At 43.7% G+C, this 288,358-nt stretch overlaps 2 protein-coding genes across 3 annotated transcripts; both read left to right on the top strand.

Annotated features, from left to right (window-relative positions):
* Positions 1-41,712: 41,712 nt before the first annotated feature.
* On the top strand, positions 41,713-46,782 carry LOC138420417 (calcitonin). Of its 2 annotated transcripts, XM_069553627.1 has the most exons (5): positions 41,713-41,781; positions 42,874-42,968; positions 43,235-43,381; positions 45,334-45,518; positions 46,324-46,782. In XM_069553627.1, exons 2-4 carry the CDS (start codon positions 42,883-42,885, stop codon positions 45,491-45,493), a joined length of 393 nt encoding a protein of 130 aa, XP_069409728.1. In that variant the 5' UTR covers positions 41,713-41,781; positions 42,874-42,882; the 3' UTR covers positions 45,494-45,518; positions 46,324-46,782. The 2 variants fall into 2 exon arrangements, with proteins under 2 accessions (XP_069409728.1, XP_069409727.1); XM_069553626.1 differs by lacking the exons at positions 45,334-45,518; positions 46,324-46,782 and adding an exon at positions 44,263-44,751.
* Positions 46,783-76,802: 30,020 nt separating this feature from the next.
* INSC (INSC spindle orientation adaptor protein) lies at positions 76,803-208,899 on the top strand. The gene is made up of 13 exons (XM_069553662.1): positions 76,803-77,024; positions 114,091-114,191; positions 142,104-142,449; positions 143,433-143,485; positions 144,547-144,670; positions 157,800-157,913; positions 163,778-163,903; positions 182,269-182,440; positions 188,087-188,265; positions 197,088-197,154; positions 199,835-199,990; positions 201,481-201,557; positions 207,769-208,899. Exons 2-13 carry the CDS (start codon positions 114,136-114,138, stop codon positions 207,895-207,897), a joined length of 1,599 nt encoding a protein of 532 aa, XP_069409763.1. The 5' UTR covers positions 76,803-77,024; positions 114,091-114,135; the 3' UTR covers positions 207,898-208,899.
* The last annotated feature ends 79,459 nt before the right edge of the window (positions 208,900-288,358 follow it).

The following is a 288,358-nucleotide window of genomic DNA, read 5'->3' as shown; positions in this document are numbered from 1 at the left end:
CAGTCAAAGGGTTTGGCATAGTTAATAAAGCAGAAATAGATGTTTTTTTCTGGAACTCTCTTGCTTTTTCTATAATCCAACAGATGTTGGTAATTTGATCTCTGGTTCCTCTGCCTTTTCTAAAACCAGCTTGAACATCTAGAAGTTCACAGTTTCATGTACTGTTGAAGCCTGGCTTGGAGAATTTTGAGGGTTACTTTACTAGCATGTGAGATGAGTGCAACTGTGCAGTAGTTTGAGCATTCTTTGCCATTGCCTTTCTTTGGGATTGGAATGAAAACTGACCTTTTCCAGTCCTATAGCCATTGCTGAGTTTTCCAAATTTGCTGGCATATTGAGTGCAGCACTTTCCCAGCATCATCTTTTAGGATTTGAAATAGCTCAACTGGAATTCCATCACCTCCACTAGCTTTGTTTGTAGTGATGCTTCCTAAGGCCCACTTGACTTCGCATTCCAGGATGTCTGGCTCTAGGTGAGTGATCACACCATCATGATTATCTGGGTCATGAAGATCTTTTTTGTATAGTTCTTCTGTGTATTCTTGCCTCCTCTTCTTAATATCTTCTGCTTCTGTTAGGTCCCTACCATTTCTGTCCTTTATTGAGCCCATCTTTGCATGAAATATTCCCTTGCTATCTCTAATTTTCTCAAAGAGATCTCTAGTCTTTTCCGTTCTATTGTTTTCCTCTATTTCTGTGCACTGATCACTGAAGAAGGCTTTCTTATCTCTCCTTGCTTTTCTTTGGAACTCTACTTTCAAATGCGTATATCTTTCCTTTTCTCCTTTGCTTTTCACCTCTCTTCTTTTCCAACTATTTGTAAGGCCTCCCCAGACAGCCATTTTGCTTTTTTGCATTTCTTTTTCTTGGGGATGGTCTTGATCCCTGCCTCCTGTATAATGTCATGAACCTCTGTCCATAGTTCATCAGGCACTCTGTCTATCAGATCTAATCCCTTGAATCGATTTCTCACTTCCACTGTATAATCATAAGGGATTTGATTTAGGTCATATCTGAATGGTCTAGTGGTTTTCCCTGCTTTCTTCACTTTAAGTCTGAATTTGGCAATAAGGAGTTCATGATCTGAGCCACAGTCAGCTCCTGGTCTTGTTTTTGCTGACTGTATAGAGCTTCTCCATCTTTGGCTGCAAAGAATATAATCAGTCTGATTTCAGTATTGACCATCTGGTGATGTCCATGCGTAGACTATTCTTTTGTGCTGTTGGAAGAGGGTGTTTTCTATGAGCAGTGTGTTCTCTTGGCAAAACTCTATTAACCTTTGCCCTGGTTCATTCTGTACACCAAGGCCTAAATTGCCTGTTACTCCAGGTGTTTCTTGACTTCCTACTTTTGCATTCCAGTCCCCTATAATGAAAAGGACATCTTTTTTTGGGTGTTAGTTCTAAAAGGTCTTGTAGGTCTTCATAGAACCGTTCAACTTCAGCTTCTTCAGCATTACTGGTAGGGGCATAGAGTTGGATTACTGTGATATTGAATGGTTTGCCTTGGAAATGAACAGAGATCATTCTGTTGTTTCTGAGATTGCATCCAAGTACTGCATGTCGGACTCTTTTGTAGACTATGATGGTACTCCATTTCTTCTAAGGGACTCTTGCCCACAGTAGTAGATATAATGGTCATCTGAGTTAAATTCACCCATTCCCGTCCATTTTAGTTTGCTGATTCCTAAAATGGTGATTTCACTCTTGCCATCTCCTGATTGACCACTTCCAATTTGCCTTGATTCATGGACCTAACATTCCAGTTTCATATGCAATATTGCTCTTTACAGCATCGGACCTTGCTTCTATCACCAGTCACATCCACAACTGGGTGTTTTTGCTTTGTCTCTGTCTTCTTTCTTCCTGGAGTTATTTCTCCACCTATCTCCAGTAGCATATTGGGAGACCCGGGGAGTTCATCCTTCAGTGTTATATCTTTTTGCCTTTTCTTTTTTTAAAAAAATTTTATTTTTACTTTATTTTGCTTTACAGTACTGTATTGGTTTTGCCATACATTGACATAAATCAGCCACGGGTGTACATGAGTTCCCAATCCTGAACCCCCCTCCCACCTCCCACCCCATATCATCTCTCTGGATCATCCCCGTGCACCAGCCCCAAAGCATCCTGTATCCTGTATCAAACATATGCTGGTGATTCATTTCTTGCCTGATAGTATACATGTTTCAATGCCATTCTCCCAAATTATCCCACCCTCTCCCTCTCCCACAGAGTCTAAAAGTCTGTTCTATACATCTGTGTCTCTTTTACTGTCTCACATACAGGGTTATCATTACCATCTTTCTAAATTCCATATATATGCGTTAGTATACTGTATTGGTGTTTTTCTTTCTGGCTTACTTCACTCTGTATAATAGGCTCCAGTTTCATCCACCTCATTAGAACTGATTCAAATGTATTCTTTTTAATGGCTGAGTAATACTGCATTGTGTATATGTACCACAGCTTTCTTATCCATTCAGCTGCTGATGGACATCTAGGTTGTTTCCATGTCCTGGCTATTATAAACAGTGCTGCGATGAACACTGGAGTACACGTCTCTTTCGATTCTGGTTTCCTCGGTGTGTATGCCCAGCAGTGGGATTGCTGGGTCATAAGGTAGTTCTATTTGTAGTTTTTTAAGGAATCTCCACACTGTTCTCCATAGTGGCCGTACTAGTTTGCATTCCCACCAACAGTGTAGGAGGCTTCCCTTTTCTCCACACCCTCTCCAGCATTTATTGCTTGTAGACTTTTGGATCGCTGCCATTCTGACTGGTGTGAAATGGTGCCTCATTGTGGTTTTGATTTGCATTTCTCTGATAATGAGTGATGTTGAGCATCTTTTCATGTGTTTGTTAGCCATCCGTATGTCTTCTTTGGAGAAATGTCTATTTAGTTCTTTGGCCCATTTTTGATTGGGTCGTTTATTTTTCTGGACTTGAGCTGCATAAGTTGCTTGTATATTTTTGAGATTAGTTGTTTGTCAGTTGCTTCATTTGCTGTTATTTTCTCCCATTCAGAAGGCTGTCTTTTCACCTTGCTTATAGTTTCCTTTGTCGTGCAGAAGCTTTTAATTTTAATTAAATCCCATTTGTTTATTTTTGCTTTTATTTCCAGAATTCTGGGAGGTGGATCATAGAGGATCCTGCTGTGATTTATGTCAGAGAGTGTTTTGCGTATATTCTCCTTTAGGAGTTTTATAGTTTCTGGTCTTACATTTAGATCTTTAATCCATTTTGAGTTTATTTTTGTGTATGGTGTTAGAAAGTGATCTAGTTTCATTCTTTTACAAGTGGTTGACCAGTTTTCCCAGCACCACTTGTTAAAGAGATTGTCTTTAATCCATTGATTATTCTTGACTCCTTTGTTGAAGATAAGGTGTCCATAGGTGCATGGATTTATCTCTGGGCTTTCTATTTTGTTCCATTGATCTATATTTCTGTCTTTGTGCCAGTACCGTACTGTCTTGATGACTGTGGCTTTGTAGTAGAGCCTGAAGTCAGGCAGGTTGATTCCTCCAGTTCCATTCTTCTTTCTCAAGATTGCTTTGGCTATTCGAGGTTTTTTGTATTTCCATACAAATTGTGAAATTATTTGTTCTAGCTCTGTGAAAAATACCGCTGGTAGCTTGATAGGGATTGCATTGAATCTGTAGATTGCTTTGGGTAGTATACTCATTTTCACTATATTGATTCTTCTGATCCATGAACATGGTATATTTCTCCATCGATTAGTGTCCTCTTTGATTTCTTTCATCAGTGTTTTATAGTTTTCTATATATAGGTCTTTATTTTCTTTAGGTAGGTATATTCCTAAGTATTTTATTCTTTTCATTGCAATGGTGAATGGGATTGTTTCCTTAATTTCTCTTTTTATCTTCTCATTATTAGTGTATAGGAATGCAAGGGATTTCTGTGTGTTGATTTTATATCCTGCAACTTTACTGTATTCATTGATTAGCTCTAGTAATTTTCTGGTGGAGTCTTTAGGGTTTTCTGTGTAGAGGATCATGTCATCTGCAAACAGTGAGAGTTTTACTTCTTCTTTTCCGTTTTGGATTCCTTTTATTTCTTTTTCTGCTCTGATTGCTGTGGCCAAAACTTCCAGAACTATGTTGAATAGTGGTGGTGAAAGTGGGCACCCTTGTCTTGTTCCTGACTTTAGGGGAAGTGCTTTCAATTTTTCACCATTGAGGATAATGTTTGCTGTCAGTTTGTCATATATAGCTTTTATTATGTTGAGGTATGTTCCTTCTATTCCTGCTTTCTGGAGAGTTTTTATCATAAATGGATGTTGAATTTTGTCAAAGGCCTTCTCTGCATCTATTGAGAATATCATATGGTTTTTATTTTTCAATTTGTTATTGTGGTAAATTACATTGATTGATTTGCAGATATTGAAGAATCCTTGCATCCCTGGGATAAAGCCCACTTGGTCATGGTGTATCTTTTTAATGTGTTGTTGGATTCTGATTGCTAGAATTTTGTTAAGGATTTTTGCATCTCTGTTCATCAGTGATATTGGCCTGTAGTTTTCTTTCCTTATGGCATCTTTGTCAGGTTTTGGTATTAGGGTGACGGTGGCCTCATAGAATGAGTTTGGAAGTTTACCTTCCTCTGCAATTTTCTGGAAGAGTTTGAGTAGGATAGGTGTTAGCTCTTCTCGAAATTTTTGGTAGAATTCAGCTGTGAAGCCGTCTGGACCTGGGCTTTTGTTTGCTGGAAGATTTCTGATTACCATTTCAATTTCCATGCTTGTGATGGGTCTATTAAGATTTTCTGTTTCTTTCTGGTTCAGTTTTGGAAAGTTGTACTTTTCTAAGAATTTGTCCATTTCTTCCATGTTGTCCATTTTATTGGCATATAATTGCTGATAGTAGTCTCTTATGATCCTTTGTATTTCTGTGTTGTCTGTTGTGATCTCTCCATTTTCACTTATAATTTTATTGATTTGATTTTTCTCCCTTTGTTTCTTGATGAGTCTGGCTAACGGTTTGTCAATTTTATTTATCCTTTCAAAGAACCAGCTTTTGGCTTTGTTGATTTTTGCTATGATCTCTTTTGTTTCTTTTGCATTTATTTCTGCCCTAATTTTTAAGGTTTCTTTCCTTCTACTAACCCCGGGGTTCTCCATTTCATCCTTTTCTAGTTGCTTTAGGTGTAGAGTTAGGTTATTTATTTGGCTTTTTTCTTGTTTCTTGAGGTATGCCTATATTGCTATGAACTTTCCTCTTAGCAATGGTTTTATAGTGTCCCACAGCTTTTGGGTTGTTGTGTTTTCATTTTCATTCATTTCTATACATATTTTGATTTCTTTTTTGATTTCTTCTGTGATTTGTTGGTTATTCAGCAGCATGTTGTTCAGCCTCCATATGTTATAATTTTTAATAGTTTTTCTCCTGTAACTGAGATCTAATCTTAATGCATTATGGTCAGAAAAGATGCTTGGAATGATTTCAATTTTTTGAATTTACCAAGACTAGATTTATGGCCCAGGATGTGATCTATCCTGGAGAAGGTTCCGTGAGCACTTGAGAAAAAGGTGAAATTCATTGTTTTGGGGTGAAATGTCCTATAGATATCAATTAGGTCTAACTGGTCTATTGTATCATTTAAAGTTTACGTTTCTTTGTTAATTTTCTGTTTAGTTCATCTGTCCATAGATATGAGTGGGGTATTAAAGTCTCCCACTATTATTGTGTTATTGTTAATTTCCCCTTTCATACTTGTTAGCATTTGTCTTACATATTGCAGTGCTCCTATGTTGGGTGCATATATATTTATAATTGTTATATCTTCTTGGATTGATCCTTTGATCATTATGTAGTGGCCTTCTTTATCTCTTTTCACAGCCTTTGTTTTAAAGTCTATTTTATCAGATATGAGTGTTGCTACCCCTGCTTTCTTTTGGTCTCTATTTGCATGGAAATCTTTTTCCAGCCCTTCACTTTCAGTCTGTATGTGTCCCTTGTTTTGAGGTGGGTCTCTTGTAGGCAACATATATAGGGGTCTTGCTTTTGTATCCATTTAGCCAGTCTTTGCCTTTTGGTTGGGGCATTCAACCCATTTACGTTTAAGGTAATTATTGATAAGTATGATCCCGTTGCCATTTACTTTATTGTTTAGGGTTCGGGTTTATATACCTTTTTTGTGTTTCCTGTCTAGAGAATATCCTTTAGCATTTGTTGGAGAGCTGGTTTGGTGGTGCTGAATTCTCTCAGCTTTTGCTCGTCTGTAAAGCTTTTGATTTCTCCTTCATATTTGAATGAGATCCCTGCTGGGTACAGTAATCTTGGCTATAGGTTATTTTCTTTCATCACTTTAAGTATGTCCTGCCATTCCCTCCTGGCCTGAAGAGTTTCTATTGAAAGATCAGCTGTTATCCTTATGGGAATCCCCTTGTGTGTTGTTTGTTGTTTTTCCCTTGCTGCTTTTAATATTTGTTCTTTGTGTTTGATCTTTGTTAATTTGATTAATATGTGTCTTGGGGCATTTCGCCTTGGGTTTATCCTGTTTGGAACTCTCTGGGTTTCTTGGACTTGGGTGATTATTTTCTTCCCCATTTTAGGGAAGTTTTCAACTATTATCTCCTCAAGGATTTTCTCATGGTCTTTCTTTTTGTCTTCTTCTTCTGGGACTCCTATAATTTGAATGTTGGAGCATTTCATATTGTCCTGGAGGTCTCTGAGATTGTCCTCATTTCTTTTAATTCGTTTTTCTTTTTTCCTCTCTGATTCATTTATTTCTACCATTCTATCTTCTATTTCACTAATCCTATCTTCTGCCTCTGATATTCTACTATTTGTTGCCTCCAGAGTGTTTTTGATCTCATTTATTGTATTATTCATTATATATTGACTCTTTTTTATTTCTTCTAGGTCCTTGTTAAACCTTTCTTGCATCTTCTCAATCCTTGTCTCCAGGCTGTTTATCTGTGATTCCATTTTGATTTCAAGATTTTGGATCATTTTCACTATCATTATTTGGAATTCTTTCTCAGGTCGATTCCCTATCTCTTCCTCTTTGTTTGGTTAGGTGGGCATTTCTCCTGTTCCTTTACCTGCTGGATATTCCTCTGTCTCTTCATCTTGGTTATATTGCTGTGTTTGGGGTGGCCTTTCTGTATTCTGGGAATTTGTGGAATTCTCTTTATTATGGAGTTTCCTCACTGTGGGTGGGGTTGTATCAGGGGCTTGTCAAGGTTTCTTGGTTAGGGAAGCTTGTATCAGAGTTCTGGTGGGTGGAGCTGTATTTCTTCTCTCCCGAGTGCAATGAAGTGTCCAGTAATGAGTTATGAGACATTTATGGTTTTGGAGTAACTTTGAGCTGCCTGTATATTGAAGCTCAGGGATGTGTTCCTGTGTTGCTGGAGAATTTGTGTGGTATGTCTTGTTCCGGAACTTGTTGGCCCTTGGGTGGTGCTTGGTTTCAGTGTAGGTATGGAGGCGTTTGATGAGCTCTTATCGATTAATGTTCCCTGGATTCAGGAGTTCTCTGATGTTTTCAGGCTTTGGACTTAAGCCTCCTGCTTCTGGTTTTCAGTCTTATTTTTACAGTAGCCTCAAGACTTCTCCATCTATACAGCACTGATGATAAAACATCTAGGTTAAAGATGAAAAGTTTCTCCACATTGAGGGACACCCAGAGAGATTCACAGAGTTACACGGAGAAGAGAAGAGGGAGGAGGTAGTTAGAGGTGACTGGAATGAGATGAAGTGGGATTAAAAGAGCAGAGAACAAGCTAGCCAGTAATCACTTCCTTATGTGCGCTGCTCATTCTGGACTGCTCAGAGATGGAGTTATACAGGGAAGAGGAGAGGGAGGAAGTAGACAGAGGTGGCCAGGAGGATAAAAGAGGGAAATGAAAAGGAGAGAGACAGATCCAGCCAGTAACCAGTTCCCTAAGTGTTCTCCATCGTCTAGAACACACAGAGATTCACAGAGTTGGGTAGAGAAGAGAAGGGGGAGGGAGGAGACAGAGACAACCTGGTGGAAAAAAAGGAGAGTCCAAAGGAGGAGAGAGTGGTCAAGCCAGTAATCTCGCTCTCAGGTAAAATTGGGTACTGAAGATTGGGTTTTTAAATGTACAAAATTGACAACAAATACCAAAAAGCAAAGATTAAAAATCTAGAGTAGAGGTTGGATTTTCAAAAATACAACATTAAAGAAAAGAAGAAGAACAAGAAGAAAAAAAAATCATGAAAATTATTAAAAAACAACAACAACAACCACAAAAAAAATATATATATATATACGGCGTTTGCTTTAAAAATAGGGTCTTAAAAAATAATAAAAAAATTAAAAAAAAATTTGGTCTTTTGTTGGAAAAGTGATAGTAGGTTATAAAAATTAAAATTAAAGGAGAAATAGAGGACTTAAAATTTTTTTTAAGTTTAAAAAAAAGAGAAGAAAAAGAAAAGAAAAAACAACATCAACAACAACAAAAAGAACGAGAATGGTCGTAAAAATAGTAAAGATATTTCTGGGACTTTCTCTGGTGTTGTGGGCAATGTGGGGTCACTTCCAAGGCAGTTCCTTCTGTTTAGCTTCTTCTGTTTGCTGGTCTCTTCAGTGTCTGATTTCTGCCCTGACACAAGGGGGGCGGTGGTGGACACTTTTTTTTTTTTTTTTTTGGCTCACTTGTTCAGTCGCACTGTGGGGAGGGAGGGGTGCTGCAAACAAATAACACTGGTGTGTGCTCGCAGTGTCTCAGCCATGCTGGTATGCCCCTGCACATGGCGCACACTACTCAGGCTCTATTTTGCTCCGCTGGGAACCGTCTGAGGCCGGCCCTAGGCTGCTTGCACCTCCCCGGTCTAAGCCACTCAGGCTCGGCTCTCGGGTAGCCTTTAGAGGCGCAGATTCGATTGGGCCTGTGTTTTGTGCCCTTCCCAGGACAGAGTAGCTCAGGTGTTTGGTGAGCACGGTCACTGCGACTTATCACCTTTCCCTGCAACTTATCGCCTTTCCCTGCTGCTCAGTTTTTTGGGTGTACTGCTGGCGCCTCTTGTCAGGCAGATGGTGACTTTCCAGAACCCCAAGAAGTCTTAGTTAGCAAAGAAGCTTGCTTGCAGTTTGGTAGGTAAAGTCTCTCCTGGGCTGCGATTGCCCCCTTCCAGCCCTTGTGGCTCTGGCTGCCTGTCACCAGCGGGGGATGGTCTGCAGCTGGCTATTTCTGTTCCATCCTTTGTTCTGTGCGTGGTCCTGGCAGTGTCTTATGTTAGAGCTTTTTGCGTGGTAGCTATCCCACAGTCTGGTATGCTAGCCCTAGTTAGTTCACTCTGGTTACATTCGGGGCATTCTGGCCTGATTCTTAAAAAGCACTGCAGCCCGCACCTCCCTGCCCAGTCCCCACTTGCTAGTGGTGGATGCAGGCATCTGAGCTGCTTCTCCGCTGGGGGAGTTACCGTTGGGCTCATAATCTGTTGGTTTAAATTATTTATTTATTTTTCTTCCCTGTTATGTTGCCCTCTGTGCTTCTAAGGCTCGCCACAGACTCGGCAGTGAGAGTGTTTCCTGGTGTTTGGAAACTTCTCTCTTTTTAAGACTCCCTTCCCAGGACAGGACTCCCTTCCCGGGATGGAGCTCCCTCCCTACCTCCTTTGTCTCTTTTTTTTGTCTTTTATATTTTTCCTACCTGTTTTTGAAGACAATGATCTGCTTTTCTGGGTGCCTGATGTCCTCTGCCAGCATTCATAAGTTGTTTTGTAGAATTTACTCAGCGTTGAAATGTTCTTTTGATGAATTTGTGGGGGAGAAAGTGTTCTCCCTGTCCTATTCCTCCACCATCTTAGCTATTTCTCCCTCTTTTTGCCTTTTCATACTGTTCATGGGGTTCTCAAGGCAAGAATACTGAAGTGGTTTGCCATTCCCTTCTCCAGTGAACCACATTTTGTCAGAACTCTCCACCATGACCAGTCCATCTTGGGTGGCCCTACACAGCATGGCTCATAGCGGCATGTAGGACCACACAGAGTGGTGGCTGTGTTTCGCTGGAGTGGCCGAAAGGAGATACCCCACGTCCAAAGTCAGAGAAACCCCAGCAAGAAGGTAGGTGCTGGAGCGGCTGCGTGGCATTGGAACAGCTGTGAGGAGATACCCCACACCCAAGGGCAAAGGTCTAATTAGAGCCCTTAGCATATTAACCATAGGTGTTTCAAATTCCAATATCCCTGTCATGTCTGCTTCTGATGCCTGCTCTGGATAGCCATATTGTGTCTTTCAACTCTTAGTATGCCTTGAAATTTTTATTGCTAGCTAAACATATTGCTAGCTAAACAGGCTTCCCTGGTGGCTCAGTGGTAAAGAACCTGCCTGCCAATGCTAGAGATACATGTTTGATCCCTGAGTCTGGAAGATCCCTGGAGAAGGAAATGACAACCCAACTAGTATTTTTGTTGAATGAGCTATTGTATTTAAAAATGATTCCTTTTCACTTTCCCCTACTGAAAGCACAGGAATTTTTTCTTTAGTATTTACTGTAAGAACCCAATCAAACTTCTGGAAGTAAATCTCACAAAATTGAGTTCCATGCCCCCTCCCACATGCCTGAGACCCCCTGGATTTTTTGGAGTTGTCCACATGAATCTTCCAGCAACTGATCAGTTACGGCTAGGTTTTCCCACCCCAGCCCTGATTCCCAAAGAGGTTATCCCTTCTTAGTCTCTATTTCAGTAAGCCATGACTCCTTGCCTGTCTGTCTGTCTCTCCAGTTTTGGAGGCAGCTGTTTGTCCTTGTCCTCAACTATCTTATGGATACTAGAAAAGCTATTGATTTTTCAGTCTGTTCAGACTTTTATTTATTAGTTTGGAGTGACAACTTCCACACTCATTTTATGCTGAACCAGAAACTGGAAGTGGCAATTAATGACTTTAATGTAAAGATTTTAAATATTCAGGCATTATCATAGGTTATGTACAATAACAACCTAAAGCAGTGGCTTTAATGTGTGTTTCTAAAAATAATAGAACTATATTTGTATAATGAAAACTCCATGTTATGTGGTTAATTGAGAATAAAAACCTACTCTTTGAACTCTATAAAATGACATAAACTAGAGATTGGCAAAAGATGAATGGTATTTTGTGAAACATGAAGATTACATATAATACATGCCATATGTAAAATAGATGACCAGTGGGAATTTGCAGGGAGGTCAAAACTAGTGCTCTGTGACAATCTAGAGGTGTGGGATGGGATGGGAAGTGGAAGGTAGCTTCAAGAGGGAGGGGACATCAGCTTATGGCTGATTCACATTAATATATGAGAGCAACAACACAATATTGTAAAGCAATTATCCTCCAATTAAAACTAAATTTTTTAAAAAAGAAGTTTACTATATGTATAAATAAAGTTTTATTGGAACACAGTCGCACTGTTACATCTTGTGGATGGCTACCTTCACACTCTAGTAACAGAGCTGAGTAGCTATGACAGAGATTGTATAGCCTGCAAAGTCTAAAATAATTTACTATCTGTCCTTTGCAGAAAAAGTCTGCTGACCCCTTAAATAAACTAATACAAAGATAATGGGGCAGGCATTCTTGGTAAGACCAGGGTCCTGCATTGCTTGGTCAGGATCTGTTTGCCCATCTTTTCACAATGTGCAGCACTGTCATGCAACAGTGGATGCTGACTGCAATCAGAGGAGACAGTCAGAGAAAAACATTTAGCCTAATCCCATATAACATTCCATTCTTATCTTAATATGTATTTCCTTTGAAAATATGGTTCTTGTAAATTGTTGGTTTGTTTTCCATAAATAAAACCATCATTGAATATAGAATTATATTTTGAAAGCCTAAGTAAGAGAGGATTTTTTTTTCCAGAATGAAACTTGTTTTATTTTTCTCATTACAAAAATATGCATTTAGTGTAAAAAATTATAAAAACAGAGAAGCATAATGTAAAAGTGAAAATCCCACCTCTCAAGAGATAACCACCATCTGACATCAGTTTATCCTATGTCTTAAAAGAAAGAGGTGATATTTATTTTTCAGCCTGCCAAAGACCACTTGATACTGGTCTGGATGCAGTTAAAGAGCCCTTTCCAAGGTGAGGGGAGCAGGTGGCCCAATGTCCTGCCCCAAAGGAAGCCCATTGGCTTTTGCAGTTGTCCAAAGGTCAGGCAGGAAGCCAACAGGTAGCTCAGTTTATATCAGCAATAAAAGCAGGAACATGCTATATAGAAAGCATTGGATATGCATGCTTTCATTTAACCATTCAATCAACCAGTGAATAGTAGGCATGCTGCTGCTACTGCTGCTGAGTCACTTCTGTCGTGCCTGACTCTGTGCGACCCCATAGACGGCAGCCCACCAGGCTCCTCCGTCCATGGGATTCTCCAGGCAAGAGTACTGGAGTGGGTTGCCATTACCTTCTCCTGAATAGTAGGCATACTAGTTCCCTATTGCTTTTGTGACAGATGACCACAAACGTAATGGCTTAGAACGACACAAATTTATTATTTTATAATTTTGGTGGTAACAAGTCTAAAATCAAGGTTTTGGAGGGCTGTGTTTCTTCCAGAGGCTTTAGGGAAGAATCTGTTTTCTTACCATTTCTGACTTCTTTCTAGAGGTAAACTGCATTCCTTGGCTTGTGCCCCTTCCTCTGTCTTCAGAACACATCACTTTAACATCTCTTTCTGTAGTCACATCTCCTTTTCCCTTGGTATCTTGCCTCCCACTTATAAAGACCTTTGTGATTACCCTGGACCCACCCAGATTACCTGGGATAATTGCCCCACCTCAATATCCTTAATTTAATCCCATCTGTGAAGTTCCTTTTGCCATGTAAGGTAGCATATTCACAGATTCTTGGGACATTTTTGAGAGATTATTATTCTGTCGACCACAATATGTGGGCACCTGCTTTGTTTCTGACACTGCTCTGGGCTCTTGGAAGTCAGAGTTGAATGAACACAGCTCCTCCCCCTTGAAAAGCTGACTTCCAGGCCCAAAGAAAGAACTTGGGGAAAGATATAGAAGAGTGAAGTGAATGGTGTAGCTGAGAGATGGTGATTAATTCAACATTTGGGAAATCTTTATATTGGTCAGTGCTCTTTGGCTGAAGCATTAGAAAGCAACTTGATCAGGCTTAAACAAAGGTGATTTTCTTAAATAGATGTACAGTGACAAAAGGAACCCAAGGGCAAAAGTGCAGCTGGGGCCCAGGAAGGTCTGAACCAGAAACTGGAAAATGGATCAAAACCCAGGCAACTTCTCTCCATGTGCCTGCTCCTGATGTCCAGTCCATATGGCTAAAATGACTACACCATAGCTTCTAAGCTTTTCTTTTCTCTTTTAAAAAAATGGTCACTTTTCTCACTATTCAGATCCTCAGAAGAAAATCCAGTGTACTGTTGATTTCTGGTCTAATTCTTTCTGACCTTGGCAATATCACATAGTAATGTCCACAGGAGAATCTCTGAAAAAGTCTTCACCTTGGGTGTTTGAATATCATAGTGCACTGCCATATAATGATTTTTTTTTTCAAGGGGAAGTAGGTTGTTAATTTATTATCATTATTCTTAGATTATTGAAGGCCTAGAAACATAGGACAGATGTCAAAATAACATATCTGTCTGATTGCTCTGAGAGAAAATGAATAACATATCCTAGTTCCTTTCCTTTGTTTAGTAATTTTGCTAGCTTCCTTTATTCAATGTGTATCTCTCTCTTATCCTGTGGTTCCTAACCCTGGCTGCAGAGTCACCTGGGAAATTTTTATAAAATATTCATGCCTCAGACCAATTGAATCAGAATCTGGGGTGGTAGCAGACGTCTGTGTTTTTAGAAAATACACTGGGTGAAATGAGCGCATGTAACAACTGGTGAAAATTGAATAAGGCCTATAGTTTAGTTAATAGTCTTGCACTGATATTAATGTCCTGGTTAGATCATTGGGGGAAGCTGCTGAAGGGTACAAGGGAATTCTCTGTTTTTGCAACTTCTGGTAAGTCTGAAATTATCAAAAGAAAAAGATAAAAAGAAAAAGTCCACAGAGGCTAACACAATATTGTAAAGCAATTTTTCTTCAATTAAAAATAGATAAGTTTGAAAAAAAATCCAAATGAACGAAGAGCCAAAAGAATCCACGCTTCCCCAAATAAAGAGTTGTCAATTTGAAAAATTCATGTTTGAAAGTATTAAAAACAACAACAACATGCCCTAGGTGATTCTGAGGAGGATTGGGAATGTTTCCCTTAATGTATTTAGTAGACCTGAGTCCCTTTGTGTAAGATCAAATTGGATTCCCCTAATGAGAATTTCAACCAAACCAAGCTTCAATGGGATTAAATTTGGGAGAGTTTATAGGTAGAATTTATCTTCTGTTCCCAATCTCAGGGAATGTAGTAAAAGGTCAGAGCACCTCTTTTGTAATGCTGTAGAAATGACTCAGAAATTTCCTGTAGAAGCTCAGCTGTAGGCTTCTGACACTCCAACCAAATGTTATTTGTCCCCAGCATAAATGAGCAAACAGGCTTGGGGTTTAGGCTTCCTGTATAATTGACATTTTCTGCCTCCAGGCAGTGTGCTGAATGCTAAGAAGGTGATACAAAAGGATTATTGAATATTATATTTAATATGGAGTAAAAGGAACATGTGAAACTCTCTGCCCTTTTGTTGTTGTTATAGTGTCCTGAGATTTTTATCTCAAAGAAATTTAGCAAGTCAGAGTGTAGTCAGGCCTGAAAGGAGCAATCATTTTTGATCTAGGGCAGATCTCAAATAGAAGGAGGTTTCATGGGTGAGAGAGATATTTTAGGATGTCACTTTGATTTCAAGAAATAATAAATTTCATTTCTAATAGAGCTATCAGTATTAGGAAGGTTCATGTTTTGTATTATTAATAGATTCCAGGCTTTATAAGCCACAAGTAGTACAACCATTTAAGTGCATTAGTAAGGAGTCTTTTTGTTTATAAGTGACAGTAGTTTAAAGGAAAAGATTTATTGACTCACTAAGAAGTTGAAGGCATCCGTGCCTTCGGTTATGGCTGGCATCCCTGCCTTTAGTATTGAAGCAATGTTATTGAATTGACTCCATTTCTCTCCTGTGTTTCTCTCTATGTTAGCTCATTTCTCAGGATATTTTTTCCCAATGTGGTGGCAAAAAATGTATGCCAGCATTCTCAGGCATACGATTTCCTTTTAGCTAATGACTCTAAAGAAAATGAGCTCTGCTTTCCCGGTGGTGTGTGCTAAGTCGCTTCAGTCGTGTCCTCCTCTTTGTGACCCTGTGGACTGTAGCCTGCCAGGCTCCTCTGTCCATGGGATTCTCCAGGCAAGAATATGGGGAAGTGGGTTGCCATGCCCTCCTCAAGGGGATCTTCCTGACCTAAGGATTGAACCTGCCTCTTTTACATCTCCTGCATTGGCAGGTGGGTTCTTTACCACTAGTGCACCAGGGAAGCGTCTTTCCCAGTGGTGGTGGTGGTGGTGATGGTGGTGGTGGTTTAGTCACTAAATCATGTCTGACTCTTGTGACTCCATGAACTGTAGCCCGCGAGGCTCCTCTGGCCATAGGATTTCCCAGGTGAGAATACTGGAGTGGGTTGCCATTTCCTTCTCCAGCGGATCTTCCTGACCCAGAGATTGAATCTGTGTCTCCTGCATTGCCAGTGGATTCTCAGACAAATTCCTAGGCACAGCTCTCATTGCACTGGCTTAAGTCACATGTCCATCTCTGAATCAATCACTGTTTTAACAGGAATCGGACTGCTGTTGGTCAGGTCTGAGTTGTTGGCCTCTTCCTGAACCAAGATGAAGTCAGTTCTCCAGATTACCTGTGGAATGAAAATGGAGCAGAGATGGTTTCCCAAAGAGCTGCCAGTCAAATAGAAGGTGATGGTTCCCATTGAATGAGGTTCATCTGTGGGCATTGGCTATAGCAGTAGACATCACTAGATGGGTGACATCAGGGAGTGGTGATGATGCCCTGTGGTAACTAATACATCTTATTTGTGAGCATTCATGAGAAACTCACATTCATGAAACTCACATGGAGAAACTCCATCCCAGCGTCCCAGCAGTACCATGCTCAGGGCGGACATTGTTGGAAGCAGGAGATTGTCCATTAGCAGGTAGAGTCTGTGAAGCATGGATGAAACATGGGTGAAATCCTAATGAAAATCAAAGTGGGAATTCAAGGCCAGGCATTGTATAGCATGGCTTACAAGGGAACTGACTTTTTATGAAAAGCCTTATTTTGAATATTAGTCTATCTTATGAATGTTCTTTTATACTATATACACTGCTGTTTGGGAAAGTGGAAACTAATTTCTTATGATGCAGAAGCAAGTTTTGGGGAAAAGAAAGAAAGAGAGAGTATCGAAGGAGCTGAAGAGAAGAGGAACAGAGAAATGATGTGTATTTAGATCCAATTTAATGTCAGATTCATGAATATTTATGAATGAACATTATACAGCAATAAAAGCTTTTAAAATATTAGTCTTTTTCAACTGACCTCACACCTCATTCTGGAGGAGGCATATAACTCAGGCCTGGCCAATAGGAGTCTCCAACCCTGTTAAAACAGTGGTTGCTCCAGAGATGGAGATGTGACTTAAGTCAGCACAATGAGAGCCATGCCTGGGAGCTTGCCTGGAACCCCTGGGAAAGTAGTGCTCCTTTTCTCAGGGGATAATGGTTTCCCCATAAACTGTCCATAGGCCGAGAAATTTCCAGACATTTGAAAAAGGGGCCCCCCAAAAGCATCATGTGCTACTGCTGTTAACATGAACATGAAATGAAGGGAACCTTGGAGATCTGAACCATTGAAGAACATGCAGAAAGCCAGCAGCCACAATTTGATCTCCAAAAAGAACTTTAACAGGACGTGCTATATCAGATGCTAGTCCATGCTATAGGCTTGTAATATCTGAGAAAACATTGTTGTTGTTCAGTTGCTCAGTCATGTCTGACTCTTTGTAACCGCATGGACTGCAGTACATCAGGCTTCCCTGTCCTTCACCATCTCCCAGAATTTGCTCAAACTCATGTCCATTGAGTTGATAATTCTATCCAACCATCTCATCCTCTGTCACCCACTTCTCTTCCTGCCCTCAGTTTTTCCCAGTATCAGGGTCTTTTCCAGGTGGCCAAAGTATTGGAGCTTCAGCTTCAGCATCAGTCCTTCCAATTAATATTCAGAGTTATTTCCTTCAGGATTGACTGGTTTGAACTCCTAGCTGTCCCAGGGACTCTCAAGAGGCTTCTCCACCATCACAATTTGGAAGCATCAGTTCTTCAGTGCTCAGCCTTTATGGTTAGGAATTTTTAAAAATGGAAAGAGCAGTCTTTTGAGAAAGATGTAGAGAGTTATTGAAATCCCTTTCTAGGATCAATTACATATTCAGGTTTTAGAAAAAGATCAAACAACTCTTTTGAGTACTGTGTCTTGGGTTTTCTTGGGCACTGAATTAGACCCACTTCCCTACCAAAATGTTCTCCACCCTTTTTTATAGGAATCTTTGAAAATATGTCATATATTTATTTATTTTTGACTGCACTGGGTCTTCATTGTTGCATGTGGGCTTTCTCTAGTTGCTGTGAGCAGAGGCTGATCTCTAGTTGCAATGTGCTGGCTTCTTTTGCTGCAGAGCATGGGCTTCAGTGGTTGTAGTGCATGGGCTCAGTTGCCCTGCAACATGTGGGATCTTCCTAAACCAGGGATCAAATCTGTGTCCCCTGCATTGGCAGGCAAATTCTTAACCACTGGACCACCAGGAAAGTCCCTACAGGGGTCTTTCTGAGCAGATCCAGGTAAGTAGGTGAGGAGAAAGCTTATTTCTGGGAAGGTTTTCTGTTAATTAGTAGTGCTGGGGTAACTCTTGGATTTAATGGATACTTTTAAAGTACATAATCATTTGGCTACTTCTATGTTTTAAACCTTTGGTTGATTTATGAAACAGATAGAATTGGTGAAAAGAGAATGGAAATAGAATGCAAAGATTAAGAGTTCCTATCTTGGCTTTAGCTTGTACTAGATGTATATCTTTGGAAAGTTAATGTGTTTCAGCTTGGCTATTTCAACCTATAAAGTAGATATAATACTACCTACTGCAAAGGCTTGCTTTAGACATTATTAGATATTAAAGGAGGTGAATAATCTTTCAAGATGCCTGGCATGTTTTAGGAAACAAATACCTGTCATGGGATCATAGGAAAAATATCTCACATTTCAGCTATAACACAGATCTGTCTGTGACCTGGTCTTTTTGATGAAATTTCCATAGAGCCAATGATTTACCATGTAAAGCCTCTAGGAGTGGTGATCTCAAAGTGGCTTTCAGGAAATATGTCCACCACAGGAATTTTAGTAGATTGTCCCAAACCTATTTAGTCAGGGTTAAAGATGCTGGACCATCAATCTGAATATAAATACATACTTCTTTTTAAAAACCCCAGAGACAAATTACAAATTATGACCTATAAATGAACCCAGGGCATTTATGCTTCTTCTTGGAAGATTTCCAAGATGCCATTAAAGAGATTTGCTGTTAGTTATTGGTGGATTTAAGCATTACCCTCCCCCAACTCACCATGCCAAGGAATAGTGGTTAAGAATTGATCTGCTTGTTCCAGAGGGGCCAGCAAAAAATACTGCAAAAACTGCACAGGAAATATGCATATAACAATGTGTGTGATCTTATTGCAGGTGGCATTTGACTTAGTCTTTTTGGGCTGCCATAACAAAATAAAATAAACTGGGTAGCTTAAACAATAAAAATTTATTTCTCATGTACTCGGTGATTGGAAGTCCAAGATCAAGTTGTTGGCAACAAAGGTTTCATTCTAATGCCTTTCCTCTTGGCTTTTAGGCAGCAGCCATCTTGCTGTGTGCTCACATGACCTCTTAATGTGTGGAGAGAGAAAGCACTAATCTCATCTTATAAGGACACTAATCCTTTCATGGAGACCCCATCCTCATGACCTCATCTAAACCTAATTCCCTTCCAAAGGCCTTATCTACCATACGAACACACGGGGTGGGGGGGGGGGGCGGGGGTAGAGCTTCAACATATGAATTTTGGGAGGATACAAACATTCAGTATTAACAGGATTTTGAGTGTCAAAATGTGAGAGAAAATATGGCCATGAATCCAAAAGGCACATGATCTCTCGAATCTGACACTTCACCACAAAAGTAATTGACTGTCTCATGAAGTTATCTTTACCTTCTCCCCTACCTATTTAAGTAATTTAAAAACCTATTCTACCTCATACCTGGAGGATTATTTTTATTTTAGTTTTATATTTGGTTGCACTGAGTCTTTATTGCTATTCACAGGCTTTCTCTTGTTGCAGTGAGTGGGGGCTACTTTTTGTTACAATGCCCGGGCTTCTCATTGTGGTGGTGTCTCTTGTTGTGGAAGTCTGTAGGCTCTAGGGCTCAGTAGTTGTAGCCCACAGGCTCTAGAGTGTGGGCTCAGTGGTTGTGGTACATGGGCTTAGTTATCCAGGGCATGGGATCTTCTCAGACCCAGGATTGAACCCACGTCCACTGCATTGGTAGGTGGATTCTTATCCACTGTACCATCAGGGAAGTCCTGGAGGATTATTTTAGAATTTACCCTATTACACAACCATCACTTATCACCAAGATTGTGATTTTGACTAACAATACTACCTTGTTTTGCGGGGGGGGGGGGGGGGAGCAAATGTGATATTTGCAATAATTAAATATTTGCATAAATAAACATAAACTTTGCAGTCTGTTTGAAGTTCTGTTTTATAGCCTTATTCCACATGAAGTCTTTAAAAAGGAGAACTGGAAGATCAGAATCAGTTCAGCATCTGATTCTGATCTGATCAGAATCAGTGTCAGCATCAGTTCAGCATTACCCAAGGAGCACCAGCTGTATCTGGCAGAGAATTCTGACCAATGGAGTAACCATTTTTGTAGAGCAGGATCTTACGGGGCTTTGCCAGTGATGAATTTAAATATCTCTGTTAAGCATCAGATTTCTTGCACCTCAGTTTTTTCTGTGTTCTAAGAAAGATTCTGATAAATTATTTAGTTTCTCAGGTATCTTAATGAGGAAGAGTGAGCTTCAGAGAGTGACAAAATTCTAGTCCTTGGGAAGAGGAAGTCATGTATTTCATTGTAAGTTACATTGTAAGTCTTTGATGAATTAATTCATGAGGGTTCTGGGTTAGTTCCCCAAGTCAATTCTGAGTATACTGAAAAAAATATTTGAGTTTCAACACTTTAAAGATTAGAATTAGAGTGTGAATATAAAGACATCCCAGGTGGCGGTAATATAAAGAACCTGCCTGCCAATGCAAATATAACAGATGTGGGTTCAGTCCCTGGGTTGGGAAGATCCCCAGGAGAAGGGCATGGCAACCTACTCCAGTATTCTTGCCTGGAAAGTCCTGTGGACAGAGGAGCCTGGTGGGCTATGGTCCATAGGGTCACAAAGAGTCAGACACGACTGAAGTGACTTAGCACACACACGCCTGTACATCTATACACTATATAGTACGCAGGTACACTGACCACAGTGAAACCCTGCTTAAATTTCTAGCCAGTGTCTCCATGTCTCCTATATCTTTTAACTTGACAAGTCTGAATGGGCATGTCATTTGCCACCTGCCAGCTGTTGTGTCATCTTCATAAACACAGAGATACCTCCCACTGCCAAGCCCACAGAACAGCTCTGCCCCATGAATAGAATATTTGGCAGAAGACACATGTAACTGTGCCAGAATTCTACAGGGCACAAAATAGAATTGTATTGTCAGGATCTGTAGTTAATTTCTTCGTATGCTACATCTCACCTTTCCAAAGAGTCTGCACAACAGCCCAGTTCTAATGGGACACCGTTTATACCAAGAACCAGTGAAGGTTTTTAGAAGCTTTAGGAAAAAAAAAAAAACCCTTCTAAAAAAGTTTGGAGAGTCATGTATTTCTCCTTTGAGTGGAAGTTTATACATACTATAGTTACACAGTGAGCCAAACAGGACCTGTCTCTCCAAGCATAGTAACACTTGAACTTATAAACTGTGTCCTGGGAGAAGATTCTGGCTAAAAACTTTGAGGCAAGTTAAGTAAAAGGTATTTGATTCATTCATATTGCAAATTAGACATCCTGGTAACTTTTTGGCTACTAACCCATTTAATATAGACATTCTTATTTCGTCTTTTTGCTGGCACTTTAAAAATTTTTCTTTTCTTTAACAGAATCTTATTGTAGGTTCATTTTTATAATTCTTCAGGATACAAGTTCCATTGAATGGCATGCATTTATATAATCCTCTAACTTGAAACAGACCTTTGTCTTTTGAGCAGCTGTCTTTATGAATATTTCATTAGTGACTATATACTAGTAACACTTTTCAAACTTACTTTTATTTTTAAACAAGTTCCCTGTTCTTTGTTATTATTAGATTTATGTTCTTTTCCCTTATAACTCTTGCCAGAGATCATCTTTCAGATATCCTAGGAATTTATAGGTATAACATCCATAAATTTTCTCTAAGTAGAGATGTCAGTGGCATATAGTATATGTTTATTGACATAAAATAACTCTACAAAAGAATAATTCCTCAAATAATGAAATAATGATTTTTTAAAGTACAAAAAGGCAGAACTTAAGAATACATTTTCCAGACAGAAGTTGGGGTCCCCAAAATTTCTTTAAATTATAAGCATGGTGATTGAAGCACTGGTTCTCAGGTTGTTCACCATTCTTTCTTAAAAATGTCAAGCTAAAGTTCATTCTGGTTCCAACATCATCTATTTCTGTTGAATAAGTTGTTCAATAGATATACCAAAAGCATAGATCGAAATGCTTGTAACACCTTTATGGCAAAAACAGCTTTACCACAAATTTCTCTCCAGCTTGATGTCAATCAATCAGTACCCCTCAGATTTTGCTGTTTAGCCAGTTGTCCTTCTGACAGTCCAACTATCTAGTTTTTATCCTTCAGGATTTTTTGAGATATGCTGCAGAGACAGGAAGCAAAATTTCTACAAGTTGGTTGCTGGGAGAAATGGCAGGAGGTGCCAATCCTATTTCCACCTCTTTGCTGCATTTCCTAGCCAATGAGGATACAGCACAATGTTGGTTTAATACATGTGTTGCATTCTGGAGGACAGCTCCCAACATGGCAGAAGGTCCCTGTGATGCTGCCTTAGTTCCTCAGATCATTCCACCATTGTATGATACTTCTGGGAAAAGGGGATTGTCTCAGCCAATACTGTGTGAGACATAATATCAAATAGATGAGGCCTTCTTAAGTCCTTGAGAAGAGGTGCTGAGCAGGGAAGGGAAACCCATATCCATAGTATGTATCCGTTGTGATGAGGACAAATAACTAACCCTTGTAGGGTGTATAGAGTGTTCTCTAGACCGTAAAACAGGCCAATCCTGTAAGATGAAACCAATAAAGTGAAGCAGATACTTGATCATCTCAATATTCAATTTCCTGCTGTTCTGCATCTTAGTTAACCACAACTGGAAGGCAACCTCAGTGATTTTGATGACCTGCATTGCAAGGGTCATCGCCACTCTGTTTACCACTACAATGCAGTTCCTGTTGCCTTTAGGCCAGTGAACAATCCAGCTCCAAATCCCATTGTGAGATTTGTTTTCCCAGGGCCACTGCTGGGACTGTCTTAGCCTGGGTTTCCTAGAAAACAAGATCTGAGGCAAAAACTTACATTCCTAGCATTTTAGAGAGGTGTTTAAAGTAGAAATGAAGGGAAACAATAAGTGAGACAAGGGAAGGAGAGGGGACAAACACGCAGGGATGTGCAACTGAGTTGGTCACTACCTCATGGATAACAAACCCAGGGGATTGCCTGGCCCACACGATGTCTTCAGAGGAGCCAAGTAAGCCCATGCTGCACCTTTGAAACAGTCCATGGTGTGGGGCCAAAGGAGGGTAGAGGAGAAAAGGCAGAGAAACTTGTTTGCTTTCTCCCATCTTCTCCCATGGCTTTAAGCCCATCCCAGGTGGCATTACTTGTTCTTTACTTCTCCAGGTAGCTGCTGTTCCCAGAGCAGCTGCAGGACTGCAGGACCCTCCTTTTCTATCAGCCCTGTATTATCTGGGGGCTCTTGATCTGTGTGTGTTGTGGCAGCATGGGGGGTCCTGAGCAGGGTCCTGCTCTGTGACCATGGGAATTGTGTTAAGGCTGCCTGGTTGGAGCACAAGTAATGAGAAGTGGGTATGGCCATAAGAACAGGGTCTTGCATGACCTGGGTCTGTTCAGAAAACATGGGTGTGTTCAGAAAATAGTGATTTTCCCTAGACTCATACCCTACAGGATCCTTCTCCGCCTGGAAAATTCCACAGGCATAATCAAGAATACATTTCCAGCATGAATTCTTATAAAACATTTATACTTCTTGCTTTCCTTAGGGGACCTAGCAAAGTGCCTGCCACAGAAAAGGCTCTGGGCAATTTGGCTTTAGAAGACTTACAGTTCTTACAAAGCCATCTCCAGTGTCTGATGGACCCAGAAGACAAATTATTGCATTTGTCTCTGTAATTAGCTTCTCACAAAGTGTACATATTAGCAAGAAAATGGAAAAAAAAAAAGCTCACTATTTCTGACATTTAATTTAATTACCTGAGTCATTTCTATAACTTAAATCTCAACCTACTGGAAATGATTTTTATCCTTTCTTGAACAAATCTACTGTGTTTTTTTTTTTTCTTTGAACACACAGGCATTAAACCATTTTTATCAGTTAGGATGAAACATTTGAATTCTTATGTCTTTTTATAATTCAAAGCTGTTTAATATTGTAAAGTAATTAGCCTCCAATTAAAATAAATAAATTTATATTTTAAAAAAAAGAAATTAAAACAAGAAGGAATACCCATTAGCTTAGACTATATGTTTAGTAGGTGTATTTTATGTTTAGTTTCTGGGAAAGAGTGGGGATGGGAGGGTGGCTGAAGAGAAGAGGAAATCCAAGGAAGTCTAGAGATATATTGATTGGCATTTAGAAATGAGAGAAGACTTTTGATTGTTTATTTATTTGTTTTTTACAACCAGGAAATCCTGTGTTACAACCAGTTAAAATATTGAGATTTCTTATCAGCATTGGTAAATTAGTTTTCTCAGTCAATATTTCACATGCTTGAACTATCATTTTGTGAAATTCACCCCATGCCAGTAAGTTATATCTTTCAAGAATTCATATATTAAAACTGACAAAAACTATCAGCCACTGGGATCGTTTAGTTAGACAATGCCAATCATTTGCAAAAATTCATATTCAATAAAGATCCTCACTATTCTTTCAGAGGTGAGGAGATGTATGGCTATGGAAGGGAATGTCTCTCTGGTCTCAGACCCCTGGTGAGGGAACTAAGACTTCAGTTAGTCCTATGTCAGTAACACTTTCACAGTAATTTGAAAGGTTTAAATATTTTTTTCTTATTAAAGACACCAAGGCAGGGATGGCAAGGATGAACCATATGAAAATGGAAGCTATTTGGAATTTGCTTCCGTGTTTATTACATATATCCATATGTCCCATATGCATGCATGCTTAGTCGTGTCTGACTCTTTGTGACCCCACAGAAGCCTTTAGGCACTATTGCCTAGTCTGTACAATAAGACAACATTGGAAATATACACAGTATATCTTATCTATAATATCAACTACATACAGAATATATTATAAACAAATGTATGTAATAAGGTTTCCCAGGTGGTAAAAAATCTGCCTGCCAATTCAGGAATCATGGGTTTGATCCCTGGATTGGGAGGGTCCCCTGGAATAAGAAATGGCAACCCACTCCAGTATTCTTGCCTGGATAATTCCATGGACAGAGGAATCCGATGGGCTTTAGTCCATGGAGTTGCAAAGAGTTGGACGTGACTGAGCAACTGAGTACGCACATGCAGAGTGTATTGGGAGTAACCACTAACACCGTCCCATCAGGGGACTGAAGAAGCCTTTAACCAAAATTGTATGAATTTTAGATCCTTTCTAACCCTTCTTGTTTTTACCAACTAAATTAGGAATCTCCATCCCATGCTCTGTCACCCAGACTGATCTTCGTAAACTGTGCACTCCTTGGCACTACTGATAACCTGTTTAACTACTGAAAGCCCGTTACTGAGGATGTTCAGCCTGTCTGCCTGCCGTTGCCTCAGGTTCCATCCCTGAAGCAGAGAGTTTGTCAGAAACAAACTTAGGAGATGGGGTTTGGGATATACTTCCCTTCACATGCCTGAGAAATGCCCTTTGCTATGTGCTACCACTAAGGGAGTTGTTTCCACAGTTCCCCTATTCAACACTTGTTCACTTATTTACATTTGTTAATTTTATTGAGTTATAATTTTTCAGTTTTATTGAGTCTCAAATAAGATTGTGAGATACTTAAAGTATATATCATGGCAACTTGATATACATAAATTGTGAAAGGATTTCCTCCATCTAGTTAATTTATATACCCATTACCTCACATATGTATGTATTTATTTATGTGTTGTGAGATTCAACACATATTCACTTTGTGCTTACTTTGTGCCAGGGGTTCATGACAGGTGCTAGGAATATAGACATGAGTAAGATGTGTCTGGGCCCTGGCCTCCCAGACCCCACACTTTGATAGACACTAGGGACAATTTAATAAGCAGTTTCAGTAGTGAATGCTGGGCCAATATGCAAATGACACCACCATTATGGCAGAAAGTGAAGAGAAACTCAAAAGCCTCTTGATGAAAGTGAAAGAGGAGAGTGAAAAAGTTGGCTTAAAGCTCAACATTCAGAAAATGAAGATCATGGCATCTGGTCCCATTGCTTCATGGGAAATAGATGGAGAAACAATGGAAACAGTGTCAGACTATTTTTTTGGGCTCCAAAATCACTGCTGATGGTAATTGCAGCCATGAAATTAAAAGACGCTTACTCCTTGGAAGAAAAGTTATGACCAACCTAGATAGCATATTGAAAAACAGAGACATTACTTTGCCAACAAAGGTCCGTCTAGTCAAGGCTATGGTTTTTCCAATGGTCATGTATGGATGTGAGAGTTGTACTGTGAAGAAAGCTCAGCGCTGAAGAATTAATGCTTTTGAACTGTGGTGTTGGAGAAGACTCTTGAGAGTCCCTTGGACTGCAAGGAGATCCAACCAGTCCATTCTGAAGGAGATCAGCCCTGTGATTTCTTTGGAGGGAATGATGCTGAAGCTGAAACTCCAGTACTTTGGCCACCTCATGCAAAGAGTTGACTCATTGGAAAAGACTCTGATGCTGGGAGGGATTAGGGACAGGAGGAGAAGGGAACGACAGAGGGTGAGCTGGCTGGATGGCATCACTGACTTGATGGACGTGAGTCTGAGTGAACTCTGGGAGTTGGTGATGGACAGGGAGGGCTGGTGTGCTGCGATTCATGGGGTCGCAAAGAGTCGGACATGACTGAGCGACTGAACTGAACTGAACTGAACTGAAGGGAACTATAGAGTGCCTTGGAGTTGAATAACAGGTTGGGGGTGGGGGGGGGAGGGTGCATCATGGTAAGCTTCTGTGTAGGAGGACCAGTGTGTGACATGTGAGGGAAGAATGTGTAGAGATTAGCTATATGTGGAATGTTTTAGTGTTCTCAGAAACTCAAGTGATTATTCAAAGTTGGATTGTGTTGCCTGAAAGAACCCCCTTTATTTAAGATTGTCCCTATCTCCCCCAAACCCCAAGATAATTGCTGGGCTCCAAGTCAGATGAGCTGGGGTTTGAATCCTAGCTCTCATGGTGAGTTTTCAGAGTTTTCAGTTGTAGACCACAAAATTCCCTCTAACTCTAAGCAGAACAGTATTTGTTCTGGGAGATTAGGTAGGTTGAAGACACCAGGGAGGCCAAGGAACCACACCTGGTTACTGCACAGCTAAGAACACAGCAGCTTAGGGAAACACTCAAGCACACCACAAGTCTGTTTGGGGGATCCCCTGCCTGTAGTGCTACTGCACCTATGATATTGGGGACCAGAAACTAAGTTCCCCCTCAGTTGCTCTGGAAGAAACACATGAAGAAATACCATGTACACTTTCCACAGAGGGAGGCTGCTCCTTGTCACTTCTGCCTCTGGGTGTTGCTCATGAGAATCTAGGCTGCACACGGAATCTAGTTTCAATGCCTGGGTAATGCTGTTTCTAATTTTCCAGCCTCTGTGATGGCATGTTATACACAAGACAAATTGTGTGTGTTGAATGAGCCTGTTTTCTTTATATGTCACATCCAATTACTAACCATCTAACCTTAAAGAAATTGCTTAATCTTTCTGTGTCTCAGTTTTTTTGTTTATAAAATGGAACTGGTAAATGGACCATATCTCACAAGATTGTTGTGAAGATTAATAAAATATATAACACATGCTGTAAAGATTACTGCAATAGATAATAAATGCTAGCACTTAGTTTAGATACATGATATTACAAAATAATGTTATTTTCTATTCCTCCTATTATTATTATTATTATTAGAAGTAGCCCTACTTCAAGAGGTACTGCATGCCCAGGGAAATAGCTGAGTCCGACTGGCTTTACTTTGAATTACCTTTTCTGAACATACATATATTAGGTTGCCAAGCCCAGGGACTAAGGTACATTATTGATAGACAGAATGGATGAGATTGGGGATGAAACAGGAAAGGCTGGGCAAGACTTAACAACACCTAACAAAAAACTCCTGACTGCCTGTTAAACACTCTAAAATTCAACCATGAACTTTAGGCTTTTGGGTCTCTTGTGTTTTCTAGAGTTCTTTAAGAATTGCAACAAAACCACTGTCAGCCCCTGCCTTGTATTTGCCTGCTGCTTATTTTCATTATGAATCCTCCACAGTAGGATAGTCTCACCATGGAAGAATTCATCTTAATAGTGACCATCCTACCGCCTTAGAGGGCCCAGAATTGTCATAATCCTCAAAGCACTTGACAGCTGCTTAGCTCCAATTAGGGTCCTTTTAGATCCTCTTGCTGGAAAGCATCTTTTTTTTTTTTTTTTTTTGCTAATAGTTGTGTCTAGAAATCTATGTTTCATCCAGTACCAATTAGTGCTTTCCCTACTTGTCTTATAACCTGACAGACGCTTAGTCGTGAACTGTGTTGGTGTCCACAAATCAGCTGCCTAGCTCTCTACTCCATTTCAACAGCTTCAGAGTGGGAGGAGGAATTTTCATTTCCAATTCCTCCAATTTTCTGGTTGGATGTTGGGGTGAGATACATACCCTACTCTTAGTTACCCTAAGAGTAACTCAGATTCTTGAGTGATCCTTCCCCTTGTGGAGTCCTGATCACTGTGTTTCACCAATGAGAGATCTGACACTCAGTGCTGATTGCTTTTGGGATTAAAAATCTGTCTTCTCAGACACTACCATGCTGGACAACATAGCCATCTTCAGCTAGTCTCTGTATTTAGGTTGTATTTCTCCAATCTCTGTATAAAAGTCTTCTACTCCAAGGTCCCAGCCCAGGTCCACCAGAATTATGACTAAGGTGAGATCTTTATGAGTTTCCTCTGGAAAATCCTATGAGAATGAGATGGAAACAGGGTAGATACATTTGGAAGAAAGGCCAGCAAGCACTATCTGATCTTTGTTTATATCCTTTGTCTGCATGATCAACCCTGGCGACAACCATTGTTCAGAATTTGATGTACAGAGCAATTTGTATACACAGCAGCCCTTCATTTTCAAAAAGGATTTATTTTTATCCCCCAAATATCCTTCAATTTATTTATCTTAAAAGAGCCCTGCTTCTTTGGCAATTTTCCTCTGGCTGCATTAGTTGGAAATCTCTGTGAGCACCTCTCCTTGGCTGCTGATCCCTGTCTGACTGACAGCACCTAGGAGATGACCTCTCTCCGGGAAAAAGCAGAGGGATTTCTCAGGAATGACTAAAAGTCTTTTTAGAAAACAAAGCCTTCTTCCAACCACTTATAATTTTCCTCTGAGTACTCAGCAAAGAGAAATATCTCATGGAAATCTCCCTTCTTGCATTTACCCTTTGAAGGAGAGCAAACCACTTTCTGCCCATTATATAGGGCTCTTTGGCCAGAACAGTAACTTAGAGATGTCACCTTTTCATGGAAGGGTCCTGTCTTTAATATGCAGAGTAGATGGAAGTCTCTAGAAATGTGAGCACGATGTAAAAAGGATTTTGCATTGCAGTGTGAATGATGACAATATTTTTAATCGAGAAGAGCATTGCTGTGCATGAGCCAAGAGACTCTTTCTCTGGCTGTTGGGAGCCATTTCCTCCAGGACTCATCCCACCAGTCCGTCATCAGGTGAGAGTGTTTCTTGGGCTGCACGCCAGTTCTTGGATGGCTGAAACACTTGCCTGGACTTTGGCTACTCGCCCCATAGTGCTCTCTGAACACAGTCACCCCCAGTGACTCACATAGAAAGCTGTTACCTCATTGTGTTGACTTCCATTGTGTGGGCTGAAGGTTGAGTTTAGTTGGAAGAAAGGATAATGAGAACCAGAGATGAGGTGGCTAATTGACAATCTCAGTTACCAAATGACACATGAAACCATAGAAGCTCTTAACAAGGAAGGGAAGGTGAGAGCTTTGCCCTCTACTAGATTTCTTTTGCAATCAGCCTCTTGTGAGTCACTGATGATCTGGGGGAGTGAGTTCAATGGGGTTTGGGCAATGGAATGAAGATTTTTCAGTGAACAACTCCCAGTGGGGCCTCACAAAGGAGAAGGGTAGAGGAGGACTCACATTTCTACTAAGTGGAAGGTAGTAATCTGGAGAAATCTTTCACTGAGTGGCTGTTCCATGCTCGTGTAACCCAGATCTGAGCTGAAGTCTACCAATCTCTTACAAGAGAGTCAGTTCAAACCCTTATTTCATGCTTTATCATCTCTTGGTTCCAGTTTTTACACGTGCTGTCTTTGGTTCTGTGTCATGTGGACTCTGACATAAAAAACTCAATGCCTTCTTTGATTTCCTCAAAAATAGTCCAACAAGATAGAAAAGATTATCATCAATTTTATTAAAGATATGGGGTAAAGGAAGAAGTCACAACACAGCTTGACAAGTTAATAAATTAAATGTTCATATTAGGCATTTTTGTTATTTTCCGTTTTCTGTCCCTTACCTCATCCCCTAACCACCAAGAAGAGTTTCTCCCTTGCTGTTTACCCTTGTGAGTTCTGGGGCTTCTGTTGTTTCCTCTTTCTCCTTTCACTTCCAGACTGCTCTATGGGAACTTCAATTTTTCATTTATCTATGCAAAACAATGCTGTTTCCCCTAACTCCAGATCACAAACTTGGATGTCCAAACATATCAACGATCTAACAAGGTGGTAGTGATGATGAAAAAACAAAACAAGCAAAAAAGCAAAAAGAAAAAAAAAGTTGTTATACCACTACTATTCATTTAACAAATATATGCTAAGTGCTTACTATATGCCAGGCATTGTTCTGAACATTGTTTATCTCTCAGTAGAATTTGCATAGCATCTTTGCATTGTCAGGATTGCTACCTGATTTCATTCAGTTGGAATATCACATTTGTTGCCCTAGGTCAAGACTTTGGTTAACTCTGACTCATGCACCTGATGGTTCATTCATTCCTTTAATTATGGAAGACAGATACCACGTCTGACCTATGCAGTCCATCCGCTGTGGAGAAGTCGTCAACTAAGGAGACTAGGCTCGGGTCTTGGTTCTGGAGGCTTCCTCTCTGAGAAGTTCTGGGGTGTTGCCATGGTCTTCAGATATATTGGAAGGATGTGTGATGATCATAGGAATGTGATGGTCTATAAGGGAGCTGATTTGGTTCCCCAAGAGCCTTCTATAACAATTATGGCTGGGGCTGCCTACAATTCATTCTGCTCTCCAGGCCCCTTCTATACAATTGAGCTCATAAGACCATTTATCAAGTGCTTCCTGTTGGTTGTTGTTGGTTGGGTCAGTTGTGTCCGACTCTTCATGACCCCGTGGACTGTAGCCCATCAGGCTCCTCTGTCCATGAGATTTTTCAAGCAAGAAAACTAGAGTGGGTTGTCATTTCCTCCTCCAGGGAGTCTTCCTGACCCAGGGATCAAACCCGTGACTCCTGCATCTCCTGCATTGGCAGGTGGATTCTTTACCACAACGCCACCTGGGAAGCCAAGAGCTTCCTTCTTCTCCTTCAATATCTACAGTTGACATGAAAGAGACAAATAAACATAAATATTTAAGTGTGGGCTCTGGAGTCAGACTGTCTATACATAAATCCTGCTCTTAAGACTGGATATGACATTGAGCTAGTACTTAACTTTTCCATCTTTATTTTTTTCCCCAGATGGATAGCAAGCATACAAATATCTGCTTCATAACATTGTTATTAGATGTGATAGTTAATTTTATGTAGCAGCTTGACTGGGATACAGGGTTCCCAGATATTTGTTGTAACTTATTTCTGGGTGTGTCTGTGAAGGTGTTTTCTGGATAAGATCAACATTTGAATTCATAGACTGAGTAAAATATATTTCTTTCCCCAATGTGAGTGGGCTTCACCCATCCCATTGAAGCCTAGAAAGAATAAAAGGCTGAATAAGAAAGAATTCTTTCTTTCTTTCTTTCTTTCTTTCTTTCTTTCTTTCTTTCTTTCTTTCTTTCTTTCTTTCTTTCTTTCTTTCTTTCTTTCTTTCCGTCTGTCTATCTTTGAGCTGGGCCATAAGTTTTCTGCCTTCAAACTCAGACTGAAACTGTCATCTGTTCTCCTGGGTCTTGGCTTGCTGACTGTAGATCTTGGACTTCTCAGACTCCCTAATCATGTGAGCCAATTTCTTATAGTAAATATGTATGTAGTTTCCTATTGATTCTGTTTCTTTGGAGAAGCCAGCTTAATATATAAGGATTATGTAAAATGGTCTAAGTAGAGCTCTCAGCATACTGTTAAGTGTTGTATAGTAAGCATTCACATACTTAGCGATTCTTCAGATATTTATCACATCCAACTTTTGTGCTGGGTACTGTTCCAGGAACTGGAGATATAGTGGTGAACAAGGTATTCAAGGTGACTGCTCTCAAAGAGCCTACATTCTAGCGAAAGAAGACAAATAATACACAAATAAGTAGATTTCAGAGATAATTTCAGAGAGTGGTAAGTTCTGTAAAGGAAGTAAAACAGGTTGATGTCATAATGAGACTGGAGGGATTCCTTTAGATAACATGGTTGTGGAACGTCTTTTTTAAGTAGGTGCTTTTAAGTTGCAAAATGAACAGTGATAAGGAGCCAGCCATCAAAAGTGGTGGTGATGGTGATGGTGGTGGTGGTGGTGGTGGGGTGTGTGTGTGTGTGTGTGTGTATGTGTGTGTATTGTGTGGTGGCATAGAAGGAGAGGATTGACAGATAAGAAAGACATTTCTAGCCAGAGGAACCAGCAAGTACAAAAAGTCTGGAGTGGAAAAGGTTTTGGTGTGTTAGATCTAAGACTTCCTAAAAGTCCACTGTGGGTATCTGGATGAGGGGAGACTGTCATCAGAGGGTACTTCTGAGATGGATAGGAGCTAGACCATGTCTGTCTTAAAGCTATGGAAAAACATTTAAATTTTTATCCTAACTATACTGGAGCACTGTAAGAAGAGAAGTAACACAATATGATCTATGCTTTTAAAAGGTCACTCTGCGCAGTACGTGGAAAAGGGATTACAGAGGCAACTGTCAAATCCAGGAGATTAGTTAGGAGACTACTGAAATTGTTCAGGCAAGAAATGATGGTGACTTGGACTATGGTCCCAAGTTGCCATGGTCTGAATGTTTGCATCCCTGCCCCCACCCTAATTTGTATGTTGAAATTCTAATGCTCAGTAAGTTGGTATTAGCAGTTGGAGTCTTGGGGAGGTGATTAGGTCATGAGGGCAGAGCCTTCATGAATGAGATTAAGGCCCCCGTAAGAGAGACCCCAGAGAGCTCCCTTGCCTGCTTCTGCCATGTGAGGATACTGTGAGAAGTCTGAAACCTGGAAGAGGGCCACCCCCTGACCATATTGGTGCAACAATCTCAGATTTCCAGCCCCTAGAGTTGTGGGAAATAAATTTCACAGACTCTGAAATAGTCTGTGTTATTTCTGTTACAGCTGTCTGAATGGACTAAGATATTGATGGAGACAGGGGTAAATGGATGGATTTGGTATGTTTGGGGGTCAGGGAGAGTAAATAGGAGTGGAGTAATTAGTTAATATATCTCGTCAATGGATTAGATGTAGATGAAGGAAAAAGAGGAGTTAAGAATGATACCTACATTTGAGCTGAATCTACTGATTACTAGTGCTACCATTTACTGTGATGGGTAAAAGTGAGGGAAGGACAAATTTGGACAGAAAAAAACAACAACAAAATTCTATTTCGACATGGTTAGATAGACTTATTAGACATCCAGGTGAAGGTTTACATGAATTACTCAATCCTCAACCAAACCCCTTCTTGCAAGCCTCTCTATAAAGGTTAGAAAATTAAAGACATTTCTTCTCAGGTCCTTTTGGGGCGAGAATGCACACAAAGCTTGGGATCTAGCTATCAGAGGCATTTCTAAAGACTGGGAGGGCAAACGTGAACATTTTGCAATAATGGCTGTATGACAGGAGAATGGATATTCTGAGGCAACCGTGGAAATTCCCTGGAGTCAAAGCTGCTATCGGCGAGCAGCAGTGGACTTCCTGCTATGGCATTTCCACGGTGTGACTGGTTTTTCTCTTGGGTGTGTGACATCTGCACCTGATTCTCTGGCTCTTTAAAAAAATTGGGTAAGCTACTACTCAATACCTCGTAACAAGTACTGTCCTGTTTAAATTAGCTTGGAGAATTCTGTTACATACAGCTAAGCACCCTGATGAACACAGTATCCAACGTTAACAATTAGCATTATTGCTATCAGTCATTCTGCCACCTCCCATAATCCTCCATCCTTTCAGGTGTGTGTATGATACATTAATTTTAACCCATCAAGATGGAGAGCTGAAAACACCCATTCATGAAAAAAGCCTGATATGATTATCTTCCACAATAAACAGAAGATATGCCCCAGTAATTTCTTGGCCAAGGAAATTTCTAAGCTGCTAGGTTTGAGAGAATAGGGTCTGTTCAACAAGAAGTAACAAATCAAGTCATGAAAACTAATAAATCAGGATTGGATTTATTTTCCTCCTACCACCCCAGGCTCATCCAGCATTAATGAGTCTTTGGCAGCGTATCCCTTATATTTTCCTTTGAGTGGAAGTTTCTGTGTGTGTGTTTGACTTATTGCTGCAAGAAACTAGAGGGCACTGATTTTTCTGGTGTTTGCTTACTGACGAAATGGGCACTGAAGATGATGGACCCTAAGACCCAGGGACCACCAAAGGCTTTCTAAATACTCTGAGCAAAGACCTTAAGAATCAAGTGAGTGGGAATAGTCAACAAAGTGACATCAGCATATCACAGCCTGTTTACTAATCTTTCAGGACACAGTATGGACAAGAAACGTATTCCTGTCTATTTTTAGGGAGGGTCATTAAGCAGTGGCAGACTCTTTATAATAATAACATGGCTATAGCAGATTGTCATAGAGCCTCATCAGTTTTTCCTGTTGTATTTAACTATAGCTTTCTACTGCAAGCACCTGTGACCTGGGAATTTTCTCTGGCCAAGGACCCTGGCCATGCAGGACTGGCTAGATGTGCTGGGGAGTTGGCACCTGTGGGAGCAGTCCTAAACTGGTGATGGACTGGAGTTGGTGGATAAATAACTTAATCCTTCTTTGAGTGGAATAATTCTGAGGCTCTCTCTTTAAGTGTTCCAGAGGCTCTCCAGCAGGATCAAGTTGCCTACAGCTGCAACCTGCTTATCAGCGTACTCTGTAATGGTTATCTTCCCTCCTCTGTCTCATTTCCCTGTTCCCTTACTGGTACAACTCCCAAATAAATGGTTTGTCTTGAGTTCTGCTTCTGGAGAAACCCAATGTAAGACAATGGTTAACATGTGTATAGCACTTACTAGTTACCATACACGGTTCTAAGCACTTTAGGTTTATTACCCATTTAATCCTCATAGTAGCTGTATTAAACCATATTAAATAAGTAATATTATCCTCATTTTACAAAGGAGAATCCTGAAGTACAGAGTATTTGAGCTATTTGTCTATGATGAAACAGCTAAATAAGTCTGAGAGGCAGAATTTGAACAAAAAACAGTCTGTCTCCAGAATCTATGCATCTAACCACTGCTCTATAGAGTGGATTGTCATCTACAGTACTCTAATCACTAGCTAAATGAGGCTATTTACCTTTAAATTAATTAAAATAAATTAGAATTCAGCTCTTTGGTTGCACTAGTTATATTTCATGTGCACAAGAGTCACATGTGGCTTGTTGCAATTGCTCTGGACAGCACAAATTTGAAACATTCCCATTTTTGCAGAAAGTTCTATTGGACAACACTGTTATGCAAGATCCAATTTAAAACCTATGGTCTAACTCAAACTTCCTCATTAGAGAAACACTCACTTATCCAGAAACAGGCTTCCCAGGTGGTGCTAGTGGTAAAGAACCCTCCTGCCAGTGGAGGAGATGGTAAAAGACCTGGGGTTGATCCCTGGGTGGGGAAGATCACCTGGAGAAGGAAATGGCAACCCACTCCAGTATTCTTGCTTGGAGAATCTCATGAACAGAGGAGCCTGGTGAGCTACAGTCCATAGGGTCACAGAAAGTCAGACACAACTGGAGTGACTTAGCACGCACACGTAGAACTTACAGTTGAGGGTCAGAAAATACATTAGATCTCTCTGCCATTTCTCACAAGAGAGACACTCAGATCTTTCTCTTAACCTTCCTTACTTCTGATTTGCTCTAGCCAGTTCTATTAAGCATGCTTCTATTGTTTTCCTGATGATATTGAATTAGCAGGTGAAAATTCTGGTAAACTGGCCTGAGGCTAGAGGCAGATATATTAACAGTGACCAGCAGAAACCATCAAAAACCAAAAATGTGATCCTGAGATACTGACTATGTGGGTCTCATAGTCAGCAAAATATGAATAATTAACATGCTAACTGTAAACAGTGGGCCAAGAGCTGAAAAACACAGAAGCTGGGTTCAAAAGGTGTGGAGGTAAACAGTCCAGTTAAGTCCAGCCCTCACATAGGATGCAACACTGTGACGAATGTTCTCTTGATGATGCCTGTGAGTCATTCAGAGAAGGTTAAGAGGAGAATGCCATGCATTTTAAAAGAGATTCCATCCAAAATGACTTTAAAATGCTTGTTTTCCATTTAAAATATGTTTCTGTTACCTGGGAATTTACTTTAGCAAAAACTCTCATTTTTCTGAGAGTGTTGAATGCAGGAAATTTTTCTCTAATGAGCTTAACAAGAAAGCTTTACCTGTATTTCTACTTCCATTGCAGTATGGAATAATGCTTTCAGACAGGTAGGATATAGTCAGTTTGGGTTCAGTGAGTCTGAGCCAAGAAAGAAGCTTAATCATCTCAGAGGAACCCAACCTGAGTAATTCCTTGACGTCATTCACTGTCTATCTCTTAGAGTGACCAGCTTGGGTCTGGGCCACCATGCCTTGCTCATTCTCTGGCAGACACAGACAACCCTAAAAATAATCTCTAAGAAAGGACTTCTGCAAGTTAGATGTTTGCATCTCTATTTCTCTGGGATTTGGAGGAAGAAGCCTCCCAAGCAGGTTGCCTGTGATGGGGAGTGGGACTCCATTGAGGTCAAGTGCCCAGTGGATTGACTATAACTTGAGGGCTCTGCAATTACTGTATCTGCTACCCTTCAACCAGTCTTCTTAACTGGTTTAGCAGAAAAGAAAGCTGTGTAATGACATACATTTCTAGTGCAAACTACTCTAGTAGGGCAGGGAAAGTCATCAAGAAGCAAGGACTCCAGACAAGCTCTAGGCTCTGAGGAACTGGTTGCCTCTGTTGGTGGTGTTATAGACTGGGTTGAAAATTGGAGTAATTTCAAGCCTTTAAAAGGAGTAGTTAGACCCCAAATTTTCTTTGTATCCTATGTAGTTAGATGACTGGGTCCCAGAAAAGACTGGAGGATTATTATAATGAATGATAAAACTCTCAGCCTCCTTCCTCATTACTCATCAGTTTATACTCTGTCCCCCAACCCCCCATCCCAGTAACCCTTGCAGGATCTTCTTAGGTGATGAAGAGCCAAGAGGAAAGACTTACAAGTTATTCTTAGTTTAGCATCCCTCCCCCAATAGAAAGGCAAGGTTGCTTCTTATCTAATCATTTTATTATATTCAGGTCTATCGATGGACAATTCTGCCATTCTCATCTTCTGAATAGCATATTATTATCCCTCTTAAATATAAATCAGCAGCTAGGGAGAACTAGAAATATGAGGGTACTCTCTAAAGTGAGAAAAACAAAACAAATAACCTATATTTAACAGCTGCAGAGAGCTAAAAGATGATATTGTACCCATTAAATAAAAACAGGAGGATGTAAAAAGCAACACAGGATTTTTAAAAAGTTATTGCAAGTTAAAACTATGATCAAAAGAATTTAAAAACACTGTAATTTTTTTTAAAAAAAAAGTCTCCCAGAAAGTTGAACAAAAACAACAAAAAGATAAAATTATCAAAGAAATAAAGCAAGAAAATATCCCTAACTTGAAGAACATGAATTTTCTTATTGCAAGTGTTATTCCCGTACTTAGAACAATAAATAAAAATAGCCCACACCAAGACACAACATCATGGTATTTTAGAAGACTGGAACAGAGTAGGGGAGAGAGAAAGAGACAGAGAGGTCCTAAAAAAAAAAAAAAAAAAAGGAAATGGATTTCTCAACAGTCACACTGGGTATAGCAGACAAGTAGAGAATGCTTTCAAAATCTCTGGAAAATCTTTCATATAATGGTGAGTTTGCTCCACCAAAGTGAGGTAGTAAACCAAGACTGAGGGACAAATGTGACACTGGAAAATGAAAAAACAGGTGATGGCAGAAAAAAAAAATGAGACAAATGAACAGAGAGGGAATTACTAACTAAAAGTAAGACACACAAGAAAATGTAATCAAAGTACACTATGGAGCTCAGCTAGTCTGTACATTGTCTTAATCATATAAACCCTGAATATCTGTTTGACAGATAGATGATATTACTATATTGTGAGGATGTGAGTAGAATATGGGCTTCCCTCACAGCTCAGTTAGTAAAGAATCCACATGCAATGCAGGAGACCCCAGTTCAATTCCTGGGTGAGGATATGTATGTGTTTCATTTGGGTGGAAGGTGATATACAAGGACTCCTGTTAAACACATCACTGTAATATAAGTATCAGGAGGGTAGGGGTTTTGTTTTGTTCACTGTGAATTGCTAGTGCCTGTAACAATGCCTGGCACATAGTGGGTTCTCAGTATTTGTTGCATGAATAAAACTTTCCCTTAAGGGATATTTCTCCAAGAAAATTTGTAAAGAAAACAGAGAGTTAAAGTAAATAAAAATAAACTTCAAAGGCTATGGTACATGGAATCTTTTTTTCTAAAAATTAATGACTCATTTTCAAAATGTAAAAAATAATTACATTAAAAAGTTAAACCGAGCATGGAAACATTTGAGACAATTTAAGAGCAAAAGATTATTCCTGGGAAACCATTCGCTGTGAATCCTCATGCTAGTTGGTTTGATTGGGATGCCCTGAAGCTCAGAACAGTTCCAGGAAAATCAAAATGTAATTTTCTCGATTTAGAAAGCAAGGCATTTTATTGACTTTTTCCTTCCATTCACTCACCAATATAATAAAGGATGAGTTGAGGGAAAATGCCTTATTTTGCTTTTCAAGCTGGAGTTCGGAACCATTCCTCTCATGTTATATTCCAGAAAGTTTCCACCAGGACATCAGGATTCCTTTCATTAAATAAAAAGAGGTACTTCTTTGGATCAACAATCTGCTTTTCCATCTAATGGATCTAAATTGGGTGCCGTTCAACTTGGCTTCGAATTTCCTGCTGACTCTTACTGTAATGAACCCTTGGAACTGTTCATTCATTCATCCCCTCGCTCACTCCCCTGTCACCAAACTTTTGCTGTGCACCTGCTATGCTCCAAACACTGTGCAAAGACCCTAGTGGAGGAAGATTAGGGCAAATAATTCTGGGTACCCAACAAGATACTGAAAGCGAGGAACCGGGACTACTTGTGACAAGATGGGCCTCCAGGTAGGGTGCGCACTCCTCTTTCTTGTCAGAGCGCAGGGATTCGAGCCTCTGTGGCTTTTACAGAAACTTTCACCGACTTCACCCAGGCAGGAGCTCTGCTTGGGTTCTGGGCCACCCACCCTATGCAGAATGGAGGGCGCCCCAGGTATTGTATTGTGCTCAGGGCGGCCGCAAGGCAGTGGGTCCTAACACTTCAGAAAAGTCCAAGTGACAGTCTCTGGAGAGGATGCCAACTTTTCAGCCCTTAACCCTAAGAGTTCAAAGTTTTTCTAAATTCATATTTTGGGGCCTCTAGAGAGGCAGAACCCCAAACCCAGTTCCTCCTGCGCTCTCTGCGGGCTTCGAGCTTGGTGGACGCTGGGGAGCCCAGGCTCCAAGGTGAGGGGGCTTCCGGGTCTTTTCTGGTCCCCTGCGCTGGCCCTCTCTGGGGAGCAGGGCTGCCCGGGGCTGCTGGGCGGGCTACACTCTGCCAGACCTCAGTGGTCCGGGATGAAGCGGGGAAAGGGGCAGGTATAGTCAGCTCCCAGCGACACCTGTCCACCTGGCAGCCCCCTTCCCCGGCCAGAATCCCGGAAAGGGACGCAGAAGTACATCCTCTCATTTGCAGGACTCGTGCAGAAGAGCTCCCAAGTAAAAGGCCGCTTCGGTGTCACCGGTTACGAAAGCGAGCCTAAGAACTGGGGCGCAGAGAGACAGTGCCTCCGGATCAGCCCCCCGCCACCTTCTCGGGGCCGCTCAGTCTTCCTGGGAGCAGGGGAGACTCCGGGTCCTGCGCCCTGTGCCTCCTCCCGCCGGCATAGCAGGCCCGGCAAGAATCGCTGTTTGGCCGACCTGATTATTTGGGAGTTTCGATTGCCAAGGTGTTGAAGGGCAACCTGTCTTGTGCCCGCAAGCAGCGTTCTGTCACAGAAAACCCGGAGGGTCTAGACAGACGTCCCCTGTGCTCCTCCCTGACCCGCAGAAGCGGTGGTCACCAGCTGCGGGTCTTCGGCGGGCCTCTGGCTTCGCTCCCGGCCCGGCACCTCTGGGCGGGGTTTCCTGAGAGGCTTCGCGAGCTCAGGAGGGCCCGGCGGGCACGTCTGGTGTCGCCGCGACCACGTGGTGCGGGGCTAGCCTGAGGCTCTGAAGGTGGGTGCCTCCTTCACTCCTCCCCCACTGCCTCTCCCCACAGTCCCTATGCGACCCTTCCAGAGCCAGGATCTTCTCGCTGCGCCCGCGTGTCTCCGGCGCCCGCCTCGCGGACTCCAGACCCGGCTTTCCTTAAGCAAAAAGGAAAGGGCAGATATAGTCAGCTCCCAGCGGCACCTGTCCACCTGGCGCGTGTGTCTATATGAGTGCTGGGGGCGGGGGGCGGTGGGGACAACGCGCACCCCTGTGTACGTAAAATGTGCCTGTTTCCGAAAGCAGAAACTCGAGGTGATACTTTCAGATCTGGTCCAGGTAGGGTTGGGTGGATGCGCGCTCCCTCCTTAGCGAACAGCGGGTGAGGGCGCGTCTGTTGCAGTGAGTGCTGGCGGTCTGCGGAGTGTCCGTTTGTGAGTGCGAAAGGAGAACGCGTGTCTGGGGTCCAGGTAGGTGAGTGCGGTGTGCACCTTGCGGGAGGCGTGAGTGCGCGCTCTGCCAGTCTGGGACTTCGAACCTATGTGTTCGAAGGTTGCCCTTTGGGCTTGCAGCACCCGTGGGTGGACGCTGACCCCCTTCAGCTCTGCAAGCTAGCACTTCAGGAAAGTGGGGCGGGGATGTGGGGCGAGACGGGTAGAAACACGGACACAGGCGTCCTGGCCCAGCAGCTTGGCAAACAAAAGGCAGAGGAGTGGGACAGCTGTGCAAACCAACTCCAGCGCCGCGGTGCAGATCCGCGGTTAGAGTGGGGGATACTGAACTAGCAGTCGAGAATTCGAGAATTCGGGAGTACAAGAGGGGTGTCTAGCTCTCTGTGCAGGCAGTGCCAGCTTAGCCCCCTCCCCAGTCCTCTCGTCCACTCCCACCTCTGTCCCAGAGGAGTGAGGCAAAAGAGGCGAGGTTACCAGACTGGAAGCAAAACTACTTCGAGGGGCGGTTGAAGGAAAGTAGGGAGGAATATACAGGATCACCCCATATGGTCCAAAGAGGTTAATTTTTCAAAGATCCTTTCCTCTCACCATCCCCTTCCTCCAACGTGGTCTATTACATCTGAGATCCCTTCAGAATCTGAGTGACCCTGCCGGGGTCCCTACTGGAGTGGATGGAGGGGGTGCGAGGTCGGAGTTCAGGCGCAGAGAAAGTGAGAGGCACTCTGACCCTTTACCGTCAGTTACACCAGTCTCTCCCCCAGTTTGCTCCCACTTTCTGGACGTCGGACGCCCTCCACTCCCTCCCAGCCCTCCGGTTCCCCAAACAATGACCTCATTGCGAATGAGAGCCAGAGCGGACGGTTCCCCTCCCTAGTGGACCGGTGTGGGAGAGCGGGCAATGACGCAATCGGAGCTGGGTCGCTCCTGGCCACTTTGGATTGGCCATGCGGACTCCTGGGGCCCTCCCCGCCCCCTATCACCCGCATAAGAGCCGAGAGCTCCGCAGAGAAGACGCCCACAGCAGGCGTTGTGTCTGTCCCCGGGACCCGCCGCTCGCCCTCTCCTGAAACTCGAGTTGCCAGGTGAGAACTTCCTATGCTGCTCACTCTGATTACCAGCCTCTGGATAGTTCATCTAATTTGCTCCATCCGCTTGCCTGCTTGCTTCTCCTTTACTCCTGAAGGCCATCCTGGCCCACCTATAACCAGGTGCTCCTAGCTGCCTGTCCCGCTGGGAAGAAGGCAGAAGGTTGTGGCTGAGAGCTCATTTTCTTCTAACTAGCGCCAGTGAAACCGCAAGCATCCCCAGGGCTTCGCCTGGACGCTGGAAGCGCCGTGCGCCCAGCCCTAGCTTCCTAGCCTAACCTAGTCCTCGACCCCTGCTTTGGTGCCCATCCTTTGCATGCAGGATCCTGTTGGAGTTTGTTCTGGGAGTGGCCTGAGCAGTCTAGGTCCCAAGGAGAGATCGTGTTTGGTTCTCCGGCCGGTTAAGCCCTGAAGCTTCCTCTGAGGCGTCTGCAGCTCGCTTGCGTGCCTGGGGCATTGGCATGGACTTGGGGCAGTGCAGTCAGCCGGCCAGAACGTGGAGCTCATCTCGGGGAGCTGGCGCCCAGCACCTACTGCTAAACCGCATTTTAGCAGAGAAGGGCTGCGCTGGCAGAGTCCAGGCATGATCCTGCACGTTAAATTACTCCCAAACCCAGACCCACAGACTGAGAGGTTAACGCTCCTTTCCAATTTACCCCTCCTGCCTTCTTCTCCCACCCGTTGGCAGCGTAGTCCAGCGGAGGTGAAGTGGTCCTAGATTTCTCAGTCCCTAAGAAGATAGGCACAGACTACAAGCAAGGGTGGGTCCTCGCTTGGTTTCTGCCTGGGGCAAAAGGTGTGGCTTTATGTGCGTGTGTATAGCTTCTTCCTGGCTTTTCACGGAACAAAACCAGAACCCTCCCCCACCCCTCCCCAGCACACCTATTTCTACTTACCAAACTAGTCAGTGTAACGTTTATTTTGAGATTCAAAGCAGCCTATCTGGCAAATGAACTGAAAAGAGGCTTGGGGAGGTGAAGTAACCTGCCTGAATTCTCAAGGCAGCTGTGGCCGGACTGGAACCTGGGTCTGTGGGCTCCAGACGGTGCCTGGTCTTGGTGCAGTGGTAACGTCATTCTCCCTTTACAGAGAGGCATCATGGGCTTCGGGAAATCCTCCCCCTTCCTGGCTTTCAGCATCTTGGTCCTGTGCCAGGCAGGCAGTCTCCAGGCGACACCACTCAGGTGAGACAGCCTGAAGCCACGAACTTATTCCCCTTCCACTGACCCTGGGATCAGGCAGTTTTTTGCCTCTGAGGTCACAGCAGCGGGAGGCTCCCAGTGAATCAACACCCTTCGGTGGACACTGGCCTTGAGCCCTGTGGGCTGGGAGTCAGGAGAGCCATGTCCTCTGGGAAAGCCACAGGGACTGGGTAGCCTGGGTGCTTATCCTGGGAAGGAGGCAGGCGGGGGCTCAGAGCCTCTTTGCGGGGGTTGCTTCCTCTCTCCAGGTCAGCTTTGGAGACCCTCCCTGATCCTGGGGCACTCAGTGAGAAGGAAGGGCGCCTCCTGCTGGCCGCACTGGTGAAGGCCTATGTCCAGAGGAAGACCAACGAGCTGGAGCAGGAGGAGGAGCAGGAGGAGGCAGAGGACTCCAGGTAAGTCTCCCCTCCCAGCTCTGGCCTATTCAAGAGGGTGTAGCCCAGAGAAGCAGGAAAAACAACATCTGGCCAGAGTCCTGCAGGTTGTCCCTGATCACCAGGATGGCACCCAGTCATTCTCAGCCTCCATGGAAGACTGTGATCCGTCCAGATGCAGCTGGAGGAACTGTGGTTAGTTAGACACATTGAAAAGACCAACTCCTGAAAGCTGTTAGGAAATGAGATGGAGAGATGTGGAAGCACTTATTCTGGGAGTTGGTCTTGCCCTACTGAGGAGAACGCTCAGCACTGGATGAGATAGGACTGGTAAGTGTGGAGCCAGGGGATGGGCCTGTTGCAGCTCAGGATGTCTAAGGAATTTAACCTGTGTATGTTCTTTGGCACCTGCAAGGCACCTTCACTGCCCAGTTGCAAAGTAAACCCAAAGGCCTTGCAGAGGGTGGGGTCAGGTAGAACAGTGTCTGAGGTAGGTCTGGGGCCTTTAGACGTGTGGAATCTGTGGACACGTGCACGTTCTCACTGGGCCAGACACCCTTCCCCATCCCCACCTCCCTGTGCACCCTGAGCTTTGAGTTCACACCAGCAGAGCCATGTATTGCACGTGCACCCACCCTGAGGACCTGTCTGCAGAGCAGGAAGAACTGAGCAGCATGTGGAATGCCAGAAAAGGTCACCCCTTCCCCACCACAGCCCTTCCCTACTCTGCCCTGGCTCAGCGAACCTCTGAGATCTCCTAGTGGAGGGTGTGTGAGCTGTGCCTCCTGCCTGCCCCTTCCACTTCTGCTCCAAGTGCCCCCTCCCTGGTCTAACCTTCTGCATGACTGCCCCCAGGAGCAGCCCTGGTGCATGGTATTGTCTGGCATGTCTTTTCCCTGCAGCCTGGACAGCTCCAGAGCTAAGCGGTGCAGTAATCTGAGTACCTGTGTGCTGAGTGCGTACTGGAAGGACTTGAACAACTATCATAGATACTCTGGCATGGGCTTCGGGCCTGAAACACCTGGCAAGAAAAGGGACATAGCCAACAGCTTGGAGAAGGACCTCTCCTCCCATTTTGGGGTGCCCCAGGATGCCAACTGAACTCCTTCCACTGCTTCCTGATTTCCTTTCTTGTTCCCATGGATGAAATTAATGCATGTGGATTTCATTCTGATTGCTCTTCAAGCTCGTATTGGTAGCTTTGCTTATGACAAAGAATGCCAGGAACCTCAGAATGGAAGGAAAGACAGCAGGACTCACAGATAAGGTTAGAGATGAGAGAGAGTGAGGGAAGTTTCTGAGATCCCAAGGGTATCATGGCAGAGCCCTCCAATTCCTGCTTCATCCCTCACGCCTCGTCATTGATGAATAAATCTATTTTCTAAAAGGATTGACACTTTGGTGGTCATTACTCTGGTCCCCGTCCAAGGCCTGAGAGTGCCCAGGGCCTATGCTTAAAAGTAGCCTTCACCTTACGGTAAGTGGGTTACAGGGTGTGGTAAGAGTCCTGTGAACCAGCTCCTGCAATGAGAACAGGTGTGCTGCGGAGCAGGTAAGCACTGCTGGGAGAGGATGCTGCAAACCCGGTGCTCTGAGCCTTTTCCAGGTAAGACTTAAGAAAATTTTCATTTTCCATAGGAAGTGGTTTTGTTGGTGTTTTGGGCTGGGGTATGTCCTCATATGCTCCTTGAGTGCTGGGGTGGGGAGAATGTAAGGGATGTAGGTGTAGGGTTTTAGTACTTGTCACATGGCCTTGAAGTGCATTTTTTGTGAAAACTTTTAGGCAGGGCTTCTGGCAAAGGCTGCTAGGTCATTTCCCCTAACAGCCTTGATAATTGCATTTAGGAGAAATACTTATATTTAAGTGATATGTCAAAGAGCTACAATTCTCTTTCTGAAGGCCTGATAGGGTAGGCTTCTGCTGCAGCCTCTCACTGACTGGCCTTCTCTCCTTTCTCCATCCTGCAAACCAGCATCACTGCCCAGAAGAGGTCCTGCAACACCGCCACCTGTGTGACCCATCGGCTGGCAGGCTTGCTCAGCAGATCTGGGGGTGTGGTAAAGAGCAACTTTGTGCCCACCAACGTGGGCTCTGAAGCCTTTGGCCGGCGCCGCAGGGAACTTCAGGACTGAGCAGAGAAATGACTCTGGGAAGAAGGTGATTGCCTTGTACTGTCAGAAGGGAGGAAAAGGGATTTGGAGGTTAGGACTCGCATTTTGAAACCCACTGGACATGGGTTCAGATCTCTTCTCTCCAATTACATTTTTCCTCTTGAGTTAGTGAGTTCCTACAACTTAGCTCAAAATCCGAGCACTAGGACAGGCTGTGCTCTTCCCTGGTAGCTCAGATGGTAAAGAATCTGCCTGCAATGCAGGAGACCCAGGTTCAGTTGGGAAGATCTCCTGGAGAAGGAAATGGCCACCCACTCCAGTATTCTTGCCTGGAAAATTCCATAGAAAGAGGAGCCTGGTGGTCCATGGGGTTGCAAAGAGTTGGACACGACTGAGGGACTGACACACTCTTTCACACACACAGGACAGGCTGTGGAGATGCAGTGTCATCTTTCTCAGAAGAGAAAAATAGCTTGCTGAATTCAGAAAGGGAAGGCCTTGCAAATCTTAGCCTGGGTCACACATCATTAATTAACCCAGTTTCGGAAAACCCTTCAACATTGATCAATGTTCACAGATTCAGACAAGAGAGCTATAACTGTAATACTGCTGCTAGTATTAATAGTGACCCCTGAATTGTTCTCTCATCCTTTGCCATAAAAGTTTTCTCATGTCGCATACCCATAATTTGTAAACAGAGTTCAGTTAAAGAAACATTTCTATAAATTTGTGTTCTTTCAGTAGTAATTGTGATTATTTCCTTCTTATTCTCTTACTTCTCTTTCTTTTTCTTATTTTCCTCTTCCTACCCCTCTTCTTCTTTTTAATTTTATTTATTTTTTTCATCTCAGGTTACCATGAAGCTAAACTCACCACTTCTGTTAATTTCTGTTGACAACCACTTGGTGAGGAGGCACCATGGAAGATATACATGTTTGCATCCTAATAGATATTGGAAAAAAAGCGCCTTTATCACTTTAAAGGAATGAAACTGAATGCAAAAATAAGCTAATTCCATATTTGTTCTGCATCTTTTTTATATTTGATTCTATATGCAGTAAATGTGATGGCATCTCTCATTAGCTTATCTGGTAGCAAATTGGGTCTTTGAAAGATGTTCTGTTGACATGGCATCTCTGCCAACTCTTAGGGGGACATTCAGTCACTGCCTCTGTGGCCTGTAGGGACACATGGTAATGGTGATGCTATGCTTTATTGTCCAAGAACATGATTGTATAATTTGTTTAAGGAAATGTCAATATTATGCCATCTGTGAACTTCATTAAGATTAAAAACATATTTTGGATACACTTGTTTCCCTGTTGGTTCATTTTAACATGTCTTCCTATTTGATGACGATAGTAATAATGATAATTATAATAGACATATTTTGGTTGCTTACTATGGGCCAGATGATGTTCTGAGATAGTGCTTCATAGCTATTAACTCAGTTAATCTTCAGGAAGACTCCATGGGGCTAGACCCCATTGTTGTTTCCACTCTGCATGTGGGAAACAGAGGCATGAAGACATGAAGTCCAAGGTCACACAGGTGACCACTGTCTTGTGGCATACACAGGTGTTGGTTTCCAGAGCTTATGGTTGAAACCGCTGCAGCATATGCTTTTCAGCAATGGCTCCTGACATTTTCCAGAGGCCTGTGAGTCATTCTTTGCATTAACTGCCTCACACAGTAGATAGACGCTCAGATTTTTGAAGACAAACAGACATTTAAAAACATAAACAGTCTAGTCTTTATATAATAAAATGAATCCCTTCTATTTCTTGGTGCTATAGGCTGCATGTTTGTGTCGTTCTCAAAATATTTATCTTGAAACCTAACCCCCAAAGTGATGCTGTTAGGAGGTGGGGCCTTGGGGAGGTGATTAAGTCATAAGAATAGTCTCTCATGAATGGGACTAGTATCATTATAAATAAGGCCTGAGAGAATGCCCTTGCTCCTTCCACATATGAGGTTGCAGTGAGAAATTTGCTGTGAATGAGGAAGTGGGCTCCCCACCAGATATTGAATCTGCAAGTGGCCTGGTCTTGGATTTCTCAGCTGTAAGAAATAAGTATTTACTGTTTATATGTCACCCAGTTTGTGGTATTTTGTTACACTAGCTTGAAATGATGAAGACATTTGGCTTCAACAGTGATCAATTTGTGGCCAATGTTATTATATCTATGAGCCATCTGCTTTCCCCAGACCTTCTCCCAGCACCCAATCCCAATATGTCCGTAAATATTTCCACTTGTATCTCCAAATGTTTGACTCTTACACATAAAACCAAAATTCAATTTAACGACTAAATAGTTCAAATCTCTCAATTACCTTATAGATATATATGATGTCATATATATTAATCATATATGAAATTATATATATTACGTGAATATATCGTGTGCATGTATGTGTGCTACGTCGCTTCAGTCATGTCTGACTCTTGGCGACCCTATAGACTGTAGCCCACCAGGCTTCTCTGTCCATGGGGATTCTCCAGGTAAGAGTACTGGAGTGGGTTGCCATGCCCTCCTCCAGGGATCTTCCCTGCCCAGGAATTGAACCTGTGTCTCCTACATTGCAGGAGAATTCTTTACCACTGAGCCACTGGGGAAGCCCCATATTATATATATAAATATAAATCAAATTAGGTCTTCACTTTGCTGCTGGTTAATATGTTTTCAGGCACTTTTCATCTAGAGGCTTCACCTCTATCATGTTTTTCCCTTCTTCAATTTATTTGTTGTAGAGACTAAGTTATTTGTCCAATAGAGTTTCCCATATTCTGAATTTTGATGACACTACACCCCTGTGGTGAATCTTAACATACTTCTTTATCAACTGTATTTCTTGTGAGTCAGAGTTAGGGGAAAGAAAAGTAAAAGATGAGGTCAGAGATGTAATGGGCAGGATGGATCATGTAGGATTTTGTAGGGCATGGGACAGACCTGGGCTTTCTCTCAATCAATTTCTAGTCCATAGGACAGAAATCACATCAGCAATTTTAACAGAAAGAATACTCCAAGACATTATTAAACAGGCAATAGAGTACTGAAGAGGCAAAAGAGAACAAGAAATAGTGCAAAGATTAAAAACCAAAGGAAGCAGTTACTATCCACAGGGCTGGAGGAATAGGGGAACTAACAGGGAATTAGAATCTAGAAACTTTAAGAAGAATTCTCAGACCATTGAGAAGGGAGGTCGTCTGATGCTGGTGTCTCTGAAGTGGTGCAATAAGACTGTTCTAGGAGTGTGGAAAAACAAAGTAAAACTGGAAATAGGAACCAACTTCCCTGGCAGAATAAAGAAACTGGGTGATACTGACAGAGATCAAAATCAAATAGGAAGGAGCAAGTTTCTTCTTCAAGCTTTCTTATCTCCTTTGAGAGCCTCCAACTGGCAAAGCTTAATGGGAATCCATTTGACAAAGGAAAAAGTAATTGGTAGAGAGTTCCAGCCCTAGTGTGTCTTTTTAAGCATGTAATTTAAAATTTTTATAGAGAAAAGTCATTTTTGAGCATATAGTTCAATGGGTGTTGACAGTACATTTAGGTCATGTAATCACCATCACAATAAAGGGGTAAAGCAATTTCATCACTGCTCAAGTCCCCCACTTCTCCTTTGCAGCCAATTGTCTCCTCAGTCCTCAAACCCTAACAACTGCTATATTCTTTTTCTATAGTTTTTTTTTTTAATTTATCTTTTAAAATTGAGATCTAATTGACATATAACATTATATTAGTTTTAGGTGTCCAACAAAATGATTTGATATGTGTGTGTATTGTGAAATGATCACTACAGTAAGTTCAGTTAATGTCCATCAGTATACATTGTTACAGGTTTTCACTTGTGATGAAAACTTTACTTGCTCAGCAACTTTACGGAATAGATTATTATTAACTATACTCACCATGTAATACATTACCTTCCCGGGGCTTATTTATCTTATACCTGGAAGTTTATACTTTTCAACTGTTTTCATCTGTTTGCACCTCTGTACCCCCACCTCTGGAAGCCAACATTCTGTTCTCTGTTTCATGAGTTCAGTTTTTTTTTTTAAATTTCATATAAAAGTGATATCATGCAGTATTTATCTTTCTTTGCCTGACTTATTTCACTTAGTATAAACCCCTCAGGGTCCATTCATATTGTAAAACATGGCAGGATTCCACTTTTTTAAAAAATGGTGAATAACAATGACTAAAAAACAACCACAAATATTCCATTATATAGATACCAAGGGAACATTTCATGCAAAGATGGGCTCGATAAAGGACAGAAGTGGTATGGACCTAACAGAAGCCGAAGATATTAGGAAGAGGTGGCAAGAATACACAGAAGACTTATACAAAAATGATCTTCACAACCAAGATAATCTGGATGGTGTGATCACTCACCTAGAGCCAGACATCCTGGAATGTGAAGTCAAGTGGGCCTTTGGAAGCATCACTACAAACAAAGCTAGTGGAGGTGATGGAATTTCAGTTGAGCTATTTCAAATCCTGAAAGGTCATGCTGTGCAAGTGCTGCCCTCAATATGCCAGCAAATTTGGAAAACTCAGCAGTGGCCATAGGATGGAAAAAGGTCAGTTTTCATTCCAATCCCATGGAAAGGCAATGCCAAAGAATGCTCAAACTACCGCACAATTGCACTCATCTCACATGCTAGTAAAGTAATGCTCAAAATTCTCCAAGCCAGGCTTCAGCAATACGTGAACCGTGAGCTTCCAGATGTTCAAGCTGGTTTTAGAAAAGGCAGAGGAACCAGAGATCAAATTGCCAACATCCACTGGATCATTGAAAAAGCAAGAGAGTTCTGCCTTATTGACTATGCCAAAGCCTTTGACTGTGAGGATCACAATAAACTGTGGAAAATTCTGAAAGAGATGAGAATACCAGACCGCATGACCTGCCTCTCGAGAAACCTGTATGCAGGTCAGGAAGCAACAGTTAGAACTGGGCATGGAACAACAGACTGGTTCCAAATAGGAAAAGGAGTACATCAAGGCTGTATATTGTCACCCTGCTTATTTAACTTCTATGCAGAGTACATCATGAGAAATGCTGGGCTGGATAAAGCACAAGCTGGAATCAAGATAGCCGGGAGAAATATCAATAACCTCAGATATGCAGATGACACCACCCTTATGGCAGAAAGTGAAGAGGAACTAAAAAGCCTCTTGAGGAAAGTGAAAGAGGAGAGTGAAAAAGTTGGCTTAAAGCTCAACGTTCAGAAAACGAAGATCATGGCATCTGGTCCCATCACTTGATGGGAAATAGATGGGGAAACAGTGGAAACGGTGGCTGATTTTATTTTGGGGGGCTCCAAAATCATTGCAGATGGTGATTGCAGCTATGAAATTAAAAGACGCTTACTCCTTGGAAGGAAAGTTATGACCAACCTAGATAGCATATTCAAAAGCAGAGACATTACTTTGCCAACAAAGGTCCATCTAGTCAAGGCTATAGTTTTTCCAGTAGTCATATATGGATGTGAGATTTGGACTGTGAAGAAAGCTGAGTGCTGAAGAATTGATACTTTTGAACTATGGTGTTGGAGAAGACTCTTGAGAGTCCCTTGGACTGCAAGGAGATCCAACCAGTCCATTCTACAGGAGATCAGTCCTGGATGTTCTTTGGAAGGAATAATGCTAAAGCTGAAATTCCAGTACTTTGGCCACCTCATGCAAAGAGTTGACTCATTGGAAAAGACTCTTGCTGGGAGGGATTGGGGGCAGGAGGAGAAGGGAATGACAGAGGATGAGATGGCTGGATTGTATCACTGACTCGATGGACGTGAGTTTGAGTAAACTCCGGGAGCTGGTGATGGACAGGGAGGCCTGGCGTGCTGCGATTCGTGGGGTCGCAAAGAGTCGGACACAACTCAACGACTGAACTGAACTGATATAAAATACTCTACACACACCAGTATCTATATATCCATATCTCTATCTACCTACATATCACATTTTCTTTATCTCGTCATCCATCAATGGACACTTATGTTGTTTTGATGTCATGGCTTTTGTAAATAGTTCTGGTATGAACATCAGGGTGCAGGTATCTTTCCAAGGTAGTAGTTTTACTTCTTTCAGATAAATACCCAGGAATTGAATTACTAGATCATATATTAGTTTCATTTTAAATACTTTTGAGGAACCTCTACACTGTTTTCCATATTGGCTGCACTAATTTACATTCCCACCAACAGTTCATAGTGTTTCCGTTTTTCTACATCCATGCTGACATTTGTTATTTTCTTTTTGGTAATACCACTCTGACAGATGTGAGGTGATGTGTGATTGACACTGTGGTTTTGAGTTGCATTTCCCTGATAATTAGTAATGTGGAATACCTTTCCATGTACCTGTTGGCCATTTGTATGTCTTCTTTTAGAAAACATCCAATCAAATTCTTCTGCCTTTTCCAGAATGTCATATAAATGAAATCAGTACATAACTTTGTCTGAATTTTCTTTTACTTAATGCTTTTGAGGTTTACTCATATTATTGTACGTATACAGTTTGTTTCTTTTTCTTGTTGGGCACTATTACATGTACTACAGTTGGTTAATCCATTTATTCATTGAAGAACATCTGGATTGCTTCCAGCTTTTGGCACTTATGGATATAAACTTTTGTGTATAGATTTTTGTGTGAAGATAAGTGTAATGGGCCAAACAGGAGTCCCCAAAAAGATAAGACAATGTCTTGATCCCTGAAAATGGTGAATGCTACCTTATCTGAAAAAGGATCTTTGCCGAAGTAATTAAATTAGGATTTTAAAATGTGCTCATCCTGGATTATCCAGATGGGTCTTAAATCCAAGGATGTTCTTATAAAAGATACACAAAGAAGAAGAGAAAGTGAAATGAAGACACGGGTAGAGAGTCATAAGTCAAGGAAGCCAAGTCAGCCAACAGCTCTTGGAGGCTAGAAGAGACGTGGAATAGATTCTCCCCCAGGGTCTCTGGAAGGAGTACAGCCTTCTGTCACCTAGATTTTGGAATGAGAGAATAGATTTCTGTCATTTGAAGCCACTGAGTTTGTGGTAATTTATTACGGCATCCTTAGGAAACTAATATAATACATTCCATTTCTTCTGGGTAAATACCTTGGGGTAGGATTGCTGAGTCATTTGACAAGTGTCTGTATTTTTTCCCTTAAAAGTATTTTATTTTTACAATTGCATCCTAATCTTGGTCCATATGTATTTGCATTCTTGATAATTTCTACCAAATAGTTTTCATGTGGTGTTATACATTATGCTTGTCACTGCATTCCATGTAATAAACATAATTGTATTGCTTAATTAAGTAAAGTAAGAAAAACTAATTACAGAAACTTTGAAAAATCAATATGTGGAGAATTCCATTTACAGAGGAGCCTGGTGGGCTACAGTCCATGTGGTTGTAGAGAGTTGGACATGATTGAGTGACTAACACACACATGATTTGCTTTTATTGTCTTCCTTTTGTATGCATATTTCACTTTCTAAACTATATATATCTTTAAATAAAAACATTTTTAGAGCAGTTTTAGGTTTGTAAAAATTTAAGAGGAAGGGACAGAGGTTTTCCTATACCCTTTGCCCCTACATAGCCATAGCTTCCTCCATTATCAACATCACTCACCAGAAAAATGTTTGTTTTTTTTTTAACTGAGGATGAACCTACACTGACACATCATAATCACCCAAAGTCCATAGAATACCTTAGAGTTCACTCTAGTGTTGTATGTATCAGTTTAGTTCAGTCGCTCCGTTGTGTCTGACTCAGCAACCCCACAGCACGCCAGGCCTCCCTGTCCATCACCAACTCCCGGAGTTTACCCAAACTCATGTCCAATGAGTCAGTGACGCCATCCAACCATCTCATCCTCTGTCGTCCCCTTCTCCTCCTGCCCTCAATCTTTCCCAGCATCAGGGTCTTTTCAAATGAGCCAGCTCTTCGCATCAGATGCCCAAAGTATTGGAGTTTCAGCTTCAACATCAGTCCTTCCAATGAACACCCAGGACCGATCTTCTTTAGGATGGACTAATTGGATCTCCTTGCAGTCCAAGGGACTCTCAAGAGTCTTCTCCAACACCACAGTTTAAAGGTGTCAAATCTTCAGCACTCAGGTTTCTTTATAGTCCACCTCTCACATCCATACATGACTACTGGGAAAACCATAGCCTTTTCTAGACGGACCTTTGTTGACAAAGTAATGTCTCTGGTTTTTAATATGCTGTCTAGGTTGGTCATAACTTTCCTTCTAAGGAGTAAGCGTCTTTTTAATTTCAAGGCTGCAATCACCATCTGCAGTGATTTTGGAGCCCCCCAAAATAAAATTAGCCACTGTTTCCACTGTTTCCCCATCTATTTGCCATGAAGTGGTGGGACCAGATGCCATGATCTTTGTTTTCTGAACATTGAGCTTTAAGCCAACTTTTTCACTCTCCTCTTTCACTTTCCTCAAGAGGCTTTTTAGTTCCTCTTCACTTTCTGCCATAAGGGTGGTGTCATCTGCATATCTGAGGTTATTGATATTTTTTCCTGGCATCTTGAAAGCAGCTTGTGCTTCCTCCAGCCCAGCTTTTCTCATGATGTACTCTGCATAGAAGTTAAATAAGCAAGGTGACAATATACAGCCTTGACGTACTCCTTTTCCTATTTGGAACCAGTCTGTTGTTCCATGTCCAGTTCTAACTGTTGCTTCCTGACCTGCATACAGGTTTCTCAAGAGGCAGGTCAGGTGGTCTGGTATTCCCATCTCTTTCAGAATTTTCCACAGTTTATTGTCATCCACACAGTCAAAGGGTTTGGCAGTCAATAAAACAGAAGTAGATGTTTTTCTGGAACTCTTGCTTTTTTGATGATCCAGTGGATGTTGGCAATTTGATCTCTCGTTCCTCTGCCTTTTCTAAAACCAGCTTGAACATCAGGAAGTTCACAGTTCACGTACTGTTGAAGCCCAGCTTGGAGAATTTTGAGAATTACTTCACTAGCGTGTGAGATGCGTACAGTTGTGAGGTAGTTTGAGCATTCTTTGGGATTGCCTTTCTTTGGAATTGGAATGAAAACTGATCTTTTCCAGTCCTGTGGCCACTGCTGAGTTTTCCAAATTTGTTGACATATTGAGTGCAGCACTTTCACAGCATCATCTTTCAGGATTTGAAATAGTTCAACTGGAATTCCATCACCTCCACTAGCTTTGTTCATAGTGATGCTTTCTAAGGCCCACTTGACTTCACATTACAAGATGTCTGGCTCTAGGTGAGTGATCACACCGTCATGATTATCTGGGTCATGAAGATCTTTTTTGTGTAGTTCTTCTGTGTATTCTTGCCACCTCTTCTTAATATCTTCTACTTCTATTAGGTCCATACCATTTCTGTCCTTTATCGAGCCCATCTTTGCATGAAATGTTCCCTTAGTATCTCTAATTTTCTTGAAGAGATCTCTTTCCCATTCTATTGTTTTCTTCCATTTCTTTGCATTGATCACTGAGGAAGGCTTTCTTACCTCTCCTTGCTATTCTTTGGAACTCTGAATTCAAATGGGTATATCTTTCCTTGTCTCCTTTGTTTTTTGCTTCTCTTTTTTTCACAGCTATTTGTCCTTTTAGAACTAACACCCCAAAAAGAGGGCTTCCCAGGTGGCTCAGAGGTTAAAGCACCTGCCTGCAATGCGGGAGGCCTGGGTTCGATCCCTGGATCCCTGGGTCAGGAAGACCCCGGAGAAGGAAATGGCAACCCACTCCAGTATCCTTGCCTGGAGAATCCCATGGATGAAGGAGCCAGGTGAGCTAGAGTCCACAGGGTCGCAAAGAGTCGGACACGACTTCACTTTCACTTTCACTTTCACTTTCATTATAGGGGACTGAAATGCAAAGGTAGGAAGTCAAGAAACACCTGGAGTAACAGGCAAATATGACCTTGGAGTACAGAATGAAGCAGGCAAAGGCTAATAGAGTTGTATGTATATCCATCATTATAATAGCATATAGAGTATTTCACTGCTCTAAAAATTCTTTTGCGTTTTGCTTGCGCATTCCTCCCCACCATTCCCTGGAAAATACTGGTTTTGCCTTTTCCAGAGTGTCACATAGTTGGAATCATGCAATATGTAGCCTTTTCAGCTTGGCTTATTTCCCTTAGTGATATGCATTTACAATTCCTCCAAGTCTTGTCATGGCTTGATAGCTCATCTCTTTTTAGTGCTGAATAATATTCCATTGTCTCAATGTACTGCAGTTTATCAGTTCATCTTCTGAAGGATATCTCATTTGTTTCCAATTTCTGGCAATTATAAATAAAGCTGCTACAAATATCTGTATGTAGGTTTTTGTGTGGACATATGTTTTCAACTTGTTTGGGTAAATATCAAGAAGTGTGACTGCTGGATCATACGGTAAGGGTATGTTTAGTTTTGTAAGAAACTACTAGACAGTTTTCCATAGAGGTTGGTAGCATTTGCAGTGCCATCAGCAATGATGAGAGTTCCTGTTACTTCCTATTCTCACCAATATTTGGTATTGTCAGCGTTCTGGATTTTGTTCATTCTCATATGTATGTAGTGGTGTCTTGTTGTTTTAATTTGCATTTCCCTGATGACATATGACTTGGATTGCCTTTTCATATGCTTATTTGTCATCTGTATATCTTCTTTGGTGGGGTTTATGTTAAGGTCTTTGGCGCCTTTTTAAAATTTTAAGAGTTCTATGTATGATTTGTAGAGTAAGCCTTTACCAGTTGTGCATTGTCCAAAGGCATCTTCTAGTCTGCGGCTTGTCTTCTCATTTTCTTGATACCATCTTTTGCAAAGCTTTAAATTTGGTAAAGACCAGTCTATCAATTGCTTCTTTCATGGATCATGTCTTTTGTGCTGTATCTAAAACAACATCACCATACCCAAGGTCATCTAGGTTCTCTCCTATGTAATCTTCTAGGAGTTTTATAGTTTTGCATTTTACATTTTGGCCTATGATCTATTTTGAGCTAATTGTTGTGAAAGTTTTCTGTCTAGAATACTTTTATAACATGTGGATGTCCTGATCCTCTGTTGTCCCCTTCTCCTCCCACCTTCAATTTTTCCAGCATCAGGGTCCTTTCAAATGACTCAGTTCTTCGCATCAGGTGGCCAAAGTATTGGAGTTTCAGCTTCAGCATCAGTCCTTCCAATGAATATTCAGGACTGATTTCCTTTAGGATTAACTGGTTTGATCTCCTTGCAGTCCAAGGGACTCTCAAGAGTCTTCTCCAACACCACAATTTAAAAGTATCAATTCTTCGGCCCTCAGTTTTCTTTATAGTCCAGCTCTCACATCCATACATGACTACTGGAAAAACTAGATGACTAGATGGATCATTGTTGGAAAAGTATTTTTAATTTCAAATTCCACTTTCTCATTGTTGGTATATAGGAAAACAACTGACAGTATATTAACCTTGTATTCTGCAACCTTGCTATAATTACTTATTAGTTCCAGTTTTTTCTAATCAATTCTTTTAGATTTTCTACAGAGACATTCATGTTATCTGCAACAACAACAACAAAAAAGAGTTTTATGTCTTCCTCCCCAATAGGTATACCTTTTATTTACTTTTCTTATTGCATTAACAAGTACTGAATGTTGAAAAAGGATGGTGAGAGGGAACATTCTTCACTTTTACCTGATCTTAATGGGACAGTTTTGAGTTCCTTTGTGGGATAGTTTCAAGAATGCTGTTAGCTATAGGATTTTGTAGATAGTTTATCTAATTGAGAAAGTTCCCTTCTATTTTACTGAGAATTTCCCCTTCTATTTCTTTATAGTTTACTGGAAGTTTTTTTTTTTTTTTTAAATCATGAATGGATGTTGGATTTTGTTAAGTGCTTTTTCTGTGTTTGTTGAAATAATCATGTGATTTTTCTTTTTTACTCTGTTGATGTGATGCATTATGTTAATTGATTTTCTAATACTGAACCCACCTTGCATGGCTGGAATAAATCCTACTTCGTCATGTTGTATAATCCTTTTCATACTTTTTGATCCTGTGTACTATTAACTTACTGAAGATTTTTGCATCTATGTTCATGTGAGGTATGGTCTGTAGTTTTCTTTTCTTGCAGTGTGTTCGTCTGGTGTTGGTATTAGCGTAATACTGGTCTCAGAATGAGTTAGGAATTTCATCTTCTGTTTTCTGAAAGAGATTCCAGAGAATTAGTGTAATTCCTTCCTCAGGTGTTGGGTAGAATTCACCAGTGAACTCATCTGGGCAGGTGGTTTCTATTTTGAAATGTTAGTAGTTATTTACTCAATGTCTTTCATGGAAATAGGTCTATTCAGATTTGTTGTGTGCATTTTGGTGTTTCGAGAAATGGGTGCATTTCATTTAGGTTATCAAATTTGTGAAAATAGAATTGCTCTTAGTATTTTGTTATTATCCTTTTAATGTCCATAGGATCTGTAGTGATGTACTTCTTTCACTTCTGATATTAGCAATTTGTGTCCTCCTTTTTTCTTCTCAGCTGGCCTGGCTAGAGGCTTATTGACTTTGTTGATCTTTTTGAAACAGCAGCTTTTGATTTTACTTATTTTCTCTATTGATTGCCTATTTTCAATTTATTGACTGATAGTCCAGTTATTATTATTCCTTTTCTTCTCTTTACTTTGGATTTAATTTTTCTTTGTATAGTTTCCTAAGAAAAATTTCAGAGAAGGCAATGACACCCCAGTCCAGTACTCTTGCCTGGAAAATCCCATGGATGGAAGAGCCTGGTGGGCTGCAGTCCATGGTGTTGCTAAGAGTCGGACACGACTGAGCAACTTCACTTTCACTTTTCATTTTCATGCATTGGAGGAGGAAGTGGCATCCCACTCCAGTATTCTTGCCTGGAGAATCCCAGGGCAGGGGAGCCTGGTGGGCTGCCGTCTATGGGGTCACACAGAATCAGACACCACTGAAGCGACTTAGCAGCAGTAGCAAGAAAAATTTAGATGATTGATTTCAGATGTTTCTTCTTTACTGATATTTGCATTTAGTGCTATAAATTTCCCTGTAAGTACTGCTTTCACTGCAGTCCATGAATCCTGATAAATTTTCATTTTCCTTTAGTTCACAATATTTTTAAAATTTCCATTGCAATTTATTTTTGACTAGTGAATTATTTAGAAGTGTGCTGTTTAATCTCCACATAGTTTGAGATTTTCCAATAATCTTTCCTACAGCTGACACTGTAGGATTTTATTCTTTTAAATTTATTAAGGTGTGTTGTGTGGCCCAGAATATGGTCTCTCTTGGTGAATATTCCTTGTGAGTTTGAAAAGAATGTGATTCTTCTATTGCTGGATGAAGCAGTAGCATATCAATGTTCATTACATCCAGTTGATTGACGGTACTATTGAATTCAACTATATCCTTATTGATTTTCTGCCTGCTGGATCTGTTCATCTTTGATAAGGGGTGTTGAAGTCCCCAATTTTAATAGCAGATTAGTCTATTTCTCCTTGAAGTGCTATTAATCTTTGCCTTATGTAGTTTGATGCTCTACTGTTAGGCATATAAGTCAAGGCAAATTATGTGTTCTTGGAGAAGGAACACCTTTGTCATTATGTAATACCCTGCTTTATCTTTGTTAATTTTCCAAGCTTTGAAGTCTTTTCTGTCTGAAATTAATATATCTAGCCCCGCTTTTCTTTTGATTAGTGTTAGCATTTCCTTTTTTATTGTGGTATGATTGGCATACAAAATTATTAGTTTCTGGTATACAACATAATGATTCGATATTTATATATATTAGGAAATGATTATTTCTAGATAACTTCTGTCACCATTGTTACAGAATTTTTTCTTATAATGAGAAATTTAAGATCTACTCTCTTAACTTTCAATACATACTATTAATTATATTTGCCATGCTACACATACATCCATTTGTTTACTTTTAATTTTTATGCAACTTTATAGTTAAAGTGGGTTGCTTATCAACAACATACAGTTGGCTTTTGTTCTTGATCCGTTCTGACAATCTGTGTTTTTTAACTGGTGTCTTCAGACTTGACACCAAAGTGGTTATCAATATAGTTGGATTCATATCTACTGTATTCATTATGGCTAGTATATATTTAACTTTATAAGAAAATTCCAAACCATTTTCTGAAGTGGCTATACCATTTCAAATTTCCACCAGGCTTATGAGTGTTCTAGTAACTCCACTAATGTGTCTATAGTAGTATATCATTGTGGTTTTAGTTTATGTTTCCCTAATGACTAATGACACTGAGTATCTTTTCCTGTGCTTATTTTCCATATATTTATGCCTTTTGCTGAAATGTCTCTTCAAATGTTTTGCTCATTTCATAATGGATTGCTTGCTTTATTACTGCTGAATTTTGAGAGTTCTTTATATATTGCGGATGTAAGATTATTACCAGCTATGTTATACTGAAAATTTTTCCAGTCTGTGGATCGCATTTTCATTTTCTTAGCAAAAGTTTTTAATTTTGCTGAAGTCTAATTTATCATTTTTAAAATGGATTGTGCTTTGGTGTCATGTCTAAGAACTCTTTGTCCAACCTCAGATCCCAAGGTAGCAGTGGCTTTATTACATATGTTTTCCTAAAAGATTTTTGGTTTTATGTTTTACATTTAGGTCTAGGACCCACTTTGAGTTAATTTTTGTATAAGGCGAGAGGTGTAGATTGAGACTAATTTATTTGCATGTAGATGCCCAATTGTTCAAATTGTTGAAGAGACTGTTAATTTAATTGCCTTTACATCTTAGTAAAAAATCAATTGATCACATTTGTGCAGATGTATTTCTGGACTCCCAATTCTGTCTCATCTATCAATGTAGTTATTCTTCTGCCAATACCACACTGTCTTTTTTAAAAAATTAATCTTTATTGGAGAATAATTGATGTACAATGTTGTATTGGTTTATGCTATATAGCAAAGTGAATCAGTTTTACATATACATATATCACTCTTTCTTAGATTCTGTTCCCACATAGGCCACTTCAGAGTATTGAGTAGAGTTCACTGTGCTATACAGTAGGTATAGTAGGTCCTCATTAGTTATCTGTCTTACATATAGTAGTGTGTATATAAACATCAGTCTCACAATTTATCCCTCCCTCTTTTCCCCCTTGAATACCACACTGTCTTGATATACTTAGACACACTGTGGTGTTAAAGTAAGCATGGAAATCAGGTAGCATGGGTCTTACAAAATTGCTTATTTGTGTTATTACTTAAATATCTACAAGTCTATGGATCCATTCCAACCCAACTCTTACCTAGTTATATACAAATACTGTTTAATGTGAGATGCAGGTGCTTTTAACTTAATGGGGGTGAAGATGTCAAAAATAAAAGTAAAGGGGCTGGCAGCATCTTAAAATATCCAGTCTCTGACCCAGTCCCTCCCTGGGAGTGAAGCAGCCCCTTCTCCACCAGAGGGTGCAACAAGCAGGCGCTTAAGCTAGCTTTGCCAGGATCCCCTCTTCCCAGTCGGGCCCCAAGCTGGTCTCCCAGATTTACCTCTCCCTGCTTTCTGAGCCTGGGTCATACATAGCTCAAGTATTTGGAATAACGACACCTCCCTCACAGGGGTGAGACAGTGTGCTACCAACGGCAGTCGGGATGCCAGGGGCAGATGGTAGTGCTCAGGGAGGAGGGAGGCTGGATGTTTCCTCTTGGCTGAGGGATCTGAGAAAAAAGCAGCCATAGTAAGGCCCACTTTGTTGCCTTCTTGATTCCCCTCAAAGGAAAAGGGCTGGGGCAGAGAGAGGGGAGTGGCAGGGGTAGGGGCATTCGACACATGAAGAGGGGGTCTCCACGTTTTGACACAGTACTGCTCCTGTCGGGAGGTGAAAGTGAAACTGTTAGTCGCTCAGTCACGTCCTACTCTTTGCGACCCCATGAATTCTAGCCCACCAGGCTCCTCTGTCCATGGAATTCTCTAGGCACGAATACTGGAGTGTGTAGCCATTCTCTTCTCCAGGGGATCATCCCAACCCAGGAATCGAACCCATGGTCTCTGGCACTGCAGGCAAATTCTTTACCATCTGGGCCACCAGGGAAGTGTGCAGACAAAATAAGGGGGGTTTTTATGGAGGGGTTATTCTTGAACTCAAAGTAGAAAGGCCGATAGGGTTTGTTTTTTAATTGAAAAGTAACTTCTTTTTTCCTAATTGGGGAATTAAAATACTCAATACGGAAGATTTAGAAACTACAGGAAAGACAAAAAATAAGGTGTGTGTGTGGAGGGGAGGGGTGAGCATAGTAAATAGTATGTTTCCTAATTACCTCATCATCCAGAAAAATCCACCATTAGTAGTTTGGTGTGCTCTTATCTATCTTATGTGCATATTTATAAAACTGCGTCACACCAAACTTACTTTGAAACTTGCCTTTTTCAGTGTCTTCCCGCTCCATGTCCTTCTGCTATATAATTTTTCATGTCCATTTCACATTCTATTGAATAAATGTGCCTGCCAGAGTTTATTTAATCAGTCCCTATATACATGTAAATTATTTCTAGATTTTCATTCTTGCAAAAACGTTGTAGTAATCATATTTGGAGCTAAATTTTGTAAAAATATCCTTATTTATTTCCTTAGGGGAACTGTACATGGGCACAGTCTAGGATCACAATAATTTAATTTTATCTAATGTGATACCATTTTTTATTCTTTCTTGCACTGGGATTGTAGAGTCAGAGTAAGTGCATAATTTTGCTAAGTATAGGCAACCTATCATTTTGCATTCCCACCAGCCATGTGTAAGATTCCTATTTCTCCCAGCCTCACCAACTGGATATGTCATCAGCTATCTAGATGACCAGTCACAGGGAGACACAGACCAACATAAACAACAGAAAACAGAAACAGACCCAGAGGATCAAACATAGGGGAAACAAATGGGAAGAGAAATGCCAGCTCAACATGGGGAGATACTTTTTGATGGTGGAAGCTGCCTAATGATAGCAGGGGCTTCTTGGGATTTGATGGGCTCCCTGTCATTGGAAGCATTCAAAGGCAGTCCAGATGGCCATTCCGTAGAGGGTGGTATAGGTGTGCATGCATTTGTATGCATGCTCAGTCATGCTCAACTCTTTGCTACCCCATGGACTATACTCCACCAGGCTCCTCTTTCCATGGACTCTTTCAGGCAAGAATGCTGGAGTGGGTTGCCATTTCCTACTCCAGGAGATCTTCCTCACCCAGGGATTGAATTCACCACCGCCTGCATCTCCTGTACTAGCAGGCAGATTCTTTACTGCTGTACCACCTGGGGATCCATGTAGTACAGGAGACTTCAGCAACTTGGCTTCTGGATCAAGGGTTTTTGACGCCTGAGAAAATTCACACAACTGTATTGATTGAGTGCCTCATTTTATTTTATTTTATTGGTTGAGTGCCTCATTTTAAATCCATGAGCATTAATTAAGCCTTTGTTGCTGACAAGAAATTGTATGTCCTTGGTCCATTCAGTCTTCCATTTACTTCTAGATCTTTATTCAAACCTTCTCCTCAAAACCCCAACACTTCCTCCATCATCCTTATTCCCTGACCCTGCTTTTGTGCGTGCATGCTCAGTCACTTATCATGTCTGACTCTTTGCGACCCCATGAACTGTAGCCTGCAGGCTCCCCTGTCCATAGGATTTTCCCAGCAAGAATACTGGAGTGAGTTGTCAAGCCCTCCTCTAAGGGGTCTTTCCAGCCGAGGGACTGAACCCACATCTCCTGCACTGCAGGCGAATTCTTTATCACTGAGCCACTGGAGAAGCCCAGGCTCTGCTTTCTACTTAACTGATAAAATGACATCAATTGGGAAGAGAGCCTCCACAGACTCCACCAGAACACCTGTACATTACTGGTATCTGTTCCCAGGTACTTGTCTCCCACTAGTATTCATAGATGAAATTTCCATGCTCCAAGGTAGAGCCATTTCTTCCACTTGTATGCCAGGTCCCATCCCCTTTCCGCTACTCAGGGCACTGCTCCAATAATCTCTAAGTATCCCCTCCTTCATCTTCTCCTGTTCCCCCACTCCCTTGTTCAAACTGCTCTGCTTCCCTAGTCTCCTTACTCTTGCTCTAAGACACCAGGCACTCTTGCCTTAGCTTTGCTTTGACTGTTTCCTTTCCTTGGAAAGCTCTTTTCACAGAAAGCTATTTGCATAACACATAACTCTTTTACCTCTAATTACATGGTGGCGCTAGTGGTGAAGAACCCGTCTGCCAGTGCAAGAGACAGGAGAGATGTGGGTTCAATTCCTGGGTCAGGAAGATCCCCTGGAGTAGGAAATGTCAACTTACTTCAGTGTCCTTGCCTGGAGAATCCCATAGACAGAGGAGACTGGTGGGTTACAGTCCGTAGGGTCATCAAGAGTCGGTCGACTGAAGCGAAGCATTCTTCTCCTTCTAACTATAGGTGTCTAAAACATTCAAGAGGTATCTAAAACATAAGAATACAAAAAGGGCAAAAGCCAAAGAATGATCAATTTCCCCTGCAAACAGTAGCCAAAATAATGGTCGTATAATGATATTGATTTTGAATAAAGCTGACTTTAAGGCACAAAGCATCATAAAGATAATGAAGACCATCTTATAACAGCAAAATTTAAAATTTTCCAACAGATATAATAATTCTAAGTGTATATGCACCTCATAATAACTTCAAAGTATATAAAGCTGAAATGCACAATTATGGTGGGACATTTTTCACCTCTCTGATAATTATCTCCTAATATGAGATGGTGTATCTATATCTCTTTGTGCATCATTAGACTGTGAGCCTCCCAAGGTCAGAGATTGACTTGATCACTTGTATTCTGAGTGATGTGCAGAAGACTGGCCTTTATTCTTTTTCTTGCTGAACTAAACTTCCTTCCACAATGATGAACAGCACATTCTTTCTTTGGGAATGTTCTTACTCTTAGAAGGGTCTTAGTTTTCTGGATTAAAACTTGTCCTTCCCACTCTCCCCAGGCTTTCTAATGTGGCCTAGGTGTGGATGGATTTTGGAAAATTTCCCTCCAGGAATGCGTATGTCTGAGGCCAGACCTTTTAAACCATAGGTGGGTGTCAATTGCAAGGAATTTAAAATAGATCAATTTTTTCTTTGCTACAAACTCCTGATTGGGCATTGTTTCTATTAGAAGAATCCTTTCTGGGTGGTTACCTACCAATCCTCAATAATGTATGTGGGGGTTATTATTAAGCCTCCTCAGTTATTCAGATTGTCAGAATCTTTATTTCCTGGTGAAACTTTTCTGGAAGCTCTCATGGAAGCAAATTCATGTGCTCTGTGGCAAAGCTTTAGCTTTTGCCTTTGTCTCTGGCAGGCCCTTAGCCAAGGGCTATAAATCTAGGTTTGAATTCATTTGTAATGGTCTATCAAGACCATTATAACAATTCAGCGATTTTCTGAAGAGTTTAGCATTCTTATGGAGATTTAATTGAAAGGGAGGCTGTGAGGATTTAGAGATTGCAGGTCTTGGTTTTTCTCTGATTCTAGTTATTATCCATTTGAACAGTATACCCTCCCCCATAGCTCCTCCATCCTTCTCTGCTCTGTGTCGGGAGGAGTTGGTCCTCAGATCATGTCACCTGGGCTACCTGGTTGGGCTTTGCCAATGGAGGCACTGGCTGGAGGTCAGAGGGAGGAGCGGAGAGAGGTTAGGGGACTTCTTTTCCACGTGGGTGCCATGGTTCTGAGATGACCTCGTCCATGGTTCCACCGGAGCACCAGTGAACTGTTTGCCCCCTCACCCCTAGACTTGGAGGTGGCAGCATCTTCCCACAGTCATCAGCACCTCAGTGCCTCACAGTAAGTTGCTTCAGTTCTGTCCAACTCTTTGCGATTCTATGGACTGTAGCCCGCCAGGTTCCTCTGTCCATGGAATTCTCCAGGCAAGAATACTGGAGTGGGTTGCCATTTTCTTCTCTAGGGGATCTTCCCGATTCAGGGATCAAACCCAGTCTCTCGCATTGCAGGCAGATTCTTTACCATCTGAGCCACCAGGGAAGCCACTGCGGTGCCTCAAACCAGTTGTTATTATCTTAACCCTGACCATAGATAACCTTTCCAATCTCTAAGTCCCCCCTATATGAACTTCTTTTCCTGCTGGGACCTGACTAGGATATAAAAATATACAGAATATGCTTTCTGCCTGGAAGATGGCTCCTTCCTTTACTTTATGAGCTCAGAGTCCTGGTCAGATTCACCTGAAAGGACCCTTGGACTAGATCTCAGATAAGTGTCTGTGACTCAGAAAAGGAAAGACACTTACTTAGGGTCACAGAGGTAAGAGCCTCTGATCCTCACTTGCTGTGCTGTGCTCCCCGCTAACTGCTGAGCTTCCTTTTGGCGCTGTGTTCACCAAGGAGACATGGGCATGGGGGTTACATCAGGACCTTTAACATGGTAGGCAAAAGAAAAAAAAATTCAAGCCAGTTTAAGAGAAATAAGAAAAGCATTGCTAGAGTGTAGGGGTGTCTTTGAAGCAAGAGGGAAGGGGGCCGGACACAACTTTTAAAAGAATGACATGGCCACAGTACATGACAAGGAATGGTTAGAACCCACCGGGTCCAAGATTTGACTTCCAGTGGGCTTTGAGCCTCATTATGTGCTCATTGTAATATATTAGCACGCTAAATGATACACCCAGCAGTATCATGACAGTTCTGAGGTCAACCGTAAAAGACCAAGAAGTGGGTGATGGCTGATTCCTGGAAATCTCAAACTCTTCCCCTAAATAACTGGAACAATCCTTGCAATTATTATCTGATGAAATGACCCAGCCCATGAAAACTACTCATGCCATATTTCAAGGACACTCTTGCCTTCTAAGCTGTGTTTGTGGAGTGTGTTTCTCTCTAAATAAATCCATTTTTTAACTGTCACTTCAACTCTGAATTCTTTTGTGATGAAGCAAGAAAGTAAATTCAATGGCAACATCTTAAGGAATCTCAGGACAGGGAAGCTTTTGGGTCTCAGGAACCAGGGGTGCTAGTACCCTTCTTATGGAAAATTCTTGGAAATTCGAGTCCTCTTCCTTTCAGGTGCTGGATTTTCTGTCTGGCTTCCTTTGTCTTCTTAGCCTTTGGTTCCTGGATGCTCTTGGCCACTCCTGTGCTCTGCCACATGGGGCAGCTACTTCTACCACCGCCACGGTGCTTGAATCATTTCACAGAAGTTTGCTGAATAACTATGTGCTGGGCGCTGCACCAGAAGATGGGGCCTCTGTTCTTATGGAGTGGGGCACTGGGCAGACAGATAATAATCAAGCAAATAAACGAGGATATTTCTGAGAATGAAAAGTGATATTAACAGGGGAGTGACAGGGGAGGGCTCTTTTAATTTGGGTGGTCAGGGAAGATCTCTCTTAGGAAGATGATGTGACCTGAGATCCTGGTGGAGAGAAGAATCATGTAGAATTTTGTGAGCCAGAGTAAAGTCTAGAACTTCTAAGTGCAATAATGAGAAGCTGTTGAAGAGTTTTAGGTTGGAAGAGGATGGGGTCTCCTTTACATTGTTAAAGGATGACTCTGGTGAATTTGTGGTTAAGGGGGTTTAGGTGGTCAGCGATTCAACATGGAGGTAGAGCAGAGAGGTCAGACGGACCAGTTGGCTATTGCAGGAAGGGGACAGTGAGATAAGAGGAAGGAGAAATGACTCAGGTCTTTGTTTTGATTAGCTGAAAAGAGGCGGTGCCAGTTAATGACTTGTCTTGATTTCAACCCAGAGCCAGCTCCAGAGCCTCCCACTCTCCAGCTGAGGAAAGTTCTTTCTATACCAGGCTTGCAGGTTCTGCCATGAATCCCAGGACCCGTCCTGACCACCTCTGTCCACTGGCCCTGCTGTGTTCGGGAATCTGGGCCATGTTCTACCAGAGCTGAGAAGGAAGTCCTTCAGGGCAGCACCAGGCAGTGTGAGGAGGGGTCCTAGCTGTTTCTCCCCTCACAATAGAGGGTGAGCTCCCTGCAGTCCCTGCTTGGAACACTTCTCAAACGTGGGCTCAGTGCTTGTCCCCAGACTCAGACCTGAGCCACTAAGTCTGGCTTGTGCGGCTGCTCTCATGGGCTCCATTTCTAATGAATGTTTTCAACTCTGGTCATTATTCCTAATCTGCTCCTTCCCCTCTTTCCCAGGGCATCTGGGCAGGTCCTTCCTTGGCTCCTCAATACTCTACTCCCATTTCTGGAGAGAAGGCAATGGCACCCCACTCCAGTACTCTTGCCTGGAAAATCCCATGGACGGAGGAGCCTGGTGGGCTGCAGTCCATGGGGTCACTAAGAGTCGGACACAACTGAGTGACTTCACTTTCATTTTTCGCTTTCATGCATTGGAGAAGAAAACGGCAACCCACTCCAGTGTTCTTGCCTGGAGAATCCCAGGGATGGGGGAGCCTGGTAGGCTGCCCTCTATGGGGTCGCACAGAGTCGGACATGACTGAAGCGACTCAGCAGCAGCAGCATTTGCTTCGAGTTGCCTGGTCCCCCGCTGACGAAATGAGCCCTGCCCCACCCTTCCCCCAGCCCATCTGGCTAGTGCCTGCCTTCCCCAGCCTGTCTCAGCTCGCACCCGGGCTCCCCTCTCAGCAGCAGGTGCGCCTCTGCACCTGTGTTCTTGGACTTTCCCCCTGGGAAACTAGTGGACCTACAGTCAGATAGACCTGGGTTTGAGTCTTCGATCTTCCAATCACTGGCTGTATGATCTCGGGAGAGCTACTTAATCTCTCTTGCCCTTGGTTCCTCACCTCTAAAGAGGGAATAGTAATAACTGCATCATTGCATCGTGGTGAGACACAAGCAAGGTAAATACGTGGGAAGTGCTTAGTACATGCAGCAGGGCTGTGTACAGGAAGAAGTCAGTGCCTAGTAATGTAATAGTAATAGTTATTATTATTATTTTGTTCCTCTTCTCAAGACCTCACTTCTTCCATTACTCTTGAAGCTTATTTTTCTTTCTGAACCTGGGGAACACAGAAGAGGAAACAGTAGATTCATGCTGGCAGGCCCTTGGTAGGCCTCCTTCTAGAAGGACACCTGAAGCTGTCTATCCCCAGGACCCCCTCAGAATCCAAAGGGCCAGGAATTTCCACTGTCACCCCCTTAATTAGACATGAAGACACTGACAGAAGTAGCATTTCTCTGCCATGTTTCTGGGGAGGTTGTCCAGATGTTTTTAGAAAGGGGTTGCCCCTTAGACTTTGGAAAGAAGGTCTTAACTCAGGATGCAAGGTCATACCTCGGATGCCCAAGGTTCCTCAGGAGTATGGGGTCAAGGATGCTAGCCAGGAAGAAATGTGATTGGCCATGCAACTGGCACCCTGACAGCTGATAGCTTTTCCTGCCTGGGTTTTGAGTCATTGTTAGGGAGGCGGAAGCTACAGCCGCTCCTGCTAGAATGGTGGTCCTCAGTGTGTAACAGGTCAGAATCACCTGGAAGGCTTGTTAAAACACAGCAGGCTGGGCCCTAGCCCCAGAGCTTCTGACTCAGTAGTTGCAGGAGGAGGCCTGAGAATTTGCACTTCCTGTACGATGCCAGGATATGCTGATGCTGCTGGTCTGGGACCACTCTTGGAGAACACTGCCCTGGAGAACTGTGTATTTGTATAGTCTCCTTTTGCATCCTATTTGAGGATGGGAGATAGAAAGACAAAGGGGCAGGAATCTCGAGTTCTCATCTTCACTAACTTGCTCTGTGACTATGTTTCCCAAGGTGGATTTGGTTGTAAGCAATGGGAAATACCTTGTTACTTTAAGTAACAGGGAACTTTTTAGGATGATACTCAGGAATCTTTCTGAATTTAACGAGAGTTGAACAGTTAAGGCTTGGGGAAGGCATGGTACTCCTAAAGCCCTCAACAGCTGGAGTTCACATGCCTGCTGTTCCAGGTGATCTGGCCACTAATAAGCTCTAGTCCAACCTATTCAAATTGCAAATGCTGATGAAAGGTAATCTGATTGGCTTACAAGGGGCAGGACCTCCCTGCCATTCTTCTCTTAGGCAATGAGCCACAGCCACCGTGTAGTGGAGAGGATGCAGGAGAGGGTCAAGAGGAAGGTAGGGCTGCTTGTCAACCTCCACTGTCCTGAACTGAGCAGCCACGATCCCACAAGGGGCCTACTACAGTGACCTCAGCCAAGATTCCTTTCCTCATCGGGCCCCAGTTTCCCTATCTGTCAAATGAGGGGTTTGAGTTAGAACCTAATTACTGGATCAGTGTTTCTTCTCAAAAAGCCCTGCACTGTAATTGCTTAGGATGCTTGAAAATAGAGACCAACATGGCCCATGGTGGGAAGTCGTCCGCAAGAGACTTTCCAAAGCAAAGTAAAACAAAACATAATGCCCTGATTTGTAGTACTTGCTCAATGTCTGTGGTGTAAATAAATACTCTCATCATGGTCAGTTTCAAGCTACCAGCATGAAGTCACTGAACACAGAACTGGGAAGGGAGGGGCACCCGGGCTCTGGCTCTCCCCCTACCCACTGACTCTGAACCTCTGAGGGAGCCTGATAACCCGTATTTCAACCCCCGCCCTCCCAAAGTGATTCTGGTGGGTAACAACATTTCAGAACCCTGCTCCCAGAGATCTCTGAGGGCTTTCTGGTTCTTACATCCTTCATCCTAGTCACATTACAGGTTCTCACACTGGTTCTGGAAGTTGGGGGGAATTTTCCTTTTGGAGAGCATCGCAGAGGGAGACGTGGAGAGATCCATGGCCCAAGTGAGCCCATGGCGTGTCCTCACCAGCCTGTGGCCAGACTCCCCTCTCCCCGTCCTCCTTGAGTGCTCTGTCCCACCATCACTCCTGGAGGCAGGACAGCACCCCCACGGGCATGCCTTCAGGCTGCAGGAGGGGACTGCAGGATGCGAGGTCACGGCTGTGGGTCCTGGGATCCTTGCCCATTGCTCATATCTCTGGGTGGGCTGGCATTTCAGCTGTGATCGTCATGACCTTCTGATCTGATATCTCTGTCCCCAGAAATGAGAGCCTGTCTGGTCATCAGCTATTTTTGTGCAGGTCCCTCATCTTGATAACCTTCTCTGAGCGGGTGGGGGGGCAGTGTGGAGGATGCCATGTCTTACTTGAGATGGACTGAGGCAGACAGGACCATCACAGAGCCCAGGAGAGACCAACAAACAGACAGCCGGGCCAGCGCAGAAACTGGGAAGATAGAGGCAGAGAAAGGAAAGTATAAACTGCTTACAGGAAGGGGCAGTCTTTCTTTAGGGGCCTTTCAGAAATCAGTTGCAATCTGAAGTTAGGCTGCACTTTTAGTTTTAAGTGGACATCTGGAACATCTGACTTTCTCTTGTTCTGTAAAGCAGTGGTTCTCAGAGTGTGACCCCCTCACCCAGACCAGTACCATTCACATCCCCTGGGAACCTCTTAGAAATGCCAACTCTTGGGCTCCAAATGTCCCCTCCTCTTAGAGCCATTGCCTGGCTACATGATTCCAGGTTCAATTGTGCATTCCTCTGGAAAAATCCCTTTCCAATACCGGGCTGCCATGCTAAGCTGTCGTCAGACCACAGAGTGGATAGACTCTTGACAGCAGGAAGCACAAGGAATTGTGGGATGGGGACGAGATGGGAAATGAAGAGAGACAATAGAGATGGCCCTGGCTACTGTAGGCCTTCCAGAGCACTCTACTGGGGAGGGGACCCAGGCCATCACTGCCCTGCTTAGAAATGTTTAGCTTAGCATGGAAAATTCCAGCAATGGACAAGTTCCTGGATTGCTAACTTCTTCTGTTCTCTTGTTTTGCAGTCCTGTTCTCCCAACTCCCAGGGCTGCGGGCCTCATTACTTGTCCTATATGTAGCCCTGCCCTTCCTATGCCCACCTCCCTCCCCCCAAAGCCTTGCCATCTCTCTGCAGTATGGCATCAGTTCCCTTGGGCAGCCCGTGCTCTGTTCTGTCCGAGGCCAGGCTCCGGTGCCCTGCCTTGTCCTGTGAGTCCCGTGCAACCTTATCTGGGCCTGGAAACTGGAGCCCTCCTTGGCCAGCCCCTGACAAGGCCCAGAGTCTCTGAGGAGCTCCCTGCATGAAGTTTGTTCATGATCCCTTCAGAAGAGAGCACCCGAGACTTCTTCCAGTGACCACAGAGGTGTGCTGGGCAAACTGGATTTGGATTTGGAGCTGAGGCTGGGGGTTGACGGTAGTTCAGGCTTACTGCCTGAATTGTAAACCTGAAATCTGCTCTCCATTTAGGTTTAACTTGGCCTTGCTGAAGTGACTTGTGAAGTTGATGGGATGGACCATTTGGAAGGGAAGAAGAACATGGTGTTAGGCTAGAGGGGTTCTTTGCCTGATGCAGCTCTGGACCATTTCTGTGGCTTCTCTATTGGTAGAAGATTCTATCTGTGGTTGTGCCCCCTGAGAGTGTTCATGTATTTGTTTACTTGTGTTTACCTTTGTTCACCCATGAGGGCTCCCACACGTATTTGTATAGAATCTCCCTTCATCTTACAATCTGTGAGGCCAAAGGCAGGTGATTTAAACCATCTGACCTCGATTTTCCCTGTCTGTATAATGGGAATAACAATAACTTCCACAAAAAAGTTACTATGGTGGCAAAATGAAACCACATATCATGGTTCCTGGTGCTAATGTGTTAGGCTATTATTCAGTTCAGTTCAATCACTCAGTTGTGTCTGACTCTTTGTGATCCCATGGACTGCAGCACCCCAGGCTTCCCTGTCCATCACCAAATTTTGGAATTTGCTTAAATTCATGTCCATCGAGTTGGTGATGCCATCCAGCCATCTTATCTTTTATTGTCCCCTTTTCCTCCTGCTTTCAATCTTTCCCAGCATCAGGGTCTTTTCCAATGAGTCAGTTCTTCACATCAGGTGTCCAAAGTATTGTAGCATCAGCTTCAGCATCAGTCCTTCCAATGAATATTCAGAACTAGTTTCCTTTAGGATTGCCTGGTTTGATCTCCTTGCAGTCCAAGGGACTCTCAAGAGTCTTCTCCAACACCACAGCTCAAAGGCATCAATTCTTCAGTACTCAGCTCTTGTTAAGGTCCAACTCTCACATCCATACATGACTATTGGCAAAATCATAGCTTTGACAAGACGGACTGTTGTTGGCAAAGTAATATATCTGCTTTTTAAAATGCTGTCTAGGTTGGTCATAGCTTTTCTTCCAAGAAGCAAGTGTCTTTTAATTTCATGGTTGGAGTTACCATCTGCAGTGATTTTGGAGCCCAAGAAAATACAGCCTGTCTCTGTTTCCATTGTTTCTACATCTATTTGCCATGAAGTGATGAGACTGGATGCCGTGATCTTCATTTTCTGAATGTTTAGTTTTAAGCCAGCTTTTTCACTCTCCTCTTTCATCAAGAGGTTGTTTAGTTCCTCTTCACTTTCTGTCATAAGAGTAGCTCAGTTCAGTTCAGTTCAGTAGCTCAGTCGTGTCCGACTCTTTGCGACCCCATGAATCGCAGCACGCCAGGCCTCCCTGTCCATCACCATCTCCTGGAGTTCACTCAGACTCACGTCCATCGAGTCCGTGATGCCATCCAGCCATCTCATCCTGGGTCGTCCCCTTCTCCTCCTGCCCCCAATCCCTCCCAGCATCAGAGTCTTTTCCAATGAGTCAACTCTTCGCATAAGGTGGCAAAAGTACTGGAACTTCAGCTTTAGCATCATTCCTTCCAAAGAAATCCCAGGGTTGATCTCCTTCAGAATGGACTGGTTGGATCTCCTTGCAGTCCAAGGGACTCTCAAGAGTCTTCTCCAACACCACAGTTCAAAAGCATCAATTCTTCGGCACTCAGCCTTCTTCACAGTCCAACTCTCACATCCATACATGACCACTGGAAAAACCATAGCCTTGACTAGACGGACCTTAGTCGGCAAAGTAATGTCTCTGCTTTTGAATATGCTATCTAGGTTGGTCATAACTTTTCTTCCAAGGAGTAAGCATCTTTTATCATCTGCATATGTGTAGTTATTGATATTTCTCCCAGAATCTTGATTCCAGCTTGTGCTTCATTCAGTCTAGCATTTCTCACGATGTACTCTGCCTATGCGTTAAATAAGCAGGGTGACAATATACAGCCTTGATGTACTCCTTTCCCAATTTGGAACCAGTCTGTTGTTCCATGTCCAGTTCTACCTGTTGCTTCTTGACCTGCATACAGGTTTCGAGGGGACAGGTAATGTGGTCTGGTATTCCCATCTTTTTAAGAATTCTCCACAGTTTGTTGTGATCCATATAGTCAAAGGCTTTGGCGTAATCAATAAAGCAGAAGTAGATTTTTTTTTGGAACTCTCTTGATTTTTCTATGATGCAATGGATGTTGGCAATTTGATCTCTGGTTTCTCTGCCCTTTCTAAATCCAGTTTGAACATCTGGAAGTTCTCTGTTCATATACTGTTGAAGCCTTGCTTGGAGAATTTTGAGCATTGCTTCGCTAGCGTGTGAGATGAGTGCAACTGTGCGATAGTTTGAACATTCTTAGGCATTGCCTTTCTTTGGGATTGGAATGAAAATTGACCTTTTGTAGTCCTGTGGCCACTGCTGAGTTTTCCAAATTTACTGGCATATTGAGTGCAGCACTTTAACAGCATCATCTTTTAGCATTTGAAATAGCTCAGATGGAATTCCATCACCTCCTCTAGCTTTGTTTGTAGTGATGCTTCCTAAGGCCTTTATTACTTCCTAGGCTATTATCACTAGATGCCTAATGTACATTGTTGCTCCATGTGCCTCAGTTTCCCCATGTGTAAATTAGGGATAATAGCTAAGTTGCCCACGAACCCAGTGTCATTGTGAGAATTAGGGAAGTTCATACCTATAAAAACTTACCACCATGCAGTAAATGCTAGTGATTATTTGGGTATGTGTTTGGGTGAGACTCTTTGAGTTTGTGAATGATTCCGGGCATGTCCGTCTGCTGAGACTGTGAGCATGTATGTGAATCTGTGTGGATCTGTTTTTATATGGCCAGGGAGGCCTCCTGTCTCTGGGTGGAGTTTGCTGTTGGCCTAAGCCTGGACTCCCTGAGCCAGCCAGGGCCGGCACCGGGGATGGAATTTCCATTAAGAATTAAGCAGGACAGCACTGAGAAGCCAGGGAGGTGGAGGGGAGGGGGCGAGGGGGATGATGCTCCAACTCTGAGCTCCCCCCGCGGCCTCAGTTCTGAGCTGCCTTGGAGAAAGCCTCTGCCAACTTTGCCTGGATTTGTAGGCCTTGCAGGGGCCATGGCCCAGAAGGATGTGCAAGGAGAGAGGAGTTGCCTGCTGGAGACTCTGTAGGAAGACCTGGAGCTGTTGCCAAGACTGGAGCCATGAGGAGACACCCTGGGAATGGAGAGACAGTCAGCGAGGGTCCAGGCAGCTGGAGCCTATGGGGCCGACACGAGCCCAGGAGGCTGTGCTGTGCTGTACGTATCTGGGAACACGGATGTGTGTGTGAGTGCAGGGTGGGGGACATACATACCAAGGGAACACAGAGAACATCTAGCAAACGAAATCTGTTCCTCTATCGTCCTGAAACGCAGACCCAGAGTTTGGACCTGGGAATAAAAGATTTCTAAGGCTTTTTGCTAATATTTATCCTGTTCATGATCTAAGCTTCATTCTGTTTCTAGCATACTAAAAAATATCTTAGCTTTCCAGGTACTTTTACATAAATTCCTGATCTCATCTTGTAGTTTGAATAACGTATGAGCTAGGCAGAGATTATTATGATCCCCATTGTAAATATGGGAAAACTGAGCCTCAGAGAGATTAAGTGACTTGTCCAAGGACACACAGTTAGAAAGTAGTGAAGGCAGGATGTGAAGTCAGGTTTCTTTGAGGATAAAATCCAAGCTATTTTATTTTTTTAATACCACTTGATCTACCAAAAGGGGCTTCCCAGGTGGCACCAGTGGTAAAGAACATAAGAGAAATAAGAGATGCGGGGTTCGATCCCTGGGTTGGGAAGATCCTCTGGAGGAGGGCGTGACTACTCACTCCAATATTCTTGCCTGGAGAATCCCATGGACAGAGGAGCCTGGCGGGATACAGTCCATAGGGGCTACAGCCCACAGGATCGCACAGAGTTGGACACAACTGAAGCGACTTAGCACGCATGCACCCGCGATCTACCAGAAATGGACTCAACGATCCAGGAAATCGCCCATTTGAGGAAGTCTGTGGCTCCAGTGCTAATGCATAGCCAGGCCAATGGCTGGGGCTCCAAGCCCTGTCCCCAGGCCCTGAGACAGCCTTTGCTGAGATAGGAATTGAAGCGCCTCTCAAGGGTCTAAGGAGTAGAATCAGGCTGTCTCCAATGGACGGAAGCTGTGGTCAACGCTTGCTGTCTGAGGAGGATGACAGAGCACCTGCAGAGCCTGGGGTCCCCAGAGAGCTGAGGGGGTGGAGCTAAAGTCTGGAGCTGCAATGTGTCAATGGCCATGGAGCAACTGTCATTTTTATCCAGGGCCTGAAAAAGGGAACAGGGATATTAGTATCAAGGAAGAGAGACTGAGATGGAACCTCAGTGTGGTCATTGTGTCATAGAGACAGAGCTGGTTTTCCTGTCCTTGAACACAAAGGTGTGAGCATATTGACACAGTTGCACATGAGCGATTTAGGTTAGATGCCAAGGAGAACTTCCTGCCAATAAGTGGGTTCAAAATTGGGAACAGTGCCCTGGGGAGGCTAGGGTCTGCTGTTCCTTGGTGACCCCCACTCCTCTCCAAAGTGGGTAGAGTTGGCCTACCCCGCCCCCCTTCCCAGCCCCTGGGGGATTCATGACAGGATGGAGAGAGTTGGATGGAATGACTTTGCAGCTTCCTTTCAGTTCAAGAATGTGACATTCCTGAGCTTTTGGGTAGGAATCAGCCTTCTTTCTAGACTTAGCCATCTGACACTAGGTCTGGAGGGGAAGTCTGCCGTGTCCCCAAGTTAAAAGGAGCCTGTGCAACCATCTTCTGTCCTTTTTGGCAGGTCGGCAAACTTAGGGGAGTGACTTAGGTTCCAAAGGGAAGCACCTGCAGTAAATAAACCAAGTGGCCTTCCAGGCATCTGGGGGGCTGCTCAAAGTTCAGAGCTCCCTCCGCAGAGCATGTGAACCGCACCCAAACCCCTCCTCGTTTTGTTTCAGCTCCAATGCATTCCTTTCCCTCTCCAGATGTTGGCATGTGGGGCACATGTGGGCACCCCCGCCGGGGCGGCACCGAGGCTCCCGGGTGCTTACCAGTTCTGACTCGGCCCCAGCCCCGGGTGAGCCAGGTCTCTAATTAGACCTGACCACGTCCCCATTCCAGCGCGCCCCACAGTCCAGAGCGCGAGGTTTGCGCTGCCAGGGGCCCAAAATAGCCTCGGGCCGGCAGAGACTACGCGGGACACGGGCTTGGCAGCGAGCGCGCCTTTGCCGGAGGTCCTGCGGCAGCGGCCCGGAGCGCGGGCGGGGGCAGAGCGGGGCGGGGGCGCGGGGCCGCGGGCGGCCCTCGGGCTGGGCCACCGGGCGGGTCACTCGCTCGCAGCCTGCGGATCCCCAGCTGCGCCTCCGCCGCCGGCCTGGCCGCTGCTCACAGGCGCTCTCACTCGCCGGAGTCAGTAAGTAGACGGCGCTCCCCGCGCTGGATTCTGTGCCCAGCCTGGTAGGGGCAGAGCCTTCTTGTGATTATTTGGATAGTATGTGTCGGTGTGAGTGTGAGTGCTCGTGAGTGCAAGCGAGCTCCAAAGGGAGGGAGTGTGTCTGGGCCGGCATGTGAGCATATGGAAGTTTCTAGCATGCGTCTTAGGGTGTGACCGTGGGTGACAGCGTGTGCCTCTCTGTGCTTGTGGCCTTATGTGTGCGTGGACCTGGAGTGTGTCCGCAGGTGGCACACGCTGTCCTGTGTGGACTGGGTCAGTACTCTTGGAAGTGCAGGCTCAAGTGTGTATGGCAGCCAGGCTCCGCGGGGCTGAGCGAATGTGTGGATGGCTGGATGCCTGTGAGTGAGCAGATGAAGGCAGGGGCGGAGGATAAGGAGTGTTATCTGAACTCAGACTTTCTAGGGTGACCCGACTTGTCCCCAGCTGGGGTGTCTTCTCTGTGGGTCACGCTGCTTTGGTTTCTTAGGACTCCGAGCAGGGCAGGAGCTCAGCACCAGCATCAGAGAGAATGAGGTTCAAAGCCAGCTGTGGAGACAGCCCCAGGGTCATGTCGGAAGGAGACAGGAGCACCAGGGCATGAGCAGACCACTCACCTACAAACACTCACAAGGCAGCCACATGCTCACAGCTGCTCATGTGCGCAGGTCTTCCTGCCACTCACATCACTCACATGTGCTGCATCTCAGGACAGCCGTGCGAACACTCATGTGCTTTCAGCATGTACACCTAGCAATAGTAACACATACCCAACAGGTATCTCCATGTGTAAAACACATGTGTGCAAACTGGGTCACCCCAGTCTCAGCCTCTACAGTCCCTCTAGCCTCCATGTGGCACCTTGGACAAGTCTAAGAAACTGGGTAGGAAATATCTCAAGTCAGGGGCTTTGGCTGGGGGGTGAGGGCAGATGACACTTTCTCTTCCTTAGTGTTTATGGTTTGGTCTAAGGAGTGCCTGAGTTCTCATCCCACCAGCTGCTTCTTATGCAGGGGAGCAGACGGGCTGCAGCCATTTCCTGAGAATGTGCTGGAACCTAGCTTTCCCTGGCCTGGTCCTCCACCTGACCCTTGAGGGTGGTTTAATACGGGCAGGCTGTGGTCAGTTGGGCAGCCTCTTGCAGAGTGAAGCTGATGGGGAAGGAGGTCTGTGTGCCTTCCTAGCCTTCTTGTTTGTGGGAGTCCCCAGCCACCTTAAAACTCAGGAAAAGACTCTGGAAAACTGAAGTACCCACCATGAGTCCTAGGCTGGTTCCCCAGTTTTTAATTCATCAGATACATACAACTAACAGTCAGAATTTTAGAGCAACAATTAGGACTCACAGGGCATCAAAGGCAGCCCTATTAAGTTAACATAGTTCCAACTTAAAGAAGAGAATTCAGACAAGTACAAAAATGGTAATAGTAACAGCCGCTATTATTTGAATCTGTAATACATGCTTCATTTCCTTTTCACAACAACCTTATTAGCTTCATAGTCCCCTCCCACCTTGTTTTCTCTAACAAGGAAATCGAGGCTTAGAGTGCTCAAGAGATTTCTACAGGTCTGTGTGACTCTTGAGCTCATGACATAATGTATATGTTTCCCTTCTTACACTGGCTGCCAGGAAGCTCTTAGTTCATCATATTTGCTTCATCCTAGTAAGTGTATTCATTGGAACCCTGGCTTTGACTTTTAATTTCTGCTTTAATAACTTTATACTACACCCATCTTTAACTGTAAACTCCTACATCCTTTGTAGAGAGAGATCAGAATAAATAAATGAACAATCAACAATTAAGCATTTTATTGGTCTCTGAGGATGAGAATCATGCTGCACAGAGTTTTGAGGGACATCTCCAATTTCAAATATTTCATCTGGCTTTCAAACCATATGTTTCAATTTTGGCTTCTATATTTTTGGCTTCTGATTTGTGACCATGTCTTGGGGCTTTTCTTCCTAGTGGCTCTGGGAGAAAATGCCCATCTCTGTGCTGGCTCAGACAATGGGGATTGTTGCGAATGAATTGGGCCATTGATAAAGTCCCCCTCCTTTGACTGCTTCAGCTGCCAGCTTCTCCCTGTCTCAAAAGCAGGAGTGTTTGGGTGCCCAAAGGAGTTTGACCTCTGCCCTCTGCCCGGCCCTGGCCCCATGGCCACCCCGCTCCTTATGTGATCCCGCCTAAGCCCCAGGCCCTGCTGGGAGGTCTGTGTCTCTTGGACCTGAGCTCTGCCTCCCTCGGTGTGGATCACATGGTCTCTGATCCGCGATGGCGTTTCTGGAGCCAGAGCTCAGTATGAGGAATGTGGGCTTTGGAGTATGGAACACACAAAGGGCCTCTCTGCCCCCTTCCCTAGATCTGGGAGACCATAGGCTAGTGCTCACTTATTTTTCTTTTTCCCCATGAGGGTCTCTCCTGTCTGCCACGTGGTCAGAAAGTCATTTGTCACCTCTTATCTGCAAGACAAGTGTGTCACCAGAGTCAGGGCTCCAGGGCAGGGCTCCAGCCACATTGTAAAGTTGGCAAAACTCCTAACTTATTTACTGTAAGACTGCTTCTTTTAGCCGACCTGAGACTATCGGCATTTGGAAAGGGGGGGAGTGGGAGTCAAGGCTTAGCACTAGAGATTACGGAGAAGGGTGCGACAGAAGATGAGATGGTTGGATGGCATCACTGACTCCATGACACGAGTCTGAGCAAACTCAGGGAGATAGTGATGGACAGAGAAGCCTGCGTGTGCTGCAGTTCATGGGGCCGCAAAGAGTCAGAACAACAACAGCAACAGAGATTACTCGATAGGACTCCCGTGGTGGGCTTCAAGGCTTGTGTTGAGCTCTCAATTCTCAGTATGCATTAAATCAGCTGACGCTGGCATCTGTTTCCCACGTTCAAGCTGAAGTCTCCCAGAGGCACTCCCCTTTGTGTGGGAGGAATAGTTGCTAGCCTGGGGCTTTAGGAAGTGTCCGGTGCTGGGTGGTATGCAGGTGGGTTGAGGTGGGTGAGGGGTTTATTCCTTCCCCGGTAAGTGCCGCCTCAAAAAGGTAAGACTTGGTTATATCACGACTGGGAATTTAAGCTAAAACAGGTTTAAAATCCAATAAGAGAGCCTCAGGTGAGGCAGGCAGGACTTCTGTGGGAGAAGGTTTGCTCAGTTACTCATATTCTTTAGTTTATCTAATAAAGGTCAACTCTGTTGTTAGGTTTTTTGCATCTTTTGTTTCAGGAAACGGCCGCAGGGAAACTGAAGCGCAGCAAGGTTAAATGATTAGCCCGAAGGTAGAAACGGCAAACGTTCCATCCCAGGTCTGTCTGATGCCAGAGCCTGTGGTGAAAAGTCTGTGGTCTGTGGTCCTTTGACCATTCCCCAGCTCAAAGACCCTGGAAGCAAGCAAGTCCGGGCCTTTGGACCTACTGGGGGAGAGCTGAAGGCTTGCCTTCTCTGGCTCTAGGACCTGAATATCATTGGTGTCATTAACCTTCCCGGCCTCAGATGGGGACTGCTGCTCTGTGGGAAGCAGGGGTAGGGTGGGGAAGGCCTCCCAGGAGGGTGGGGAACCCCCTGCCAACCCACCACCTCCCTGCCAACCACTCCCTCGGGGTGGTCTCCAGAGGCTTCACTTCTTCCCTGGAGCAATTTCTGTCTTGGGAACTGAGCTTCCACCCAGATACTGTGATCCAGCCAGCCCAGTCTCCCCTCTTCCAGCTGCATGGTGCCCTCAGTGCCAAGCTCTGGGGGAGTCCTGAATCCTCTGAGGACGTCTCTGGGTACACCAGACCTCATTCGGCGTGAGGCAGCGTCTGTAGGCGTCAGCAGTTTGGCTGGGTAATTGTGTATAGTGTTCACTTTCTGCTGGAGAAATGGAGGTTTTGTCTTACAAACCAAATATCCTGGGTTTGGAAACCATGTGAAATGCATGTTGTTTGGAGGTGTGGGCTGCGTTGTGGGTCTGTGTGTGGTGCTGGTTTAAAAGACATGATCAAGGGATAGGCACTTGGCTTGGTGCTGCTTGTTGCCTCTGATGGAGGGTCAGAGGTGGGCTGCATATGCCAGCAATGTGCAGAGAAAAAGAGCATGGGCTTTGCTGTCAGATCTGACTTGGAGCCCATTTTTGAGTCTGTAAGAAGGGGTTCCTTATAACGCAATGGTGATGCTAGAACTGGAAAGTTTATTAAAGCATGGTGTCCGGCATAGAACAGGTGAACTATAAATGACATATTCTTCCTTCTTGTCCCAATTTCCTTCTGGAAAAGAACACTAGGCTGATGGCAAGAGATCCAGATATCAGCTCTAGCTCAGCATCTGGGTATGCTGTTTTATCTTACTCTCTCCAGGCCTCACTTTCCTCATGTGTAAAAAACTAAAAAGAACGTATTTCCCATATTCTTGTGTATTTTTTTGAGGATTGTGAAAGAGACTGAAGTCAGGGGCTCTCTTGGAAGATGCAGAAAAATTTGTCACTCTTGTTCTTGTATCTATGCTGCAGTATTAACTGAGATCCTGTGACGTGCTTGGACCCATGCAGAGCACTGAGCGTGCAGGTGTCAGGAGTTTCCTGGTCCTCAAGTGGCAAGACAGGCTTGTGAACAAACAGTGACAGGCTTCTCTGTGGGACAGGATCATGGCAGGCACTGGTGTATCAGAAGCAGAAGTGTCTGTCACTCCCAACTGGAGCAATCAGGGAGGCCTTCCATGAGGTGAGAATTCCTGGTCTGGCTCTAGAAAGATAATGGGACGATTCCAGGAGGCTAAGAGGAGGGCCAAGAGACCAGCATAGGCTAAGGCACAGAAGCCTTGGCTTGTGTGGTAAAGCTCGGGGGATTTTAGGCAGTGAGGGTACTGGCTAGTGTGATGAGAGAGAGAGAGAGAGTGTCAGGGCTCGCTGACTGTACTGAAGTGTTCGGATTTTTATCATGACAGTTATGAGGTACTTTAAGCACAGGGAGGGTCATGGTTGGACATGGGCTCGCTCGTTCATTCAGCAAATATAAAAATAATTCTATATCACCTTTAATTTTGATATTCAAAGTAGTGAAAATTTGCAAGACTGGTAAAAAAAAGATCCTTTATCTGCATCCTTTAATCAATTACAAGACACTGCATTTACTTCATTTTTTTTCCTTCCTTCTCTGTCTAATAATATAAAATATGTTATTTTACTATTTATGTATATTTCAATTGGGAATTTTCCAGGTGGCTCAGTGGTAAAGAAAATGTCTGCCAATGCAGGAAATACAGGAGACAAGGGTTCCATCCTTGAGTAGGGAAGATCCCCTGGAGGAGGAAATGGCAACTTGCTTCAGTATTCTTGCCTAAGAAATCCTGTGGACAGAGGAGCCTGGCGGGCTACAGTCCATGGGGTCACAAAGGAGTCAGACACGACTGAGACACTGAGCATGCATATTTAAATTATCTGTATAATTTATACTTTATTGTTCATTTCTTATAATGCTATATATTTATGGTTTTATCATGTATATATGAATACATGTAACATATTCATATTTCTGATCAGTTTGAGTAAATTGAAGACATGGTGCCTCTTTGCCCATAAATACTTAAGTGTGTATTTCATTTAAAAAAGGATATTGTCCGACCACAATACAATTATGTTCTAATAATGTCTCTATAGCTCTCCTGTCTTCCTTGCCCTGTACAGGGTCCAACCTATAGACTGCATTTAGTTGTCATGTTTCCTTATTCTCCTTTAATTTAGAGCAATTCCTCTGCTTTATCTTTCTTGATATTTGCGTTTTTGAATGGCACAGGCCAGTCATTATGTTGAGTATCCCTCCGTTTGGACTTATCTAATGGTTTTGCATGACTGGATTCAAGCTATGCATGTTGAGCAGGAGTACCACTAAGGTAAGGTTAGCATACCAGCCAGCACAGGCTGTGGGGACTGTCCCAGTACTGATGATGGGAGCTTTCGTCACTTGCTTGAGGTGATGTTCACCAGTTTCTTCACTGTGCAATTACTGCTTTCCCCTTTGTAATTGATAAGTGACTTATGGAGAGATACTTTGAGGTTATGTAACTATCCTGTTCCGCATAAAATGTTTAGTCACTAATTTCATCATCATTGATACTTTTGAATCCGTCATTTCTTCCATACTTGTTGGCATTTTACTATAGGAAAAATCTTTCCCTTCTCCCTTTCTTTCTCTCTTTCTCTCCCCTTCCTTCCTTCCTTCCGTCTTTCTTTCATTACTATGAACTCATAGATTCTTAATTTATTCAGTGGGTGAATAAATTGTATATTTTATTTTGATGTTCAAACTGTCCCAGATTTAATCAGTGGGAGACTCTGCAAATTGGCTCCTGTTTCTTTCGAATTTCCCCCATCATTCTCTGAGCACTTGCTTACTGTTGCTCTGGCAGGATGTTCCAGGCTCATCTTGTTCTTTCCTTGCTCCAGCCCTGAAATTAGTAATTTCTCCAGGGAGTTCCAGGTCCTTTTAGTGGCGAATGGTATTTAGAACCAAAACCTGGGGCTGCATATGCTCCCTGTTACTCATGTGTTATTGCTTTTATGCCCTCTTAGGAAACAGAGCTAGGGTGTACAGTTATAATAAAAAATAAATCAAATTATTATGTATTTTTAGAAAGAAAAAACCCAAGTGACTGAGAGAGAGTGAATGAGAAGTAGGGGTGCTTTAGATGACTTTCCCAACCCAGGGGACTGAACCTGCATCTCTTGTGTCTCCTGAATTGTAGGCAGACTCCCTATCCACTGAGCCATAGGAGAAGCCCTAATAAAAAATAAAAAAAAATTATTATATATTTTTAGAAAGAAAAAAATGCGAGTGACTGAGATAGAGAATGAGAGGGTAGTATTGCTTTAGGAGGGTAGGCAGGGAGGGACTCTTTGAGCAAGAAGGCAGTATTTAGAAAGACCTACAGTGTGGAATGGATGGATTGGAAGGAGAGAGAGCTTTGAGATTGTTTTATTTATCCAGGCAATAATCATTAGGACCTGAAATAAGTCAGGGTAGAGGGAAGGTAGAATCAGGTAACTGGTTGAATGCAGAAGGTAAGGGGGGTGAAGGAGGGAGGTTGACATTTCCAAGACCTCTCAAACTGAGCATGTGCAAAATGGAAATTGTGCATTCTTGCTTGACACTGTCCTGTTCATACGTGGTCCTCTTCAGGACTGAGCGACTTCACTTCACTTCAGGTATTTCAGATCTTACGAATGGCTCCATCTATATATCTACGTGTGTGAGAGAGCTGGCCGTCATCTTCAATGCTTTTCTCTTTTAAGGCTCATATCCAATCCACCACCAAGTCTGTTGGTGTTCTCTTGAAAATCCCTCTCCAATCTGTCACTTTTGTCTCCATTCCCACCAATATGACCTAGTTAAAGGCACCACTTTCATCTTTCCAGAGTACTGTGAGAGCTTCCTAACTGGTCTACCAATACCCATGCTGGCTTCCTCCAATTTGTTCTCACACAACAGCCAAGTGCACTTCAAAACACAGCTCATGTCATTTCCCTCCTTGAAAGTACTTCAGTTGTTTCCTATTGATCTTAAGCTAAAGACCAACCTTTTCTGTAAGTCCTGCAAAGCCGTGTGTGGCTAAGCCCTGCCTCCACTCCTGCATCCTTCCCAGTTCTCGTTTTCCTCTCTCCTGGCCTTGTCTCAGACCCTTGGGCTCGTCAAGCCTCCTGCCACAGGCCTTTAAATTGGCTGTTTTTTCCGCTTAGAACACTCTTCCTTCATGTCTTCACCTACTGAATTCCTTTTATGTCTCAGCTTTCAGTTGAGCTATCACTTCCATGGCCTCCATGATTAGGTCAAATCCCATTCTACAAAGCTTCACAGTACATGTGCTTCCTTCAAATGTACTGTAGTTGCGATTTTACATTTATTTACAATTATTTCATGGTAATTAATGCTTACTTTTCTTATTTGACGATGAGTTTTGCTCATTGCTTTGTTCTAGCAGTTAGCATGTTACTGACGCCTGCCACAAATATTTATGGGATAAATGAATGAGTAAAATTTTATCAGCCAAGCAATCAGATAGATGGTGGTGCCATTCAGTAGAATAAAAATTCTAAAGAAGAAGTAGATTTGGGGAGGATGATTATAATCCACTTTAGGACATGTTACATTTGAAGTACCTGTCAACCCATGGCTGCCTCCCAAACATCTTACTGTCTTTGGGCAAGCAAACTAGACTGCCGTTCAGGAGCTCTGAGAGGACTGCTGATAGATGGCGTCTAATTCCTGGATGATTTTAAGAAGTTCCTGGATAAAATAGCTAAGTCACATGGCCTCCCTAAGCTGTAACTTACTTTCTGGGTTTGTAGAGGATACAGGAGATCTAAGAGGCCTTCATGTGGTTTTATCTGTCTCCTTGCCTGCTACAAAGGATTTAACAAACATTTATGAAGGCTTCTTGGAGACTGAGAATCACTTGTCTGATTCACATCAGTCAGGAGTTGCCAACCTCCTCGCCATCCCTGAGACTGCACTAGAGACAGGCTGAAAACAGAATTCAGAGATAGGGTCTTGCCAAGCCCAGTGCGGTGTCCTTGCAAAGATGCCAATGGCACCAGGATGGAGAAGACATTCAGTCACTCCGGCCCACCCACTGCTGCATTCCTCACTCACTCATTCTATATACGCTTTGCCTTCACAGTCACCTGCTCACCCACCCACCTATCCATTGCAAACGAGAGTTTATGTTGGGTCTGCAGCAGTGCTCAGGGCTGGTGAGTTACCCTCACCTGCCTCTTCCATATGGTCCTCGAAGTCCAGGTGCCCAGGTGAGGCGACATCAGGGTGGGGGTGCATCACTGTGCTGGTGGAGGGCCCGGTGTGCTTGCAGGGTGTTAACAGCAAGAGAGGGAGATGTTGCCACACTGCCTGTTCCTCTTATTTCACTTCTTGCTTTTCTAGTGTCCCGTTCCCTCTATCGATGGTGATGAGAGCTTAGGAATTAAGCTCCTTAATCAGATAGATAGGTGGTGGCAGCTGGTTTCCGCAGAAGTACTCTGGGCTCAGGCTTAAAGGGGAAAGAGAGACACAGCTTTCCATGAGCCCCATCATGGAAAAGAGGACGCTTTTGTTTCCTTCTTCATTTCCACCAGGATTGCCCTTTTAACCCTATGGAATTTGCGGAGAGGCTGAGGGTGGGGAGGACGGGACAGCAGGGTTTAAAATGTGGCATTTAGATCAGGCAGTGGACTGATCCTGGCCCTGCCCCTCTAGAAGCTTCTCTTTCAGTCCTCTGGGGCTTGTCGTTTACAAAGAGACCCCCAGAATGTGTGCTGTCCATCTGCCGCAACATCAGACAGGGCTGGGGCTGAGCAGGCATAGGACAGTGGCAGCCACATCAGATAAGAGCATCTTGGAAACATGCCTGAAGGTGTCCAGGATCTAAGCTACAGACTCCTTCACTCATTCCCTCCCTCCCTCACTCATTCAACGATGATCTATTAATACTGTGCACCTACTCTGCACCATGCATTGTTCTAGGCACTGGAAATATAACAGCAAGCAAAACACCTGCTCACAGAGAATTTGCTTTCTGTGGTGGAAAGACAGACAGTAAACTGGCTGATCTATGCAAAAGGGTGCTGAGTGCTGTGAGAAATGTAAAAGATACAAAGGGAGTTCCAAGGGTGGGAGGGGACCACACATTTATGCTAGGTCAAGAGGCTCTCTCTGACATGTGGCTATTTAAACAGAGGCCACAAGGCAGGAAAAGGGCTAGCTATGTGAATATTGAGGGGGAGGAGCAGTCAGCACTTCAGTGTTCTGGGTACCCTGTGTTCTGGGTTGAGGTGGGGGGGTCTGAGTAAGTTTCTAGGAGGAGACCGCATTTAAGCTGCATCTTAACGTGTGGGGACAGCGAGTCAGTCCTGAAGAATAGCAGGAAACTTTCCTTGAAGCGTGAACATAAGGAGAGGGTTTGGTAAGACCCAAAGAGGTGGGTGGGGTGGAAACAGGACCCGGAGAGTGATAAGCACCAGGCTCAGGAGCTCAGATCTGAGATGAGAGACACTGGGGAGCCACTGCAGATTTTCAAGGAGATGATACAATGAGAGCAGTGTTTTAAGAGGCTGAAACTAACATTAGAATAGCCTGGGGGCTGTGCAACCAGCAAGAAGACAATTGCCTTGTGTGAGCCTACATGGTCTTATTGCCCACCAGGACCCTGAGATTGGGAGGAATATTGGGGTGGCCCCTAGATGCACCGCAGGTAGGGATGCAGTGATGTGGGGCTCTAATGGCCAACAGAAGAAACAGGTGATGAAGTAGGTTTCACTGGGTGTCCTGGAACTTGAAGTTGTCTTTGAGCAAAGACCACAGAGAAGCCAGGGTTCTGGACAGAGCAAGTTGCAGAAAAGACTTTGGGTCTGATCTCTGGCCATGAAGCTTCTGGGGAGGGGGTCCTTGGATTGTAGGAACATTATGTTAAGAGCAGAGCTTCGGAGATGGGAAATTGGAAGTCCAGAAAAGGAGCATTAATTATCCAAGGCCGTACAGGAGCACGTGTGGCAGAGAAAGGTCAAGCATCTTATTTGAACTCATCTTGGAGGAATTACTATGCCTTATTTAATTTTACATTTATATATATATATCTTTTAATGGAAGAGGAGATTCTAAGAAAAAGGAAATTGTTTTATGCATCTACTTCTCCATCATCTAGCTGCAGCCTGATACAGAGCAGATGCTCTCTTGACACGGACCAAGGCTGATGTGAGACTGGTCTCAGATGTGGGAGCAGAAAGAGCCGCCTGTGAGTCGGGGGAGAGCTTGGCTCTGGATCCCTCATGTACTTCGTGGCCTGGCCATTTCTACCTCAGTTAGCCTCACAGCTCTTGGTCAAGGGGCCATGGATGTGAGGGAGTAAGGGGCTGTTCTCACAAGGGTGTCTGCTGAGAGGGAGAGGTGACAGGTGTGAGGGGCTGGGTGTCTTCTGTTTGAGGCCATTGCAAGAGAGAGAGAGAGGTCCTGCCCAGCTTGAGAGAACAGCCTTCAGGGGATTTCACAGCCTCTAGGTGGGCACCTGGGATGCACGTTTATGTGTAAGTGCTGTGCTTGGTCTGGCCTGAGGCTGGGCTCCCAAAAGTTCACCAAACACACTTATCTGTTCCCCTCCTGTCCCAAGGAGCTGAAGGCCACACTTTTAAGAAGAGGTACTGTTCTTTGCCCACAGCATGCAGAGGTCTGACTTAACAGCAGGATTTCAGATGGAACTGTCCTCTGATATGCCTCCGTCCTCCCACTCAGGATCTTAGTGGGAAGGGATGAGCTGAGGACAGTTTCCTGAAAAGTCAGAGGGATTTGTGCTGTAGCTCTTGCCAGTCCAGACCCTGGGGTCTGCATCAGCTCTGGACGAGTCATTGCTTCTTAAGCTCTTGGTCAACACAATCTGTTTGTCTTGTACTACGGTGTTGACAGAGGGATTTCCACATGGAGATGAGTAATACACATCAGCAAACTGAACCTATAGACAAAGGAGAATAAGTGCCCTGAATCTGGCGTCCCTCAGTGAATGTCCTGGGAGAGGCAGTGGGGTTTTCTTCAGCTGTGGGGTCATCACACTCTTGAAGGTAGTAGCATCATGAACTAAGACCAGGTTTTGGACAGAACCTGGGAGGATGGGAAGAAGGAATTTGAATTCTAATCTGGGTTCAGCCACAACTTTCCCCTGTGACTTGGGCAAATCTTTTGCCCTCTCTCAACCTCAGTTTCCTTTGTCATGAACCACAGGGTTGGAAGGACCTGAGGACCTGTCCTATAACCTTCCCAGTTTATTGTTTACATAATGCTAAGGAATTTTGATTGACATCTTAACTTCGAGATTTCTATCCTGGCCCAAGTCTCTTACTTTGCCTGAAATTCTACCTTTATAAATTCATGCCTTTGGTTCTTTTAAGAGACTCATATCCATATTGACTAACAAAATCCTTATTATTTTTATGACCTTGTATAAGGATATGAAGCAGTGTAATCTTGTATTTCAGCCTTTATAGCAACTGTGCTGGGTAATCAAAGATACATTATTATTTCCAGTATGCACATGAAGAAAGAGGCCCAGAGAAGTTAAGTGGTTTGACGAAGTTAATGAAGTTAGCTTAGATGAAGCTGCAGGTTTCTTGGCTGTTGGCTTATGTTCTTTGGTTCTACCATTTGGGTTTGGAAAGAGAGTTCTAAGGACTGCATGGGATGCGGGTTGTGTTTATCAGATGGCATAAGTTATTGAGATGACAGTATCCACCCCCACATACCTGGACCACATAAGCTAAAGTGTTCTCAGCCTGGGGCAGCCCCACCCAACCCAGGCACAGTAGTGAGGGGCTGTGCTGGCCTCTGTGCCTGGTTATGCAGAGGCAGGTCAGGGCAAGAAGCAGGTCCCCTGCAACAGGTCTTGCACTGATGATCCTGTGCTCTTGTCTGCCAGACTATTTTAGCAGGGTGGTTTCTTTCTATCCATCCCCCTGCCCCCTCCAGATTTATTGAGCTATAATTGACATAATGTGATGAGTTGATAGACATATTTATTGTGAAATGATTGCCACAGTAGGGTTAGTGACACATTTGTCTCCACACATGGTTACCTTTTTATTTATGTGGTGAAAATTTTGAAGATCTGCTTTCTTGGCAACTTTCAAATATATAATACTGTATTGTAAACTATAGTCACCATGCATACATTAAATCTCCAGGACTTATTCCTCTTATAACTGAAAATTTGTACCCTTTGGTCAATATCTACCCATTTCTCCCAACCCCCAGCCCCTGGCAACCAACAATCTACTCTCTGTTTCTATAGTTCAGCTCTTCTAGGTTCTACGTATAAATGAGGTCACTTGTCTTTCTCTGTATGACTTATTTCCCTTTGCATAGTGCTCTCAGGGTCCATCTATATTGTCACAAATGGCAGGATTTCCTTCTTTTTACAGCTAAATAATATTCCATTGTGATATAGATATAGATACACACACACACATACACATGCATCTGTGTGTGTGTATATATTATTTTTCTTTTTTTCTTTATCCATTCATTGAAGGACCCTTAGCTTGCTTCCATGTCTTAGCTGTGGTGAATAATGGTGGAAGGAATATGGGGGTGTAGATATCTCTTAGAGACAGTGATTTCATTTCCTTCAGACATGTACCTAGAAGTAGAATTGCCAGATCACATGGTAGTTCTATTCTGAATTCTTTTGAGAAACCGCCATGCTGTTTTCCACAGTGGCTGCGCCAGTTTTCATTTCCACCAGTAGTTCCCACTTGTTCTCTTTTCTCCACATCCTCCCCAGTGCTCCTGTCTTGTCTTTTTGATGATAACCATTCTAACAGGTGTGAGGAGATATCTCATTGTGGTTCGGATTTGCATTTTCTGATGATTGGTGTTAAACACGTTTCATTTCTGGGCTCATGATTCTTTTCCATTGGTCTTTGTGTCTATTTTTATGCTATTCCCATATGGTTTGGATACTATTTGTCGTTGTTTAGTTGCTAGTTGTGTCCGATTCTTTTCATGACCCTGTGGTCTGTAGCCTGCCAGGCTCCTCTGTCCATGGGATTTCCCAGGCATGAATATTGGAGTGGGTTGCCATTTCCTTCTCCAGATGATCTTTCTGACCTAGAGATTGAACTTGCATCTCCTGCACTGGCAGGAGGATTCTTTACCACTGAGCCACCAAGGAAGCCCTTGGATACTATAGTTTTGTAACATAGCTGGAAATCAGAAAGTGTGGTGCCTCTAGCCTTGTTCTTTCTCAGGATTGCTTTAGCTATTTGGGGTCTTTTGTAGTGTTATATGAGTATTAGGATTTTTTTTAATTTCTCTTAAAATTCCATTAGGCTTTTAGTAGAGATTACATTGTCTGTAGATAGCTTTGTATAGTATGAACATATTAACAATGTTAATTATTTTCCTCCATGAACATGGACCATCCATTTCTTTGTGTCTTCTTCATGTTCTTTCACTCATGTCTTATATTTGTCAGCAGACAGATTTTTCACCTCCTTGGTTAAATGTATTCCTAAATATTTTATTCTTTTTGATGCTATTGTAAATAGGATAGTTTTCTTTATTTTTCAAATGGTTCAAATGGTTTGTAGTTAGTAGCTGATTTTTTGCAAGTTGATTTTGTATCCTGAAAAAAAAATTTACCAAACTCATTCATTATTGTAGTTCCAATAGTTTTTTGGTGGGGTTTGGCAATGGCACCCCCACTCCAGTACTCTTGCCTGGAAAATCCCATGGACGGAGGAGCCTGGTAGGCTGCAGTCCATGGGATCACTAGGAGTCGGACACGACTGAGCGACTTCACTTTCACTTTTCACTTTCATGCATTGGAGAAGGAAATGGCAACCCACTCCAGTGTTCTTGCCTGGAGAATCCCAGGGACGGGGGAGCCTGATGGGCTGCTGTCTACGGGGTCACACAGAGTCGGACACAACTGAAGCGACTTAGCAGCAGCAGCATATGTAAAATTATATCATCTTGCAAACAGACAATTTCACTTCTGCTTTCTGATTTGAATGACTTTGTTGTTGTTGTTGCTTAATTGTTCTGGCGAGGACTTTTAGTATCATGTTGAATAGGAGTGGTAACAGTAAGTACCTTTGTCTTGTTCTTGACCTTAGAAGAAAAGCTTTTACTATTTCACCATTGAATATGATGTTAACTGTGAATTTGTCATATCTGGCCTATTATGTTGAGGTATACACCTATATTCCATTTATTGAGAGCTTTTCTCATGAGAGGGCAACATATTTTGTTAAATGCCTTTTCTGCATCTATTGAGAGGATCATATGGTTCTTATCCTTCATTCTATTAATATGTATATTATATTTATTGATTTGTGTATGTTGAACCCTCCTTGCATCTCAAGATAAATCCCACTTGATCATTCAGACTGAATTTAGCAGCATATTAAAAGGATCGTATACCAGGTCTTCTTAATTAACCTTCCATTTCTCATTTTCAGAAGCTTTCTCGTATGCTTGTCCTGGAGATGGGCTAGCCTTTTCTGTCTGCAGAAGGGCTCTCTGAGAGCAACCCTTTTAGCTGTTTCTCTCTAGCAGAAACCAGCTCAGTCTTTGCTCTGGGGCAATAAGTGTGGGCAAGAAGGAGCTCTCCCCTAACACACCAGGCAGGAGCAATGGTGGGAATCACCCTCCAACCCTCCCCAACTCACTTTCTGCTTATGCTTGGGGATGGTCATGAGTGCTGTCTGTCTGTCTGTCCTGTTTCCCCCTCCTCTGTCATTAATCAAGGTTCTACACTTGCTTTAGACTATTTTGGGGCTCTCTAATTCAATTCTCCAAGTTTATTCTAGGGTCAGTATCACATTGTATTTATTATTTGAAAATAAGTCTTTATTCTCTGGCAAGAAAAGTGCCCTGATTTCTTTTACTTTTTTCAGGGATAATCTTGGGTTAACTCATCAAGTCCTAGGAAAAAATTTTGTGGGGATTTGATTGGGACTGCACAGGACCTCTAGGTCATTTTATGGTGAATTGACATTTTCCTGTCTTATATACATGAAAAACTTCTTCACTTATTTTGGTCTTCTTTAGTATCTTTTAATAATATTTTGTAATTTTCTCAATAAAGAACTTATATGTTTTCTCATTTTTATATACCTTATATATTTTTGTTGCTCTTGTACATACCCTGTCTTCTAAATTTCACTTTATTTTTGTGCTGGTGTCTAGGAATATGTTATTGTTTAGTTGCTAAGTCATGTCTGACTCTTTTTGCAACCCCATGGACTGTAGCCCACCAGGCTTCTCTGTCCATGGGATTTCCCAGGCAAGAATACTAGAGTGAGTTGCCATTTCCTTCTCCAGGGGATCTTCCTAACCCAGGGATCAAGCCTGTGTCTCCTGAATTGGCAGGTGGATTCTTTACCACTGAGCCACCTGGGAAGCCCATCTAAGACTCTACTTGACTTTCTTATATCTATTTTTAGCCATTTTTCTAAGGCCTTTCACAAATTAAGATAATCTCTTTGTACATACTTTGGGGCTTTCTACGTTGACAAGGAGAGTAGCTTGCTAGTTCATGGCACATTTTAATAGAAATTAGGGAAAGATACCTTTTCTGGGAAGACACAGACCCATGGCGGTTTAGTTTGTCAAGTGGACTTCAGGTTTGTGTGTGGTGGACTCAGCCCTGTGTAGGGTATACTGCTGGGTAGACACAGCAGAGACCAGCTGTAGCCTCCATTCACCCCATTGGCTGTGTGCTCCTGGGGAAGCCCTATGGAAAACCATACCAACTGTGAATAATGACAGTTTTGTTTCTGTTCTTACACATTTTCTTTCTTTCTATGCAAGCTAAGATTTGTAACACAATGATGAATAGAAGCTGGTGGGAGCTGGCATTTTAATTTTGTTTCTGATCTCACAGGAAATGCTTTCTGCATGTCTTCATTACGTATGTTGTTCGTGTATATTTTTTCTTGATAGATGCACTCTATCCTAGTTTTCTAAAAAGTTTTGTTATGAACGGTTGTTGAATTTTATGAAATTATTTTCATTTATCTATTGAGGTGATCATAGGATTTTTCTTCTTTAACTTATTAATGTAGTGAGTTTCATTAATTTATTTTCTAATGTTTAGGCAGCCATGTATTTTTAAGCTAAACCCAACTTGGCCATTATTTATTATTCTTTATACATATCTATATCTATATGTAGCTGGATTCTATTTTTAATATTTTGTTATATTTTTGTCTATTGTCTATACATGAGGTTGTCCTATATATTTCCTTTCTTGTGTATTTTAGTTTTGGTATCAAAATTGTGTCAATCTTACAAAATAAATTGAAGTATATTTTCTTTTAATTTTTCATAGTCTATTTTTTAATTGAAGTTATATTTGATTTACAATGTTGTGCCTATCTCCTGTGTTCTATTATTCTTATTCTCTGGAAAAAGCTTGACAAAGGAAGAGTTATCTTTCCCTTGAATGATGGAAACTGCTCTGTGAACTTCTCTGTGCCTGGTGGTTTTCTTAAGGGAAAAGTTTAAACTATTGGTTAATTTATTCAGTAGTTACAGATCTATTTCTTCCTCAGTCAACTTTGGTAAATTGTATTTTCCTAGGAATTTGTCTAGTTTATGATTTCAGTAATATTGCAGAATACTTGTCCGTATAATATTATCCATCATATTCTCTTATTTCTGCTTCATTTGTACTAAAAATTTGCTTTTATTATGAATATTGATTATTTGCATCTCCTTTCTTTTTTCATTTTTAATTGGAGGATAATTTCTTTACAGTGGTGTGTTGATTTCTGCCATACATATTGTTTCCTTTTTTCTGATCTTACCAGTAGTTCATCTATTTTATTTGTTTTCAAAAACTAATTTTAACTCTATTGATCATTTCATTTACGCTTATGTTTTGTTTTGTGTTTTTGTTGTGTTTTGCGTAATGTTTGCTTCTACCTTAACTACCTTTCTTTTTTTTACCTTAAAGGTTTTTCTTCCATTTATTTTTGGTAGTGCCGGGCCGTGGTTACTGTGCGTGGGCTTTCTCTAGCTGCAGTGACTGGAGACTGCTCTCTGGATGCAGTGCACAGGCTATTCATTCCAGTGACTTTTCTTATAGAGCATGGGGTTTAGGGCATACAGGCTTCAATAGTGGCCATGCTTGGAATAAGTAGTTATGGGTTATGGGCTTACTATTTGTGGCCCACAGGCTTAGTTGCCCCGCAGCCTGGGAGATATTCCCAGTACAGAGATTGAACCCATGTTCCCTGCATTGGCAGATGGATTCTTAACCAGTGGGCCACCAAGGAATTCCTTAACTATTTTTCTTTTGCTACTTTCTTTGAAATTATTCTTTTCTTTTTTAAAATTTCTTATGTTGTTAGAAGTTAGAATTCTAATTTTCATATTTTCTAATTTAAGACTGCAACCTTTGCTCTTAATCCTGATAATCAGCATACCATATGATTTTTATATACATGTTTTCATAATCATTCATGTTTATTTTCTAATTTCTGTTTTAATTTCTTCTTTGACCTCTGATTTGTGTGCTTAAATAATTGGGGATCTTTATATTGGGGTACAGATTATAGTCTATAGGATAACCGTCATTGGAAATTTGCTGAGATTTGCTTTAAGATCCAGTCACTACTCATGAGAAAAAAAATAGTGAATCACAAATCCTCAAAAAGAATGTGTATACCTGATAAGTTGAATGCAGTGTTCTATTCATAAACATTAACTCTAACTTTTAATTATGCCATTTATATCTTCTTTATCTTTACTGATTTTTTTGATTGATTGAGCTGTCAATCAATGACAGAATTACATTGGAATCTCCATCTGTGATTCTTGATTTGTTCATTTCTTCTTCAAATTTTATCAGTTTTTACTTTGTATATCTGTCTTATTGTTTTTCAGTACATCCTCATTATTATATTTACTTTTTGTTTGTTGTTTCTTCAAAATATATTTAGGTGCTAATCTGACATTTCCCCACAAGTCCCCTTTTTATGCTCTTCTTTATCCAAGTGTAACATACACTTCTTAAATAGTGATTTCAATCTTCTTGATGGGCTAAACTGTTTATTTTTGTGCAGTGAAACTCTTCTCTGTAGTGCATATTGTCTTAAAGTTTGTTTTGTATTATATGAATATATTAACACCAGAATTCTTCAGTAAATATTCCTATGTCCTGTCCTATTTTGTAGCCTTTAACGTCAAGCCGTTTGGGTGTTTTTGTTTTAGAAATATTTCTTATACCCAGCACATAGCACACTTTCTTTTCTTTTCTCTCCCCCTCTCTCCTCCTCTTTTGCTTTCTCTTTCCTTTTCTCTTTCTCTCTGTCTCTGCCTATAATGCATGCTTTATAATATTTGCTTACAAGTGGCTGGTTTAGTTTATCTCTCCTTGCTGCTGCTGCTGCTAAGTAGCTTCAGTTCAGTTCACTAAACAGTCGTGTAAAACTCTTTGTGACCCATGAATCGCAGCACGCCAGGCCTCCCAACTCCCGGAGTTCACTCAGACTCACGTCCATTGAGTCAGTGATGCCATCCAGCCATCTCGTCCTCTGTCGTCCCCTTCTCCTCCTGCCCCTAATCCCTCCCAGCATCAGAGTCTTTTCCAATGAGTCAACTCTTCGCATGAGGTGGCCAAAGTACTGGAGTTTCAGCTTTAGCTTCATTCCTTCCAAAGAAATCCCAGGGCTGATCTCCTTCAGAATGGACTGGTTGGATCTCCTTGCAGTCCAAGGGACTCTCAAGAGTCTTCTCCAACACCACAGTTCAAATGCATCAACTCTTTGGCACTCAGCTTTCTTCGCAGTCCAACTCTCACATCCATACATGACCACAGGAAAACCATAGCCTTGACTAGACGGACCTTAGTCGGCAAAGAAATGTCTCTGCTTTTGAATATGCTATCTAGGTTGGTCATAACTTTTCTTCCAAGGAGTAAGTGTCTTTCAATTTCATGGCTGCAGTCACCATCTGCAGTGATTTTGGAGCCCCTCAAAATAAAGTCTGACACTATTTCCATTGTTTCCCCATCTATTTCCCATGAAGGGATGGGACCAGATGCCATGATCTTCGTTTTCTGAATGTTGAGCTTTAAGCCAACTTTTTCACTCTCCACTTTCACTTTCATCAATAGGCTTTTGAGTTCCTCTTCACTTTCTGCCATAAGGGTGGTGTCATCTGCTTATCAGAGGTTATTAATATTTCTCCTGGCAATCTTGATTCCAGCTTGTGTTTCTTCCACCCCAGCATTTCTCATGATGTACTCTGCATAGAAGTTAAATAAGCAGGGTGACAATATACAGCCTTGACATACTCCTTTTCCTATTTGGAACCAGTCTGTTGTTCCATGTCCAGTCCTAACTGTTGCTTCCTGACCTGCATATAGGTTTCTCAAGAGGCAGGTCAGGTGGTCTGGTATTCCCATCTCTCTCAGAGTTTTCCACAGTTTCTTGTGATCCACATAGTTAAAGGCTTTGGCATAGTCAATAAAGCAGAAATAGATGTTTTTCTGGAACTCTCTTGCTTTTTCCATGATCCAGTGGATGTTGGCAATTTGATCTCTGGTTCCTCTGCCTTTTCTAAAACCAGCTTGAATATCACGGAGTTCACGGTTCATGTATTGCTGAAGCCTGGCTTGGAGACTTTGAGCATTACTTTACTAGCATGTGAGATGAGTGCAATTGTGTGGTAGTTTGAGCGTTCTTTGGCATTGCCTTTCTTTGGGATTGGAATGAGAACTGACCTTTTCCAGCCCTATGGCCACTGCTGAGTTTTCCAAATTTGCTGGCATATTGAGTGCAGCACTTTCACAGCATCATCTTTCAGGATTTGAAACAGCTCAACTGGAATTCCATCACCTCCGCTAGCTTTGTTCGTAGTGATGCTTTCTAAGGCCCACTTGACTTCACATTCCAGGATGTCTGGCTCTAGATGAGTGATCACACCATCGTGATTATCTGGGTCATGAAGATCTTTATTGTACAGTTCTTCTGTGTATCCTTACCACCTCTTCTTAATATCTTCTGCTTCTGTTAGGTCCAGACCATTTCTGTCCTTTATCGAGCACATCTTTGTATGAAATGTTCCCTTGGTATCTCTAATTTTCCTAAAGAGATCTCTAGTCTTTCCCATTCTGTTCTTTCCTCTGTTTCTTTGCATTGATCACTGAGGAAGGCTTTCTTATGTCTTCTTGCTATACTTTGGAACTCTGCATTCAGATGCTTATATCTTTCGTTTTCTCCTTTGTTTTTCACCTCTCTTCTTTTCACAGCTATTAGTAAGGGCTCCCCAGACAGCCATTTGGCTTTTTTGCATTTCTTTTCCATGGGGATGGTCTTGATCCCTGTCTCCTGTACAATGTCATGAACCTCATTCCATAGTTCAGCAGGCACTCTATCTATCAGATCTGGGCCCTTAAATCTATTTCTCACTTCCACTGTATAATCATAAGGGATTTGATTTAGGTCATACTTGAGTGGTCTAGCGGTTTTCCTTACTTTCTTCTATTTAAGTCTGAATTTGGTAATAAGAAGTTCATGATCTGAGCCACAGTCAGCTCCTGGTCTTGTTTTTGTTGACTGTATAGAGCTTCTCCATCTTTGGCTACAAAGAATATAATCAATCTGTGCGATCCCATAGATGGCAGCCCACCAGACTCCTCTGTCCCTGGGATTCTCCAGGCAAGAATACTGAAGTGGGTTGCCATTTCCTTCTCCAATGCATGAAAGTGAAAGTGAAAAAGTGAAAGTGAAGTCGCTTAGTCATGTCCGACTCTTCATGACCCCATGGACTGTAGCCTACCAGGCTCCTCCGTCCATGGGATTTTCCAGGCAAGAATACTGGAATGGGTTGCCATTTCCTGCCCCATATCTCTCCTTACACTGGTGGCTATTATTCATTGATACCCTCTCCAAACTTTTGTCCCGTTTTGAATTTTTTCCCATCTACATATTGAGTTAGAGATACCAAGGGAATATTTCATGCAAGGGTGGGTACAATAAAGGATAGAAATGGTATGGACCTAACAGAAGCAGAAGATATTAAGAAGAGGTGGCAAGAATACACAGAAGAACTATACGAAAGAGATCTTCATGAACCAGATAACCATGATGGTGTGATCACCCACCTAGAGCCAGACATCCTGGAATGTGAAGTCAAGTGGGCCTTAGGAAGCATCACTATGAACAAAGCTAGTGGAGGTGATGGAATTCCAGTGAGCTATTTCAGATCCTAAAAGATGATGCTGTTTAAGTGCTGCACTCAATATGCCAGCAAATTGGAAAACTCAGCAGTGGCCACAGGACTGGAAAAGGTCAGTTTTCATTCTAATCCAAAGGAAAAGCAATGCCAAAAAATGCTCAAACTACCGCACAACTGTGCTCATCTCACAGCTAGCAAAGTAATGCTCAAAATTCTCCAAGCCAGTCTTCAATAGTACGTGAACCATGAACTTCCAGATATTCAAGCTGCATTTAGAAAAGGGAGAGGAACCAGAGATCAAATTGCCAATATCCATTGGATCATTGAAAAAGCAAGAGAGTTCCAGAAAAACATTTACTTCTGCTTTATTGATTATGCCAAAGCCTTTGAACTGTGGGTCACAACAAACTGGAAAATTCTTCAAGAGATGGATATACCAGACGACCTTACCTGCCTCCTGAGAAATCTGTATGCAGGTCAAGAAGGAACAGTTAAAACCGGACATGGAACAACAGACTTGGGAAAGGTGTACATCAAGGCTGTATGTATATCGTCACCCTGCTTAATTAACTTATATGCAGAGTACATCATGTGAAATGCCAGGCTGGGTGAAGCACAAGCTGGAATTAAGATTGCCAGAAGAAATATCGATAACCTCAGGTATACAGATAACACCACCCTTATGGCAGAAAGTGAAGAAGAACTAAAGAGCCTCTTGATGAAAGTGAAAGAGGAGAGTGAAAAAGTTGGCTTAAAACTCAACATTCAGAAAACAAAGATCATAGCATCCGGTCCCATCACTTCATGCCAAATAGATGGAAAACGATGGAAATAGTGACAGACTTTATTTTGAGGGGCTCCAAAATCACTGAAGATGGTGACTGCAGCCATGAAACTAAAAGACACTTACTTCTTGGAAGGAAAGCTATGACTAACCTAGACAGCCTATTCAAAAGTAGAGATATTGCTTTGCCAACAAGGTCTATCTAGTCAAAGCTATGGTTTTTCCAGTAGTCATGTATGGATGTGAGAGCTGGACTATAAAGAAAGCTGAGTGCCAAAGAACTGATGCTTTTGAACTATAGTGTGGAGAAGACTCTTGAGAGTCCCTTGGACTGCAAGGAGATCCAACCAGTCCATCCTAAAGGAAATCAGTTCTGAATATTCATTGGAAGGATGGGTGCTGAAGCTGAAGCTGAAGCTGCAATACTTTGGCCACCTGATGTGAAAAACTGATTCCTTGGAGAAGACCCTGGTGCTGGGAAAGATTTAAGGCAGGAGGAAAAGGAGATGACAGAGGATGAGATGGTTGGATGTCATCACCGACTCAATGGACATAAGTTTGAGCAAGCTCCGGGAGTTGGTGAAGGACAGGGAAGCCTGGTGTGCTGCAGTCCATGGGGTCACAAAGGGTTAGACATGTCTGAGTGACTGAACCGAACTGAACATATTTGAATGGTAATGTCTGTTTCTACCTCTGTGTATATTCTTTTGGTTGGTTACACTAAATACTACAACATTAATAATAACCTAATAATGCTAAAGTTAATTGACCTTTCCATTTTCCTCCTTCCAAATATAAGATTATTAGAATGCTTTAACTTACTTTAGTCATCCCCTTCTGAATTTATGTATAAAGTTGAGATTTATCCTTCTTTCCTTATCCCACAAATGAAGTATCATGATTGTTTCTTACAGTCAGTGTTTGGATTTACTCACATAGTGAAAGTAAGTTTGCTCATCATCCTTTCTTATATTTCAAACCCCCCTTCTGGCATTACATTCTTTCTGCCTGAAATCAATCTTTTAGAATTTCCTTTGGTGTGAGATTCTTACTGGTTTGAAAATGTATCTATTTCCTTCTTATTCTTGGAAGGGTTTTCCTGAGGATAGAGTTTAAGGATAATTATTTTCAGTAATCAGAAAGTTTTCCACTCTCTGCTGACTTTTATCATTGTTATCAAGCGGTCTCCTGTAAGTCTCATTTCTCTTTCTCTGTCTCCTTTTTTCACCTTTGGATGCTTTCACAGCTTCTCTGTCTTTTGTGTTCTTTAGTCTTATGAATTATCTAGGGTGTGTAGATCTTTTGCGTTTTCCTGCTTGGGATTTATTGGGATTTCTGGATTTGAAAGTTGTTTTGTCTTTCAAAAATTCCGAGAAATTTTTCAGCCACTTTTTTTGGATATCACTTTTTCTCTCCTATTATCTCTATCTCCTTTTAGAAACCTGATTAAATACTTGTGAGTCTATTTTACTTTCTATTCCTTAGCTCTAATTCTCTTGTATTTTGTCTCTTTCTCTCTCTGGGCTACATTTTAGATTATTTCGTTTGTCCTACCTTTTAATACACCAATCCAGTCTTAAGCTGTGATTAATCTGTCCAGTGAGTTTTTCACTTTAATTATTGTATTTTTAATTTATGTAAGTTCTATCTGGTTCTTTCCAAAATCTGCGTGGTCATATTTTATAGCCTCTGTTCCTTGAAAATGTTTCCAAGACTCTTTTTTATTTCTTGAAGCTAAATTCTCTAATTGAGTTTTTTTCTCTTCATAGATAATGTGAATTTAGGCTGCAAACCCTTTTCATATTGTGGTCATTAATGCTCAGAAAAGATTTTACTTCCCTTTAACCCAGCACCAAAGTTGGGACAGACAACTTTTCTTACATTGTTTATATAGGAGATTTATTTCTCATTCACCCCCGCATTGGGTTTTTGGCCTTCTGGACCACTATTTTATTGTTTCTATAACCTCCTAGGCTTTGTCCCTTGTCTGCTCTTCCCCATACATGCATGGAACAGAAGCTTGGGGAATGCAACGTTCAGCCGATGTTCTCAGGGCAAAAACTCCCTTTAATCCTTGCTTGTTATTCCTGTTTGCTGCTTTTGCTTTCCTTTTGGTTTCTCCAGATTTCTTACATTTTTGCCAGTTAAGAGATATATTTTAAAAAAACATGAAAACAATCTTTATCAATCCTTTAAAATTCTTCTTATGAAAAAGTATTTCAGAATATAGGTTATACCATATTGCTGTACATAGAATTATTATGTGAACTTTCTCTATAAGAAGTATAATCAGTTATCAAATCATAATCACATGCTAAAAGATAGGGGCATAGTATAGATTTTCTTAAAGAGAGGATACAATCATTACCCTAGCTCAACTTACTAGATATGTACCATAGCAAATTATTGGATCTCTGGATCTTCATCTCCATGTCTTCAAAATGAGGATAATAGTAGTACTAATTATTCTGATGCTTTTTTGTGAAATAAATTTAGTTTTAAAAAGAACCTAGAAGTGTACTTGACATACAGTTAAGTGCTCAATACCATTTCATTAAAGTTAAGATGCCACAGATTGTACGATGCCCTGTGATTTTGTGGAAAAGCAAACATGCTTTCTTTTTAAAGTCATTACTTAATTTTTGGCTGCCCTGGGTCTTTATTGCTGCTTGCAGTCTGTCTCTAATTGTAGCAAGCAGGAGGCAGGCTTAGTGGCAGTGGGCAGGCTTCTTTTGCTGTGGAGCAGGGACTCTAGGCACACGGATTTCAGGAATTGCAGAGTTCGGGCTCAGCAGTTGCAGCTTGCAGGCCCTAGAGCTTGTGGGCTCCGTAAACGTAGAGCATAGGCTCAGTTGACCTGTGGCATGTGGGATCCTCCTGGATCAGGGATTGAACCTGTGTCCCCTGCATTGGCAGGTGGGTTCTCAACACTGGACCACCAGGGAAGTCTAAGAAAACATGTTTTCAATTAAACTGTGACACAATACAAAGATGCCATTGACTGAAATTGCACCCTAGTTTCATATATTAAAATAAAAAATAATACATCTTAGAACCATCTGACAATACTAAATTTTGGCTATTATGAATGGATACATATGAGCAAAGACAACAGTGAGTGAGAAATGGAACTTCAGTCTCAGAATTGGTAGGACCCAGGTATTTATATATTTGTAGGTATTTATTTCATTCGACCATTACCTTATCTACTTCTGGACTCTGGCTGTTCCACGCATGAATTGGAGTCAGTGTCCAGAAGGCTAATTGTCAGTAAACAAACACAATTCCACCATCTTCTCCAAGACTGAGGAGGAAGGGGAAAAACATATTTATTGAGAGACCTCTGTGCCTAGGACACTTACGAGTACCTTAAATATCACATTTAGTTTCATTCTCACAATTAGTTTAAGACTAATTGGCATAACAAACAACCCCTAAATATTAGTGGCTTAGCACATTTTGTTTAATTCTTGCTTGTACACTGACTGATATGAGTAGGGTGGTTCTACTTTAAACTGTGATCCGCAACTCACCTTATTCCATCTTTTGGCTTTGCCTTACTGTGGCTTTCTAGTTGCTCTGTTATCACTGAGGAGGCAGAAATGGGAAGAGAGAGGGACCATGAAGAAAGTGTATGTTTTATTATAATATAATTTAAAAAATTTCAGGATGTCAGAGTTTGATTTGTTCTTAGGAAACCTGTTGGAGGGAGAATTTACTGTAGGTTAGGGTGGTTGGAAAATGCCTCCCAAATGAAGTAGAATTAAAGCTACGTCCTGAAATATTGATATTACCTGGAGATAAAGAGTGTTAAGATTTCCATCTGGATGTGCTGGAGTGGCATGACCAATGCATAGAATTATGGAAGAGCAAGATGTTTTTGGAGAACCATGCAACCCTTTCTTGGAAAATAACCAACATTTATTGAGCTCCTATGCTGTGCTAGACACTGTTCATATGCTACTGTGATAAACATCATTGAGCCTCCATAAGACAACATTCTGGGAATGGGCTCTTTTTCATGTTTGATCCATTCTGTGGCTAGATTAATTCAAATAATCATATTTGGAACATGTGGTCCAAGTACCTGACACTGTACTCCCACATAAAGGATCTTTATCTGAGGATGTTATGATAATAACAGTAGGATTTGTTGAGAATCGTGTATTGAACTCTCACTCTGGGTTATTCTGTTTACATTCAGTGGCCCTGGAATGGGTTCTTGTTCTGTGTCTTTGGTTCCTTTGGTTAGCGAGCTGCTGAGAATCCTTTGCCACTGTTGCTGAGTCAAGGTTCTGGTTCAGTCTGGACTCTCTTTTGAATGTCCCAGACTATTTAAGTCACACAGGGCGTGAGCTGGGATGTTAATTGTTTCTTCATGGCCAATGTTACTGATTATGGAAAATGTCTTAATGTTGTTATTTGGACTTATTCAAAGCATGGTCTTTGTATATGAGATCTTTGTCAAATCTCCAGGGAAGGCTTTTCTTCTTCCCAATATATACAATATATTCTGCTTTTTAATCTTTTTCTGTTTGAAGCAGCTCTTTGGGCCTGAGTTCTGGGTGGGAAGTGGATCTTTCACTGGGTACAATGATAGATATTCACATGAGACTTCCTGTGTGACACTGTTAACTCCCTGGGTCAAAGTAGCTTATGGTATTGTTATTTCACTTGCTCTTATAAGTATCATGCAGGATACATGATCTTATGTGATTCTTATAACAATACTGAGAATAGATTAAATTCCTATTTTATAGATGAAGAGGCTAAAGGTCAGAGAGGCCTAGTAAGAGACAAAATTGGGGTTGGAATCCCAATCCTGAACTTTTGGATTTCCATAACCTTATCATGCTACTTTTCAGATGTTATTGAGCATCCTCCAGTTTGGAGAATTTAAGAAGGAAATAAAATATGGGGGGGGGGTGGTGGTGCTGGATTAGCATGGTTGATGATATAGTACTATTGTCTACTCCTGGCTTTAGAAGTAAGAGAAAATGGTATTTGTGAAACTACAAAAGATTGTAGTCTCTCTTCTGTCCTCTTTCCCAAGGGTATATAGACCCCCCTCAATGTGGGCCCTCATCATGACTCAGAGAGGGAAATAGCTTGCCCAGTGTGACCTCCGAGAGTGATTTATGAAACAGGATATATCCAAATTTTCACCACATTGGAGCTATTCAATTTTCTCTAATGGCCTTTATCTGAGAGTTATGTCTATTCGTGGCAGCCACGACCAGTAAGTCATTAGCTTAAAGTATACTGATTGTTAATTTTAGCATCCTGGGACCTGGGCCCAGTGAGAGAGGACTCTCACTTTTGCGAATCAAAGCTGAAGAACGTTCGAGCAGTTGGCTAACAGTTATATCAGCAGAAGTTAGAAAGTAAGAAAAGAGAATTAAAAAGTTAAAAGAGTAAGAAGCAGTTGACTAGCTTGACATAGTTCAGGAGGTGGCGGAATGGCTTCCATTTGTTGGCCTCCCTACTGCTGGGTACTGTCCTCATCAGAAGAGAAAAATGGAACCAATCTTTATATCAAGCACCCTTGGGTGCCAGGTACTTCACATATGTGATCTCATTGATCTGAATAGCAGTGTTATGAGGACGGGACCACCCCTTACATTTTATCTTTACAATATACAAACCCCAATTTATAGACAAGGGCACATAGTACCCGAGGTCACACAGCTAATAACTGATGGAACTGGGATTTGAACCTGGACAATCTGCATTCTTAACCAACAGAATTCTGTATGGTGGTGGCCCAAAGCCCCAGCCAAGCCTCCCTTGAGGACTGCATGCCACTTAAGGTCTTGGAGGTCTGGCGCACCATTTGCTTACTTATGACCCTTAGAAAATCACCAGCTCAGGGACAGCTCCCAGATGCCAGTAACTGCAGTTTCCTTGTGTGGTTCAAAGCTTGGGGCTCCTCTCATGGGCAGCTTGGGTTTGGGGCCCCAGAGCTGGAAGGAACCTACCCTGAGTCACAGGATGGGACGCCATGGCTTTCCCGGCTCCAGGAGCCTGTGTCCCCTGCAGGATTGCTTCACATGCTCCTTCAGGGGAGGCTGCTGGGGCTTGACTCTGACAAGTTGAGCCATTTGGGGGATGGGTGGTCATGTTAATCAGGAATTGGGGCACATGGCCTCAGCCAGGAAAGTTTGACTCGGGGCTTGTTTTCCTCCAACTTTAGGGGACTCATGGGCACTTCTGAGTCAACCTGCCTGTCTCATTCCAAGGCTGAGCCAAATTAGACCAGGAATCCCTGGAACCTCCCTGTCTACTGTCCATTCCTCTGTGCTTTGTAATCACAGCAAAGGAGAGAAGCAGCTGTAACTATCCCTGTTTTACAGATGGGGAACTATGCTGCCATCGATTTCCTAGGGTGAATTACTTTGAGCCTGGATGGGGCTCTCTCAGCTCTCACTAGCAAAAGCCTTCTTTGGATTTCCCAGGGGAGTTTATGGGAGTGCAAAGACCTGGGTGCCAGCCCCAGGAACAGCTCAGCTTACTGTGTGACATCAGGCAGATTTCTTCCCCTCTCTGGGTCTCTCCATCTGTTCACGCCGACCTCTTTGTACTTCAGTTTCCTCATCTGAAAACGGGGGACAATAATAGTAACTTGCTTCATAGAGTTATTTTGAGGATTAACTGTAAAGCATTTAAGAGTGCCTGATACAAAGCACCTAATAAGTGTTTCTCCCTCTACTCCTCATTTTCTTATCATCATCATTATTATAAGGGGGTCTTCTCTTATGCTTTCCATTGGTTCTTATACTCTATGAAGTAAACTCCTCTAAGAAGCCTGCCTAGATTTTGACTGACCCTGGGGTTTATCGGGTCCCCCTGGGAGCTTGTAAGTGTCTCTTAAATGAACTCCTGTTTGCTAGTTTTACCCCTGTAAAGTTCATGAACATACTTGTGCATAAGTATGTCCATAAATTTCAATGTCCTATTACTTTCCAGGATTATGGGATTCCTGTTACTTTCCAGGTTAGGGCTAGAAAGTGTCAATTGTCATGTCCAGTTAATCAGGTAGAGGCTTCGGACCTTGTCTGTGTCTTGCTGAAACTGTTCTGGCCCCAGAATTGAAGACCAGGGCTGAAGTCTGGGTGGACCCCCTCTACGTGATGCACCGGCCACCTGGGTTGTCCAGACAGGCTTTCCAGGGCCGGAGGGGACAAGGCCAGCAATATGAGCAATATGAGTTTGTTCTGCCTACTTGCTGGGCTCTGTCGCCTGACAGCTGTGAAGGGCCCTCAGAGCCTCCTCCAGGGAGCCAGCGCTCTCTATATTTCATGAGACTTGGTCCATTCAGCAGGGCTGGTGGCAGCTTCCTTGAGTTCTTGCATCTCCCCTGGGAATAAGGGTTTTTACAGTATCTGATTGCTGCAGGAGCCTGGCCACCTCAGCTAGCAATGCATAAGGATCTCTGATACTACTGCCGCCTGTGGGAGACAAGTCACATAGAGGCCCGGAGTGGGGCGGGGGACCCATTATCCTTACTTCACGAAGCTCACTGAATCCCTCCTTTCCACTGTGGGGCTGTACTTCTCCAGCCCTGGGGCTTTTGGGGTTCTGCTAGGAGCTTGTGTTTGTCTCTTACAGGAACTTCTGCTACTGATCTCGCTCCCTGAGGCCCATCCACCCCATTGGTCACGGTGGGAGTGGAAATTCCACTCTGCTTATTTTACTCTCCTGCTCACACACCTTCAGCGGAGCCCACAGGATAGAATCAGCTCCTTTTGTATGCAGGGCTATAGAAGAACCCTCCCTCCCCCACCCCTCTGCCCACCACCTCCCCTCCCCACAACAGGATACCTGGGTCTCTAATACCTGCTGCATTTTCTGGTCTTGCCAGGGCTCTCCTGGCACTGAACGTCCTGTCCCATCTTCACCTGACAAGATCCCACTCTGCATTTAAGACTCAGGTCAGATGTCTCCTCCTCTAAGAAGTCTGGCCTGTTCTTCAGCTGAAAGTGACCACTCCTTTTTCTGTATTTCCTTGCCACTGGGATAGCTTACTCCTGACTCCACTACCAGCCCAGAGATCCCCCTTTCTAGAAACCCTTGTAGTTCCCTGACCGTATCATGCTTAGGATTCTGTGCCTTCACATGCCCTTCCCTCTGCCTGCACGCTCTTCCTTTCTGCCCCTTCTCCTTCCCTTATTCCCACATTCTTCTCTCAGCTTTGGGGTCATGTTCTGAGAAACTTCCCATGACCCCCTCCCTCTACCTTCCATTCTCACTGACTCTGCTTGGAGGTCCTCTGGACTCCCTTTAGCACCCCCTTGTGTGTGTGTGTTTAGTTGCTCAGCCATGTCTGACTCTTTGTGACCCTTTGGACTGTAGCCTGCCAGGCTCCTCTGTCCATGGGATTTCTCAGGCAAGAATACTGGAACGGGTTATTTCCTCCTCCAGGGGATCTTCCCAACCCAGGTATTGAACCTGAGTCTCCTGTGTCTCCTGCATTGCAGGTGGATTCTTTACCCACTGAGCCATCAGGGACGCTCTTGTTATTGTAGCTTTTGTGCAGTTTGGGGATGGTCTACTCATCCATCTGTGTATCTGGAGAACCTGATGAGCATAGAGCTGGTGGGAGGGAGGGAAGGTACCACCAGGCAGTGGGGACTGCAAGAACTAGAGAGGGGCAGGTGGCTCTTTCTCATGGATTTAGGAGGCAGAACCCTTTCCATGCAGTGTGTATGGTTGCAAAAGGCCCTCCTAACTGTCTCACTGAATTCTGATAACCATGTGGTGAAAATAGGTACCTTCCTCTCTGGTTTCCCAGTGAGGAAGCTGAAGTTCCTTCAGTAAGAACTCACCAAGTCAATCAGCAAGTGTTAATTGATCTGTGTACCAGGCACTGTGTCAGGAGGGAGATGGTGTGGTGAGGAGTGGCGAGGAGATAGAGCAGTCAGCGGGGCAGACCTAGTCCGAACCCCTGGTAGGATCCTCAAGGGAGAAAGACTTTAGGCGTTAATTTCACAGTTAATTGTTTAATTACAATTGTGATAAATTCCATGGAGGAGAAATAATGAAGGGATAGGGGATGGTGTAAGGAGGGACTTGATTGAATCCCTGGGTCAGTGCCTCTCCTACCCACCGCCATGCCCAGCTCCTATTCCTGTCTCTATTGGTGCTGCTGCTGGAGCTTAACTGCTTCCCACAGTATTTACTGTCCAGCTCCTGTTGACAGCCCTAATGGATTCTTAAGATTAAACAGTCCCAGCCCAGCCTTGAGCTGTACTTGGATTGACCCATTAAACAACAGCAGAAACACCCCCACCCCCACCCCCCCACCCCCCGCCTTGCTCCTGGTACTAATTGAATAATTTACTGTAAATAGCTTCTGTTTCCTCTAGAGCCTAAGCTGGCTCCTTAGCCAAATGGAGGTGAGCAAGGGCTGCCTCTAATGGGATGCAAGAGCAGAAATGAGCTGTCCAAATGAGCAGTCGTTGCAGAAGGCATTGAATTAAATCAGAGACACTTGAGACTTCAAGCCCTTCTTGTAAACGAACCACTCTGGTGGGGAGACACCACCAAGAGCCCTGCAGAACCCAGGCTGCAAATTCCAGGGTAGGATTTCCCATGAATTAGGAAGGCCCCTGGGCAGAGAGTGGAGGTAATGCAGTTTGTTGCTTCCTGATCACCCCTACATGTGTCCTTTTCCATTATCTCATGAGGAAGATAGCATCTCTCCCTGAGATATATTGGGTTGGCCAAAAAGTGCGTTCAGGTTTTTCCATTACACCTTATGGAAAAACCCAAATGAACTTATTGGCCATCCCAGTATTTCTCAGCTCTTTCTTCTATGAGGAAGAGTGCTCCTACTCTGAGGCTAGCATGTGCCAAGCACAAGATATATTATTTTGAATTATATTATCTATCAGAGAATTTTATGAGTGATCTCATTTAACCCTCATGAGGCTTCTGGGAGGCAGGTATGATTGAGGAAATTGTATTCATGAAGGCTGATGCTTTTCCAAAGGTAACATATTTATCAGACACAGAATCAGGATTTGAATCCAAATCTATTAGACTCCAAACTTTAAATTCATTCTGCAATACCAGTGAAGACAGATGGCGTACAGTCAAGGGGTTACTTTGAATCCATTCTTGGTTTCCTGACATGCTCAGCAGCTTCGGAGGGGTTCTATTCTAACTCTCTGCTCAATAGGATGAGTTCAGCTTAGGTCAGTGGGAGGGGGAAACCACCCAGCAGTCTGTGGAGACCTCCCCGAGGGCTGCGTGATTGAAATGGGTCTCTACAAATCTGGTGACACTTTAGACTTTACCTGGGACTGTCGTTTCCCATCCCCTGACCCCTTTGGGACCCGTGTGCATGTGCTAAGTCACTTCAGTTGTCTGACTCTGTGTGACCCTATGGACTGTATCCTGTCTTCTCTGTCCATGGGATTCTCCAGGCAAAAATAGTGCCATGCCCTTGTCCAGGGGATCTTCCTGACCCAGGGATTGAACCCACATCTCTTATATCTCCTGCATCGGCAGGCAGGTTCTTTACCTCTAGTGCCACCTGGGAAGCCCTTTAGACCCACGACTTTGTCCTAATGACTCACTAAAGGAACCAACCAATGAGGAACAGGAGATATCCTCCCCATACTCCCATTGGTGTCCCACTTTCTTCTACCATTTGGTGCAGTGTTTGGGGTCTTCCTTCTTCCAAGGACTCTTCTGTCCTCTGACTGTGTCACTGAGGTCCGATACTTAGTGAAGCTGCTGATCTCATGGGTTGGGAGGTAGGAGCAGCAGGAGGCACTGGTGAGAGGAAGAGGGCTCTGCTGTGTGTGAAGGGTGAGGGCTGAGTGTGGCCCCCAGGGAATGGAGTCAGCCTTCCTGTTAGCAGATGCTGGCCTGTGTCACCGTTGTTGCTGTCATCATCTTCACCTGCTGCAGCACCTCACCTCTGTCTAATCATAAAACCCAGAGACCGGTCCTCTGTCACCTACTAGCTGTGTGATCTGGGGCAGTGCACGTGTTTCCACTGAATTTCAGAGGTCTTATCATCACAGAGGGATGCTGATAGTATTAAAGGTGCTAATACTATATGAAGCATTTAGGGGCCTGGCATATAGTACACACTCAAAAGGATACAAGCAATTATTAATATTATTTGCACTTCATAAACATCACCTAGGTTTATTCTTGATAGTCCCCATTTCATCTTCCAGATCTTCCCAGGTGGCTCTAGTGGTAAAGAACCTGCCTGCCAGTACAGGAAATGTCAGAGACGTGGGCTTGATCACTGAATCGGGAAGCTCTCCTGGAGGAGAGCAGGGCAACCCACTCCAATATTCTTGCCTGGAGATTCCCATGGACGGAGGAGCCTGGCCTTCTACCACCCTTAGGGTCACAAAGAGTCTGATACAACTGAAAGGACTTAGCACGCATGCATCTTATTGATATGCCCTTACCTGTTCCCCATCCCCAGTGATTATGAGCTGTAGCTCCTCTGAGAGCTTATCTGACTCACCAGCTCAGCTTCACCACGTAGGTGCCCAGCTTCTCACTGAGCAAGATGGGACTTCAGACATCCAGGAGTTTGTCCCACTGAGGAAAAGAGGCATGAATAATAGTCTATGCAGGGGCAGTGATACATGTCCTGCCTAGATGTCCCTACGTGGGTTCTCCAGCCTCTGGGAACATGCAGAGTCATGTGAACCAAGGTCTCGTTACCAGACAGCCTCCACTGGCCTAACTCCTGAAAGGCTGTGGATGAAATAGGGCAATGAGGATCTCTCAAATGGGTCTTTCAACAAAATCAAGATACATTAGGTTTATTGCATCTCCTTCAGCTGAGAGCCCAGTGGTTCCTAATGAAAAGGAAGAAATTGTCTGAGCATGATTTGTTCCATCTGGGCTCTAGTTGGCTTCTGCCTAAAGGGCTCACAGACCAGTGATTAGAAATCTGTTCTAGAATTTTGTGGTCACCAAGTGTTTCTGGAATCTCTTGGAAAGTCAGAACATTCTCCTGCCTTCAGGGACCCTTTCTCAGGGTCCCTCAGATTCAACTTGATCAGATCTATAAGGGTTCTCTAATGTTCACGGGTGTGTTCACAGAATCCTAACTTGTTCACACTTTTAAGGACCTTGGAGCTTCGTGTGACCTTAAATTTCCCTTACTGTCACCTGCCTTAAGCTGATTTCCTCTTCAACTTTTACTTTGCCCAATTCTTCTCCATGATGAAGATGGAACTAAAATAAGATCTGCTTGCTCACTGTGCTCTGATCACGTCAGAGCATTCACTCTGAGATGCGGGTGTTTCCCTTTTTGCTTCTTTCATCAGAGATATCGCAAAGGGAACAAATACCTCATTTTGTTGTTTCTAGCTTTTTTTCTTTTGTGCCTTTCTTTTCAGGTTGCTGACTCACTGGGTTCCAAAAATATACCTTCTCAATAATGAAAATAATGAAAGTAATAAAAATCGTGATGCTCCTGATGATAAGGAGCCCTCGTGGAGCACTGTTATTGTTCTGGGTTCTTTAGATGCTGTGTTTAATAGCATCTCCCCTGGCAGAGCTGACCACGGGGCTGAACACACTGCAGACTCTCAGGACATAATAATAACTATTGATTTAGCTCTCAACCTGGCCTGACACTTCTGCATTCCTTACCTTATGTCATTGTTATAATAGCCCTATAAAACAGATACTATTATTCTCTGTTGCAGATGAAGAATTAGGGCTCAACATAAATATATTAAAAATTCATTCCACTCAATATTTCTATAGTCTTATCGAGTGTTTGCTAAGTGCCCAGCCCTTAGAACCAAGTGGTTCCTGCCCTCCATGGTCTCAGTCTAGTGGGGCCCACAGGGCAGGGAGTAGGCAGTGGCAGTGAATCTCTGGAATTATCTAAAGCCCTAATTTGTTCTGGGCTCCTCCTTCCCTATATTTTCAGATTCACTGTTTGTCTTTTGTTCCAAACATCACAAGGGGGCTTCCCAGGTGGCACAGTGGTAAAAAAAAATCTGCCTGCCAATGCAGGAGGCTGGAGATGTGGGTTTGATCCCTGGGTTGGGAAGATCCCCTGGAGTAGGAATTGGCAACCCACTCCAGTATTCTTGCCTGGAAAATTCCATGGACAGAGGAGCCTGGCGGGCTATAGTCCACAGGGTTGCAAAGAGTTGGACATGACTGAGCACGCATCACAAGGGGTACTTCATGTCCAGCCACATCACTATTAATTAAAATCCTCCTCCACTCTTTTCTCATAAGGGTCACTTGTAACCATAAGAGTTTAATTTTTCTAGACCTGAGTTGCTGCCCTCCTCGGCTGTATCCTCCCACAAGTTCATGCCTGTGTTTTCTCTGAGGGTCTTGATCTGTTGTCCTCAAGCTCAGAGCATGATAGGTGACAGTCAACCCTCTCTTGACTATTGCTTTACTCAGATGAAGGGGACAGAATCTTTATTTTCACCAAGGAGGGCTTCTTCATTGGCTTGGAGAAGGAGATGACAGAGAGAGGAGTGGGAAAGGACTGGCGAGGCAGGAGACAAACAGGGGGGCAGCTGATTTTATGGAGGAAGAAGGACACTATTTGACTTGGTCTAACCTGTGAGGCACAGGCAAACCAAGTGGGTGCTTAGTGCTGGGATTGGAGGTGCAGAACCTGGATCACTTTTATTTATTAGACTATTTATTGAACCAGAATCCTCACTGAGACAATAACTTTACTATCTTACATACTGGGAAGCCCAGAGGTGGGCCAGACCCAGCACTGGTTGATTCAGTGGCTCCGTGATCAAGGATGCAGGTTTTTCCCTGTGTGTGTTCACTTTCTTCTCTAGCTGGGTCCCTTCTTGATGGCCAGGGAGTCTCTGACAGCTATGGAGTGATGTGCTTCCTTGTTCAGGTTCAGTGGGAGAGATACTATCTCACCTTGTGACTGGCTTGCAGTTAAGGAGAAAGTAAATTTTTCCTAGAAACAGTTCTTTCATGGCTCATTGGCTTGAATTGGGTCACATGCCTATCACTGAACCAGTTCCTGGAAGTTTGGGTGAAATGACATCATCTAAAGTGGAACAGATTTGGGGAAGCAACCACCGTGCCATTACAGGGTCACATTTCCCAGACATAAGCAAAGGGAAGAACCCAGTACTTTGACAGTATATGGTTAAGGAATTAGTATGCAGAGTTGCCAGAGTTAGCTAAGAAAACAAGGTGCCCAGTAAAATGTGAATTTCAGGTAAACTACAAACTTTTAAAGCGTAAATATTTCCTGTGCAATATTTGCTGGTCTGTGTGTCCCAATATTGGGTACAAAGCAAAATGGGTTAAGTATGTGTTTGGCAATGAAACCTAAGAAAAATTCTAGGGGTTCATGGTGCGTCAGGGACTTAGAATCAAGATCAGATCTGAGTCTTGCATTGAGTGTGAGGTCAGTGTAATATAAACTGATTCAAACAGCAGAGGAGGGCCGGGGGTGGGGGGGGCTTCTCTCCACACATGAGATGACCCCCTGTGGCCAGGATTTGGGAGAGAAAATGACTGGGCCTCCTTACTTGGGGGCCCTGGTTGACCCCATCCTGCCTTCTCTTTCTAGGGCCCAGATCGCTGTCGGCAGGCTTTGCTGCGGATTGGCGTCAACATGATGGCGCTGCCTGGAGGCCGCCACCTGGACTCCATTCCTCTGCCGGGTCAGCGGTAAGTCCCACCGCTGTGTCTCAGGGCCTGGCCTGCCCCATCTGGACTCTGGCAGAGGCCCAGCCCCAGCATCCTAGGGTTTTCAGGTGGCCCCATCTCTCAGTGCACTGTGCTGGGAGGAGGCTTAGGACAAGGTATCTGGGATACTGCAGTCACTCAGCGAATACAAATGGAACTGGGCTCTGAGACACAGAGGAGTCAGCCACATCCTGCCCCAAGGGGCTAATTTAAGATCCAAGCAGACAACGAAGCAAAAGATCAAGTGGGGTGTGCTGCTCACAGAAGGGACCCCAGAGGAAGCTCTGGATTCTGATAGTGCCAGGAGGTTGGAGCCACCTGGGGGGCTTGGCCTCTCTGAGCCTCTTGGAAGACATCAGACTACCATTAGGTGTCTTTCTCTCGAAGCACCAATGGGAGGAGTGGGCACAGAGCTGATCCTTGGGAAACACTTGTTGCCATGAGTTGGGCAGTGTGGTGAGGGGGAGGAAAGAATACACGAAGCACGGGGTGAGGCCTGGATGATGGGCGAAGGAAGACCTAGGGTTCCAGAGCTACCTTCACACAGGTGAAGGGGACCGGGAGGCAGGTGGAGATCTGACTGGCTGGTCCTGGTGGCCCTAGGCAGAAGCAGAGGTGGAAGCACCAGGGCAGCAAATCTCTGATGACAGCTATCCCAGTTTGCCTGGTACTGTGCTGATTTTGGCACTGACAATCCCATGTCCCTGGAAACTCCTCGGTCCTGGGCAAACCGAGATGGTGGGTCACTCTAACTTAGGTTTGGTCTGTGGAGGAACTTTGCAGTTTGAGGCTCAGAGCTTCCTCTTATCCTTTCAGTTCTTGCTTAGATGTTTTGATGGGACTGTTTTGAGGCAGCAGAATCCAAGCCCTTCCAAGGTTGTTAAATCATTGTTTTTTATTTCTTTATATATTGGGTTGGCCAAAAAGTTCATTCAGATTATTCCATCTGCTGTTATGGAAAGACCCAAACAAACATTTTGGCCTACACAGTATTCTGATACCACTACCATCTGATCTCTCTTTTTAACCCCCGCCTGAATTATAGGGGCTTCAACTATGTACAGCATGCATTGCTGTATTTTTCTTTCTGTTTTTGAGTATTTTGGGTGTATGTCTTGCTTTTAAAAGTCAGAAGGATTTATTAAATATTTGCTAAGAGTCTACTGGAGTTGGATTAATCTCTATGACAGTATCGGTCTGCTCCCCCAAAGCCATTATCATAAAGAGGTTTAAGAAGATGAACATGCCTGAGGGCTGAGAACACTGTTAGAAATGTAGTTAAGAATTTCCTGTGTGGCCTGACCCTGGGAGTAAAGTATAATATGGAGACCCAAATATTTTTCCACGTGGACTCTAAGGTAGAGCTCAGAGATGGTGTGATGCAAACCTGTAAGGATACATGCATAGTCTCAGAGATGCGATCTCATGATTTGAGCAGATGTTATCACCTCTGAACACATGACTGACTGGCTTCAACTAATTGTGTGGTTTTATGTGAACTCTTCAACCCCGTGGCTTCTTGGCTCCCTCATGTATAAAACAGGGGTAATAATAGTATCTAGACATAAGGTTGATGTGTGGATTAAATGAGCTAATAATACATGCAGAACGTCTGCCATCCAGTGAGAGCTATATAGGAAGGGCCCTTGTTTATTGGGTGCCTGCTACATGTTGGAGGCCCTCTGTGGCTCTTCATGTAGGTGATCTCAGGGGGTTCTTCTAGAAATACTTCACTTGACCCTACTATTGGCAAGTCACCTCTTTGAGAAAATAAGAAGTCATGGGCAGACACTCCCAGCAGCCTAATATTTTATAATCAGAAAAGAGTAGAAGTGTTCTAGATGCAGAGGAATCTCAGTCTTTCCATCGCCCATCCTGCCCAGGTTGAAAACCGTATACTCAGATGAGTAGCAACATCTGTGGCAACAGGGCTTTGGGACCCCTCTACGGATCTCACAGGGGTTGGAATTGTCAGACCAGAGCCTGTGCTGTGGTTTGGGAAACTGACATCACAGGGCAGTTTAGGACAGTGGTTAGGCATCTTGACCCCCCCCCTCCCCCAACAAAAATGGATTCTTGGTTCTGCTGCTTATTAGCTATAACCTTGGGCTTCAGTTTATTGATCAATGAAATAGAGATATTTATGCTTACATCATCGGGTTGTGACGAGCCTTTAATATATATATGTTGTTACTATTCACATATAAACTGAACAACAAATTGTTGCTGTATGCAAATAGCGTTTACGTTTTATTTTTGTGTAGAAGAAAATGTTTGAAAATAAATCCGAAGAGTAAAAAAAGAGATAATATATACAAAGTGCCTGTCTGAAACATAGGAACTGCTCAATCAATATTACCATCTCCTTTAGACAAAGAATAAGACCCTGGAATAGAGAATATGAGCCAAGGTGGATCACATTCTGGAACTCCGTCAGCCCCTGGGAGCCACTGAGCTCTCTCTCCAACCTCCTCAGAATTTTTTAAAATAAAAGAAAATTAAATTACATAAAAATGATTTAGGAATCAGATCATTATGCTTTTGGAGTCAGGACAGGCTTTCTAACTGACATTGTACAGCAAATATTGATACCTTGGGAGGAAAATACCAGACTAACATGATTCCACAAACACCGCGACCTGCAAAATTGTTTGTTTAGAATGTCTTCAATCTTATTATTCTAATAGGGGAGGCAGGCTGCAGAGAAAAGGTGGCACCTCCTTTACTGTCATCACAATCTCACATTGCCGGCCAGGCCTGCCCGGAACAGTGGGGGAATATAATCCTATTAATCGTCTACCACCCTGTTCGTTGTCTGTGTTCTGGAGTGTGTGCCTGGGCCACGTTCACAGCGGGGGCTCATGTGTATTTACAGGATGTCAGAGGGGTTCATTTGTCCAATCTGATGCTTCATTATGAGCAGACAATAGCAGCCGCCTCTTCTTTCCTCTTGTTCCAAGCTGCAGAGGCCTCTCTCATGGGGAATAACACCATGGTTATTGTCTCCAGATAAATAATTAATGCTGGATAATTGACTTCTTTCTGTTGTGTTCCACTGAGACTGAATTTCACTCTGGAGCGCCATTGTTCACATCGTTGTACAAGTTGCATGGGATCATCCCACAGCCCGGGTGAGCTGTCTAGGTTAGACCTTTGGTATTTGAGACCCTTTTGAGTAAATAGCATCAGAAGAGCTTTTCTAGGTATTGGCTCCTGGAAGAGAACAGAAGACAGAGAGCAGAGGTGTCTGAGGCCAGAGGTTGGGATTGTGAATTGAATTGGGTGATAGGAGGGGGTATGATGGCTATCAACTATGACCAAGTCTGAATCTCCTGGGAGGTTTTCATATTTTAAATAATAATAATAATAAATCCTACTGCTGATTCATGTTGTTATATGGCAGAAACCAACACTGTATTGTAAAGCAATTATCCTCCAATTAAAAATAAATTTTAGAAAAGCAATAAAATAAAGTAAACAAGCCGAAGAACAGAACCTTATTCTTGAAAACTTTAATGTACAAACCTGAAGAGGTTGAAAGTATATAAGCCTTGGGATCAGACTTGGGCTCAAAGCCCAGCTCCACTTCCTACCAGCTCTGTGACTTTGGCTGCTGCCTAACCTGTCTGAGCACCAGTTTTATCTTCTATAACAGGGTGACCGTGGTCATTGCTTTAAAAGTTCGTCTAAGTGCTGAGGTCTAAGAAGGAAGGTCTCTCTAGGCCTCTGTGTGCCAACCTACATTTTACAAGGCCATCCTGGTAACAGTAAGCCACCCCCCACCCCAATCTCCCTCCCTCAGCAGTGAAAACCCTTGCAAGCTCAGGTTCAAATACTTCCCCAGAAGTTCACGAATTTTTTGGTGGGAGTGAAGGGGACAGGGGATCAACTCTCTGGGTAGCAAGAGACTGTGGCTGCTGTGTCTCTAGCTGATCTTTGCTTTCTTCTTGGGTCTCTGGGCTCCCATCTCTGCGATTGGTACATCAGTTCTTGCTGTTGGCTCTGGGCTGGGTGGTAGTGGTTCGGGGATCCAGACATGGTGGTCAGGGTGCTGCCACCTGTCTGCCTGCTCCCAGGGTTGTGCCCACTATCATCGTGCCCCCTCTTCTGCAGGAGGCCCAGGCCTTTGATTTAACCGTCTGTATGGAGAGGTTCCTGCAGGGTGGACTGGAGGCCAGTCTGAGGGATGCACACAGGGCCACATCCAGACATGTCTCCCACTCCCCCTCCCTCTTTTCCTCCCTCCCTCCCTCCCTTCTCTCTTTCCTTTCATTACTTCTCTTACCCACAGATCAAGCTGAGACACTGACATTTTCTCTCTGGTTTCCTGCTCATGAGGGTGAGAATACTGATGAAAGGACTTCATTAACCCCTGTAACAAAATTGGCTGACTCTCATTCTGCACTTGCTATGAGCTGGTCGCTTTTACACATAGCAATTCACTCAGTCCTCATCACAGCCTTTGTGTATACTTACTATTATCTCTGTTTTGCTAATGAGGGGGCCATAGGTTGGGTTCCCTGGGAAGCAGTCACTGAGATGGGGGTGAGAGTTCAGATGGTCATTAGGGAGTGCCTTTGGGATTGACACCTGTGGCAGGAGAGAAAGGAAGCAGGCATGGCCGGCGGGGTGGGAGTGGGTTGGGGGCAGGGTGCAGAACTGTGACGCTGGCTTGATGACAACTCAGCTGACCTCACAGGGACCTTTGGGATCAGAGTTGTTCATTGGCCAGACAGGCCAGGACCTTCATATCCCGCCTTCATTCTGTCGGAGTGTGTGACTTTGGGCAGAGCACAACCTCACGTAAGGTAGCTCTGAAAGTCCTGCCAGCTGGGGACAGCAAGTCTTTCCTTTGAGGAGGAACCCAGACGCCACATACAAATCCAAGCCTCATCACTTGAGATAAATTAACCTCATGTCCGTCGCATGAGAAAACTGAGGCTTGAGGAGCTGAAGCTGCTAACTTGCCCAGGACAGACTGACAAAGAACAGAGCCAGGATACATGTCTTCAGATGGTGCTTGAACCTGAGTGCCAGCCAGTACTCTATTGCGGCTGTCTTTTCCATGATGTTCTTGAGGGCATCACATGAAGAAGTCATTCATTCATTCATTCAGGTGGTCGTTTATTCATTGTTGTTTTTGTTTAGTTGCTGAGTTGTGTCTGACTCTTTGCGACCCCATGCACTGATGCCCACAAGGCTCCTCTGTCCATGTGATTTTCCAGGCAAGAATACTGGAGTAGGTCACGATTTTCTTCTCCAGGGGATCTTCCAACCCAGAGATTGAACCCGTGTCTCCCATGTCCCCTGCATTGGCAAGTGGATTCTTTGCTGCCAAGTCACCAGTGAAGCCCTGTTTATTCATTAGTATTCATTAAGTCTTCCACAAAATTTCTCTACGAGTACGTATTAAGTGCAGATCACGTCTCTGTATGGGGCTGTGTGCTTAAGGACATGATGGTGACTGAATCGGGTGTGGTGCCTTCCCTTGTGGGACTTGTTAATTTATCTCAAGTGATCAGGCTTGGATTTGTAGCAAGTATACAACCTGGGGCTTTTATTTGGGATGTCTTACTGGGAGGAAGAGATGTCTCTCTAGGTTTCCGATGAGTCAGCTGAAGCTTATGGCAGGCCGGCAGCCTCCTGGGTCACCCCTAGGCTGCTGGCAAGGGCCCGCCCAGCTTCCCTGAGCCAGTGAGGCTGTCGCGGGCCAGCCTGTCTCCAAGTAGATAATGGCTTGCATGTGTACGCCCTTGCTCTGAGTCTGGTTTTCTGCTGCCGGCTGCTTTCTGTGCCCGCGGTGAAATGTGCAGACTGTAATTGTCAATGGGATAATTGGATATTTTCCTGTTGTTTAAACCTAAAGGAAGGCTAGAATCAAATTCCCTTCCGTCTCCCATCTCCCAAGAGAAATCCACAGAAACATAGGGTGTGACCTTGTAAAGACATAGGAATAATGATTCCATTTTTAAGAGGGGAGGTTGGATTTAAATTCCCTTATAGTGCCGGGAACTGGGATCATAGAGGCATCGAATGTTGTTGCTGGAAGTTTCCTTAGAGCTCCCTGTATCATGAGATGGGGAAATTGAAACCCAGAGAGGGGAATGGAGCTGCTATAATACTCCCAGGCCCCCTTCCACTCTCTGTGGAGTCCTGCCTTCCCTGAGCTGTGTTTCTTAAGTTTATTATCCCAGCTAGCCTCCAGTGATTTCTAGCAGCCCTGTGTCCTAGCTCCAGTGGAATCCTCTTGTTAGCAGTGATCTGTAATAGATTTCAGTTTCATTCATTCACTCGTTCATTTGAATGAAATTTACTTTAGGCTAAGAACTTACTTTGGGCCAGGCCGTGAGTAGAACTATAATGAGTTATGTAAATATCATCCTTCTGACTCAATAAATATCCTGAGGGTCAGTCATTTCTGATTCATATTTGTGCTCCTGTGGCTAAAATGCACACAAAAGAAGCTCAAAAACTGGTTGTTGAATGAATAAATGTTTAATAAATGACGAGTGACTAACCACTGAGGCGTCTCAGGTGACTGTGAGAAATTTAATTCCTTAGCTTGAAGTTTGTTCCCTTTCTCCAAGCAAGCTGTTTTCATTCTTTATGGTAGAAAATTGCCGCATGGAGGGAAAGGATAAGCTAGAGTTTTACCTTGATTAATTTAAATACTGTTTCTGAGTGGCAGCCAAAGATTTAATTGGTTGAAAGAGTCAGACAGTTGGAGAGACTTTTTTTTTCCTCCTAAAGGATAGCAATTCAGAAATATTTTTAATCTTTTGGTTTTATGTTCGTTGGAAAAAATGTCTGCCATTTCATCATTTAATGTCTTGCGGGGGAGCACAGTGCAGTGGGGAGCAGTGACCAGGGGCCAGAGGCTGGCCTTCCTCACATCCTGTTTCCCTTCCTTCCTTCCTTCCTTCCTTCTCAGCCCTGGTTCTGCACTAACCTGCTCTGTGTCCTCAGACAATCATTTTCCTCTCGGAGCTTTGTTTTCTTCATCTGAGGATGAGGAGGTAGGCAAACGTTTCCCAGGGACTCTTTCAGTGCTAATGTTCTAGGAGTTGGTGAGTGAGTTTTGGATAGTCTTTTCCCTTTTCTGGACAAAAAGGATCCCACTTGAGTGCCTCAGGGCTGTGAAAGAATCTCATTGACCAAAACAAACAAGTCTTACTCCTTTTAGTGAGAAGCATGAAAAAGTTTTGTGTTGGCCTTGTACCTGGGAAGGAAATTGTAAGACATTTTAGTTTGGGAGCCCCTTCCATCATCTGAGGGTGTGCCTTGTCCAGGTTTTATGGAAGCTCTGTGGTATAGCCTGGAGAAGTGCTTTATGAGGGGTGGGGATAGAGCACCCGGCTTTGCTGGAATAAAATACAGATAAATCCATGAATCCCAGCATTCCAGCACGCTTCTTGATTTGAAGTTCTTATTTTTGACTGAGTTCATTCCACCCCTCTGACTACTCTTAGCAACTTGTCATCTTCCCAACATGTGGCTCCACGTCTCCACTGCTTTGCACATGCTGTTTCCTCTGTTTGAAATCCTGTCGCCTTCCAACTCTGCTGTTTCTAGCACACTTGAAGGCATCCTCCTAGCGTTGGCCTGGGACACTTTCTCAGATCCTCTAGCTTGAGCTGAACTTCTCTGTGCGCCCCAAATTCCTTCTGATTACTTCAAAATGCCACATGGAACATACTGAACCATAATTGCTTATTTAAAATCATTCATTTATTCATTCAGCAAATGTTTGTCGAGTGCTTATGACATGCCAGGTGCTGTGCTAGGTCTGAGGATTATGTCACACTCTAATGGAAGCTCCTGCCCTCTTGGAGATCACATCCTCACTATCTCTCCTATATAATCCCAACACCTAGCTTGGCCCACTGGGATGCTCAGTAAAATTTGGGGGTCATTACCAAGTGTCCTTGGCATAGAAAAGTATTCTTTTACAGAAAACTCTCCGCTTCACATTAGCAAGTAGAATAGAATAAGGCAGAGAGATCGAAATTCCAGACTTAGAAGAAATAATTGAAGTTTCATTCTGAGTGAAAAGAATTTAAAAGGAGCCAACAAGAACGTAGACAGAGATTTTCATAAACTATTGACCCCCAGTGTTTTGGGGGAACCCTGGATGCCAGACCTACAGGATTATCTGGCAATGAGACACTGATATCAGAAGCTAGGGGCCAGGGCATGGGTCTGCTGGGCTGCGGAAAGCTGTTCCCTTTAGCATCTGAATGGTCTGGCACAGTTACCTTCCCCCAGTGATGGGCTTTGAAGAGTGAGGCAGGATGCCCGAGGGGCAGGAGCAGAGGCAGAACGAGGATGGGAAAGTCCTCCGAAGGGCACTCCTACTTTGCCCCGTCTCCCTGGCTTCCCACTCTGGCAGTTCTTCTGGTGCAAACTTGTCAGACATCCGTGATGATGCGGCCAGTGGGCCAGTCCTGAATTGAAACAACACACACCCCATTCTCTCTCCGAAGGAAATAAGGCAGGAGTTTGAGAAATAACTAGGCATACTGTAGTCTTTAAATGATCACAAGCTTTAAAAAGACTTATATATATATGGTAGCGATGAGCCTCTTTGCAGGGCAGGAAGAGAGGCACAGACGTGGAGAAAGGACTTGTGGACACAGAGGGGAAAGGGAGGAGGGGACGACTTGAGAGAATACAGTTTACGTGCATATAGTACCATGTGTAGAACAGTGGGAAGCTTCTGTATAACACGTGGAGCTCAGCTCAGTGATGATCTAGAAGGATGGAATGGGGGGGGTTGGAGGGAGACTCAAGAGGGAGAGGATATGTGTACACATGCAAGAGAGTGGAAGTGGTAGTCTCTCAGTTATGTCCGACTCTTTGCCGCCACATGGACTGTCGTCTGCCAGGCTACTCTGTCCATGGGATTCTCCAGGCAAGAATACTGGAATATGTTGCTGTTCCCTTCTCCAGGGGATCTTCCCAACCCAGGGATCAAACCCAGGTCTCCTGCATTGCAGGCAGATTCTTAAACACTATTGCCACCTGGGAAGCCCATACATATATTTATGAAAAAAAAAAAAAAAAGGCATTGATAGTCATATAAGAAGAGTTTAGTGTGGGAGAAAGAGCCCCAGCTATGGATTTGAGAGTGTGAATATCAGTTAAATTGCTGAAGACTGTTAAAAAAAAAAATACTATTTAGGTAAGAGCAAAGCTCTACATAAATTCTTGTTTCCACTTATCCACCTTGAGATCTTGGCCAAGTTACTTCAACTCCCAAATCTGTTATGTGACCTTCATGGGATTGTTTCTGTTTGTTTGTTTTAATTTTTACCCAAGTGTAGATGCTTTATAATGGTGTGTTAGTTTCTGCTGTACAGCAAATTGAATCAGCTGTATATATAGATATATCCCCTCTTTTTTTTGTGATATCCTCCCATTTAGATCACCATAGAACATTGAGTAGAATTCCCTCTGCTCTATAGGTTCTCATTAATTATCTATTTTATACATAGTAGTCTGTGTATGTCTATTTTGAGGGTAAAGTAAATCATTAAGATTGGACCAAGCATTTAGCACAGTGTCCAGAATGTGTCATCAATCCTAACTTCATTATGATTATTAACAGTGAGGTCTTAGGCAAGCTAAGTAATGCTTCTAAGCCTCAGTTTTTACCTCTGTATAATGGGTGGGTAATCACCAACCATCAAACCCCTGTGTGGGCTGAAGGAAAGAGTTCTTGGCTCCCAGAAGGTGTCCTGTTGTTGGTAATTCTTCCTGCTTACTGTGTGTGTAGTTAATTCCTTCTGATTTTAGACACATCTTAGGGAGCCCATTGTTTCATTCTGTAATTCTTTGGTATATGACTATGCTACTCCCTTCCCCTACTCCAACTCCTCCCTGGATAAATTCCAACTTAAAACAATCTATCTGACCAATAGCCTGGTATGTGGAGATAACTGTGGTTACTTCTGGCTTTGGGTTTTGGAATCTGCCAGACTCCAGAAAACCCAGATTTGGGGGCTCAGTCACCTCCTTCCAGATGTCCAGGAAGGCCACCATCCAGGAGCAAGGAGCAGGGCGACTGGGGGAGTAGGCAGCTCTTGGGGACTCTGCTGGGAACTGCACAGGGCTCCTGTGAGCCTGGCTCACTGTTGGGATGCCCGCCTGCTCCCCGGGCACAGGGGCATCTTCCCAGCATCAGATTCCAGCTCACCACGGAGACAGGAACTCCAACCTCGGTCTTGGCCCCTGGCCCCTCCAGCTCCTGGCTGTGGCGGTTTCTACCATGAAGGGTATGTGACTCATTGCCAGTCCATCTGCTTTGACCTTGGTTTTCATTTCCTCCCTTTGTATGAGAAGCCAGATCATCTGTACTAGGAATGGGAAGCTTTCATGTCCAGGTTCACAGCTGAGGATGGTTCAACCACTGGGAGTTGTGGGGTGTGGGGACAGCAGACAGTCCCCACTGCACAGCAAGAGCTGCCCTGTTCAACCATACTTTTTATCTTGGGGAGTCAATCGGCAAATACAGTAGGAAAGGTGGCGCCCTGGGAACTGGAGAGCTAATGACACAGAATCTGACAAGCTCTGCAATTATGGGATGCTGAGTCCAAGCCCTAAGGATCCACAGTCCCCGGACTCCAAAATTGAGAAGAACATCTCATTATGTGGCGGCACAGTGACCGCGGCTGGGAGTGGACCAGCTTGTGGTGGGGCCGTTCCGGGTTCTCCAGGCCTGCTCTCCTCCCTGGGAAGGCGTGGGGCCTCTTCAACAGACCCCTCTGTAAGGCCTCGTGCCCACTTCTGCTGTGACCTTGTGTATCCTGCTTGTCATCATACCTCACCCTGAAACCAAGCAAGATGAAAACTGACTCCTCCTCTGGATGGGTTTCCCGTCTCAGCCAGGGCTGCACCGGGCACCTAGACCAGGCCCCAGGAGCCAGCCTTGCTCCTTCCCCTCCTTCACCCTCGCCTCCTCTCGCCTCGCCCAACCACCCACTTCTTCCTGTCGCGTGCCACATCTTTGTGCAGCCTGCTGTCCTCTCTCTGCTGTACAACCTTCGCCTCCTGGCAGGTCACCTGCTGGCAGGTCACCTCCTGTACAATATTCAGTCCATCCAGTCCCTTCTCTACTGAGTCTCTGCGCAGTTATGTCACTGCCCTGCTCTGTTATGTTTTGAGTGGCTCCAAATTGCCCTCAGGATTAAATCCAAATCCAAATCCCTAATCATGGTATTCAAGGTCTTTAATCAACTGGTCCTCCATCCTTAGGCCCCTTCACCGGCCCCTGACTTGAGTCTAGTGAAACTTCTAGTTGTATTACTATTTCTGTGTCCCCAGGAGCTTTTGCATTTATGTGGAAGCCCTTTGGCCCTTGTCATCCTGGCCAACTCCTCTCCTCTAAGAACCAGGGCAAATGTCATTTCCTTTGTGTACATATTCCCAGGCGAAGTCAGGCCCTCTGTCTCCTGTGATCCCAGACTCTCCTGCTCACAGCTTCTTCCTCGCAGTGTGGTGTTTAGTTGATATGAGGAGAAGGCCTGTGCTCTAGAGCATGGGTCTGAGTCTTGGCTTCACCGCTTACTGCCATGTGACCTCTCCCAGCAGAAGTCTCTTTGTCTGTAAATGAGATTAATAACAGTCTTCTCTCCCAGGGCTGTGGGGAGGATTAAGGAGATAATATATTGAGAGAGCTTAGAACACTGCCTGGCTCATTGCTGGAACTCAGTACATGAGCTACTGTTATAATTATGACCAGATTGGATTCTTAGTGCTTTCTTCCCTGTTTGGGGTCTTGCCTGAGCTGTGTGAGCACTTGGATTTTCTTCTTTTCAGCTGTGTCCTCAGCTTCTATAACAGGCTGGTGATGAGAATGCACACAGATGACACCAGGGCACTAGGGTTCCCAGCCTGGCCCCAGCATGTGCTGCAGGACCTAGTGGGACAGGCAGCCTCTCCTGACCTCTGCACCTGGGGTCCTTTTGAAGCTAAAGCCTAAGGATGCCTGGAGTCTGCCCAAAACCAGGGACAGAGGACTCTTGGTCACAGCCTAAGGCTGGAGCTGATGAGAGAGTGTGGTGGAAGAAGGGGGTCAAGGTGCTGGGGGCTGGAGTCCACAAGTGATGGTATAGATCTGCTCTTGGAAGCCCTCTAGTGGTGACTTCTGGACTCTCACCTCCCTTTCCGGGAACCCCATGGAGGTACCAGGATGGCAGCTGTGATGCAGGATCTGTGAATTCTCCTAAATGTTTCACTTTGGCAAATGAAAATACTCTCCTTAAAGTGAAGAGGAGAATACAGTGGGAAAGATAAAGCTAAAACCGTCTTTAGTCTATACTTCAGGTCCTGTGTTAACAGCCATGAAACTTGAGGTCAAGCAAGGACTCCGCTGGGGATGTGAGAAGGCGTTTACATCTTTACCTGACAGGCCTGAACATGCCACCTGCACAGAGGATGGCCTTCACAATGCCGGTTAGAGGCATTTAAGAACAGACAGGGTCTAGAGTCTGATGGACTGGTTTCTGAGCCAAACTTTGCCACTTACAATCTGAGTGATATCTGATAGCTCATGTAACCTCTCCAAGCTTCAGTTTCCTCATTTGTAAAAATAAGATAATTATGGTGCCCTGCCCTCAGGGTCACAGTGAGATCTGCACAAAGCCATCCCCATGGTAGTTTGGCCCAGGGCCCAGTCTCAATAAATGTTAGCAGTAATGGTTATGGAGCTTATCACAATAACCCCATGAGACGGTACAGCAGTGCAGGTCATTGTTATCCCCATTTGATAGATTTTTAAACAATTCAGTTCCGTAAATATATGCACTGAATATTTTCACTATATCAGGTCCAGTGCGAGGGGAAGAGTGAAGGGCAGGCATGACAAACGGAAGTCCTGCCCTGCTATGGACTAGTGCAGGGGTCTCCTACCCCTGGGCAATAGACAAATGCCAGTCAAAGGCCTGTTACATGGGTTTCACAGCAGGATGTGAGCTGCAGGTGAGCAAGTGAAGCTTCATCTCTTTACAAATTTTCCCTATCGCTTGCATTACCACCTGAGCTCCTTCTCCTGTCAGATCAGTGGAGGCATCAGACTCTCGTTGGAGCAGGAACCCTACTGTGCTTGAGTCATCCTGAAACCATCCACCCCTCACCCCCAGTCCATGTAAAAATTATCTTCCATGAAACTGGTCCCTGGTACCAGAAAGATTAGAGACCTCTGGGCTAGTGGATAAACAGATAGTTGAATAATTGAGACCTGTGTCATGATGGGGGAAAGACAGGGTGCTCCAGACACACAGGACCCACGGGAGGTAAGCTCGCCTAGGAGTCAGAGACACTTGCCCCAGGAGTGATATTTGGGACAAGATTTCAAGGATGTGTGGGCACCAGCAAGGTGCAGAGGAGACAGGGGGAGACGGATCAACAGCTGCAAAGGCTGGAGAGGCACTGAAAGAACTTGGTGAGGCTGAGACAATGGTTGGGGAATGAGGGAGAGAGCAGGTCAGGGAACGGAGGCTCAGAGAGGGCAAGGGCCACATGCAAGGCCACACAGCTGTTAAGAGGTGGAGTGGGATGAGGACACGTGATGGGGCCTCATCACGTATTCTTGCTGTGAGTAGCATCATGCCAGTTCTTACATGTGTACTGACAATGTGCACACATACATGTATCCTTTTAAGAGGTTCAAAAATAAGTTGTTCCTGAGTTAAAGAAAGACCAGGGATTATTAGTAGCATCTTTCTCTGGGGGCTTCCCTGGTGGCTCAGATAGTTAAGAATCTGCATGCAGCCCAGGAGACCCCAGGTTCGATCCCTGGGTTGGGAAGATCCCCTGGAGTAGGAAATGGCAAGCCATTCCAGTATTCTTGCCTGGAGAATACTATGGACAGAGGAGCCTGGCAGGCTACAGTTCATGGGGTCACAAAGAGTCAGATATGACTGCAGGACTAACAACAGTTTCATTCTCTGAGGGCATCTACAATGCCAGGGTTTCATAAAGTTAACAAGATGGGCTTGCAGTCATCAGAGAGGAGGCAGCTGTGAAATGTACACATGAACTTGGCTCCCTGGACTGGAAATAGTCACCTGGAGCCAAATTCCTGCTCTTGGCTTTCTGAAAGAGAAAACAGCAGTGCACTCATAGGTGCTTGACAGACTAGAGGGGTGAGCCTCAGTTTTCCTCCCCTATAAAAGTGGGGATGATAAAATAGCATCCTAAAACTGCAAGACAGGCTTCCCTGGTGGCACAGCAGTGAAAAATCTGCCTGCTAATGCAGGAGACATGGGTTTGATCTCTGGGGCAGGAAGACCCCCCTGGAGAAAGAAATGGCAACTCACGACAATATTCTTGCCTGGGAAATCCCATGGACAGAGGAACCGGCCCGCTATAGTCCATGGGGTTGCAAAAGAATCGGACACTACTGAGACTAAACAACGACAACAACTGCAAGGCAGATACTGTACATGCAAGCACTTGATATGTGCCTGGATTGCAGAGGTACTCAAAAAGTATTTCCTTTATAGCATGCTTGGAACAAGGCCAAATTTTTTAAAAATTGACTTAATGTCTCCAAATCTCTTTCCTACCTTCAAGTCCTTCTGTAGATCAGTGGAAGCCACAACCTGGAGAAACAGATGGGACAAAGTGACTGTCATGCCATTATCCATGTCCCCTTCACAAATTACTCCCTGGTATTAGCTTCAAGGTATATTGGTGGGCCATTACTCCTATGAATATCTGAAAAGTAGGATCAACTCTCTAACCCTGTTATACTGGACAGTTCAATTAACAGAAAGACTTATGGAACACATATGTCAAAATGGGTAGGGTGAATAATGAAAATGAGGACATCTCTACCCTTAAAATGTGAACTAGGAGCGGTCAGGGATGGAGAGGTAGAGAATTGTCTGCCCCTTTCACAAAAGCCTCAATGCACAGAAAGTCCTGTGCTGCTGCAGCTCCGCGTTGGTCAGAAGCAGGGCGATGAAGATGCTGGAAGATTTGAACAAGATCAGGGAGCAGCATTTCCTTGGTCTCAGCTGGCTGGGCTTCACTGGTTCACCAGTGCCTTACTAAAGAGGTACTGGAAGTGAATCTCCTAACCATACTGTAAATTATTTATAGTTTGTTACATAAATAATTATGCTTAAATTAACTGTTTAGTAAACAATTTATAGTTTACTGCATAGCAGAGGTTGTCATTCTAAATTAATCTATGTGTTGTTTCTATAAAACCCTTCGTGAGAAACTCTTCCGAGCTGGGTTGTAGAATGGCGTGGGGGCCGGGTGGACCCAGCTGATATCTGATGACAAGATTCCTCAGATGTCTCAGGAGGAATTCTCATGTTTACTCAGAGTGAAATCCCAGAGTGCCTGCAGTGGCTTCCAGGGGCCTCCAGGATCTAGCCTGAGTCCCTTCTCACCTCTTACTGATCTTTCCCTTGTTCACTCCATTCTAGCCATATTTATTTCTGTACTGTTTCTCAAACACCCAGGCCTACTCCAGTGGAGCGTCTTTGTACCATCTGTTCCCTCTGCCTGGAATGCCCAGTACCTGTATTTAACCATGGTTGGTTTTTTCTGAAGCACTTACTCAAATCCTACATTCTCAATGGGTCCTACCCTGATCCTTTATTTTAAGCGGCATTCCCTTTCTGCTTCCCACATGAACAATCTCATCCCCACTTACTCTTACATCTTTTGAAAAGAAATTATCTGCTTTTAATGCACTGCGTGTGTCCTTAGTTGTGTTTGACCCTTTGTGACTCCGTGGACTGTAGCCTGCCAGGTTCCTCTGTCCATGGGATTTTCCAGGCAAGACTACTGGAGTGGGTTGCCATTTCCTCCCCCAGGGGATCTACCAGACCTAGGAATCAGAGCTGCATCTCCTGCAATGGCTCTGCACTTTTAAATTTATTACAGTTTATTGCTATTGTCTGTTTTCCCTGCTAGAAAGTACCTTCCATGGGACAGGGATGTTTTTTTGGCCTTTTCACTCTGTATCCCAAGTGGCTAGAAGAATTCCCAGCGCATTGTAGGCACTAAGGAAATATTTATTGAATAAATATTCAAAGTTGAACATGTGAAGGTATGGAGGCCACACACTCTTCCTGGAGGCTGGAAGTGCCCAGAATTTTGGGGAATGAAGTTCAGTGGGAGGGAGTCCAGTGAGAAGGATGGGCCTTCTTCAAAAGAAGAGGCAGTAGGTCCATTGGATTCAACTAGTCTCAAACTGAACCCACCTTCCTGTCTTCTGACCTGGTTTTGCCTGTCCATTCATCTGCTCAAGTCAAAAATCTGGGTCACCTCTTTGACTAGTTCCTGTCATTCATCATCTGTATGAATTGGTATCGAAGTCCTATTGATTTTATCTTAATTGTTCTTGAGTGATTGTCTTCCAGCACCACTGCTGCCACAGGAATCAGGGCTCCTCCTTATACTTGAACATCCTTTTGGCTAAATATAAAATCCTTGGTTTCCCTTAGTATTTTATATATGTTACTTTACTTTTTTTTTCCTAGTAAAAAGGATTGCTCTAAAAATATTATTATAGCCTAATTTCGGTCCTTTATAAGTAACATGGACTTCCCCAGTGGCTCAGCAGTAAAGAATCCGCAGAATAAAGAGCAGGATAATAATAATGACTCTGCAGGAGTCACAGGAGACATGGGTTCACTCCCTGGGGTGGGAAGATCCCCTGGAGGAGGGCATGGCAACCCACTCCAGTATTCTGGCTTGGAGAATCCCCATGGACAGAGGGGCCTGGTGTGCTACAGTCGATAGGGTCACAAAGAGTTGGACATGACTGAAGCAATTTAACATGTACACAAGCGTAAGTTAATATGCACTTATTTCTAGATGCACAAAGGATTTTCTTTCCTTTTAAATAAAAGTCCAATCTTACTAGGATATGCTTTGTATGCTTGTTTTCATTTATGTAGTATACTCTGTATCTATAATTTTCTTAAAATTTTAAACTCATTTTTGTAATGGTTATTGAAATAGTAAGTTATAATTTCCTTCTGTTTTGTGAGTACATTCTACTGGCATTTTCTCATTGTTGTTATTCTGCTCTTTATTCTATTTCTAAAATAATTATACATGGGATGATACTTCAATAAATTTTTGTTGCTCATTTCTATGTGAAATTAGTTTTTATGAACATTTGGGGGGGTGCGCTTAGGAAAGCTGTTCTAAGAAGCTCCATCTTCTTTTGTTTTTGTATAGGGTTCAAAAACATAGTGATCTGCCTTCTAAGGTTCCTAGCTCTGTTCTGCCCTTCACATTGGACTGAACATCTCCCCCTCTGTCTCTGTTGCCTCTATCTTGCTCAATTTTGATCTTACTCCCCAAAGTTTCTTCTTAATGTGGCTCTTTGTTGGAGAAGAATTCCTGTTGGTTCCGTTTTAAGAGTCTAGAGTAGTCGCCTTGCACTCACCTCAGAGAGGCAAATCCCTTCTGATTCCACTTACTACTCCTAAATCGTCACACTGTCCTTTCCAGTAAATACGCAGTGGCTCATCCAAGCTCTTATCCTCTCCAGATGCCTCCTTGTTGCTGCTTCTCATACACTCTCATAACTGCAGGTGGTTCGTCCCCACCTGCTTGCAATTTGAGATTTGCAGGAATCCTTTACCGTCTAGTTTTGTTGTAAATATTATCCACGGGGTTTTGGCTCTGTTATCTGGTTAGCCTGCCAGTTTTTATATGGGGAACTGGAGTGACTGAAAAACTACGCGGCCACGACTGTCATCTTTTCAGAATTCTTCCTTATTTCTCTGACTTTCAAGCAACTAAGTTCTGATAATACAGCTGCTTTAATTCAAATCACTCCAGAAATAATGAACGCACACAGTATTGCCTATCAGAAATTATTCTAAGCAAATATTTACATATAGTTGTATACATATGTATGTGGGTGAATATACATATTCATACATTTTTTTTCACTTATTAATCAAAAAATGCCTAGGAGTTAGGTACTATCATCACTCCATCTTGCCAGTGAGGAAGAGGAAACTCAAACGTAAAGAGGCTTTCCCAAAGTTGTAGTTAGCAAGTGGCCGATTAGTACTTAATCCAGGCAGTCTAGCTCCAGGGTTCATACTCAGAGGGGAGTAGTGGTACCCAACAGAAGCCACCTGATGCCTGGAACGCCCAGGGTCATGCCAGGCTCTGATGCTGGCACAGCGGCACCTAGAAGACGCAGCAGTAAGAGAAGAAGCAGGGACTGTTATAGTCCGAGACGTCTAATAGAGATCGGAGAGCATGACATCGCCCAGAAGGAAAGGCAGCCGTGCTGGGTGGGCCTGGCAGGGCCTGGCAGTTAGAATAACACCCCGTGGAAGCCTGCTGAAAGAAGAAAAGGTGACAGCATGGCCCAATGCTGCCGTGTGGTTGACTGAACCTGTCTTCTTTTAGTGGGTAGGGAGGAAATATGTAAGAGTTGAACTCTAGGGCTGCCTGGAAATACTTGACACTATGGTACATCATGTTGGAATGAGAATGAGGTTGGGCTGTATTTGTTTATGTCTGTTTTTCTCTTGGGCAGTGTAAGGGCAAGCGTTGCCAGCACAAAGCCTGGTGTATGATCAACATCTGTAGTGTTTCATTGAATTGACCAGGGATTGTTTTAAATCTTATGAAACTGGTTGAGACTATTTTATGTTTGTTACAGGTATCATGTGGGGACAGGCACTTCCTATGGGAGCTCAGAGCTCCCTTCAGCCACTTCGCCAAGGCTTAGATATATATCCCCATCCCTCACTGGAAAGCCATTTGCCTGTGAGTTCTGAGAATCCGGATAATAGTTCGTAAGGGTTCAAGCTCCACCCAATCAGAGCATTGCTTCATGGAATATAGGAATGTTTGCGCAATGCCTTTTACAAAGGTCTCTCTGATTCTGCTGACATCTGCTTTAAGTATTTCTATTTAAAACACAAAACTTTTTTATAATGTCTTTTGTAGTAACCAGTTACTTGGTCAAACTCAAATTTTAGCCATAGGTTGATCTACACTTTTTCTGACATCTAAGCCAAAGACAGAGTACACATTGTCTGAAATGTAGCCCCAGAACAGAGATGGAGTGACGTCATAGATTCCGGTCTATGTTCCCAGTCAGGGCACTCATGGCTATCTTGCATGACATTCTGCAATTTCTGGAAATATTTCTGGCTGGCATAGCAAGGCTCATAATCTGTTTTCCAGGAACGCTTTGGTTTACCTGATTCAAATAAGTATTTATTAATACCTGCTGTGTGCTGGGTACTGGTGATGCTGAGATAAATCAGAAAGTGCCTGCTCTTGAGGGGAGTCTCAAAGTCTAGTGAACAAGAGAGACAGGTGGAGAAACACTTTAGGATGGCCAATGTGCACATAGCCTATGAAATCAGGCAGCCTGCATGGAGTTCTGGCTCTCTTAAGTCTTGTAAGTGTTGTGCACCTCTATTTTCATCTGTAAAGTAAAGGCAATAAGAACATTCACTTAACCAGGTTACTGTGAAAATAAAATACTACATGATAATTGTACAGCGATGGGGCACAGTAAGGGTCCAATAAATGTTAGTCATAACTGGTGGATTTTGTCTACTTTCTCTTTCCCCTTGACTTCAGAGCTGCTTTCTACCCAGTTATATATTTAATTTATTTATTTAATGTGATTATATATTATCCCAATGGGTTAGTTGTAACTTGAGTAACTTGGAGGCAAAGCAAGCTGAGCAAAGTCAGGCTTTGTAGGTATATACATGCCTTTATCATCAACCCATTTTGACCTCTACCTGCTGGTGGGCCAGAGCCTCCAATGTCCTCCCTTCCCTGGTCAGAGTTGGCCTTGGACCCGAGTGGGATGTGCCTGCTTGTTGGGGCCTGGGGATGAGCCACGGAGTGGGGTTAGGAGGAGGCAGGAGGCAAGGATCCATGGGCTTACTATCTGCTCGTTTATTCTTCTCTGTGTGTTTGGTTGCTGTGGGAGAGAAAGAGGAGGTATCTGTTTAAACAATCTCTAGAAACAGAAGTTATTTTAAGCTCATTCTTACAGAAAACCAGATTCTTCTTGCCCCACAAGCGCCCCTTGTCTGTCCTCATCTCTGAGGCTGTCACCCGGGAAGGCAGCTCCTGGAACTGCGCGGCCAGGAGTGGGTTTGGCCCGAAAGCAGCAATTCCCTCTCTGGGGCCCGTGATCCTGGTCTTCCCGCTACCCAGAGCTTTAGGCAGAGCCAGTGGCTCACGGTTTCCCTTCATCTTCCTGTTGCCAATAAGCAGTCCTTGAAGTTCTTCCTGGAGAAAATAGCCCCGCTTGTCTTCCTGGGTTGAGGCATCTCATCCTGCTGTCTGCTCTTCACATTTTTTGAAGGGGTGGGCAGAATGTGAAGCAGTGAAGCATAGCAGTGAAGAACAGACTCTGGAACCAGAGAGACTAGGGTTTACCGCTTTTGACCTGGGTGACTTTACTTCTCTGCATCTCAGTTTCCTCATCTGTAAAATGGGGATGATGATAAGACCCAACTCAGACAGTTGTCCTGAGGAGTAAGCCAAATAAATCATGTAAAATACTCAGCACAGCTCTGTGCTCACTAAATTCTTGCCATTATTATAGTTATTCGAGGTGCTAAAGTGTTGCATGTGGGGAAGGGCAGCCAAGAGAATGAGCATTTTTGAGCATCTCCTTTGTGTTATGCAATGTCCTAGGCCTTTCGTGTTCACCATTTAATCTGTCCATCAACTCAGTGTGGCAGGTTCTATTATTATCTCAGTTTTACAGATGAAGAAATTGAAGCTCAGAGAGGTTAAGAAACTGACTAAGAAGGCTAATGTATGTTGTGAGGGTCAAGACACTGGTTATTGTGGTTGAGGAGTGACCAGGAAGGGGTGCAAGGGTGGCTTCTGGAATGCTGCTAGTGCTCTATTTCTTTGTCTGTTTTAGGATACCAGGGTACATTGATTTTATGAAAAGTCATCAAACTTCAGCTTGATATTGTTTGTTTGCTTCTAAATATATATGCTGGGAAAGATTGAGGAAGGGAGAAGGAGGCAACAGAGGATTAGCTGATTGGATGGCATCACCAACTGAATGGACATGAGTTTAAGCAAACTCTGGGAGATAGTGAAGAACAGGGAGGCCTGGTGTGCCGTAGTCCATAGGGTGGCAGAGTTGGACACGACTGAGCGACTGAACAACAACAACAAATATGTATGTTACTTCAATAAAAATATCAGAAAAGGGGGAAGAAAGCAGCAGCAAGGCCAGCCTGGCTTCAGTCCCTCACACAGATTATGAGCAGCAGGGCCAGCTCTTTCTACCACCGTGTGCAGACGTGCAAGCCTTGTTGGCCTGGGCCTGCGGAAGCTCCTCTTATGCTCAAGGCCTTTAGACAATAGGCTGTTCTGTCTGAGGAAACTCTGCTTCAGGCTCTGTTCAGGCAATTAATGAGGGATCAGGATCTTCCTGAGCCAGCCTGAGGGCCTGGCTGCCAGAGTGAGGCCTCCCTGGGATCGTTAAGTGCAGAAGGCTCAGGTCTGAGTCTGGCCTGGGATCCAGCCGTTGCCGGGCTCTAGGGTGGGTGATGGGGTCGACTGAAGACAGAGCCAACTAGGCTTGCCCTGTTTCTCCCCATCGAGAGGACAACTTCTGTCTCCTAGCTGAGCCATACACCCTCTCTCCTTCGGCTTCAGCTTTGTAGCCAGGTTCCGTCTTCTGGCCCTCAGGAGCTTGGATGCACTAAGGCTTCCTGCTGTGAAGCTCAGGACACAAAGTCAGAGAGAAGTACTGTCTCTGCCTGTGTTTCCGGTTGGGGAAGAAGCACAGGAAGTGAAATTCTTTCTAGAGGGATGGGGTGGAAAATCCTTTGGCTTGTCATCTGAATTCCACCTCCCTGCCAAACCTCATCTTTTAAAAAGAAACTTAAAAATTTTTTTGCTTGATAGTTTTGGATTTGCAGAAAGTTGCAAAGATAGTACGCAGTTTCTCTATATCCCATATTCCCAGTTCCTCTGACTACTGTCTAATACCCACTTGGTCCATTTGTCACGACAAGGAAGCAGCATTGGTCTTTTACCATTAACTAAATTCCAGACTTTATTTGGATTTCACTAGTTTTTCCATGAATTTTTTTTTTTTTTTTGGTTTCAGGATTCTATCCAGGGTATCCTGTTACATTTAGTCATCGCCGCATCGCCTTAGTCTCCTCTTGTCTATGACAGTTTCTCGGTCTCCCCTTGCTTTTGGTGACCCTGACTGTTTTGAGGAGTGTCGGTCAGGTCTTTTGTACATGTGTGCTGTGTGCTTAGTTTGTGTGCAAACGCTTAGTTTGGTTTCCTGTTGTTTTTCCCATGATGAGACCGAGTTACAGGTTTCAGGGGAAAATTCACAGAGTTTGAAGTATCTTTTTCACATCCTATCAGAACAGTGCTGAGCTGTGCTGTGTTTAGTCACCCAGTTGACTCTTTGCCATCTCATAAACTCTAGCCCGCCAGGCTCCACTGTCCATGGAGATTCTCCAGGCAAGAATACTGGAGTGGGTTGCCATACACTCCTCCAGGGCATGTCAAGACTACCTGCTATCAATGTGGCTTATCAGCAGTGAGGTTGATCTCTTGGTTAAGGTGGTGTTTGCCAGGTTTCTCCATTGCAAAGTTACTTTTTTTCTCCACTTCCTGTTCTCTTTTCTTTGGAACTGAGTCATCAGTCTCAGCCCACACTTAAGTCCGACACCACCCCCATCCGTTTTTAATCTTCAAGTTTCTCTGACAAAAGACCAGTAAACACAAACTCTACTGAGTATTGACTCAGGTAGGGATACACAGACTCTCACCCAGACACCAGCACACAGACGATATAGACAGATACCCAGATGAGTTCATATCTGCCAACAGGGACACACACAGACACAAATATACAAACACCGGGGAAATCAATAGTTTTGTCATTCCATTTCTCTTACCAGCAGAGTGATAAATCAACTAGGATTTTAATCAGCAAAGCGTCTGAAATCCCACTTTCCTTCTAATTTTTAAAGACCTTAAAGAGCAAGAACTGAGTAATAGCCTCCATGCAAGTTGGGGAGGAAGTGGGGAGTGATGAAAATCTTGGTTTGGGGATCTCATCAGACTGAGATGGGTTTCAGGGAAAAAGTGACAGAGGTGAAATGTCTTCATCATATCAGGAGTACATGCTATCAGCATGGCTTATCAGAAAGGAGGTTCCCTTGTGAAATGGGCCCAAGTCATTGGCAAGTGGTGGCTTTGTCTCTCTTTTTCTCTCTACCTGGTTCTTCTGCGGCCCTTTCCCACCCAGACCAGAAGTAAGGAGTGTCAGTATCTCCCCCTGAGGACCCCAGAGCTCTTCCATGGGGAGATGAGCCAAGAGCCCACCTTAGCACTGTGGGTTTCCTTTGTGCTGGGTGCTGGTCCCAGCTGCTGTGATTTAGGTAGGAATCTTTCAACTCCACTGGTCTCTGCCCATTGTTGCCTAGCCTGTTGCCCTTGAATAGCTTTTCGGGGCTTTCAGCATAAATGCCCAACCCCTACTCTGGTTTCAAAGCTTCTCGAGCTCAGGGCTTTCCCCCTTCTCCAAGCTTTCCCCTCTCTTTGCTCCCTCTCTTCCAGAATGTTTAACTCTAACCCCACTGACCCACTCATTGTCCTGTTGTCTGCTGCACCCTGGAAGATGCTCCCACTGTCTTTAGGCGTTCCAACTCTGTTGCTAAGTTGTGTCCCAGCCCTACGCAGCTCTAAAGCCACCTTCTGCATGAACCGACCCTGATCTCCAACTGGAACGAACGGCTCCCAGAAAACTGTTTTTCTAAGGGATGGCACTGACTGAACTCTGCTTAATTATCTGTGAACTTGTGCTTCAGAAAAGATTCTTTTGGTTGCAAGCAATAAAGACTAACTCTGGGCCTTGTTCCCCAGTCTCCAGTTGATGCTGGAGTTCCTCATGGAACAGGTGAAGTTGCCATCATGAAAGTAACTCACGTCCGGTACCTCCAGTCTGTTAACTCTTGGTTCTAAGTCTCATAGTTTAGGGAGAGGGAATTGGATTAGTGCAGCTTGGTTCAGGGGCCCACTCATGGATTAACCACCAGCTGTGACGAAGAGCATCTTCACAATGCAGACAGGGCTTCTGGGGGACCACTTTATGTTTGGGAGCAGGGGCCCGCCCAAAGAGGAGGGAAATGCTGAAGCCTACATTGCCCCACCAAGAAGCCAGGCAGCTAGTGTAGCTTGCCTTTGCCTTTGATGGAAGGAGGGAGGGTGCTGGGAAGACAAAAACAACAGATGCCCCCTCCTAAGCATTTATGGAGAGAATGAGTCAGTGAGTGACTGACTGGTTTATTTGTTGCCCCTTAAAAGCCCTAGGTCAGTTTGCCTCCAGGTCTGTATCTCTAGAACATGATGGGCACATATTTTTCCATCACCTATATCCCCTTTCTTATCCTGTTGTCATGAATGAAAAATGTTGCCAGTGTATCAGTAAACAAAGGATACTGCAGTCATCAAGCCACTATAGCTGCCCCTGAAGGTGAGCCCTGAGGGAACTCAGAATGGAGACAAACGGGCCACCTGCTGCCAAGCCCTCAGCCTTTGCAGCCTCAGTCTGCAGCCAGTGGGCTGCCCTGGGGGAACTCAGGATGGAAAAGAACAGGGTACCAGCCCTAGATAGCTAGATAGCTGAGATGCATATCAAAAGAACGATTTCAGCAAGTCCTGAGTCCTGCATCTGCCTATACATAAAAAGTGCTATATTCATGAACTTGAGATGTCTGGTTTTCTGTATTTAACAGTACTGTTTTGATCTTTTGACTACTTGGCCTTTGTTGCAAAACCCCCTATATATCCTGGCTCCTTCCTTGGCTCTTTGGAGCAGTCCCTTGGAGCTATTCTGAAAGGCTACCTCCCAGACTTGAAGTGCTCAGTTTTGTCTGTCAAATAAAACATAATTCTCAGTTTTCAGGCTGTGCATGTTTTCGTCAGTTGACCTTGTTCTTGGGGCCCTTCCCTGGGAGGTGGAGTGGCGGAGTCGTGTATAGTCCCCCTGCAGAGGTAGGGCAGTAGATGCCTGCCACTCATTCTAGGTGGAGCTGGGATCTGTCAGGCACTGGCGATAAACCAGCTATGAGGGACTGTCCTCATAGGATGTGCAGAGTGCAGACAGATACACAAATCGCAATAGAATGTTATTAGGCTCCAATGGAGGAAGCATGGAGAGGTGGGAGATGCTGGGGGGCAGCTGATGAACTCTGACTGAAGCTTTTCAGAGAAAGTAACATCAGAGTCCACTATCACAGGGTGAATAGGAGCTTGCCAGGTCGAGAAGAAAGAAAAAAGATTCCCATCTAAGGAGCTATCTGTGCAAGGCAGGGGGATGGATTGTAAAAGACTGCCGTGTTTGGGAAACAGGGAGGTTGAGTATGCCCTGAGTGTAGTGTGTTTGTGGTGATAGTGCTAAGATTGGAGGGAAGATGGAAAAGGGAGGTATGTAGAGAGGGAGGCTGGGGCCAGATCTAGGAAGCTCCCCATCTGAGCCTTGGGAATTTCAACTTATGGAAGGAGATGGTTGGTAGGGAGGACTCACATAGGGGAATAACAACATATATGTATAGAAAGTTCTCCTGCATTGTTGGGGAATGCATTGCTTCTTTGGGGAACTAATGTGGCAACTTACTGAACTTCGCTCCTGCTCCTGGGGTCTGTGGCACAGAATGAAGATACCAGTATGTAAGGACACATGTATAATGGTGTCTGTAGTGGTCAAGAACCGGAAACAAATGAGTGCCCAACAGTGGGAAAATGTTTAATAAATTGTGGTATATCCATAAAGCGATTTTTCATCCGTCTATCTTCTATTCAAATTCTTCACAAAATATAATAGCTATTTTTCATGAAGGGAGAGGGAGAAAGAAAGGCCATTGGTAAGCTCTTATTTTTAACAGTTTAAAAAGCTGTAAGGAACCACACGTATAATTTGCAGAAGTATAAGTCTTGTAGTTAAAAATTACATTTAAAAGCCTTATAGACAGCTGCATCACTGAGAAAGTACTCCTTCTCATTAAAAATGAAGATGTGATTTTAGCCATGATAATTGGAGCATGCCTTCATCATTTCAGTCCTCCTTGGTACCTTGGGCCCACCTATCCACTCTCCTCCGTGCTTTCTGGGTGCTGTGATAACTCGGATTAAAAGCCAAGTCCTCATCTTGTCCTACACAACTCCTTAGGGTCTGCCCACCTCCAGCCTCCACTGCTCTCACCTCAAATCCTCCGTCTGTCTCCCTGTCAGGCTAACTCTGGCCTCCTTGCTATTTCTCACACATCTCAAAGACATTGTGTGCCCCAGGACCTTTGCTCTTGCTGTTTTCTCTCCCTGAAACAATTTGCCCCCAGATATCCACACGGCTCACTCCCTCCTGTCCTTCAAATCTTGGCTTACAAGCCCCTTTCTCAGTGAGCCTTCTCTGACTCACTTATTTTTACAATGCAATAACTACTCCCCTTCCACCTCCACAACTCTCCAGCCTTTTTTCCTGTTCTTTTCCTTTGTGGCACTTACTACTCTAGTATACATTGCTCATTTATCTTGGAAATTGCTTTGAAAGTTGACTGTCCTCTCACTTGAACGTAACTTTCACAAAGGAAATGGCTTTTTGCTACCTGTTGTTATAGCCCAGGGCTTGGAACAGTACTTGGCCTGTAGTAGACTCTGAGTACTTATTTGTGGGATGAATGAATGACTCGTGGTAGATGGAGAATGGCTGGAGGCAGGTAAGATGCATGACGAAAGACTAGTTGGAAGCCTGTCACAAGCCAAGGGCTAAGGGACTCAAATCCAGCCTTAAAGTTTAGCTGTGCATATCTTTTTCTGTTGTAACTTTCAAATTATGTTGAAGTCTATTATTTTTTAACTTCTCGTTAATGTGTCTTGTTTCTGTAGGCAGATCAGAAACTCCAGGAGAGGGGAGGCTTGGCATGTTGATCTCCACTTTTCCCACAGTGCCTGGCAGTTACATGCTATTAAATATAATTCACTCAACCAATGCTCAAAGCTTCATTAATGATCTGATGTTACTTACTATTATTTGACTAAGTGATTTTAGAGTGAACTTTATTTGACAAAGATCTTAGGATCTAATTGATATTCTTATGCTGTTGTATTAAACAGAGTTAATTTTGTTCCATTAAAAATGTAGTATGGGTCTTCCTGGCAACTGGGTGGTTAAGACTCCATGCTTTCAAAGTAAAGGGGGTGGGTTTGATCCCTGGCTGGGAAACTAAGATCCCACATGCTTCATGGTGAAGCCATAAAGTAAGAAAAAACAAAAAGAAAAATATCTAGCTTAGAAAAAAAGTCATATATATGCTTATGGTAGAAAATTTAGAAGTTAGAGAAAAGTTGAAAACAATTGAAAAATTTTTTTCATTTCACCACCCATAAAGAACCACTAGCATTTTAATATTCCTTTTAAATATTTCTCTAGACATAGCTTTTTAACATAGTTATAATAGTTGTGTTTACATTTCCGCATACTGCTTGCATACTTTGTGTTTATTAATGCTATAAACTTTTGGAAAGCATTATTTTAAATAGGTTCACATTATATAACTATGTCGCTGTACTATAGCTTATTTGACATAACCAGTATTTGATACTTAAGGTTTTTCTGTTTTCTTCTTACTGTAAAAATTATGTGTTACTCTGTCAGACTTCATGGCCTGGTTTGTTTGGTCATCTGCCCTCAAAACATCTTATTATCTATAAGATGGGCACAATGAGGAGCAAGAAGTTTAAGGTAAGTGAATGCAAGAAACAGTGATGAGCATAGAGTAGGTGTTTAGGAAACATCAGATGGCTTGGGATTGAAACTGTTGGAACTTGAGGAGTGCTAATAGCCTTCATGATGCTGTTCCCTGGCTGCAGGCTGCACCTGATGCAAGTGGACTCAGTCCAGCGCTGGATGGAGGACCTGAAGCTCATGACGGAGTGTGAGTGCATGTGTGTCCTGCAGGCGAAGCCCATCAGCCTGGAGGAGGATGCACAGGGTGACCTCATCCTGGCAGGTGGCCCTGGCCCTGGAGACCCCCTGCAGCTGCTGCTCAAGCGGGGCTGGGTCATCAGCACTGAGTTGCGCAGGATCGGGCAGAAGCTGGCCCAGGACCGCTGGGCGCGTGTCCACAGCATGAGCGTGCGTCTGACCTGCCATGCCCGCTCCATGGTCAGCGAGTACAGTGCTGTCAGCAGGAACTCCTCGCAGGAGATGAGCCAGGTTGGTTGCCTGGCCTGGGCATGGGTGGGCACTCAGAACTGGGAGTGTCTTTTAAAACAGTGGGTCTGAATTGCTTAGAGTCTGAAGTCTTCCTGCCCCAGGGACCTTCCTCCCCTTCCAATGAAGCAGGGAAGACAGTGAGGACCTTTACTGAGTATCTGCTTTGTGCTAGGAATTGTGCTAGATATTCTCATACACACCTCATTTAACTTACACAACCTGTGAGGCCAACGTAACTTGTGAGGCCACAGTGCAAGACACTGAAATGGCTAAATACACCCTCTTTAATGCCAGACTCTCTGGGTTCAAATTTCAGTTCTGTCTGCTGTGTGACCTCAGCAAGTTACTTAATTTCTCTGTGCCCCAGTTCCATCATCCTAATGAGTATAATAATAGAATTTATTTCATAGCTCTGTTGTGATGACTGAGTTCTAATTAAATTAATTAAAAATATTCGCTAGTATCCTCATTTTATATATGTGGAAATAGAAACTCAGAGAGTCCAAGTAACTTGCCCAAAGTTATGCAGTGAATGGTATAAATGGGATTCAACCTACAGCTTTCTAATTTCAAAGCCCATGATTCTGAATCTTCTTCAGGTCCAGAGTGAACCACTGAAAATCCCCGTTTATATCTGTTTCCTCTGGCATCATTTTGCACCTTAGTTCTCTACCCTTTTCCTTGCTCCCCTTTGCATAGTATACTTCTCTTCACTCTTTGAAACCCAGCTCAAATGCCCCTTCCTCTCTGAGACTTCCCTGATCCCCCAGCATAGTTAATCATTCAGTTTTCTTTCCTTGAGCTCCCAGAGCAGCTGATGATGAACTCTGTTGCCATCCATTTCGCACGGTTGTAGTTTGTGTGCCTGTTTTCCAAATCGGATGATTTGATTCTTCATCTTTATGCCCCAGAGCGCCCAGCTCAGCAGTTGGTCTTCGACCAATGCTTATTGAATTGAATAAAACTGATCTATTTTTCTGCAGATTGAGAAGCTGCTAATGGAGAAGTGTTCAGAGCTGTCAGCAGTCACAGAGAGGTAAATCTGGCCCCTGGGTGAATCTGGACTGCATCTGCCATCCTTAGGCAGAGGAAGGTGCTGGCGTCTGTCTCCTTCCATGGGAACAGTGGGGCTGGGCAGGGCTGGTGGTGGCCTGGGAGCTTCCTTTTGTTGACTTTTATCAGCAACCTTAAGAGACTCCCTGGGGATTTTCTGCTCTGTTTTCAGGCATGGGAGAATGTAGAAGGCAGAGGAGAGGCCCGGCCATAGGAAGAAAGAGGATTCATGAGGGTTGGTAGCAAGGAAAGGTTTCTCACAGCTTTGAGAAGCCCCCTGATCTCCATGGGGGAGGCACACACACACCTTATCCTCACATCCACACTGACCGCTCTCACAATCACAGGACATTCACACCTTCTCCATATCCCACATGCTTAAACCCACAGCGACACTCAGATACATACACACCCTCAACCTGGTCTGTTTGCACACCCAAGAGTGTGTTGACACTCTCCCTCACACTTTACAGCCCCCAGGCCCTGGAAGAAAAACCTGGAACTTGACAGTCCTAGGGCTGTGTGGGCTCTTCAGACTTCCAGCGTGAAACATTCTCGGGCCTGAAGGGCGGATTTAATCTTGGTCTTCCTGGGTGAGGAGCAAATCCTCAAGGCTCCTGTCTGCACCGCTGCAGGCAGCCATTTCTTAGAGGGGCACGGGCATTGCGATACACCTTCAGAGTGAGCACGGCACACCAGCATCCCTCCTCTGCAGCTCTCATCCCCCATCCCTAGACACTGATGGTTGCTTCTCCCAGGGAGAAGCCCAAAGGTATGGATTTAGCCACTTTTGGGTGGCCTTTCTTCCTGGTGACTTGCACTGTTAGCTTCCATTTCAGGCCAACTCTTCTCGGAACGCTAGGAAGCCAGAGGATGAGCCGGTCTTGGAATATTTCCATTTCTGACTCCCCTGGAGCCAATATCCTCTTCCCAGGCCACTGGCACCACCACCAGGCCTATGACAGGCCCAGATTTGGCCCCAGAAATGGCTCTGGGCTGACTGCCTGCTCCTTCCGATGGCCCATCGAGGGTTTCTTTCCCTAGGTGCCTCCAGGTGGAGAATGAGCACGTCCTGAAGTCGATGAAGGCCTGTGTGAGCGAGACCCTGAGCACTCTGGGCGAGCACTTTGGCCAGCTGCTGGAGCTGGCCCTGACCCGGGAGGTGCAGGTCAGTGCCGGGTGGGTGGTGGAGGAGGGCTGAGTGGGCTCTGCTAGGCTTGGGGAAGCTCTGGAGTGGCCTTTCTTGGGGGCCATCCTTCTCAGACTGCCAACGTGAACTCCAACACCTTAGAGACAGGACTGTCAGAGCTGAGCAGAGGCTTGCTGACCATCTAGCCCCGCTCTGCATTTTCCAGATGTGAAAATTGGAGCCCAGAGAGGGCCGAAACTGATCTAAGGTCACACAGCAAGGCGGTGGCAGAGCACACCATCTCCTAATTGTACTTTCAGTATTGCTGCCACCACCTTAAATCTTCTCTGTTGAGTTATTGTTCACAGCGCACACGATGAATCTTCATTGTCCCCAAAGACTTAAGGCACCTGCAGGGAGCAAGTCAATTCTGGATATCCTGGCAATAGAGAAGAATCTAGAAAGGTCAGATAGTCTAGCTCCTGCCTTCAGACAGTCTGGTGCTTGATTCCAGAAAGAACGGAGGCTTTGGAACCTGACATCTACTTTCACACTGTGGTTCATCTGAGACCTTGGTCAAGTTCCTTAATCTCGTAGCCTCCCTTTCCTCATCTATAAAGTGAAAATCTTCCCCGGAAGTAAAGTGAGAAGACTACGTAAACAACATTCGAAAAGCACTTAGCACATAGTATAGTTTAAATATGTGTTATTTCCTTCTCTTGCCTTTTCCTATTTTAAAAGCGTCCCAGAAAAGCTGATTCCATACGGTTTTCATTAGGAAAGGTATTTACGTGTTATTTATAGTTACAGAAATATTGTGTTACATATTTGCCATTCTTTCCCACCATCAAGTAAAAGCTTTCCACAAATAACAAATCCCTTCCCGTATCGGCTTCTATCCAAACTCAGCCTTTTTACCTAACCCAGCATTTCCTTTCTTTTTTTCCTGTGTGTCTGGCTCGTTTTGTACACAGCACAGGCCCTTCTGATCTGGCTCACTTGCTGATCAGGGTAGCTGGCCCTGTGCAACCCAGAAGGGTCTGTGAAGTTCACTCTCCCGGTCCCCAGAGCCTGGGACCAGGGGAAGGAAGGACCGGGGCTCTGGTGCTTAAAGCTGATGAGCAAATGCTGATAGTCACATGTATGGTCAGGTAGTAGTTCAAGCTGGGGCCAGTGTCCCAGATGAAACCATCAAGAACCATCAAGTCTGGAGGGACCCACTGGAACATGGGAGCTAAAGTGGGTGAAGTTGGAGAAGTGACGAGCAGGGGTGTTGAAGTCAGTGGTAGGGACAAGGGGAGCCTGGCGGGATGCCTGAGCCCAGGTGCCTGTTGATGCTTTTAATGCCATTTCAATGCTCTTTTGTCTGGCAGTACCAGGCTCACGTAAAAGGGCTGAAGTGGAACAGTTACTGTTGGATTGTGAACAGAAGCCAGCAGGGTTTGCAAGCAGTCAGTCCTTAGCTGCTTCTACTCGCAGGCAAAGGGTAGGATGTCTTTTTGATTCTCTAGATCATAGAATCCTGTGGAAAAGCTCCTTAGGCTGTCAGGAACCTACCTGGGCATTGCGGACTATGCATCTGATTTCCGGGGGCACCTGGATCCATTCTGTTTTTCCTCAACCTGACCTCATTCAGGGTGGAATTCCTGATCTGGTGCTTTGGTAACCGGGAAAGCTTACTTTTGAATTTATGTTGGATCTGCTTCTGTGACTTTAACCCTCTTCCAGCAGCTCTTGTTATTGTAAGCATACATAATGACCTGCCTCAGGGAGATAACCTGAGCTGCCTGACTGTAAGGAATTGAAACTAACACATTCCCCTGCCTGAGGCTTGCCCATTTTAGAGAACGTTTGCTAGGGTCGAATAGTCTTTTACTTTGTTACCTCCAGCCCGTGCTTCATAAAAGAACCTGACAACCGGGCCCCTTTTCAGCGCTACCCTACCATCTTCTCAGTCAGCTGGCTCCCCAATAAAGTCCCTTCCTGATCCCAGCACCTTGTCTCAGATTCATAGACGGATTGTGCTGCTAGTTTGGACCTGGTAACCCTTCTGCTTCCCTGCCTGAATCCTGCCCCATCCTCAGATCTGCCCACCTGCATCACTGATGCTCAGCCTGAGAGCTGTGGTATCAACTGCTCCTGTATTAGAACTGAGTCCCTCACTGAGCCCCCTCCCCTGGTGGAGGGGGCAGTGTCTGTCCTCCATTCCTCTGTGTATTTGTTAGTTTCATGACAACTCCTCCCTTCCTTCCCACATGTCCCATGGTGTCCTCTAATCCCTCCTATGGGCTGAGCTTGCTGTGCTCATATTTCTTGGCTGATCTTTAGCTTCTTTTTACATTAGAAAGTTTCCAAACAGGACAGTGGTGACATAAAGAGATACACCACCTGAAGGCAGGGTAATCTGTGTTCAGTGTTGTGAGCATGTGTTTCCTAAACAGGTGACTAAAATACTGTTCTCTTCAAGTTAGTAATTATACCGGGATCCTATGTTTGCAGATGTTGTTATTAGTCACTAAGTTATGTCTGACTCTTGCCACCCCATGGCCCCCCAGAGGGCCCCTGCCGGGCTCCTCCATCCATGGGATTTCCCAAGAAAGAATACTGGAATGGGTTGCCATTTTCTCCTTCAGGGGATCTTACCAACCAGGGATCACACTCATGTCTCTGGCACTGCAGGCAGATTCTTTATTCTTTATCATCTTGACATAATTAAAATTAAGTTTATTTCTTTGTATTAGGATTTCTCTTATGACATGCTATTGTGAGTCTTCTTAAAGGTCCTCACATATTCATAGTATTTCTTGTCTGACCTGCAGTTTCCATAAACAGGGATTTTGGTTTGTTTTGTTCACTGATATATATCTGCTCACAGTAGGCATCCAATAAAGATTTATTAATGCATGAATGTTAAGCAGTGTGTTCCAAACTTACATAGTTACAGATCTTTTTTTATTTTTAAAACACCCATTCACTTACAAGGGAGCCACGTAGGCTCTTAAGCAGAGAAACAGTGCTCTTTCCACCACAAATCACAATACATGGTAGAATGGTGCTTGTAAAGAGGGCAGTGATAACCCAGCACTACTTTGCACTGGTCTGCTCCATCCTGGAATGTTATGTCAAGCTCCAGATCCTAGATGTGTTATTGCCAATGATTGTGCTCAGGGAGGTCCCTAGAAGGATGAGTATGGGCAAAGATTAAGATATGTGGGGATTAGGTGGAGGCGCTGGGATGCTTAATCTAAGAATGGACCCTGTGTTACCTCCAAAGAGAGGAAACGAATTTATAGGACATTCCATGAAAGAAAGGAGTTGGCAAAGCAATAGGGCTGCCCCATAGTAAAAGGTCTGCCTTAGAAACTTCCCATCCCTGAGTCATGCCAGGAAGGGCATTGGCAGTAGATGGAGGTTGGATTTAATGACTTGCAAGGTTTCTTCCAATCTTGATAAACGTATGCATCTATGAATGTGAGCCTTGTGGAGTGGTGAATTGAGCATGGCATTTGGAGGCATTAGGGTTCAAATCCTGACTGTGCTGCTTACTGGATCTGCAAACTTGGAGCCAGTTACTTACTTTACTCAGTTCCTCATCTCGACAGTGGGTTGTTGTCGGCATTAAATAAGACAACACAGGACTAATTGGTGGCACACTTCTGATTGTGTTAGTAGCTTTACTCACTAGAGACCTAGCTACCTTGAGAGAAGCTAACAACAGGCTTTGCTAAAAAGAGCCTCCTAATCACCTAATTACTAATTATTTATTGAGATAATTTAACTACTTGGTGGGCATAGAAATTTAAGGCTTACCTGTTAGGAGTCACCAATGGAAAATTAATGAGTATTAAGGATTAGACTTTCTTGGCTTAAAGGATTAGCTGTGTGGGAGGTAAGAGGAAGAGACTTAACAGAAGTTGATTTACTTGGAGACGACTTCTAGGGGCCTCTATGGAATAAATCACCTCTCACCTGCACCTTTAAATTTCTTGACTCAGCTTCATGTGGATAGATGTTTTATATTCATCCTATCAATCAATATTTATTTTAGTTTAAAATATCACCTTTCTTCTAGTAGAACTGGTTCGTGAGTTTATCTCTGACTCTGTGGCTGCGTGAACTTAAAACTTCATCTCACCCATAAGTTTCCCCTCCCAGTGCCAGGCAGACCTGGGCAACTTCAGACCTCACCTGAGGCACAAGTACCTATCTTGTGGCAAAGGTTAGGTCAGAGGGACGCTTCCTAAGAGAAGAGAGGCAGGCGCTAAGCTGAGGATACCCAGTTCCTTCTTCCAAACTCACGAATGTATCCCTACCCTCTTGGCAAGTGACATAGAGGTGTGGGGAGTGAGGCCAGCAGAGGTGGTGTTGCTGAAATCCCTCCCTAGCAGAGCAGGAGGACTGGCGACCAAGCATCACTCCTGAGTGTTCTCAGTTCTTGTCCTGTAACCTTACTGAACTCATCCATCCACCTGTGGTCAGGCAAGGGTATGGCTGGGCCCTTTGGAATAAGAGGTCAGCTCCCTATTAAGCCATCTTTTCCCACCTTCAGGAAGCTATCCCCCCCAGATAACAAACTCTACTCCTTTGTAGATCCTTCTGGAATCCCAGTGGGCAATTTAAACTTGGAAATGACTCAAAATACTACATTCCTTAAATCGACTCTAAGGAGATTTGGTAACTAAAGGTCATAATTTGCTTTCTTGTTCTTTTTCCCACTCTCAGATTTTGCTCAGCTATGGTACCTAATACAGGTAACCAAAGGCTGCAGTGCAATTCAACAACAAGGTAAAAGTAATCCAAACATAACTGCCAGGAGGAGAACTCGCAGGACGTTCAAAATTTTTAAGTGGTCTTCTATCTCATTTTAAAGTTCCCTGGGAAAGAATAAAGTGAAAGGAAAAAAAAAGAAAACCTGAAAGCTGAATCCTTTTACTCTTAGCAATAATTCAAAGCCCCCAGTTCTTAGATTAATAGGATTCTCCTTTATTTTCTTATTCAGCTCATCCTAGTCAGGAAGGTCTCATCCCAGTGTGTGTGTGTGTGTGTGTGAAAGTATGTTTCCCTGGGTAACTACAGCCCAGGCTGTTTCCCCAGAAATAAGAAGGATTTCTGCAGGGCTTTTTGATTGGTACTGGTCTTTCCCCACGATACTTGAAAGGACCTAAAGAGTTGGTACCTTGCATACACTGTATTATCATAGCATTGCTGCTATACTCACAGAAAGTTAACACAGGCCAATCCTCAATCCTTAGGGTGGGGTAGTCCCAAGACCGTCCTTAGGGTTGCTGGAGACCTTAATAGGCATTCATCTGTGGCTGAGAGAAAGAGGGTGGATGACAGGTACCGTCTTGGTTGCATATGCAACAGGACGGCGATTTCAGTCGTCCACAGTCCACGAGGATTCCTGAACATACATTCACTGGAGGAAATGATTAACCGCAGGTTAATCGTGATATGATGGTTACCATATTTGGGAGAAAAATGTCTCCTTTTTCATGGAAGGGTATGTGATATATTTCTTCTTCGTGCAAAGCCAGGTATTTGGAATTCCTCCTCAAGGACTTGCTCAATTTGTGTTCTTCCCCATCCAGTGTTTTCAACATTTGTTAATTTCAGACTCTCCTGTAAAGCATTGTGTTTCTGCCACTCCAGGCTGCATTGATTTGGGCTGCTTGAAGTGACTGAGCCTGGGATCTACCACTTCAGATGCACTGTATCCTCTGCATTCCCAAAGATTTCCTAGGAGAAGTGTTTAGTAGCCCTTCTGTTATTTTCTGAAAGAAAGGCATACTCCTCACTCATCCCAAAACTATAGTGCATTCCCCCACCTCCCCCCCACAATTTTTAGCAAAAACCTTGGAGTGGGAGTGAGGAGAACAAATGAAAAAGAAACCTATATTCATGAACCATAGATCTTTAGGCTTCCATGCATTTCCATGTTTTAAATATTTCTGTTGAGAAAAGCATTATAAATTGTGTCTTTTTCCCAGTGTGGGAATTTTCTGAATCTAGAAATGTGGTAGAATGGTAGAGTGTGTATGTATGTGTGTGAGTCACTGAGTCGTATCCGACTTGTTGCATCTCCACAAACTGTAGCCCGCTAGGCTTCTCTGTCCATGGAGTTCTCCAGGCATGAACACTGGAGTTGGTTGCTATTTCCTTCTCCAGGGAATCTTCCTGGATCTTCCTGATCCAGGGATCGAACCCTGGTCTCCTGCATTGCAGGCAGATTCTTTATAGTCTGAGCCACCAGGGAAGCCCACCTTATCCTGTTTCCATTTATTCTCAAATTGTGCAGAGCTCTTGAGGGATATTCTCCTTAAACAAAGCAAAGACAGCACAGGAAGGGCAAATCAAACACTGAAAATGGCTTTAGGGGTACTTTTCAAATGCAAGCAATTCTTTCCAGCTCTATCTTATGCTCAGCTCTGAGAGATGTTATTAGCTGGAAAGAAAAGTATCTTTAAAGAACCAAAGACTTTAAAGGTTAATAATAATGATTCTTTTAAATGTAATTGAAATATTTTTGAGAAAGACCACATTTTTCGAGATATACTGGATAAAATTCACAGATACAAGTTTTCCATGGTTTTTCTATTCAGATTTGATGCATATTATTTAAGGCAGCAGTTAGACGATTTTGTCTAAACACTTTGTGAGATATTTACACTAATTTCTACTTCCTGTTAGCAAGAGATATAATTAATTTCTGGCAGCTGGACTAATTAGATTTAAGTATAAATACTTTTCTTCTTTAAACACATAGGGAAAATTGCTCATAAGAGCTACTAAAAACAGTCAAATGATTTCAGATATTTTTATTCTCAGATCTTATTTAATTATTCCTTGAAATAAACACAAAAAGTTCAATACATAAACACATCTATTTACTGAAGGAATACAGTGCCTTTTACATTTCCAAAGTTATAATTAATTTACAGTGTAAGCTATGTATTACTTTGCATTTTTAAAAGTTTAATAGATTGTTTCATCTTGGCTTTAGAACGTATACAACTAAATCAAATTTTATTTTAAGTCTATATTATTTTAATACTGACAGTTTTTAGCATTTTCCCTTATAAAATGATTTCCATAATTATTTGTCAGCATTTTTAGCATTTCTTGGAACACATATTAAAATTTTTTAATTAAAAATGAAGTCAGGTCTATATTGAGAAAAAGCTAAGTTGACTTGGCTGATTGGGTTGGCTTAAGAACAGTCTTTGCCAATTAAGTCATAGGGTGGGTATTTTCCATAAATTAAATAAACAAAAGCTGCAGATTCAAGCTCTTTATAAAACATATTTGAAACACACAAAAATATTTGATTAAAATGGTATTGGTGGTGAAATTAATAATATTTTGATTTTCTTAATCCTCTCTGAGTAATTTGGATAATCCAAGGTGCTCTTAGTGAGGGAGTAGTGGGTATAATTAAGAGTTATTTGATATGTCTTGGTAAAGTACTTCTGGATTTCTTCCCAGAAATTGAGATAAGTGAATGAATGTATCTAATGATTGGGTAAGAAATACTTTTGCAAGTCAAATGGTTTCCAGTTTTTGCTTCTACAAATTTGTAGGTATTATCAGCTGGCAGATCATTAAAAATAGTGTTTGAGTGACTACATAGCTTGGAATGTGCTCAAAGCGTGAACAACTTGTCTATACAAACTCTTCCTATTCTTCTTTTCATTTAATTTATAGAAACAAGATTTTTCAGGATTTATGTCATTAAGTCAATATTTAGTCATGGATAAATAAGTTAGAAAGCCTAAAAAGTTTGCAAAGCCTTATTTATCTCAGGAGATATAGTTATGATACTACTTTAATTTTTTTGATTTATAATTATTTATCAAAATTTATCATCTATGTTGTATTGACCAATTGTACGGATGATAACTGTAACACTAATTCAACTAAGAAGAGATTATTTTTAAACACTTAGAGCCTTATAGTCAAAGAAATAAAAGAAGATTTCAAATTTCAATGATAAGCCTGATAAGGGTGATTAGTAAAATTCTTTGAAACTTAAATGTATTACATTAAGAGAAAATTCTGAGGGAGAAATGGAATGGGAATGTAAATTTAAAATGAAAAGATGCAAAATGGTCACATGTTAAAGAGATTACTTGTGTATTTTTAAACGTGATGATGATATCAAGTTTTGGTATGTAGATTTCATGGAATACGTCTAAAAGAGTAATGCAGTCATTGTATTTTATGTCACTATTTATAGTCTGCTGGAAATCACATCATTTCCAAATCTGTTCTTTAAAGTTATGATGAAAAACTTACCTGTCAAATTAAAACTTTATAGGGGGACATATATTTTTAAAAATTATTTTAGGGCTAAATGAGAAAAAATAATTGACATAGGATATACAGACACCCTAGTTCTGTAATATGATGGCCATTGTCTCTGCCTCTTGCTAAGAATCGCTTCGGCCTTAAGACCCTGTCATCTTGGCAGGGTTTTCTTGTGATGCTCCTGAAGCCTGGTGCCTATGGGCCTAGTGAGAACCTTCCTTCTGCCATGTGCTTCTCAGAACATTGTCTTCCCAAAACTTTTGAATATTTTAGTCTTAAATAACGTTCTTCTGCTACATTTCTTTTTTTATTTATTAAACAATTTTTTTTAATTTTTATTTTTACTTTATTTTGCTTTACAATACTGTATTGGTTTATTTTCCCCCCAGTAATGAATTATGTCTGCAGTTTTCTCTCTCCTCTGTTAATCCCCCACTCATTTCAGGAAGACTCAGTGATTTTCTTACCATTTGCCCTGCTTCTCATGTGGGTCTCTTTCCTTACTTAATTCATAAAATGAACACTATTTGTTGGATCTGAGCAGTGTTTCTGCTTTCACTTCTCTTTCCGTTCTGGCACATTCTTTTGTTTCTAAAGATACTCTTTTAGATTTTAGGAGTTCCCTTATTGTGAAAAATAGAATCAGTTAAGGTCTGGATCTGCCCTAGACCTCTGGTTTTAAGTGATCTTGTACATTTTTGTCTCTCTAAACTGGATATTTACACCCAGGAGATATCTTCCCAATAGACCGCTAGCTAATCCAAGCCTGAATTCAGTTATTATTTTGCCTGTCTCCTGTTTAACGTGTCCAGTCTTTCTGTGCCTTTCTTCAAGCCCTAATTCATGCATTTCTCCAAACTGTTCTCTTGGGCACAGGCAGTAGTACTATTTATTTATTTTAAAACGTTTTCCCTTGCAGTTTATCTCACGATCCTTTGACTATTTTGTGCTGATGTCTGTACTTTTCTCTTGTGTTCTAGAACTCTATTAACACATAACAAACAACCCCAACAACAATTTTCTTTACATCTCACAATTTTAAGGGTCAAGAATTTTGAGCTTGGCTGAGTAATTTTTCTGCTCCTTATGCCATAGATAGAGGTCACTTGGAAATATTCAGCTGGCTAATGGTTTAGCGAATCTTAGGTTCCTCATGCATATGGTGCTTTGGAGGGGATGGTTGAAAAGCTGGTCTCAGTTGAAAGTATTGATCAGGGATCGAACACATGGCACACAGCATCTCTAGCACAACAGTCTCAGAGTTATCAAACTTGTGTGCTCAGTTGCTCAGTCAGGTCTGACTCTGCAACTCCATGGACTGTAGCCAGGGATCAGAACCACGTCTCCTGCATTGGCAGGCAGAGTCGTTACCACTGTGCCACCTGGGAAGCCCCATTAAACTTCTTACCTGGTAGCTTAGGACTCTGAAAAGAATGTTCCAAGAAGCTTGAGTGGCAGCATCAGAGTTTCTAATGACCTAGCATTGGTAATCCTGAAATGTTACTTCTACCGAGTACTGCCTTCTGTTGGTCAAGCAAGTTACCAAGACCAGCCCAGATTCGAAAGGCAGGGACATTAGAACCCACCTCTTTATAGGAGGAGTAGAAAAGAATTTGTGGCCGTCTTTAATCTACTTGTGTTTATGCCATCCCTTTGCATGGCTTGGCTGCCCTGACTATACCTATGGGGTCTCTCTCTGAACCTTTGAAAGAGGCTTCACGATATTTCCTTTCTCCGTATGAGAAACTTATTCCAGGCTGATTTTTGAGAGTTTACTCCTCCTAATAAATTTCACTGGACTGCAGTCACTCTTTCTGATGGACAAACAATTAAAAACATACCCCTCTTTTTACATTTTTTATTTAGGGTAGTTATATTGTATGCATCTCCTAAACCCTTTTAAAAAAATCTCTCCCTTGTTCTTCAAGATCTTCCTTTTTGTTTCATATCTGCCTAATCTGTCTTACAAAATTCTATCATTCAGTTTAATCTGTCTATCTGCCTTTATCTTGTTTTCATTGTTTCACTACTCTTCTCATGAGAGGGTAAAGCATATTTTTGAAACTTCCCTTTCCTCCTCGATTACTTGAAAAACTTGATTTTATAGACTGTGTTGGTTTGAAACTGACACCAAGATAGGATTTGATAAGAAACGTCTATGAGAGATAAAGGGAAGGGAGCAGGAGGAGGCAGTGGGACAATTGCAAGTCTGACAGCTGAGAAAGAAAATGGAGATGGACGAATTGAGTAGGAAGAGCTGGAATTTTCAAGCTCAAGTCACCTGTTAGTGAGTTCCCTGTTGGCAGTCTTGGGTTTGCAGTGGAGCCCCTGCTGTGCTGAGTCACAGCTGGGAGTAGCTCATGGGGCTGTGTGCCCCCTGCAGGAACACGGTTGTGGGTCTAACAGGGCAGCTGGTGGGGCTTTCAGTCAGCTCTGCCCGCTGCACGGAGAAGCTCTGGCCGTCACAGGGTAGAGCATTGTAGGTGCTAATGGAAGCCAGGGTGGAGAATAGTGCTGCAGTTTGGTGAGAGCTGCTCATGAGGCTGGATTTTCTCCTTATCTTGAACCTCCATCTCCTCTAGTCCCTGGGAGATCCTGCTGGCACTGGGGACATGGATTCACTGACTTTGGCAAGTAGGACATTCACAGGGGGTAAGGTCTACCTCTATCATGTACCACATGTGTAATTAATCTTGGTCAGATTTCTGTGTCTCAGTTTTTCTCAGCACGGAAGGAAGTCTTGCACTAAACTTTCAAGAGCCCTTCTGGCTCTGACGCCTTCCAGCTCTGACACATTTGATACTCAGAGCCCTGATGATTCAGTGGAGCCTTTGATCTCCTATCTTTCCAAATTTATCCTTGTGAAAAGGATGCTTACAACTTTTCATTGTCAGAGAGCTGACTCACTGAGACAGAGCTGAGGTGTAATTACGGTATATGTGACTATAGATGTTGATAAGAAATTATCCTCAGACATAAATGGTCTAACAGCAGCAGATGATTGCAAAAGACATTGGTTTTGAATAATTTAACATAATGCTATCTACTTCGAGTGCAAACACTAATCAGGAACATTAGGTAATTCTGATTTAGGTACAGGACCCCAATATATGAAATCTGCATTTTCATGTTAGCACCAATAGCACTTACATAACTGCTTGTGGTGACGATGGGGAATGAGTCTAAGAAGTACATTTGCTACAGAGATTTGCAGTGCAAATCCTGGTTATTAATTTTACCTTTTGTTAGGTATCTTACAAGAGGCATCTACCCAATCTTAGGAAATAATTTTTATGTTTAATATGTCGGTAGATTAATTATACACTTACTCTTAGACTGATGTATGTAGAAGATTAGCATATTGCTATGTGTGAAGAATTCTGAGTTTGAATAAAGAAGAAAAAGGGAAGAGCTATTTACCTTGAGCTTCAAACCCCTTTAATTTAAATAATTTTACAAATAGGGAAATTGAGGCCTAGGTAGTTTGTCTCAACTGCCCAATATCACAAGATAATAACTGCTAAGAATTTTATTTTGCTTCTGTATGCCAGATACCTTTATAAGTTCTTTATATATATGAGCAACTTTAAGAGATGGGTAGAACCACCAGAAGAGATAGACACTGTTATTTCTATCGTCTTACACATGAGGAAGCTGAGGTATGAAAGGGTTAAATTATCTGTAGGGCACTTAGAAGTGGCAAAGCCAGGATTTGAACCCAGGCAGTTTGGCTCCAGAGTCCATGCTTTTAACCCTATACATACTTTACATACTTCCTCATCAGCATAGTGTGCTAAAAAAGGCAAGCTGGCACTGGAAATTAGATCTCCTGATTTCCTATGAGTCTTTTCCGTAACACCAGGGTTAATTAGAAACAAGTCTATTTTAATATTTTAAAATTAACACAGCAACTGAAACTGTACAAGTGGCTTCCCAGAAGTCCTACTTTCTCACATGAGGACCCCAAAGGCAAGTCTCCCCAGTCTCTGCCTCCATACCTCCCAGGAGAAACTCAAGCAATGAACATTAATTAGCAGGTAGGAGTCATTTATAATTGATGAACCACATGCTTCAAAACAATTGACTGATTATGAAGTGGTTTCAGGTTACATGAAAAGCTTTTTCCCAGAAATAAGCTAAACTCTGCTAGGAATAATCTCCATATCTCATTTGTTGATGAATTTTCCATTTGCTCCTCTTCCTGAGTCTCCTGGGGTCCTGTGCTTGATCCTTCCCAGCCCTCTCACCACCAGCCCTAGACCTTTCAGCCTGAAGTCCTCACTGAGTGACCCACTCTTTGACAGGACCCCAGGTTGCTATGTTGGCCTGGCTGTCCACCTAAGGCAGGTGTCCCCTTGTAGCAGGAAGTAGCAGGAAGCTACTGCAGAGAAGAATGCTTCTTTGGACTCATCCCCTGAACCCATCATCCAGCTGGACTTTGCATGAGCTTATGGATATCCAACATCCAAACTGAGCAGCTTCTTTGGTCATCTGTGTAGCAACCCATTGATTTGCAACTTGATGGTTTATTTAACCAATGGTTTCTGTTCTCATTAGAAGCCAGTAGAATAGCAAAAAGGTACTTGCTGAGACTATCAGTGGTGAAAGCTGATTTTCTCATCGACTGAGGAAGGGTGCATTGGTTGTCTCTGCCCCAATGGGGCTGTTTCTCAAACATAGCTCAGACCTCATCCTTATTCATGTCTTTTCAAAAGTTAGAACCTCATCACCCCTGCCATGGGGTAGTAGAGATGGGGGGGCGGGATTACAAATTTCAGGGGGCTCTTAGGAGTGTGGACCTACCGGTATCCATTAAGGACGATGCGCAGAGCATCCATCAGACTTTGCTCTCTTTTTGTAGGCACTGGTGAGAAAGATCGATGCCTCGGACAATATCTACACCACAGAGTCCACCACGGGAAACCTGTTCAGCCTGACCCAGGAGGGGGCTCCCTTGTGCCGCATCATCGCTAAGGTGAGTTTCACGGTTGGGGGCCAAGGTGACAGGCCTCGGGAGAGTGTGAGGAAGCTAGTTTGGTGGGGACAGCTTTTTTCTGCTCTAAGTATCAACTCTTCTCCCCTGTCTTCACATATCTTAACAAATCCAAACCAATCATATCTTCCAACTTAGGTTCTTGGCTGGATCTTAAAAATGCCCGCTGTCACTGAAATACTGCTTGAGGAAAAGACAAAGTTGAGAAAGACTGTGGGTTTTTTTTTTTCAGTTGCCATGGGCGCTGCAATTCATTAGACTCACGGTCAATTTGCCCCTGAACTTGAGGCCCAAATGCTTAGAGCAATGGTAGGCAATCAGTATTCCTAGGACCTCACTAGGGTCTTTGTTTTATCTTTGCCTTTTCTTTCTTCCTTTCCTCCTTTCGACCTCCTTCTTTCCTTCCTTTTCCACCTCCTTGTTCCCTCCCCCTTCCTTCTTTCCTTTTGCCTCCCTCCCTCTTTTTCTCTCTCCCTCCATTCTTTCGTTCTTTCTCTTGAGAAATGGCATCACCCCTGGGGATAGAAGGATGATCCAACTGGAAGCAGAGTTATGTCCTCTAATAAACTTCAGATGCCAGTCACAAGAAGATGCTCGAGTTTGGTGGTTCTCAGTCCTCACTGGGCATCACAACCCCTCAGGGAGTTTTTGGAAAACAGCCAGTTTGCCCCACCCAAGGTTTATCAAGGTTCTGGGGTAAGACCTGGGAATCCACATTTTAAAAAACTCTACAATTCTATCCCCAGTTTTTAAGGAATCTCTCTAGGACAACCCAGAAGGCTAGGGTCGGGAGAGAAGTGGGAGGGAGGCTCAGGATGGGCGGGACACATGTATACCCATGGCTGATTCATGCTGATATATGGCAAAAACCATCACAATATTGTAAAGTAATTATCCTCCAATTAAATAAATTAATAAACAATTTAAAAGCTCTTCAGGTGTTTCTGAGGCATGGCTACTCTCAGAAATCACTGCTCTAAGCCTTTAAAGAAGTCTGGACGAGCAGGGTAAATGTCAACTTTGCTCAGGGGAGAAGTGGATTGTATGGTACTTCAATAGCAAACGTTTGAGTGTGCTCTCCACTGAGCTTAATGCCTTGCAAACATTATTTCTTTTAACTTATAAGATCATCCTAATATGTAGTTACCTTGTTTTCCCTCATCTGTGGTTGAGGAAATGACTTGAGAGGCTTACTCAGGGTCATACAGCTGATAAACAGTGGAGTCAGAATTAGAACCCAAGTCTCTCTAACTTGGAATTCATCATCCTAAAGCCCAGAGTGGTGACTTCTGGTTCAGTCTTTGGCCCTTCAGCTTCTTGGGCCAAAGTGTGACTCAGAAGTTCTCAACCCTGTATGCATATTAGCATCACTAGGAAGCTTTACAAATTTCCACTAGTAAGTGACCAAGCTGAATTTGAACCTGGCTGTTTGGCAGTGACGCTGTGCTCTTGTTTGCTGTTCTGAACTTGCTCTCAGCAGCCAGGCTCTCTCTTTTTCCTCCTGCCTGCCTCCTCCTTCTCAACCCTGTCCTCCCATGCCCCCCTCCCCTCTCTACAACCCTCATTGTCTCCTGCATCCTTACCATATGCCCAACACTGCGCGAGCTTTCCCATCATCATCTCATCTGACCCTCCTGATAACCCAATGATGTGTTATAACCATAATTCCCATTTTTAAGACAAGGGGACAGAGACTCAGAGAGAGGGCTATGTGCCCTGAATGCAGATGAGATTTTAACTAGATCTGCTGACTCCAGAGACTTAATCTCAGCCTTCCTCTGTCTCCAGTCCTTGGTTGGGGGTGGGGGGCGGTGGTGGTGAGTAGACAGAGGTTTGAAGCAGAGAGAAGATTCAGTGGTGAGTCTCATCTTCCACCTCCAGCAGAATCACCCTTAGGTTTCCAGTCCTGACAGTGACATGGGGGCTGGGAGTCCCTGGTACGCCCTGCAGAGCATCCTCACCTTCGATGCTCAAGAAATGTGCCCAATCTGGTGACAGATGTGGGGCAGCTCCCCCAAGTGGCCTTCCTCACTCACCTCCTTGGGGAGCCAGGGTGTCTTTCTTCCTTCAGGTCCTTCATCCCTCTGAGCTGTGCCCATGAGATGGTTTGGGCAACCTCTCTGGGGTCTATCCTCTCATCCCTTAGGGTTCCTCTGACAACCCGGAAATAAACCAAGTCCTCCGTATGAAGCTGGTGGCAAGTCCTATCCCTTCCTGAATGCAAAGCCCAGAAGACTCCCCTGTGTGTTGTCAAATTACTACCCCCGCCCAGCCCAACTCCTCTATTATTCCCCCTCCACTAGTCTACACACCCTACAAGTGGCCTCCTCCAGCTTTATGACAGCTTATCCTGAGCCTGTCTGAATAATGCATGCCATTATACAGCTGGGCTCTGAGCCCAGAGCTTTCTATAAAATTAAACAAGCTCCAGCCAACAGTGCAATTCTGCAAGCTCAGGCGACTCCAAGTCCCACTTGAAGCCGAATGCTGCTTTTCAGTCCTTGGTGGGTGGGGGCTCCACAGTGCTCCCCGCAATGACTCCATCTCACTTCCTACCTCTTCTCTCTGCCACGCAGGCCAGCCTTTGGGACACCTTTCATGAGGATGTCAGTCACGCTTCCAACCAGGGTGCCTTCTGCGGCCCGACCCCCACGTGGCGGTCCAGGCCCACCCTCACTGTGTGCTCAGCCCTTTCGCAACCTCACCCTGCTTCACCTCTGACAGCTGAGTCATGCGGCTGTCCCCACCCTGTTTTAAACCAAAGATACCTGGCAGCAGAAGTAGGATTTGAACCAGAATCCCTTCAATCTGGGTTCGGGATTTCCCTCTTCCTCTCCTAGTAGGAAGAAATGCTAAGAAGACCATTTTTCACAGGCTTGGGAAAGGATGTAATGAGAATCCAAGGCAAATGGGTGCAGAGGCTTAAATATAGCTATGCTGGATCTGGCATCTCCCAAGCCAAAGGAAGGCTGCCACGTTGATCCTGGCTCTCAGCCTCTCATGCTTTGGCATCATTTCTTCATGGTCTGTTCCAGAAGTAAATATCTATCACTTTATCTATCTTTGTACATATATAAATAATATTCATACTACCTATGATTAAATATAAATATATACATATACAAATATGCATACTCATGTAAACATATATGTATACAGATATTTACATCTGGTGGAAGGTCATTAATAGCTAGCAAGGCAGGCTGGGGAGAACTTAGGATTCTTGTTTTTTCTTTTCACTTTAAAGAGTAATTTGATTTTATGTCAGTGACTCTCCGAGCAAGGTCTTTGTGTGGAACCTTTATTAGATGTCCCAGGAGCTGTGGGAAGGTAGGAAGGCTGGGATAAAGGATTGTGGAGCAAGAAATCAGAGGGGTGAGTGTCTTGTCCCATACTAGAGCATACATTTAGTGAAATGATGATATGGCTTTAACATCAGAGTGCATTTCTTTGACCCTTCTACAGCCACCCCGCCCAGATTGTGTCAGGAGTTCCTGCTCCATGCTTTTTTAACCCTGTACCCCATCCCCATTTCAGGGCACCCCTACCCAGATTTCTTCCTGGTTTTAACATTGTCTGCCAGATCAAGAGCTCGTTTTGGATGGAGACTGAGGCAGTGCCCAGCACAGGGTCTGGCATATAATAAACCATTAATATTTTTGTGCTGCATGAACAAAGTTGCCCGTCCTAAGATATGATCTTTTCCCGCCAAATAAACTATCCTAAAAGGAAGTAGGAATATAGAAGTTGAAGATCACTCTTAGCTAATTATAAAATGTCAGAAATCCTGAACTCCTCCAGAATTGGACACTTTGGTCCTGGTCCCTGCTGTGATAAGCTGCCAAACTCTTAGACTGCAAAGGGCTCGGAGCTTATCTTTGCCGGGTACTGGGAAGGGGAGGTCTGGGGTGACTGATTTCAATGAGGCTGCGCTGGGCTGCAGCGGTCGTTGCTGCTTCTGGGTGCTCACACACTGTGCTTTCAGTTACCCCCTGCTGCGTCCCTGGGACCCTCGACAGTGCTTGGTGCATAGTCTAGTTATTGTTGAGAGAGTTCTCAAAAATCTGATGGGATGGCAGTTTTGCTGAACCCGGCTCCTTCTTCCTGTAACATCTTTCTCAGTTTAGGAAACAGGGTGATGGGCTCAGTTAGAGCCAGGAGTGGTGCAGGTAAAGGCAAGTGCCCCTCAGGACCAGGTGCAGACCACTTGTTCACGTATTCTTTCCTGCTACTGGCCCCTCTGCAGCCTTCAGGGAAAGGAAGAGGGGGAAGCAGGGTAAAGCCAGATGTGGGGCGGCCAGCTTCCTCTGCTCTGGACGGGGGCATCCAGGGTGGGGTTGCCACCAGTTTGCTGGGCACCTGGTGAGTCACCGTTGTGATCTGTTGTCAAGGTGGCTTCAGTGATTTCTGTAGAATTAATCTGTCCAGTTAGGATGAGCACCTCACTCCCAGCCTCTTCTCAGAAATCTCAGAAATCCTCCCAGACTCCTGGGAAGTCGCCACAAGGTAAGGGAGTTTCCATGAACTGCTCTTACAAAGAGAAAAATATAGGTTCACACTCAAGAGCTGGGCTGATCAGTTCTAAAGGGTTTTATTTTTTTCCCTTTTACAAACTGGAGTGAAGGAGTGGAAACAGGACCAATGTGGATTAGGGGGGGAGGTGTGATTATTTCGCCCATCTGGACTTCCATTTTTCCCATCCCCAAAATGGAAAGAAATTACAGTATTGGTGTAAATAAAGCGCCTTTTTGTGTTCCTGCCAAGGTGGCGGGGAGGATCTGAGAATTAACAGGTGGTCGCTGGCATAGTGAGAACCAGCACGAGGCATCTCGGTTTCAGCTCTCTCCATCTGCCTTGAGCTTGTTTCTAGAACTTATTTCTGACAGCTCCAGGCTTGATCCCAGGCGGCTGCTGGGGGGGGTGGGGTTTGCCAGGCGTCTGGAGCAGTGTTAACTGGGGTTGAGCCTGGTCCCAGCACAGGTGCCTCCCCTGGCCCCTCACCTCCAGTTTAGATTACCAAGGGTGACATTATAAAAAAAAGTTTATTAGCATGTGCACTGCACTTACCCATGGGAACTGTCAGATGAGTAGCTCAAAGGGTTGGTTACAACTTGGGCTTCTGTAGCATCTTAGCAAAGGAACAATACATTTTTAGAGATGTCATAAGACAAAGGAAGAGAACCTTGAGTCTCTGAAAGCGAAAGTGTTAATTGCTCAGTCCCGTCTGACTCTTTGAGACCTTAAGGACTGTAGCCCACCAGGCTCCTCTGTCCATGGAATTCTCCAGGCAAGAATACTAGAGTGGGATGCCATTTCCTTCTCCAGGGGATCTTCCCGACCCAGGGATCAAACCCAAGTCTCCTGTACTACAGGCAGATTCTTTACCATCTGAGCCACAGAGGAAGCCCCCTTGAGTCTTTAGGGGTGGCACGCTATGGGAAGACACGTATATGGCAAACTAACAGTCACTAAAGACTGAAGTTTGCTCTATGAGTTTCTTCTGGTGCTGAATCCAGGCTGATAAGGGTCTAAAGTTGTCTCCAGTGATTAACTCTTGTCCTTCTTAGTAGAGAGGAAAGGGAGAATAATCTTTTTAAATTTATGTCCTGCTTTTAGTCAAATAGGGGGAGAACGGGTATCTTTTTTTCTTTTTGTATCTGCTTCTTCTTAATTGCCTTCAGCTCAAGACAATGCTTAGACTAAAGCGGCATATTTGGGGGTGGCTATTCTGCTGCCCTACAGACCCCAAAATGCACCAGCCAAGTGAGAGGGTGTCAGTTATTCTCGAGTCAGCCCCAAGAGAGGTGACATGGTGAGGTCATGTGACATTCTCTTTTCCTTGCCAGGAGGGTGGGGTCGTCGCGCTGTTCAAGGTCTGCCGGCAGGACACTTTCCGGTGCCTCTACCCCCAGGCGCTCCGCACGCTGGCCTCCATCTGCTGTGTGGAGGAGGGTGTCCACCAGCTGGAGAAGGTAAGAGTGCAGCTGGCCGGCTGTGTGGGGACTGAGGTCCTGGAGGGGGTGGGTGGCTGGGGAAAGTGACCTCTTGGTGGACATCTGAACCTCTTCCTGGAGCAAGTCCCCTGAGTCCCTCCTTTCCCCAGTGTCATTCAGGTGGGGCTGCTGTGACCTTGACTGTGGCTGATGAAGACGTGAAGGGGGCAGAGACTGAGGAGCTTGGCTGGAGAAGGCAGGGCCCAGAGGGACACTCAGCACTTCCCGGGTGGAGAGCCCAGGGGTGGACCACGGCAGGAGGCAGACGAATCGGATGGGGAGGGGGTGTCGAGGTTGAGGGCAGTTGGTTCTTCTCTCGTGGCAGGTCTAGCATGTAGAGAAGAGGATCCAGTTTCTCGGGGGACAGCAGAGGCAGGAGCAGGGTGTGCGTGGATGCCTGGGTAGGCGGGTGGGCTTCCCTCCAAGAGGGCTTGAGGTAAGGGAAAGGGGTGCTGGAGTCCAGGGGCATGGTGGGTCACGACTGCTGGGGTGTCTGGGGTTCGAGGGGTGGGGTGACCTGGCAGTCCCAGGTACCTGGCTCCAGGCCAACTTAGGGTGGCATGGCGGGTTCCAGCCCCCCCCCCCCACCCCCATGCCTCCCAGGTGGGAGGACTGAGCCTGCTTCTCTCACTTGGCCTGAGTGGGCCCAAGCCTGCAGACGGCTCCTCAGGGATTCCAGCAGGAGGGTTGGAGGCTATGGCTGACACTTGGGGATTTTTCAATCATGTTTCAAGAAAAGATGCTGAAATTATTTTTATGGAAGAGAGGTAGAAAGTCGTGGTATATCTTGGTGACAGTTCCCGTGTCTGCAGGATTGGGGGTAGGAACCTTAAGTCTGTTCTCATAGTTTGGTCTAAATGGGGAGGGAGCAAGTAAACTGCTTCCTTTCTGCTGCATCCCTGTCCCACAGTCTGGTCCCGGCTACCCAGGAAAACTCCACCCTCCCCTCAGCCTTTTCACTTTAGTGCGGACTCCAAGACGGATGGCTGTTTTGCATTCTACCCTGCCTCTTTCCAAATCTGCTCAGGTTATGGGACAGAGTCACAGGGTCATGGGCTCTGAGGTGCTTTTAGCTGAAGATGGAGTGTTCATGGGCAATCTACTCATTTTACAGATGAGAAGGCTGTGACTCAGAATGGGCAAGTCATTTGTCTGGGGTCACACAGCAAAGTGGTGAAGGAGCGAAGGCCAGCCCTCTGGACAGTGTTTCCTTCCCACGGGTTCAGAAGCCTTTGTGTGTGCGCTTGCTTCGGTGGCAAAAAGAAGGCAACGGCTAGACAGACAGACTCCATGAAGTAAACGCCTTGAGCACATCCAGCTTCATGCGCGGAATAATCCTCTCTTCTCCCATAAAATCTTCCTCCTTAGAGAGTGGAAAATGGCCAAATGGGTTTGTTTCTTGTCTTCTTTCCTGCTGGTTGGCAGAAAGAAGGGAAGAAAGCAGAAGGGACTGGACTCAGCAGTCCTCCAAAAGCAGTGGATTTCTTGGCTTATGAGTTTGCAGAGCAGCAGGAAAACTTCAATCCAGGAAAGAAAAACAGCAGAACTTTTTTTGTTTAGAGTGAAAATGTGTGCAGCCAGGAAGGCTGGGGGCAGTTTTTCCTTCCACCTTCCTGTGCGGTTCCCAAGCCAGAAGGTGAAAATGTGTCTTTCCCAGGCCGGATGGGCCACTGGCCTGGGAATCAGACCCCAACCCACGGAGCAAAAGGATGAGGGGAGTGCCCAGTGCCTGAGGGATTACTAAGCAGCCAGTGCTGACCTAGCCCCTTACATGCAGCCCTTCATTAAGGCTGCAGGACCTCCCGAGGTGAGTGCTCTTCCTATCTTCATCTTAAAGAAAGGAGCTGTCTCAGCCAGTGTAAGTGACTCACCTAAAATCACGTAGTAAGTTTTGGAGCTAGGATTTGGATCCTGTCTACTTGCCTAATGCTCAGTCAATATCATTGACTCACTGGTTTAATAGATACTCGCAGCAACCCCCCCCCCCGCCCCCCTGCACCCCCCCCCCCCCCCCCCCCGCTGCCCCCAAAAAATTCCTTTAGCTAAACCCAGACCGCCTTGCTGTTTCCGGCCAGTGTCCTAATCTTCCCCCTCCCCTAACTGGCACAGGAGAAAGTCACCCTCTCTGGGCTCTCTCCTCCTCCAGGTCAGATTCGTTTCCATACACAGATACTCGTGAAACAATGCTGTGCCAGGCAGTGGGCGGGACGGAGACTTGTCAGAAAGGAGCCCCCTTGTGGTCAGAAACAGCAACTACAGCTGTGCAGTCACAGAGCTTGCCAAGTGTCTCCATGGACAGCTTAATGTCATTTGATGCTTACCTTGAACGTGCAAGCATACCCATTACACAGATAAAGAAACCGAGGCCCAGAGATATGAAGTGACATCTGCACAGACTCACACAGCTCATAATTCATTCATTCAGCAAACATTGATCAACTGTCTGCTGTTTGCCAGGAACTGTTTTATGTGTTGGGAGTATAGCAGTGAACGAAACAGACGACCACCCTGGTCCTCTCAGAGCTTACATTCTAGTTCATGGGGTGGCAGGTTGCAACCTGTGGGCCAAAGTCAGCCCGTTGTTTTTGGCATGTAGAGCCCATGAGTTAAGTCATTTTCTAAATGATTATAAAAATATGAGAGGAATAACATTTTATGACACATGAAAATTATGTGAAGTTCAAATTTTTGATCCACAAAGTTTTAATGGAACACTGCCAGGCTCCTTCGTTTAGGTGTTTTAAATGTCTGGTTTCTCTGCAACAGTATAATTAGATAATTGCAAGAGAACATGCAGTCAAAAATATTTACCACCTGGCCCTCTACAGAATATGTTTATCCACCCCTAATCTATCAGGTAATAAGGACATCATGGCCATGGCTAAAAATACAACGAAAGTGAAAATGAATTTGCTCAGTCGTGTCCAGCTCTTTGCGACCCCATGGACTGCAGCCTACCAGGCTCCTTCGTCCATGGGACTTTCCAGGCAAGGGTACTGGAGTGGGTTGCCATTTCCTTCTCCAGAAAAAGACAACAATTAACATTTATTGAGTACTTGGTTTGTGCACTTGGCTAGACTGCTTCTTTCATGGTGTCACTTAATCATTAACCCATCAGTGCTGATATCATCCATGTCATCTATAGAAGGAAGGAAGACTCAGAGAAGTGAAGCAACTTGCTCAAGGGCACACAGCTAATAGATGGCCTGGTGGTCATTTGATCCAGGATCACAAAGAGTCAGACACTACTGAGCGACTGAACATGCTCTGATGAGCTGGAGCCAGCCTGGGTTGCAAACCATCATGCCCACCCAGGATTCTGCTCCAGTGTGTGAGGTCAAAGTCCATGCTCTTTTCCTCCACATCACACTGTTTCCAAAGTTGTGAGAAGTTCTAGAGACGCCCAGGGGGTCCTGGGTCACCTGCCCCTCCCCCAGGTCCCGCTCACACTCTGTGATCTGAGTGCCGAGTGCTGGCCTCAGACACTCCCGTGAGGTTGCCACTGTCTGTGTTTAGGGTGGAAGGTGAAGAAGTCTGGGGATGGGCTGGATCGCAGAAGCCACAGCACGACAGGCTGGGTGGAGGCATAAGTGGAGAGCAGGTGCCCGGGGTTCTTGCCCACTGCCCACTCACCAGACACAGCTCATGCCTTCCTTAGATAACGTCACAGCCTCAGTCTCCCCTGATTTACTGGCCTCGCCTCCTCCCTGAGGCTCCTGTAATTAATTGCCACAAGAAAGGCGCTAAATTTGGTGAAATCCATCTTTGTCTGCAGCTACCAACCCCCTCCCCTTCCGGCCAACCTTGGAGCGGTTCATTAAGTCACGCACAGACCCCGGCAGAGTGTGAGTCTGTCAGGTCACCAGACGCCCCATCCATCCTCAGCCCTGCTGTGTGATGCTAGAGCTCTGCTGGGCTTGAGGCATTCACATGGCCATGGATTCACTTAGTCACCTGCTTCTTCTTTCTCTGTCATCCAGCCGTTCACTTACTTTCAAGTTGCTTGCTTCCTTGCTCGCCCACTCAGTCCATCACCATCTCATCCTGCTACTAATTCATTCTGTCATCACGCGTTTGTTGTGAACTGTCCAGCGTGCTGAGGCAACTGTGGCCTCTGAGAGTCAGGCTCTTCTGGATGCAAATCCAGGCTTGTCTACCTACGAACTTGGACACATTTCCCTGGGCAAGTTACTTAACTTCTCAGAGGTGCAGTTTCTTCATCCATCAATGAGCACGATGAAATCTACCTCCCAGGGCCGTCAGAGATGAATAGATGCACAGCAGTGTGGTTCCTGGCTCCCACTAGGCACTGAATAAATGGTGGCTGTTATGATTATGGTGCAGGTAATTCCAGTTGCGGGGGTTTTGGACATCAGTGGCCTCAGGGAAATGATGGTCTGGTGGAGAAGGGAAGGCTGGCCTGTCAGCAGGAAGGGCTAGCATGGCCAAAGATGCTGCCCGTGCACAGTGAGCAAAAGTGTGGAACACGAGTCCCCACAACCTTTCCACTTTACAGGGGAGGAAACTGAGACTCAGCTTGTGAAGGTGGAGTTTGGATTAAAAGCCTGGCTGGTTTCCAAAGCCCAGTTCTTTACACTCTGTGACCCCAGGAAGAGCTGGCCCTTTGGAGGTTGGCACCTCAGGGCAGTGGCTCTCAGGGAACCAGGCTCTGGGTACTGGTCTGGAAAAGGGGGCAGGCATGGAAACTCCTGAGCAGTTGTGGAGCTGCAAGATGTCAAGACAGAGCAAAGTCCTCTCCAGAGGTGTCTGAAGGGTCTTCCAAGCCTCCATTCTTTCTTTCCAGAGGTCCGGTTCCTCCTGTTCTCCCTGGGGCAGTGGGTTTCAGGAAGTCTGTCCTCCCCTCCGTGTGCCCTCAGCAGACAGTCACCCCTCACTCCCCAGTCCCTGTGCTGGGCTCTGGGAGGAAGAGACAAGTAACTCTGTTCCCTGCCTCCCACCTAGGGTGGCCACGGGGTGACCCCATGGGCATCGGAAACCGCAGGCCAGTGGCCTCACCTGTGCCCCGAGAGCTGGTGATGGCAGCAGCAGAAGGCAGTGGAGCTGGCCAGAGGACCGAGGCGGAGCCCCCAGGCAGGCCAGGGGAAAGTGGCCTCAGCAGAGGGAGTCCGCAGCTAGGCCAGTGGGGCTCTGAGTCTTTTAGAAGCTCAGTGAACTGGGGAAGCCCAGAAGAGAAGGCAGCGTTCTCTGGACTCACTTTGGAGAAGATGGGGTGAAGAAAATGAGGGCCAAAGAGAGAGTGAGGAGGCCAGAGCCACACAGCTGGGTGAGAACAGATGGACCCAACTCTGTCTGGTCATCAGGTGACCAAACCCACCTGGACTGGTCAGGGCAGCCCTGGGGAGGACTAGAGCTGGGACGGTGGACTGGCATCACTGAGGGGAGGACTGCCAGTCTGCGGGGAGGACTGCCAGTCTGTGGGGAGGCTGCAAGGGGCTAGAGAGCAAGCGGTTCCTCTCTGAACCTCCCTTTCCTCTTCACGGGGTTGCCATGGTGAGGTGATGTAGCAGTGTGGGTGGGGCCTGCGTGGAGGCAGAACTCGCCTTTGTCTGTGTCCCTTCCTTCTTTCCTGGCCTGTTTGTCTTCACCTTTTTGGGTTAGTCTGGGGAAACCCTGCAACACCCCCAGAAATCCTGAGTCCTGGGGTTTGACAGTGACCCTGGCAGACTTCCAGCGTTCTGATTGGCTCATGAGACGGCCAGGGCACTGCTGGTGCAGAGGCCGGGGTCGGACAGGGCTAGGGGCCAGGGTGGGGCTGCAGGTGGCTGGGGACTAGAGCCAGACTGGGGCCTGGGGTCCAGGTGAGGGGCTGGGGCTGTGGGGCAGGAACCTGGAGCCCAGGGCCATAGGGGTCTCTCCAAGCCTAGTGCTCAAATGGCCTGAGACAACCTCCAAGAGAGTTCTGGGAATTGCCTTTTCCAGCCGTGATACCAGAGACAATCTTACTTTCGAAAGATTGTCTTTTATTCCCCCCTCCCTCTTATTTCATTTTTTTTCAAATAAGGAGTTCATCCTGTGTTGGAGCCAAGAAGAGAGTTTAATGAAAATCGATGGAGAAATTAAAGATGAACAGCGGGGAGGGAAGGAGGGCTCAACTTCAAGTCTAAGAAGAGAACCATCAGTGATGAAGGATGGGGACATGGCTGCCTGTCTCCACGCAGCTCCCTTACCCTGTTTCCTGGGGCAGCTTCTTGGGATTGAGTTGCCCTGACATCTGAAGGGCCAGGCTAGAAACAGGGAGGCCTGGACCCAGAAACCCTGGGCAGGAGGGAACTGGGTGGGGAGGCTCTGTCTCTCCAGCTGCTGTCTTACAGGAGTTTCTTTCCACTGCCTGCTTCTTGTAGAGCTGCAGATAGTCAGAAATAAGTCACATCTGCAAAAAAAATCAACCAGTTTTTCTCATCCTTTTGCTCATTTGATCCACACAGTCATTTTACAGGGAAGGCACACAGAGATGGTTATGCCCATTTTACAGAAGGGAAAGTTGAGGCTACAAGGCATAAAGACACTGGCAGAGGCAGTGTCATGTCTGACTCTTTGCAACCCCATGGACTGTAGCCTGCAGGCTCCTCTGTCCATGGAATTTTACAGGCAAGAATACTGGAGTGGGTTGCCATTTCTTTCTCCAGGGAATTTTCCCAACCCAGAGACTGAACCGGAGTCTCCTGCACTGCAGGCAGCCATCAGGGAAGCCCCCAGGATGTGGAGATGGGATAGAATTAGGCACTCTGCCCTGCTCCCCCTGTCTTTGAGATTCACTCAGAGATTATGTAGGGGCCACTATTGTCCAGACAGAAGAAGGCCCTGCTGGCCCCGGGTCTGCACCGCACTCCAAACCTGAGTTTGAAGAGGGCAGCCTCAGTTCTGCATGTGGCAGCGGGGAAGGCTCAGCTCAGCCGGGTCTCGGCTGGTTCCCATGCGCTGTGCAACAGCGCCACCTGGTGGACGCCTCTGACATGCGGCCTTGTGCTGTCTTCTCTACTTGGCAAAGCTGCTCTGAACCAGTGGTCAGGGCCATGATGTGTCCTGAATGTGGCGTCATTTGCAAATTCAAGGCAACAGAGTCTTCTTTTTGCTAAAGCAGCTTCCTCCCGGGGGAGTATGGAGATACATCTTGTAATCTAGTGTTAGTTGCTCAGTTGTATCTGACTCTTTGCAACGCTGTGGACTGCTAGGCTCCTCTGTCCTTGGTATTCTCCAGACAACAATACTAGAGTGGGAAGCCATTCCCTTCTCCAGGAGATCTTCCTGGTCCAGGGATGAAACCCAGGTGTTCTGAATAGCGGGCAGATTCTTTACAGTCTGAACCACCAGGGATGCCCTATTGGGATCTACCATGTCTCCAACCTGCGGTCTTCCACAGTGCTTGTCCTATGCCTTCCTGGAGCAGAAGCATTCCTAAACCCTCTAGTTCTCACTGCACAAAATCCACCCCTGCCCCCCCACCACCCCACCCCAAGCCCAGCATTAAAGCTGCCCTCTGAGCAAGCCACATTCAGCACACCGCCCCTCCAACACACAGACCCGGGTTGATGTCTGGCTTTCTGCCCACTCACTATGAGTTGACTTTGCCCCGCTCCAGCCCTGTGCCATCATGCATAAAGCGCAGAGATAATCCCTGTCTCGCAGACAGTGAGAGCCCAGTGAATCAACATACCATAAGTGCAAGCTGTTTTCCCCTTCTTATCAAATTCTTCCACTAACCATTCTCAGGGCTTGCTTGCCTGCAGCACCTGCCTAGGCAAGGCTGTCCCAGTGGAGTGGCTCAGTGGTACTTGCTGATGTCGGTCGATGCCCATCTTTGAATGGCCTTCCTGGCAGCCCTCTCTCTCTTGGAGCTCACATTGTACTTGGTGCATCCCTGAGAGCATGACCTATACCCCTGACCTCAGAGCACTGTCTAAGCTTCCCCACAAGCAGATGCTGTCTTGCCCACTCCTTGGCCCATCAGGGAAGTTGCTTGCACACACAGATGAATAATTTTTGCTGCATGGATGAATAAATACAGTTGGAAGAGTTCTGGCGCATCCTTCCATTGCTAATGGCAGGATAGAGACTCAGAGAGGCAAAGTTCCTGCAGCCCAGGCTCGCACTGTTAGCAGCAGGACGGCGCCCAGCAGGCTGGCTGCTGACTACTTGCAGATACAGCCTGTGAGCAGTTCCAGGCCCCCGCGTGGGGTGGGGTGTGGGAGTGAAGACGTTGTAGATCCCTCGGCAAGGATGCACTGGCTGAAAATCTTTCTATGGGATTTGCCCTGAGTCCCTTTTTGTACCATCTGGCCCAAGTAGTTGGTTCCAGCTTCCTCTCCCCTCCCTTTCTCTCCCTGTCACTCTGTGCCCAAGCTCTGGAGTCCGCAAACAGACCTTGTCTCCAGACTGGCAATAGTGCAGAGAGCCTGGGGCCAGCTCCTTAGCTACTGGTTTGCTGGGGAACCACAGGGAACTTTCCTCATCTCCGTAAGCCTTGGGGTTCTCATTTGCGGAGTGAAGAATCTGTTCTGCTGGTATCCTGTGCCTGATGAAGTGATCTTGGAAGATGAATGTGTGAACACCACTTAGAAGGTGTTGAGCTGGCTGGGCTGGGGTTCTGGGACCTCTTCCCTGCGGTCAGTGTGTGTTGTCAGAAGAGAACTGGGCACCTCTCCCTGTGAGTTCGTAGACGGAAGCCTGTGCTTGAGAACCGTGTGTGTGTGTGTGTGTGTGTGTGTGTGTGCGCGCGCATGTGTGTGTATGGTGGATGAGGGGCAGTAAGCTCGGCAGGGTAAAACATCAGTAAAGTGCATTTCCTGGCTGTACTCCCAAGTGGTCTAGTGCAAGCACGCAATCTGTCTGTAAGAATTCAGATGTAAACATGATGCTTGTGTCGGGGAGAAGGGAAGCTGTGCTACAGGGAAGCGAGGGCTGCTTAGGACTCTGGATGGGGTGCAGAGGTGGGGCCTGTACCATCACAGCTTCCCCTGGGCTTCTGGAGCAGGGCCAGTGCCAGTTCAGAGGCCAGCAGGGGAAGGAAGCTGCTGCAGCAGAGCTAGTGAGGAGACAGGGAAGATAGAGTGTGGAGGTTTGGGGGCAGAATTTGACATGGGAGGATCCATTTCCTGGGAACAGCCTGGCACCAACAGCACAGAGGTGGACGGGAACCAGGATCCACCTGGTGGCAGGTGGTAGGTACTCTGGTCACACTCAGAGACAGAGACAAGGAGAGGGAGGAGTAATGAGAAAGAGGAGGAGACACAGGATAAGAGAGAAAGGGGCAATGGGAGGACCCACACAAATAGTGAACACACAGTTTCCAAAGGAGTGTTTCATTCTCCCTTGGGCTACTTTAAAAGTACAAATCATTAGTTTGGGAATTCCAGTGGTTAAGATTCTGCACTTCCACTGCAGGGGGTGTAGGCTTGATCCTGGCTGGGTACTAAGATCCCATGTACTGTGTGGTGCAGCCAAAAAAAAAAAAAAAAAACCCACAAATAATTAACCTGAAGCCTTGTGGTAACTGGACATGTGGGGCCCTGTTCCTGGCCTGCTTGGGCATACAGTGATCTCTCATGGTGATTTTAATTTTCATCTCACTGACAACTAATACTTTTGAGCTATTTTTCCATATCATTTCAAGCATTTAATGTAGCTTTTCAACCCCAAAAGGGTAGTATCTTCAGATGGCAACTCTTAAAAGGCCCACCGATCCTAAGTTTCAATTTACATGTTCATAAAATTTGTTGACAGTGCCTTCTGTCCATTTTTAATGCAAGCTTCGAACTTTTGTTGGGCCAATTATATTTGCCACTTTGCATATCTAGCATACTAAGAGGAGATCATTTTCATTACTCCATTCTATACCATTATTATTTAGGTCACTGACCTATCATTGGAAAAACAGAATTATTTTAGGGGCTGAGGGAGCAGGAGATTTTTGTTGTTTCTTTGGCTGCTTCGTGTGGTTTGTGATTTTGTGGCATCTTAGTTCCCTGACAAGGGTTTGAACCCTCGCTCCAGGTGGTAAAAGCCTGGAGTCCTAACCATCAGACTGCCAGGGAATCCCCCAACTTTTGGTTTTTACTAAATTATCTTAAGTTGTTTCCTGCCCTTTGGAAAGGAAGGAATTTGAATAAATGCTTCATTTAATTGGTTTGTGCCATGACATGTACCTCTATGGGTTAAATTTTCCTTTGAAGTGTGATTAACAATTTTGTTTCAATGGAAGTAGAGCACTATATAAGCGGAACAAACCATGGGTTTCAGTATTTGTGATTACTGCAAAAAATTGTAACTTGTGTCTATTATATGTTATACACATTAATATATTATATATATATATATATATATATATATATATATGTACAGATATATACACACATACAAAACCAAGGACTTCCATGGTGGCGTAATGCTAAAGAATCCACCTGTAGTGAGGGAGCTGCAGGAGACGCGGGTTCGATCCCTGGGTTGGGAGGATCCCCTGGAGAAGGAAATGGCAACCCGCCCCAGTACTCTTACCTGGAGAATCCCACGGACAGAGGAGCTGGGCAGGCTATAGTTCATGGGGTTGCAGATTGTTGGACGTGACTGAAGCAACTGAACGCTCACTGACCATTTGGTTATCTTCTGTGAAATGTCTATTTGATACTTTTGCCCTTTAAAAAAAATGAATTGCCTTTTTCTTATTGATTTATAAGCTTAAAAATATGTATTCTACATAAACCCCTTTGTCAGATATGTGTTTTAAGAATACATATTCTCAGTCCATGGTTTGCCTTTTCATTCAGATGGATAGAAATTAATTTTGATAAAGCCCAATTTGTTGCTTTTCTTTTATAGTTAGTGTTTCTTGTCTCCATTTAAAAAAGGTTTATGTTCCCCCAAATTTTGAAAAGAGTCTCCTATATTCTCTTCTAGGAGCTTTATTATTTAACCTTTCACATTTACTTCAATGGTCTATTTTAAATTACATTTTTTTTATGTTCAAGATTCAGTGTTTTTCCATATGATATCCAATGGAGCCAGCACCATTTATCAAAAAGATAAAATGGTACCTTTGTTGTAGGTAAAGTAATGACATGGGTATGTCTGTTTTTGGACTATTTTTCTGTTCAGTTAGTCTTTTTGTCCATCCTTGTACCAATATGGCCTTGGCCGAGTCCCTATAATCTAAATGATTTTTCATGTTTGGTAGTATAGATCCTCTAATATTGTTATTTAAGACTTTCTTGGTAATTCTAAGTTTTATGCTTTTCTATATATAATTTAGAATCAGCTTGTTACTTTCACCAAAGAAAGACACCTGCAGAGACTTTGATTGAAATTTCTTTAAATTTGTAAATAAATTCAGGGAAAGTTGACATCTTAGACAGTAAAGAGTATTCCAGTCAATAAATGTATACCTTCCTACTCTCTCTCAGCAATGTTTTGAGTTTTCAGTATTGACATCTTACACATTTTTTAGATTTATTTCTAGATATGTTTTTATGCTAATGTGTGTTATTTGAATTTTTATTTTCTAGTTATTGATGATATGTAGAAAATACAATTTTGAATATTGTATCTAATGATCTTGCTGAATTCACTTATTAATTTTAGTGGTATGTAGATGCTTTGGGATTTTATACAGATTTGGATTATGTACATTGAAGAAGTGAGTGCTCAGTCATGTCTGACTCTTTTGTGATCCCATGGACTGTAGCCTGCCAGGCTCCTCTGTCCATGGAATTTCCCTGGCAAGAATATTGGAGTGGGTTGCCATTCCCTTCTCCAGGGATTGAACCCACGTCTCTTGCATCTCTTGCACTGGCGGCAGAGTCTTTACCAACTGTGCCACAGGGGTACAATCATGTCATCTATAAATTATGACAGTTTCCCTTCCTCGTTTGGAGTCATTATACCTTTTTATTTCTTTCTCTTGTATTACCTAGGGCCACTGTAAAGTATTAAGTAGCAGTGGTGATAATAGCTATTTGTGTCTTGATAAGATTTCAGGGGGAATGCTTTTGATATTCACTCACTTTTTCCGTGAGTGTGGCATTATCACTTTAAGGACTAGACTACTGAGGCTTAGAGAAGATGAATAGCTTCCTCATCTCACCAGGTCAGCAGTTAACACAGTTGAGTTGGGAACCCAGGCTTTTCTTGCTCCTAGGTTTCTGCAGCTCCCACTGTACCATTGCTGCCTCTAGAAGAGTGGGCTGAACCCGGGATCTCTGCTAGAGTCACTTGGGGAAGCTTGAATATATTGAGGACAAGACTCCATCCCAGACCAGCTAAATCAGAATTTCTGGTGGTGAAGTGGAGGCATTACTGTTATAACAATTCCACATACGATTCTAATCATCTGAGAAGTACTTTGGTACAGTTCAGATTCCAGCTGTGCCAGGAGTGCTTTGTGGAAAACTTGGTGTTTTCATATCAGCACATGCCTAGCAACCTTCACCCAAAGGGAAATACACTTTTTCTTAGTGACCTTTGAAACTTTCTCATAAACTCTACTTCTTCCACCACCAAATGCCTCCAGAGCATCTTTTCAACAATCTGCTTTAAGGAAAATCACTTGCTTATGGGGAAATTATTTTCTATTTATATTCTTGAGTGATTTAATTCTTGATTTCTTTCTACCTCAATAATTCACCTCTTTCTTCATCACTGACTTGGCTGCCAAACTGGTTATTTAATCCTTCTCATCCACTGTTCCATTCCCTATTTCATACTCAGATTTGTTTTTGTCTGATTTGGCACTTGACTTGTAATCGAAAATTCTTGTTTGAAAGAGTAAAAGAGGTTGAGTGGGGTCTGGGTATGTTCATTTGGGAGGAAGATTATATTATCCTCCTGAAGGTGTGTTTTACTTTCTGCAACTTTCTATTGGGCTCCCAGCTCTCCCACCACTACTTAAACATGTTATTTTATAAAGTAAGCCTTTAACCCTTACTTTGTTCATAGACTTTGTCCTGAACTTTGCCCTCGTTTGGTTTATATCCCACATTCAGATCCTGCTTCTGGCCTGTGGGCTCAATTATTCCACCAAATACTTTGCCCTGTCCCTTGGCCCGCACTTGACCTTGCTTCTTCGGATGTGACCCTGCTTTCCTCTCTGACTGTGATTGGATTTTCCCTTTAGCTGTACCTTGGATATGCAGATCCATCAATGAGCAGGATTCCAAGTTTTTTGTGGTTCCCACTTGGCTTTTGTTTTTTTCTGCAGGCTTCTTGTGTCCAAGTGGACAGAAAGGTGAAGGAGGAAATTTGGGGGTTCTTTAGGTCATGCTCCTCTTCCAACCCACAGCTGTTATAGCTGCTTTCACGTGATTCTGTTGATCTGTTACAATAAGCAACTCCTGACTTTCCCTAAAAATGAAACATGCAAAAAGGAATTAGGAAGTAGCGGGCGAGCGCCAGCGATACATGACGGGCCTTTGTATACTGGCCCGTGTCCCTTAGAGATTCACCGAAAAGCCACCGCTGCTGCTTTTCTGAAGGTCAGTGGGAGGACATTGCTCATAAATCGGATGTGAGGTGTACAGCACACTTGGGATTCCTCAAGGGCATGGTTTCCACACTCCTTCTCCCACCTCCCAGGGAGACTTTCACAGTCTGCCTGTTCCCTCTTTGTCCAGGTTCAGGGTGCATTAGTCCTACAACCCAAGTAGTGACCAGGCCAGACCATCCTCAGCATCACCTGAATGCCATCCCATGAGAAAAGCTTGTCACCAGACCGAGCCCATCCCACTGTACGTAAAAGCTAATTACCTCTCAGTGCTTCCAGCAGCAATCTCTTTAGGGATGTGAAAGTGCTTTGATTAGATTGTTCTCTTGGCATCATTTAATTCATGACTGAGGATGGGAAGTGGGTCTTTGGGGATGGAGGCTCTCCAGAAATGGGACCAGTGTTGGAGGGAGCTGGTCTCAGGCTGGGCTACTCCTGGGCCCACCATAGGAGCTGAGTTGAGCAGCCCCTGCTGACCTGGCCCTCGTGCCAGCCTCTTCCTCTGCTGTCCATGTCAAAGGCCCCACAGATGGACCGCAGGGCCAGGAGAGGGGGAACCAGGATGGGAGTCTCAGCCGTGGCATCACCTTGCTTCGTGGTCTGAGCAGTCTCTTCCCCTCCCTGGGCCTCTGTTTCCTGATCATTCAGCCCACACTTCATGCAGCTGAGGTTTTCTGTCAGGCCTCAGCTGCCTACTAGACCCCAGGAGCTGCTCCGAGTGCAGGGATGGGCATGTAAACTAGGCATGTACCAACACGGTGGGACTTCCCAGGTGGCTCAGTGGTAAAGAATCCACCTGCCAATGCAGGAGGCACGGAAGATGCAGGTTTGATCTCTGGGTCAAAAAGATCCATTGGAGAAGGAAATGGCAACCCACTCCAGTATTCTTGCTTGGAGCATCCCATGGACAGAGGAGCTTGGCGGGCTATAGTCCATAGGGTCGCAAAGAGTTAGACATGACTGAAGCAACTTAGCACACACGAGCCAACATGGTGAGCACTCTAGTTGTGGGCAGATCAGAGTGTGTGGAGGACAGAGATCTTCTGACTGGGGGAGGAAGGTGCATGTTCACGGAGGAGGTGATTTCTTACCTGGGTCTGAGAGGGAGTGAGGAGGGAAGGCAGGGAAGAGGAACACTTCAGCTCTAAGTGAATTGGGTTTGAATTGTCTATGAAATATCTGGGAAAATTAGTTTTGGAATTGAACATAAAGAGACCCAGTAGCAGGTTGGAAATGTGTACGTGGATCTCGGGAACCTTTCCCAAGATCAGGCCAAAGCAGGAGGGCTAGGTTTGACGGTCCCTATAGTGAGTCATTAAGGTCACTTAGGTTTGAGAGGTGTTGCTGACGTGGTCCAGAGTGGGCTGACAGCAAAATCTGGGGTTAAGAAGCAGTTAGCTAGGAGGAGATGGGCCCCAAAGTGGGTATCGTGGAGGCTCAGGAAGAGGAGAGGCCCAGATGGAGAGAGTTCTCAGCAAGGGGAGGTAATTAAAAAGGCCAAAAAAGAGAGGAATGGAGAGGCCAGGCTTTGCGCCAGTGAAGTTCCCAAATCCTTTTACGCGTATGACCTCTCTCTTTCGCTTCTCCCTCTCCCACCCGTTTCTCTTTGGTTTCTGTATCTCTCTGTTTCTCCATCTTTTTCTTTGTTCCGATTGATCTCTGTGTCCGTCTGCCTAGTTCAGCATCGGTCACGACGCAGCAGCTCAGTTGCTGTTTGCTGAACATTAGAGATGCACAGGCAGTACTTTTTCCCTCAGTTCCCTTCTGAGGAATGTAATCGTTCATCTTACTGTTCCTGGTTGGGCGTTAATACAGGAGGCACTGACCTTCACAAAATTCTAGTTCTGGCCTGCATGATCCAAGGTTGTCAAGCCAATGAGAAAACTTGCAGGTCCCAATCCAGAGAGCTGAGGTTCCCCACGGGGTCACAACCTCAGAGGAGCCTGCAGAAAGGAGCCCTGGAGAGAAGTCCAGGTGGGAGACCTAAGCCAGGGTAGGGAAAGTGAAAGGACTCAGGGCCCCAAGTCTAGGAGAGATGACTGTACCTGCTAGAAGGGGCTAAGGTGGAATGACGGTGCCACCGTGTGGCGGGCACTGCATATGCAGCTCTTAGTTAATCCTAGAGTTCAGCACCCTTTGGGGTTTATCCATTATATATATATATATAGAGAGAGAGAGAGAGAGAGAGGGAGAGCACTTCCCTGGTGGCTCAGATGGTAAAGAATCTGCCTGCAATGCAGGAGGCCTGGGTTCGAACTTCTTGGAAAAGGAAATGGCTACCCACTCTAGTATTCTCGCCTGGAGAATTCCATGAACAGAGGAGCCTAGTGGGGTGCAGTCCATGGAGTCACAAAGAGTCAGGCATGACTGAGAGACTTTCATTTTCATATATATGTGTGTGTATATATATACACACACACACACAAATTAAAGGCTCAAAGTAGGTACCAAAATCGTCCAGCTAGTAAATATGGAGGCAGGATTCAGAACAGCTAGGTATGACTCCAGAGGCTGTGCATTTTCTGAGACTATAGGAATTGGTTCAGACACAGAGAAGCCCACAGCCCAGTGGTGGGGGCCCTTCAGGGCCTCCTGATGGTAAGCTGGGCTGGACTGAAGTTGCTGAGATGGTGATGGATATGGATATCAATTTCATTTGGTGGCTGCTTGCTAGCAGGAGGCCATGTGGCCAGTCACTGGCATCAGAGCCAGAAGCCTGGGAAACTGACCCAGTCAACAATTCAGGGTCACTGTCCAGGGGTCAGGAATCTGTGGGATCCAGTTATACATGCTGTCATGACAGTAGATGTGCCTAGATGTGAGCTCTGAAGAGGGTCTCCCTCCCCGATCTGGGGGATCTGGGGTGCGGGCCTTAAGTCAGAGCAGCTCCCGGGAGGCCTTCCCGGAAGTCAGGTTGTACAATGGTCATTTGTGGGTGAGTCACTTGCCTCTGCCCCTCTGCTCCAGTACACAGCCTGGCACTCAGCATGCGCTCAGGGAGACTGTGCTTAGTGGCTTTGCCAAGTGGGAGTCTGGGTTGGTGAGTGGGCCCTTGGGGACTGTCCATTCCCTGACCTCTCTAGTGTATTCAGATTGGCCCATCTCCCTGAACCTGATGGGGATTAGGTCTGAATCTAGTTTGGGCCTGTCCACATTCCCAGCTGGGGCTGGGATGCAACTCCATGTGCTTCCAAGATGAGATTAGGGAGTTGGACTGGCTGAGAGAGTCCCCCACTAGAGACCCTGTTGCTCTCGAGCCTTGGATGGTGCTGGAAGAGGGGAGGCGACGAACCAGATAAGCTTAAGAGGTGTCTTAGGTTGCAGGAAGAGGGTGGCTTCCCGTTTCTAGGCCCAGAGCAGCCCCTGTTTCTTCCCTGGGCCCAGGTGAGGTCCCTCCCAGAGGGCCTGTTAGCCAAACACCTGGCAGGAGCCCAGTCCTGCGGGGACTGCTGGCTGCTGTTTGCTCTCTTTTATTGAGCGCATCCAGGTGAGTTTTATTGTGGACTGTTCCCCAGGCTCCTGTTTCCACATTTGTCTCTTTTGAGTCTGAGATTGCCAAAGGCTTTCACTGCTAATGGCCCTTAGGGCTCCCAAGAGCATTTAAGGGAGGCCTAGAACATGACTGGGTAATTAGTCAGACTAAATGCAGCCCCTGGAGTGTGGCTGAAGCTGAGTGGCAGGAAGTAATGGTGTGGGGACAGGAGCCCAGGCCCAGGGCAGCTGCACGGGCTTCCTCACCTCATCTCACCTCACCTCACCTCACCTCACCCTGCCTCTGTCCCTGCCTTGCCCCTCCCCGCCCTGAGCCTGAACAAGGGAAGGTCTCCCTGGCCCCTGATGGCAGGGTCCCCAGGCAGGTGGGTGTCCTGGGTCATCTGAGGAGTACTGCTGAGCTGACCTTGGCAAGTTACTGCCTCTTTTTCTCTGAACAAGTCTCACTTGCTCACCCTTGCTGGAGGCTGAGCTCAGGGGTCACTTCTCAGAAGGCAGCACAGCATGACGCCTCTTCAAAACCGTGGGCTTTGAGACCAAGCCATTTTGGTTCAAATCCCAAAGCAACTGGTTTTAAAGTCTGTGATCTGGGGTAAGTCAATGAACCTTTGTGTGTCTTAGTTTCTTCATCTTTAAATCAAAGATAATGATAACACTGACCTCAGAAGGTTATTAAAAGGATGAATGATATAATAACACATGCACTGTGTATCATAGCGCTGACCTCAGAAGGCGGTTATGAGGATTAATGGTGTAATAACACTTGCACAGTGGTAGCGGGCATATATTAAGCTCTCAAGAAGTTACAGTGCCAAGAGGAGGTCTGTCTGGAGCAGAACTCGGGGGTTTGACGTCTTTCTCTGGCACTCAGGTCCCCTGTGCCCAGGTTTGCTGCTCTCTGGTGGGGCAGAGAGAGCAAGGCCTCTGTAGGCGAAGGTGGTGGAGGACAAGATGGGGAAAAAGGATGCTGAGCTCAGCCTGCTGCTGACCTAAGGATGGGAGGGGGGAGCCAACATTTGTCAAGCATCTTTTCTGGCTCCAGCATCTCCTGCTTCATCTCTTTAACTCCTCACACCTTGTTGCTGGATGAGGAAACAGAGTCTCAGAGAGGCTGAGTGACCAAGCAGGAGGAAGCAAGGAGGGGTGCTTAGGGGTGTGAGATTCCTAAGGGACTGTTCTTTCTACTAGAGTTCGCTGGTCTAGCCCCTGGACACCTGCTGACGCCTGCTATCTAAGAAGCCCATGGGCAGTCACTGATCTCTCTGGAGCCTAAGGATAAGCCCCCAGAGCCCCTGGGGACCCAGTCTGGGATGTGAGTCTGTCTCATTACTGTCGTGAGCATCTGCTGTCTTTCTACTTGCAGGTGGATGGCGTTCTGTGCTTGGCTGACATTTTGACCGACGACAGCCACTCAGAAGCCACGCGGGCCGAGGCTGCGGCCGTGGTGGCCCAGGTCACCTCCCCACACCTGCCCTTCACCCAGCACCTCAGCAGCTTTCTGGAGAGCATGGAGGAGATCGTGACAGCTCTCGTTAGTGAGTCATCGGGGCGAGGGGGTGCTGTTGGGTGAGGGGGGCTTGTCATGGTTGTCTTCAGAAAAGGCTCCCTGGGCCCCTCACTACACCCCACACAACTCCTCCACAGAGGTGACATGTGCCAAATCCCAGTGGTTAAGGATCAGAGTCAGACTTGAAAGAGCTTTGTTGTCAAGTCTTCTGTTAGAATGCTTGCAGCCCTCTGAGAAACTACAAGCATTGACTTGAGTTCAGGCTAGGATTAATCGGCCTTTCTGAGTGGAGACCGGGACACGCTCCAGGGAAGCATGGGGACTCCAACGTTGAGGTTCAGATCCTTGGCCAGAGAAAATCTGATGGGCTTTGTTCCCAAAATCTCCCATCTGTGGTACCCAGGGGATGTGGCTGCATTGCCTGGGGACTAGTGGCTTCTCAGAGAGCAGCCATTCCCCCCACCTGCTGCCTGCAACCCCAGCGTGGCCTCGCTCCCTGGGGCCCTGAGAGTTTTGACTCTTCTAGAGTCCCCTATTCAGATGTGTGTGTTCCTGGCAGGAGAATCAGAGCCTGATATCCAGAATATACTCTTTCTGCAAAACTGCAGAAACTGGAAGAACTCACCTGGAGAGCAGTCTTCAGAAAGTTTGTTTTGCAAACCACACCCTTTAAGTGCTGGTGCTGTTGTGTATTTCTATTTCAATCCCTCTCTCTGTCACTATCTCTATATCTGTATCTTATTGAAACAATGAAAATTGATTTCGTCAGATAATGTAGGGTTGGTGTCAGGGCACTTGGGCTTGGGTTTTTGTCTTTGATTCATCCATCTGACAAAGAGCTCTTGATCGGTAGCCCTGGGCAGCCTGTGTGGGATTCCGCCCCTCACTTGCCGTATTGCATTGCAAAGCTCCCTTTATGGTGTTTCTACTGTAGGAAACGAGGGGTAAGGACCCGTTTCTCCCAAGGGTTCTCCTAGCTTTAGAATTTTCAGATCTCTAAGTACTTTGCACTCAGGAGGTCTTAGTTAGAGTTGACTTAATGGCTGATTCTAGCTTCTCTGGTCATGGCAGCTCCAGGCCAGGGTGGGAGAAATCAACTTGTTAAATATTCGCATTGATTCAAAGCTGAGAAAATACAGAAGCCGACTGTTGAAAAGCCTTGGCTGGAGGGAACTCAAGAGATCACGCCCACCCTATAAGAGAAGAAACCTAGGCTCAAAGCGGGTGAGAAACTTTCCCAAGGTCACGTAACAGTGTTAGAATTCCCTTCTGCCAAGGGTGTTATATTCAGGCATGCACCAGAGCCTGGCAGGAAACATAAATGAGGTGAAGAAGCCAGGTGGAAGAAGAAAATAAGGAGATTTTGAGTCCTGTATTGAATTTAAAAGCATGCGTGGTGGATGTTGTTGTTCATTCGCTCAGTCGGGTCCGATTCTTTTTGACCCCATGGACTGCAGCACACCAGGCTTCCCTGTCCTTCACTATCTCTCAGAGTTTGCTCAAATTCATGTCCACTGAATCAATGATGTCATCCAACCATCTTATCCTCTGTCAAGCCCTTTTCCTCCTGCCCTCAATCTTTCCCAGCATCAGGGTCTTTTCCAATGAATTGGCTGCTCCCATCAGGTAGTCAAAGTATTAGAGCTTCAGCTTCAGCATCAGTCCTTCCTTCCAATGAATATTCAGGGTTGATTTCCTTTAGGATTGACTGGTTTGATCTCCGGATTCACTTCTGCCAGGGGTGTCATGCTCAATCATGCACCAGAGCTTGGCAGGAAACATAAATGAGGTGAAGAGGCCAGATGGAAGAAGAAAATAAGGAGATGTGAGTCCTGTACTGAATTTAAAAGCATCTGCAGTGAATAAAGAGAGGCAATCACTGATAAACTCCAGTTGATTGTTGCCATATAGGAAAGAACAATTTAAAAAAAGACAAAAATTCTAAGTTTTATAGAAAATCTCCCAGTCTATAAATGATAGCAAATAATAAATCAAAAAATGTATATGCCAAGTGACCTTTCACTATTGCCATATGTCTATGCCAGCTTCTTTGCCTGGTCTGGATTTCTCCCCAGAGAAGAGTTTCCTTATTTATTTTGCCCTGATGAAGATACACTGTGGACTCGGCTCTGAGAGTCAGCAGATGGGATGTATCTTCTGGGCAGGTAGCCAGAGCTCTGTTCTTTGGTGGAAAATAGTCCTCCAGTTTCTTGCCATTCCCTGGAAACATTTATAAATGAGTCACTGGGATCCTCAATTTAATCTTTCTAACACATCCCAGGTGACTCAGCCTGTAGCTCAAATAAATGTGCATCAAAATTAAAAGGCACTTAGACAGTTGTGTTAATAATTGCTATGTCTGCAGCAATGGTGACGGTATTAAGAATGAGGGTAGGTATTTGAACTAGAAGAAATTGTAGCAAAGTGGGCTATGGGTTGTGTGATCGCACCCCAAACCCTGGACATAGGCAGGTGGCCTGGAAGGGCTGACCCTAGTGGTTCCCCTCAAATCAGAAGATAAAGCCATCGTTGTAAAGGGGTGGTCATAGAGTTCTTATTTGTTGCTGTTGTTCAGTCGCTCAGTCATGTCCAACTCTTTGTGACCCCATGGACTGCAGTTCACCAGGCTTCTCTGTCCTTCACCATCTTCTGGAGTTTGCTCAAACTCATGTCTATTGAATCGGTGATGCCATCCAACCATCTCATCCTCTGTCGAACCCTTCTCCTCCTTCCTTCAATCTTTCTTAGCATCAGAGTCTTTTCCAATGAGTTAGCTCTTCGCATCAGGTGGCCAAAGTATTGGAGCTTCAGCTTCAGCATCAGTCCCTCCAAAGGCAGAGTTCTTAATTCCTTGGCTAATGTGCAGCCCAGGGAGGTTAGATCAAGATGCTAGGTCTTGTTGTGGTCACACCTGGGCTGTGGGGAGCAGTGCTGCCCGGAGGGTAGGCATTGCCTTCTCGATAAAAAGGAAATAAGATCTGCGGGAGCATCACTGGAAATGAAGCAAAGAAGCCTGGACACAAGAGGCAGCCTAGAATATAGAAAGAGTGGGGAGTTTGGGGTCAGGCAGACTTGGATTTGATTCTCAGTTCATTTCGATTCAGTCACTCAGTTGTGTCCGACTCTTTGCGACCCCATGAATTGCAGCACGCCAGGTCCCCCTGTCCATCACCAACTCCTGGAGTTCACTCAAACTCACGTCCATCGAGTCGTTGATGCCATCCAGCCATCTCATCCTCTGTCGTCCCCTTCTCCTCCTGCCCCCAATCCCTCCCAGCATCAGAGTCTTTTCCAATGAGTTAGCTCTTTGCATGAGGTGGCCAAAGTACTGGAGTTTCAGTTTCAGCACCGGTGAACACCCAGGACTGATCTCCTTTAGGATAGACAGGTTAGATCTCCTTGCAGTCCAAGGGACTCTCAAGAGTCTTCTCCAACACCACAGTTCAAAACCATCAATTCTTCAGTGCTCAGCTTTCTTCATAGTCCAACTCTCGAACCCCCAAATTACCATCAACCCTCAATTCCACAGTTTTGGGAAAATCATTGAACATTTGATTTCCTTCATCTGTTCCTTCATCTATAAAATTGTCACAAAAAGTTGGGTTGTTGTGAGGATGGAATGAATTAGTGAGATAAAGAGTGCACAGCAGGGCCTGGCACAGAATAAACACTTGATCAGAGGTGGCTATTGCTACTAGCTTCTCTGAGTCTCAGCTTCTACATTGTAAATGGAGGCAACTACTCTCTGCCCTAAAGGTGCTCAGAAATTAATGGCATTGGGTAAACCACACTGCAGGGGGTTCAACTAATGCTATTTTCTGTCCCTTTATAGGCAGGGGCCAGAAATTGCTTTCACTAAAAGGTACCACGAGGTGCCAGTTCTAATATCAGAACCTAAAAGTAGATTCTTTTGGAAGCAAGAACTAGAGAGCAGGATAGAACACAGCTCAACTCTTCCCAGTATGGCTTCTTTTCCTGTACTTTCATATAGGTACTATCAGTAGGAGGGGATGTGGACCCAGGAAGCCCCTTGATTAGTGGTCATGTTGTATCTGAGGGTCGGAAGTCAGATCCATTCAGAGGGGTGGGCAGCACCGTGGACCCCTTTATGCCTTCTCCAAGGCAGGAGCCCATGGGGGAATGTGTTAGGTGGTGGAGGGGTGCAGGTTGGGGTGGCCCTCTCTTTCTCAAAGAACCTGCCAGAATACTGAAGTGGGTAGCTTTTCCCTTCTCCAGGGGATCTTTCCAACCCAGGGATTGAACCCAGGTCTCCCACATTGCAGGTAGATTCTTTACCAGCTGAGCTACAAGGGAAACCCAAGAATACTGGAGTGGGTAGCCTATCCCTTCTCCACGGATCCTCCTGACACAGGAATCGAACCAAGGTCTCCTGCATTGCAGGCGGATTCTGTACCAACTGAGCCATCAGGGAAGCCCCAAAGAACCTTTGGTACAATTACAGGTGGTAGTTGGGGGGATATGATTAGGATTGGATTATGGCTCCTAGAATCAGTGAAAAAGAGCCTGACAGTCAGGGACATGATGTAGGACTCTTATGCAGCCAGGTGATCCTTATGCTGGGACCCAGAGGAAATCCCGAAACTGTGCTGGTGACAGTTGGAAAAGCAGTGTTTTTATATTTTAACTTCAGCTTCTCCCTCAAGGCTAACTTAGCAGCAGTCTAGTGCACGTTACTAGAGACACACATGCGCTAGAGCTCTTTTCTGCCCCAGGGCCTTTGCAGGTGCTGTTCCTTTGGCTTGGAACATGTTCTTTCCCCCCACATATTCTCATGACTCGTTCATTTTCCCCCAAGGTCTCAGTAGGAAAGTCACTTTCTTAGGGAGACCTTTCTTACTCACCCAATGGGCCTCTATCGTCTTAGCACTTGTTTTACTTTCTCCCTCATATTTATTAGTCTTTGCAGTTATATATATATATATATATCAACTTTTTAAAAGTTTGTTTTCTCTTGCCCAGTTGTTTAGTCACTAAGTTGTATCTAACTCTTTGCAACCCTGTTAACTGCAGCATACCAGGCTCCCCTGTCCTTCACTATTTCCTGGAGTTTGCTCAAACTCACGTCCATTGAGTCAGTCATGCCATCCAACCACCTTATTCTCTGTCACTCACTTCTCCTCCTGCCCTCAATCTTTCCCAGTATCAGGCTCTTTTCCAGTGAGTCAGCTTTTTGCATCAGGTGGCCAAAGTACTGGAACTTCAGCTTTAGCATCAGTCTTTCCAATGAATATTCAGGGTTGATTTCCTTTAGGATGGACTGGTTTGATCTCCCTGCTGTCCAAGGGACTCTTAAGTCTTCTCCAGCACCACAGTTTGAAATCATCAATTCTTTTAGGATGTAAGCTTAACAGGGGCAAATATCTGATCTGCTGTGTTCACCAGTCCATATGAAGATACTAGAGTGCCCAGTACCCAGTGTCCACTCAGTAGATACTTGTTGGATGAATGAATAATTAAAATGCACATATCAGCTCTGCAGCTAATATAGAAAGATACATTTCCCTCTCCAGTAACTACTTTTTTTTTTAATCTGTAAAATGGAAATTAAAACAGCTTTCCAAAATTTCTCCCAAAGCTATTGTGGGAACCAGATGAGGTAACTGATATGAAAGCACTTAGCAGTGAAGCTGTTTTCTTCCTCTTCACCATCTAGAACTGTGCCAAGAGGCCTCATCTGGGGAAGTCTTCCTGCTGGCCTCGGCGGCCCTTGCCAACATCACCTTCTTTGACACGATGGCCTGTGAGATGCTCCTGCAGCTGAATGCCATCCGCATCCTCCTGGAGGCCTGCAGCGACAAGCAGAGAGTAGACACGCCTTACACCCGGGACCAGGTGAGGTGCTCGGGGGAGCCATGCCCGGAACCTGTAAGTGTGAAGGCAGAGGGCAGGAGGCCAGGGCTTAGGTTCTGGAGTCAGCATGGCCCGCAGCACAGAGTCAGTGCTGTTAGTCGTGTTCCTGGGGAAGGTGAAGGAATGTGTTCTCCACATGCCTCATGCCCTTGGAGCATCTCCACAAGTCCACTGCTCACCCTCTTTCCCATCCCAACCTCTAGAGGGCCTTCCATCGTCTCCATCTGTCCATCCTAGGAAGCAGAGAGGCACCATGGGAAGGTCCCTGGACCTCCTCCAAAGGTCTGTGTCCAGATTTGTGGGCTCCTGCCTGTCTGATCTTATACGTGCTGTGAGTTTCTTCCTTTCTTGGCCTCCATGAAACAGGGTCCTGGAGCAGACCCTTGATTCTGGACCTCAGCCCCTGTATCAGTCTCTCTCTCTCTCTCTTTCTTTCTTCCTTTTTTTTTTTTTTTTGTATATTTGAGTTCCATGAAAAGTTTTGTTTGGGAAAAAATGATTTTACTACTATATATGTTTGAAAATATTGAATAAGGGGGTTTTCAAGGGCCTTTGCGCTCTGAGGTTATGGGAGTCTGTCTTGTCTGACCTCTGCTGTATTCAGCCTCTGATTTCCCCATCAGAGGTGGAGGTGGTGGATCTGGTGCGTTTTTGTTCTCTGCAAATCCCACCAGGTGTCTGAGCTCTGTGTCAGATGATCCTCTAACCTCATCCTTGTCTGTGTCCCAGATCCCCAGTCCTACCTGTTTCTTCCAGTCTTGCTGCCTGGTCAAAGCTGCCACAACTTCACATGCCAGCTCCCACCCCAGCAACTCTGGGAAAGCTTTCCCAGACAGCCCTGGCTGTCTGGGATCCTCCTTTCCTTGAAGGCCACACCTCACAATGCAGTGTTGACTGTTCCAGTGATATTTATTCTTTTCTAGTTAGTTCATGTCAGTTTATCCCCCTGAAGGCATGGTCCATGTTCTGTACTTCCCCAGGATTTCTCAGGCTCCTAGCCCAGAGTGGGCACCCTTGATGCGTTCTGTAAATGCTTGTCTAGGACATGAAAGGGAAGAAGCAGGATGGTACTTCATCAGTTCTTTCTTGTCTTGAGAATCCCCTGTGGAAGGGCAGCCACAGAAATCCCCATTCAGAGAGAACTCTAGTATATAAGTATTTGCATATGAGGGTTCTACTAATGCCGTGAGGCTGGCAGTATCTGCCTCATTTTACAGATAGGAGTATTGAGGCTTGAGAGAGTATCTCCCATATCATAGTGCTGACAATAGCCAGCACTAAATCCTGGCCTGACATAGACCTTGGTCTTTGACTCTTATCTGCTGCTGTCTCTGAAAATGAAGAGGAAATATTGGGACTGTGGGGTTAGACTGAATGTTGATTTTGTCTGGGACCATTTATTAACTGGGTGACTTTGGGCAAGTCACAGCCTCTTGGGTGTTGGCCTACCTTGCACAATCATTGTGAGATAAAATACATGTAAAGGACCTGATATGATGCTTTGTCCTAACTAAGTCCTTAACAAGTGATGAGTATCGTTATTTTTCAAACTTGATGTTATAAGGAAGAGCATAGACAGCGAGTTGTCCAAAATCCTCACTTTGTCCTTCCAAGCCTTGCATGATGTAGTTCTCAACTTCCTTTCTGGTTTAATTCCTCACTTCTTAGTTGGACAAGCCCCATAGAGACCAGGTAAGACAGTGTAAATAGATCGAGTGATGGCTCATTGGGCCGGCTTTTGGCTGTTTGGCTGACGAGGCAGGGCCGGCCATTTGCAGTCACTGTGCTTGGCTACGTGGGGGGCGGAGGCGACTGGAGGGCTAACTCTGTGTCATCTGCCTTGTTCCCCTCTTTTCTTCTTCAGCTGGATGCCTCCAGTTGCTGGGTCTCTCATCTTCCTGACATGATTTTAGGCCCCTTTCCTTTTGTCACGTGAGTGTATGTTCCTTGGTTCTTTGTCTCGTCACAGCAAAGATCTGGAGTGACGGACATTAAAGCCCCCTCGGCATGTCACAGCTCTCAGGTCTTGGATAGACCGTGTTATAGCTCTCAGGTCTCGAATGGACCCTGTTACAGCTCTTAGACAAATCAGTGTTACAGCTCAGTGTTACAGCTCTATTTTATTTAGAAGATAGCAGGAAAATCTATCTTCGAGGCGTGAGGGCATGTCGATCTAAAGACACGAGAAGAGTGCCCCAGCGCGTGGGAGAGAGAGAGCTAGGTAGCTTTGGCTATTCTATTTATATGTTTCTCTCTCCCTGGGCCTGTCCTATGTAAATTGGGCCAGCCAGGAGTGTTGTTTGTTTTACCTGAGGTCCTCACTCCGGTCCTCGGACCTTCTTTTGTTTCATTTTCGCGGGCTTTTCCCTTCCTTGCCTTGTAGCCACAGCCATTTTGGACTTCTTTTCCCTGTTCTACCTACCTAACACTTTCAAGTGCCTCTTCTGTAGCCAACTCTAGCCATCTCGTGCAAGATCCAGTAGTAAGGCAGAAAGAACAGGAGTAGGGGGTTCAGATGACATGGCTTCAAAGCTTCTCTGCTGTATAATCATGTAACTGGGCAATTCACTCGGAGCCTAATTTTTCTCATCTGTGGATGAGGTTGAATAATGCATATTTCCTAGAGATAAAATAAGAATTGAATAAACTAACACAAACTTTTAGTATCATTCCTGGCACATAGGAAGTATTACATACATGAAAGCCTCTGTCCATGTGATTGTTATGATTGGCCTTTGAGTGTGTGGTACTCAGCCCTGAATGGGGCACCTTCAGAGGGGAGCATCCTTATCTGTAAAGGGGGATGGTCTCTTCCAGCATAGACATCCTGTGGCTCTATGTGCGCAGACCCTTTTTCATCATGAGAAGTGACAGTCTCTTCCTTGGAACCTCACTGATTCCTTGGAACCTCACTGCTCCAAGTGGGGTGAGAATGGAGAATGTGGTCAGGTTCTATGATGATGACATTTCTTTCTGAATCTGGACTCTGACGTTTCCTGGCTGTGTTTCCCCATCCTCTGTCTTCCCCATCCCCTACCCCCAACCCCTTCTAAACTCCCCACAGCTGAGCCAGGACGGCCTCACCTTCTGCCCTGACTCAGAGCGACCACTTAGCTAGTGAGAGTGGACCCATTAAAGAAACAAATGGCTTTTTCCTGTGGCAGAGGGAGGATTAAGGTGATCTGAGGGCTCCCAGTAATGAAGACAAAGAAGATGAATTAGACTCTGAAGTGCTCACCGCCTCCTGAAACACTTAGGAGATTAAATGCCCATGAGGCTTCCGGTAACGCATCTGCCAGTGACGCCAGTGCTGTGCAGAGCCTCTGGGTCTTGCAACTGTATTTGTCCATCTTCCTCTGAACACCTCAGCGAGAACCCCTCCATCATCCCAGCAAACTGAGTCTACTTCACTTGCCCCACAGAAGCCATGATAGCCTCAGTTTGCCTGTCCTCTACCCACTCTCGGAGTGTGGATGGGGCTGAGGGCCACCTGGGGCCTGGGCTCTTCCACTACCACCATCCGCACCCCCCCAACCCCTGCTAATGGAAGGGGGTTGGATGCAGTTAACATTCAGAAGCACTCCCTGTCTAACAAGCCATCTGTGTGGACTGTGTTTTCATTCCTGGAAGTATTTTCTAGGGGTCACGCTGCCCAGAGCATCCAGCTACAGGCATGACAATAGGGTGGGTACAGGGCTGGCTCACCTCTGCCTGCCTGTCAAGATGTGACAATCTAGGGTGAAAGGGATGTGGTTATCTTGTCTAACTCACAGCACAGATTTTCACTGAACATGACTTTGCAACCTTTAGAGATGAATTGCTTTCACAGACGTAAAGGGTGCTGGTATATTTACTTTCCATGAAGATACACTATCTGTTTGACATTTTAGAATGTCCGGATTTTGTAGCATTTCTGAGCCCTTGCTGTGAGCATCATTATCATGCCTGCATGCTCAGTTGCTCAGTTGTGTCTGGCTCTCTCAGTTGCGTTGTGACCCTGTGGACTGTAGCTCACCAGGCTCCTCTCTCCATGGGATTTTCCAGGCAATAATACTGGAGTGGGCTGCCACTTCTTCCTTCAATATAATTATCAGGAGTCCATTTATCAGAAATGCCAATTACTGAGGATTACAATTTTGACTTACATTGCAGAAGCTCTCTGTAGTTTATACAGCCCTATCACATACATATATGACATGGTAGAAATAGTAACAGGTTTTGGGTTCAGGGAGAGCTAAATTCAAACCCTGATTCCATTTCCTAGCTGTATGACCTTAGACAAATTGCTTAGCTTCTCTGAGCCACAATTCCCTCTGTGAAATAGGGATACTAATATTTCCTCCCTCCTTGTGTCATTATGCCTTTGACTGTGTGGATCACAATAAACTGTGGAAAATTCTGAAAGAGATGGGAATACCAGACCACCTGACCTGCCTCTTGAGAAACCTATATGCAGGTCAGGAAGCAACAGTTAGAACTGGACATGGAACAACAGACTGGTTCCAAATAGGGAAAGGAGTACATCAAAGCTGTATATTGTCACCCTGCATTTTTAACTTCTATGCAGAGTACATCATGAGAAATGCTGGGCTGGAAGAAGCACAAGCTGAAATCAAGATAGCCGGGAGAAATATCAATAACCTCAGATATGCAGATGACACCACCTTTATGGCAGAAAGTGAAGAGGAGCTAAAAAGCTTCTTGATGAACGTAAAAGAGGAGAGTGAAAAAGTTGGCTTAAAGCTCAATGTTCAGAAAATGAAGATCATGGCATCTGGTCCCATCACTTCATGACAAATAGATGGGGAAACAGTGGAAACAGTGTCAGACTTTATTTTGGGGGGCTCCAAAATCACTGCAGATGGTGACTGCAGCCATGAAATTAAAAGACACTTACTCCTTGGAAGGAAAGTTATGACCAACCTGGATAGTATATTCAAAAGCAGAGCCATTACTTTGCCAACAAAAGTCCATCTAGTCAAGGCTATGGTTTTTCCAGTAGTCATTATGGATGTGAGAGTTGGACTGTGAAGAAAGCTGAGTGCCGAAGAATTGATGCTTTTGAACTGTGGTGTTGGAGAAGACTCTTGAGAGTCCCTTGGACTGCAAGAAGATCGAATCAGTCCATTCTAAAGGAGATCAGTCCTGGGTGTTCTTTGGAAGGACTGATGTTGAAGCTGAAGCTCCAATACTTTGGCCACCTCATGTGAAGAGTTGACTCATTGGAAAAGACTCATGCTGGGAGGGATTGGGGGCAGGAGGAGAAAGGGACAACAGAGGATGAGATGGCTGGATGGCATCACCGACTCGATGGACATGAGTTTGGGTAAACTCAGGGAGTTGGTGATGAACAGGGAGGCCTGGTGTGCTGCGATTCATGGGGTCACAAAGAGTCGGACACGACTGAGCGATTGAATTGAACTGAACTGAACACTTGTTATATCTGTATATTTAGAGTTTTCATCAAAATTGGATAAATTCCATCTCCCTTCCTTTTTGTCTTTTGCTTCAAGGATAAGAATCTTATGTATCAAAGGCCTGTTGAGGTTGTTCTACAAGTCACTGATGCTCTTTCTTCTTTTTTTCCCCCCCTGTGTTTTATTTTGGATAGTTTCAACTGCTGTGTCTTCACAGTTAACTAAACTCAGTGACCTGGGCTTCCCAGGGGGCGCTAGTATAAACAACCTACCTGCCAATGGATGGAACTTGCATCTCCTGCATTGGCAGGCAGATTCTTTACCTGCTGAGCCATTGGGAAGTCCCAACAGCTGCTCTGGGTGCTTGACAAAACATTAATTTACTTAATATTCATCACAGTCTTATGAGTTCTCTTTTTTTTCTTTTCTGCAGTAGGCCAAAAATGCCCCCTCCCTGAATGTCTACATCCTAATCCCCAAAACCTGGGTAGGCTCCCTTACATGGCAAAAGGGATATCTTCAGATATGAGTAAGTTAAGGATCTCGGTATAGTGATAATATTCTGGATTATCTATGTGGGCCCAATGTACCACAGGGATTCTTGTAAGAAGGAGGCAGAAGGGAAGAGTCAGAGGCTGAGATGTGACTGAGGAAGCAGAGGTCAGAGTGATGGGCCAGCAGGGCTAAGGAGTCTGAGCAGCTTTTAGAAACTGGAAAAGAACAGGACATGGATTCTCCCCGAGAGCCTCCATGAAGAAGGAATGAAGCTCTGTCAACACCTTGACTTTAGCTCCATCAGACCCACTAAAGGCTTCTGACCCCCAGAATTGCAAGATAAAATTATGTTGGTGTGTGGTTACTTGTTTTAGCAGCAATAGAAAACGAATACACCTTACTCACCAAGGCAGAGAAAGCTTGAATAACATGGTCAAGATCAGATGGAAAATGATGATAGAACCAAGATTTGGAATAGGTTGGTCCATGCATTTAGCCATTACGCTATACTGTCTCTTACCTAGGGCCTCTCTTGAGGGAGATACCCTCTGTATTCACAAATAACTGTAGAGGGATCAGTATCCTCTCACTTAGGAGGAATAAGACTTAATTAAAAAATCGTCAGACAGGAACGAATTGGCTTGGGCCACGGGGAAAACTGTCATCTGGCTCTTGTCTTCTGTCCCCTGATAGCATTGCTACCCTATAGCTAACAAGGTCAACCAGTTGTCCCTAAAATCCCAACTCTGGACTTGACTGTAAGGAGGAACATTGTTCCTCCTCGATCTGCCTTCTCCTCTCTATTACAGTACGTACAGGCAAGGATGTTTCAAAGGTAGGGGCTCAAGGCAGGGCCTAATTGGCATTTATTCAAATTGTGCTTAATTGAATACTTCATCTGCACCTCAGAAAACCACATGGGGTACAGGTTCTGTAAAGAGGAAGTAATTTTCATTAACAGGATCTAAATTAGTCTGACACAAAGACCTGCCTGTGCTGTGACACAGCTAATAATTGCTGTGTAATGAACCTGATGCTGCAGACAGAGGTTTCCTTTTTTATTTTGCCTTTCTTTCCCTTCTTCCTGTCCTTCCTGGCTTCCTTCCTCCCTTCTCTTTTGGTTCTGTATGTTAAGCAACCACCTGTATTCAGCCGCTAGGCTGGTCATGGTTGGAGGATCGCTGTCCCTGTGCTGTAGGAACTGAGGCCGTGCACCCTACTCCTACTCACATCCCAGAGAAGGCCGGGGGAACTGCAGTCTGGCACGGGCTTGGCCTTGTGTCTCCTTCCTCACAGATGGTGTGCTTTAGGCCTCTTGGGAGCCTTCTGCTTTTGGCTGTCTTCTACCTATATTTTTCTTCTACCTCTTTCCCTTAGCCCACAAACACTCATAATCCTGAAAGGGTGGGGAAAAAGAACGTCCAAAGACAAACACTTCTTTAGTCCTATCATCTTTCGAAAATGCAAATAGGAGTTTGTCACTCCCCTCATGAAGTACCTTGTGGTGCAGAGTGACCTTCAGGACACTGAAGTGTCCTGTCCCTGCCCTGGCTACCCTCCCCATCATGCTTACACCCAGGCCCCTGGCCAGGCCCAAGCTGGGATGGCTGATAAGGCAGCCTAAGGAGACAGTCCCTTTCTAAAATGTGTTTAGTGGGGAATGGAGGAGATAGACACTCTACCAATGTGGCATACTTTTCCCTTCCTGTTTAAGAGGCTTGTTATCTGAATTTATTATCCAGAGTAATATGCCAGTATTGAACCAGTCAGAATCTAGATAATATTCTTTGTTAGTCAACACCTTGTTACTATGCATCATCCCGTTTCAGAACTTAAGCTGCCGGAACTGTGTCAGGAGACTGTCAGCTGCTGCCTCCGAGGTGGGGCACGGCCTCCAGTTATCCCGTGTGACAGGCTTTGCAGAGAAATAGGCCTCCACCAAGGAAGAGTGTTATTTTATGATTTAATTACTACTTGAGAGTGCTGTCCGCTTCCATGGAAGTGGGTGGATTTTCATTTTGCTAAATTTAATGTTAGGCTCAGTGTCATGAGTGGCATCTGGGTTAACAGGTGCCCCGTTTCCAACATATTCCAGTCATGTTTGGCACCCTCTACAGTTTGGGGTCTGCAGGAAGTCCCTTCCTGGCCTGTCCCTTAATCCAGTTTTGAGTTCTCTGTGCAACCTTGACTATGCCAGGGGGTAGGGCTGGGGTGGGCTGTTGGCTGCTCAGCCCAGAAGTTGTAACCAAGGCTCAGTGTTTACCTGGCATCAGCATTCCTTTCCTACAGGCAGAGTCCTTCAGCCATGACTGACAAGCAAGGCTCTGCAGTCCGCAGGCTTGTAAAGTGTAGCAGAGCATGAATCCTCATCAGATTCCATACGATACCTCAAATTTATGGTGCAATGCTGCCTTTAGTTTCCTTGTCATGATCTCTATCTTAACCTTGGTCTCCATTCATTTCAGGTTGAAAATAGGTGGGGCTTGGTATCAGGGCAAGAACCTGGGGTGGAGGGAACCCAATCCAAGACAGGGGCTGGCCAGGAACCTGCCAATTCTGTCTGTATTCCAGGGGCTGGGTTCAAAGGGACCCTGCTGAAAGGTGATTGAGGCTCCATCTTCATTCAGGTGATTTTGTTCAGTGGTGTCCTGGGGCCCCTGAGGCCTGTCCCAGGGCCACATGCTGATGAATGGGCATCAGTCACTAGGGAACTATATCTGAGTGCCAGAAGCCTGTGAAGATGGAAGGAAATACCATGGAAGGCTGGGCCAGGTAGACTGTAAGGAGTCGTGGGCTAAAGGAAAGCTTTGTAGCCCCTGACTCACCTACCTGTACAGAGTACCTTTGGCTCAGGAGTTCCCATTTTCCTAGCTTCTCAATTCTCTTTTCCAGATTGTGACCATCTTGGCAAACATGTCTGTCCTAGAGCAGTGTGCCTCTGACATTATTCAGGAGAACGGTATGTCTTTGCAGCGGCGTGCGCGCTGTATGGGTTATGTGGCTCTGTGGGACCTTGCGCCTTTGTGTTTGTGTGAAGGCCTCTGTGTAGGTGTGTAAATGTGTGCCCGTGGGTCTCCACATTTGCAAGGGCACATGAATGTGTGCTTATGTGGGCAATGGGCCAATAGGTAAATGTTTGCTTGCTTCCATAGCACTTTGATCTAGTGGGAGGCAGACACGGAACAAAAGATAGGGAATGTCAGGTGCAGAAAGCAAAGCCGCGAAGAAGATAAGGTAAATCCAAGGCAGAAGCAGGGCAGCTGCTATTTTAATTAGTGTGGTGAGGAGAAGACAGAGACTTCATTAGGATCCTAAAGTAAAAACCTATGCCCATAAAGGATGCATTCCAACTTTAAATTATTCTCATCATACTGGGTTTGGCCACAGGAGAAAGCTGACAGGTAGGGGGTGGGGGTCACGGCAGATGGATCCCTGGATGCCTCACCTGAGGGCATCTGTTTCCTCTTGTTCCTTTGCTCCCACCTTGCGCTAAGAGTGTCACCATGTCCAGGTGAGGTGCCCAGGAGCTGATCTAAGTGGTCTCTACTGGAAAGCAGATCAGCTGGCAGCCTTGCAGCTGGGAAAGGAGTGGAGAGGGCTTCCTGTGACTGAGAAATAAAGGAGCAATTAGCAACCGGTTGGAAACCAAGAGATGCTAATGAGGAGTGAGCTGGGAGCCTGGACAGCTGCCTCTGCTCCTATTAAGCCCGCTTCTCCCAGGTTGCCTTGCTGTTTTAATACATGTATACATCCCCCATCCCCCTTACTCTATTGAAAAAATATCTTTTTGTGTTAATTTTATGGATTGGGCTAATAATGAGAAACTTTTTTTGGCCGCACTTCATGGCTCTGTTACTTACTAGTTTTGTGACCTCCATTCTTCCATCTGCAAAATGAAACAATAATATCCACCTCACTGGGATGATGTGAGGATTAATATAAAGCTTATTAGAAGAGGGTCACGTACAGAGTAAGCTCTGTGCTATGTGTATCTGCTCTTTCAGGAAACAGTGGGCGTCTCATAGGGTTTAAGTGAAGAGAGTTTGATGAACAACTATTTACAAAAGTGGAGCAGAATTTGAGGGTTCAGCAGTGGTGGTAATTCAGCCAGGGGCCACTGGAAGACTGTAGAACTCCTTGGTCTGGAGAGAGCAAGCTTTGTGCTGTGAAAGGCAATCCTCCACTCAAGACACTTGAGACTCTGACATGCCTTGCCCTGAAGCCTGGTGCTTTTGTCCCTGTCCTGCCCTAAATTGTGTGTGAATGTTGCTGGATGCATGGGCCCTGCTAGAAGGTCAGAAACTGTGATCACTGGTCACCCTTACACTGGGAGGTGGGCCAGGGCAGTCCAAGCTCATTTTTATCAGTCCAATTAGTTTTGCTTCTTCCTCAGGGGCTGGGGCTGAACTGGAGAGAATACTGGGGAGGGAACATGGCTTTGGGACCTGCTCTCTAAGCTGTAAAAACCTCTCAACTCTTGGGTGACTCTGTGGCACTGAGCCTGGCTAGAACTTAGAAAATACATTCTGGATTTTTGTTGGTAGCCCCAATTTCATTGCATCTTATCTTTCTCTAGATAAGATTTACATATATTTAAAGGAGACTTTGTGTTTTGTACAATTGTGACTTCTCACATGAATATATCCACATTCATTCATTTGATATTCATTCACAAACCTTTGAGCTGAGCACTATTCTGACACTTAGGAGACACCCATTCAGGAAATGGACAAACATCCTTGTCCCCACAGTGCTCACCCACTAGTATAAGAGAAACTGTTTTTTGTGTGTTTTTTTTTTTTTGTCAGGTTCCAGGTACAAAACTGGGTTAGGGTTAGGGTTTGGAAAATGACTTCTTTATGAGAACCCTGACCATGAGGTGTCTGTAAAATTTCTTAATTGTGTGGCCCTTCCTGAAGTTGTCATCTTGGTGCCCCCTGTTTATGTCACCACAGGTCACAGTATATACCCAGGACAATCAGACCATAGCTCTGGTTTCAGGGGAAAGTGGAGAGGTTCTCAGCTGACCAAACTGAAGCCTAAACATCTCAGTCCAATTATTCTACCCTCTTCTAGTCATGAAACCCCTCTAAGACATCTGATCTAGTGATTATCCAGCCTAGGGGTAGGTCACCTCCCACCAGGGAGACCCATGATCCCTGGACCTGTCTCAGATGCAACCAGCATCAGAAGTGAAGCAGTGATGGAGGGTAACCAGTTACCTGAGTTTTCATCCCTAGCTACCTACTGCGTGACCCTGGGCAACATACTTCGCCTCTCTTTGGGCCTTGAAGGGAATTATAATAAATAGTACTTACTCTCTGAGGCTGTTAGGAGATTTTAGGGATCATGCATTTACTGTGAATTTAACAGCATCAGGGATGTAGTAAAAGCTCAGTGATAGCATTAAAAAAAATTTTAAAGGATGTCCTCCAAAGGTCCCTCCCAGGTATAGTGTCTTGGTATGTGGAAGCAGAGACACCCTCAGGGCAGATGGAGCTGGAATGGCCTTGTCCAGGTTCCTCCTGTGATTGTGGTTGAGACCCCTGAGTCACCCCAACAGCCTTGGCTTGAGCCTGCAACTCCATCCAGCTGGCCCTGCTCAGGCAGCTACCAACTGTTCCTCGCTTTCCACTCAGGGGTCCAACTTATCATGGGCATGCTGTCTGAGAAGCCAAGGTCTGGGACGCCCGCCGAGGTGGCGGCCTGCGAGAGAGTCCAGCAGAAGGCTGCAGTGACCCTGGCCCGTCTCAGCCGAGACCCGGCCGTGGCACGGGAGGCCGTGCGGCTGAGCTGTGAGTGGTGCTGGCCGGGGCAGGGCTGGGGGAGGGGTGGTCCGGGCTGGGAGCAGTCCTGATTTCACAGTGGTGGTGGCGATGGATGACTCAGAGCAGGGCTGGCTGTGCTGGGAAACGCTGGTGTGGGGCCCCAGGATGTGCCCCAGGTGACCTTCCTTTCCCCTGGGGCTGAAGCTAGAGAGAGGAGAGTCTAGAGAGGTTTAAGCTGGCCAGAGAGTGACTGACTCGGGGGCTTCCTGTTAATGAGGACCTCATTCTTTCATACTCTCATTCATCTCCTCATTCATTCATCCAGTTATTCACCTCCTCTTATTTACTTAGCCACTCATTCATTTCCTCGTGAATTCATCCTTTTGGTCATTCATTCATTACTTCATTTATCCACCACTATTTCATTCATAACTCACTCATTAAATCCCTCACTCATTCCTTCAGTCAGTCAGTCCGTCATTTACTTACCCAACAAATGTTTCCAGAGCACCCACTATGCTAGGCTCTGTTCTGAGTGCTGGGCATAAAACACTGGTTATAACCACAACCTGATGACAATGGTTTACAATCTAATGCAGGCAACAGATACAGAAAGAAAAGTTTGCACTTGAATAGCATCAAGTAAGGCTCAAAGGAGGTCGATGGCATGATTGGCACACAGAGGAAGTGGTCTACATTTACCTGGGTGGGGCAAATAATGTTTTAACACAGAAATGAATCCTTAGCTGTAGTTTGAAGAGTTATTCTGGTGTGAAGGCTAAGAAGGAGTGCCCCAGGTAGAGGCAGGAGATGGCAGTGTTCCTGACCATCCAGGCCCTGGAGGACAGCAAGAGGTGGCCCTGGGGCAGCATAGAGTCCTGGCTCCATTGTGACTTTATGGACAATAAACATCAAGAATCTGTCTGTGCACTTTTTATTACTATCTTATGAGTTTTTCCCTGTTGTTTTTAGAGTTTGAGAGAAGTCATTTTGTACTGAAAAACAAGGTCATTTATTTTAGTTTTCTCTGTAAAGGCTTAGGAAATATTAGCCTACTCAATCTGTAGTCTTCTTTAATTTTAGCCACAATATATTTTCTGACTCAAATGGGCAATTGGGGAAGAAAAAGTTACTAAGATGTAAACATTGAGTTTAGCTCTGATAAAGTACCTGCATGGGAAGTTCTTTCTTAGAAGGACCTGCAGTATCTCCTGTGGCTCGTCCCTCTCCACTGTGGGTGAGCTCCATCCTGGCCAGTGTTCTGATGCTCAGGGAAAAGGTTTTGATGCTGCAGCTAATTCTGGGCCTGACCAAGGTTCATTTACACCTAAGGGAGCAGAAAATCTCCCCCACAGACTCCTCAGAGGGGTTTATCCCCCTTCCCTATCAATTGGCGGCCACCTGCCTCTACCCGGCTCCATGCAGAGGGCTGTGGTAAGAGACTGGAACACCTTTGGGTCAGGCCTGGCCACACCCATCCTGACCCAGGTGTGAGGGTCTCCCCATGTCTCTTGCAGGTATGTCCCGCCTCATTGAACTCTGCCGCTCGCCCTCAGAGAGGAACAGCAGCGACGCCGTGCTGGTGGCCTGCCTGGTGAGTTCCCAGTTTCCCCACCTCTTCCTTCCTGGGCTTTGGGGTTGCAGACCAGGGGCCAGGGGATCAGGCTATGCCACGGTTGACTTGGGTACAGGCAACTTATTCTGGGTTTCCACTTTTCTCTTTAAAATGGTAGCAAGAATACTTGTTTCACTAAGTTCATAAGAGTTGTGATGAAAATTATGCAAGGTCGTATAGGTAAAAGGAAGAGGCCTGGAGAACCTCCATTACACATGTTTAGTAGCTATGAACCTTTGAGGTTCTGGGGGATCTAATAGCAGGTCAAGACCAGAGGGGCTGGCTGGCAGGGTGCTGGGTGGTGCTGGTGATGCTGTGGTGCTTGCAGCGTATGGTTGCTAGGGTCTGATGTCTTCTGCCTGTTCCAAAGAGGACACTGTAAGAAAGCCTCCTTTCCTCCTCAGGTAGAGCCCCTCTACTGGTGCTCTTCCAGCTTGTAGCTCCCTTCTTCTTTGTGGAGCAGGACAGGGTAGGACAAAGTATTATTTGGCCTGTCCCCAGGATGTTCACCCAACCAAGCTAGCACATCCTGAGCAGTCCCTACCCAACTTCTTGATGCTTGGGTCCACCATGAAAGTACCAACAGCACCAGATGGGGAACAGGTGCCTTGTCTCTATAATCCTCCCTGTTAGGCTGCATCAAATCCTAAAGCAGAGCAGCTAGAAGCATCCAGGAGCAGGGAAGCCCATTGTGAAAACCCTTTAACTTCTAGAAGGGGGTGCAAAATCTTTGATTGGCCCTCAAAGACTGTGTAGGAGAAGGGACGGACCTCGAGGTTCTTCAGGCTGTTTCACAATAAAGCCCGTCCTCACTCCATCCTTTTCTTTCAAACTGATCCCATCCCATTTCTGGGAGCTCCTAACAGGCAGAGTGTGGTGGTAGGAATAGCAGGCATTTTAGTCAGACACACCTGTCTTGGTTTTGCCATTAGTGAGCTGTGTAACATTGGGTAGGCCACTAAGTGCTGTAAACTTTATTCAATAAATATTTGCTGAGTGATTATATGGGCCATGTACTCTTCTAGGCTTTGGGGATGACAGATGTGGGGAAAAAAGAAAAAATCTCAGCTCTGATGGGGCTTTTATTTGGTACATGCAGAACAACCTTCATCTCTTCTGTGCCTTGGGCAAGCTGGTGAAACTTATGGAACCCTTCTCGGTATTAGTTTTAATCAGGCGTAAAGTAAAATATATAGATTTAAAAGGAAGGCAATCATTAAAATAATTATTAGGCTATTTAAACAGGTGACATAGTAATAGCAGTTCAGTTCAGTCACTCAGTCGTGTACAACTCTTTGCGACCTCATAGACTGCAGCACGCCAGGCTTCCCTGTCCATCACCAACTCCCGGAACTTGCTCAAACTCATGTCCATCAAGTTGGTGATGCCATCCAACCAACTCATGGATGCTGGAGTTGGACTCCTGGAATCTTGACTACCAATGAGCATAAATAATATTGAAAGTACTTCCAAAAACTGTAATGGGATGTGGAATTGTTACTGAACCAAACTTGGGTTCATATGCCCATGGGCAGTAAAGCCATTCACTGACACTGGTTTGTGGAGAAAGAAAGTGCAGTGTTTTTGCAGGTACCAAGTAAGGAGGTCAGGTAACCAGTGCTTAAAAGGCCCAAACTCCCTAAAGGCTTTCAGGGAAAGTTTTTTCAAGACAGGATAAAGGAGGAGGGTTTGTAGGGTGAGTGATCAACTCATGGACATTCTCCTGATTGGTTGGTGGTTAGGTGATCTGGAGTTAGCACATCACCCTTCTTATTTCAACTGTTCGAGAGTCTACGTGGGCAGCATAGAGTTAACTTCTTCCACCTGGTGGAGGTTTCAGTATCTGTAAAACAATTCAAAGGACATGGCTCAGAATATTACACACATCCACTGAGGAGAAACTAAAGGCCTCTGACTTTGTTTAATGGCTTAACTATCATCATTTTGTCTTGCTTGACTATTTTCCTTTTCTTTCTGCATTTCTCTTCTCTGATTAAATGTACTCTTTGGAACTCAGGGAAGTCTAGGAGACTAAAGTTTTTCTACAGACAAGAGGCAGGTAGAGGATACGCGGGGAGAGGTGTGCTGTTCCGCAAAGGCTCCATAGGGTCCTGAAAGTGAAAGTGTTAGTTGCTCAGTCATGTCCGACTCTGCGATCTCCTGGACTCTAGCCCGCCAGGCTCCTCTGTCCATGGAATTCTTCAGGCATACTGGAGTGGGTTGCCATTCCTTCTGCTTCTGGATCTTCCCGACCCAGGGTCCTGCTCAGTTACAAAAGTCCCCATGATTCCTGTTGGTGAACAAGTAACAGTTATTGGTGAGACTTCTTGATTTGTCACTGCATTCACAGCTGAAGGAAAGGCTATTTCATTCAATTGGAGGGCAGTGAATGTAAAGATACAATATTTTTCATTGCTTTTTTCCCCACAGACCGTAATTCTGTCTGGTCTGAGTACATGGAGAGAGTTAATACCTGCAAATACATAGTCACTGGTCGCAACGACTGCATCTTCACAACTTGGGTGGCCAGCAGCTGCCTGACACTGAATAAGCCCTAAAGAAATGTTGAGCAGTTATAAAACTTCATTCAGACATGGGGGCTTATTATGACTCATTTTCCATCTTTATCATTAGGTTGAAAAACAGCGCACAGACGGGCTTGGCCTCTATTTTCTATCACTTGAAGGACTTTCCGGTGGAAAAGGGATTAAATTTCTCCCTTGTGGACAGGTTTTTGGATGCTGAATAGAGGCCCTTCCTCCAGAATCCATCCTTAATGTGGCTGCTGGCCTGATTTTCCTCATGACAGTTTACAATCAGGACCTTTCCAAGAGCAGCCCTTCCCTGGGGCCCCCTTCCCTGTGGCCTACTGTCTATGTGCTCAGCCTTTTGTAGCCTGGCTCTGACCTCTGAAGACCTCCCACTGCCTACAGGCACTTTCCAGCTCAGGTCTGAGTGCCCTGAACCACCCTGACACTGAGCTTTGTTGCTTGTCCCAGGCAGATGCCCTCTCTACGGCTCTGCCTATACTCCCTTCAAGGCTCGGATCAAAGCCTTCAGGAGGCTCAAATACAGGGAGTACACAGGGTGTACCTGGGCCTTCCTGCTTGGATTTTGTTTTCCCCAGTAGAAAGCAGGCTGTGTTATCCTGTGTTCTTCGTGTTATGAGGGGAGGCCCTTGGAATTCCAAAGGCCTGCCTGATGCTGAAGGTCTTGACTTTTTGCCCAGACCTTCTTGTTTCCAGCCACGCTTTCTCCCCTTATGCCTAATGGCCTAGTCATGCTACCTTGGCTCATGGGAGGGGGTCTGTACTTCTCACCCTCTACCCTAGAAGCTTCTCAGGGCTGGGGTTCTTTCCCAGCTCTTGTGTTTCCATAGGGCCTTAGGTTTGGTGACTGTTTCTTGCCTGGCTGAGGAACCAATGGACTTGTCTGCCCACCCTGCTCCCCAGTGTTGGAGGGTGTTCACGATTTGACCCCCAGACGGGGCTCTATGCTGCCTGGCTTGTGAGCTGGGGGCCACTTGGAGCCTGGCCTGATGGGTGGAGTTGGGGGTACCTCTCTTGGCTCTCCCTAAGCCTTCTTCCAGAGCTCTTCAGGTGAAGGGAGGACACCTCACTTATCTCCCACATCTGGAAAAGCAGCCACACAGACTGCCTCTTGCAAACAGAATTGATTTTTCCTTAATGAAGCGGCTGTCAGAGGGCTGCAGGGCTTGTTTAAGACTTGGCTGTTTTCAGACTGTCTGGGAATGAGGTCCTGGGAATATTGGCTATTAACAACCCTCTGAGGAAAAGAGAGGCCAAGGAAAAGGCTTCAGACGGGGAGGGGTCCTTTGAGCTCCTGAACCCTGAGGAGGGGATGGTCTGGGCTCATTTGGGTTCATGTCCTTCTGAGGACCCTGGAAACTGGAGGATGTCTATTTGCCCTTGTGGTTTTTTGGGTCTGTTTCTAATTCTCTCTTGTATTTTGTTTTTGCTTTTCTCTCCTTCTAAAGGTTGCCTCCTCCCTTAGGGATGTTGCTCTCTTTCTCTGCTCCCCCCATTCTTATTACCCCCTGAGTCCTCCCCCCTGTCTCTACTCCCTCCTCACCTCCTCCCACCTATTATCCTCTTGTTCCCTGGGTGTGCTCTTTTTTTCTCTGACACCATCTCTTTCTCTCTCCATCTCCCTTTCATGCTTACTCTCTTTTCTATCCAAGTTCATCTATGTCTCTCTTTTTATAGTTCCTTCTTGTTCTGTTTTTCTGATGCTCTTTTTCTCTGTGTGTAATTTCCTCCTTCTACCTCATTTTTTCTTTTCATAGGTCTATTTTCTATTTTTTTGTCTTCCTTTTGCTTTATTTTTACCCTTGATAATGTAAAATATATTGATGGCCTCATATTCTTGCATCTGTGGAAGATTCCTGATTCCATTTTTTACAGTGACACCTTGAAGGCAGTGGGGTTATTTCTCCCAGTTGGAGCCAAGAGGAATCAGAAAGGGTAATGGAGTTCAGCCTTTAGCCCTTGGGGACATCATACCCAGGAGAGGCAGGACACACTAGTTAGAGATAGTATCCTGGGATCTCCCTCCTGGCACCAGTGGCTAAGACTCTGCTCATGAGCAGAGATGCATGGCCCTTATCCTTGATCCAGCTTGAATATGGCAATGCCTGTTAGTCCAATAGATAAGCCATCCTCTCTTTACAGTAACTTGGCAATTTCTCAGCACTAGGTTACCTCTTATGTCTAGATAATGAGCTACTGAGCTAGTGTTTTGGTCTTGTAGCATCCTGCCTGTGTTTAGGTCTGAGGGCCCTGGAACTGGACTACTGTGTGGTCTTGGGAAGGCCAATTTCCCTCTCTGAGTCTTAGTCTCATTTCTAAATTAGAGATCATGATCCTTACCTTGCTGTATCCTATGGGGATTAAATGCAATACTATGTAGATACTCAGTAAGAGTTTGCATTCCTCCTCCTTTGCTTCTCTGCCATTCCAGATAGCCTCCTCTCTGTTTTCCAAGAGAAGGGCATCCTTAAACTCCCATCTTGTTCCCTGCTGTATTTAGGTTTGAGAAGAGGGAAAGAATTAATATTCACTGAACACTTAGTGTGCATGGCTTCAGCTAACCAGCAAAGAGGTCTGGGTAGGTACACAGCATACATTTATAGTTTAAAGGTTGCTCTAGCAGTAAAACTCAGTTTAATATCTGTTCATTTTTTTTTCCCCAGCAAACATTTATTATTTATTTGAGTCCTGTGGCAAGCCTTGTTCTACCTGCTGTAGATAGAGCAAAAAGTACAATAGTCTCTGTTTTTGAGGAGCTTGGAGTCTGGTGTGGGAGATAAACACCTAAATAACAGTTGCAGTCGAGTGTGAGAAGGTCGAGGTAGACAGGAGAGGGGATTTCCTCTGCTTCCAGGAATCAGGGAAGGCTTCACAGCGAAGGCGACAGTGGGCCAGGCCTTGCAGGATGAGGACACCTGCTGGGCAGAAAAGAGTGGGTAGAGGTTTCGTGTCAAGAGGAAAATCGGAGTAAGGGCACATGGACATAGAATAGGATGGCATACTCAGGGAAGAGCGCGACACTCAGTATATGGGGACCTGGTTTCACTCTGCTTGCACCTCTTTTTCCTGTTCATCCCCATCTTGGTGGCAGAATTTCCATCTCCTTCAACTTTATGACATTGTTTCTTCTCTCTCTTCCCTCCTCTCCATTCCTAATACTTTAGAACCTTGCTGAATTCATGGATGAATGATTAGTCCTTGTTATTCTAATGTCCCTCTAGGGACCTGGAAGTGAGAATATAATTCCACGAATGCTTCTGGCAGTTCTAGTCTCTAAGAGAAACAAATCTTGAACTTAAATATGTCGCTAAATTGACCAAATCCTTAAAATGACAGATCTTCAAAACAATCAGTTTCCTAAGATGATTGAAAAACCAAGATGGCAAGATCGTTAAGACCATGAAAACTTTCAGAAGACATCCACCCTAGAGATCAAGGTACCAGTGAAGCAAGGTGACTGTGTCATAAGGTTGCTATGGTGACTAAGTGACCAGAAGGACCAGCCCACTAAGGTATCAAGGTGACGATGAGCTCAGATTGGCTGATAAATGAGCTACATACTGAAGTGCATCTCTCAGGGAAGTTGCAGGCCTACATGAACCTGAGCAGACCCAGTGTGACCTCTTCTGTTTTTTCACTAGGCTGCTCTGCGTAGACTGGCCGGTGTCTGTCCTGAAGGCCTCCAGGACTCTGACTTCCAGCAGCTGGTCCAGCCCCGGCTTGTGGACTCTTTCTTACTCTGCAGCAACATGGAGGAGAGTTTTGTGTAGCAAGTGTGGGAGACAAAAGACATCCGGCATCATTCTCGAAACCCTATCTGAGTACATTCTTGTGAACGTACCTGATTATATGCCAGCCCTTCACCTCCTTATTTATACTTAATTTATTTTTTATGTGAAATGAACAGAGGGCTAAATGTTCTGGCAACATCATCAGGCAGTCTGTGGTCTTTGGGAGTCTTTTTTTTTTTTTTATAAATTTTTTGACTTCTGTGACCTTTTAGTTGCAGATGTTGAAATGCATAATGGCTAATATGACAGATTGTCATGGGTGATTTCACTTCCTCTTGCTTTCTCTACTCTCAGTATGTAATCTTGCATCCTTTTAAAAAAATTTTGAGAACCAGAGTATTTTAGCTGCCCAGCAGTTTTTTTAAAAGTTAGATTTGTTCTTTCTAAAATATTGTAAATGAATTTCATAGTTGCACAGACTATACTGGAAGGAAATTCTAGTTTTATTCTTAATAAATGTAATCATATAAAATGTTTCTTGAATTTTCTGATTGTATTATGTCTTAGACTAAGTTCTTGCTCCCTAAAGTTTCATGCCACAAAAACTTTCTCAACTATTAAAACTGCATAGAAGCTTATATTGTCTTCATAGTTGTGTAAATGGGTCAAGTTCTGAGTGATTTAGTGAGAAAGCAAAAGATTTCCAAAGCCCCAGCAACTCAGTTTCCTTTGGCTTGCTTTTTTTAACCTCATGGTAAATAGTATCCTCAGATGAGGTGTTAAGTAATCAAAACTTAACTCATTGACACCAACACAGACATATGGGCAGATCAGTGGAACAGAAGAGAGAGCCCAGAAATAAACTCACATACCTACAGTCAATCTTTGACAAAGGAGGCAAAAATATACAGTGGAGCAAAGACAGTTTCTTTAATAAGTGGTGCTGGGAAAAACTGGATAGCCACATGTAAAAGAATAAAATTAGAACATTCCCTAATACCATATAAACAACACAGAAATAAAATAAAACACAAAAATAAACCCCAAATGGATTAAAGACCTAAATGTAAGACTGAATACTATAAAACTCCTAGAGGAAAATACAGGCAGAAAAGTCTTTGACGTAAATTGAAGCGATACTTTCTTGGATCTGTCTCCTAGAGTAATGGAAATTAAAACAAAACTAAACAGATGAGACCTAATTAAATTTAAAAGCTTTTGTAAAGCTAATGAAACCATAAGCAAGATGAAAAGACAATCTACAGAATGGGAGAAAATATTTGCAAACAATATGATCAACAAGAGATTAATTTCTAAAATATACAAACAACTCATAAAGCTCAATATCAAAAAATACAAACAACCCAACCAAAAAATAGGTAGAAGATCTAAATAGATATTTCTTCAAAGAAGACATATAGACGGTCAGTTGGCACATGAAAAGGTGCTCAACATTGCTAATTATTAGAGAAATGCAAATCAAAACTCCAATGAAGTATCATCTCACACTGGTTAAAATGGCCATCATCAAAAAGTCTACAAATATATGAATGCTGGAGAGGGTGGTGGGAGTGTAAACTGGTGTAGCCACTGTGGAGAGCAGTATGGCCAGTCCTTAAAAAACTAAAATTCGAGTTACTAAACGATCCAGCACTCCCACTCCTGGGCATATCTAGATGAAACTCTAATTTGAAAAGATACATGCATCCCAATGTACATTTCAACAGTATTCACAATAGCCAAGGCATGGAAGCAACCTAAATGTCTATTGGCAGATGAACCGATAAAGAAGATCTGGTATATATGTACAATGGAATATTACTTCTCCATAAAAAGTAATGAGCTAAAGCCATTTGCAGTATTATGTCAAAAGAGCAAGACATATACCATATGGAATCGCTTATATGTGGCATCTAAAAAAAATTGAACTAATTTATAAAACAGAAAGAGACTCATGGACTTCAGAAACAAACTTACGGTTACCAAAGAGGAAAGGGAGGAGGAGGGATAAATTAGGATTTGGGGTTTACCTAAATTTGGGATATATTAATTATACACATATACACTTTGCTGTTGTTTAGTCGCTAAGTTGTGTCTGGCTCTGCAACTTCATGGACTACAGCCTGCCAGGCTCCTCTGTCCATGGGATTTCCTAGGAATAATACTGGAGTGGGTTGCCATTTCCTTCTCCAGGGGATCTTACCACTACTATATATAAAACAGACAACCAACAAGAACCTATGACTGTACAGCACAGAAAATTAAACTCAGTATTCTGTGATCACCTATAAAGGAAAAGAATCTGGAAAAGGATGTAAATGCGTATTACTGAATCACTTTGATGTGTAGCTGAAGCTGACACAATGATTTACAATGCAGCTGTGGTGATAGCTGTAATTGTAAATCAATACTATTTTAATAAAATAAATTAATATAGACTAAAAAGGAATACAGATTTTTAAAAATGATTCCATTTATATCCTCCATTATAGATGGGGAAACTGAGGCTTGAAGAGGTTAAGTATATTGCCAAAATTAAATAGTTATTACTAATGTGGGGACTGAAATCACATCTCTCTGATTTCAGAGGCTAACTGGGAAGAAAGCAGGAACTTAGCACCAGGTCCTTACTATAAGGTAAATATGGATCTGGACCTGTGCTGAACCATCATCCTCTAGCAAACATACTGTGAGGGTCTGTTCTGGGCCCAGGGAAGGAAAGTAGAAATGAGTAAATGTTGGTATCACCTGTGAATTTGGACTGGAAGGTGGTTGGTTAGTTGTCAGTAAACCAGCCACTTGAAAACTTGTAAAGTATACTGGTTAAAAAAACAGTGTGAGCTCAGCAGCCTACCTTGGTTTGAATCCTGGCTCTGCCACTCGCTAACTGTTAGGTAGGGCTCATATCCTCTCTGTGCCTCTGGTTTCTCACCTGTAAGATGAGGTAATGATGGTGCCTTAATCCTAGAGCTGCTGTGAGAATTAAATGTGTTCATACTTGGAAAAGGCTTAGATTAGTGCCTAATGACAAGTGCACAGTAAATGTGGCTACAGTTAAAGTCAACTAAATCCCATGTTTGCATTTATGCTAGTTCTCTGAGCTGTTTTACAGTGTCTCAGATATGGGACTTGTTAGAAACAGAGAATTTATCCTGCAAAGGATGTAGGGACCATCTAGTCCCATCTCTACATCCTTCACTTAGGAGTAAAGACACTTGCCAAATGACACGGCAAATTAATAGAAGAGCTGGGAAAGTCCCAGCAAATTATAACAGCTATCACCACAGCTGCCTATTTTGAGCACCTGCTCTGTGCTAGGCACTGTAACATTCACAACTTCATTAAATTTCTAAAATGACTCTAAGTAATTATTATTAACTTCTTCTCACAAATAAGGAAACTGATATACAGAGAGACTCTGTGTCCCGCCCAATATCACACAACTGGTAATGGGAGATAGGACTGAGCAAAGACTGTCTGACACTAACCCCATGATTGTTCCTCTTTAGTGCACAGATGTTTTATGCATAAACCCAAACATCATGCTCTACCTTAAAAACAGAAGTATAACACTTTGGCAAATTCTGAACTTTCATTTTATTTGAAAAATATATATTAATATTTTGCATTTAAAAAATTTAATTGAAGTATGGTTGATTTACAATGTGTTTAATTTCTGCTATACAGAAAAGTGACTCAGTTATACATATATTCTTTTTCATATTGTATGCTATTATGTTTTATCCCATGATATTGAATATATCAATAGTTCCCTGTGCTATATAGTAAGACCTTGTTAGTTTGCATTTTTAATTACATAATTTTAATCTCTGATAAACTTTAGTTATTCATTTGTTAAAATTATAATAATAGATGTGAAGATTATTTCAGAGAGCAAGTGAATAGGAATGAGACAATGAAATATAACTTAATCAAAGCAGAAATTCTGTGCCATTTCTGATCAATACCAGGAAAATCTCTAAAATAGCTTCTCCTTAGCCTAGTTTCAGAGTAAAGCATCAAAGACAAGTCAAAGCAGGTGCTGTATGTTTTCATTTCCAATTTTAAAGCAGTGACAGCTTTTGGGAACAATTGTTTTAAAATTCCTTTCTGTTAGAGATTTCTGATGGTCCCTTTGTAGAGATTCTGTTTATGTCCACATTCTCTGTCTCCTTCGCTGTGATTTTTATCTGTGGTTCTTTATACTGTTTGGGGCTACCCATGACTGATAAAAACAGAAATTAGAGGATATTTACATGTGTGTATTCATGAGTCTCCTACCTGAGGCCTTGAAGAAAGCCAAGGAGTCCAGATAGAAATCCATGAATGGCTATTTGCATATTTTCACTTTCAACAACACATAAAAATGAGATTGTCAATTTACTCACATCATTTACATGGTATTTTCTTTAAAGTCCATGGTCTCTTTCCATCCTGGGACTAAATTGGTTGCACTGCAGGTGTATAAACCTTTGAAACGGAGTCATTTCTCACTTTGGTGGGGGCCATGATGACCTTGAATGACATTCAGGATGGCGGGTAACACTCCGAGTGAGGCTCCCTGGGTTTCTGCCCTCAGGGAAGGTTAGGAAAGAGAAAGAGAAGCTCTCCGGGTTAGGAGCTCTCAGCTCCATTTTTCAGGTCAGGTTTCTGCCACTGCTCCAGGCATGTGGTGCAGTCAGTCCCCTGGACCCGCAGGTGCCTTGAAGTTCGAGGTGGGGGAGGGGCATGCTAAGTTTTGAGGTCTTTGAAAAAGTTATTCTTTACATTTCAAACATATTAAAATTTAATAATGAGCTTCCCTATACTTCTACAGTGCTTCTCAAGTTAAAAGTTCATTTGGGAAGTTCCATTTCGATGGTTCGTCTTGAGAAAAGCACCATGTGACCCATCTGATGGCTGGATGGCATCACCGACTTGATGGATGTGAGTCTGAGTGAACTCCGGGAGTTGGTGATGGATAAGGAGGCCTGGCATGCTGCAATTCATGGGGTCGCAAAGAGTCGGACACAACTGAGAGACTGAACTGAATTGAACTGACCCATTTGAGGAAATTCACTGTCTCATACCAGGTTGACACTTTCCTTATGGATGTCCTTGTAGAACAGTTTCCAAATTTTGAATAAGACATTTCAAAGGCCCACATAGCAGACAAGGAAAGTAGAAGTCTTTCTTTAAAATTCACACCCAACTTCACTTTCCACCTCCAGAAAGCAAATTCTGATTTTCCAGCATTTTCCTCAAGAGCCTAGTATTTGGATCTCTTCCACAGCTGTTCTTCAGAGAGTAATAAACACAGAGGACTGCAAAAGCAGAAGGCACCTTTGTATATCAGATGTCACACCACCAAAAAGGAAGAAAGTGACCTTTGGTAAAGGCAGTCAATCTCTCTGCCATTGCCCCTCAGGAAGGCTCCCATCACTCCATCTACGCTGGCAGCTCTGAGTCAAATGACCAGTGGGCGTTTTCAGTTTCTCTAAGAACTTGCCGACGTTAGCCATTTGTTTTATCCCTTGGCACCTGAGTTTGATGGCCTTGTGGAGCACTTGCATGTACTGGTGGGCTTTCTTCTCCTCCCTGCAGTTGACCACATGAGCCCGTTTCAGCTGCACTGTATCTTTTGCCTTTAAGATCAAGACTTCCTTCACTTTGCTGAATCTCATGTCAGCTGTGGCATAAACCATGGACAAAGGAGACCACAGAGCAGACTATATTCTAGGCTGTTCACTTGCAAGAATATCTGGGAGCCTTTCTGTAGTTTACAAGTTACTATTTAACTCACTTTTGTAGGATTGGCTACTCACTGTGACTTCTGACCAAAGGACAGTGGTGTCAATATCCTGTCCCAAAGACCTGTCCAGGAGAGTCAGGGAGTGGGGCACATACCTCATCTCCAGCCTCTGCCTTCCTCCTACAGGCACATCCCATAGGGCTCTCTCAGGCCAACTTGAATTTTTAATACTTATTCATCAATTAAAATATCTTCCCTCGCATCTTTGTTGTTTAGTGATATTCCTTAATAGTTGAAATGGCTCTCATTCTACTGCTTGTAACTTCCTTAGCAACGGAACCTGCTAAACCCTGAAATCATAAAATTGCAGAATCACAAAATACAATTGATGATCTACATAATCTTTGCAAAGACGGGAACCAGGGAGCTCATGTAGTGCAAGCCCAATACTCACACATGTGTGTGCTAAGTTGCTTCAGTCATGCCTGACTCTGGGAGACCCTATGGACTGTAGCCTGTCCAGGTTCCTCTGTCCATGGGGTTCTCCAGGCAAGAATACTAGAGTGGGTTGCATTTCCTCCTCCAGGGGATCCTCCTGACCCAGGGATCGAACCCACATCTCTCATGTCTCCTGCATTCACAGGCAGGTTCTTTACCACTAGCGCCACCTGGGAAGCCCCAAGACTCATGTACTTGTTGTTATTTACTGTTCAGATGACATTGTTCTCTGTATTTTTCTTAATGTGTAGAACAGTCCAAAACGAATCAATAAGATGTTAAGAGGAGTGTATCAGCACACCTAGGACAAGCATGGCCTGTTGTCTGGTTACTGATTTTTAAGGCTGTGATAAACCCAAAGCCCTGCCCCATCTTTGGTGATAAAGGGAGAGGTTGCTGGTGACTAAAGAGGCTAAGGATCCATCCAGATGGGCTTCCATCCAGAAGAAAGCCAATAGCTGGCTCAGACTATTATTTATTTTTAGAAATAGCCACCTTATTCACCGGTTCATCTTTTGAAGTTTTTTATAATTGAAAATGCATTATTCGTCTTGCTCTGGAGTCAAGATGTAAGATCAGTATGTCGCCAATTAAAGGAGCAGGTCCTTCTGGAAAATATCATTGCTGATGCTAACAGTCATACAATACCCATCCTAGAGAGAGCTCTCCAGGGCAGTAGCTGATGTAATTTGATGTGTTAATACTCGGCCTGGACAGACTCAAGAATTCATATTGACATCTGCTGAACCCTTTGAATACGTCCCAGACTAAGTTAGAACTAGAATTCTGAAGCAGAACTCCCAACAGTATGCTTCAGGTGCCTGCCCTGGGGCGGGTCTGGCAGCAGGCTGAGATATGCAACTTGAAATAAAATTTAAGAACTTTTGCTCACTGCCCACATTTAACATAACACATCCATGGCAGAATAAGGCAGGACATCTAGGGTATAATTAACAATCACTATTCCGTGGCAGCCTCAGCAACACAAATGCCAATTTGCTTGTCAAATTCCAAAGAGAGAGGAAGGGGCCATGTGGTAAGCATGCGATACAAAGTCCTTGTTGTCTGGGCCCAACTCAGAAATTGCTTTGTCCTTGTGTAGCAGGAAAGGAAATCGTGTCAGATACTGGTCCACTGGGCTCTAGATCACTTTCTGAACAGCTCTCCAGTATCAGATACTGATTCAGTCGAGTTCTATGGGTCAGCTGGTGAATCAGTAAAGATGTAAATGGAGATCATGGACCCAAGGAGAGGCAGTTCAGAGAACTGACACAAAGTTCCTTTATTTGGGGCTTGCTGGATACAGATTGAAAGCACTAATAGTCATTAGACTTTGTTATTGCTTAATAAAGACAAGAAAGTGACTTATTACTTAATAATTGCACTTTGATAGGATAATTTTATCTAAAAGTGAGGTTATTTTTACAAATGAATGAGGAGAATTCCACTGTGGTATAAATGTTGAAAGCTACTTCTGTAGCTAATCATGAAATTATTTCTTTTTCCTCTGAAAAGGAATTGATAAATAACTAAAATTTTACCTCTTTTACCTCGTATTCTCTCAATGTAAAGAAAGAGTTGTATTACTTGAGTTGAAATGAGATTTCTAAGCAGATTTCAGCCATGTTTTTCCTATTGTTGGATAAAAGTCAGTTCTCAGACCTTTTCTGTTTAGGAGACAGCTCAGATAATTGATCGTAGCTTCCTGTATGGCTGTATTGGTGGGAATTCTGCGAAGGGCAGGATGGTATACTCTTCTCGTAGAGGCAACATCTCAGAGTAGCTGAAGTCTTGCTTCTGGAGCCAGGCTGTTCTGTTGCTTGATTAATCTTGGACAAGTTTTCTCTTCATGTTTTAGTGTCATTAGCTGTAAAATGCTAAACAACACTTTTATCATGGGATTGTTGTTAGGAGTAAATGAATGAATTTGGTAGAGAGCTTTAGAAAAGTAACATATTTAGCTATTATTACTATTTTCATCATCATTAATTAGTAATGCCTGCCAGTGATGAGGGCGGCAAGAGTAGTGCAAGAAATGACAAGGATTTTACCATTTGATCCTAAAGGACAATATTTGCTTTTCCTGTTGATCTGAGTTTTCATTCTGCCACATTCTCACATTTTCGTTTTTTCACTCTTTCTACACCCCCCACACTAGGCCAGCTTCCACTTTGCCTCAGATAGTCGACTCTACTTTCCTATACCAGGACTGGGAAAGTGCTGCACTCAATGTGCCAGCAAATTTGGAAAACTCAGCAGTGGCCACTGGACTAGAAAAGGTCAGTTTTCATTCCAATCCCAAAGAAAGGCAATGCCAAAGAATGCTCAAACTACCGCACAATTGCACTCATCTCACATGCTAGTAAAGTAATGCTCAAAATTCTCCAAGCCTGGCTCCAGCAGTCCGTGAACCGTGAACTTCCTGATGTTCAAGCTGGTTTTAGAGAAGGCAGAGGAAAGTGAAAGTGAAGTCGCTCGGTCATGTCTGACTCTTTGCCACCCAATGGACTGTAGCCTACCAGGCTTCTCTGTCCATAGGATTTTCAAAGCAAGGATACTGGAGTGGGTTGCCATTTCCTTCTCCAGGAGATCTTCCCAACCCAGGGATTGAACCTGGGTCTCCTGCATTGTAGGCAGATGCTTTACCATCATAGGCAGAGGAACCAGAGATCAAATTGCCAACATCTGCTGGATCATCATAAAAGCAAGAGAGCTCCAGAAAAACATCTATTTCTGTTTTATTGACTATGGCAAAGCCTTTGACTGTGTGGATCACGATAAACTGTGGAAAATTCTGAAAGAGATGGGAATACCAGACCACCTGACTTGCCTCTTGAGAAATCTGTATGCAGGTCAGGAAGCAACAGTTAGAACTGGACATGGAACAACAGACTGGTTCCAAATAGGAAAAGGTGTACATCAAGGCTGTATATTGTCACCCTGCTTATTTAACTTATATGCAGAGTACATCATGAGAAACGCTGGGCTGGAAGAAACACAAGCTGGAGTCAAGATTGCTGGCAGAAATATCAATAACCTCAGATATGCAGATGACACCACCCTTATGGCAGAAAGTGAAGAGGAATTTAAAAGCCTCTTGATGAATGTGAAAGTGGAGAGGCAAAAAGTTGGCTTAAAGCTCAACATTCAGAAAACGAAGATCATGGCATCTGGTCCCATCACTTCATGGGAAATAGATGGGGAAACAGTGGAAACAGTGTCAGACTTTCTTTTTTGGGGCTCCAGAATCACTGCAGATGGTGACTGCAGCCATGAAATTAAAAGATGCTTGCTCCTTGGAAGAAAAGTTATGACCAACCTAGATAGCATATTAAAAAGCAGAGACATTATTTTGCCGACTAAGGTCCGTCTAGTCAAGGTTATGGTTTTTCCTATGGTTATGTATATATGTGAGAGTTGGACTGTGAAGAATGCTGAGCGCCGAAGAACTGATGCTTTTGAACTGTGGTGTTGGAGAAGACTCTTGAGAGTCCCTTGGACTGCAAGGAGATCCAACCAGTCCATTCTGAAGGAGATCAGCTCTGGAATTTCTTTGGAAGGAATGATGCTAAAGCTGAAACTCCAGTACTTTGGCCACCTCATGTGAAGAGTTGACTCATTGGAAAAGACTCTGATGCTGGGAGGGATTGGGGGCAGGAGGAGAAGGGGATGACCCAGGATGAGATGGCTGGATGGCATCAGGGACTCAATGGACATGAGTCTGAGTGAACTCTGGGAGTTGGTGATGAACAGGGAGGCCTGGTGTGCTGCGATTCATGGGGTCTCAAAGAGTCGGATACGACTGAGCGACTGAACTGAACTGATACCAGAGCTGAAGTCTAACAGCAGACTTCTTGTTCTTTCTGTAATTACTCAAAGTCCAGTCTTCACAGTACACAGCAACACAGACTCAAGCAAAGAAACCCTATAAACTTTATATCTTTCATAGTCACCTGCCATTTGGTACTTAACTAAATACCTGTTTTACATTAGATACTGTATATATTTGCAGTGATCTGACGAAGATTATTTACAAATGAGGAAACCGAAGTTTAAGAGTTTAAGTGGTAATTCACCTACAAGAGAAAGATCTGGGTTGTAAATGTTGATATTTTTGAGCCATGAAGTTTGTGCTTCTTTCTTTCTTATCAGTTCAGTTGAGTTGCTCAGTCGTGTCTGACTCTTTGCAACCCCATGAATCGCAGCACGCCAGGCCTCCCTGTCCATCACCAACTCCCGGAGTTTACTCAGACTCACGTCCATCCAGTCAGCCATCTCATCCTCTGTCGTCCCCTTCTCCTCCTGCCCCCAATCCCTCCCAGCATCAGAGTCTTTTCCAATGAGTCAACTCTTTGCATGAGGTGGCCAAAGTACTGGAGTTTAGCTTTAGCATCATTCCTTCCAAAGAAATTCCAGGGCTGATCTCCTTCAGAATGGACTGGTTGGATCTCCTTGCAGTCCAAGGGACTCTCAAGAGTCTTCTCCAACACCACAGTTCAAAAGCATCAATTCTTAGGTGCTCATCTTTCTTCACAGTCCAACTCTCACATCCATACATGACCACAGGAAAAACCATAACCTTGACTAGACAGACCTTTGTTGGCAAAGTAATATCTCTGCTTTTCAATATCCTATCTAGGTTGGTCATAACTTTTCTTCCAAGGAGTAAGCGTCTTTTAATTTTATGGCTGCAGTCACCATCTGCAGTGATTCTGGAGCCCCAAAAAAGAAAGTCTGACACTGTTTCCACTGTTTCCCCATCTATTTCCCATGAAGTGATGGGACCAGATGCCATGATCTTCGTTTTCTGAATGTTGAGCTTTAAGCCAACTTTTTGCCTCTCCACTTTCACTTTCATCAAGAGGCTTTTTAGTTCCTCTTCACTTTCTGCCATAAGGGTGGTGTCATCTGCATATTTGAGGTTATTGATATTTCTGCCAGCAATCTTGACTCCAGCTTGTGCTTCTTCCAGCCCAGCATTTCTCATGATGTACTCTGCATATAAGTTAAATAAATATACTTGGATGCAATCTCAGAAATGACAGAATGATCTCTGTTCATTTCCAAGACAAACTATTCAGTATCACAGTGATCCAAGTCTATGCCCCAAGCACTAATGCTGAAGAAGCTGAAGTTGAATGGTTCTATGAAGACCTGCCAGACCTTTTAGAACTAACATCCGAAAAAGATGTCCTTTTCATTATAGGGGACTGGAATGCAAAAGTAGGAAGTCAAGAAACACCTGGAGTAACAGGCACATTTGGCCTTGGAATATGGAATGAAGCAGGGCAAAGACGAAAAGAGTTTTGCAAAAACAGAAGCAGAAGATTATTTAGAAGATGTGGCAGGAATACACAGAAAACTGTACAAAAAAGATCTTCACGACCAAGATAATCATGATGGTGTGATCAGTCACCAAGAACCAGACATCCTGGAATGTGAAGTCAAGTGGGCCTTAGAAAGCATCACTATGAACAAAGCTAGTGGAGGTGATGGAATTCCACTTGAGCTATTTCAAATTCTGAAAGATGATGCTGTTAAAGGGCTGTACTCAATATGTCAGCAAATTTGGAAAACTCAGCAGTGGCCGCAGGGCTGGAAAAGGTCAGTTTCCAAAATCCCAAAGAAAGGCAATGCCCAAAATGCTCAAACTACCACACAATTGCACTCATCTCACACGCTAGTAAAGTAATGCTCAAAATTCTCCAAGCCAGGCTTCAGCAGTACGTGAACCGTGAACTTCCAGACGTTCAAGCTTGTTTTATAAAAGGCAGAGGAACCAGAGATCAAATTGTCAACATCCGCTGGATCATCAAAAAAGCAACAGAGTTCCAGAAAAGCATCTATTTCTGCTTTATTGACTATGCCAAAGCCTTTGACTGTGAGCATCACAATAAACTGTGGAAAATTCTGAAAAAGATGGGTATACCAGACCACCTGACCTGCCTCTTGAGAAACCTATATGCAGGTCAGGAAGCAACAATCAGAACTGGACATGAAACAGCAGACTGGTTCCAAATAGGAAAAGGAGTACGTCAAGGCTGTATATTGTCACCCTGCTTATTCTTTCTTATAGCATGCTGCATTCTGTAACCTACAGTTGTCAGCACTTAGTTCTAGTACAAGTTAGGATGTAGAGGGTTCTGCAGTGTTTGTTCCAATGCATACTGGGAGAGATGGAAAACAGGGTAGACCTCCCAGTTGTCTTTTGAAACAGAAAACTAGAGATGGAGTGCACTCAGGTATAACCCACTTCTGTGCCTGGTGTGGGTATCCGGCTGGACTGATTGGGGTCAGCAGAAAGGAGAAGGTAAGGAAGATCCAGAGCTCCAGATCAGGCATGGCAAGAACATCAGATACGGCAGGAACAGTGGGACCGGACTTCAGTGCAGGGGACAACAGCATGAATCGAACAAACCTATCCTGATTACTGGAGGGTAGGATGCAGTTCCCATCCTACTGGGTCCTAGAGCCTCAGAAGGTACAGAAGAGAGGAAAGAGACAGGTGGCAGTTTGCCCTCCCCTTGGAAAATTCACCTTGCAGAAGAGTAAGAGCACCCGGAACTTCCATTTCTATTAATAGCAATGTGCCAGACACAGGGTACTCACTGAAAACAGTAAATACACTATAGACAACACCTTATTAATGGCTCTAATGAGCTGGCGGGGGAATAAGAAGCTATGAACTAAGTGAAATTAGAAACCCAACTAGCAGGCTTTTACCAGGAAGGTATTTGCCAAACCAGATGAAAACGAGCTATGGTTTTCAGAGCCTTGCCTGGTACTGCTGAATTAAAACCATGTCCGGAGACTGCCTCAAGTACAGAGACTAGAGAGAAGCTGCCAATGAAAAGTTGGTGCTCTCAAGTATTGCATCTTCAGTATAAGTGTGAGATAGAAATAAGCCTAAACTTCTGACCTACAAGACTGAAATGAAATTGCCTATTTTGATTCTTGGCACCAATAACTATGGAAGTTTATGCCACACGTGGTTCTCACATGAATTTGCCGCCTGAACTTATGGTATTTGGATGAGTCAAAAAGAAAAAAAAATCCAGTCCAAGGATTTAAAGTGCTCCTTTAATGAGATGAAAATACAGTTTTCTCTGAATGAAACAATTTCAAAGACCTCAAAGCCTCTCCATAGACAAGGTTCCAAGATATATAAACATAGTTTTAAAAAAAATCCATAAGCCCAACAAAACAAAAGGAAATTAAGCACTCTAAAAGGGCCAGAAGAAAACAATAGAAGAAACAGACCTACCTTGAATGCAGATATTTGAATCATCAAATACAGATTATAAATGAGAATATTTAATTTTTAGAGAAATAAAAAGAGGGTTCACAATTTTTGAAAAAAGCAAGACAAATGATGAAATGGGCTTAAAACAGATACAATAAAGCTTCTAAAAATAAAAAATGAAATTGAAATAAGAATTCAATAGGTGGCTTTTAAAAAGTGATCATTTTGAAATGTATGATGCGTTGTTGTTATTGTTTAGTTGCTAAGTTTTGTCCAACTCTTTGCAACCTCAAGAACTGCAGCGCTCCTGGCTTCCCTGAGTTTGCTCCTGGAGTTTGCTCAAACTCATGTCCATTGAGCTGATGATGCCATCAAACCATCTAATCCTCTATCATCCCCTTCTCCTCCGAACCTCAGTCTTTCCCAGCATCAGGGTCTTTTCCAGCATCAGGGTCTTTTCCAGGGAGTCAGTTCGTCACATCAGGTGGCCAAAGTGTTAGAGCTTCTGTTTTAGCATCATTCCTTCCAATGAATATTTGGGGTTGATTTCCTTTAGTATTGACTGGTTTGATCTTCTTGTAGTTCAAGGGACTTTCAAGAGTCTTTCCTGCTGGCTTAGACAGTAAAGAATCAGCCTGCAATGCAGGAAACCTGGGTCTAAGCCCTGGGCCAAGAAGATCCCCTGGAGAAGGGAATGGTTACCCACTCCAGTATTCTTGCCTGGAGAATTCCATGGACAGAGGAGGCTGATGGGCTACAGTCAATGGAGTCACAAAGAGTCAGACATGACTGAGAGACTAACACTTTGAAATGTATAGAAATCCTAATTCGCTCTGTTGTGTAACAGAAATTAACAGTGTTATAGGGCAATTATGTGTCAAAAAACAAATTCATAGAGATAGCTTACGGTGAACAGCGTCAAATTCTTGACCTCCAAAGAAGAAGATTTAGCTCCGGGACCAGGGACCAGACTTGATCACTCCAAAGCTTTTGTGTAGCAGAGTTTTATTAAAGTGAAAAAGGTAAAAAGAAAGCTTCTGACATAGATATCAGAAGGGGGACAGAGAGTGCCCCAATCCCTAGTCTTAGCAAGGGAATTATACACTTTTAAATTGGTTATTACGAGGGTCTCAAGGTTTTAAAGATCAGACTAGGCCCACTCCCATAATATACATTTTAAGATGAACAGGATTAGTCAGAAGGTTTTCAGGAAGGAGAAACCTATCCTCAAACAGGATACATTATTGTTATATAATCCTTACTAAGGAATGTAGGAAAAAACATTTTTCCTTTCCTCCTCCTTGAGAATTCCAGACCCCTATCTCCTCGAGAGCCCCAGACCCTTTTCTCCTCAGGGACCCCAGACTTATCAACCTGCCTAAGAACTGAATTTCTCAATTGAAAAAGATCGGATTTGTTACCATGGTGGTGGTGGGGAGAGGTGAGTGGGTGAAGGCAATCAAAAGATACAAAGTTCCAGTTATAAGATAAATAAATACTAGGATGTCATGTATAACATGATAAATATAATTAACACTGCTGCGTGCTGTAAAAGTCAGTAAACGAGTAAATCCTAAGAGTTCTCGTCATAAGAAAATTTTTTTCTCTTTCTTTAATTTTTGATCTATATGAGATGATGGATGTTCACTGATAGCTTCATAATGTATGTAAATCCAATCATTTTGCTATATACCTTAAACTTACACAGTGCTTTAAATCCATTGTATCTCAAGAAAACTGAAAGAAAAAAAAAGCAGAGTAGAATCCACTAAAGCGTGAATGGATAAACTGAAAGATATATGTGAAAAAAAGTGTACTTTGGAGGTCTTTGATGGACAATATGGAAGTGAAGTTAAAAAAAACTAAATACTGAGTCAATTGGTTCAATATATACCAGACTGGAATTCCAGAAGAGGAGAAGAGTAAATATTTGAAGATGTCAGGGCACAAAATTTTCCAACCCCATTTCATCATGACTTCCTGGCAGGAAAAATAAAGTCCACATGCAGGTATATAAAAATCAAATCAAGACAAAGATCTTACAGGTAGGCAAAGAAAAAATACTTTAAAAAGAATGGTAGTTAGAACAACAGATGGTTTTTCAACAGTGAAAGTGAGAGCCATATGTGAAATGATATTGTCAGTGTACTGAGTATTAGATTCCTACAGCTGTCATAACAAATGACCACAAATATAGCAGCTTAAAAAAACGCAAATGTATCATCTCACGGTTCTGTGGTCCATAGTTCAAGTTGACTATGCCAGTTTCTCTACTCTGAGTTCTATAAGGCTGAAATCATCCTGTCAGCAAGCTGGCCTCTTACTGGGAGGTCGAGGTTGTTGATTATATAAGCTAGTTCCTGGCACCTGTAAACAAAGTTCCTGTTTTCCTTGCTGGCTGTTAGCTGGGGGCTGCTCTCAGATCCTAGAAGCTCTCTCCCATCCTTGTGTATGCCTTCCTCTATCTCAGAGCCAGCAACAGTTTCAAATTCTTCTAAAGCTTAGTATCTCTTGTCTTCTTTGACACATCTCTTTTCCTTCTTCTCTTACCTATCTCTGACTTCTAGCCAGTAAGTCTTCTGCTTTTAAAGGCTCATGTGATTAGACTGACCTCACCTGGATACCACTGGATCCTCCCCACCTCCACACACACACACTTCTCCCCGTTTTTAGGATCAATAACCTTGATTGAATCTTCAGACTCCCTTTTGCCATGTGATGCAAACTAGTCACAGTTTCTAGGCATTAGGATGTCAGCCTCTTTGGAGAAGAGGCATTATTCTGCCTTCTGTGCACTGCAAGAAAATAGCTACCTGAAAATATTTTTCAAGAATAACAGGAGAGCTAGCAGAAAAAAAGAATAAAGGCAGAATAACACTTTTAGATAAACAATATCTATGAGAATTTGTCATCAAACAGCTGTCACTAAAGGAAATTCTAAAGAATGTGTTTTAAGCAGAAGAAATGTGATCCTAGAAGGAAGGTCTGAGGGATGAAGGATAAAAGGTAAAGAAACTGGCAAATATGTGGGTACATCTTACCGAACATTGTATAAAATTATAGTAAGAAACTTTTGTGGGTTATGAACACTACAGTTAAAATATCTGTCAACAGTAATGAATAAGTTGGGTGGAATGAGTGTATTATTAAATCTTTGTGTTCTTTGAATTCAAATAGACTTTGTGTAGTCTCTTTTCCACCAAATTTCTTTCTTGTTTTATCCATATAAGGTTTTTTTTTTTTTTCTTAGTTTTTTTTTTTTTTTTTTTGACGTGGACTATTTAAAAAGTCTTTATTGAATTGGCTACAATGTTGCTTTTGTTTTATGTTTCAGTTTTTTGGCCATGAGGCATGTGGGATTTTAGCTCCCTGACCAGGGATTGAACCCACACCCCTGCATTGGAAGGCAAAGTCTTAACAACTGGACTGCCCGGGAGGTCCCTCCATATAACATTTTGAAATCGAGGTCATGTTATATCAATGAAAGTTATATACATTTCTTTCTGAAATTTTTTAAAATATTTTGACTAGTCAGTAAAACTAATCAATAAGACATTTGTGACGTTGTTTTTGAATCATCATTCACTTTGTTTAAAAATTATTGGATTATTCATCTTAAAAAATGTTTCTAGAGTCGTTTGGTAAATTGCATTTTTTAAGAGTTTTATAATTCATATTTCAATTATTTATTGGCATAAAAATTTCATAAGATCTTATTATCTTTTAAATTTTACCAAATTCAAATTATATCCTCTTCTTTGCTTCTAGTATATCTGAGCTTTTATTTTTTATATCAATCAAGTTTGCAGAAGTTTATAAACTTTATTAGCATGTTCAAATGACTAATTTTTGATTTTATGTATTCCCTTAATTTCATGTTTATTTCGTATTTCATTGAAAAAATATTATTCCTTTAGTATGGTATTTGTAAGATACATTTTTTCTTCTTTCTTTTTTCCCTTAAACTTTAATCTATTTGTATTATTATAGCAATTATTTTTTTTCTTTCAGTTACCATAGTAAAATTGATCTGAAATTTAGAAGTAGATGCTGCTGCTGCTGCTAAGTCGCTTCAGTCATGTCCAACTCTGTGCAACCCCATAGATGGCAACCCACCAGGCTCCCCCGTCCCTGGGATTCTCCAGGCAAGAAATCCTTTGCTAAATGAAATTTTCCAAGATACTCATGATTTTCTCAATCTAGAAGTATCTGCAGGGACTCAGGAACAAAGTCCATTAGGTCTGAACACATACTTGTTCAAGTTCTAACATGATTTCCAGTAAATGGAGGTGTTCACCAGAATATGAGGATAAGGTCTCAAAATGCTTCTTAGATGTGGAGAAAAAGTGAGAATCCACCCAAGAGTTAATTTTATCCTCAGAGGCAGATTTTTTTTTAATTTTTGGAGAAGGGAATAAAATAGGTTAAAATAAAGATCTTTCTAGAATGGCACCAACAGCAGAGAAATTTGTTGTGTAGGTTCTAAAGTTACCAGTCTATAAAAACGGCGGAGTCTAACCAACCTATAGTCTCATGGTGAATATAAGATATGCTCTTTTGAATCACATGTCTGTACATAATATGTGAAGAGATGAGATACTCTAATACCAACAAACGAAGAGATAAAAGAGATATTGGGACCTCTGTTCTTTGAAGAAACATCATCTGATGTTCTTCAAGGCCCACTCTGATATTTTCAAGGCTATATACAAGCATTTCCAGGAATATTTATACTATTAAGATTAGAAGAGGGAACATCACAGTTTTATCATATATCACACTGAGCCAAATGCTAAAGCAGCATCTTATCAACTGTTCATCAAAGAAGTATTATCAGGGCTCACATGAAAGTAAGATGTTTTATGAGGTAGTTTGGATATCTCAGCACCAGGAGAAGATCCACATAATGAACCTAGATCATCTCTTTGGAATGTTTTTTCCAATTCAGAGTAGAAGAGTGAGATGTTGCTTTTCTTTTTTTTTTTTAATCAGTGATAGGGGATTTGAATATACTCTGGACTTCTCAGCTGGCGCTAGTGGTAAAGAACCTGTCTACCAGTGCAGGAGTTTGATCTCTGGGTTGGGAAGATTCCCCTGGAGAAGGGCATGACAACCCACTCCAGTATTCTTGCCTGGAGAATTCCATGGACAGATAAGCCTGGTGGGACAGTCTTTAGGATAGCAAAGAGTTAGACATGACTGAAGCAACTTAGCATGCAGTGTAAGTGCCATAGAAAGGAATATTGACCATTCCTCGTTAATGAGGACTGCACCCAGATTAGATAGGACATAGAAAAGAGGAAATTTTTTTTTTTCCTAAGGCCCCATTTGAATAAAGGGAAGCTCTTGTCCAACCTTTAATCTGGGACACACTTATTTTAGAGAGAATGTTCAGAGTTAGATCCACCTTCAGTGACAGATACCACAGTCATTCACAGGGAGCATACTAAAGAAGGAAGGTGGATAACGGTCATTCAGGAAGCCCTGAAATAGACAAAGGCAGCTGTGGATTCATAAATTCCAAATGTTCCTTGGGAAGTAGTAGAGGCCTTGCACATTCTTTAGGTAAGTTCTTGAGCTGCATTCTAAGTTATAAGTTGAAGAAACATGTCACCCTTGTGCTCATATTTGGTCAGAGATGGAATTCAGTAGATGGATGACATGGTGTGATCTCAAAGATCCACTTTGCACATTAGCCAAGATTTGAATGTCAGGGACACATCAGAACAGAAACTTTCTCAGATGCTTTGGAATTGCACTGGACTTCATAGGAGTCCATCAGAAATTTACAGGTCAATATTGTGACAGCAGTCCAGTTCAGTTCAGTTGCTCAGTCAAGTCCGACTCTTTGTGATCCCATGGACTTCAACACACCAGGCCTCCCTGTCCATCACTAACTTCTGGAGTTTACGAAAACTCATGTCCATTGAGTCAGTGATGCCATCCAACCATCTCATCTCTGTCATCCCCTTCTCCTCCCACCTTCAATCTTTCCCAGCATCAGGGTCTTTTCAAATGAGTCAGCTCTTCCCATCAGGTGGCCAAAGTATCGGAGTTTCAGCTTCAGCATCAGTCGTTCCAATGAACACCCAGGACTGATCTCCTTTAGGATGGACTGGTTGGGTTTCCTTGCAGTCCAAGGGATTCTCAAGAGTCTTCTTCAACACCACAGTTCAAAACCATCAATTTTTTGGCACTCGGCTTTCTTTATAGTCCAACTCTCACATCCATACATGACTACTGGAATAACCATAGCTTTGACTAGATGGACCTTTGTTGGCAAAGTAATATCTCTGCTTTTTAATATGCTGTCTAGATTGGTCATAACTTTTCTTCCAAGGAGCAAGTATCTTTTAATTTCATGGCTGCAGTCACCATCTGCAGTGATTTTGGAGCCCCCCAAAATAAAGTCTGACACTGTTTACACTGTTTCCCCATCTATTTGCCATGAAGTGATGGGACCAGATACCATGATCTTAGTTTTCTGAATGTTGAGCTTTCAGCCAACTTTTTCACTCTCCTCTTTCACTTTCATCAAGAGGCTCTTTAGTTCCTTGCTTTCTGCCATAAGGTTGGTGTCATCTGCATATCTGAGGTTATTGATATTTTCTCCTGGCAATCTTGATTCCAGCCTGTGCTTCATCCAGCCCAGTGTTTCTCATGATGTACTCTGCATATAAGTTAAATAAGCAGGGTGACAATGTATTTAATTAATTTAATTAAACAGAGACATCCTGGTGATTTCCCTCATCTATGAGAAATGAACACTAAGTTTAACAGGGAGTGAATTAAAGAAGGACAAGTAAGAGCTTCTGTTAAATGAGTGGAACCAGGGACCAGAAAAAGGCCAGTATTTCTCGCATATACCTTGGTTGTGATTTTAGACTCTATAAAATCCCACATTTGATTACAAATTATCTCAGTGTGCATATCCTATTGGCATGAGTACACTTTCACAGTTTTATCTAAGATTACTGAGCAATGGGATACCCCAGCTCACACAGCAAATGGTCAGTTTGAATACTGTTCAACATGGAGTGGAAAAGTCTCTGAAAAAAAGGTATGTTTTTCTCCGTATATTCCAGGGGTCCCACTTGTAACATTCAACCTACTTTCCCAACTACCTTACATAATTTTTCAAGTAAGGTTTCATGATTGACTAGTAACCTGATTGTTCAGGCTCTATCTATGTCATACGTCAGTCACTCTGTCAGAACATTTTTGAAAATTAAAAAAATTTAACTAGAGTATAATTGCTTTACAATGTTGTGTTAGTTTCTGCTGTACAAAAATGTGAACTAGCTATCAGTATACATATATCCCCTCCCTCTTGAGCCTCCCTCCCACCTCCCCATCCGACCCATCTAGGTCATCATGGCGCACCAGGCTAAGCTCCCTGCATTATACAGCAGCTCCCCACTAGCTATCTATTTTATCCATGGCAGTGTACATATATCAATGCTACTTCCTCAATTTGTCCCATCCTCCCCTTCCCCTGTTGTTACAGCATTTTAAGAACAGTCCTACAACCTCAGTCTAGCCCTCTGAATGGCTGTCATGGAAGCCAAAATATATATGATTATATGAACAGCATATATACTATGGTAGTTTTTCTTATAGTTTTCATTTGCTGGAGAAAAAATGATGTTTGAAAGTAAGAATTACTCTAAATACCTGCATTACTAAATTCAAATTGATACAGAAACTGTAACATCTGTTATTCATCGAGAAATACAGGGTAATCTACAATTTTTACATTTTTGCATTCATTTGAATCTGAATTCCTTATGATAAAATATCCTAATTAACTAGTAGTCGCTGCTTGTGAAACAATGATACTCTACTCGGTATGTCAACAATTTTGTCTTCAAAGGTATAGATATTTCATTAGCAGTTATTATTCTATCAATACTGTAATACTTTTCCCTTTCCAGGTGCCCATTCAGAATACTCAGTTATCCTTTTGGAATGGGTACTTTGATTAAATCTTTGCCTATTACATATTAAAGTAACCTATTAAATATTCAATAAGCCACAATTATAAGACTTCACCGTTTTTTCTACATGTTCTTAGCCTTCATTTGAGGCACTGATGCCTATTTTTTAATCTGTAATCAAATGGCCAAGGTCTCTCAACTATCTTTAAGGCACTTACAGTGTAATGTTTCCAGCATCTCCATACTCTGGCGGCCTGTATTTCTTCCTCAGCTGTGATAAAGTCCTTTTCTCTACTCATAGCCAACTGGAATTCTTGGTGTCTTAGATTTTGTTTCTGTTTTTCCCCAAAGACTCTCATGGAAATTTCTTTAATAGCAGTTGGTGAAGAAGAACTTACTGTGAAAATAAGATGGTTTGCCATGGTTTAAAATAGGTCATCTTCTGAACAACAACTCACATGACATCTTGTTTCTTTTGTTTAAGTCTTCATTGTTCAGACATGTCATTATAATCAGCTTTATCACAATACTAAAACGAGGAGACCGTAACAAATGAGATAAAGAATATCACAAATCCAAATTGCACACACAAAACCCAAATTCCTTTTGTTCTAAACCACATCATTTTAATATGTCGTTTCCCCCCCTCTTATTTGGTCCCAAGCATTGTTACTAATAAAATGCTTTTGTTTAAAAAACAAATGGACATAGTCATCAATTTGAGGCCTTACCAGCAGTCTGCTCCTTAAAAAATTCCAAGCAGATTCAGAGATCAACAAGGAGAATGCATGCATGTTAATAACACTAATGACAATAATTCCATCAGTGTGGATATGGCACAAGCCCAGGCACATCATGCTGCTGTGCAGAGAATGGTGAACAAAGCCTCAGGATCTTACAAGACCCATCAGTCTGAGAACTGAGCTTTGCAGAATCTGCAAAGCATAGCCACAGTTCTCCCCTGCACTCAGAGCGTCCTCCAAAATGATCCCCCCTAAGTTTTCACTCTTTAGCTCCACGGGAATCAAAGTTTTTCCCATGTAGCTGAGATTGGTAGTTTTTCAGGAAATAGAAAGCAATTTGTCTACATTGTTGATGAATTAGATTGGTTTTTAAGCTGACCCCAGACTTCATTCCATGGCAAGTTTCAGTCCATGGCAGTTCACGTTTGACAAAAGTTCAAGGAAGCCATAAAGTTCAAGGAAGCTTTTCATTATAGGTACCTCTTGTAGAGGTTCCCTCTCCTTTCTCTCCACAACTCTTCCCTGTAGAATCAAGCCAGGGGAACTGCACTGCACACTTCCCAGGGGCATACTGTAGCAGAGTTAAATGATGCCTCTGGGGTGTTATCCAACACTGTATCCTTGGACCAGTTTCTCCTCGGATTCCCTTGGGCCAAATTGTTGACTATCTGTATGCATGATCTGTATGCAAATCACCATGGGTTTTTGGTATAATTAACCAAATTGAACCTTCTTAAAGAGGGATAATCTTTTGGATCTTCACAATGTTTTTACAGTATTCTGAACAATATTCCACTAAATATTTTTATGTAAATGCACTTCATGAGACAGAAATCTCTATATCAGGTGGCCTGGATGCTTTACTGTATCCACGAGGGTATTTTCCTGTGCTCCTCAGGTGCTCATGCTAAAAGGCTTTGATGGGTACCTGATCCTGTATTTCTCTTACAACCGATACTGAGTTCAACACCATATCAGCTTATCTCCAACTTCCACAGAAATATCTGGATTAGTTCTTTTGGGCGTGCTTTTCCTTTACTACAACCATGAGAAAACTTTAAAAATTTCATCTAAATTAGATGGTTTGAGAGCTGAGTCAGAGCTAACATTTAAAGAAAAACACGAGACAATAGTGCTAAAGCCATTCCAGCGCTCAGACACACATGGAAGTCTTTCCACTTATTTGAAGAAATTAGTATAGCTTGAGGACAAATTTTGTCCTGGAAGCCTTGAACCCACAGCCTGAGGGTAAATGTCCCATGTGGGGTCACACCTCAGATCTGGAAAGCCCTGTGTGTGGACCCATTCTACTGTTGGACATACCTCCTGGTCAGAGATTGCTGTTTAATTTTTAAAAATCAGTCTGACAATGTTTGTCTTTAAACAGTTCTTGTCTTTAAAAAGTTATGTTTATTGTAATTATTTGTTTCTACCACCTTATTTTGTGTCTTCTATGTGTCAAAAATGACAGAGTGATCTCTGTTTGTTTCCAAGGGAAACCATTCAATATCACAGTAATCCAAGTCTATGCCCCAACCATTAATGCTGAAGAAGCTGAAGCTGAATGGTTCTATGAAGACCTACAAGACCTTCTAGAACTAACACCAAAACAAGATGCCCTTTTCATAATAGGGGACTGGAATGCAAAGTAGGAAGTCAAGAGATACCTGGAGTAACAGGCAAGTTTGGCCTTGGAGTACAAAATGAAGCAGGGCAATGGCTAACAGAGTTTTGCCAGGAGAACACACTTGACATAGCAAACACCCTCTTCCAACAACACAAGAGAAGACTCTACACATGTACATTAGCAGATGGTCAATACCAAAATCAGATTGATTAAATTCTTTGCAGCTGAAGATGGAGAAGCTCTCTACAGTCAGCAGAAACAAGACCAGGAGCTGACTGTGGCTCAGATCATGAACTCTTTATTGCCAAATTCAGACTTAAATTTTCAGGTATGAACTAAATCAAATCCCTTATGATTATATAGTGGAAGTGACAAATAGATTCAAGGGATTAGATCTGAGTTAGATAGAGTTCCCGAAGAATTATGGATGGAGGATTGTAACATTGTACATGAGGCGGTGATCAAAACCATTCCCAAGAAGAAGAAATTCAAAAAGGCAAAATGGTTGCCTGAGAAGGCCTTACAAATAGCTGTGAAAAGAAGAGAAGTGAAAGGCAAAGGAGAAAAGGAAAGATATACCCATCTGAATGCAGAGTCCAAAGAATAGCTTGCAGAGATAAGAAAGCCTTCCTAAGTGATCAGTACCAAACAAACAAACAAAAAAAGGAAAACAACAGAATGGGAAGGACTAGAGCTCTCTTCAAGAAAATTAGAGATACCAAACAAAATTTCATGCAAAGAGGGCACAATAAAGAACAGAAACGGTATGGACCTAACAGAAGCAGAAGATATTAAGAAAAGGTGACAAGAATACAAAGAAGAACTATACAGAAAAAGATGTTAATGACCTAGATAACCACAATGGTGTGATCATTCACTTAGAGCCAGACATCCTGGAGTTCAAAGTCAAGTAGGCCTTAGGAAGCGTTACTATAAACAAAGCTAGTGCAGGTGATAAAATTCCAGCTGAGCTATTTCAAATCCTAAAAGATGATGCTATTAAAGTGCTTCAGTCAATATGCCAGCAAATTTGGAAAACTCAGCAGTGGCCACAGGACTGGAAAAGGTCAGTTTTCATTTCAATCCCAAAGAAAGGCAATGCCAAAGAATGTTCAAACTACCACACAATTGCACTCATCTCATACGCTAGCAAAATAATGCTCAAAATTTGCCAAGCTAGGCTTCAACAGTACATAAACTGAGAACTTCCAGATGTCCAAGCTAGATTTAGAAAAAGCAGAGGAACCAGAGATCAAATTGCCAACATCTGTTGGATCATAGAAATAGCAAGAGAATTCCAGAGAAAAACATCTACTTCTTCTTCATTAACTGTGTAGATCACAACAAACTGTGGAAAATTCTGAAAGAGATGGGAATACCAGACCACCTTACCTGTTTCCTGAGAAATCTGTATGGCGGTCAAGAAGCAATAGATAGAACAGGACATGGAATAACAAACTGGTTCTAAATTGGGAAAGGAGTATGTCAAGGCTGTATATTGTCACTCTTCTTAGTTAACTTTTATGCAGAGTACATTATGTAAAATGTTGGGCTGGATGAAGCACAAACTGGAGTCAAGATTGCTGGGAGAATTGTCAGTAACATTAGATGTGTAGATGACACCACCGTTATGGCAGAAAGTGAAAAGGAACTAAAAAGCCTCTTAAGGAAAGTGAAAGAGAGTGAAAAAGCTGGCTTAAAATACAACATTCAGAAAACTAAGATCATGGTATCTGGTCCCATCACTTCATGGCAAATAGATGGGGAAACAATGGAAACAATGAAAGAGTTTGTTTTCTTGGGCTCCAAAATCACTGCAGATGGTGACTATAGCCATGAAATTAAAAGACGCTTGATCCTTGGAAGAAAAGCTATGACCAACCTAGACAGCATATTGAAAAGCAGAAACATTACTTTGCCAACAAAGCCTGTGTAGTTAAATCTATGGTTTTTTTCCAGAAGTCATGTATGAATGTGAGATTTGGACTATAAAGAAGACTGAGCACTGAAGAATTGATGCTTTTGAACTGTGGTGTTGGAGAAAACTCTTGAGAGTCCCTTGGACTGCAAGGAGATCAAATCAGTCAGTCCTAAAAGAATTCAATCCTGAGTATTCATAGGAAGGACTGATGCTGAAGCTGAACCTCCAACACTTTGGCTACCTGGTGTGAAGAGCTGACTCATTGGAAAAGACCAGATGCCGGGAAAGATTGAAGGCAGGAGGAGAAGGGGATAGCAGAGGACAAGATGTTTGGTTGGCATCACTGACTCAATGGACATGAGTTGGTGCAAACTCCAGGAGATGGTGAAAGACAGAGAAGCCTGGAGTGCTGCAGTTCATGCGGTTGTAAAGAGTTGGACATGACTGAGCAACTGAATGAAAACAAATGTGTCTTACCTTTTCTTTCTTTTCTTTTTCTTCTTGCTGATTTTGAACTGGATATTTTTTCCCTCATGTATTTCACCTTCACTTAATTTCTCTTCTTTTAGTAGTTACCCTGGAAATGTATCATGCATGGTTAACTTGTCAAAACAACAAAAATTAAACAATATTTTACTACCCTCCCAAGGGCTTCCCCAGTGGCTCAGCAGTAAAGAATCTGCCCACAATGCAGGAACCACAGGATATGCGGGTTCAATTCCTGGGTCAGGAAGATCCTCTGGAATTGGAAGTGGGCACCCGCTCCAGTATTTTCCTGGGTCAGGAAGATCCCTTGGAGTTGGAAATGGCCACCCACTCCAGTATTCTTGCTTGGAAACTTCCATGGGCAGAGAAGCCTGGCGGGCTACAATCCATGGGGCTGTGAAGTGCTGGACACAACTGAGCAAGTGAGCTACCGAGCTTTACAAGGACATCAGAATATTTTGCCTTCAGTCAATCCTTGCCAGACAATTTTTATGGTTTCGGCATATTTATCTTTTTTTTTATAACTGATAAGACATAATTATATTGTTTCATACTTGATCTTAGCCAAAAGGCCGAGAAGTGATATATATTGTTTTATGTAGTTAAAATTTTTTAGTTATATAATTATTGACTTCTATGCTCATGCAGTCACAAAGATTTGGACGTGACTGAGCACACACATACCCATGCTAATTATTCCTACTTGCATCTCAGACATTCAATCTTAGATAACTTTCTGTAAAGAATTTCTGCTCACCTCTACCAGAGACATGTACAAGGATGTATATAGGAGCATCTTATATAATATCACAACCTGGAGAAAACACTGTCAACTAAAAATATAGTCACAACTTAAAAGTAGAGTTATTTTATTTGGTGGGAACGTTTAGGACTCGGAGCCTGGGAGACAGCATCTCAGTAGCTCTGAGAAAACTGCTCCAAGGAGACAGGAGGGGAAGTCAGGCTATATGTAAGTTTGCAACAAAGGAAGCAGGCAGTCAGAACATCAAAAATCAGGTGTCAAGTTAAGGAATTTAGCATTCTATGTATGGGAAGATGCAAGCCTCTGGTCTCACTGAATTCATTCCTTTCATATGCACCTCAGCCATCTGGGACCAATCCTGTTTTCTTGTTCACTTTGCTTCTGGCATTCTTGCAGCTCCTCAGCAATCACCGTTGGGGGTGGCAGCATCTGCTGGATCACAGTTTTGGAAGCCATCATTCACATTTGGAGGCCGGAAATTGCTGATGGCTGTGACATTTCTTGTTTATTAATAATTTGACAGGAGATATTTTTATTTCACAGCCCAAATGTCCATTTAACAGTAAAATGGATAATTTGTTAATATTCCTTCCATGGAAATCTATAAAACAGTGAAAAATGATTGAATTCTAGCTATGCCGAAAAATGAGTAAATCTTGTTGAGCAAAAAAAGAAAAACCACAAAGTTCATGCATCCATTTATATGAAGTTCAAAAAATGGGTAGCAGAATACTATGTTGTTTAAAGGCACAATAATACGCGATATCCCTGATGCTGGGAGGGATTGGGGGCAGGAGGAGAAGGGGACGACAGAGGATGAGATGGCTGGACGGCATCACCAACTCGATGGACATGAGTTTGGGTAAACTCTGGGAGGTGGTATGGACAGGGAGGCCTGGCGTGCTGTGATTCTTGGGGTTGCAAAGAGTTGGACACGACTGAGCAACTGAACTGAACTGAATATGCTATAAAATATAAAGAAAAGCAAGGAAATCAGAAATACACAATTCAAGATTACAGTTACTTCTGAGGGGAACAAAAAGGGGCTGGCATCTGAAACAGGGATTCAGGGCACATATACTAATAGTTTTCTTCTTAAATTTGTTGATGAGTACAAAAGTGTGTGCTCTATGCTTGCAAGTCATAGAAACATTTCATCTGTTTCTTCCCAGTCTCTTCCCACTTGAAGTTAGCCAAGGCCATGTGACTGGTTCAAGCCAATAAGGTGTAGACAGAACTGGGGTGTGTGTGTGTGTGTGTGTGTGTGTGTGTGCATGTGTGTGTGAAAGCGAGAGAGATTTCTGGGTCAAAGAATGAAAAAGTTACTGCATAATTTCCAGCTGATTCTTTCTCTTCTGTGGCTTCATGTTGAGATGAAGGGGCCACAAGATCAAAGCAGCCTGAATCACTGAAGTTCATTATTTTCCAGAGTTATCATGAGAAGGTGTATGGATCAGCAGTGGATTTTGCAGAGTAAGAAATCCATGTTTGTTACGTTAAGCCACTGGCATTTCAGGCTTGTTTCTCACTGCAGTATAACCTGGCCTATATAGACTAATACAGATGCTTTTACAAGTGCTGTTTTGTGTTTACTTAGTATTGAATACAGTCAGTTTAGAAGGCCCACATTCACTGTTTCAAACAATGAAAACAAGTAAAGAAAGAGTGCCACCCAGGACTTGAGTATAAATCATTCCTATCTGCTTACAAGTTCTTCAGGTTTGAATGATAATGAAAACTGATTGATAGGCTGAATTGCCCACCTATTAGTCTAAACATGAGTGAGGAGGCAGAGATGAGTGGGCATTCAATAGAATCAGCTTGATGGGAGGTTGGCCTGGGATGGCCTTTGCTGCCTCTGGCCTGCTTTGCATCCTTATTGAACTTGGCCACGTGTGCACATCTGGACTCCCCAGTGAAACTGAACATTCTTTAAGGCAAAGATCAGAGTGTCTCTTGTATCTCCCTGCTGGTTTCCCCATCTGGTTTGGAGCCTGTGAGTGACCCGGAAGTACTTGTTGCATTGAGCTCAGGAAGTCTACCTGCCCACTTCAGCTGAAATTCTTGACAGCCGCCACATCCTCCCTGCCTTCTCCTTGCCTCACACCTTTGGCCCGGGAGGCCTGCCCAACGAGACTCAGGGGACACAGCTTTCTAAGAAAAGCTGACTTCTCCAGCAGGGGGGATTTGCCAGCCGGCGGATGTCATGCGAGACAGATTGCAGACGCCTCGCCTCCGTGGCCATCAGAATCAGAAATGCTTGCCTGCCAATCAGCATTACGGTGAGGAGCTGTGACATGACAGTTGTCTGACTTGTGTTAATACGTTCTAATCTTGCAAACTAATTTTTCTCCCCCACTTGGCTGTCCCTGCATTGTATTCGGCCCGCCAGGGCTCGCACCATCCATCAATCTTAGTTAGTGGGACCGCTCCTTCCACCCTACAGCTAAGAATGTACCCGGTCCCACTGAGACACTCGTAACCCCGTTGACAAAGCTTTCTTTGCCATCAGTCCTGTAAGAATGTGATCATCTCATTCGGAACTTAGATGCATATCCTTGTCTAGGGGGGCCAACAAATGGCCATTGTCTGCTCATGTTTTTCAAGATGGCTTTTCTGGGGGGATATATTCCCCCTGGCATACGGAGACCATTGTGGGCCTGGTTGTCATTTATGAACCAGTGAAACATGTTAAATTTGTTGAAGTCAAACTCACTGACCTTTCCTTGGACTTAGTTTCCCCATCTGAATGCAGAGTTCTGTGCTACAACATCTCTGAGGTATTTCTTGTCTCTGAACGTCGATGACTTCAGTCTGTCATTTTACGGCTACTGATTCTCCTGTGTCTGCAAACAGTCATTCTCTTAGCTCCCTTTAGGGTTCTGTTGTAATATTTTTGAGGTGCATAGGATATTACAAACTCCTTGAGAATCTGATAAAAATAATAACTTCCTCAATAGACAAATGCACTAACAGAGCATTTGTACTTAAAACTTCCTGAGGTTTGTAACCCTTAAAGTCCATGCATAGTTCCAGGTTGAAGGATGGTAATTCTTATTGTGTCCTGATTTTATTTTTTGCTCTGACATTTACATTATTTTATCACTCTTTTTCCCTGCATTTTTCTCCATCTTTTTTTTTTTGAAAAATTTCAACACTATAGAAAAATGGAAAGAAAAACACAATGGCTGTCTATATAGCCTGCAGCTGGATTCGTCAGCCGTGACATTTGTCATCTTCTCTTTCTTTTTTTTTAAAAAATATTTACTTATTGTTTTATTTATTTGGCTATGCTGAGTCTTAGTTGTAGTACACGGGCTCTTCAATCTTTGTTGAGGCATACAGAGTCTTTAGTTGTGGCATGTAAAGTCTTAGTTATGGCATGTGGGATCTATTTCACTGACCAGGGATAGAACCAGGGCTCCCCTGCATTAGGAGCAAAGAGTCTTAGCCACTGGATCATTGGGGAAGTACCTCATCTTCTCTTTCTTTTCCCTCTCTTCCTTCATCCCCAGCTCCTTCTTCATCATTTTCTTCATCTGCTCCTTTTCCTCTTCTCCTCTCCTCCCTCCTTCCTTACCTTCCTTTTCTTCTGAATCACTTGAAAATAAGTTGCAGAGATCATTTAAATATTTTTCGAATTCAGGTAGGTGATACATTTGAAATGGAGTCAGAGATGACCATAATTGCCTTTGTCTAGGAAGTCCTCATGGAAAGGAATGAATGCACTTGGGGACTCCTGGACCCTCGATCCAGGCTGACCTGGCCCCTCTACCGTGGACTGGAGACATTCATTGCATGAAGTCACACATCCCAGCGCACCACCAAAGAGCATTCAAACAGTATAGTCTAAACACTTATATAGCCAGCCTTATGCTCGAGGCTGCGTCTTCAGAGGTTGATGAAACCCTTCCCTTTCCTCTTCACTGTCTCATGGGATGGTAAGACAAAGGCGCATAAAATGGCACCAGAAAGCAGTCCTGATCGGTACCACATAGTAGTGTCCTAGATAAGGTGCTGTGGGGAGAGACAAGACCCTTCCACTGAGAATAACGGTCTGGGAGGGAATAATAAAGATCATGAAAAGGGTAACGACATTTACCCTAGTTCTTGAAGGATGGGCATTTGGTGTAGGTTACAGTGTGAACAGACACAAAGATGGCTTGGAAGAGGACCTGGGTCATTTTTCCTCCTACTGTCCTGTCCCCAAATGAGTCCACACCCTTCCCCAACCCCCCTTGCCCCCATCAAAACCCCTCTGGGGGCATCCGCATGAGGAACTGCAACTCATTTCTAGAGCTCTTCTTTCATCGTGAGAGAGAGAAGCAGGCTCATTCTGCTTGCAGGACACTTGGATAAGGAGCAGGCAGAGTGTGAGGCCTGGCCTGCCTGCCCCGGGCTTGACCTAGGTGCCTCTACCAGGACTGCCAGCCTTGGGGGTTCACCAGTTTTGAAATCCACTGAAAAGCAAGGAGCACCTGTGATTTTCTGATGAGCCACAAGAGGGAGAAGTGTGAACATAAATGAAAAAAGGAAAGACCCAGGAAAAGAAAAAAAGAAAAACCACCCCAGCTGGAAAATGAGCAGCTTTTCTGAGGCCCTCTTTCCTGCTGCCAGGCTAGCAGCTTCAATCTGTTCTGTTTCTCTATCTCTGTCTCTCTGTCACTGTTCTTTCTCTGCCCCTCCCTCACTTGGCCTCTCACTTTCTCTCTGGAATTTCTTTGGAAAATATGCAAATTCACTTTGCTGCCTCTAGGTTCAAAAATCAATTGCACAATTCTGACATAGGGAAAGTCTAAGATCCGAAGGGGTTTGACTTTAATCTTCATATCAGTCGATGGAGAGTTTTAGCAGCTCACGAAAACCAAACAGAAAAACCTAAATGAGAACCAGTACAGATTCGGTCACAATCATAGTAGCAGCTAATACTTGCCTCGACTTCTTTGTGCCAGAAACTGCTATAAAAGCTTTACATGGATGAACCCTATTAATCCTTTTAGCTATTCCCTGAGGTGGGTACTATCATAATCACCATTTTTTATCTGAGGCACAGAGATGTCAAAGAGTTTGGGCGATGTTACCCAGCTTTAGTGTCAGAACTGTGATTTCAACTGGGCAGTGTGGTTCAAAGCTCTCTGTTCTCTTAACCTCTCCATTGTAGCTGGATCTTAAGATTAATGAGTGTATGATGTCCCCAACAAGGGAGGTGGTGGCCCTATAACAGCCTGCCATAGTCATAACAGATCCAGAAGCGTATTTTAAGAGAAGTCCTTATATTGGGACCTGCTTCAGACGAAGGCAATCGGCGTGATGGAAATAAAGTCATACGGGACTAGTTGAATCAAGTGTGTGGGGGCTGGTGTTATTCTGGCAAAAATGAAACTAAACAAAACAAATTGAGAGTGAGACCAGGAAAACTGTTATAGTTTATTTGCAGAGACCCTGAGATCTTCTTTCCCAGAGACTCAGGGACTTCCATTCTGAGGCTCTGGAACTTGGCTGGCCGGAGGATCTACCTTTTGCTTATTTGGTCCAGGCTTTCTCATTCTGATCTGTCAGTGGCTCAGACAGTAAAGAATCTGCCTGCAATGCAGGAGACTTGGGCTAAATCCCTGGGTCAGGAAAATAGCCTGGAGAAGGAAATGGCAACCCACTTCAGTTTTCTTGCTTGGGAAATCCCATGGACAGAGGGACCTGGCAGGCTGCAGTTCATGGAGTCACAAAGAGTCAGACACAGTTGAGCAACTAACACGTTCTGACTCTGATTTGCCCCAGACAGGCTGGTATTTCATGCAGATTTGGGAGGGAGATTGGCCAGAGGTCATTTTATGTCTGATAAGAGTGTGTATCTGTCCTGTCCTGTGTGCTCAGTCGTGTCTGACCCCATGGACTGTAGCCCACCAGGCTCCTCTGTCCATGGGATTTCCTAGGCAAGGATACTGGAGTGGGTTGCCTTTCCTTCTCCAGTGGATCTTCCCAACCTAGGAATCTGTGTCGCCTACATTGGCAGGTGGTTCTTTACCAGCTGAGCCATTGGGGAATTTTATAAAGGCGTGTATACCAATGATGAAATGCAATCTGAGATTTACTCATGTGTCATTGCAGATGGACCAGGACAGCCTTTCTCTTTTAAAGAGTGCTGTTTTATTATTATAAATACAATGCATGTTTAATAGAGGAAATTTGAGAATTATAGAAAAGTATGGAGAAGGACCTCCCACATTGGCCCACCACCCTGAGAAAACCAGGGTTAACACTTTATTATACTCCCTTCTGTTCTTTTTCTTTTTTTTTTCTGATGTGTATATCTTTGTCCACACTCTTCTTAATGGTCCTGAAAGGGAACCTTCCTGGAAGGGTCATAAAGAAAGCTGAGAGAAATGTCATAGTTCATTATGGAGTAGGAGGCAGAGCTTCCTCCGGCCTCAAAAGAACGTCTCTGGTGGAAATATTTCAAAATCATTCTGAAAGAAAGCAGTGATGTGATTTCTTGTAGGAGCTCCTGTAGAGAATGGGGATTTCTTGGGCACAGAACAGAGTGTGGAATGTTTAAACATCATAGGACCAGAAGAGGACAGGGATAAGAGGACACATTGCCCTGAGGCTGTTGTAGGCCGGCACAGGGCTGACACTGTACTCATCTATTTATTCAAGCAAGATCTGAGTACCTTTAGTGATGAGACCTACAGAGATGCACGGGCAGCCTGCATGGACCATGCCCCAAGGAGCAAACAGTCTCCAGAGGAAGGCTGCCAAAATCAGTGGAGGAAACAGCCAAGAAGATTATAGAGAGAGATCTGGTCTAGCCTGAGGCAAGGGTGGAGGTGGTCAGGAAAAGCTTGCCCAAAGGAAGGGGGACTGGATCCAGATTCTAAAGACATCCTTTAATCCTTCCACTTTGCTCTACAATGGAGATATCCCATCAGAAGTGGGGGGCCAACTTCTCATGGGCTCTGTAATGCCCAAGATTCTAATTTAGTCTTTGAAATTCCCACAGAGTCATGAAAGGAACATAAAAATAATCAAGATGGAAGAAGCTACATGCTTAGTTTGAAGCATAAACTAAATAAACAAACAAAATGTCAGTATCCAGTAGAGGTAGCGACTATATCTTGGTGGGTAGGAAAAACGTCACAAAGGAGGTGATGTTTGATATGGGTTTTAAAGGATGAATAGGAGTTTGTCAAGCAAAAGTTGTGGAGAAAGGTAATTCAGTAGTAGGAAAAAAAAAAAACACATATGGAAAGGACACAGACATAGGAGACAGCAGGACATGCCAGGGGAACAGGGAGTGGTGGAAGGCAGGGGTCGGGGTAGCAAGGAGAGGTAATAGGACTCACACCCGGAAAGGTAGTCCAGCTCCAGAAGGTCTCTGGATGTCACTCTAAGAAGCATGAACTCACATTCGTGGGAAAAGGAGGATTAGCAGTTTTCCTTTTTAACCTTTAAGTTCTCTATTATAAGAGCAATATACATATTTGTTTTTGAAGAATTAGATAATACAGATAAATAAAAAATCACTTGTAATTCTACCAAATATTGTTGTTATTCAGTTGCTCAGTTGTATCCAACTCTTTGTGACCCCATGGACTGCAGCACACCAGGCTTCCCTGTCCTTCACCAACTCCTGGGGTCTACTCAAACTCATGTTCATTGAGTCAGTGATACTATCCAACCATCTCATCCTCTGTTGCTCCCTTCTCCTCCTGCCCTCACTCTTTCCCAACATCAGGGTTTTTTCCAATGAGTTGGCTCTTTGCATCAGGTGGCCAAAGTATTGCAGTTTCAGCTTCAGTATCAGTCCTTCCAATGGGTATTCAGTGTTGATTTCCATTAGGATTGACAAGTTGGATCTCCTGGCTGTCCAAGGGACTCTCAAGAGTCTTCTCCAGTACCACAGTTCAACAGCATCAATTCTTCAATGCTCATCCTTCTGTATGGTACAACTCTCACATCTATAGGTGACTACTGGAAAAACCATAGCTTTGATTATCCAGATCTTTGTAGGCAAAGTGATGTCTCTGTTTTTTAATACACTGTCTAGCTTTGTCATAGCTTTTCTTCCAAGGAATAAGTGTCTTTTAACTTCATGGCTGCAGTCGCCACACACAGTGATTTTGTAGCCAAAGATAAACACCACAAAAATTTAATCTTTCTTTTTCCAGAATTCTATCTCTCAATCTATTTTTATCTATCTGTATTTTAAATAGACTTGGATTACTGTGATATTGAATGGTTTGCCTTGGAAACGAACAGAAATCATTCTGTCGTTTTTGAGGTTGCATCCAAGTACTGCATTTCGGACTCTTGACCATGATGGCTACTCCATTTATTCTAAGGGATTCCTGCCCACAGTAGTAGATATAATGGTCATCTGAGTTAAATTCACCCATTCCAGTCCATTTTAGTTCACTGATTGCTAGAATGTCGATGTTCACTCTTGCCATCTCTTGTTTGACCACTTCCAATTTGCCTTGATTCATGGACCTAACATTCCAGGTTCCTATGCAATATTGGTCTTTACAGCATTGGACCTTGCTTCTATCACCAGTCACATCCACAATTGGGTATTGTTATTGCTTTGGCTCCATCCCTTCATTCTTTCTGGAGTTATTTCTCCATTAATCTTCAGTAGCATATTGGGCACCTACCGACCTGGGGAGTTCCTCTTTCAGTATCCTATCATTTTGCCTTTTCATACGGTTCATGGGGTTCTCAAGGTAAGAATACTGAAGTGGTTTGCCATTCCCTTCTCCAGTGGACCGCATTCTGTCAGACCTCTCCACCATGACCTGCCCGTCTTGGGTGGCCCCACAGGGCATGGCTTAGTTTCATTGAGTTAGACAAGGCTGTGGTCCTAGTGTGATTAGACTGACTAGTTTTCTGTGAGTATCGTTTCAGTGTGTCTGCCCTCCAATGCCCACTTGCAACACCTACCATCTTACTTGGGTTTCTCTTACATTGGATGTGGGGTATGCCCCAACCAGTAACACTGAAGAAGCTGAAGTTGAACGGTTCTATGAAGACCTACAAGACCTTTTAGAATTAACATGCAAAAAAGATATCCTTTTCATTATAGGGGACTGGAATGCAAAAGTACAAAGTCAAGAAACACCTGGAGTAACAGGAAAATTTGGCCTTGGAATACGGAATGAAGCAGGGCAAAGTCTAATAGAGTTTTGCCAAGAAAATGCACTGGTCATAGCAAACACCTTCTTCCAACAACACAAGAGAAGACTCTACACATGGACATTACCAGATGGTCAACACCGAAATCAGATTGATTATATTCTTTGCAGCCAAAGATGGAGAAGCTCTATACAGTCAACAAAAACAAGACCAGGAGCTGACTGTGGCTCAGATCATGAGCTCCTTGTTGCCAAATTCAGACTTAAATTGAAGAAAGTAGGGAAAACCACTAGACCACTCAGGTATGACCTAAATCAAATCCCTTATGATTATAAAGTGGAAGTGAGAAATAGATTTAAGGGACTAGATCTGATAGATAGAGTACCTGATGAATTATGGACAGAAGTTCGTGACATTGTACAGGAGACAGGGATCAAGACCATCTCCTTGGAAAAGAAATGCAAAAAAGCCAAATGGCTGTCTGGGGAGGCCTTACAAATAGCTGTGAAAAGAAGAGAAGTGAAAAGCAAAGGAGAAAAGGAAGGATATAAGCATCTGAATGCAGAGTTCCAAAGAATAGCAAGAAGAGATAAGAAAGCCTTCCTCAGCAATCAATGTAAAGAAATAGAGGCAAACAACAGAATGGGAAAGACTAGAGATCTCCTCAAGAAAATCAGAGATACCAAGGGAACATTTCATGCAAAGATGGGCTCGATAAGGGACAGAAATGGTAGGGACCTAACAGAAGCAGAAGATATTTAGAAGAGGTGGCAAGAATACACAGAAGAACTGTACAATAAAGATCTTCACGACCCAGATAATCATGATGGTGTGATCACTCATCTAGAGCCAGACATCCTGGAATGTGAAGTCAAGTGGGCCTTAGAAAGCATCACTACGAACAAAGCTAGTGGAGGTGATGGAATTCCACTTGAGCTTTTTCAAATCCTGAAAGATGATGCTGTGAAAGTGCTGCATTCAATATCCCAGGAAATTTTGAAAACTCATCAGTGGCCACAGGACTGGAAAATGTCAGTTTTCATTCCAATCCCAAAGAAAGGCAATGCCAAAGAATGCTCCAACTACTGCACAATTGCACTCATCTCACACACTAGTAAAGTAATGCTCAAAATTCTCCAAGTCAGGCTTTAGCAATACATGAACCGTGAACTTCCAGATGTTCAAGCTGGATTTAGAAAGGCAGAGGAACCAGAGATCAAATTGCCAACATCTGCTGGATCATGTAAAAAGTGCTCAGCTTTCTTCACAGTCCAACTCTCACATCCATACATGACTACTGGAAAAACCATAGACTTGACTAAACGGACCTTTGTTGGCAAAGTAATGTCTCTACTTTTCAATATGCTATCCAGGTTGGTCATAACGTTTCTTCCAAGGAGTAAGAATCTTTTAATTTCATGTCTGAAGTCACCATCTGCAGTGATTCTGGAGCCCAAAAAAAGAAAGTCTGACACTGTTTCCACTGTTTCCCCACCTATTTCCCATGAAGTGATGGGACCAGATGCCATGATCTTCGTTTTCTGAATGTTGAGCTTTAAGCCAACTTTTTGCCTCTCCACTTTCACTTTCATCAAGAGGCTTTTTAGTTCCTCTTCACTTTCTTCCATAAGGGTGGTGTCATCTGCAAATTCTGAGGTTATTGATATTTCTCCCAGCAATCTTGATTCCAGCTTGTGCTTCTTCCAGCCCAGCGTTTCTCATGATGTACTCTGCATATAAGTTAAATAGGCAGGGTGACAATATACAGCCTTGATGTACGCCTTTTCCTATTTGGAACCAGTCTGTTGTTCCATGTCCAGTTCTAACTGTTGCCTCTGGACCTGCATATACATTTCTCAAGAGGCAGGTCAGCTGTTCTGGTATTCCCATCTCTTTCAGAATTTTCCACAGTTTATTGTGATCCACACAGTCAAAGACTTTGGTATAGTCAATAAAGCAGAAATAGATGTTTTTCTGGAACTCTCTTGCTTTTTCGATGATCCAGTAGATGTTGGCAATTTGATCTCTGGTGCCTCTGCCTTTTCTAAATCCAGCTTGAACATCTGGAATTTCACAGTTCACATATTGCTAAAGCCTGGCTTGGAGAATTTTGAGCATTACTTTACTAGCATGTGAGATGAGTGCAATTGTGCAGTAGTTGGAGCATTCTTTGACATTGCCTTTCTTTGAGATTGGAATGAAAACTGACCTTTTCCAGTCCTGTGGCCACTGATGAGTTTTCAAAATTTCCTGGGATATTGAATGCAGCACTTTCACAGCATCATCTTTCAGGATTTGAAAAAGCTCAAGTGGAATTCCATCACCTCCACTAGCTTTGTTCGTAGTGATGCTTTCTAAGGCCCACTTGACTTCACATTCCAGGACGTCTGGCTCTAGGTGAGTGATCACACCATCATGATTATCTTGATCATGAAGATCTTTATTGTACAGTTCTTCTGTGTATTCTTGCCACCTCTTCTTAATATCTTCTGCTTCTGTTAGGTCCATACCATTTCTGTCCTTTTCGAGCCCATCTTTGCATGAAATGTTCCCTTGATATCTCTAATTTTCTTGAGGAGATCTCTAGTCTTTCCCATTCTGTTGTTTGCCTCTATTTCTATGCAACTGGAGATCAGCGGAGAAATAACTTCAGAAAGAATGAAGGGATGGAACCAAAGCAATAACAATACCGAGTTGTGGATGTGACTGGTGATAGAAGCAAGGTCCAGTGCTGTAAAGAGCAATATTGCGTAGGAACCTGGAATATCGGGTCCATGTATCAAGGCAAATTGGAAGTGGTCAAACAAGAGATGGCAAGAGTGAATGTCAACATTCTAGGAATCAGCGAACTAAAATGGACTGGAATGGGTGAATTTAACTCAGATGACCATTATATCTACTACTGTGGGCAGGAATCCCTCAGAAGAAATGGAGTAGCCATCGTGGTCAACAAAAGAGTCCGAAATGCAGTACTTGGATGCAATCTCAAAAACGACAGAATGATCTCTGTTAGTTTCCAAGGCAAACTATTCAATATCACGGTAATCCAAGTATATGCCCCAACCAGTAACGTTGTAGAACCTGAAGCTGAACGGTTCTATGAAGACCTACAAGACCTTTTAGAACTAACACCCCCAAAATATGTGCTTTTCATTATAGGGGACTGGAATGCAAAAGTACGAAGTCAGGAAACACCTGGAGTAACAGGCAAATTTGGCCTTGGAATACGGAATGAAGCAGGGCAAAGTCTAATAGAGTTTTGCCAAGAAAATGCACTGATCATAGCAAACACCTTCTTCCTACAACACAAGAGAAGACTCTACACATGGACATCACCAGATGGTCAACACCGAAATCAGATTGATTACATTCTTTGCAGCCAAAGATGGAGAAGCTCTATACAGTCAACAAAAACAAGACCAGGAGCTGACTGTGGCTCAGATCATGAACTCTTTATTGCCAAATTCAGACTTAAATTGAAGAAAGTAGGAAAACCACTAGACCATTCAGGTATGACCTAAATCAAATCCCTTATGATTATACAGTGGAAGTGAGAAATAGATTTAACGGACTAGATCTGATCGATAGAGTCTCTGATGAACTATGGACAGAGGTTCGTGACATTGTATAGGAGACAGGGATCAGACCATCCACATGGAAAAGAAATGCAAGAAAGCCAAATGGCTATCTGGGGAAGCCTTAGAAATAGCTGTGAAAAGAAGAGAAGCAAAAAGCAAAGGAGAAAAGGAAAGATATAAGCATCTGAATGCAGAGTTCCAAAGAATAGCAAGAATAAGAAAGCCTTCCTTAGCGATCAATGCAAAGAAATAGAGGAAAACATTGCATGTTAGGTGCTTAAATTAAGATGGAAAAGGCATTGATTTTGTACAATAAGATGTTGAGACAGAGAAAGACCACATTCACTTAACTTTTATTACAGTATAGTTTTATAATTTTCCTATATCTTATTAGCTATTGTTATTAGTCTCTTACTGTGCCTAATTTATAAACTAACTTTTATCATATGTATGTTGGTATAGGAAAAAGCCTAGTACAGCCATCCCTCAGTATGCACAAGGGATTGGCCCCAAGTAGACACCAAATTCCACAGGTGCTCAAGTCCCTTATATGAAATGTCCTAGTATTTGTGTGTAACCTATGCACATCGTCCCTTATACTTCCATCTCTAGATTACTTATAATACCTAGTATAATGTAAAAGCTATGTAAACAGTTGCTAGCCCATGGAAAATTCAAATTTTGCTTTTTGCAGTTTTCTGAAATTTCTTTAATATTTTCCATCCCTCATAAGTTAGATCAATGGATGTACTACTCACGGATGAAGAGGGCTAGCAGTATATTTAGAGTCTGATTCTGTCTATGGTTTTAGGCTTTCACGAGGGGTCTTGGATTGAGTCCCCTGTGGAATAAGGGGGGGCACTTTCCTGTGTTACAGTGGCCCTCATAAACTAACATCACTAGAAAACAAGGAGAAGGAGAGAGAAGGGTGGGTTGTAATTAAAAAATGTATTTTGATCTTCCTTCTACATTTTCTTCTTAGCTACCAATAGGTTTGTAATATTTCTGTAGAAAAGAAACTCAGCAGTATAATCAAACTGTTTACTAAAGATACAAAAATAGTACAACTAATCAAATCAAAATGGTATTATCAAAGGAATTCCCATCAAGTTTTCTAGCCATTTACTAGATAACTCTCATTTGATTAAAATTTTTTTCTTTCTTTTATGAGCAATTGATCTTTGTGAATTTTCTGTGTGCTCCCAAGGTTAAGTGTTTTAGCATATAATTATTCTACATTGTGTTTGTGAACCTCCAACAAGCAGCCTTCCATTCTTTGTAGACAATTTCAGCCTTCAGTTTGTTTACCTAAGATTATTAACATATTTAAATGGAACTGCAGAAATTCTGATGCTTAATTTCAAGTTGATATGTTGAGATGTTTCAAGAGGAAATTAATGTAGCCGATAAAATAATTTCTATAATTTTCAGGCACTTTGATAGTGTATACAAGGGTACAGCAAGAGTGTTATAGAATGCAATTTTGTTCATGAGATTATTAGAAACTCATTTCTGTCTAGCCTAAGGATTTCTGCTAAAAATTCTGTAAAATGTTAGTATACAGGAAGTCCTGGTAATTTCAGATGAAAGTGACAGATGATACTTTTATTGTGTGATGGTGACTTTGGGTGGGGGGAGTGTTATGAAGTGGTTTGTTACTTCAGGTTCTGAAAGAGGATTCATAGGCCCTCACTGTTTCAGAAGACACTAACTCAATCGTCTTCCAAGGAGGAGTAGCTTTTATCCAAAGCTGATGAACTTGAAGTTACTCAAGTTTCTTCTGGCAAAATCTGTGTTCTAAATTGAGCTAAGTTGGACTTTGAAGAAACACTCTCATGGAAATTCCTTTACCTTCTCTGTGCTGGGAAAAGTCCGTGAGGCCTTGGGGCTATGATTTATCTGTGACTTAAACTCAGGACATTAGCTTCACACTTCAGGTGGTTCCACTTCACTAACATTTTCTGAGCACTTTGTGCCAGGTGTGGTCCTGGGCACTGGCAAGACCAAAAGAAATCACTCTGCAAAGAACTCAAAAATTTACCAACACTTATATCACTTTCCTTATTGTCTCTGCAGAACATGAGAACTGGGTGATACGCTATTAAAAAAAGATGTTTCCTGTCAGAAACATTAAGAAATGTCAGAAATTTAAGAAATGCCATATATTTTATCTGCCTTCTAAGAGTCATACTACATAAGAACATGCTAAAGTTTCTGCAAAGATGCTTACTTCACAATTTCTAGGTAAAACATCTAGAAAGATCCCAAGGATTACACTTTAAAAAATGCTAACCTTGTGCTGCCTTCCCATTCTGGAATTTCTGTTGCCCCTGGTCCTATCGGTAACTCTGTCAAAGTTACATCTCACCTAGTCTTTTGCCCAGCATTCTTGGGTTCTCAATTACGCAGCAAGTGTTTATGTAAGCCAAACCTTTTTATAGAGACCCCAAGGGCTTCTTTGAATTCTTTTCCTGTTACGAGGTAGTTTTATTGTTTTAAATATTGCTTATAGTCAGTGCGTCACTGGCTGGGAATCTTTAGTTAAACTGAGATTTCACAGTAATAGGAACTGATTTAGTCTCTGGAGTTCATTGTGCACATTGTCGGTTGGGTTTTCACTCAGGTTTACAAGGACAATTACAGTCCTACTGGTTTTTAACCTCTCATTAGATGATGAACTCTCTGAAGGCAGGGACTAAGGTTCCTTTTCTATCTGTGTGTTGTTTACCTGCCCATCACTAAATCCCCTCCCTTCCCTCTGTGACTCATACAGAACTTTCCCTATCTGATGTCAAGACAATCATTTCTCTCAAGGCTGTGAGTTAGTAGCTCCTGCTTGTATGATTGTAACAACACGGTATTCATCAAAGTCATAGCATCCTTTCTCCTACCATTCTTATTTTTAAGCTTAAATGTCCTTTTTTCTTAACTGAAGGCTAGATGGAAGAAAGCTCTAGAAAACCTCAAACTTAGCCATCTTTCCATTTTCTCAGCCTCCTTATGATTTGGGAATGTTCTTTCCTGTTGTGTTTCTAGGCTCCTGAGTCCTGTTCCTGCCTCATCACCACCTATTCCTTCAAACCTCACGTGTGTAACTTGGTGAGCCACCTGTGAGCCCTAGGTTAGTGAAAGATGGAGAAGAAGGAGAAATGAGACTTTGAAACACTGGGAACTAATAATACAAACACATGTGTGGACATGAAAGTTGTTCTTTATTCTGCCTCATCAGTTCATATTTTGAAGCTATATAAATCTGAAATGACTGTCTTGGGAAACACAGACAAGAAGCAGACAAGCCTGAGGTGACTCCTCTGAAGGTCACAGGTGACACCACTCCGTGAGCTAGCAGTGTCTGGCCTACAAAGTTTGTGCTTGCATATCTTTGTGGCTCAAGGTATGATCTATCATCTATTAGTCAGAACTTATTTAACTTATATGCAGAACTTATTTAACTTATATGCAGAGTACATCATGAGAAATGCTGGGCTGGAAGAAGCGCAAGCTGGAATCAAGATTGCCAGGAGAAATATCAATAACCTCAGATATGCAGATGACACCACCCTTATGGCAGAAAGTGAAGAGGAACTAAAGAGCCTCTTGATGAAAGTGAAAGAGGAGAGTGAAAAAGTTAAAGCTCAACATTCAGAAAATGAAGATCATGGCATATGGTCCCACCACTTTCACTGGAAATAGATGGGGAAACAGTGGAAGCAGTGTCAGACTTTATTTTTTGGGGCTCCAGAATCACTGCAGATGGTGACTGCAGCCATAAAATTAAGAGACTCTTACTCCTTGGAAGGAAAGTTATGACCAACCTAGATAGCATATTCAAAAGCACAGACATTACTTTGCCAACAAAGGTCTGTCTAGTCAAGGCTATGGTTTTTCCTGTGGTCGTGTATGGATGTGAGAGTTGGACTGTGAAGAAGGCTGAGCACCAAAGAATTGATGCTTTTGAACTGTGGTGTTGGAGAAGACTCTTGAGAGTCCCTTGGACTGCAAGGAGATCTAACCAGTCCATTCTAAAGGAGATCAGTTCTGGGTGTTCATTGGAAGGACTGATGCTAAAGCTGAAACTCCAATACTTTGGCCACCTCATGCGGAGTTGACTCATTGGAAAAGACTCTGATGCTGGGAGGGATTGGGGGCAGGAGGAGAAGGGGATGACAGAGGATGAGATGGCTGGATGGTATCACTGACTCGATGGACATGAGTTTGAGTAAACTCCAGGAGTTGGTGATGGACATGGAGGCCTGGCATGCTGAGATTCATGGGGTCTCAAAGAGTCGGACACGACTGAGCAACTGAACTGAACTGAACTGATGGGAGAAAAGCAAAAGAAGAAAATAGGTTTCTTTCCCTTGAAGGGCTCACAGTCCAATGGTGGAAGCAGATCCTTAGCAAGTCACTGCAGTGTGTGACGAGGGTGCAGAAGGGCAAGGATGGCGGTTGGGCTGGGGACAGAAAAGATTGTGCCCAATGCAGCTTGGGATCGAGGGTGTTAGCATCAACATCCCCTTTAACTGGATCTTAAAATAAGGGCCAATACAACTGGCAGATAGTAAATAGTTTAGGATTTGGGACCGCAGTGTGTGTCACAATTGTATAACTCTGCCAATTGTAGCAGGAAAGCAGCCACAAACAATATGTCAGCAAATGGATGTGTCTGTGGCTGTGCTCCAGCAGAACTTCATTTATGAATACAGGTAGGTAGATTTGGTCTGCCGGCTGTGGTTAGCTGACATTTATCTTAAAGGATAATAATAATGACAACAACGAGCTATATAAAACTTCCTATGTGCCAAACACAAACAGGTGCTCATTTAATCCTCACACTAACCCTAGGATGGAGGTACAAGTTTCAATTTATATTGAGGAGTCTGAGGTATTAGGGGCTTCCACAGTGGCTCAGTGGTAAAAGAATTGCCTGCAGTGCAGGAGACGTGGGTTCGATCCTTGGGTTGGAAAGATCCCTGGAGAAGAAAATGGCAACCCACTCCAGTATTCTTGCCTGGGAAATCCCATGGACAGAGGAGCCTGGCAGGCTGCAGTCCAAATAGTCGGAGAGAATCAGGCACTACTGAGTGACTGAGCAGCAGCAGCTGAGGTATTAACAGGTTAAATTTGCAAAAGTGAAACAGCTGGTGAGCAGGGCTTCAAACTCTAGGCTGGCCCTGGGGCCTATGCGCATGGCAATGCCTCTGCTCCTCTCAAGAATATAAAGGCATGAGCATCTAGGCAGAGGCAGCAGCAGCAGAGACGCATAGTCAGGAGGCTAGATGAAGAGTGCATGGAGGGGCAAGTGGGAGGCAGAGAGTGGTGAGAAATTAGGTAAAAAGGGGCCAGGTTGCAGGGAGCTTTGTATGCCATGCTAAGAAGTATAAGGCTGTTAAATATACAAGGCAGCACCCGCTGCGGGGGAAGAGGTGATACATTATTCTGAGATTTGACCCTTCTCACTTGCATTCCTGGGAGCAGTGCTTTGACTGGAGGGGGCAGGAGTGAATGCCAGGTTCCTGCAGAGGCAGGGAAAGGAGCCGGAAGGAGAGCCTTTTGGCAGATCCTGGGTTTCCCAAGGGCCAGTGCTGTAGCGCTGTTCAGAGGATAGTCTGAACCAGCAGCTCTGGAAAGGTGGGGGCAGTCTGAACACAGTTTCACTGGCCTCCCTCCTGGGTTGCCAGCCTGTTTGGCTTGGCAGAGGTGAAGTAGTGCAGTTAGCCCATAAGGCCAAAATTCCTCTGCCAGACGCGAAGTTTAATAGTCATCAGAGCCCCATAGCAGGGGAGAGTTTATAAATTCCCATACTTATTACACGCAAGGCACAAGACTGTTTATTGAGGATTTTTTTTTTTTAATTAAAACTCCAGCTCAAGCGCCACCCACACCATTACCTTACTGAGTGAGTTATTTCACTCTCCATCTTTTTAATGGGCCACAGTCACCCTGGTCTCTTGCCTCAGGCACACGGTGAGCTTTGCTGGAAATAAAAGTGTCCAGCTTGGAAGGGAGCAGCCAGCTGCAGGCCAGGCTGGACTAGTAATTGGCTGAGATGATACTGGAGGCTCGGCTAACAGGCCCAAATTGGTACCTAATCAAGTCCAACCTGAGAGCTGCTCACTTCCCAGGACTGCCAATTTTCTTCTCGGGGAGAAAGAGCTGCTGGGCAGGATTCCGGGCTGCCTGCATGAATGGCCTGAAATGGTGAAGGGCAGGAACACAAGCCCTCTTCAGAATCCATCAGAGCATGTCATCTGCTTTGTCCTGGAAGGGATTCGGCTTCATTCATCCCCTGGTTTCCTGGTGCCAAGGCCTCCGCCAAGCTTCAGGGAACACTGGAGAGGCTGGAAGCCCATTTGATGCTAGGGTTGCTGGCCATTGTAATCATCACCTTGTCACCCTTGGCACTCGCTGTACACCAGGGGACTCTTCACACACATGGACCTGAGGACGACTCTGTGCTGGCCCATCAGGCGTTATAATTCCCATTTTACAGATGAAAGAGACTCTCCATGGTGCAAATGTGAGGGAAATCTCCAGCTGGGGGATGAAGAAGCAATAACTCAGAGAAGTCAAACAGCCTACCCAAGGTCCCACAGGAGCAGGTCTTGTGTGAAGCTGAGACTAGACTCCAAGTCTCCCCGCTGTTGGTCTGGGCTCTCTGTCCTTGTTGCTTCTCTTCCATGAGAGCAGGCAAACTTGTGGATTTCTGGACTGATGTACTCTGATTAAATGGGCCCTGGGCCTGGCTTAGACAGGGGCTTGGGGTGGCAGAAGGTGTGTTGCTGGGACAGGCGATGGCCTGTGGGAGGGGATGTCAGCAGAGGTCAGGACATATGAGTGTGTACAGGAGTAGAGAGGTAGGCATTGTTGCCAGGCAACTAATCCCACTTTGCCCCAGTTACCTAGGTGATGGTGGAATGAAAGGATCCAGATGATCCCAGGACTGGGTGTGAATTACAATCCTTTACTGCATCCAGGACTTGGGGGGAAAGATTCCTCCTTTTTCTGCTGATATCTTTCTCTAGTTACCTTGTTTTCCTTGTAGCACCAGGATGCCCCTTCCTTCCAGTTATCCTCTCACTTCCTTTACCACAGGAATGAATCTGCTTGTAGACCCTTCGCCCACCCCAACCCCTGCCTCCCAGCTTGTCTCAGTGCCTGCCTCAGATTCTGTGCCTTGGAGGACAGGGCCCAAGCAAAATAAAGTCAGTGTACACTTATCAATTTCCCGGTAAACAGAAAACCTCTTCTGAGTCTTCACAATTGTTAACTCATCTAACATGAGAGGTGGGCTGGTGCTGGCTCAGACTGGCTTGCAAGAGCCAACTGTGCACAGCTTCCCAACTCAGCATCCAGCGATGCCACAGTGGCAACTGGAAGTCAGCTGTGATGAGAATATTTACATCATGGAAGCCGACACCACAAACCCGGTTTTTTTTTTTTTCAGTTTAGAAAGCTGGTTGTTAAACGTTTATCAGCATACCATTGTAGTACTCTTCAGAACTCAAGGAGAAAAGTATTGCTAATTTCACCTTATAGGTGAAAAAATAAGAATGAGTGAGTATAATTAGTTTGTTCAAGGACATTCAAATGGTAGATTCAGCACTTGAACTGACACCAGTCTGATCCCAAAGACTGCTCTTTCCATGCTACTCCATTCAGGGTCCTGGTAATGCTTAAATTACATGGACCCCAGGTGGGGGTGTTACTGGGCGAAGTCACAAGCACATGTCACATACAATTTTGACAGCGTTTTCACACATTCCAAATACTTTAATCCTCATGATATTGCTTGATCTCCACAACCATCTTGTGAAGTAAGTATCATTAGTTCCACCTGAAGTTGAAGAAATTGACACCTGATCACACCTGTAGCAGATGATGAATTTGAGGCTGGAACTCTTGTAACTAATTCTTGGTTTAGAGTTTTTTCTACCATACAATGTGACCTCTAACCTTGACAAAATAGATCCTAGCTGATCAAACACGTCACTAAAATATAAGTTGACTTTTTCCTTTACTTTTTTGGGAGGAATATAATGTAAAACACAATGAAGCAGCCTCACATAAAAGATTTATTAGTAAGGAAGAAAAGATACAGGCTAGGATCAGGCCATATCTAAGTCAACCAAGTTCCTGCCTCTTTCTAGATCCTAACCTGTAACGGAGTGGGAGCAGGGGTGCAGGGAGAGAGCAAATTAGCCAAGATGGTGTGGTCAGGCTCTCTGGCCCCAAGGCCTCTCGCCCCACATTTTGTAAATAATGGTTATGTAATAGCTGAGCTCACTTAACAGCACTGTGCCTGTGTACCACGTTGTACCCACTTGGCCACAGGCCATGTTTGCTCTGTACAAGTATATAAGCCCCACTTGAGGAGACCCCTTTTTGCTGTTGCCTGGAGAGAATAAATGTGCCTGTGGCTCCTTGAGTCTTCTTTCAGCTTCCCTGCTCCAGCCTTGCCTACCCTGGGTTCAGGGAAAAGTTCACCCAGTGAGATACTGCCAGACAATTGGAGTAGTTGGTGTGATCAGCAAGACGAGGAGAAAAGGAAGAAGTGGCAAAAAGACAAAGGCCCAGATATGAGAACCTAGACATTCAGGGATTCTGGGATTCCCACTACTCTTAGTCCTAGACAGTGCAAAGTGTGTTCAAAGAGGACATTTTTGCAAGTGGTTCCTTCCTAGGAAGACTCTACAACATTCTCTGCATAAGCCAGTGGAGAAGAGAGATCCAGACATTGTACTAAATTTATCAACTAGCAAGGTTGAAATAGGAGAGTTTTCTCTTTAACTCTGAGTAACAGGAAGAAAAACATTCAAGAAAATCTCCAGGTGCAAGTTCTGGTTAACTGAGGTTTGTTGTTGGTTCAGTTCAGTTCAGTCTCTCAGTCATGTCCAACTCTTTGTGACCCCATGGACTGCAGCACACCAGGCTTCCCTGTCTATCACCAATTCCCAGAGCCTACTCAAACTCATGTCCATCATGTTGGTGATGCCATCCAACCATCTCACCCGCTGTTGTCCCCTTCTCCTTCTTCCTTCAATCTTTCCCAGAATCATGGTCTTTTCCAATGAGTCAGTTCTTCGCATCAGGTGGCCAAAGTATTGGAGTTTCAGCCTCAGCATCCGTCCTTCCAATGAACACTCAGGACTGATTTCCTTTAGGATGGACTGGTTGGATCTCCTTGCAGTCCAAGGGACTCTCAAGAGTCTTCTCCAACACCACAGTTCAAAACCACTGATTCTTTGGTGCTCAGCTTTCTTTATAGTTCAACTCTGACATCCATATGTGACTACTGGAAAAACCATAGCTTTGACTAGATGGACCTTTGTTGGTAAAGTGATGTCTCTGTTTTTTAACATGCTGTCTAGGTTGGTCATAGCTTTTCTTCCAAGGAGCAAGCGTCTTTTAATTTCATGGCTGCAGTCACCATCTGCAGTGATTTTGGCGCCCCCCGCCCCCCAAAATAAAATCTCTCACTGTTTGCACTGTTTCCCCATCTATTTCCCATGAAGTGATGGGACCAGATGCCATGATCTTAGTTTTCTGAATGTTGAGTTTTAAGCCAACTTTTTCACTCTCCTCTTTCACTTTCATCAAGAGGCTCCTTAGCTCTTCTTCACTTTAACTGAGGTCAGACCATGACTACATGAAGGCGGAACAAAGAGATGAGCTGTCTGTGGGCTTAAGAGAAGACTTCTGGGAGTGGAGTCAGCTTTTACCACTGCAGCTCTGCCACAGATCGACCATGGGACTTTGGGCTAAGCACCTGGGCTTCTCTGATCTCCAGTTTCAGCCTTTATGAACATGGGTGAATAAAATGGGCCATATATATTTATTTTGAGAATTTAAGGGAATGAGATCATTGATACAAAAGCTCACAGTGGGTATTCTATAAATAATAAATGCTTTTCAACTAAGTCATTCCATGACTTGGTCTTAAGGAGTTAACTGTTGACTCTTCTTTGTCAAGAATCCACTTAATGTGGCATTGGAAGGGTTAAGTTTGATTCAGCAATTCAATGGATTGTCCTCTTTTTTGCAAGCCTGTTTAGGGAACGAGGCCATTCTGCTGCCACCTCCCTGGTGGCATGGTGCCCAGCTGCTTTCTGTAGGCAATGGTGTGAAAAAGATTTTAATAGTCAGTCATGCCCTAGAGTGGGCAGAGCTTATAATTTTCCATGACTTACTATGCTCAGCCCCAATTACTCTTGATTGAATATATATATTTTTAAATCATCTCATTAATAGCTGTCCTTATGATTTCTCCTTCTATTTCTAATAGAAATCTACCATTTTTCATCTGATGATTTCTTAGCCAAGTGGGAAAAGGACAGCTAGGATAAAAATTGATCCACTGACAATGGTTTATGAAAAATCTGGGCAGGAAAATGTTTAAAAACTCATGTCAGTAACACAAAGAAGTTACCCCGAGACTCTGTCCTTCTCACTGTTTCATTACCCTAGCTATCCATTCATCTTTAGTCATTTTGGTAATCCTTTAGCCCATGAATTACTTTATTTGTGCCAAGTAGTGAGCCTAAAAGCTGAAGGAAAAGAGATTAAAAGATTTAGCTAATGTGAAGAGCTTGCAACTGTGCCCGACATGCAGAAATCATTTCATCAGTGCTCAGCCACAAGGATCTCCACTTTGAACGTGAGTGGATAGGCCTTCTAAGCTTCCAAGGTGGCACTAGTGGGAAAGAATCTGCCTGCCAATACAGGTAGACTTAAGAGAGGTGGATTCGATCCTCGGGTTGGGAGGATCCCCTGGAGGAGGACATGGCAACTCACTCCAGTATTCTTGCTTGGAGAATCCCATGGACAGAGGACCTTGGCAGGCTTCAGTCCATAGGGTCTCACAGAGTCAGACATGACTGAAGCCACTTAGCATGCATGCATGGATAGGCCTTCTGCAAATTAAGTTGTTGGTATAGTTTGTCTTCTAAGCTTTCAGCTTGCTATCTTTATGTTTCTATACTTTCCATCTCTTCCCAACTTTAACCAGATTCCCTTAAAATGTCACTCTTAGGAAAGACTCTGATGGATTTATTCACAGTGAGATGTCAAGGAAGGATATCGGAAGAATATTGTTCTGCAGGAGCCTTAGGTAGGAATAAGATTGGAACCAAAAGATTCCCTTTAGAGAGCAAATCCCATTTGAGTTTCAAGCTGAGTTGTAGGAATTCAGTACTGGGAAAGTCACATAGTTTGGGAGTAAGAGAATAGGGATGAATTTACATAATTTCATTGTCACTGCAGCTGTCCTTCTGGGCTGGGCAGGTCTCACTGAACCATGAGGAAAGGAAACAGAATGGATGAAGCAAGGTCAGCTCACAATGTCACACACACCAGTGGCCTCAGCATTTAATGAAAAATACATTCTTCTTCTAGACTGTGGCCGAATATGAGGCCTTCCCAACACTCATTGGATATGACTAGAGTCTTCCCATTTCCCCAAAAGAGCTTTAGATAACGTTCCTTTGCTATAGTGCTCAACCAGGCTGTATCTCCTGAGTTTTCTGGATTCTGCATCCGCCTTGATGAAACACTTTTTTGAGGGCTTTGTATGCACCAATCTCTGTGTCATCAATTCTCCAAATAAAATTGATCCCAAGAAAGCCACAGAATGAATTTACCCTTTCAACACTGCTCAAGTATAGGCCTATACACTTTGCAGGCTTGGTGTCCTTTGTCCCTGTGTCAACTCCTGTGCCAGTGGGCTTCAAGCCACCAGCAAGTGGCTGTAGTTACTCCTGTTGCCACGGGTGCAGTGTTGCCATGGAGGCCCATCTGGGAGCACTTGATGGGAAATTGGAAGATAACTGAGTCCTGAGTATAGCTGAGAAAAGCTACCCATGACATCTGTAGAGTCTGGCTGGGAGGAGTGTGACATACTGAGAAGAACACAGGCTCTGGAGTCAGGAGACCTGAGATCAGATACTGACTACTTGGCACAAATCCTGTGTGGCCCTGGACCTCAGTTTTGCTTATCCGTGATAAGTGAATGATTATCTCTGCACGGACAACACTCAAGTGTTGCTTTGAGCTTCAGAGATCCTACTCTGATGCTGTGGTCAAGGGGGAGGTGCCTCTTGGCCCTGGGCTTGAGTTTTCCGAAGAGGTTGCAGAGAATCAGCTGACATTGCCTGAAGAGCATGGAGGGGATAAACTTGACCGGCTGCTCTTCTCTCCACAGGCCCATAGAGCTGGACAGAAAAGCATCCCAAGAAAGTCTGTCCTGGCATCAGGTGAGATCTGCAAAGATAGGACCCTTGGGCTGAATCTAAGACCAGATTGTGGAGGGAAAATTGATAGAAATTACAACTGACAGGTCACAGATTTAAACATTTATTGACTCCAGCTAACTATGCATACTTATTCCAGTGCTACATACACTGACTTTGATCTCACACACACTCTCTCTCAAGATGTCACAAATGCTTGGATGTTACACACACTCGGCCTGTTACACAAACACACCCATGCAGATGTTACCCATAATTTCTCAGATGTCACCCACACTCACTCAGATGTCACAGACACTCGATCGTAGACTAGACATACGTGTTCTTTTTGTCTTCCCACTGTCTTAGGTATTACTTGGTTACATGAGATCAAGCCCACTCAAACCAGTTTACGCAAAAAGAGGAAAGATTAAAGCTATGTCACAGAACTCAGCCAGGCCTTCTGAGGGAGTTGGGGGCCAGGGTGTGACTTTTTCTCCCTCTCTTTTTCAGGGTATAGAGGGGACACAGTGCTCAGCCTCTCTCTGAGTGTATGGTTCATTCTGAACAGTTTTCTTTTCTCTGCTTCATTCAGATCATCATAGCTGTCCCTACATGTTAATTCGACTTTTATGGTTATTATTAATATCATGATAGAATATTAATATCACCATTTGTCTCTATTCTCAGATATGATCATGGGCTACCCACAGGTCTTCTGTTTTAACATTTAAACTGCATGCATTTTTCACCATGAGGCAAAACTTTTCCTTATAGAAAATTAGGAAAAAAATATAGAAAATCAACAACAAGAAAAATAGTACCTATTGTTATGTTCAAGGATAACTTCCACAAAAATTTTACTTATTTTCTGCTCATCTTCATTTCTGTGTGGTTATTTTTATACTTGTGATCACATAAAATAGTTTAAGAATAACAAAATTTTCCTCTTCTGCAGAAGTGCAGTTGAAGATATCTTCCTTGAAGCACATACTATCAGGTGAGTCAGTCAAAGGCTCTCATGCCTTGGGATGGGCCCTGGTCCACCTCTGAAGTGAAGGACCAGGGGTCTTAAGGCATCTCAGTAAACCGAGTTTGATTAGGTTGATCATCTTTCTTAACTCACTGACATACCCGCATGCCCAGGAATCCTGATAGGCCTTCATCTCCACATTATTTCTGATTTTAGCAATTCCTGGCTTCCTAATTAGGGGTCCAGAGCTGAGTTTCAGATTCTCAGGAAACACTCCAGAATTGTATGCTTGCATTTTGTAGGTTTTCTGGAGATGAGACGCCACAGTTTTCATCAGAGTCTCAGAGATATCCACAATTCAGAAATTCAAGAACTCCTTGTCCACCATCAATGGCAGAGACCTTCCAGGCAGAGACCTTCGAGGTCTCTGACATCCTGGTTTATAGCCAGCCCAGCCCAGCCCCAGAGAGAACAAGTGAAGAATCCAGCTTATCCATTCTTTCTCCATTTTTTAAAAAATTTTGTTTTCATTTTGAAGGTCTGATGCACATTATTCTAAACTGTTAAAAGGGGTGAGAACCTTCTCACACAGAAGAAAATGGAATTGGTATGCAAAGTAGGCCCAGTCTTGAATAATTAATTCTGATTTGCATGTTCAGATGAGCCTGAGAGCTGCCCTGGCAGCCAGGAGGAAATTCAGATGCAGGAAAGTAGAGGGTGGCTCCCCAGTGAGGGAGATTCAACTTCCCCGGGACTTCCACTGCCTTTCTCAAGTCAACTCTGTGGTCTAATGGAGCTTTAAAAAACCCTAGGTGATTCGGAATTGAGGCCCAGAGAGGGAATTCTCTTGCCCAACTCACATTGCAGGCTAGTGACAGGAAGAACCACATAGTAGTTAATAGTATAGATTCCAGGACTCTTGGACCGCCCAAATGCTCATCCCATTACTGTTATGTGGCCTTGGCAAATTATTTGATACTTAACCTCTCTAAGCCTCAGTTTCCTCATCTGTAAAATGAGGCGAATAATAGTATCCTCTTTACAGAGTTGTTGTATGCATTCAATTCTATGTGCCTGGTAGAAATGGTGTTTGATCTTGTTGGGACCCTTACCATCAAAATCCCCCTCGTCATCATTTTTTAACAGTGGAACTATAATTAGGACTCAGAATTTCTTATCAGATTAAAGTAGGATCTTTGGTGAGTCTTAGCGCCCCCAGTCCCCTTCTAATTACCCTGGGGTTCTATTATCAGGTGGGCTTCCCCGGTGGCTTAGTAGTAAAATAATCCACCTGTAATGCAGGTGACTCAGGGAATGTGGGTTTAATCCCCGGGCTGGGAAGATCTCCTGGAGAAGGAAATGACAACCTGCTCCAGTATTCTTGCCTGGGCAATCCCATGGACAGAGGAGTCAGGGGAACTATAGTCCATGGGATTGCAAAGAGTTGGACACAACTAAAGCAACTGAGCATGCATTATTATCCAGTAGCAACAATAATAATAGTAACAGTAATAACATATACTCAGTGGGCACTCAGGTAATTTGCAAAGGACGTAACAGATCTTTAGACCCATGGGGGTGATAATTCACATGGGTCCTAGACTCCAGTGTTGAGACTGAAGAGGAGGCACTGTCTGATGGGATGAGACTTTGTTGGAAGGTCTGGCCAGCAGAGGATGTAGAGGCTGAAACCTAACAGAGCACAGGCCCTTCCCTCAGTCCTACTGAAGAGGGGCATTGGCCAGATCTTCTCAGGGCTCAGTGCTGGTCTGACTGCTGGACAGTCCTCAAGCCTGAGACCCAGTGAAGCTCAGGGAGGAAAATGGAGACATCAACAGACCCCAGGTATGCATCCTGAGGAGGAGCACACACCCTCACTGCTTCTACATTTGGAATGGAAAGAGGGTCCCATGGAGCAAGGGCTCAGTGTTGGACCAGTGGGTAGAAGCTACAGAGAGAAAGAGAGATTTTAACTCTGTTTTAATTCTGTAGAACAAGAACTCTCTATAAAGTTAAGAATGGACAGCAATTTGGATGAATGTAGCCACTGAGAGGTTTTTCAATAGAGGACCCTGGGATACTGCAAAGAGATTAGATAAGACGATACTTGGCATCTGTAGATCCCTGCAGTCTCTGTTCTAAATCTCCAGGATGGATGATGAGTCTGTCTTGGTTTCAGAAGGCATGGAACTAAGTCTTCTTTCTGTGTCCTGTAAGACTCAGGAGACTCCAGGACTGGAGCTGTGCTGTCCCAGTAACCCATGATGAGACCATCAGCCTTCTTTCTCTGTATCGTAGACTCCAGACTGGACAGATCTTGGCAGACATGATAGGCTTCTCCCCTCTAGACCTGGGGGCTCATTCTCGGAAGGGTGAATAATATAAGTGAAAGAACACCCGGCTTAGAGTCACACATCCTGTGTTTGAATTCCAGCATTACCACTCCTAGTTTTGAGGCATTAAGTAACTTGCTAAACATCTCTGCACCTCAGATTTCTTGGGGTTGTTTTACCCTCTTGCTGCATCTTGAACAGTAGAGATAATGCTTGTGTGGTGCCTGGTACAGCAGAGGGGTATTCTATAATGTGCACATATGGACATGTGCACATTATAGCTGTATGTGTTTACAAGACCATTGTGCAACTAAATAAGAGAACACACAGAAAATAGTACATATCACTTTCCCTCCCCCAAGCCTTTTTGGTGTGTCAAGGAGTTCGTGTCCTCTGATGCATCAGTCTGGGTCATCTAATATTTCTTGAAGTTTTATTTTCAGAAGTCCCTATTTCTGCTGATCCTGAGAGGGAGACCAAGTGAGAGCTACAATGCTGGCTGAAGATCTGGATAAACGCAAAGGTAAGAGCACCTCTCAAATAGTGATGGCTTTACTGCTGGCAGATGTGTGAGGAACTTTCAAGCATCTGTTGTAAGACCTCAAATCTCTGGAACTCTGGGACAATTCGTTTTTCTGGAATAAGTATCTAAGAGCAGAAAGAGTGAGAGCCAAAAGAAGTGTGCCTTCCCTTAACTATTCAACTTCTTTCTGCTTCTATTTCCTCTTCTCTAAAATAAGCTCTACTGGGTTGGCCAAAAAGTTTGTAACATCTTATAGAAAAACCTGAATGAAACTTCTGGCCAACCTAATACTTCTCAGAAGTTTGATAAGGATTCTATGAGATGCCCGGTGGAAAGACTTAGACCAGTGCCTAGCTGGCACTCAGTATATGATAGTGAATCTGAACCAAGGTATTGTAATAATATATTATTGAAAATTAAACTTTCTGGACAGCCAAGGGCAAATCCTTGTAACATTTAAATCTTTTAAAAATGATTTTGCTGCAGATCTTCATACCTTTCTTCACCAGAGGAAACAGAATGATTTAACCTCCTCTTGGAGACTCAGGGTTATCATGATGAACACCAACCATGGCTCAGAGAGACCCTTGAGAAGATAGGTCAGACTGTGTGCCTCCATGATAAATGGCCCCAGAACAGGCCTCTGCCTCATCACTTCTGCTGATGCGTCTGCAAATAGCAGCTTTCTCGACAAATGTAATTAACTGTCTCTCCTTTTCTGCAGGCTAGGAAAAGAGCTTCCAAAAATTTTGTTAGTAAAGTGAGTTTTCAAATGCCTGAAAATCTCCCCATGGATAAATTACATGGCTTGTGACAGCTCTTTTGGCCCAGTAGCTTCCTTCCTTATACCTGGAAGTGCTCTGAACACATGTAATATCAGTTTTAACCTATCTTCCATCTGGGAAACAAAGTGTGCAATCTTAAACTGCTCTGATACAGCTTGCCTATGAGCAATGCTAACTCTTTGACTTATTTTTTAAACCATAATATAATCAGAAATTTTTCTTTTGTGTCCTTGCATGTGTGCACAATTGTATATGATTGAGATACAGCTATGTTCAGAAGTTACTGTAGTTTGGTTCATTTGTCTATATCTGACACTCTTACTTGTAGAAGATTGTTTAGAAGCCCCTGACTTGAAAATTCCTAAGCTACCGAGCTTGTGCTCAAAATCACAGGGTAAATTTACCTTCTGTTAGCTTCTGGGAAGTTCTGCTGCTGCTGCTGCTGCTAAGTCGCTTCAGTCATGTCCCACTCTGTGCGACCCCAGAGACGGCAGCCCACCAGGCTCCCCCGTTCCTGGGATTCTCCAGGCAAGAACACTGGAGTGGTTTGCCATTTCCTTCTCCTCTGGGAAGTTCTATGCTTCCATAAATAAGAACCTCAGGCAATTATAGTTATATGAAAGTTTGACTTACAAACGTGGGTTAGATTAGAAATGGGGATGATAGATTTTTTTAATCCAAAGTTGCTGCCCTGAACCTTCTGAAGGCATGGTCCTTTGCTCTACATTTGCATTATTTACAGTCCAGATGGGTGATGTCTTGAGATATTTCCTACCAGGGAGTGATGTGATTCTTGAAACACTAAGGCCTGGGTGTACAGAGGTTTCTCAAAGTACATATACAGACACCACACAGACACTGACTCACAGCTCATGTATGCATACAAAGGCACCTAGATGCATCTTCTCACCTGTCTCCCTCTTTTTGCCTGGCTAACTCCTCCTTATCTTTGGGCCTCGGCTTATACCCCAGTTCTTCCAAGAAGCATTTCCCCATTTCTTTTATTTTATGTTATATGTCCCTATTGTGTGTGTGTGTGAGTGTGTGTGTATTCAGTTGTATCCGGCTCTTTGCAACCTCATGGACTGTAGCCCGCCAGGCTCCTCTGTCCATGGAATTTTTCAGGCAAGAATACTAGAGCAGGTTGCCATTTTCTTCCCCAGGGGATCTTCCTGACCTAGAGATCAAACCCACATCACTTGCATCTCCTGAATTGGCAGGTGCATTCTTTACTACTGCACCATGTAGGAAGCCCTAGTATAGTACACACACCCAAAATACTGTTTCTTTTTCCCATCTTGGCACTTAGCCTGCTGTACTCTGATTAGATACTAGTTGACATATAGAGTCTCCTACCAGATTATAGTGCCTTGAGTACAGATGCTTTCAAAGATTTTATAACCACTGTAACTTCACAAGGTCTAGTACATAATAGGTGCTCAGAAAATACTGTTGAATGGATTCAGGGAATAGTCTCATATGAACACAAACAAATACATAAAATCATCCCCATATATACATTTGCAGAGATAGAAATGTATAGACACATATACGTACAGAGAAACAAGTTTTGCACTTTTACACACCCTACCCCCACAGGTTCATGTATGCAAGGCAGCCACACGCACCCCCAGGCACAGAGATGCACACAAACAGAACAGGCCCACCCGGGTTCTTTCATACACACACCGACAAGCAACACACACACACACACACACACACACAAATATATATGCACTTCAGGGAAGATATTTTCCTTGCACTTGTACTCACAACCTGTGCATGCAAATTGGGTTTTCAGAACGTCCTAATCCTTTGTTGACACTTATTAAGACAAAACAGAGGTAGGCAGACACAGTCTTTTGGCTGGGCGGATGAGTCTTTGGTGCGATGTAATGTCAGAAACTGTTGATGCAGAATTAATGCTCACTTTTACGAGTTTATCTTATGTCATAGAGTTGAAAAAAACCTCGGTGTAAATATTCATCATATGGCTTAATTGGTTTGATGTACCGTAGCAACAAGCACAGCGCCAGACGCTTGCTATGGAGGCCTCCGCGTTGTTTCAAAGTCTTTATTATTATGACAGCAAAGTCTTGTTCATTAAAGTTTCACAATCCATTTTCATTAGGTTGAAGCTGAGTCTGTAAATGAACAGTTGCTCTGAAAAATCAAGCCCTCACAGTTCTCGCTGGGGAGGCAGCGCGTCTGTATTAATTATCAGGACGCTGGTGTCGATCGACGATGTTAATTGCACTGATGGCTCGTTATTTGGGGAATTGCCATGCATTTCATGCAGGGATAATAAAAATGAATTTTTAAACAAAGAGACTTAAAATAATATCGAATCTGCAGAGAATACCAACATCAAAGGCGTATCTCAAAGCTTTGAATTTTATCTTTGTGGTCCAAAATGTTAAAGAGGCGCCCGCAATGCAGTTGGTTCCAGTTTGCAGTGAAGGAAAACAAAACAAGAGTTAATTAACTGTTATTACAAACCTTTTCAACTTTAATTTGACTTTCAAATATTAGCATTTATCTATGAACTGTGCTTCTGGGTTTGACAAATTAGTTTTCACAGAACAAGTTTAATTAGGCGTCATTGTGCTTTTATGTCAGTTTTCAGAGCTCCAGACAATGAATGGATTAACTTATTAAAAGTCATCTGTTTAAAAGACTTTGTCGAATGGCAAATGGGTGGGCAAAGTTGCTTGGCTTAGCAAGAAGATGGGGAAAATGATACTGCTGGTTGGGTGTCAGGGGGCTTGTAGATCAGATGAAAAGAGAGTTGGCATCCCTCCCAGATGAAGCCTGCTTTTGGGTCACCTCCATCCTCCTCAGGTGGGGAGGAGGGGCCTGGGGTTAACACAATACCTAGGAAAACTGAGCCGAGGGGGCTATCTGTACTATAGAGGAAAGAAGTAACATGGAGAGAAACTTCACCATAGATAACATTTAGGGGCTGTTCACAGGGCAATTCATACTTGACTATGCATTCCATTCCATGATTCTCTAATTCAGAGGCCAGCAAACCTTTTCAGGAAAAGGCCACGCAGTCTACAGAGTAACCGCTCAACTCTGCCTTTATCCCCTGGAGGCAGCAGTAGACAATAACAGAAAGAAAAGTGAAAGTGAAGTAGGAGTTGGGAGCCTCTCTTGGCCTGGGGCTCTGGTTTGCTGTCTTGTGCTCTAGTTGAAAGTCTTGCGTTGGGCTGGCTGCACTGACCAAAATACATTTAACAAAAGGGAGTCTCTTACCTTCTCATGTTCTCCTAAAGAAGACCCATAACTTTTCACACATCAAACATTTTCCCACTTTCATCTAAGATACGAGGCATTGCTGGGCAACTGATGGTGCACAGATAGTTGTTGTTTTTTATGTCCTGACTTCAACATCATTCTCCTTCTAATGGTGAAGAGCTTCCTTTGAAATTGGCTATTATAGTGCCAGGATTTATTTTGTAGGAAAGCAAAATTTGCCACCCCAAATGTATCTCTTTGTCATAAAGATTATTTGGGCTTGATTATTTTTAAGAAATGAAAAACTCAGGAAGGAGCTTTGAACTTCTGCCCTAACTACTTACGAGAATTTAGATAGAGGATTTGTTCTGCAAATGTAACTATCACCAGACTGTGTAATATCCAATGCTGCAGTATGAACTAGGTATATAGGCAGGGAGGAACATAGCATAGTCTGCTTGTTAAAATTCTCCTCTGTGTCTCATTGTCTCTACATGGCCCAGCAAACATTTGTTCACCAAACATTTGCTCTTTTCTCATCTTCCTACGATTACCTTCTTTCCCTTTGAAGTCCCAGAGCCTGCTCCCTTCTCCTTAGTCCAGAATGACATATATACCCCATTTTGCCTGATTCTTTGTAATCTTGTTTATGTGGTTCCCTGTGTGTATGTAATTAAATTTGTTTCCCACTATTAATTTGTCCTATATCATTTAAATTATTCAACAGCACAAAGAACTAAGAGGGGATTGATGGAGTTTTCCCTTCCTCAATGATTTATTTTGACTTGCTGAATTAGATAACAGAGGTTAAGAAAAAAGAAAGTTGAGTAGATGTGTGGCAGAACCAATACAATATTGTAAAGTAAAAAAAAAGAAAGTTGGGGCCAGGATCACCTGTAAATGCGTCTATAGAAGAAAGTCATTTCTTGTTACTATCTTTGCAGACTTTTATAATCTTCCTACAAAGCAACTCATGAAAGAGGGAGAGACATATTTTACTTAGAAACAAGGGAACAGTCATAAAGGTAAGCTTGAGCACTGTTAATAGGAATACCTATAAAGAGAATTCCACGTTGGAACAAGGAGATTTCTGCTCTTGGAGAGCACACAATCTTTAGTGGAGATGCACCTATTAAGTTGCTATCATTGAGGATGTGCAAACTGCTATGAGAGCACAGAGGAAGAAGAAGTCAGTTGCACCTATGTGCCAGGGAAACCTACAAATAAGTGATTAAAGGATGGGTTCTGAAGACTGAGTAGGAGTTTTCCAAGTGGAGAAAGAGTGAAAGGCACACCAGAGAGAATAGCCTGTGAAGCAGTCTTGGTCACAAAAGATTGCTAGCAAATGACCAAAGCACTGGCTTTGTCAGGGGGTGTGAGAGGAGGCATGCATTGTTCCTTTCACGCACACACCTGTGTGGGCCTTCACACTGTGTGAAGTGCTGTCCTCACCCTGGAAATTGTCTCCCCACAAATACTCTCATGGCTTGCTCCCCTGGTCCTATAGCTCTCTCCTCAAACAGCTGCTCCTCAGAGAGGCCTTCCCCGGGCACTAGCAAACCCCATTCTGTCTCACTGTCCCTTTGCTGGGTTTTATTTTCTTCTCAGCACATGCATCATGTATATGATGTATTTAATTTATATTTTGTTTGTGTCTTCCAATTAGAGTATAAGCTCTATGAAAGTAGGGGCTTGGTCTACGGTGATTTCTGTAGTACACTCAGCGCCTAGCATGGTATGTGCATAAAGCAGGTTCTCAGTAACTCATCAGATATTGATGCACCAAGAACTGGGAAGGGAGGTAAGGCTTTCTTTGGAGGTGCCCAACATCCAGTCCAGTGTGTCACATAGCAAGTGGTCACAACACAGTGTGTTAGAAGCTAGAACGGATATGGCCTTGAAGGCCAAGTTAGGAAAGTTGGATGTTATTCCATGGGTGATGGGGTTGCCACAGAGGTCTCCTGGACAGGGGAGGGCACAACTGGATTTAAGTGTTCATATCTGTTCATATCTCACTTCATGGCAAATAGATGGGGAAAAAATGGAAACCATGACAGACTTTATTTTCTTGGGCTCCAAATCACTGTGGATGGTGACTTCAGCCATTAAGTTCAAAGATGCTTGCTCCTTGAAGAAAACCTATGACAAAGCTAAACAGTGTACTAAAAAGCAGAAACATCACTTTGCCAACAAAGGTCCATATAGTCAAAGCTATGGTTTTTTGAGTAGTCATGTACAGCTGTGAGAGTTGGACTGTAAAGAAGGATGAGTGCCAAATAATTGATGTTTTCAAACTGTGGTGCTGGAGAAGACTTGAGAATCCCAATCCCTTGGACAGCAAGGAGATCAAACCAATCAACCCTACATGAAATCAGCCTGGAATATTCATTGAAAGGACTGATGCAGAAGCTGAAGCTCCAATGCTTTGGCCACTTGATGTGAAGAGCAGACTCAGTTAAAAAGGCCCTGATGCTGGGAAAGATTGAAGGCAGGAGGAAAAGAGGATGACAGAGGATGAGATGGTTGGATGGCATCTCTGACTCAATAGACATGAGTCTGAGCAAGCTCCAGCAAATGGTGGAGTACAGGGAAGCCTGGCATGCTGCAGTCCATAGGGTTGCATAGAGTCAGACATGACTGAGGGACTGAACAGCAACAAATCTCTGCTTATTTCCCCAGGAACCATAGGAGCCAAGGGAAGGTGTTCCTCTCCAGGGAGAGAGCTGAGTGGCTCTCCTCATCTCAGTGTGCCCTGTTAGAGAGGATATTCTCTTGGGGACTGCCCTGGGAACCCCAGGGACACTCATTGCTTCAAAGCTGAGACTCCTCACACAGGCCCTGGTGGGCCCAGGGCCAGGACTAGGGGGAAGCGACGGAGGTGAACAGGGTGTGATACTGAACCTGTGCCTGCATGAAGCCAAGAGGGAGCACTCTAAGCTCCTTGCCTGTCTCTCCCTAGACCCAGCCTTAGGAGCTGACTTCTCTAGAAGGCACATGGACTAAGGGCAAGGCCTTTTGGCTCCTGCTCACAATGAAGAAGTTGAGGTCTAGAAGGTAGATCTAGACTTTCTTGAGTAACAATGGTGGAAGGGATAGTGGGCCTCAAGGTGAGTATCTTAAGAAAAGGAGAGGGGAGGCAGATTCCAGGGGTCCAGGCTCCAGCCTCAGGGCCATTGCTATTCCCCCATGTTCAGCTTCTATTGGAAGTCCAAGTCCCCACTTCTGGGCCCAATACCTTATGTGTCCTCCCATCTCTATAGATTTAGCCTGCTCATGTGTCCAGATGGTGGTACAGTGGGAGGGTAGGATTGAAACAGCTCTGGTTTACCTCTGCCCTTGCTGGACACTGGGGCTGCACATGGTGAGAATCCCATGGTTCTACTGGGCTTCTCTACCAAGCTTATGCCTGTCCCTCCTTTTGGTTTTCTTGCCCTGCAGTTGCCTGTGCTCAGGACTTGGCTTGGGTTTAGCTGGAGGCCCATCCTCGTCCTCCTTAGGATGGGCTGTCATCCTTGGGTCATTCCTTCTAAGGATAGTTGCCCACCTGCCTGTCCTTGTATACTAGGTTCCCCTCCCTAGGGCCATGTTTCCCTGTGGGAGCTGTCCTACACACAGATTCCTCTAATGTCTAGAGACTTCCGTATCTCCCCTGCCTCAGAGGTCAGGACTTGGACGTGTCCAAGATCAAACCATGGTTCCCTGCAGATCAGCCCTTGGAGTTTGTTATTAGAGTTATATTATACTCTCATGTTATCCTCTAGGCATAAAAATTATTGTCTGGCTATAACATGACAGAAAAAGGGGAATATCAGACAGTATCTTGTGGATGGAATGGAGAAAAATAAACATAACCATAGTCAAGCAGTCACTAGCTCTGCTTGAGATGAATAGGAAAGCCTGCCTTCCAGTTTCCAGTGTTTAAAATTCCTTCAGATACTTCCTCCAGATAGCCCCATACTCCAGAGATCATACTCTAGAGAGTATGATCTCCAGATACATACTCCAGAGATCCCCCTATGAGAAGAAAGACAAAATAATTTTATTTTATGCTTGTGGTAATCTTTTGAAGATAGATTTATTATTCCCATTTCATAGATGTGGAAAGTGAGGTCTGAAGAGTTATGATGACTTGGATTAGACAGCTGATAAGTTATCAGGCTGACCCCAAGACCATGCTTCCTATATTTCATGGCTTCCCATATTGACCACACCCGGGAACTCATGCCAGGGGCATTTGGGCTGAGAGCTCTTTAGGGGAGCAAAGCACATGAGCACCTTCTTCTCATGTCCCTGTCATTCCTGGGCAAGACAATGATGGCTTGGTGTATACATGCAAATGACATCCAGCTTCTCACTGCTGGATCCCTGAGCACAAGCACTTGTTGTTCATTTCTATAAATGTTAACATATCAGGATGTATTTTGACATGCTACTAAGATAAGTGCTAGAGCTGACAATAATAATGTATAATTTATGTCTCTCATATTACCTTCCCATCACTATGCTTACATTATTACATAAATTAGTTTAATGTATCTGACATTCATCAGATAATTTAAGCATTTGTTCTTTTGTCTCTGTCTCCTGCTCACAAGCTTCTAGGCTGGAGATCATGGCACCATGTTGGCACTGATTTGCAGGAATGCTGGGAAAATTATAGGAGACTTTTCTGATATACATAGAGGAGACATGATTTCCCTGTGAGCAGTTGGGTCACAGGGCTACAGACAACCCTAGAAGATGCACTCACCTCTGAGACAAATTGCAAAAATGGCCACAGATTCTTCCTGTATTTCAACCCCTATTTAATGTGATATTGGAGCTTCTCCCACCAGAGTTGGAGTCTAGTTCTCCACCTTTTAAATATGGCATTGGCTATGTGTCTGGCTTTAGCTAGAGGGTCATTGGCAGACTTGTTCACAGTGGCTTGCCCTCTTGCTACTTTTGGAAATTGGCACTTAACCATGAGGTGAAGAAGCCCCCAGTGGGGCATGGGATGGTGAGACCCATGACCTAATATCTTCTTTGCTCTAGTGATACTCTTCCATTGCCAGACATGGGATTGAAGCCATTCCTGGCTAGCTGACTGTAGCCGTATGTAGAGGCAGCGGAAGAACCACCCAGCAGTTCCCAGCCATTGCTGCTCCACAGAATTCTGAGATAAATGCATGGGCTGCTATATTAAGTAAGTTCAGAGTGATTTGTTACATGACAAAAAAACTACAGAATGCTGAGACTGATAGATAGGGGAGTCCTATTTATAGTTAGGGAGAAGAGGATACTTCTTGAGTTCCTGTTTTACCTCCAGGATGGGCCAGGCATTTATACATGTATTGTCATCTCCTTTGGTCCTCGTACTGGATATAGAGTTTCCTTTGTGCAGTTAACACTATTAATATCCCCATTTTGCAGCAAAGAAGATAAGATTTCCAATGCTTAGTTTACTTGCCCAAGATCACAAAGCTAGTAAATGGCAGAACCAGTATTCAAATTCAGGTCTATCTGCCTGAATGCCCTAACCCTGATCATTAATTGGGATATTTTTTAAAGGAGAAGAAAAGTTTGAAGTGATTAATTCTGTTTGCATTTTTGTCCAGGTAAGAGACATCCAGACAACAAGTCCAAGTATTTGATATGATCATTAATACAAGGATATCAGTACAGTGTTTGTCAGTTGCAATATCCATTAATTAATTTAACCAGCCTATGAGTCAATACTGATGTCTTTCTAGTTGAGGCAAGTGAAAGTGAAGTCGCTCAGTCATGTCTGACTCTTTGCGACCCCGTGGACTATAGCTCACCAAGCTCCTCTGTTCATGGGATTCTTCAGGCAAGAGTACTGGAGTGGGTTACCATTTCCCTTCTCCAGGGGATCTTCTTGACCCAGGGATCAAACCCAGGTCTCCCGCATTGCAGGCAGACGCTTTAACCTCTGAGCCACCAGGGAAGTCCTAGCTGAGGCAAGTAGATTCAAAAAGGTTAAAAAAACAATTGCCCAAAAGAAGCAGGGGAGCCAGGACTTGAACTCAGAACTCCTGAATCCAAACTGCATGAGTGCTCCCCTGAGCCAGGCCATCCCCCTTTCCAGTCAGTTTTCCTGTGGGCCCTCAAACTGGATGCTCGATGATCTCATCATTGACCAAGATGGAGACAGCAGGTCCAGAGATACTCCCTGTGTGCAGGGCCCTACACTAGGTCCTAGCAGTTCTCAGGGATGAGTATAGCTGAGTCCCTACCCTCACAGACCTGAGTTTCTGACTGGGGAGGCCATACTCCATGGAACGTTACACCCAGATCTAGGGGTGGCATGTCATCACGTGATCTGGAGCATCGGCATCTTCTTTTCAAGTGATGCTAATGCCTGTCCACTTAAATAAATCAACATGTCCATTTTCACCATCAGTGCCTGTGACGCATGGGATGCCCCAGGGAACCCCTCCAAAGTGCTTCACTCTGTTTTCGTGTTCAAAAGTGTTAAGAAGCAGTCAAAGATTTAAAACTGAAAAGTCCAGTATTGGCAAAGATCAGGAGAAGTGGACAGAATTTATAAATTGATAACAATCTTTTTTGAGGGAGGGAAATTTGGATTAGGTAACAAACCCCTTAGAATATTCATACATTTGACCCTCAAATTCTAGAAATTTATTCTAAGGGAATCACCTACAATAAGGATGTACAAAACTTTATTTAAAATGTATTTTATGATGATGACATTTAACTGAAAACAACCTAAATGTCCAACAATCAGTTCAGTTCGGTTCACTCACTCAGTCGTGTCCGACTCTTTGCAACCCCATGAATCGCAGCACGCCAGGCCTCCCTGTCCATCACCAACTCCTGGAGTTCACTCAAACTCACATCCATTGACTCGCTGACGCCATCCAGCCATCTCATCCTTTGTCGTCCCCTTCTCCTCCTGCCCTCAATCCCACCCAGCATCAGAGTCTTTTCCAATGAGTCGACTCTTCGCATGAGGTGGCCAAAGTACTGGAGTTTTGGCTTTAGCATCATTCCTTCCAAAGAACACCCAGGACTGATCTCCTTTAGAATGGATTGGTTGGATCTCCTTGCAGTCCAAGGGACTCTCAAGAGTCTTCTCCAACACCACAGTTCAAAAGCATCAATTCTTTGGCACTCAGCCTTCTTCACAGTCCAACTCTCACATCCATACATGACCACAGGAAAAACCATAGCCTTGACTAGATGGACCTTTGTTGGCAAAGTGATGTCTCTGCTTTTGAATATGCTATCTAGGTTGGTCATAACTTTCCTTCCAAGGAGTAAGCATCTTTTAATTTCATGGCTGCAATCACCATCTGCAGTGATTTGGGAGCGCCCCCCACCAAAAATAAGTCTGACAGTGTTTCCACTGTTTCCCCATCTATTTGCCATGAAGTGATGGGACCAGATGCCATGATCTTCATTTTCGGAACGTTGAGCTTTAAGCCAACTTTTTCGCTCTCCTCTTTCACTTTCATCAAGAGGCTTTTGAGTTCCTCTTCACTTTCTGCCATAAGGGTGGTGTCATCTGCATATCTGAGGTGACTGATATTTCTCCCAGCAATCTTGACTCCAGCTTGTGCTTCTTCCAGCCCAGCGTTTCTCATGATGTACTCTGCATAGAAGTTAAATAAGCAGGGTGACAACATACAGCCTTGACGTACTCCTTTTCCTATTTGGAACCAGTCTGTTGTTCCATGTCCAGTTCTAACTGTTGCTTCCTGACCTGCATACAGGTTTCTCAAGAGGCAGGTCAGGTGGTCTGGTATTCCCATCTCTTTCAGAATTTTCCACAGTTTATTGTGATCCACAATGTCCAACAATAGGTTTTGGTTAAAGAAAATACATCCATGTATTTACATGTATATACATGCATCCAATGTACTGCTGCTCAGTGGATTAAAATGATGCAGTCGATGAATAACACAAAACCATGAAAAGAAAGGGCACATTATAGAAACGGTAATGCGGAATGAATTCATGTAACAAAGTATGTATAGCAAAATTCTGGAAGGTTACGTACTAAAGTATTAACACGGCTTGTTTCTGGTGGAGAGATTAGCAAGTTTGGAGTATTTTTTGTTTTCTTCTGTATGTTCATTTGTATTTCCTTTACTGGTAGTGTAATGCTTTTGTGTTTAAAAGGTAACAAAAGTCTAATAAACAACATTCAGCTGTTTAAATAAAATTTTCATAATATGTTTACTAAAATCTGGAGATCTGTGTGATACTCATGCTCAAGTTTTAAATTTGAGTGAAAGGAAATGCAGAATTTAAGAAGTGAGGGATGAGAGAAATGGTGTTAAGGTTTGAGTATCAATATCCCATTCTTTCTGCTCCCACCCCAAACTGTCTGCCATCTTACTCGCAGAGTTCATGTTGTCTCTTATTTTGATACCAAATAGATCTGACTATTATGCAGTAAAAAGAGAAGAGGCTTCTGCATACAGATATGGACTCAAATCCAACGTCCTTCCTACCTTGAGTGATAGTGGGCAATTCACATAACTTCTCTGAGCATCCATTTCTTTATCTGTAAAGTAGGAATAGACCTAACTTGCAGCAATGTTGAGAGAATTAGACACACTCTGTGTATAGAGCCAAGCATAGTACCTGACATATGATAGGTGGTCAATAAATTATTATTACATTGTTGTCACTTTGGTATTGTTATTGTTGTATAAAGGAACTACAGAGTATGGATACTATGCCCCCCCCCTTTTTTTTTCTTCTGGTAGGCAGATTTAATCAGCATAGAAATAGATTTTAAGGGAACGCTCCTTGGCTGTTGAAGCTGGGACTTACCTCCTCCTTATCAGAGTCATTTGCAAAAGGCTCCCTCATGTCTCCCAGGGCTCAACTCAGAGCATCTCTACTCCTGGGAAAGAATACATTTCTTTTTACAGGTAGATCGGGCTTATTGTCTTACATGTGTAGGAAAGTGCAGCACTTGCCCCGTCATAAACATGGGTTAGCTAGCATGGGGTCTGCTGCCCCACACTGCACACCTGTGCTGATGGCAGATAGTGCTGGTCATGATGCCCTTTCCTAAGGAGCCAAGGCACAGTCAGGGAATCTGCTCAATACCAAGTTTCCTGCAGTTTTTACAAATTGATCAGAGGTTGCAAACAAGAGGAAACCCACTCGCCTCTTTTGGATGAAAGCAGAGTAGGGGAGGGTGGAGGAGGAGGGAAGGTTGAGAGTTCACCTGTTTTAGCCTCCTAGGACTCCTGGTGAAGGACATGGAAGCCTGGCACGCTCAACTGAACAACAAAGGCCTCATCTAGTCTTGGCCAGAAAGGGCACTGTGTCGGCTTCCTAGTCTCTCCTGCGCCTGGAATGAGTTGCTGCAGAGGTAGGTGGGCCAGGTGTTTGTCATTCTTGGATTGGACGTTTTCATTTTCGGTAGCTTGGAATGGCTACTTTTCTAGGAAACTGAGGCCTAGACAGTAAAGTGATTGGTCCAGATGAGTTTGTGGCAAAGCCAAGTCTGATGCGGTCTCGACTTTCTGTCTTAGCAGCCTTCCACAAAGCATGACGCCAAGTCTCTAGGCGGCAGGCTCATTCCCTAGGAGGAAATATAGGATCTCGGCAAATGGGCAAGGCTGGTCCTTCCTCCCCTGGACTGAGCTTGGCTGTCCCAGGGGCACTATCTCCTCTGCCTGCTAGGCCGTACTACTGGCTGTACTGGGCGCCAGATTGCTTCTCCAGGGCCCCGACCCTGGGGTTCTCTCTGGGTTCTTCCTGAAAGGCTTGGGGAAGTAAGTGATCAGATTCCAGACTTTCCCCTGGGGTGGAGTTGGGGGTGGGCGGCATTTCCCAGAGTGGGGCTTTGCCTAGGCAGGGGGCTCAGCTAAGAGCTACAGGCTCACAGCAGGGGCTCCTTAAATATGCAGAGGGAGCAGCTGCCTTTGATCTCTCCAGCGAAGCAGCAGCCACTCCCCGCTGAGCTGGAGTGTGCATGTGCTTGAGGGTGGCATGTGTGTGTGGGTTCACATGTAAATGAGGGCAGGCTGGACACCAACATGTGCATGTGTGTGTGTGCACACAGGCACCGCTACAGGTTCACACGTGTGCGTATGCATGCATGTGTGTGCCTATCTGTGTGCGTGTGCCCGTATCTAAACTTGGGAGTTACCGAGTGTGCGTACACGTGTATGCCTTGAAGTTTGCTGGGCAGAGCACATGTCTGCACGTCAGTTCATCTGTGATATCTCTATAACACAATGAATAGTATTATCCGCCCAGCAATTTCCATATGAGGCAACTGATAACAGTGTTGGGCATCCCACGTGGCGCTAGTAGGCAAGAACCCGCCTGCCAATGCAGGAGATGCAAGAGACTCAGGTTTGATCCCAGGGTTGGGAAGATCCCCTGGAGGAGGGCATGGCAACCTACTCCACTATTCATGCCTGGAGAATCCCATAGATAGGGGAGCCTGGTGTGTTGTGATCCATAGGGTCACAGAGTAAGACAAGAGTGAACTGATTTAGCAGGCAGGCATAGTAGTGTTACTCTTTGTTCAAAATATTACCCCTGAAGTCATCATAGTAGAACAACCTGGTTCTGCCTCCTGGCCCAGGTTAATTTGTCTAAGGATGAGTCAATTCTAGTACCCGCTCACCTCATTATGATGGTCAGGAAATGGTGTGGTAGGCTGGATTACTGTTTAAAACTCCCTTTGTCACCTTTCTCCCACTGATGTTTGGAATGGCTGAAAAACCTCCTTTGGCCAATGGAAGTGAGAGCCCAGGTGACACAAGCTATACTTGAGCTGAAGCTCTAAGAGCCCTTTCCTGACTTGCCATTTCTCCTTTTCCTCTGCCATAAGACTTGTGGTATTCAGATGAATGCTGTTCTGTCATCCTGGGACCCAGAAAGCAGATGCCCTGGAGCAGAGCCTTAGCCAGCCGAGGGTAAACATGTAATATAAGTAAGAAGCAAACTTGCGGGAGTGAAGCATGGAGATCTTGGGGGTTTTCATTGTTGTGACCTAGGTATTGCAGCATGACCTATCCTAAATTGACTACAACAAATTGGTGCTGGGATCAATTGTCTCACTCCTTGGGCTTTCAGTTTTGGATCCAGAAAGCACTTTAGTAATTTCTGTTGACTGTGATTTATGGCTGGAGATCAGGAAATGTGTGGTCATGTTTCCCATGCATGAATAAAGGCCATATTTCTCTCATCTAACTAAACATATGCCTTTTATGCAAAGTCAGCAAAGACAGAGAGCAGAGAAATAGAGATCAAAGTGGGAGATGAAATTGATGAAGTCTGTGGTTCTGAGTTCAGTTATTCTGGAGACCCAGCTGCATCCTTGCTCTGTACCCAGCTTCATTGTCCCATTTCATCTTGATTCTGTAAACAATAAATTCCCCCTCTGAAAGTGTTAGTTGCTTAATCATGTCCAACTCTTTGCAACCCCATGGACTATATATATAGCTAATCAGGCTCCTCTGTCCATAGTATTCTGCAGGCGAGAATACTGGAGTGGGTAGCCATCTCTTCCTCCAGAGGATCTTATCAACCCAGGGATCAAACTCGGGTCTCTGGCATTGCAGGTAGATTCTTTACCATCTGAGCCATCAGGGAAGCCCCAAATTCCTCATCTAATTAATGCCAACCTGAATTGAGTTTCTGTCACTTGCACTGATTCAAATGTAATATGTATGATTTTGTGTGATGATACATATATACATTACAATGCTATGTGTTTGAATGCATATTTGTGTATATTCATATATGTGCTGACACTTATGAAATGTGTGTGCCTATATATCTTCATGTGCCTCTGTGTGTCCTGGTAATCCTATGCAGTTATCAGTTCAGTTCAGTTCAGTTGCTTAGTCATGTCTGACTCTGCAACCCCATGGACTGCAGCACACCAGACTTCCCTGTCCATTACCAGCTCCCAGAACTTGCTCAAACTCATGTCCATTGAGTTGGTGATGCCATCCAACCATCTCATTTGCTGTTGTCTCCTTCTCCTGCCTTCAATCTTTCCCAGCATCATGGTCTTTTCTAATGAGCCAGTTCTTTGTATCAGGTGGCCAAAGTATTGGAGCTTCAGCTTCAGCATCAGTCCTTCCAGTGAATACTCAGGACTGATTTCCTTTAGGATTGACTGGTTTGATCTCCTTGCAGTCCAAGGGACTCTCAAGAGTCTTCTCCAATACCATAGTTCAAAAGCATTAATTCTTTGGCACTCAACTTTCTTTATGGTCCAATTCTCACATCCATACATCACTACTGGAAAAACCATAGCTTTGACTTTACAGACCTTTGTTGTCAAAGTAATCTCTCTGATTTTCAATATGCTGTCAAGGTTTGTCATAGCTCTTATTCCAAGGAGAAAGCGTCTTTTAATTTCATGGCTATAGTCACCATCTGCAGTGATTTTGGAGCCCAAGAAAATTAAATTTGTCACTGTTTCCGTTGTTTCCCCATCTATTTGCCATGAAGTGATGATATTGGATGCTATGATTTTAGTTTTTTGAATGTTGAGTTTTAAGCCAACTTTTTCACTCTCCACTTTCACTTTCGTCAAGAGGTTTCTCAGTTCCTCTGTGCTTTCTGCCATCTTGATTCCAGTTTGTGATTTATTCAGCCCGGCATTTTGCATGATATACTCTGCATATAAGTTAAATAAGTAGGGTGACAATATACAGCCTTGACATACTCCTTTCCCAATTTGGAACCAGTCCATTGTTCCATGTCCAGTTCTAACTGTTGCTTCTTGACTAGCATACAGATTTCTCAGAAGGCATGTAAGGTGGTCTGGTATTCCCAGCTCTTTAAGAATTTTCCATAGTTTGTTGTGATCCACACAGTGAAATGCTTTAGAGTAGTCAATGAAGCAGAAGTAGATGCTTTTCTGGAATTCTCTTGCTTTTTCTATGATCCAATGGATGTTGGCAATTTGATCTCTGGTTCCTCTGCCTTTTCTAAATCCAGTTTGAACATCTGGAAGTTCTTGGTTCACATACTGTTGAAGTCTAGCTTGGAGAATTTTCAGCACTACTTTACTAGTATGTGCAATGAGTGAAATTGTGCGGTAGTTTGAACATTTTCTAGCATAGCCTTTCTTTGGGATTGGGATGAAAACTGACCTTTTCCAGTTATAGAGTTGTAGAGGTGTATTTATATGCAGGTGTGTGCAGTTACAGAGGTATATTTATAGTATGTTGGTGAATTTGCCTGACACATAGTAAGTGTTCAATAAATAATTTCAGAATAATATATCTGTATTTCAACAGAATGTGTGCATGTTTGTGGCACAGTGACCTAGAAAGAATGACATCAGGAGGGGCTGGTTATCCATGGCCGGGCTCTGCTGGTACATCACCCAGCTGCATGTGGACTCTGGGTGATGACTGCTCTCATACTTCCATCCCTCCTGAAGTGTTTATGCATTGGCATCTCAGGTTGTCCTCTTGGGCTTCTACCTAGCTGGGCTTTGTCCTTCCTTGAGCTCTAGACAGGAAGAAAAACAGCCTGGGCTCAGCCTGCCAGTCTCTGGTGGTGCTGGAACAGTCACCAGGGAGGCCCAGGAAAGGCCAAGGTTTCAGGACGCATTTCTGGAAGGATTCTTTAGGTCCAGAGTCAGCATGGCTGATGTCACCCCAGCCATCTTCAGGAGCTCTGGGTCTGGTGTTCATTGTCTTAACAGGGAATTTTAATCAACAGATTTTGTGCATCTGACTTCGGCTGTTTCATGATGAGGTGGTTTGACAGAAACTTGGGACTTGATTTCTGCTATTTGCACTTTATTGTCATGTGTTAGGAAAGTATTTTGAATTGGTGAGGTGGAAAAATTGAAGAGACAGCAGTGAAGGGCACAGGAGGTGAGATAATAAGATTGCTACCAAGAAAGAAGCGTCACACTTGGGGGCTTTCTGGGTGAGAAATCTGGGGCTCTGGAGCTTGAAGGAATTGTAAAGATCAGCTGGTCCAATCCCACCTCCAAGCTCAAATCCCCTTTATAAGTAGTCATTGTAATGGCAATGACTGCAATAATAGCTGCTAAGCTGAGCTCCTACCAGCCTCACAGGAAGCTGTTCTAGTGAGTCTCCATAGGTTGCAGGGCATAGAGACCCAGCCAGGATAGCTCATGTTTCCCTCCCCTCTTCTCTTCTCCTCCCTATGTTATGGGGATATAGCGAAAGACCATCCTTCTCCAACCAGAGCATTGGTTTTCAACTGGGCTTGATTTTTCTCCTTTCCCCCCACTGGCTGCTTATGGCAATGTCTGGGAGACATATTTGGTTGTCACAACTTGGGTGGCATCAGGTAGGGAAGGATAAGAGGGGAGAGCAGAACAGTAGTAATACATGGTTTGAGAAGAATATTTTGCTATCAGAGTAAAAAATGAAGACTGGTGTATGTGGTTTAGATTCTCCACACAATAGCATTTGCAGGCTATTTCTATTGCATATTATGGAAAGGATCATGTGTCACTGGGATATTTGGAAGTCATATTCTCAAGTCATAGCCCATAACTGGGATCAGCCCATATGGGACCCTCTGTAGGGCATAGGGGAAGCTTTGGCATAAACACCTTGGCACCAGGCACAACTTTTTCAAGACTATAACCTGGATATTGTCTGCAAGTTTGAGAATTTTCTAGGATAATGTTGAATTTCATTTCCTTGGCAAGGGTTGCTGGAAACTTCTTGCCTTGTTTAGTGGTCATGGACCTTGGCCTTGAGGGAATGCTTAAAGATGGGTCTGGAAGCAGCCAGGTTTTAGAAGAAACCTAAAGAGTGTAAGGAGATGGTCAGATAAAGGGGACCCATCTGGAGTCCCCAAGAGGTGGATGGGCCTAGAGAGCCCCTTTCAGAGGATGCTGGTCTAGCGTGAAGGGTCATTAGGAAGGGGATCCTAGGTGCCCTCAGTGAGTTGAATGGGACAATCCAGAATGGAAACTTCCAAATCTATCAGGAGATATTTATTATCTGGAGCTGCAGAGGCAGCTGATCAAAGAGAATGGATCAAATTACCTCCCTATCTGTGTCCCCTCTCCTTCTGTTTCCCGTTTCTCTCTCTGACTCTGACCTCTTGTCTTTTTCTTCCTTCCTATCGCTTTGATCCTCTTTCTTTGTTGAAAGTGAGTTGAAGCCACATAAAGGATACCAAATTAAAGAACTGAATTTCATGCTGAACTTATTTGTTAGTACACTCAATAAACATCTATCACTTCCTAGTTTCTAGCACAATAACACAAACTAAATGGTCAAGAATTATTTGTTAAATGAATATATAGATAATTAAGTCTTAGTTTAAATGTTATCTCCTTGGAGAAGCCTCTTTCTTAACCAAGTTACAGACAACAGTCTTTTATTTCAAGTCAAGCTCTACACCATTGTTACATTTCATTTCCTTCATAATACACATACCTAATACTATATTAAAATATTTTTGGTTGGTATGTTGTGTTCTGAGTCCCTTACTAGAATAATAGCTCTGGGCAATCAGGAAATTGGTTCACCTGGTCTCCCCAGTGCCTGGGAGAATGTCAGGTACATGGTAAACACTTTCAAATATTCCTAAATAGAGAAGTCTATTGGTTAACTTCTGGTCTCTGGGTCAGGTGGTGTGGGGAGTCTTGGGGTTCAGAGATGAGAGAGACATGGTCTCTGGTCAGAAGACTCTCCAAAGTGGGAGAGAAAATTCCTGGTAATTTCTGGAAGTGAAACAATTGAAGTTCTCCTTGCGGTTGATTCAACTGCCATCATGGAGGGAGTCCTAGAGTAAGTAATCAGTCCTAGAGTAAATCATAAATAACCACTAACTGTTGTTACAAGCAACCCTCAAAGACCAGTGAAATAATCCAATAAAAATTCAGTTTTTCTCTCTTCACAATCAGATCAGTGAATACCTTCTTTTTTTGGCCAAATGTTAACTCAAGAACCTGGACTCTTCCACTTTGTGGTCCTATTTTCAGCATCAGTATAAGGTCACTGTGAAATGGGAAGGGAGTGAAAGAGAGCAAGTAGGGGATTTTTAGAGGTCACTCACACTGGAGGTGGCATGCGTAATGATGCTCCATGATTCTTCAGTCAGAACCTAGTCATGTGGGCTCCAGGTAACTGCCAAGAGTGATGAATATTGTCCACCTGGGTGCCCAGAGGAAAAGGGAAATGAATCTGGTGACTACACAATTTTTGTTTCTGCCATAGATAGGATGGAAGGGAGAAGTCATGAATTAAGACAGGGAAATAACTTGGGAGAATTCATGAGAACAGGTACCAAGGTCATAGCAGTAGCCATCGGTGCAAGAAGAGAATTTGATAAGCCTATCATGAAACTCAGAAGTTAAAGTCACATAATAATGCATGGATTTCATAAATCCTTTAGTAAAATTACCATGACTCTTGCATCAGGGATGTCTCCTGATTTGACTCTCGCTTCACTATTGGAAGTTATTCTGAGGAGGGCATTGTCCCTGCTGCCTTCTGAGTTTTGCTGTGGATATAAAGAGACAAGTTTCTGTCTTACAGAGGTGATAACTGGAGAATGGACAAAAGATGAGAATTTGGGGCACAAAGATTATCTAACTCTTTTTCTGTGGTACTTCTATTTTTTTTAGATTTTTTAGATTTAATGTAAAGTCTTCACCCAAATGAGCGATTGTCAATTATGTGGCTAATTCTGTTCCAGAATCCCTGGGAACATAAAAGCGTAAAGATATGAGTGTGGCTCTCAAATGACCTACATTTTGCTTTAGGGAGCTTCAAGGAACTTATGTGATACCGTTGCAGAAACCAAAGGCATCAAACTCTTGAGATGCAGGTGCTAAGTTTTGTGTGAATTCCTGGCAAAGTGAGGTAAGCATAGGCAGCTGTTGATGAAAACATTTTTGAGGGAGGTGGCACTTGATTTGGGTGTCCTAGAATTTCCTCAAAAGAGGAATATATATATATATATATATAATATATATATATACACATATATATGTATACATTATAGTATATTATATATATATATGTATGTATGTATGTATGTATATGTGTATGTATGGTGCTAGTGGTAAAGAATCTGCTTGCCAATGCAGGAGTTTAAGAGTTGCTGGTTCGATCACTGGGTCAGGAAGATCCCCTGGAGGAGGGCATGGCAACCCACTTCAGTATTCTTGCCTGGAGAATCCCATGGACAGAGAAGCCTGGTGGTCTACTGTCCATAGGGTTGTAAAAAGTCAGACATGAGTGAAGTGACTCAGCATGCATGCATGAACACATATATACATTTGCGTGTATATTCCAGGGGCCAACAGTGTAATTTTAGAGTCAGATGAGACTAAGTTTGGAGCTGGATTCTACCCCTTACTAACTACTGCTGCTGCTGCTAAGTTGCTTCAGTCGTGTCCGACTCTGTGCGACCCCATAGATGGCAGCCCACCAGGCTCTGCCATCCCTGAGATTCTCCAGGCAAGAACACTGGAGTGGGGTGCTATTTCCTTCTCCGTTACTAACTACAATATCTAGTAAAGGTGGGCAAGTGAGATACCATCAACACAGCAGGGTACCTGGCACAGGGGAAATGTTCAATAGGGAGTTGTTAGATTGTAAGAGAACAGTAAGTGTGTATTTCCTGAAGCTAGATTCCTTGGGGTGAATCCCAGCTCGGTCCTTTACTGAGTGATCTTGGCTAAGTCACTTCACCGCTCTGTGACTCAGTGTCTTCATCTGGGAAACGGGTATCATGTTACTGCCTATCTTGTAGGATTGCAGTGAATAGTAAATCCATCAACATGTATAAAGAGCATGTAACAGTACTATGTAAGTTGTAGCTTTAATATTACTATTAGAAACATAATCATTTCACCTCCACATATGATCACCCCTACACTGAGAAGTAGAGACATTTCCTTTCTTGGAGAACCACAGACTAATTCAGACACATGCGCTGCATTTTATCGTGTGTGTGTGTGTGTTTGTGTGTGTGCATGCGCACACGTACAAGCACCCATATGTGTGTGTGATGAAAAGTGATGGCCCGAAAGATGGCACCTTTCTCACATTGTGACATTGACACATGCATTTTCAATTAAATTGAGCTCCCATTTTGCTCTACTCATTTGGCAGCAACCACGAGTTCACAGAAGAATATGAATAGACTAGGGGAAGGTGCATAAACGGGGTGGGAGTGGGAAAGTCAGAGAATCAATTTACAGTTTGTTAAGATGAGTTTTAAAGCCTCCTTTTTACGTAAAAAAATAATACATTGGATCCTTGTCCATCATGTATAGTAACAGTTACAGCAATCACTTATTGAATACTCACTGTGTGTTGGGCATGTTGCTAAGTGCTTTAGAAATGAATTATCTCATTTAATCTTCATAATACCCTAGTGGGTTTTCAATGGTCGGTGTCATTAAAAGGTTTTAAGAGATTAGCTGGCCTGAGGTCACATGGCCAGTATATGATAGAGCCCAGATTAAAACACAAGCTTTTCTGACTCCAGAAGGTCATGGTCTTAACTAGGGCTGATGTCCATCCAGGACACACCCAGATGGCATAGGAAATTTGTAACCATCGTCCTTTCTGATGCCTTGGCCCCTGCTGTACTGGCTGGCAAGTATTTCTGTCACTGCTTTTCTCAACCTAGAGGCAATATTACATTGTTATAATTGAATGTGGGAGGGGGAAAAAAAAAGACAGTTGTGGAATATCTTCTTAGAATCTATGACAAATTGATTTGAATTGAAAAAGAAACAGAGCTAAACTTAAAATGCACAGGATCTCAGGATTGAAACGGTTGACAACTGTATCTGCAATACCTAACCAGCCTGGTGGGAGGAAAGGGCACTTTGGAGGGAGTCAGGGAGAGCTGGCTTGTTAAAAACACTCCTCCTAACCCCAGGAGAAAGATGCTTCTGAAAACAAAATGAGAAATGCAATAAATAAATGAATAAATAAGTAAATGAAAAATCACCCACGATTCTCAAATTCTTATCTCCTAGAGAAAACCTCTGACAACTGTGGTTACCATTTTGGTGCTCTGTGTGTGCGTGTGTAATTTTAGAAATATATTTATATGTTACTCCAGCTGTAGGCTGAGGGGGTCAATCTGAGAGGCCTTTTCCCTTGGAAAGAATTCTAACAATAATTCAATAACTCCTCTCAGGGTGTCCAATGGGAGAAGCTGGGGATGTGCATTTTTGCCTGTCTGGTTGGACTCTCGTTTATCCCTAGTGAAAAATTGTCTGAGGGGAAAATTTCTTAGTGCGTAAAACTGAAAAGCAGAGCTCAGTACAGTATATAATCCTAACAATGCCATATGAAAATGCAGTAAAAATAGAGTCAATTATACACTGTCAAAGCTTTTCTCTAAACAGCTGCCTAAAAGAATATGACAATTTTTCCTACAATGTAGTAAAAAAAAAAAAATTATCTCACAATGCCAGCTACACAGGGCCGAATTCATTAACACTTTATTACCTTAAACTCCATTGTAAGAGAAAACTAATATGAGGCAACTTGTCACTTTTTTTCTTTTCCTGGTTTTGTTACTGTGACACATTAAGATTTGGGCGCCTGCTAGTGTGTTGTGATCTACATTTAATGATCTTAACAGGGGCTTAGTAAGACATTGTTCGTTTCTCTTGCGCTATCCCTGAGCGGGGTGTTACATGAACAGTGAGACCCAATTATATCATAGTGTAATTTACAAAGGAGGAAAAAAAAGTTCTTTTCATGGTGTGTTCCCCAAGGAGACTAGGAGTATTGTAGCAGTTTCTTGGCTCTGCTTTGCAACAATATAATTAGCTATAATCTGGGCATTTGCATATAGTACATTGAGCAGGAATAACTCTCTACTTGCTGGGTTAGGCGGTAAAATGATCTTTTTTATAAGATAGCCACTCTGATACACCTAATTTTACTTAGCACATTTGCATCTATGTTGTGGCTGATCATCACAAATGGAAATTGTCACTCTCAATATGGAAGAAAAATGAGAAAAATGCATTATAATGAAAGCAAGTTTTTAACCAACAGATTTTTAATCAGGCCTACTATGGACTCAGAACTGGGGCAGGGCACTTATGCCTTTGAGATAAAAATCTGGACTTTATTTCAGTCCAAACTTGGTCTAACTTTGCAGTTAGCCTTACATTTTATACACCTTAAAATGTATACCTGAGAACACCAAGTCCTTCAGGATCATGGTATCTGAAGCCGCTAATCAAGACACAGGCCTTTTCTTATTTCCTGAAACAAAAATTAACAAATAAGGAAACACTAGTTCGAGGGGTTGAGAAACAGGAGGGTTTTTTAGTTAGTTATCTCTTTCTCGTAAACTGTCTACTTTCTCTCTCTTCCCTCTCCATCTCTCTCTCTCCTCTCTCCCTCTCTCTCTCATCCTTATAACCACGAAATATGTGTTAGTCACTCAGTCATATCCGACTCTTTGCGATCACATGGGCTGCAGCCCTCCAGGCTTCTCTGTCCATGGAATTCTCCAGGCAAGAATACTGCAGTGGGCAGCCATTCCCTTCTCCAGGGGATCTTACCAACCTAGGGATCAAACCTGGATCTCCTGCTTTTCAGGCAGATTCTTTATCATCTGAGCCACCAGGGAAGCCCTATAACCACCCAAACTGGTGACTAATCACAGGTCCATAAACTGGCACACTGGTTGATTTCAACAGCTGATTTCACCTTACGGATGGTGGGTGTATGACTCCAAAGTTTAAGGCAAAAATCTTAGAGTCAAAATTATCCTTGTGAATCCCATAGAACCATACTCAAAAACCTGGAG

The sequence above is a fragment of the Ovis canadensis genome, chromosome 15 (genome assembly GCF_042477335.2).
Source record: "Ovis canadensis isolate MfBH-ARS-UI-01 breed Bighorn chromosome 15, ARS-UI_OviCan_v2, whole genome shotgun sequence".
NCBI lineage: Eukaryota > Metazoa > Chordata > Mammalia > Artiodactyla > Bovidae > Ovis > Ovis canadensis.
The sequence above is the reverse complement of the archived record's forward strand: the minus strand, read 5'-3'. Positions and strand labels throughout refer to the sequence as shown.

Excerpts from the sequence above, each read along its gene's own strand:
- INSC (XM_069553662.1), top strand. The coding sequence starts at position 114,136 with ATGATGGCGCTGCCTGGAGGCCGCCACCTGGACTCCATTCCTCTGCCG. Across the intron at positions 114,192-142,103 it reads ATTCCTCTGCCGGGTCAGCG|GCTGCACCTGATGCAAGTGG; the intron begins GTAAGTCCCACC and ends CCCTGGCTGCAG. Across the intron at positions 182,441-188,086 it reads GATCGTGACAGCTCTCGTTA|AACTGTGCCAAGAGGCCTCA; the intron begins GTGAGTCATCGG and ends TTCACCATCTAG.
- LOC138420417 (XM_069553626.1), top strand. The coding sequence starts at position 42,883 with ATGGGCTTCGGGAAATCCTCCCCCTTCCTGGCTTTCAGCATCTTGGTC. Across the intron at positions 42,969-43,234 it reads CTCCAGGCGACACCACTCAG|GTCAGCTTTGGAGACCCTCC; the intron begins GTGAGACAGCCT and ends TCCTCTCTCCAG. Across the intron at positions 43,382-44,262 it reads GAGGAGGCAGAGGACTCCAG|CCTGGACAGCTCCAGAGCTA; the intron begins GTAAGTCTCCCC and ends TTTTCCCTGCAG.